The sequence below is a fragment of the Drosophila suzukii genome (genome assembly GCF_043229965.1).
Source record: "Drosophila suzukii chromosome 2 unlocalized genomic scaffold, CBGP_Dsuzu_IsoJpt1.0 scf_2c, whole genome shotgun sequence".
NCBI classification, from domain to species: Eukaryota; Metazoa; Arthropoda; class Insecta; order Diptera; family Drosophilidae; genus Drosophila; species Drosophila suzukii.
Window position 1 is genome coordinate 25464785 of NW_027255896.1, and position 260762 is coordinate 25725546.

Genomic DNA, 260762 nt, shown 5'->3' on the forward strand with positions numbered 1-260762 from the left:
CAGCAGAAGCAGAGCTAGCTCAATTCCACACATTAAACGAGGAATACGAAAAGCCTAAACTTGGCACTTCCCCCAATTAGAATTCCGGAGTTCAACGGCGAGTATCTAGACTGGCCACGGTTCCATGATCTCCTTGTGGAATAGGTACATAGTAAACCATATTCGGCCAGTCAAAGAGTGCATATTCTACAGATTTCGCTTCGTGGTGAAGCGAGGAACGTTTTGACAGACACAGCCTTCTCACAGGGTGGCTATGACGACACCTGGTTGCGTTTGAAGGCCAGGTACCAGAACTGAAAAATACTAGTATTCACCGTCATAGCAAAAATTATTGACCATAAGTCTATAGACGGCTCCTCCTGGTTGCGTTTGAAGGCCAGGTACCAGAACGGAAAAATACTAGTATTCGCCGCCATAGCAAAAATTATTGACCATAAGCCTATAGACGGTTCCTCGCGCCAACTAAGGGCCTTACATGACACTATAAAAAACTCAATGAGTACTCTTAAAAACCTCGATGTCAGCACAAAATCCTGGGATCCAATCCTGTGTTTTCTTATCAGAAGAAAACTAGACCAGCTCTGGAAAATTCAGCGGATGTCCAAACGGAAATTCCAACGTTATGGAGTGTACTGACGTTTATTGAGCGGCGCGCTTGCATGCTGGAGACGATAAGCGCTCAACCTACAGCAACACTCCGCCATCAGTCAGTTCACAATGAAGAGAGCTGTAAGATTTGTCACCTAGGACAACATAATCTTAGAGCATGTAGCCGTTTCCAGCAAAAGGACCCCAAAGCACGGCGCCAAGCCGTTAATCAAGTAGGAGCATGCATGTTTGTCTACAGTTTATAGGGTTGAAAACTGTGGATCACCGACCACTTGCCGAGTCTGCCAGCAACGGCATCATTCACTATTACACCAAGGACCGACTAGCAATCCAGTGGCCGGCGCAGTAACCATTGGAGGCTACGACAACCCTAGAGGATATACTCTGCTCGCGACCGGCAAGGTATCATTACAAGGGCCAACGGGTCACCTAAAAACATGTCGCGCTGTAATAGATGGTGGATCACAGGTTAATCTTATCTCAAGAAGGATGGCAGCTCTGCTATCTCTTAAGGAATCGGAGAGAAAATGTCAACAGCAATCAGATCAAAACTAAAGCTCTCATCATGTACATCAGGGTTTGAAACACTATTAAAGGTATTTATTATGCCCACAGTCATTACAGACCAACCGTCAGTACCGATTGCAACCGATCTTAATATTCCCGAGGGACTGCCGTTAGCAGATCCTGACTTCCGGCAACCAGGACCCATTGACCTAACCTTAGGGGTTGAAGTATTTTCTCGTGTAATAACCGGTGAACTTCTTGAACTAGGACCCAATAGACCGTTGGCCCAAGGCACAAGGCTTGGTTATTTAATCACAGGATTTCTCGATAAAGAAACCTCATCTGATACGGAAATCAACCCTATTCTGGTAGAAGACAGAGGTGATCTTGCAGAGCCGACTTCCCGTCAACTTAAAACCAATAAGAAGTCTGACTTTTGTTCAACATTTCTAAATTTAACCAAGAAATACCTAAGTTTTGTTGCACAAATTCCACATACCATAGACGTGCCAAATAATCAAGTTCCACGAGGGCACAATTTTAGTCCCCACAGTAATGTCAATTTTATCGCAAAGGGGAGTGTTCGGCAGCATCAAGAAGATATGAATGACCTGAATCACAAATATGAACCGCCGCAGTTGAAGGAATAATCCTCCTCGGTCAATGATTTGTTATGTGCTTTTAATACATTTCGGCCAAGGGCTGACCGACACCACGTCTTAATTGAGAGTACCCCTAATGGGGGGAGAATGTTCGTACCCAAAGGTGCTCCACATGACCACACCCCACAAATCATGCAGTAGCCAAGCTGGGAACAGTACCAGGCGCTCAGTAGCACCCACAGCATATGAGGATTGCTGATCAGTATATTACATGTCGCACTAACTCACCGTCTCACCGACTGAACGGCACACTGACCCGCCAATGCAGTCAGCATATGTTGGAGTATCAGTACCAGGAGCTCAGTAGCACCCACTGCATATGAGAATTGCTGATCAGCTTATTATATGTCTCACTAACTCACCTTCTTACCGACTCAACGGCACACTGACGCCACAATGCAGCCAGCACATTATGCAGTGTCAGCCGTGCCAACTGCACAAACTGCTACCATAATAATAATTCTCTGACCTACTTTAGAATATAGCTTATTTCACTTATCATTACACTAAACTTCCGTGTTCTAAGTATGTATCAAATGAAGAATAAATCAGTTATCAACGCACCTCATAACTCCGCGGTTCTACTTCCTACTTCTAGGAATGGGGCTCGTAATACACTATCTCAACTAGCAGCTAATCACGTAAGCTCAACCTCAGCGCAGTTCCGCATCGCCTCAGCGCAGTTCCGCATCGCCTGTGGTTCGGCATCGCAGTAACCATTGCCGCGACGCGATCGACCTGCCAGCAAAGCGTCACCGTGCCAGCGACAAGTGCTCATTACCCCCTTGTCCCGCGGTGTGACCCAGAAGTGTCTACTTCGGTTATGCGCAAACAGTCAGAAAACCCTTGAACTACTGTTAGACACCCACTTTCCTAAAAACACCCATGTAGTGGAGGACCTCTACATAGAGGAGACATTAGACGACCAGAGCATAGACAACATCTCGAACCCTGACCGCATTAAGTGAGCTATTAACCCTTTTAAGCCCTTCAAATCCCCCGGCCCGTACGGTTTCTATCCTTCCAAACTACAACGGACACTAGATATATCCCTACCCTGGCTGACAACCATCTTCCACGGCTGCCTTGTTCTAAACCATGTTCCAACAAGGTGGCTGGAAGTTAAAGCAATTTTTATACCGAAAGCCGGCAAGTCCTCTCACACCAACCCAAAGGACTTCCGCCCGATAAGACTCTCTTCCTTCTTGTTGAAGACCCTGTAAAGGCTAATTGGCATCAATATCACGACACGCTTACCGTAAAGGCAGATCAACAGATACCACCCTCCACTTTCTAGTATTTAGTATAGAGAGAGGTTTCCTCAATAAAGAACTCTCTGGCAGCGTGTCTAGACACAGATGGCGCTCTCAACAACGTGACCCTAACGGCTATCACTGGCGCTCTGACTGAACTAAGCATTGAGCGGCCCATAGTGGGACTCATACACACCATGCTTACCAGCAGAGTGGTGTACTCCACTATGGGATCAGCTACCTTGACCAGGAATGTCAGCAGAGGAACCCCACAAGGGGGTGTACTCTCCCCTCTTCTTTGGGTTAAAGTGGTCAACAAACTACTAAAAAGGTAGCCTACGCGGACGACGTGGTTATCCTACTGCAGAGCAAATTCCCGCAAACTCTTTGCAGTCTAATGGAGACAGCCCTATCCACCCTCTCAAGGTGAACGGCGGATTGTGGACTGGGAGTTGACCCAGAAAAGACCAAACAAGTTCTCTTTACAAAGAAGTATAAGATACCAAATCTAACTCTCCCAAAACTACACCAAACGCGCCCAACCCTTAACAACCAAGCAAAGTGCTTAGGTTTCATTCTTGACAAAAAGCTCCACTGTACAGACAACATCCTATATCGCGCACGCAAAGCGGCCATAGCTCTCTTCGCTTGTAAAAAAGCCATAGGGAGGAAGTGAGGTTTCTCCCCAGTAATAGTTCACTGGCTATACACTGCAATAGTCAGGCCCATTCCCCTCTACGAAACTATCTTATGGTGGCCTTCCCTAGAAAAGAATATTAACCTCAGGGTCCTTCACAAGTGGGACGCTTCGCACCACCGCCACTGAAGCACTAAACACAATTCTCGACCTCCAACCCCTGGACCTACTTGCCAAAAGCTGGGCATCTTCCAAGCAAAAGTCATGGCAATTCAGGAAGCCATGTCCCACCTGGATACATCAGAACATCACGACATAGATATTTTCATCTTTTCGGATAGTCAAAAAGCCCTCAGGGCCCTCGATTCCTACACAACAAACTCAAAAACTGTCTCTGAATGCCGCAAATCTCTTAACGAGATGGCCACTCATCTGAGAATCAAACTCATCTGGGTGCCTGGACACCAAAATATTGAAAGCAACTGCATAGCAGACGAGCTGGCAGAACAAGGGACAACCGCCGACAATCTTCGCGATAAGGACACGGTGGGTATGCCCATGACTACCTGCAAGCTCCACTTCAGGCAGAGACTGTACACCCCCTCCAACAACCGTTGGAACCCAATCTCAACATGCAACAATTCTAGACTCAAGTGGCCAAATTACAACTCGAAAAGAACTAAAACTCTCCTACAATGTAATAGGGAAGACATCTCCACTCTCCTAAATGCCCTCACGGGCCACTGTCTTCTAGGAACTTATGTGCACAAGCTGGGACTCAGTAACCACGACTTCTGCCGCAGCTGCAAACAGATAGACGAAGAGAAGAGCATTGAACACCTCCTATGCTTCTGCCCAGCGCATAACCTAAAGCGCTTTTAAACTTTAGAAAGCTACACACTTCCGAACCTTGCGGCCATCCGAGGCGTAAGCATTCAAAAACTCTTATGTTTCCTAAAGAGAACAAACTATTTCGTGAAAACAAACAACCCATGAGCTAGGGAAAAGGATTTGCACAGAGATCACGTGGTATCACAAGGGGCCCAGTGTGGCTTACGTGTGGGGATTAGTTATCTAATCTCCAACCACACCTACCTAACCCAACCTAACCTAATCTTTTAAATTTTTGAGATACCTTTCAATGTAGCCCTCTTTACGATCGGACGGCAGTCCTTTTTAAATGTCTTTAAAATGTTTGTTCTGCCTTAGTTATGTTTACGCCTAAATAGTGATATTCAAAATTCTTTGGAATATTTATATTTTAGGCTTTTATCGGGTTTAGTTCAATACTTTGTCCCACTGTCACATAAATCGACAATATTATGATTTTCAATAAGTTGTTTGGCGTTTCTTATTTAACGTATTGACTTTATTTATTTTCCTATCTTGCGTTTTATATTCGGTACATCCTGCATACATAAATATTTCAGCCGGTATTCTGTATGTCGCGTTATGTTCGAATTTGAGATTGTAAATGAAAATTATTAATTCAAACTTTGTATATCTGTTCTTTTTTTTTCATATGCCTCACAAGAACGGCTCTTGTTTTCGTGTAGTTAAAACAAAAAAAAATCCCAACATCAGCGGGTATGTGAACAGTGGTGTGGCAAGACGTCTGGCGAGGCGGTTAGAATGCAGTAAGCGATCCCTGTAGCGATTTGAGAAATGTGTTATCATTTCAGTAACGGTTGGTACTCTCGTGATACGAAATAAAACGCTATTTTCGACATAATGGTGCCACTTCACCCCAAGCATCCTCCGTAGGTCCTTTGTGATGCAAGTTTGTACTCTTCTTAACGAGGTGTCGCTAGCGATGCTCCAGCATTTTATTCCCCAGTTAAGGGTCGGGAGAACAATGGCTATGATGAGCCTTTCTTTAGCCGAAAGTGATAATCCACTGTCTGGCCGAAGTAGCCAATCCATTTTGTCCCACCTCGTCCTTGCTGACCCACAGACTCGGTCGATCTGACTCTTCCTCTTAAGTCTATCACTATCTAAGTAAAGGCTGCGGGCGCGGCCTGGTCAAAGAGCAAAGGTGGCGTGTTGCGTTTTATCAACGTTCAGCATTCAAAATCATTCAAGAAGAGGATGGGGTGCTGCCAGTGGCTAGGAATGCAGTATCATCTGCGAAGGTGGCAAAAAGTGTAGCACGAGCTACTGGGCTTGGGAAATCCGAAGTGTAAATTGTGCACTGCCAAGCCGTGCGGGCCAAGGACGCTTCCCTGTGGGACACTAGCTCGAATTTGACGTAGTCCAGAAAGATGTCCACGAGTGTCAACGGCAAACATCATATTGTCCAGAAATGCCACATCGAGCTTCCAGAGTCCCTCAGGCAATAAAGGCATAAGCTTGTAGAAAAGACCTTCATGCCAAACCCTATCAAAGGCCTGTCTGACATCAAGAAAAATCATCTAGAATGTGGTTCACGACTCTGTGAACCTGTTCAATAGCTGAGTGGCGACTACAGAAACCGAATTGATGGTTTGGTAAAGCGTCATTAAACGTGTCAATATCCAGGAGCCTATTAAGTACGAGCCGCTCAAAACCTTGGAAAACGGGGACAGAAGACTTATTAGTCTGTAGAACTCAGGCGAGCACGGATCTTTAAGCTTTTTGGGGACCAATGTAACTAGAGCACACTACCAAGGGGATGGAAAACGGAAAAGGTTCAGTGAAGCGTTGAAGAGAAGGCAGAGCTGCGCAATGACAGAGTTAGGGAGTGACTTTGCAATTTTACCATCAATCTTATCCATACCAGGAGCTTTTGTGGGAGCCAAGCGCTTTATATGATCACGGACCTCCTCTTTAAGATAAAACCTGTGAGGGTATTGTCTTTTCAGATATCGTGTGCATTTCCATAATGCAAATCCATGATCAATGGCACTAAGATGATTCACAAAAAACCTCGGGAAACCTCTACACACTGCAAAAACAATGGCATTCGAAAGATGATCATTGACCCAGAGAAAATGCGTGGGCCCCCCAGTGGTCAGAATCTGCACGGTTGAGCTGTAGACAACAGACATCAGAGTGTTTCCCCGAGGGGAGGTCTGCAACCCCAGAAGATATGGTGTGCAGTCCAACCACCTCCAATAATAAAGTGGCTACACACAGAGCCGAAAGGGAGCAGAAAATTTTCAGCTGGACACGAATGGAGATGACCAGCGCTAAAATTCTTCCAAACGACGTGTCCAAAATAATAGCGATGGCTTGCAGATGAGGCCCAGTTATTGTGGTGCTCAGGTGTTAGGCCAGGGACGATTTGATTATGACAGCAGCACCACCACGATTTCTATCATCGGTGTGATTGCGCAGTGCACAGCATATCCACGGATTGAAAAGAAAGAATGGCTGGTAAAATGTGTCTCTGAGATTAACAAAATGTCAATATTACGTTCCTGGAGGAGATGCTCAACCTCAAAGGATTTGCTAACTTAATTGCTAGCGCTCCAAATTATGAACTTTAATCCGTAGTTAGTCATTGCGGCGCGATGACTGTATTGCGTGCTTAGACATCACGCTCTGAAACATTTGCAGCGTCGTCGTCATGACTGACATCATTTGATCAAAGCGTTCCAGTAGTTTTTTAATTGCCGCCGATTGGGCATTCACAGCAGCCTTGCTGCTTTAGTATGTTATTAATAAATTCCAAGAGCCTGTCCTGAGCAGGTTGTTTTACCATAGAGGCCTTAGTAGTATATTTAATGTTAAGCTGGCTTAGCGGACGCAACATATTTGTAAACGAATTTGATGGCATTAATGGCTGACTTGAGGAAATAGGAGGACGCAAAGGAAACCAAGCATTCCGGCTCGGGAGCGGAGTAACAACAGTTTTCTTTTTACGCCGTTGACGTTCTGAATTGCTGTTGGACTTAGGTCTCTCACACTGTTATAAATAGGCAGGATAGCTGCGGGAGGACGCACTATGATTTGACCCACAATTGATGCACTTAAACTGATCCTCTTTCCGTGCTATGAATTTATCCTTGTGATTGGTGTCATGGTCGTCATCACACCTAGCACATTTAGGTGAAAACAAGCAAAAGTTTTATGAGTGGCTAAAAGATTGGCATTTGAAACACCTTAAAGGGCCCTTTCTTTGAATCTGTGGTTTTATTGTAACCACTTGATAGTCTATTACTCGAATGCTATAAGCATCTTTGTTGTTTTTAGCTGGTTCTAATTCAACAAAGAATATGTCTGGTTTAGCGCTACAATTTTCACCAGGTGGGTTAAATACATCCGAGGGTTGTGCCTTAATTCTTTAAGTCTGGCAGAGATTTCAACAACCTCAGTAGAAGCGTTTAGGCCCTTAAAGACAATTTGGGAGACCCGCTCGGTTTTGAAGTGAAATAGATTTTGGACCACAGGGTAAATACTTCCATCCTCCACAGTAATTCTACAGGAGAATCTGCCAGTCGTCTTAAGGCGAAAGCCAGTAGTCACAGTTGATAGTAATGCAACTAGTTGCCTAAAACTCCTCTTAATAAAAAGAGAGGAGTACGAGGATCTCGTTATTCCTTGTTTTGATGCATTGGCTGAAGACTACGAACAATGATAAGCTTCAGATAAATCAGGCAAAAGTGTATCACCAATAGAGTTCATTGTCGTAATTCTTCATTATCAGACAAAATAGCAAGACTATTATTTGTTCCTAAGTATGAGGACTTTTCTCTATTAGAAGGGGGTAAAGTGAGTTCACATTTACGACAGAAGCCTAAGCATGTTTGATCCTAATCTAGCCTTAGAAGTGCATTGAATTGGTCAAGACTCCTTCTTTTTCTTAGGTAATTTAGTTGAGTGAACCGCTCTTCATCAGCAACACTCTTGCTAATCAACTTGGGACTTATTTGGTACAGCTAATGATGGTCTACATTTAAGTAGCCAGTTGTCCTGTTTCATACTGAAGTCCTTGGGCAACTTCGCTTCTACATTAACCTTATTTAGATCTTCGTAGCTGATTCATCAGAAACATGAAAAAGGCATCTATTAGCTTCAAAGGCAGATGCCTTGGAATTCCAGTATGTCTTGAAAACAGCTTATTTTATGACCTCATCAGTATTGACTGGCGGTCGGCGGACTTGGTCTTTAGCAGACACTGAATGTTTTGTACCATGTGATTTGTTATCCTTCTAGTAAGCTATCTTATTTTTACAAGCGTCAGTCGTAGAGGCTGCCCGAAAATAATAAACATCCTTGCGCATTGGGATTCTTGCATCCGACATTGCAACAGTCATACGGAAACTTATAAATTTCAAAAAGGAACCAGAAGAAAAACTGACGGCATGCCAATAGCGGGGCACAACTACACAACTCAAAGTTAAGAAAAACCAAACAAATAATGAATAAAACCACTTTTTTATAAAAATATTTGTATTATTTTAGCTTATAATTTCTATCACAACTCTACTTTTGACTTCTACGTTAGTGGCGTACTTCGATTTTATGTCGATACACGAAAAGAACTGTTATTTTCCTACCATGTAGAAGTCCATAACAAAATGTTCTCTTATATTTTGTATTTCTGGTGTAGATTCGAAAGATAGATCTGTATTTCTATGTTCTGTTTTCGCTGTGTGACAAATTTCTAATTCGCTTAATATATTTTGTATTAATTTCTGGTAATCTGGGAAATAGTATACTTCTGTAAACCATTTGGCATTCTTTTTAATTCCTGTGTGTAATAAATATGTATGTCATTTTAATATCTTTTCTTCAAACTCTGCGTATATGGGAATGTCTTCTAGTTATACGCGTTTCTCGTACATTAAAAAGATGTACTAGATTCGTCGGAAAGTATGTAACAGGCAGAAGGAAGCGTTTCCGACCCCATAAAGTATATATTGATCAGGATCACTAGCCGAGTCGATCTAGCCATGTCCGTCCAGATGAACGCTGAGATCGCGGAAACTATAAGAGCTACAATACTGGGATTAGACATTCAGATTCCTCAGATTCCTGCGCAGCGCAAGTTTGTTTCAGCAGCGTGCCACGCCAACTCTAACGCCCACAAGCCGCCAAAAACTGTGGCTCCTACAGTTTTGATGCTATAATAAAAATTTTAACTGAAATGTTTTCTTCTACAATACCTATCAATTTACCAAAAAAAAAAATTTGGCACGCCCACTTAAACGCCCACAAACTTCAAAAAATTGGTCGTTAGGCTTTCCGTCTTAACGTCAGCGTTCAGAAGCCGAATTCATTCAATTTACAAAACGTCCTTTCAACGAAAAAGTCGAAGTACCGGATAATGCTACAATTGTCACAAAGTAGGACATTATTCTTCGAAATTTCCTGAGCCCCAGCGCAATCGCACAATACACGATTCTGCCAGCTGCCCCGATAACCCAAAGACAGGTCCAAAAACTAATAAAATTGACTCTGATTCTGATTCGGAAATCTCCAAATCGATCTCGGTAAACGGCAATGAAACCATCGCACTCATAGATCCAGGCAGTACGCGAACGCTAATTCGTAAGTCATTCGCCGGAAATGTAGGAGTTCTACAACGATGTACTGTCACTCTGAACGGATTTAGTGGTGGGAAATTCCTTTTCACACACAAACTTTTCGTGAAAATTGTGATTGACGATTCTGATTACGAAGTTGACGTTTTGGTCGTAGAAGATAAACTAATGACCGAAAATGTAATTTTGGGTAAAGATATCCTTTGTCGCGATGCAAACAAATTGATCATCCTCGCTAATGAGTGTTACGTAGAGAATATTCGAAAAATTCAGACGAGCTAAGAGCGTTCCTCAGTTGAAAGTGAACTCATAAACGGATTGATATTGGAAAACGCTTCTTGCTTTGCGGAAAAAGCTAGTGAGCTCGGTAGATGTTCCAAAATGGAAATAACCTTAACATCAAACGTTCCCTGCTTCTCTAAGCCCACCGTACGCCTTTTGCACTCAGACCTGTCGCCGGTAATATTATCTCCGAGTTGCTCGAAAGTGATATCATTCGTCTTTCGGACTCTCGTCATGCATCTGGAACTGTCGTCGTTGAAATACAGAATGGTGAACATTGTCTTTGCGTCGACTACCGACGTCTCAACAGTATAACCGTCAAAATACCATTTCCAATGAAAAATCTGGAGGAGCATTTGCCCAATTAGCTGGAAATGCCTATTTTTCTCAGCTGGACTTGCGTATGGGATATCATCAGGTCAAGGTTTGCGAATCATCCAAACAATTCACAGCATTTGTAACTTCAGACGGCCACTACGAATATAAAAGGATGCCGTTCGGCCTCGTCAATGCCCCAACAGTATTTCAAGCGGTAATAAACAAAATCATCAAATGCATGGAGCCAGGTGAGGTACTCGCATATCTAGATGACGTCATAGTTCCCAGCAAAACATTTGATGAGGGTATCCAACGACCTGAAAAATTCTTCCGAATTCTTAAAGAGAGCGGTTTAACATTCGCTACGACAAATTCAAGTTTCTTCAATCAGAAATAACTTTCTTGGGCCTTATTGTCAAGAAAGATGGTATTACTCCGGACGAGAACAAGGTGAGCGCTATCGAATACTTCAAGGTCCCTACTAACGGAAGGGATTTTTGGGTCTATGGGGATTCTTTCGAAAGTTTGTTGAAAGCTACTCCTTAATAACAAGATTCCATACACGATTGTTGCGTAAATCAAAGCAAAACTGCTTTGATTGGGGAAATGACCAGCAACGGGCATTTAACGAGCTAATCTACAAACTATGCTGTGTTCCTGCTCTAGTTCTGTACGACTTTGCAGCACATCATGAGGTACACACAGATGCTTGTGCGATCGGACTAGGAGGAGTCTTATTGCAATCTGTCTTACTTTAGTAGGCACTGTACTGACGCTGAATGTAAATACAATAGCTACGAACTCGAAACGTTGGCCATCGGAGAAACGCTAAAAAGTTTCAGGGTGTATATTCTAGGAAAACCCTGTGAATGCCATGAGCCGCGCTCCCGACTCACCTCCTGGAAAATCCTTACCCTTCTTTCAACTCCACAGGCTACCTTGTAGTCGTTGAAAACGGACCAGGTGCTACAGACGAGTCGCAAAAGCTCGATCCACGTTATCGAGGACCCTATATCGTCGTCAAGGTCCTTGGAAATGATCGTTGTGTAATCGAAGACATCCCAGGTATTCAGATTACAGGACGTAAATACTGTTTTGTCTATTCCTGCGACAAAATCAAGCCGTGGTGCTCCAACATCCCTTAGTTGGATGTTCCCGACGATGACGAGGACCGAATCGAGGACGATCCGAATGCAGGATTGGCCGAGCTATCACGATTCAGTTCTGATGGAGAAGTATTGAACAACAACGGTGTGGCAACTCCGAAGCCAGTTGGCAAATAATTGTGGAACGAAAACGACACGAGCAACGTCACCTCCGCGAGAACGACACATCGCAGCGTACAAATTTCATAACCCAGACATATCTTTTCATTTTTTGTAATCCAGTTGTTTATAATTAAAAATACAATTAATAATACGAGTTAGTGTCATAACTCACCGTTAGCCGCACTATCTATTCGTTTTATTCCTGACAAACCAACAGCGACTAACACATTCCCCTACACAACACCGAGGTATTGAACTATCTCAAGTGTTTGATCCTATGGGTTTCTTAAGCCCTTTTATAATTTATGGAAAAATCGTTGTATATGCGCTGTGATCGCTTAAGCTTGATTGGGACGAAGAGCTGCAACCGAGCTATGCCAGTCAATAGCAAAAATATCGAGAGGATCTAAAGTTAATCGACCTGTGCGCGATGTCTCGTTCTGTAGTCCCACTCCAGGCTGATCTGAGCACTATCTATGCCTCAAGCCGCGCCTATGGCAGAGTCATCTATTCTTGCGTTCAAGACCATGAAGGTTCAGCATAGGTACATTAGGTAACCTCAAGATACAAGGTGGCGCTAGTAAAAGTGACATCTCTGCCCCAACTAGAACTGCAAGAGACATTGCTTATGACATCGTTATTGGCCAAGGTTCGATCAAGTATTCACATAAAGGTTGCGAGGATTAAATATTTCACTGGCTAGCGTCGCATGCAAGCCGCTGGACAACAATTGCCGCAAATAGAGTAGCACTTACACAGAAGCTTTAAGAGATTCAGGGTTGGTGATGATAGAGTCTAAAATAAATCCAGCTTATATTGTTCAATCATCAGCCGCCTGATCAAGCAGCCTGAGTATAGGCAGGGTGCATTCTCGTTAACAGCAGGTTTCGATAAGGACTTAGTTAGTGAATGTTAATTTGTTAAAGACTTTTTGAAGCTTCAGCGAGCTGTTGTATATAAATATCGAATGCGGGGAACAAGTAATCAAGAAAGAACCGGTTTATCTAATTTAACTGTACGCGAAACGGCTGGAGGCCTTCGTTACATAATTTATGTCATACAAAAAGATAAGTTAAAAGAGGAACTTAGTAGGTTTTTAAGTTGTAATAGGTTAAAATCAGTGAAGATACAAGGCTTAAATCCTTTCATCGGTATAGAAGAAGGGTTACAAGTTATTCGTGTAGGCGGGCGATTATTAAATTCTGATTTACCTTGGGAAACAATACATCCAACTTTGATACACTGGTAGAAAAAACATCGTAAATGTCACTATTTCGCCAACGTTTCAACTATTTTTCCCAGCGGTTTAGAACCTAACATGAAAATCGTAAAAACGAAAACGTTAAATAGTTAATTATTTTTTGAATAATCTCGTAGTAAGTTCAACGATTTTTTAATTTCGATCAAATATGTTAAAATAGTACATAATAATTAAATTAATTATGTTCCATAGTAAAAAGTATTATATTTTTATATTTATTTTAAATATTTTCATATTTAGTTCCAGTAAATAGAACATTTCATTTAAATGGTTTTTATAGTTAAAATAATTATAGCCCGCCTTAAAACTCAGCATATTTTTATTTGGATTAAGTAATTCTCTTATTTAAATCAGACTGGGATGAACTTTAATATAAATACAAATTGTATTTAAATTAAATATAATCCCCGTTAAAAGAACTGTACTTTATGTTTGATTTAAATGTATTATTTAAACCATACTATTATGGTGCATATTCAATTTAAACCAATCTGTAGTTTAAAACAAGCGTGATTTATATTTAATAAAGACCCAAATTAGTATGTGTTTTTATTGAAAATAAACGTAAACATATAATCAAACAATTGTTCTGCTTAAACTCTATTTTTTACCATGCTAACACGTTATCATTACTTTTGTTTTAAATACATTTGTACCTAACGTATTTCTTAGAATTTATATGATACATATATACATATACATATTATACATTATTATACATATTTTTTATAATCACACATTTTTTTGTTTTGCCACATTCGTACGCCTGCATGTGCGTACAAAACTTTCCTGCGAGTCATAGTAGTGATAATTTCTTTCGCTTGTTGGTTCCTTTAATGACGGTCCACGAATTATTTAAGATGACAGATGTGAGCAATACAATGTAAATGTAGTCCTTGTAATCTGTGAATAAGAATATGTTATAAGATTTTTGGTAATGGCATAATTTAGAAAAAGTCAAGCTTATCATAAAAAGGTAAAATTTATAAATTTAAAAAAATTATACATTACCAAGTGATACAGTTTTCTGAACTGTCTTTAATAGTTTAAGTTGCTTTTTGTTTTGCATTTGCTCTTCGTAAAAGCAAAAAACCTTTTCCTTAAATGGGTCCCATATATCAAATTGCTTCTTTCTCAGGGTACAATATGTTGAAATAAATTTGTATCTATAAAGAAAAAGTTAATAAGTTTTATAATAAGTTTCGAGTAGGTGTTTTTATATAAAGGGATTTAAATAAGACAAAAATATTGTTTAAATTTATTTCGTTTTTATTTTTTTTTAAATATCAAAATTAGTTAGATTTAAAGAAAAATCACGTGAAAGAACCAAAAAATATTATAAAGAAATAGATGAAACGACTGCGACGCCACAGAACCGAATGCAACGGCAGCGTAGCGTCTTTTTTGCGCCTTTTTAGTGTTTTCCATCTCGTGCATTTTACTCCTTTTAATTTCCTTTCATATTCTTCATTTCTTTCGCGTATTTTTTATCCACTTCATGTTTATTACCCAATCGCATATATTTTATTGTTTTTAAATGTAATTTTCTTTTCAGCTTTGTTTATTTCGTTAAATGTATTATCTAAATTTTCACGAAATAATAACGCGCACAACAAAGAAGAAACTCAAAAAGGAAAAATGCGACAAAAAAAAACGTGGACATGCACATGCCTTAATACTAAGTAATTATTGTATTTTTATTTGACTCACCTTTTTTCTATACTTTTCACTTTTTTATTACACTTAAATGAACACTTGTCTACCGAGCTCTATTAATCACTTTTACATCCGATCAGGAGAGCCGCTTGCTTCGAAATGATCGCGGGATTCGCTACAAAGCGGAGTGTCAAAATATTTCGTATATACATACATACATATGCATGTGTGCAAAAAGGACGCACAAAATCTGTAGCGTGCCGTTACTTTACAATAGAGGTCAAAGTAATGGGGAAGAAAATAAGAAAATATGTACAAATAAGTCCTTAAGTTTAATAACTTCTATATGTCAATTTAGTATTATTTATTTTATTTTATTATATTTATATATTATAAGAACATATCTTATTGTTAAAACATCGGTACACAAGAAATATTTATGGCTTCTGCACATACATATTTTCTTGGCCACCAATGTACAAATGCGAATGGAAGAAGAAGACGCGCTTGCGTTTGCCGTTTTGCTTGTTCATATTTGTCTCTAATTTGTCTGAATGTATGTAAGTATGCACATTGTGCCGTTGGTTTTAGTTTTTCGTTACGGCCCAGCGTTTACAATGCAAGCACATTTTTTCTTTGGCTAAGCATGTTTTTGTACTTTTAATAGTAAATTACAAAGCCAAATCTTATGATAATTGTCATGGAAATAGAAAGAGGCTGCCGGTGGTTGGGCAGCCGTAACTAAAACCCTTTTCTTTAAATATTATTTTATTATTTATTTTTATATTATATTATATATTATTTATAATTTTATTTTTATATATTTTTCTTTTGAAAATTACTAATAATTTAAATTATGTTGTGTATATGGGTCACAAACTTAATACATATACATACCTATGTAATTTGATTTATAATTTACAATTATTTGGTCAAATACAAATTTTGAAAACGTTCTATATTCAAAATAAAAGAGTAAATATTCCGAACAAATTGAAAAAGTATTTACTTGAAATATAAAAAACCATCAAATATACTATGAATTCAACTACTTTTTGTAATAGTTAAAACCAAGATGGCCACATTGGATTTGAATGTGACTAACTTGTTTTTAAATATAAATCACTTTGAATTGAATACTTACATATTTGACATACGGCTTAAATATGTTTTTTATTTAAATGAATGGTTTTAATATTTAATATGACTATGCATGGGAGTAAAAAAAATCAAATAAAAATATATTTGATTTCACTTCGTGTTTTTTCTACCAGTGTACCACATGATCTCATGGCAGTTGAAACCCTAGTTGAATACACACATCTGATTTGCGGCAGAAGTATTGGATTTTCAAGTGCAAGAAGGTAGCTCGCAAGGCTGTTAGAAGATGCGTCGTCTGCTTTCGGCAGCGCCCTGTCCTAGAACAACATCTATGGGTGCGCTTCCAAAAAGCGGAGTGCGAGACAGTATTCATCCGACTGAGCGCGGTCAGCCGTGCGGGCTTAGGGAAGCGTCACCGTTCTCAGACTAGGGTGAACAGGTGCTGCGCTCTCAAGGATCACTCCTTTCGATACACCACTGCCTGTCCCTTGCTCTGACGCGGATGGTCCCAATGGGGTTTCCGCTCAGCCCGCGCGGACAGTCAAGGCTAAACACCAGGAAGCTGCCTCGCGCTTTACTTTACTTCTACCCTAGTGTAAGCGAACGTTCCACCCTAGCCTCACCCTTCTGCTTATTTTCAGGGACGTTTCCGCGTGGCTCGATCTGTCTTGCGTGTCTGTCGTGATGTGGTGGCTGGCTTGCTGCTGAAAATGTCTTGCGCTCTGCTCCTGGCTGCGCCACTGGACGTAGCGTGGCTTCTCGTACTCGGGGTTTCGGGCGTACGCCGATCCGGGACTTCACGAGTCGAGACCCTAGGGCTCTCCTGGACAACTCCACTCGAGACCGTACCGATCGACCGCTCTCCCTTCTGGCTTGTTATACTCGGGATTCACCAGGCGTAACGCCTGGACATAGTTCATAGGAATGAACAGCCCGTCTTGACCTAGCTGTGTGATGCCCTCTGGACCTCAGCTACCTGCGTCTCAATTTGGAGATTCCTGGTATCCCAATCCCGAATGTCTCGACTTAGCGATCTTGCTCCCTGTAGGCTCCCATGGCGCTGCTTTTTCGACGACTCGACTTGTTGTAGCTCCCTTGTAGTATATTTGGTTGACTGACTGTTCACTTTGGTACCTTGACTGATCTTGACGGTTTGACTCCTCGTGATCGACTGATGCTGCTTCCAGCGCTGGGCCCACTTATATAGGGCTCCTGGTACCATTAATTCTTGGCATCTGCGCACGGCACCACTTCAGGGTTCAAAGACAGCGGTTTTACCGTTCGACCTTTCGCCCTCTGCACACGGCCCCACACTAGGGTGCTAAGCGCGGCGATCTACCGGTAACCCTTCGCTCTTTCTCTCCAAGCTCTCTTTCCTCGTACTCTCCAAACTCTCTTGAGGCGAATTCTCCAAGTTCTCTCGAACTAAATTCTCCAAAACTCTCCCGAACTGAATTCTCCAAATTCTCTTGAACTGAATTCTCCAAACTCTCTGGAACTGAATTCTCAAAACTCTCTTAAACTGAATTCTCCAAATTCTCTGGTAAGGGGCCGGCCATCTGTCGCTGCTGAGATGTGTGAGGAGTTGTTCAACTCCTCACAAACTCTAATTTTAAGGTTTTTTTTACATAATAATAGGTTAGGTTAGGTTAGATAGGAGTGGGTGGAGATTAGATAATAATCCCCACACTTAGGCCACATTGGGCCCTTGTGATACCACATGATCTCTGATTAGATCCTTTTCCCTAGCTCATGGGTTATTTGCTTTCGCGAAGTATTTTGTTCTTCTTAGGAAACATAAGATGTTTCGGATGCTTACGCCCTGAATGGCCGCAAGGTTCGGAAGTGTGTAGCTACCTAGGGCTTGAAAGCGCTTTAGGTTATGCGCTGGGCAGAAGCATAGGAGGTGTTCGGTGCTCTCCTCTTCGTCTATCTGTTTGCAGCTCTGGCAGAAGTCGTGGTTACTGAGTCCCAGTCTGAGCGCATGAGTCCCTATATGACAGTGGCCCGTGAGGGCATTTAGGAGAGTGATGATGTCCGCCCTGCTACGTTGTAGGAGAGTTTTTGTTCTTTTCGTTGTTGTTGTAGTTTGGCCATGTGAGTCTAGAATTGTGGCAAGTTGAGATTGAGTTCCAACGGTTGTTGGAAAGTGTGTACAGTCTCTGCCTGAGATGGAGCTTGCAGGTAGCCATGGGCATACCCACCGTGTCCTTATCGCGAAGGATGTCGGCGGTTGTCCCTTGTCTTGCTAGCTCGTCTGCTATGCAGTTGCCTTCAATATTGCGATGTCCAGGCACCCAGATGAAGTTGATTCTCAGATGAGTGGCCATCTCATTAAGAGATTTGCGGCATTCAGAGATTGTTTTTGAGTTCGTTGTATAGGAGTCGAGGGCCCTGAGGGCTGCTTGACTATCCGAGAAGATGAAAATATCTATGTCATGATGTACTGACGTGTCCAGGTGGGTCATGTCTTCCTGAATTGCCATGACTTCCGCTTGGAAAACACTACAGTGGTCTGGTAGGCGGAATGAGACTTTTATGTCTAGTTCCGGAGAGGAGACACCCCCGCCTGTTTGGAAGTTGAGCTTGGAGCCGTCTGTGTATATGTTGACAGCGGTTTCGAATTGGAGTGGGAGGTTGTCCCGGTCTGTACGGGTGGGTATGAAGGTCTTGTATCTTCTTTCGAAGTTGACTATGGGTAGAAAGAAGTCTGTACTGCGTTGTAAGGATGTATGTTTTGATATGATATTTGAGTGACCCGTAGAGCCTGTGGTTCATGCGGCTGCTCCACGGAGTCTCAGCGGATGCTTGCAGATGCCCAGCTTTTGGCAAATAGGTCCAGGGATTGGAGGTCGAGAATTGTGTTTAGTGCTTCAGTGGCGGTGGTGCGAAGCGCCCCACTGATGCAGATCTCAGCGCTTCTTTGGATCTTGTGAAGGATCCGGAGGTTGCAATTCTTTTCTAGGGAAGGCCACCAAACATTGTATTCCGTAGAGGAGAATGGGCCTGACTATTGCAGTGTATAGCCAGTGAACTATCTTGGGGGAGAAGCCCCACTTCATCCCTATGGCTTTTTTACAAGCGAAGGGGGCTATTGCCGCTTTGCGTGTGCGATCTAGGATGTTGTCTGTCCAGAGTAGCTTTTTGTCAAAAATGATACCTAGGTTCTTTGCTTGGTTGCTAAGGGTTAAACGCGTTTGGTGTAGTTTTGGGAGAACTAGATTTAGTACCTTATACTTCCTTGTAAAGAGAACTAGTTCGGTCTTTTCTGGGTTAACTCCCAGTCCACAGACAACCGTCCACATGGAGAGGGTGGATAAGGCTGTCTCCATTAGATTGCAAAGAGTTTGCGGGAATTTGCCTTGCAGCTGGATAACCACGTCGTCCACGTAGGCTACCACTTTAGTGCCCGCCTCTTGTAGAATTGATAGCAGTTTGTTGACCCCTAAAACCTATAGAAGAGGTGGGAGTACGCCCCCTTGTGGGGTTCCTCTGCTGACATTCCTGGTCGAGTGGGCTGATCCCATAGTGGAGTACACTACTCTGCTGGCTAGCATGGTGTGTATGAGTCCCACTATGGGCCGCTCAATGCCCAGTTCAGTCAGAGCACCGGTAATCGACGTTGGGGTGACGTTATTAAGGGCGCCTTCTATGTCGAGAAACGCTGCCAGAGAGTATTCCTTATTGCGGAAATCTCTCTCTATACTGGATACTAGAGAGTGAAGGGCGGTATCTGTTGATCTACCCTTACGGTACGCGTGCTGTGCGTCGGAGAGTAGGCTTTGGTCGATGATTAGCCTGATATGGGTGTCAATAAGCCTTTTCAGGGTCTTCAACAAGAAGGAAAAGAGACTAATCGGACGGAAGTCCTTTGGGTTGGTGTGGGAGCGTTTGTCGGCTTTCGGTATAAAAATTACCTTAACGTCCAGTCATCTTGTAGGAATATGGTTTAGAGCAAGGCAGCCGTGGAAGATGGCTGTCAGCCAGGGTAGGGAAATATCTAGTGTCCGTTGTAGCTGTGCCGGGAAGAACCCATCTGGGCTTACAAGAGTTAACAGCACTGAATGCGGCCAGGGCTCGATAGGTTGTCTGTGCTCTGGTCGTCTAATGTCTCCTCTATGTAGAGGTCCTCCACTACATGGGTGTTTTTAGGGAAGTGGGTGTCTAACAGTAGTTCAAGGGTTTTCTGACTGTTTGTGCCTAACCGAAAAAGACACTTCTGGGTCACACCGTGGGACAAGGGGGTAATGAGCACTTGTCACTGGCACGGGGACGCTTTGCTGGCAGGTCGATCGCGTCGCGGCAATGGTTACTGCGATGCCGAACCACAGGCGATGCGGAACTGCGCTGAGGTTGAGCTTACGTGATTAGCTGCTAGTTGAGATAGTGTATTACGAGCCCCATTCCTAGAAGTAGGAAGTAGAACCGCGGAGTTATGAGGTGCGTTGATAACTGATTTATTCTTCATTTGATACATACTTAGAACACGGAAGTTTAGTGTAATGATTAGTGAAATAAGCTATATTCTAAAGTAGGTCAGAGAATTATTACTATGGTAGCAGTTTGTGCAGTTGGCACGGCTGACACTGCATGATGTGCTGACTGCATTGTGGCGTCAGTGTGCCGTTGAGTCGGTGAGAAGGTGAGTCAGTGAGACATATAATAAGCTGATCAGCAATTCTCATATGCAGTGGGTGCTACTGAGCTCCTGGTACTGATACTCCAACATATGCTGACTGCATTGGCGGGTCAGTGTGCCGTTCAGTCGGTGAGACGGTGAGTTAGTGCGACATGTAATATGCTGATCAGCAATCCTCATATGCTGTGGGTGCTACTGAGCGCCTGGTACTGTTCCCAGCTTGGCTACTGCATGATTTGTGGGGTGTGGTCATGTTGAGCACCTTTGGGTACGAACACTGACTGTTTTCCGTCCAGCTGTCAGCATTGGTTTTTAGATAGCCAATGGTTGCTGGAGATTTTGCTAAAGTTTTTCTGAGTCTGAATGCTTCCGCAGTAGATTCTATGCTACTGCAAAAATTAGCCCAAGCTCTTCGTTTTAATATTCTAATTTCCTTTTTATGTGGGATTACTTTTGTATGGTATAAATTCCAGGAAGATTCGATATTGTTGTATTTAGCTCTATTGAAGTAAGTTCTACACTCTCTTTTAAGGTTCGCCAGGGTAGCGATCCACCATGGGGGTTTGTGCTTTGTTTTGACTGTTCTGCTTGGGCAAGCCCTTTTTAAGGCCTCACCGCAGATATCAGTAAAAGTGTTAACTAGGTTATCTAATTCTTGACCGTTGGGTACGTGCGTCGGTGGAGCGTGTAGGTTCCTGTTGAGGATATTTTTGTAGTATCCCCAGTTGGTTTATTTTAGATTAGTAATGTTCTCGGCGGGAGGACAGTCTAGAGTTATTGTAAATTCTATGTAGAATGAGTAATCGATCCCCACCTTCCACTCTTATAGCTGGTTAAGTAGGGGATCAGATATTAGAGTAATGTCAAAGTCATCCCTCCTATTCTAGTGATGAAAGTTGGGTCATTACCTTTGTTGCAGATGAATAGATTTGATTGAAGGAGATAGTCGTAGAGTAACTCACCCCTTTCGTTTGTGTTTGTACTTCCCCATTGTGTGTGTTGTGTGAGATGATGAGTGTATAGTATGAGTTGTTGTGTAGTGATGTTTGGTAGAGGCCCTTCGTAGTCGTGAGCCAGATAGAATGATGCTATGGTGTGCTGAGTGTTTTCGTTTAGCTCCAGTCTGACCGTGGTGAGGTCGCCTTCGCTAAACTGTGGAATAATAAATGTGTTAAAGTTTGTCTTTGTAAGAATGCAGGTTCTGGTTTTACCCTTATCCTTGGTGTAAAATAGCTCGTATAGGGGGGTTGATAAGCCACATATGTTGTTACCAACAATCCATGGCTCTTGAATGAGGACTACGTCTATGTTGCCTGTTGCCAAGCGGGTGAGGAGGGCACCGGATGCTGCCTTGCTATGGTGCAGGTTAATCTGCAGGAACTGCACCATCTTTAGGACCGTGGTCGCGCTGTGTACCCTCCGCTGCCTCCGCTATGTCCTGGAGAACGGTACGCCCTGGGCGGGTTATGTCCTGATTGCACAGCCGCTTCAGGCTCTCTGTCAGCTCCGAGTCGGAGCTCGGGGGACAGGCAACCAGGTTGTCTATCGCTAGCTTATCTGTGTCGTAGATGCGTAGTTGCACCGGTGTTGTTGGGCTGCGAGGGGTTCCAAGCAGGCCTGGTTCGAGAGAACTAACACGTTCATGGTGACGCGCTCGGTTTTCTCCACCTTGACCACCTTCCAACCGTCTGTTGGAAGCTTCGGGTTGAACATGGTCAGCAGGATGAGTATAGCCTCTGGTTCCGAGGGTTCCGACGGCAGCCACACCCTCGCTCTCGATCAAGACGGGATGTCAGCGGCCTCGCTAACTGCCAACTTGGCCCCGGGTAGACCTCGCTGACCTTGTTAATGACAGCCTTATAAAGTGCTGCCGATCTCTCGTCTTCACAGGCGATCAACTTAACATTGCCCTGGTACCACCCCGCATCTGTGCAATCGGGTGGCGGACCTGTGTTTTCGTCCAGCACTTTCAAGGCCACTGACGCAAGGGCCCGTCTAACCAGACCCCGTTGGTTCCTTGGGATCCTTCCGCCTTCATCGCTCTGGTCGATGACTCCAATGATCTTCCGATCCTTTACTACTTCAGCAAGGGATCTCGACCATGTGCCGCGGTTGGTTACTTTGGTCTTCTCGGTCGCTGGATGAGCTGTCTCCATCGACTTCTCTCGTTTGTTGCTGTTGCTGGTGGTCATAGCGATGTCGAAGTCTGGGATTACCGCCGTTGCCCAGGCTATGTCCTCTTGGATTTTTAGGTAATCCAATTTTGACGTTTGATCCTCACGTATCGGGTTGGTGGCCAGCCGCTTGAGGATCCGGAAAGTTTTCTTACGTTCAAGAGGTCCTGCCTGGTTAGGTGGTATCCGCTGTACCCGGGTAAGGCTGACTAAGAACAGGCGGTCGCCACTAGCCTGAGCTCACCGTTTGAGACTGAGTTTTTTGATTGACTCTCGGCACGGTACGAGTGACACCTTAGTCCAGCCCGGGGTGAGATGAGTTGTGTGGGTAAAGAAGAGGTAGGTTCAAAGAGTGTAGAAAGGGGGTATATGTGAGCTATTTGTCGGAGGCGGCAGCACAAGCGCGACATCGGTACTGCTACGGCGCAGATACCCGCTGACTGTCCGGGCCGTGTCCAACTTCCACGCTTATTCGTAGCTACCCTGGAGAACCAGGGCGCTCGCTATCCGCAACCTGCGACCCGTTCGGTAGTCTTCAGCTCGGCGCCCTCCGACCCATCCCACTAACTCTTTGGTCGAAAATACATAATAATAAGACTGTAGTGATATTTCGGTTTTCACTATTCTTGATTTGGGCCACACCCACATGAACCACTCCCTTACGCGAAGGTAATTTTAACGATATGGATTTCAATTTTTTATTCCCTTGCAGAGGGTATTAGGATTTCAGTCAGAAGTTTTGCAACGCAGTGAAGGAGACGTTTCCGAAATATATATATTCTTGAGCACTAGACGAGTCGATCTAGCCATTTCCGACTGTCCGTCCATTTTTATGCAAACTAGTCTCTCAGTTATAAAGTAATGAGCTCTAAATTTCCCCAAAATCTTCTTTCTTTTGCAGGTAGTATATAAGTCGGAACCAGCCTCGGCACGGTACGAGTGACACCTTAGTCCAGCCCTGGGTGAGATGAGTTGTGTGGGTAGGGAAGAGGTAGGTTCAAAGAGTGTAGGAAGGGGGTATGTATGAGCTATTTGTCGGAGGCGGCAGCACAAGCGTGACGTCGGTACTGCTACGGTGCAGATACCCGCTGACTGTCCGGGGCTACTTATTTTCGCTTCTTGTTGGGGGCTTGGCGGTAGCCGGGCCGTGTCCAACTTCCACGATGAGTCGTAGCTACCCTAGAGAACCAGGGCGCTCACTATCCGCAACCTGCGACCCGTTCGGTAGCCTTCAGCTCGGTGCCTCCGATAATATTATCAAAATCGGACAACTATATCATAAAGCTGCCATAGGAACGATCAGAAAATTTGTGGGAAAATAATATGAAACAAATTAAAGCTTCGTTGTTTTTTAACATATTATCTTATACTTATGGGAATATAAATTTTTGTGTTTTAAGGAATTTCGAATTTAATAATTATAACTGCAATGGTATACAAACTTCGGCTTGCCGAAGTTAACTTCCTTTCTTGTTTTTCAATTCTGTATTTGATTTTGACCACGCCCAGTCGCCGGCTGACTGGGCGTGGTCAAAATCAAATACAGAATTGAAAAACAAGAAAGGAAGTTAACTTCGGCAAGCCGAAGTTTGTATACCATTGCAGTTATAATTATTAAATTCGAAATTCCTTAAAACACAAAAGAAGAATCCCATATATATATAAAAAAAACCCCATAGAGTATTTATATTCTTGATCAGGATCACTTGCCGAGTCGATCTTACCATTTAGTGTCCGTCTGTCAATAGGTCCGTCTGTCCGTGTGAACGCTGTGATCTGGGAAACTTTAAAAGCTGCAATGCTTGCATAAGGCATGGGAATTCTACAGATTCCTGCGCAGCGTCAGTTTGTTTCGTCAGTGTGCCACTCTACGGCTCTTACAGTTTAAGTGCTAGATTAAAATTTAAACTGAAATGTATTAGTCTCGTCAATACCTATCGATTGACCCAAAAAAATGTTTGCCACGCACACTTCCACGCCCGCAAACCGCCCGAAATCTTCGAAAAATCGTTAATATGAACGCGTATATCTCGGAAACTATCAAAGACAGAGACTTGGGTTTTCAGATTTAGGTTCCAACGCCCACAAGCCGCCTAAGCGTGTGGTGCCCACAATTTTCATGCAAGGCTTGCCATGCCCACTCTAACTCCCATAATGCTTAAATCATTCTACCGCCCACATAACCATATTTTGAGATCGCGGGTAGGTGGAGCATTTCAATCTCTCGAAAGAATGTAACAGACAGATGGAAGCGTTTCCGACCCCATAAAGTATATATATTCCTGATCAGGATCACTAGCCGAGTCGATTTTGCCATGTCCCTCTGTCCGTCTGTCTGTCTGTCCTCGGGTCCATAGGTCTGAGAACTCGGAAACCATAAGAGCTAGCCTATTGGGATTTGGCACGCAGATTCCTGAACTTCCTGCGCAGAGTAAGTTTGTTTCAGCAAAGTGCCAGGTCCACTCTAACGCCCAAAAACCGCCCAAGCCTGTGGCGCCCACAATTTTCATGCTAGATAAAAAATTTTAGCTGAAATGTGTTGGTCTCGTCAATATTTATCGATTGATCCAAAAAAATTTTAAATACCATATGTCCGTATGAACGCTGAGATCTCGGAAACTTTAAGAGCTACAATACTGGGATTAGGCAGTTAAAGCCGTTTAAAAAACATCTGAATAAGAAAATAACTTCAAATGAAGTCTGAAGACAATTACAGAGTTATATCGAAATATCTTACCCACACTACTTAAGGGCATAGAGTCCGGCGTAACGCAGAGATAAATGGGAAATGGAGAAATGCAAGCAGCAAAGCGAGATTGAAATGAGCCACCTACCCGGGATCTCCATATATGGTTATGTGGGCGGTAGACAGATTTATGCGTTATGGGCGTTAGAGTGGGCGTGCCAAACTTTTTTTGGATCGATAGGTATTAATAAAAACAATACATATCAGATAAGATTTTTATTTTGGCATCAAAACTGTAGGAGCCACCGTTTTCGGCGGCTTGTGGGCGTAAGAGTGGGCGTGGCCCCCTGCTGAAACAAACTTGAGCTGCGCAAGCTCATCTTCGCACCCTAACCACCTGGCGAGAGCTCTAACAAGGTTGAGCAACCAATCACGTTTCTTCGCAATGACTTACCCACCCAGCGACCGACTTGAGGGATGCTCAACCAGAATGCAGTCTTAGTATACTATTAGTTAAATTTTAAGGTTAAGATTCGTTAACTTATTGTTAGTTCCAAAATTGGGACAAGATTCAATAAATAAAAGCAAAGATAATATAAAAAAAAAAATATTTAACTGAAATAGTCTCGTTAATACCTTTCGATTGACCCAAAAAAAAGTTTGCCACGCCCACTCTAACGCCCATAACGCACAAATCTGTCTACCGACCACATATCCATAAATTGAGATCGCTGGTAGGTGGCGCATTTCAATCTCCATTTTGTCCCTTTAGCTGAGTAACGGGTATCTGATAGTAGAGGTACTCGACTATAGCGGTCTTACTTGTTTAAAATTTGCTTTTTTTCTTGGACTTTACCAATGGTTCGTGTCTATAATTCGTATCTATATTATAATCAAACAAAAACACCTCTTAACGATGTAAGGAGTCGTGACGATCTCACCTTCAACATACAAAAGTTCTGATATACAACTTATAGCGTTTGAGTAAGCACATACAAAATTCTATGTTGTCCAAGTTACGGGTGTACGAAATTTAGCTATTTATAGCTGTTTTTCTGCAAAATTAGGGAGTACAACTAAAGATTCTTATATTAATATTAAATTAAGCTGTTCAACATCATCTAAAATTTTTAGGACATGATTATAAATTTAGATAGATAAAAAAGTTCAAATAACGGCAAAATATCAGCTAAAAACATTTTGGAAAAATTCAAGTTTAAGGAGTTGTACTGCTAACTTGATATCAACTTAGCAGAACAACTAAGGTTTTTTAAAAAATAAATTTTAAAAATGAAGCGACAAAATTATTTCTTTCACGAATAATTTACGGAAAAGTAACGGCAAAATATCAGTTAAAAACATTTTCGAAAAGTTCAAGTTTACGGAGTTGTACTGCTATTTTGATATCAACTTAGCAGAACAACTAAGTTTTTTTTTTTAAATCAATTTTAAAAATGGAGCGACAAAATTTATTCTTTCGCGAATAATTTACGAATAAATAACGGAGAAATACCAGTTAAAAACATTTTGGAAAAGTTCAAGTTTAAGGAGTTGTACTGCTAACTTGATATCAACTTAGCAGAACACCTTATAATTTTTAAAAAAATTAAGCGTCAAATTTATTTCTTTCACGAATAATTTTCGGATAATTAACGGCAAATTGTCAATAGGAAAAAAGTTTGGATATCAAAAGTTGTTTTGCTAACTTGATGCGTATCTTTTTCTGCTTGTTACTTTTGAACGGAGCATCCGATTTTACGAGTGGCATCCGACGCGTATTTTAAGTGAGTAGGTTAATAGCGGGGGTATTTATCACCACAGGCCCCAACAGATTTTTAAATTTTCTAAATTTTTAGTTTTACACTTTCACGGCTCTTTCTCCCAAACCAACTGTCTTTTCTAAAGTCTTGGTATGCAATCCTCTTGTTTTTGCAATACCTTTAAATTCTTTTATCACTCGAGGAAATCGGACAATTAAAGTCAATTTTTCTTATATTCGTGTATATATAGTAGTCGCCTTCGCACACCCTCCTGGTGCGCTTTGTCACAACTTGGACTACCGTTCACAGTGATACACGACAAGAACTACCATGAAGAAGTCCAAAACAAATTGTTCTCTTATGTTTTGTATTTCTGGGGTATTTTCGAAAGATAGATCTGTATATCTGTGTTCTGTTTTCGCTATGTTACAAATTCACATTCGTTTATTATACTTTCTGTTCAGTTTATTGCTTGTCCCGATAGTTTGAGAGCGACCCGATCAGCTGATCGTTCGCTCATCTGGACCTGTGTAGGGCAAGAGCATGAGAAGGTACGAAAAAAGAAGAAACAGTCTGCACGGTCGAACAACGCTGAACGCACGCAGCCGGTCAAACAAAAAATTTTACACTTTTGTCATACAGTTGTATATTTGAGTTCAAAATAATTATAACATTTTGAAGTTATTCTTTTGTGTTTGTCTTTGCCTGAGAACCTCTCTAACAATGAACCCTTGTTGACCTAATACAAGGGGACAGAACTATACGAGTACATGGTGGCCCATGAAAGGAACCTGCAAAGCAAATAAAGTTCTTACATCAGAATTCCGTTAAATAAATTCCGTTAGATCTCGGCTGCGTCAGATCGATATGCCAGCTCAACGAAGCCGTGCAAAAGAAGACATCGATACATAAGCGCAATAACAGCAACCCGGACTTTGCAAAGCGCCCTCTTATCCTCGCTTCCTCTTTGTGGTGTAGTTCTGGTATGCACAACTGAGTGAGTTACCAAGTTGTGTGCGAGACAACTGTTACCGATTTTTCTATTAAATAATTATTCGGGGTGGTGAGTTGCGGAGGCCTTAGTCGTACACTTGGCAACATAAACCTGAGTCGGATGTTTCAGATTTGGACAACTTGGTGAATTTACAATCAGATCGTCACCAAGCGTTTAGGTCTGTGTTACAGAATTTTAATAAAGATTCGCAGGAAAGGACAACTAAAATGTATCTAAAAAAAGGGTGGATCAAGTGGATGAACTACGGAACCCTTTTCTTGAGACGCACTCGGTGATATTTAATTTGGATGGATTTGATGATTCAAGTTTCGCCACGAAGAATTCCTAATCAGAATTTGAGGAGCGTTATATGGACGCCTATTGCGCTCTCGCCGATCACTTCGACAAGCTTGGACCAGAAAATACTACGCCGACAGCAGCAGCCGAGAACGCCGACACGGAGTTGCGAGTAAACATGCCGCCAATGACGGCACCTAAATTTTCCGGTGCGTGTGTGGACTGGCCAGGCTACTACGATGCCTTCACAAGCCTAATACATAACAACAATAATCTGAGCAATGTCCAAGGATTGCACTTTCTTCAGGAGTCGTTGCCAATCAGTCGTGATAATGACATTCGTCAAATGCACCTCACAGATGTAATCTATGCAGTGGCTTGAGGAATAATGATCAAAAGTTACAGCAATCCTCGACTCATTTTCTCACACCATATGAAAGCATTCTATGCGATTCCCAGATTGCAAAAAGATGAAACCGATTATATACGGTCGATGCTAGGCACGGTCAATGTTGGCCTAGCTACCTTCCGCCGTGTTCAAGTCTTGGACGGGGAATTGCAGCACTGGTTGGCGCATTACGTAATATCGAAGCTTCCCAAGGAGACACACAACGCTTTGGAGGACCATCAAGGAATCTCTTCAAAAGCTCCATCATATAGGGATTTGGAATCATTTCGATCGGCTAGTCATAGTGGATGGGGTTGAAAATCGAAGCTCGTCCAAACGCGTGCGAGTGCATAATGCACAGGAGCACTCAAAGCTTTCGAATAACCCTTGCTATCACTGTAGCGGCCACCACATCTTGCGTCGTTTCCCACCTTTCTTGGCGCTGGACTGTTACAAGCGCAAGGATACGGTCAGCAGGGCTAAATTATGTGTCAATTGCTTGAGTAAGTCGCATGCCCTGTTTCGCTGCACCAGCAATCAGAGCTGCCATGTTTGCGGTAAGCGCCATCATACGTTGCTACATTTCCCGGTTCCGGCTTAGAACCAGCCGTTGCACCACGCTCAACCGCGTCCTGCCCGGCCGCTGACACCGCAGTTTGTGTCGCCGGAATTCAGGGAAACAGTGTCTACACTACAACATCGTAGCAGAATCCACACGCATCTTACAGATGTCATTCGGCGACGTCATCCAACCTTTCCTCGAAAAATGTACTTCTCGCTACGGCTCGTATTATTGTACGAAACCCGACCAATGGCCTGCAAGCAGTAATAAACACTCTTGTCGATATATGTGCTCAATTCCATAACATCCAGTCTCAGCTTTTCGCCGCAGCAATGAAAGCACATCGATGGGCTCCCGTTACCGATCGAAACGAGTTGATCTCATCTTGGAAGTGGACCTGTTGGCACAAAACATGCTGCCAGATACGAAGATTGGATTGCACGACGAGCCCATAGCTCAAAATACTCGTTTTAGATGGATACTATGTGGACAAGCAGAAGGAGTTAGAAAATCCTCCGAATTACGCTGTCATCGAGTAACTGTGGACACGGAATCATTGCTCAAGCGATTCTGCGAAGTCGAGGAACTCCATGCAACCACACAAAGCTTCGTTTTCGACGCCTCCTCAAGGACTAGTAACGAGAGATCATTGAACGACATACTTTGTACCGGACCCACTTTGCAGAACGACGGAAGGTGCTATTCATCCCTGATGGCTGCAAAATCAAAGGTTACTCCCGCGATCGATTTGGCGTCGCTTGTGACCGGTTGTGTTTATCTTGTGCTCTGTGATTTTTGTCAATTTGTCATTAATATCTGTGTTACTGGTGCCTTGCTTTGTGTCTTAGTCCAACTTAACCAGCCGTGATTGTGTTTTAAATCGTCTGTTTATGTTTAATTGTCTATTTTATTGTAGCAATTTTAACAAAACCTAACTCTGTTTTTAACCTGTGCATTTTGTTATTGTAACTTCTGTACGCTGCGGTGCATTTGTTTCAATAGCTTTTGTTGTTGTTTCCCATAATCTGTAATCTCTCTCTCTTGTAATCTCTCTCCCGTTTCTTGTCGTCGCAACTGTTGTCGTGTATATTTTGTTTGTGTTTCGCAAGCCACGCTCAGTCGACAGCCACTCTGTCGCGCTCTCTCGCTTTCGCAGTCTCTTCGCGCTCTTATACTTTTGTGTTTTTGTGTGTCTACATTTTTATTGTTTGATCCCAGTGTCAAATTAAGTGAGGTATTTATAATTTGATAAGCTTATGATAAGCTTATGAGCGTAGTTGCTGATTTTAAAGTGTTTAAGGCGGACCTTGATAATAAAAAAATGTCAGTAGGGTCACCTAAACGCGAAAAGACCGCTTCTTCAAAATCTGCTCCCGTAAAGGCATCAGTTCCAAATCCCAACTTAGCTCCAAATATTTGTACCCGATCGGTAACGGCAGCTATGTCGGCATCTACTGGGTCTGGGGTACCTAAAGTTTCACTGACAGCAGTACCCATAGGTACCAAAAACTCTGGAGGAGTCCCTGTTTCTGCTAGTCAGCCTAAGGGGTCAAACCCTATGCAGCTTTCTGTGCCTACTGGTGAAGTTAGCTCTATTGGAGTCCCTAGTCTTGATAATCAGACGAACGATGTTAAGATTGCTAATGGTGGAAGAAAGAGCCTCTCGGTTGTTCCATATAGGAAGCAATTGTTTGTGTCTCGTTTAACACCTGAAACCACATCTCCAGATGTTTTGGAATTTATAAAACAGGAATTCCCATCTCAAAACATCACAGTGGAGGAGTTTAAATTTCCATATGTTCGTATGATATCTTTATTTAAAATATCTGCTCCTCCGGAAGTATTTAATGTACTAAATTCTAAAAGTTTTTGGCTTAATGATGAATTGGTCATTAAAGAATTTGTTCCAAACAGACGGAGAACTAATAATAGGCCTTCCACGACTGTACCTGCGCCAAAAAACTGAGCAGTTTATTTTTGGCCTATCAAAATGTTAGGGGACTCAATATGAAGCTACCTAAGCTTTATGCTGACTCCTCTGCCTTTTCTGAAGACACTCTGGCCCTTACTGAGACTTGGCTGAAACCGGAGATATCAGACTCCGAAGTTCTGTCCAAAAATTTTAATACGTATAGAACTGATCGCTCTCCTCGTAGGGGGGGTGCGGTGCTGGTTGCCGTTACCTCTACTTCATCATCGGAGAGAATATACTTTCTTAATCCCAATGACATAGAATTCGTTGGTGTTAAAGTATCTTTGAAATCTTTTTCTATTTATGTAACTTGTTCTTATATTCCACCTGGATCTGACTTAACAGTTTATGAGCAACATTTGTCTGCAATAAAAACTGTTTTATCTCATCTTTCCAAAAGGGATCTTTTAATTGTTTTGGGTGATTTCAATCTCCCTGACATTTCTTGGTCCCTTTCCACTGACTTACTTGTCTCTACCCCGTTATCTGACCATGACTTCGTTGATGGCCTGTTAGAATTATCATTACAGCAAGTTAGATTATACGTAACTCACTAAACAGACAATTAGATCTTGTATTTGTTCTAGATCCGTCTGAAGTCACTGTATCTAGAATTGAGCCACTAGTTGTGCCTGAAGATCAGTATCATCCCACATTAGAACTTACAATTTGTCTTCCCTGCGTCGATACCCTCTCTCCTTCACTTTCTCCAAATAAATGTAGATGCTTTCGTAAATGTGACTTTAGTAAACTCAACAACTTGATTTCACAATATAACTGGACAAATTTATATAATTGGATGGATATTGAAAGTGCTACGGAACTATTTTATAGTGTCCTAAACTCTTTTTTCTGTGAATGTGTTCCTGACAGTTTTCCTCCTAAGTTAGACAGGCCACCTTGGTTTACCAATCAGTTGCAAAGACTTAGAAACCTAAAAACAAACTTCTATAAAAAGTACAAAAAGTCGGGTAGCCCATCCGATTTTTCAAGATATGTGGTGGCTCGTACTAATTTTAATGTACTTAACAGTCATTGCTATTCCATGTATTTGAACCGATGTAAATTTGAATTTTCAAAGGATCCGAGGCAATTTTATAACTTTGTCAATGCTTAGCGAAAGTCTTCAGCATTGCCATCATCCGTACGATTAAACTCTATTGAGGCATCTACGGATCCCGAAATTGCAGATTTATTTGCTGAATTCTTCCAATCTACTTATAGTTCTGTTTCATGGTCTAATTCTAGCTACCCTAATCACTTAAACAGGGCAAATTGTATTTTTTCTCCTGTAATAACCGAGAGTTCTCTCTTAAGTTATTTAGAAACTATAACGCCAACCTATTCTCCGGGGCCAGATGGACTCCCTGGGTGTGTTCTTAAGTTTTGTGGCCGAACTATTTGTAAACCCATTCTTAAACTTTTTAATTTGACTATCTCATCATCTGTTTTTCCTACTATCTGGAAAGATTCTTTTATTATTCCACTCCACAAAAAGGGTGCGAAGGTTAATGTTCAGAACTATAGAGGAATCTCCAAATTGTCTGCAATTCCTAAAACATTTGAACGCATTATTACCTCTCAGTTGCAACATTTGTGCTCCTCTTTAATATCGCCGTGTCAACATGGTTTTGTTAAGCGCAGATCGACCACCACTAACCTGCTCGAATTGACATCTTTTGTACTAGATGGATTTATCAAAAAATTGCAGACGGACGTTATATATACAGATTTTAGTAAAGCCTTTGACTCTGTTAACCACTCTCTTCTTTTATTCAAATTAGATCAGCTTGGGTTTCCGAATAATCTGTTAACTTGGATTTCAAGTTATTTGAATGGTAGACCTCAGAGGGTTTTATTCAAAAACGCTGTTTCCAAGATGATCAACGTAACATCTGGAGTGCCTCAGGGCAGTCATTTCGGCCCTTTGCTGTTTACTCTGTTTATAAATGATCTTCCTTCTATCGTAAATCACTCTCGTGTACTAATGTATGCTGATGATGTTAAGCTTTGCTTTTCATATAATAATATTGAATCTGGTTTCTGCTTGCAGTCAGACATAAATAGATTCCAGGAATGGTGTCAGTACAACCTTTTGAATTTAAACTATCTTAAATGCAACGTTATGACTTTTTATAGGGGTACGCCAACGTTCATGAGTTACTCTCTTCAGAACATGTCCTTGGACCGAATATACTCAGTAAACGATTTAGGTGTTCTCCTAGATCCTAAACTTAAATTTGACTGCCACATAACGTCTACTGTAAATAAAGCTATGAGTGTTCTTGGGTTTATAAAGCGTTGGTCTAAGGAATTTGATGATCCATACACTACCAAATTATTATTTACCTCACTTGTCCGACCTAATTTAGAATACTGTTCTTCCGTTTGGAGTCCTCAGTATCAAGTGCACATTGACCGTATAGAGTCCGTACAGAAACAATTTCTTATTTTTGCCTTACGTGGTTTGAACTGGGATCAAAACGTCAGGTTGCCTTCTTACTCGAGTAGATTGCTATTAATTAACTTGCCTACTCTAGTAAGCCGTAGAATTATGCTTGGTACTATTTTTATGAATAATCTTATCAGAGGCGATATTGATTCTGTAGATTTGGTAAGCCGCCTAAGTTTCAATGTTCCTGTTAGACTAATGCGAAACTACCATCCTATCAACTTGCCTCGATGTTCATCTAATTTTAGTCAGCATGAGCCCTTTCGCGTTCTTTCTAATAATTATAACAACCTATATCATTTAATTTGTTCCTCAACTTCTATCCCTGTACTAAAAACTAAAGTCTTAGCTCATTTGCTTTAATCTTGTTGATTTATGTTTTGGCCTGTCTTTATTTGTTCTATGTACCTTCCTCGCGAACCGTATTTGCCCGAAATTTGCGCGTAACATGCACGTGCTTGGTGTCGTTTGGGCCACTTGTTTGTACTGCTCTTAGTGCATCAACGTTCAACAATATGTCTTTAACTATACCTCAAACATAGTTAAGTGGAGCGGTGTTAGCCATCAAATTGGTAAGGTGGCTAACTATGGCTAAGTGTCTAAGTTCCTTTCCTGTCCAGGCTTTCTATTGGACAGATGCTTCTATTATGCTGCACTGGTTGCACGGAGACGTCTCAGTCCCATCGATCTAAAGAACTTCGAGTTGTGGTAGCGGCAAGGCTTTTGGCCATCGACAGATTTCGGACAAATTGGCATTAACGACTCCGCATTAGAGGCAAAGGTGTAATGTAGAGAGACGCTTTGGGCCCTTAAATATTGAGGAGCTCGACTACGCGTACAGCGCGAACTGTTCGCAGCCGACTTGTCTGCAGTAAGGTTGCCCTCCCGAAGCAAGTTATTAAATTTGTCGCCGATATTAGAGGAAGGCATCTTGCGATTAAGGGGACGACTTCGCCATTCTAGTTTGTCACACGAACGTCGTCATCCAATATTCCTGCCAAGCTCTCATCATTTCACAGAATTAGTAATACGTAACTCGCACTATCTAACGCTACACGGAGGTGCCCAGTTGACTTTGGAAGACACGCGTCAGTGATTTTGGATCCTGACAGGAAGGAAAAGCAGTTCGAAGGGTTATACGGAAATGCGTTCGCTGCTTCACAACGCGACCGTTCATCGAGACAATCCTCCTAGTAGAGCATTCATAGCAGCTGGGGTCGACTACACAGGCTCGATAGAGATTAAAACAGCGCGTCTACGATGCACTAGCTTTTACGAGGGATAAATCGCCATTTTCATTTGACTAGCAACAAGGGTGGTGCATTTGGAGGCAGGGACAGGTCCCAGCACGGAGCATTTTTTACTGGCTCTGGACAGGTTCACCGGGCGACGATGAATGGTTAAGCACCTTTACAGTGACAACGGTAGTGCAGACAATGTGATGAGGACGGTGTACGGTCAGCTTCAAGCGGATTACGGGAAGCTCATCGCCCCCAAGCTTGCGTCGCAGCGGACAACGTGGCACTTCAATCCTCTTCTGTCTCATAACTTTGGCGAGCCTTGGGAGTCCAATGTAAAGTCAGTTAACCACCATCTAAAGAGAGTCATTGCAGATCGACGGCTTAACTACGAAAAGTTGTCCACGGTGCTCGTAGCATAGAAGCGTGTCTCAATTCAAGGCCGCTTATCCCCCTCACAGCTGACGCCGACGATCTAAAAGTGTTCACCCTCGCGCATAACCGGAGACTCAATGCTGGCGCCGCCGGAATATCAGCCACAATCCAGGAGACGATGATACGACATTTCTAAAAGTTTTGTTTCGTGACTGGTTAGCGCAACTTCAGCAGAGGTCGAAGTGGTGTCAGGTGACTGAAAGTTTTCAGCTTAACGACCTTGTTATCATCAAGGACGATCGGTTGCCCCCGACAAAATGGTTACTTGGGCGTGTTATGGAGTTACACCCAAGGACGGACGCATTGGTCCGGGTGGTAACACTTAAAACCAAGCGGGGACAGCTGAAACGCTCCGCAACAATGCTTTGTTCTCCGCCAATTCGGGCTTAGGCGCACTCACTTGTACACCCCGATGTATAGACTGTAGCTTGCGCGCACATCTGTCTCTCATCTCTCCATATGCGATACCGAGGACACACAGCCGAGCTAGCTTATCACCACCACAGCCTGGTCTAGCATTGGCGGGCGGCATGTTCAGCTTACTGCTTGTCCCGATAGTTTGAGAGCGACCCGATCCGCTGATCGTTCGCTCATCTGGACCTGTGAAAAAAATAAGAAACAGTCTGCACGGTCGAACATCACTCAACGCTCGCCGCCGATCTAACGAATTTTGCACTTTTTTCATACACATGTACATTTGAGATCAGAATTATTATAGCGTTTTGAAGTTTTTCTTTTGTGTTTGTCTTTGCCTGGGAACCTCTCTTACAATAACCCCTTGTTGACCTAATACAAGAGGACACAACTATACTTTGTAATAATTTCTGGTAGTTTGGCTAATAGTATTTTTCTGTAAACCAACAGGCGTCTATTCAATTCCTGGGAGTAATAGATAGTTATACGTTTTTAATATATTTTCTTCGAATGAGAATGTCTTCTAATTATAGGGTGATTTTTGCTTATTTTGGTAAGATGATTTGGGCTTATTGTTTCTAGGTAAAATTGTTGGAATACCAGAGGTAGAAGCGATACAAAACTGAAGAATTTCGTATTCAATACAAAGAGGCTAGGTTAAAGGTAAAAAAAAAGATAAAGTCAGCAAAGAGAGAGTATTACAATATACAATTTAAGATTTGTGTTTCCTTTAAAAAAACCGCTGGACTAAGCTAAAAGAGTTAGGCATTGGAAAATGTAAGCAGAGTCTGAGGCGAACGTTGAAATACTAATCAAAAATTTTTAGAAATATTACCCTAAAGTAACATGCAATTCGTACCTGAATACTCAACTACAAGTTTTAGCTTTATGTGTATAAACCAAAGTGATGTCCTAGCTAGTATTCTGCATGTTAAATCCGATGCTTTAGGTCTTGATAATATGAGACCAAATTTGGTTAAGCTTTTGCTTCCCTTTTTGTTGCCCTATATTTCTCATATTTCATTGTCTTCGTTTCCGATAATATGGAAAAACGACAAAATTCGTCTGATTTCTAGGCCGAACAATGACTATTGGCCTATATCAACTTTACATTTCTTCTTAAAAGTCTTTAAAAACCGTATGTCCTCACCGATTAAACTTCAATTTAGTAATAATTCTCTACTGTCATCACAAATGTTGCTGAGGATATAAGACCAAAACTATCAAAATCCACACAGTAAGTTCTTTGATTCGGTGAATCATAATATTCTTTGTACCAAGCATAAGAACAAGTTTAACTTTTCAACTAATGCGGTCTTATCTTGGACTCAAGTTTCCTGTCTTAAGATTTTATCCAGGGGAGTGCCACAGGGATCTGTTCTAAGCTTTTTATTGTGAAAGTGGGTTGGTGTTTTTAAATATTTGTTGCCTTTGGGTGTTTGGCCAAGACATGTTAAATACTGGAAAAGCAAAGGAGCTAAGATACGAGTAGTAAAAAAATACTATAAATCCCGAATGCAGGAAAAGGGCGGAAAAGGGAAGGCAGTCATACAGCGATCGTGGCGTGGGCTCTTCTCTCGGGATCGCGGAACGGAATCGGATAAGACGTGTCATTTAGACACGGCTTAGCGGGGCTTCGAAAACCACGTGTGCTCCTCGAGCTTTTCCGCCTGTGGAGAATTGCAGCACAGGTCAGCCTTGACGCCTGACGCGACCGCTCTCGGCCTTCTGATCGCGGGTGTTCCGACAGTTGAATGTGACCAAGTTCTACGCGGTGGTTTCGCGGGTGATTTTAAGGAATATATATATATAAACAAGTCAGCTGAGGTTTGTACGACGAGATTCTCATGTGCTCAAAACGGTGTAGCGGACCCGAGTGAGGATAAATTGAATAAATGGTAAAGAATATATAATCGAACCTCTCGATCGTGTGTTTCCTTCTCGTAGTCAAGTAATAAGTCTAACCTAACCTTACCTCATTTACAATGCTGCTTTGGGTCTGAATATGGACACCCTTCCCGTTTGACACAGTGGTCGTATTCCCGCTCCTAGTAAGATATTACCGTAACACCACCGCACCAGAATGTGGACCCCCTTCGGTCCAGTAGTTTTTCCTGCCTCTTCCAGAGTTTTGGGACTTGCGCTTGGACACCCATCCCGCCTTATCCGCAATCCTAGTTTTCCTGCCTCTTCCGTAGTTTTTGTGATTTGCGCGTCTACACCCTTCCGGCCTTATCCGCAATCCTAGTTTTCCGGCCTCTTCCGTAGCTTTGGGATTTGCGCGTGGACACCCTTTCCGCCTTATTCTAAATCCTAGTTTTCACGCCACCTCCGTAGTTTTTGGGATTTGCGCGCGGACACCCTTCCCGCCTTATCCGAAATCCTAGCTCCTTCGCCTCCTCCGTTGTTCTGGGGCTCGTGCGCGGCCCCGCCCTCGTACTACCTGACGACCGCAAAGTATCCTCCCGGCTTGGCCTCGCCCGAAGGACCAGCCCGGTGGATTTTTCGCCTCTGACGCGAAGTACAAGACTCTAACCCAGGAATTGGACTCTGCATAACCAACGTCATCTGCTTTCTCCTCGATGCAATAAAGGACCTCTGGTGAAGGCTCCCCTAGAAGATACTCATTCCCCTGTGAAGTAGAACCCTCTAGTCTCGGTGATTTACAAATTTTCTTGTAAAGGACTCTTGGATCCGACTGAGATCTGTACCCCAGCCGAGAAAGCATCCTTACAATTGGCGCGCGAACAGGGACGCCAAGACTAGCTAGGGATTTATCCAAGTGGCCTAAAGACCCACTGTGAAAAGGGAAGAGTCGCCCGTAGAGTCGAGACGCAACGACTGCCCCACCCAGCGTCAGGAAGAAATATGAGGATTTAAGAAGGAAGTCCGCCTAGGAAAATAAGACGATGGGTATTCCTAAGGAATCAGACGGTAAGTACGAAGAAGCCGATTTGATCAAACACCCTGGTGTAAGAGTTTGCTGGATGTATGCTCGCCGAAAAGACGAACTCAACTCACTCGCCGTTGAGTTTGGCATTAAAGCAGATGGTACCGACGAGGAGGCCAGGAAGGCGTTCGCTAACCTAGTCAGCGCAGGATCCTTCCCACAACGGGTGTGGAACCGACTAGCTCAGTTGCAGGAACAGTATAGCAGTCCCTGCAGGGACGGACGACGAGATGGGACAATTTGCGGAGTCCCTCCAAATCCCCGTCGGCTCTGACGCTGCGCCGGTCGAGGTTCCAACACGTCATCGAGGGATACATCCAGGAACGACACACGGCGTCTGGGTGCCGCCAGTAGATGTTCGCTCAGAACAAGAATGTTCGGAGTAATACGACTCCCACTCAGCATTTGCTCCCCAGAAGATGCATAAGTGGAACCTGCGGTTCGACGGTAGCTCAGATCCGTTGACTCTCATCGCCCCACGAGAGGAGAAGATGACGATATATAGGATAAATCCGGAAGAGATCCCCCGGGCTATGTCCGAAGTCTTCGAGGGTGGTTCCGTACTAGCCATCTACAGTCCGCCTCTTGGGAAACTTTCCAGAGGGAATTTCTTGATTTCTTCCTACCCCCTCGATATTTCGAAAGATTAGATGATGAGATTCGGACTCACGTGCAGAGGAAAAAAGAGCCTTTCAAAACATACCTGATCGAGCTTAGAACGAAGATGCAACACGCTGGGTACCGAGAGGAGGAAGAGTTATACCGAGCATACGAAAACATGGCTCCAAAGTATCGGCTGTATATCAAGCGCAGCGAGTTTGCGACTTTGAAGCAGCTGACCCACAGTACGAGAGTGTCAAGCAACTCGAGTCGATTCGATGTGGAATCCCAGGGGTGAAAACCACGAGGCAAGCAGGACACGTGACTCACTGGATGATCGGGCAAGGAACCTCCCGAGTAGACGCGCAGCGGGCCTGCGACCACTGCGGTAAGAACGGACACTTCCGTCGAGACTGTCCAAACCTACGCCGCGACTTCTGTTGGGATTGTGGCCGAGTAGGAGTGTTAACCATAGAGTGCTGCCGGCGGACGTCTCCGCCGAAACCCGAGCGCGACGGAGACAAGCGAAGCATAGGCCCGACCCCAGCAAACCCCCCGTTAAGGGTACACGGTGGGCTCATCACGGCAGCGATAGAAGTCGAAGGGGGATGGGTGGACGCCACCGTTGATACCGGGGCATCGAGGAGTTTCGTCAGTGAAAGTTTTTCAAACCTAGTCGCCCGCGCCGGTGAGGTTCGGGCTGTGGTCACTAGAATAGCCTTGGCCGATCGGTCATGTCTGGACGAGACGAAATTGTGGCGAACTCCGGTCACGTTGGCGGGAACCACAGCACTCTTACCCATGCTGGTGATGCCCACCATGTTGGATCGAGTGATACTTGGGATGGACTTCCTCAGAACGGCAAAAACGCGCGTGCGATGTGGGCAAGCCACCCTTAACTTACAGCCTGAGCCCCAAGCAGTAGGAGATCCTTTGTTACTCCCAGTACTCATACTACCGAGGAATGATCGAGGAGAAGGGGTACGCCCCGTTGAGTTTAAGGTCCAATTGGGGACTGCCAGTCAAGGAGGAGCAGAGGTTCTCAGCCCGACGGCTACGCGGGCCACGGCCACTACAAACGACACTCATACCCGTAAGGACGGATGCGAAAGAGGACGACGAAGATCGACAAATTGTACCTTTGAGCCTGGGGCAACAAGGCTTCATCGACCGAGAGTAAGCTTTGTTCGAGAGTCTCCAGGGGGTATCGCATGTTGCCGAACACCGTATCGTCATGCGCGACGACAAACCATTGAAGCAAAGGTATTATCCCAGGAACCCCGCGATGCAACATGTCATCGATACCCAAGTAGATGAACTGCTCCGCGCAGGAGCCATCGAGCCTTCCAGGAGCCCACACAGCGCACCAATCGTTTTGGTGAAGAAAAAGGCTGGCGATTTGCGCATGTGCGTCGACTACTGACAGTCGAACGCACACTCGGTGCCCGACGCCTACCCGGTCTCGAGGATCAATCACATCCTGGAGAAGTCACCGGGCGGAGATGGTGCCGGTCGCCTTCGCTTATTTAGATAACATTATTATCATTAGCGCTGCGGAGGAACAACACTTCGTTAACCTCGCCGAAGAGTTCCGCAGATTGCGGGCGGCACATTTGAGGATAAGTCCAACGAAGTGTACTTTCTTCAAGCAAAAACTGGTTTACCTCGGTCATGTGATCAGTGGCGAAGGGATTCAGACTGACCCCGACTGACCTGAAGGAACTCCGCCAATGGATCGGGATGGCATCATGGTATCGGAGGCCATCTTACAACCAGTGACCGCCCTACTGAAGAAAGGTCGGAAGTGGACCTGGGGACCGGAACAGCAAACCGCCTTGGAAGAGATTAGAAGATGCCTGACCACCGCCCCCGTGTTGGGTTGAAGAAGTTTGTTTTGCAGACTGACGCGAGTGACGTCGGTTTGGGTCGTCGCATAGTGGAGTGGATCGGTAAGATGAAGAAGAAGGTACTCGACGAGCCTGAGAAGTTCACCGACTATACACTAGAGAACGACCAGCTATACATGAACATGGGTTACCGAGCTGACGACGAGGACTACTCTGTGTCATGATTCCCCGACCGCAGGACACTTGGGGGTCCGAAAGACGATTAACCGCCTGTCACAAAGATATTTCTGGCCCGGCATGTACCGCGACGCAAAACACCATGTTCGGCACTGCGAGTCTTGTCAGAAATTTAAGACCGTTCAGACCAAATCAGCAGGGAAAATGCTAACCCGCGTCGTAAGGGAACCCTTTGACATTCTTTGTGCCGACGTCGTGGGCCCACTGCCCCGTTCGAAACAGGGAAACTCTATGCTTCTTGTTTTCCACGACGTGTTCTCCAAATGGGTGGAGTTGATCCCACTCCGGAAAGCCACCACCGCTGTAGTACAGAAAGCGTTTCGGGAACGCATACTCGGCGCAAATACGACGGACCCTATACCGTCGCAAAGTTTACGTCTCCAAACTTGGTACGCCTGCGGCGTCCGGGAGACCGACGGCGACGGATCGCCAATATATCGCAGCTTAAACCCTACTATGCGGTGGACACCTCCGACACGATCGACGACAGCATCGCCGGGGCGAGTAACCCAGCACGGTAAGCGCACGGAACCGCGGCATAATTTTAAGATCAATGTTTGTAATAAGTTAAGATTAACGGGTCCTTTGTTAGCTACACCGTTAGGTATGGAGTTCAAAAGGTAGGGTCATACCAATAAGTCTAGACTAATATTCTAGATGGACGAGGTAATCATGGTACCCGACGACTCCAACGACACCGAGGCCTTCTACCCGGGGGCAAACTACGGGGACGGCCGTGAAGAAGAAGAGGAGGTGGAGTTCCCCACCTCCGAAGGTGAAGCCGAGGGTAGCTCAACGGGAATGGACGGCGATGATTCCCAGGATCCCGGCGACCCACACTTTGCTGGACTTCGCGGAAGTCTGTGGAGTCCCCGACCCGGGGAGTCGCGGCGATGCTACCAGCTGACGTCACCCCCACCAGCCTTGTACCGCCTCGACTCCGACCGATTCAGTCGACCCCCACGCTATGGATACAGCTCACCGCACGGTCATCCCCAAGGACGACGGCCAGGGGAGCCATGCTACGCCGAGTCGCGACAATCCGAATCGGAGGAGGAATGTCCGTGGACCAGGCGCGATCCTCGGGCTGGCCATCCGAGGTATTCACGACCCGGACAACCACGATTTCCGGACGTAGAACATTTCTATCACCATACGACGGAGGACAAGGTGTGCAGACACGTCGCCGGACACGTGTCGCTTATGCGCATCGACGTCCGCTCGGTGCTCATAAAGGTACCTGGGCTACCCGCACAAGGGCCATATGCGGACAAACCTCCATCCCCACCCCCATACCCGGCACTGGATGCCGCCAAAGGATGTAATCTCGAGGCCGATCGTTCGCCGTACGACGTAGCAGCCCAATCAGAGGGGGAAGCTACTAAGGGATCCGAAGGTCTATCAACTCCTCCCCGACGAGTTTCGTCGGCCCCAGCTACGCTTTCTCAAGGGGTCCAGACGTCCCCAACAAGAGAGGACCATCCGCAAGAGGTGTCCGATCAGGGAACCCAAACCTCGCCGCCCAACCGGCAGGGCTTACGCTGCTTGACCCAGACGCCCGAGATGCGGGTGCCTTACGACGAGGGGCCTCCCAGTCCGAGACGTGACGTCGGAGTCTCAACACCGATCGTTCAGTGTTCCTAGTATCTGGCCGGCTTCAAGTTCGTCACGGACATCGAGGACGATGAAGAAGAAAGGCCTCTGTTTCGTCGTTCCTTCGTGGCGTCGCCTCAGCAGGACCTGACGGCCGAGACGAAGCCCTCCAGAGTCTACGTTGAACGCCCGGGGAGCGGGAGGAACCTTTGGTCCACGACGCGAGAAGATGGAATCCCCAACGAGCCCCCAGTTGCGCCCACCCTGACGAATCACTCACTGAACGGGAGAGTCAGGTGCTAGAGCAAGCCCTCACGGATCTGTCGGGAGTTAGGTTCCCCGAGCCTACCGTTGACACGGTCCTCAGGCACGCGCAGCCGGCGACCGAAGCGAGCCCATCACCCATTTCTGCGATGGAGGTAGACCAGTCGGCAGACACGGAGGACGACTTATGCCCACTACCAGAAGGTTGGATCGGGGGCAACAACTTACGTTGCCTACCCCGACGCGTCATAAGGCAGATAGAATTGAAGGCGACTACCCGTATCGGTCGTGGACGTCGAATAGCCGTAGGAACAGGCGCTTACAAGTTCATCGTCACCATCAAGGACGACGGGCGCCTCTACATTGCGCCGCGGGAAGAAAGGTGGGGGGGGGGGGGGGTGTGTGTGTGTGTGTGTGTGTGTGTGTGTGTGTGTGTGACGAAAACGCCAAGAAGGCGCGTGCGCCGCAATCATTATTACTTTCCTTATAATAGCTTTAAGAGAAATTCCGTGAATTACAATAAATATTAAGTCAAATTAAGAATAAATAAGTTATATCTAAGTTCAGAACCCGGGGTGGCAGCTAAAATATCAGTAGTAGGAAAATATTATAAGTCCCGAATGCAGGAAAAGGGCGGAAAGAGGAAGGCGGTCACAGAGCGATCGTGGCGTGGGATCTTCTCTCGGGATTGCGGAACGGGTAAGACGTGGGATTGGACACGGCTTAGCGAGGCTTCGAAAACCACGTGTGCTCCTCGAGCTTTTCCGCCGGTGGAAATTCGCAGCACAGGTCAGCCCTGACGCCTGACGCGACCGCTCTCGGCCTTCTGGTCGCTCGTGTTCCGACAGTTGAAGGTGACCAAGTTCCACGCGGTGGGTGATTTTAAGGTATATATATATATATATAGTGACGTGTCTGCACTGCGATTTCTTAACGGCCACCAGTTCAAAGAGCGAAACCGTTCACAGACAAACAGAATCGCCAATTTCGGCCTTGATTAAAAACGATTCAGATGCTTGACATCCCGCAATGCAAACAAACAAAGAAAATTGATAAAGTCCGAACGTCAACAATGACGTAATTCTATAAACGTAAAAATCCAATAAGATCTCAAGATCTAATAAGACCGAATTATGTAAGCATAAACAAAGAAGTGGCGATCGCATCATCCACTTGCGAATGCGTCACCTAATGCACTAACAGAAAATTCTAAAACGCAAACCGAGGTTTCATTCTAACCAATTCTGTTACATACAATTAGTCTTTTTCCGACGTTCTAATAAAGAATAACCAACAAATATAAAAACTTTTCTGAATTTTTATTCGGGCGAAGAACAACTCATGTAAATGGCGCAGTCGGTAGGATCTCTTTAAAAAAAATATCCTTGCGAAAAAACAAAGTCGGGAGCTTACTGATCAATTAAACGGATATTTCTAAACTACTAGGATGCCCACAAGTAAGCAATTTAATCGACTAGCTTGGAAGTGCAACTAAGAGATCCTTAAAAAAACCTAAGTGTAAATTAAAGGCACTGAACAAATATTGTAATAAATTAAACTTCAATCGACTACTGAGAAAATCCAATTCGGTCAGTAATAAAGTTGAGTGGAATTTAACTAAACACAATAAAATTGACCAACAACCACCAGCTCAAGGGCAACCACAAATTGGTGTGGCACCCAACCCATTGACGGACCAAAACTTAAATCAGCTTTTGTCCCAGATCCGGAATATTCCAACGTTTGAAGCAGATCCATCTACCCTAGGAACCTTTGTCAGAGGAGTTAACTACCTTTTGCGTCTGTATCCTACAACCAATGATCAACAGACAAGCGTTATATTTGGAGCAATTGAACTTCAAATCACCGGTGATGCTCAGAGGATTATGCAAGTTCTACAAGTCAACAACTGGCCAGCTCTTAGAGAAGCCCTAATCGAGGAGTACAAAACCCTGTGGGGGAACTATTAAGGCGATTATACAAAACTAATTTTCAAGGTAACCTAAGAACATTTTGTAATGAGATCGAGCTTAAACAGTTAGTTATAAGCAACAAATTAGAACTTGATGGAAACCCAAATGAATTAATATTGTACACAGAAGCAATGTTTAGGACTACAAAAAACCTAATACAACGAAAATTACCTGACAGAATTTTTATGACATTAGCAAGAAGCGATATTTCAACAGTACTTAAACTGAAACAAGCGGCTCAGCAAGAAGGACTATACGAAGAAAATGAAAATCTAAAACATTATAACATCAATGTAAATAAAATTCAAAAGCAACAACAAACAATTTATACACGTAACCCCTACCCTTACACTAATTTACACAACACCCAACCAGCTCTTTCAATTCAACCACACCCCAATCAACCCCAAAGAATGGTTCCACAAAATTATAGGTTCCAATCGAATAACAGAAATAATACTTTTGACCAAAATAGGGGAAGTTACCAAGAGTTTCGAAGAAATTTAATTTAGGGACAGCAAAATAATACAATGAATCAAAGCCAACAGCCAAGTGGACTATCGGGCTCAGTACCCAACCAATCACAAGTGAGAGTCAGGGAAAGTAACAGTGGACAATCAAGAACGCAAGTAGACGAAAATTATCAACAAAATAAAGAGTACAAAGAAGTAGATGTTTATGATGAAAATGAAAATTTTCCAATGCAAGCCTCGGACCAATTACATACATAGAAATAACTATAAATAATCATAATTATAGTTGCCTCGTCGATACCGGTTCATCAATTAACTTAATGAAAAAGAATTTTCTTAAGGGGAGCATACATAAAGATCCGACCATTATACGCACTATGACAGGTCATTATGAACTAAATGAATTTGTAGAAGTTGCACCTAATAATATATTATATTCACGACTTTTCTTCCAATAATGATATACTACTAGAATGAAAGTTACTAGAGGCAAACCAGGCAACCATTGATTATTTAAAAAATCGCACTACTATTAGTGCGCGCATTTTTTTACACAAAAACATAAGTTTGAAAAACCCAACACAAATAAATGATTTTAAGGCACTGCTAAAATCTAAAAACTATTCTGATGAAATAAATTATGCTGTTCAAAATGAACTAGCAGAGGAAAAAAATTATCGTTTAGAACACTAAAATTAAGAAGAAAAAGTTAAATTATTAAAATTAATTAACCAATATAAATGCATTCAATATCGTGATGGTGAAAACTTGACCTTTACGAATGTTGTTAAGCATGAAATAAAAACTCATCATGAAAATGCAATTTATAAAAAACCGTATGGGTATCCTTTTTCATTTGAAAAAGAAGTTGAGTCTCAAATACAGGATATGTTAAAGCAAGGAATAATTAGGCACATCCAATCACCTTATTGCAGTCCATTGGGGATAGTACCAAAATAGAAAGATTCTTCAGATAAACAAAAATTTAGACTTGTAGTAGACTATAGGGGCTTAAATGAGATCACTATTAATGATAAATGTCCCATTCCCAATATGAACGAAATACTAGGCAAGCTAGGACGGTGTCAATACTTTACCACCATTGATTTGGCTAAAGGTTTCCACCAGATCGAAATGGAAAACAGCGTTTTCCACAAAGTACGGACTCTACGATTTCACACGAATGCCATTTGGATTAAAATATGCACCTGCAACTTTTCACCGATGCATGAGCAATGTCCTTCGTGAATTAATAAACAAGCATTGCCTTGTATACTTGGACGATATAATTGTTTTCTCTACGTCTCTCGACGAACACCTTACTTCACTAAAAATCGTTTTTGAAGAACTTAAAAACGATAATCTAAAATTACAACTAGACAAATGTGAATTTTTGAAAAAAGAAACAGCATTTTTGGGACACATAGTTGGACCAAACGCTGTAATGCCAAATTCCCAAAACTCAAAAAGAAATAAAATCATTTCTTGGTCTTTGCGGTTATTACAGAAAATTCATTCCAAACTTCGCAGACATTTCAAAGCCTTTAACTAAATGTTTAAAAGCTGGTTCGAAAGTGACATTCAAAGATTATTCATTTATTGCAGCATGCAATAAATTAAAACAGCTTATCATTAACGATCCCATACTGATTTGTCCAGATTTTGAAAAAAAAATTTCAATTAACTACTGATGCCAGCAATTTTGCATTATGAGGAGTTCTTTCTCAGGATTACAAACCAATCAGTTACATTAGTAGGACTCTAAATGCACATGAAGAAAACTATAGTACAATTGAAAAAGAATTATTAGCTATAGTATGGGCGACAAAAACCTTAAGACCCTATTTATTCGGAAGAAGATTTGAGATATTAAGTGATCATACGCCGTTAGTTTGGCTAAACAATATCAAAGAACCTAATATGAAACTGCAAAGATGGAAGATAAGGTTAGGAGAATATGACTTCGATATAAAATATTTAGAAGGAATGCAAAATCACGTAGCCGATGCATTGTCAAGAATCAAAATTAACGAAGTATACTATGGCAGTAACAAAGCAACAGCACATAGCGCTGAAGAAGATAATATAAACTTAATAACAATTACTGAAAAACCAATCAATCATTTCGCAAGACAGGTAGAAATGATTCGAAGCAATACAGAAGGTGAAGAAAGTGAAAATTATTTTAAGAAAGTCAAGATTAAAATAATTTTTAATGAATTAAACATCGAAAAAGCTAAGCAAATATTAATAAAACACTTTTGTACCAAGTCAAGTGCACTTTTCATCGAACACGACTCTGATTTTGAAATCATTCAAGAAGGTTGTAAACAGGTTATGAACACTACTACAAAAATTGTAAGAGCAGTAATTAAATTACAGGACAAAAACTTACGCTGAATTTAAAGAAATTATTGTTAGCAACCACGAAAAACTATTGCACCCAGGAGTTGAAAAGTTGGTAAGGCTTTTCAAAGAAACCTATTATTATCCCGACTACCAGAATTTAATTCAGAATTTAATTAATGAGTGTAATGTTTGTAACCAAGCAAAAACTGAACATAGGAAAACATCGATTTTATTAAAAACAACTCCAGAAACAGAATTTTGTAGGGAAAGTTACGTCGTAGATATTTACACGATCAAAATATCAAAATTACCTAACTTGTATTGATTTATACTCAAAATTTGGAAGCGCGATTGAATTAAACGGAAAGGACTGGATGGAAGTATAAAGAGGACTTTTTCGAATATTCAATTCAATGGGAAAACCGAGAACCTTGAAAACAGATAGGGATAGTGCTTTTATGAGTATAGCGCTTAAAATTTGGCTGGACACAGAAAACGTAAATATTCAGATAACAACAAGTAAAAATGGAGTATCAGATGTAGAAAGATTACATAAAACAATTAACGAAAAAATACGTGGGATCGAGACCGGCGACAATCCGGAAAAAAAACTTATGAAAATGGAAGTAATACTGTATACTTACAATCATAAAATAAAACACAATGCAACAGGTAGAACCCCAGCTAATATTTTTATTTATGCAGGTACCCCTGCATATAATAGCCAAATTATAAAAGAAGCTAAAATAGAACAACTTAATAAATAAAAAACGACAACATTTTGAGGTAAATACCAAATTTAGAAAGGCTCCCATAATTCACGGGAAATTACACAATCCTTATAAAAAGACAGGAAATATAGAACAAATAGATAATGATCATTTTGAGGAAACTAACAGAGGTCGAAAAATTAAACATTACAAAACAAACTTCCAGAGACAAAAGAAAGTTAATAAAAGTAAATATTGGCATGAGGACCCAGATCAAGACCCAGCGCTTTGACTTTCATCTTTCTGACATCAACGTTAATAATAATGATGCCAATGGGTAACAACCATTTTATAGAAATTCACCCCATTAAAATCATACAATGGCTATTTGTTATTTATGACCGACACAATCAACATCCCAGATAGTTTAGAATACCATTGCCTCACAATTAATATTACAAAAACGGAAGAAACTTACAAAAACTTGCTATCACAAGCGTTTGGCTTTAAGGAAATAATGCAGATTAAATATTTAACGGAAAAAATACAAAGAGAAATGAATGGGTTAAAAATTGTTAGGAGAAACAAAAGAGGATTAGCTAATTTTGTAGGAACAGCTTACAAATATCTTTTTGGAACATTAGATAATAATGATAAAGAAGAATTGGAAGAAAAAATCAATGTAATAGCTCAAAACAGTGTACAGATAAACGAACTAAATTATATAATCGATACAGTTAACAAAGGCATCGATACAACGAAAACGAAAAAATTCTTGAATTATTGGTTTTTAATTTAGAACACTTCGCAGAGTACATTGAAGACCAGCAAGATTAGGTATATTCAATCCAAAGTTATTAAAACACGACTATTTGACAAACATTAATTCTGAGATACTTCTGAACATAAAAACCTCAACTTAACTTAGGTCAGAATCAAACGAACTTTTAATTATATCCCACATACCCAGAGAAATAAAGAAACTTCCCGTATACGAAACAAGATAACACCCAAAAAATATTACGTATACAGAAATAGTTTGTATAACAAAGAAACAAAAAAAAACTGTTACCAACACTTGTTTTTTTAGTCTTGTTAATCAAACAGATACTAGTTGCAAATTAATTATGTCGAACCAAATATGATAGTTACATGGAATTTGTCAAAAACTATACTGAATCAAAATTGTATTGAAAATGAAATTGTAATTGAAGTAAACGATATGATCAAAATACACAATTTCTCAATTGCAATTAACGATATATCCATAAGCAATTATAGTTCTGACTACACACAAAGCATATACACAAGAAATAATGTCACCAAATTAGACCCAATATCATACATACAAGCCAAAGAAATATTTTTTAAACAAAATATAGGAAGCCAGATTTAAAAAACAATTGTAATTGTAACACTGGGTCTTTTAATATTAAGTACCTACTTTATAAGTTTAAAGAAATGCCTAAAATATATATATATATTTATTAAATACAATAACACAAAAGGTGACGACGCAACAATAGAAACACAGGAGTTACAGAACTCACAAGAGTTACAAGAAATCCCAAAACTATACCCCAAAATCACATAAATCACAATATGATTTTGTCTAAGTGATGGGGGAGTGACGTGTCTGCACTGCGATTTCTTAACGGCCACCAGTTCAAAGAACGAAACCGTTCAAAAACAAACAGAATCGCAAATTTCGGCCATGATTAAAAACGATACAGAAGCTTGAGATCCCGCAATGCAAACAAACAAAGAAAATTGATTAAGTCCGAACGTCAACAATGACAGTAGTAGGGAAACGCAGATTCTGGGACAATTAGCATATTAATGGCCACGTGCTGTGCACGTGTGAAAGGTCGCACACCCAAAGTATTCAAAGATGGTTATCTTAGAGGAACATGTCCGATCATGTTGGGGAATAATGTTTCCTATGATTGTAAAACTAATTTAGAAATGAAAACAACACCAATAAAATAAATCTCACAAGTTAATGATTCTCAGATGTGGAATATTTTCAAATACACATTTTTGTTTCCGCCCCAGGACGTTTAACTGGTAAATTGTCTAAGATTCTCTCCTTTCCACAAATGGGTCATAAAAGTTTCATAAAAAGAATTCAAGCAAGAGCTAGTTGAACATGCGCACCTGTCAATTACCTGACCGCAATAAAAGGGACACATGCACAGCCCAGAAGGCGCACGCTCATTGACAAGATCATGGGCCTCACGCCAACGTTCCCATAATAGGGGTTGAAATCACGACCGCGCAACCACTCGCAAGTAGCCGACATATCTCAGTCAAGGAAATATTTTCCATTCTCCGTACCTGTCATTTTAACTCGAAATGTATTTTGTAGCATAATAATACATTTATTCATTTATTTTGGTATTGCGAACAATTTTATTATATATAGAAATAAATTTTCTGCTTTGATTCCGGCGATTTGCATAGAAGAAGCAGGCGCACGTTTCCGACGTCATTTCTGGATTACAAAATATAAAGTGTTCACCATACTTCGTAGTTTTGAGATCATGTCCACCTCGATTCATGAACATAGTTTTTGTGTTTAGAAGGTATTGAAAATGCTGACCAATTATCTCTCCTTTAAATTGTTCAATAAATTGGTAAATTTCCTCATAAAATTTCATTTTGTTAATTTTATTTTCTTGTAGGTCTTTACACATCTAGTCTCAACTTTAAAATGATGTATAACATTTTATTGTTTTGGAGCTACTTTTAAAAAATGTCAAAATAATGTATGCATTGTTTAGAGCACAAACCCCGTCCTTAAGGTGTGTTTCACAATAGGGAAACCGGTTTCCTTTAAACCTGTTTAATGACGGACAGTTAATTTCCTCGATATTAGTGGGCTGACGACTCCCAAAAAACTTCTGTAGAAATCGTTTCTTTTCCACACCTTTACAAATAATTTGTTTTCCGCTTGTAATTGTCCTTTGATACTTTCGAGTTTGTGGAAAACTGTTCTCTCCATCGATCCAAAAAATGTTGTGATGTGTATTGGTTAAACAAATGGCAGTCTTTCGAGATTTTGTATTTAGCAAAGTATTTATGGTAGTTCTATTAAAAAACTATTATTCAAGTTTGGATCTTTTTCGAATACAATTCCAATTTCCTTTAGAATAAAATTATTACTATTATCAAAGAAACCTTGAACATCAATCGAAACGGTATCTTTTAACAATTTTCTAATGTTAAACAACTCGTTGTACTAGTCCGTTTAATGGATTATATTCAACTGAGCGGTCATGTATGAGGAGACAGTAAGCTTGGGTATTTTCATGACTTGGTGTCTTTAGTTTTATTGAAATTCTCACACCAATAGGACCAGTTTTCACTGATTCGTCAAAAATGGTTGTGATTCACGATTATAGTAACTAGATTGAAATCTTGTACACATTTCATATAGGGGACCATTCAGAATTCGAATGAACTTTCAAGTTTGATAAATTATTCGTGATAAGTTCTCCATTTAGTGTAAATCCAATTATTACAAATATTGGGTTTTTTCGCGGTTAGCCGACAATTTCACATTCCAGCTGTGTTAACTCCCATACTTCAATTTAGGGTTAACATATGAATCCCAACTCCGGAATGCGATTGGTAGGTTTACACCACTTTTAATAATATCGTACATCTTAATTTTTCCAAAATCGCTCGGTGTTACATGGGGAATTTTCCAGGTTACATTCGTCATTTCCAGCTGAAAAGTTTGTTCATTTCTGTTTTGTTCAAACACATCGCCAAGATTCTTAGTTAGCATCAACACTAGTTCGTGTTTACAATTTAACAAAACTTTTTTATAATCCTCAGCAAATCCCAATAAATTTTTTAATGGTACAGAAGAGTTCAGGTGGGGTCCCGTAGAAATTTCGTCCCCACTGCTCCATCCGGAATTTAATAGATTTTGACTTTGAAGATTATCCAAAGATATATCATTTTTTTGGCTTGTAGTCATACCGACAAATCGTGTTTTATCAATCTCAGATCTATTTCTTTCGTACTTAATTTCATCCAAAAAGTAAGCCATACAAATATTTTAAAAAAAAGTGGTAACATTATCAGTTGTAGGTCCATTCGGTGAATCTTTTCTAATAATTCCTTGAAAATTAAGGTAACATTCGTGAGGAAGCACGTACAAGTCTTGATTTTGAATAGTAATTCCAATTTTATCGTTTGGTTTAAATGTTTGATTATACGATAAATAAGTATGAAACTCTTTTTTCGAAATACTCTCATCTGAGTAAACCTTTTCTCGAATATTTAAAATTTCGTTCATTGTTTTCCTTTCCACCTTTTATATTATACTCGAAGCTTCAAGCCTAACGATTTTAAAAAAAGTTTATTTTTCAAAGTAAGTGAGCTTCTTTTTACTGTTGATCCTCTTTCTATAGCTTTACAATTAGTAATGCTTGGCTGAGGACCTAAGCTACGTTTTTTATTTTAAGTAATCATTCTATTAACCGAATGTGCATGCGAATCGAAACGTTTTCACCACGCAAATTCACCAAATAACCGTTTTGATCAACTATCCGTATAGATAGTGTGCTTATTTCGTCACAGTTGATTGGTAAATAAATTAGGTTATGTGGTGTCACTGTCATTTTATACCCAGGCGGAACATTAATGCCAAACTCATGTAATGTATGATTCGGTGTATTATCTACATATGAACCGCTGATTGTATTATATTCCAAACAAATTGTATTAATTCTTAATATGTTCACGGTCTGATCTGATCGATAGGTTTTTGTAGAATGTGGTTCTAGTACTTTTTGATGGAAACCAAACAGTTGTCCAACCGATCTTTCCTTATTAAAGTAAACTGACTCTCGCATGGTAGTTATTTCAACTTGAAGTTTTTGTAAATGAAATCGGTGATATCATTCAATTCATATGACCCAGTTGGAATTGTAATAACCTCGTCACCGATGTGGAAGAGGTTATTTTTTCATCAATATTTGGAATCGAATAATACATATTAAAATCGATAAGTGCGCACTCATATCGACCATTCAATTCGATAGGTGGAAAAAAGTTTGTATTTATAATGGAACTATTTTTTAATTCAAGGATAATGAAAGTGATCTAGACATATTGAAATCTCTTGATAAACTGTGGGATTGTAAGTATCTAACCAAGCTTTATATTGAAATTACTCCTTAAATCATAATAAATTGCTCAAATCCTTTTCTGTATCTTCCGTTATCCCTTTCGTTATCCTATACATATAGGAATCATAATTCATATCAGTGTTAACATGGTCCCGATATATATGCCGTGTTCGTACCCAAAGGTACTCAACATGACCACACCCAACAAATCAAGCAGTAGCCAAGTTGGGAACAGTACCAGGCGCTCAGTAGCACCCACTGCATATGAGAATTGCTGATCAGCATATTATATGTCTCACTAACTCACCGTCTCACCGACTCAACGGCACACTGACCGGCCAATGCAGTCAGCACATTTTGCAGTGTCTGCCGAGCCAACTACACAAACTGCTACCATAATCAAAACTCCCTGACCTACCTACCTACTTTAGAATATAGCTCATTCACTAATCATTACACTAAACTTCCGTGTTCCAAGTAGTATATAAACATGTACCAAATGAAGAATAAATCAGTTATCAACGCATCTCATAACTCCGCGGTTCTACTTCCTACATCTGGGAATAGGGCTCGTAATACACAATCTCAACTAGCAGCTAACCACGTTAGCTCACCCTCAGCGCAGCTCCAGCATCGCCTGTGGTCCGGCATCGCAGTAACCATCGTTACCATTGCCGCGACGCGATCGTCCTGCCATCATAGCGTCCCCGGGCCAGCGACAAGTGCTCATTACCCCCTTGTCCCGCGGTGTGACCCGGAAGTGTCTACTTCGGTTAGGCACAAACATTGGTGACCCCGACGTGATCCTTTTACAACAAAGGATCACACTCAAGCAAACCCCTTCCCACTAAAGGACTCACAGCTTTATCCAGCTTCACAGGATACGCTTCTTCTTCCAGCGTCACAGGAACTTCAGCTTCATCCAGTTTCACAGGAAACGCTTCTTCTTCCAGCGTCACAGGAACTTCAGCTTAATCCAGCTTCACAGGATACGCTTCTTCTTCCAGCGTCAGAGGAACTTCAGCTTCATCCAGCTTCACAGGATACGCTTCTTCTTCCAGCGTCACAGGAACTTCAGCTTAATCCAGCTTCACAGGATTCGCTTCCTCTTCCAGCGTCACAGGAACTTCAGCATAATCCAGCTTCACAGGATTCGTTTCTTCTTTTAGCGTCACAGGAACTTCAGCTTCATCCAGCTTCACAGGATACGCTTCTTCTTCCAGCGTCACGGGAACTTCAGCTTCATCCAGCTTCACAGGATACTCAGCTTCATCCAGCTTCACAAGATTCTTTGTTTCCAAGACATACAATATGTCTACTTCATTCATTGAGGAAACAAGTCACACAAGAATCGATTTACACAATCGATTACTAGACACCCAAAACGAGCTGCAAGGGAAAATCCAACAGCTCATTAAGAACTATGGCAAGGATTCTGCCGACCGACGCCACCGAGACGGCTATTATTCCGGTAAGCTAAATCAGTTAAACGATCTCTGGCAGCAGTTTTGCGACCTAGATGAAGAAGTCCAGCAAGCGGCATTACCCACTGGAAGTGAGTACTCTTCACGATTAATAGCACTTAAGGAGCTGGTCGAAAATATCAGAATATCTTTCTGGACAGCATGCCGACTGGAAGCGGGCTTCCGAAGGCCCCGAGACGAGCGTCGGCTAACATCAAGATCACAACAAGAGATCAAAACAAAGGAGATTCCGCAATTGACACGGTGATCCGACAGTTGCAGAGAAGATGCAACGAATTGGAGTCATCATTAACATTAGCCTCGAACGCCCCAACCGTCACCCCAGCCCTACAAAGGCACCTGGATCTCCATTGGGCGTTACTGAGGCAAGCCCACGACGAATTGGACAGCACACCTGGGGCCGCAGCCCTGGCAGAAGCAGAGCTAGCTCAATTCCACACATTATACGAGGAATACGAAATGAACTTGCTTCGAGAATACGACTCGCCAATGAGCCTAAACTTGGCACTTCCGCCAATTAGCATTCCGGAGTTCAACGGCGAGTATCTAGACTGGCCACGGTTCCATGATCTCTTTGTGGAATTGGTACATAATAAACCATATTCGGCCAGTCAAAAACTACATATTCTACAGAGTTCGCTTCGTGGTGAAGCGAAAAACGTCTTGACAGACACAGCCTTCTCACAGGGTGGCTATGACGACACCTGGTTGCGTTTAAAGGCCAGGTATCAGAACGGAAAAATACTAGTATTCGCCGCCATTGCAAAAATTATTGACCATATGCCTACAGACGGCTCCTCGCGCCAACTAAGGGCCTTACATGACACTATAAAAAACTCAATGAGTACTCTTAAAAACCTCGATATCAGCACAAAATCCTGGGATCCAATCCTGTGTTTTCTTATCAGAAGAAAACTAGACCAGCAGTCTCTAGCTGCTCTAGAAAATTCAGCGGATGCACCAACGGAAATTCCAACGTTATGGAGTGTACTGACGTTTATTGAGCGGCGCGCTTGCATGCTGGAGACGATAAGCGCTCAACCTACAGCAACACTCCGCCATCAGTCAGTTCACAACGAAGAGAGCTGTAAGATTTGTCACCTAGGACAACATAATCTTAAAGCATGTAGCCGTATCCAGCAAATGGACCCCAAAGCACGGCGTCAAGCCATTATTCAAGTAGGAGCATGCACAAATTGTTTGTCTACAGCTCATAAGGCTGAAAACTGTGGATCACCGACCACTTGTCGAGTCTGCCAGCAACGGCATCATTCACTGTTACACCAAGGACCGACTAGCAATCCAGTGGCCGGCGCAGTAACCATTGCAGGCTACGACAACGTAGGAGGATATACTCTGCACGCGACCGCCAAGGTCTCATTACAAGGGCCAAACGGTCAATTACAAACATGTCGCGCTGTAATAGATGGTGGATCACAGGTGAATCTTATCTCAAGGAGAATGGCAGATCTGCTATCTCTTAAGGAAAGGTCACCGATTGAAATATCTGGAATCGGAGGAAAGATATCAACAGCAATTAGATCAACACTAAAGCTCTCATCATGTACATCAGGGTTTGAAAACTATTAGAGGTATTTATTATGCCCACAGTCATTACAGACCAACCGTCAGTACCGATTACAACCGATCTTAATATTCCCGAGGGACTGCCGTTAGCAGATCCTGACTTTCGGCAACCTGGACCCATTGACCTAACCTTAGGGGTTGAGGTGTATTCTCGTGTAATAACCGGTGAACTTCTTGAACTAGGACCTAATAAACCTTTGGCACAAGGCACTAGGCTTGGTTATGTAATCACAGGTTATCTCAATAAAGAAGCCTCATCTGATACGGAAATCAACCCTATTCTAGTAGAAGGCAAGTGTGATTTTGCAGGACCGAACGCTGGTTATGAGCCAACGAAAGATAAAATTCCGATAAATATAGAACCGACTTCTAATCAATTTAAAACCTACAAGAAGGCTGACTTTGGTTCAACATGTCTAAACTTAACCAAGGAATATCTTAGTTTTGTTGAAGAAAGTCCACATACCATAGACGTGCCAAATGGTCAAGTCCTACGAGGGCACAATATCAGTCCCCACGGTAACGTCAATTTTATCGCAAAGGGGAGTGTTAAGCAGCATCAAGAAGATGTGAAGGACTTGAATCACAAACATGAACCTCAATTGAAGGAAAGATCCACCTTGGTCAATGATTTGTTAGGTGCTTCCTATACAATTCGGTCAAGGGCTGACCGACATCACGACTTAATTGAGGGTACCCCTCAATGGGGGGGAGTATGTTCGTACCCAAAGGTACTCAACATGACCACACCCAACAAATCAAGCAGTAGCCAAGTTGGGAACAGTACCAGGCGCTCAGTGGCACCCACTACATATGAGAATTCCTGATCAGCATATTATATGTCTCACTAACTCACTGTCTCACCGACTCAACGGCACACTGACCGGCCAATGCAGTCAGCACATTTTGCAGTGTCTGCCGAGCCAACTACACAAACTGCTACCATAATCAAAACTCCCTGACCTACCTACCTACTTTAGAATAAAGCTCATTCACTAATCATTACACTAAACTTCCGTGTTCCAAGTAGTATATAAACATGTACCAAACGAAGAATAAATCAGTTATCAACGCATCTCATAACTCCGCGGTTCTACATCTGGGAATAGGGCTCGTAATACACAATCTCAACTAGCAGCTCACCCTCAGCGCAGCTCCAGCATCGCCTGTGGTCCGGCATCGCAGTAACCATCGTTACCATTGCCGCGACGCGATCGTCCTGCCATCATAGCGTCCCCGGGCCAGCGACAAGAGCTCATTACCCCCTTGTCCCGCGGTGTGACCCGGAAGTATCTACTTCGGTTAGGCACAAACATGCCACATATTTAAATCACCTTGCTTAAACATTATAATAAAGTTGGCATTGTCACGAATCAAAAATAAGATCTTATGCTATTTGGTTTTTCACAAACTACGTCGTCGAATATCATAATGGAATTGTTTTAAGCTCACTTGGGTCTAGTACACCCTCATTATGGGAGAATGATCCCATTCCTTTAATCGGTTTGATTAATTTCTCCAAGTACTGATATTTAGGTTGATATAAACTTTTTGAAAATATATAAACATTTTCGAATTTTAATCCATTAGGACTCTCTATTAGACTTAACATAATATTCGTTTTACCTCAATTCGAAGGCCCAACAATTAGAGCCCTTATTGTGTTCGGTAAGAGAGCACTATGTCGTGGCGGTAGATTTTTCTCGTTTTCATCGTTAATATTTCTTTTTTAATATTTCATTTTTTGTTTATCTTTTAAACTAATGTACCTCATTCAATGAGAAATCTTTGTTGATTAAACATCAATAAAATGGGGAAACGTTTTTATAACTGCATCAGTCGTATTTTTAATTGTAAACACGGTGGTGGTCTTGTCGATAAGCTAATCAATACATTACCGTTGAAGGCCCATATTCCGGTATATAATTTTTGTGGACCGGGTGCAAAGTTACAGAAACGGTTGGAACGTGGTGATCAAGGAACAAACCCATTGGATGAAGCTTGCAAAGAGCACGATATTGCATATTCTCAAAACAAGGCAATGAGTGAACGACATAGGGCAGACTCCATATTAATTGACAAAGCCTGGTCGCGTGTCAAGGCACCAGATAGCAGTCTTGGTGAAAGAGCAGCAGCATACTTTGTTACAAATATAATGAAAGCCAAGAAAAAATTTGGTATGGGATTGAATAAAACGGAAAAGAAAGGAAGGAAAAAGATATTGAAGAATAAAATGAAGAAGACAAACCTTTCGACTGTTATTAATGTTGCTACTAAGGCATTAAAAAAACAAAAACAATTAGTGCAATTAAAGTTGCACGTAAATCAATTCATCAATCAATTGGTTCTAAGAAAAATGTTAAAGTACCTCGTGTAATTAATGTACCCAATCGTACCGATCTTGACAGCCCTCAGCGCTCTTGGTAGTTTAGCAAGTGGTAGTGCAGCAATTGCAAAAACAATTAACAATGCGATAATGGCTAAAGAAGATATGGACGAGAAAAAACGTCACAAAAGGAAAATTGAAAGTGTTGCTGTAGGAGAAGGATTATATCTCAAGCCCTATAGAAAGGGTTATGGTTTCTTTCTTAAGCCCTATAAAAAGGGGAAAGGAATTAAGAAGCGAAAAAACTAATTTTTCCGCTACCCAATAGACCACTATCAAATATCGACATTATACATTTTTCTAAGACATATATCCCACATTTTAGAGGGGTGTTTATGAGAGATCTACTCCCAGAAGCACCAAAAAGTAGGGAGTGTGGTATAGTAAACCTAGATAATTTACGACCAAGTGGTACACATTGGGTTGCATATAATAAAAATAAAAATAGTATACATTATTTCGATAGTTTTGGAAATCTTCAGCCACCTAGAGAAGTTGTGAAATACTTGGGACATACAATCGATTTAGCGTCGCTTGTGACCGGTTGTGTTTATCTTGTGCTCTGTGATTTTTGTCAATTTGTCATTAATATCTGTGTTACTGGTGCCTTGATTTGTGTCTTAGTCCAACATAACCAGCCGTGCTTGTGTTTTAAATCGTCTAATCGTTTAATTGTCTATTTTATTGTAGCAATTTTAACAAAACCTAACTCTGTTTTTAACCTGTGCATTTTGTTATTGTAACTTCTGTAAGCTGCGGTGCATTTGTTTCAATAGCTTTTGTTGTTGTTTCCCATAATCTGTAATCTCTCTCTCTTGTAATCTCTCTCCCGTTTCTTGTCGTCGCAACTGTTGTCGTGTATATTTTGTTTGTGTTTCGCAAGCCACGCTCAGTCGACAGCCACTCTGTCGCGCTCTCTCGCTTTCGCAGTCTCTTCGCGCTCTTATACTTTTGTGTTTTTGTGTGTCTACATTTTTATTGTTTGATCCCAGTGTCAAATTAAGTGAGGTATTTATAATTCTTTTGATACTTTGGTTTTATAAACAACTTTTTTTCTTAAATTTAAATACGTAAAAATGGCTCTTTTTTGTTCCAAGAAAGATTGTGAGTTTGGATCGTCACCTAATGATGTTTTTATTTATTGTCGTCTCTGCAATACAGTCATTCATCCAAAATGTACTGGACTTGTTGGCAGAGTAAAAGATTTTATTGATCTGCGTGTTGGTTTTTCGTGGACTTGTGCCTCTTGCGTTGAAATAGACCGTGATTTGGATGGCTATGTTGCGCTGACCAATGATCGTTTTATGAAACTTTTTGATAAGCTTATGAGCGTAGTTGCTGATTTTAAAGAGTTTAAGGCGGACCTTGATAATAAAAAATGTCAGTAGGGTCACCTAAACGCAGACCGCTCTTTCAAAATCTGCTCCCGTAAAGGCATCAGTTCCAAATCCCAACTTAGCTCCAAATATTTGTACCCGATCGGTAACGGCAGCTATGTCGGCATCTACTGGGTCTGGGGGACCTAAAGTTTCTCTGACAGCAGTACCCATAGGTACCAAAAGCTCTGGAGGAGTCCCTGTTTCTGCTAGTCAGACTAAGGGGTCAAACCCTATGCAGCTTTCTGTGCCTACTGGTGAAGTTAGCTCTATAGGAGTCCCTAGTCTTGGTAATCAGACGAACGATGTTCAGATTGCAAATGGTGGAAGAAAGAGCCTCTCGGTTGTTCCATATAGGAAGCAATTAGTTGTGTCTCGCTTAACACCTGAAACCACATCTGCAGATGTTTTGGAATTTATACAACAGGAATTCCCATCTCAAAACATCACAGTGGAGGAGTTTAAATTTCCATATGTTCGTATGATATCTTCATTTAAAATATCTGCTCCTCCGGAAGTATTTAATGTACTAAATTCTAAAAGTTTTTGGCTTAATGATGAATTGGTCATTAAAGAATTTGTTCCAAACAGACGGAGAACTAATAATAGGCCTTCCACGACTGTACCTGCGCCAAAAAACTGAGCAGCTTATTTTTGGCCTATCAAAATGTTAGGGGACTCAATATGAAACTACCTAAGCTTTATGCTGACTCCTCTGCCTTTTCTGAAGACATTCTGGCCTTTACTGAGACTTGGCTGAAACCGGAGATATCAGACTCCGAAGTTCTGTCTAAAAATTTTAATACGTATAGAACTGATCGCTCTCCTCGTAGGGGGGGTGGGGTGCTGGTTGCCGTTACCTCTACTTTATCATCGGAGAGAATATACTTTCTTAATCCCAATGACATAGAATTCGTTGGTGTTAAAGTTTCTTTGAAATCTTTTTCTATTTATGTAACTTGTTCTTATATTCCACCTGGATCCGACTTAACAATTTATGAGCAACATTCGTCTGCAATAAAAACTGTTTTATCTCATATTTCCGAAAGGGATCTTTTAATTGTTTTGGGTGATTTCAATCTCCCTGACATTTCTTGGTCCCTTTCCACTGACTCACTTGTCTCTACCCCTTTATCTGACCATGACTTCGTTGCCGGTCTGTTAGAATTATCATTACAGCAAGTTAGCTTTATACGTAATTCACTAAACAGACAATTAGATCTAGTATTTGTTTTAGATCCGTCTGAAGTCACTGTATCTAGAATTGACCCACTAGTTGTGCCTGAAGACCAGTATCATCCCACATTAGAACTTACAATTTGTCTTCCCAGCGTTGATACCCTCTCTCCTTCACTTTCTCCAAATAAATGTAGATGCTTTCGTAAATGTGACTTTAGTAAACTCAACAACTTGATTTCACAATATAACTGGACAAATTTATATAATTGCTTGGATATTGAAAGTGCTACGGAACTATTTTATAGTGTCCTAAACTGTTTTTTCAGTGAATGTGTTCCTGACAGTTTTCCTCCTAAGTTAGACAGGCCACCTTGGTTTACCAATCAGTTGCAAAGACTTAGAAACCTAAGAACAAACTTCTATAAAAAGTACAAAAAGTCGGGTAGGCCATCCGATTTTTCAAGATATGTGGTAGCTCGTACTAATTTTAATGTACTTAACACTCATTGCAATTCCATGTATTTGAACCAATGTAAATTTGAATTTTCAAAGGATCCGAGGAAATTTTATAACTTTGTCAATGCTAAGCGAAAGTCTTCAGCATTGCCATCATCCGTACGATTAAACTCTATTGAGGCATCTACGGATCCCGAAATTGCAGATTTATTTGCTGAATTCTTCCAATCTACTTATAGTTCTGTTTCATGGTCTAATTCTAGCTACCCTAATCACTTAAACAGGGCAAATTGTATTTTTTCTCCTGTAATCACCGAGAGTTCTCTCTTAAGGGATTTAGAAACTATAACGCCAACCTATTCTCCGGGGCCAGATGGACTCCCTGGGTGTGTTCTTAAGTTTTGTGCCCGAACTATTTGTAAACCCATTCTTAAACTTTTTAATTTGTCTATCTCATCATCTGTTTTTCCTACTATCTGGAAAGATTCTTTTATTATTCCACTCCACAAAAAGGGTGCGAAGGTTAATGCTCAGAACTATAGAGGAATCTCCAAATTGTCTGCAATTCCTAAAACATTTGAACGCATTATAACCTCTCAGTTGCAACATTTGTGCTCCTCTTTAATATCGCCGTGTCAACATGGTTTTGTTAAGCGTAGATCGACCACCACTAACCTGCTCGAATTGACATCTTTTGTACTAGATGGATTTAACAAAAAATTACAGACGGACGTTATATATACAGATTTTAGTAAAGCCTTTGACTCTGTTAACCACTCTCTTCTTTTATTCAAATTAGATCTGCTTGGGTTTCCGAATAATCTGTTAACTTGGATTTCAAGTTATTTGAATGGTAGATCTCAGAGGGTTTTATTCAAAAACGCTGTTTCCAAGATGATCAACGTGACATCTGGAGTGCCTCAGGGCAGTCATTTAGGCCCTTTGCTGTTTACTCTGTTTATAAATGATCTTCCTTCTATCGTAAATCACTCTCGTGTACTTATGTATGCTGATGATGTTAAGCTTTGTTTTTCATATAATAACATTGAATCTGGTTTCTGCTTGCAGTCAGACTTAAATAGATTCCAGGAATGGTGTCAGTACAACCTTTTGAATTTAAACTATCTTAAATGCAACGTTATGACTTTTTATAGGGGTACGCCAACGTTCATGAGTTACTCTCTTCAGAACATGTCCTTGGACCGAATATACTCAGTAAACGATTTAGGTGTTCTCCTAGATCCTAAACTTAAATTTGACTCCCACATAACCTCTACTGTAAATAAAGCTATGAGTGTTCTTGGGTTTATAAAGCGTTGGTCTAAAGAATTTGATGATCCATACACTACCAAATTATTATTTACCTCACTTGTCCGACCTAATTTAGAATACTGTTCTTCCGTTTGGAGTCCTCAGTATCAAGTGCACATTGACCGTATAGAGTCCGTACAGAAACAATTTCTTCTCTTTGCCTTACGTGGTTTGAACTGGGATCAAAACGTCAGGTTGCCTTCTTACTCGAGTAGATTGCTATTAATTAATTTGCCTACTCTAGTAAGCCGTAGAATTATGCTTGGTACTATTTTTATGAATAATCTTATCAGAGGCGATATTGATTCTGTAGATTTGGTAAGCCGCCTAAGTTTCAATGTTCCTGTTAGACTAATGCGAAACTACCATCCTATTAACTTGCCACGATGTTCATCTAATTTTAGTCAGCATGAGCCCTTTCGCGTTCTTTCTAATAATTATAACAACCTGTATCATTTAATTTGTTCCTCAACTTCTATCCCTGTACTAAAAACTAAAATCTTAGCTCATTTGCTTTAATCTTGTTGATCTATGTTTTGACCTGTCTTTATTTGTTCTATGTACCTTCCTCGCGAACCGTATTTGCCCGAAATAAAAATGGGCCCGCGCGTAACAAGCACGTGCTTGGTGTCGTTTGGGCCACTTGTTTGTACTGCTCTTAGTGCATCAACGTTCAACAATATAAAAAAAAAAAAAAAAAAAAACTACGATAGAGTTTAAGACTTTGATACATACAACTATGGACACCTGTGCCTCGCTTTTCTACTTTCTTTCGTAGAGGACGTGGAGTCAAAACCGGTATATTTAAATGGTTAATTTACATTTGGGGGATTGAAAATCAATGAATGGGTACGTGTATGTGTGAACTCTGTATAGTATAAAAAGTGGACATGCATGCGTTCAAATTCACAGTCTAAGTTTTTACTTCACATCGAACGTCATCTAGAGGAAAAAATTTCTTGATCATTCTTAACAAAAAAAAAAAAAAAAATATAACTGCTCATACCAGCTCAAAACAGCTGGTGGCCAGCTTATAACATCTAGTTAACAGCTACTAAACAGATAATAACCATCTAATAAGAGCTACTAACCAGCTTAAACAAGTAGTAAGCAACTACGAAACAAGTACTGAACAACTGCTAAACAGGTAGTAAACATCAAAATACATCTAAATACAACGTGGAACAACTGTACCAAGTCCAAAAACCTCAACAAGCATCATGAATCAGGAAAACCAGAAACCAAAACAACAAAGGTTGGAGAATCACATTGGAGGAGAACATTCTGTACATGCCGGAAAGGTACACCTCTCTTCAAGATGATATCATCAATGAAATGGTTGATGAAAAATTTAATATTTATAAAAGTAATGACAACTTGTATTTAGAAATAAGTCAGTAATCATTAAATAGATTGAGATTTTAAGAATATAACAATAAATACACTTTTTTAAATATAATGAAGAAAATGTATCGAATCTTTTTTTTATTCGGAAATGGTATATATATATTACAGATTTTGGCGTTCCCTAAACAGTATTTGTTTAGTAACTGAGAAGTGACTACATGAATTTCGGAAATTTTAAATCTTTCACCTATAAAGTTTGTAAAATATACTACAATGAATATTTTGTCACAGTTAACCAAAGCTAGATTTGCTTTGAAGCGAAAATTCGATGATCTCAAACAAGTCAAAAATCGTACGAATTTACAATTGAAGGAAACTTTTAAGCCTATTACTGAACCCTTACATGAACTTGTTAAGGAAAATAAAAAACAAAAGATTTCTAATGTACAAGATAGCATAAAAGTAAAGCGTGAAATGAAGCAAATTAAAAATACGATGATGGTGAGAGAGAGCTTGACGATTTCTACTTTACAACTAATGAGAAAGGTCTGCAGTCTAATCGAAACATAACTCCACCAAGGTCTTTTGTTGATAGTGATTCCTTTAATCAACTCTTTTCACAAACGAATATAGAGGAAGATATAGAAGATGTGAAAAAGGAGACGGAAAAGAGTGAAGAAGAAGGGACAACACCTTTACCAATGTATACAGGAGAGGCCGATATGGGTGTGGATGCAGAGCTAGAAGATAATAACGCTGGTTATAACTATGATTTAAATATCAGTAATTTGACCACAGGAAATGTATTGGAAAAGGTTATGGACCTAAAAGTAGTGCAAACAATTCATTAACATTGGGAGATAAAGAATTAAAATTTAAAGATAATAAGATAACATTTTCTAGTGGAATGAGTTGCGATCTGACTGCTGGTCTGTACTCTCTAATTTTTCTTAGTAAACCTGAAAACTATGATGATCAAGACTTGAAAATGTATAAAAAAATTATTTTAGAAACGAATATACATAGAGTAGGCTTTAAACCTAATAACAGAATAAAGGGCATACAAATATAGCCATATTATTAAGAAGTTGATAGACAAAGATTTCAGTCCTACAACGTCTACTCCACTTCGCTCAAAAACAGGTTTTGGCTTCAGAAATCAAATCCAAACTATATATATTGAAATGATGTAAATGAGTTAGTCGAACGATTGGAAATTTTAGTAGCATCAAAAGGAGCGGGCAACACCAGCCACAATAACGAAATTTTTTCAATATTAGAGAAATTGCGTGAAGAAAGGATTATATTTTAATGGGTATAAATAGGAAGGACAAATGTGTTTTACATTTATAAGCAACATGTCTGTCGAGAAACTTGGACATTTTTCTGTTGATAAGGAACGATCAGAAAATTTGAAAAGACGCGTTTATTCATTATCATCATTATTCATCGATGAGGACGGTAATCTAAATGCTCAAAATAAACGTATCAAAAACTGATCTAAGCCTTTAGACAACAACGATCTAGCAACGAAACAATATACTGATGAGATCCTCGGAAAGTTGACAGAAGATTTAAGAAAAATTATAACTCAAAATGTTAACCGTGGACTCACAAAAATTTCAAGTTTAGAATATAAAATTGAAATGAATAATAAGAGGGCAGACAGCGCTGACCAAATTTTTGCCAAAATTCTGGAAAAGATTAAAACCATTGAGGACTACATATTTAAATATGTAACAAAACCGATATCATTACCGAAAAAAAACACAATTGAGTTAGAAGGTGTCGCTTCTCAGCCTATTAGAAGAATATGATTAAGCAAGAAATCGTAAATGAGTTGCACGGACCATCTCGAAAAAACTTTCAACGAAGACGAGTGATTACAATCTGTGGCAAGCAGATTTGGTTGAAATGGGAGCCTTATCAAAATCTAATGATGGGTACTGATACTTGTTTACTGTTATAGAAACATTTTCGAAATATGCTTGGGGTGAGGCATTAAAATAAAAATGCAAATGATGTTTCCCAAGCCATGGAGAGAATATTTAAATCGGGTCATGGAACACCAAGAAACCTGCAAACTGATGAGGGCACTGAATTCTTCAATTCTAAATTTAAGGTATTAATGAAAAGTTATAGGATAAATCATTATTCAATCTTCAGTACTCTAAAAGCATCAATAGTTGAACGTTCCAATAGAACTCCTAAAGAATTAATGTGGCGTGTGTTTAGTTTCAATGGAAAATATAAGTGGATAGATATGTATAAAAAATTAATTAATAAATATAATAATAAAGTGCATAGAACAATAAAAATGAGTCCAAGTAAAGTCAATTCTTCCAATGAAAAACAAATATTACAAACATCGTATAATCACCTGAAAATATTTGTTGCAAGTAAATTCCGTAAGGGGGACCACGTTCGTATCAGTAAATATAAACATGTCTATGAGAAAGGGTATACACCAAACTATACAACAGAAATCTTTAAAATTAGAAAGGTGAAGAACACATACCCTAAAACATACTTACTTGAAAATTTAGATGGTAGCCCGATTCAGGGCGGATTCTATAAAGAAGAACTGAAAAAAAAAACGATTTCCCCACACATACCTAGTTGAAAAAGTTGTAAGGCGAAAAGGAAATAAAGTTTTGGTTAATAAAGTTAAGTAACAAGGAAGACATTTTGTAGCATTAAGTTTACTATTAACATTTTTGTACAATGTTTAAACTAAAATTAAATATATTAAAAATACCTTTTAAAAACTAAAAATAATTTTTATTTATATTTTCCAAAGTCTCGATCATAATAAAACATCTCCAATTCAACTGATTTATAAAATAGTTCTTTTTCAATAAGTTCCTTTTGAAATTTAAGGCTATCTAATGATTCTCCATCATTCACATAATTATTTTGTATCATCTCACCCAAGCAAAATGAATTTGATTCTAGCCATTCAACATTTTCTAAAATATCTTTTTCAATTAATCTCTGATGTTTTATTGATGTCGTACCATGGTCTTCATTTCTTAACTCTAAAAATTGTGTTTCATTAACATAACGTTTTGTTTGGTTATCTTTGCCACAAAGAATTTTTTTATTTACTTTAACTGTAGTTATTATACCCGTTACTCGTAGAGTAAAAGGGTATACTAGATTCGTCGGAAAGTATGTAACAGGCAGAAGGAAGCGTTTCCGACCCCACAAAGTATACATATTCTTGATCAGGATCACTAGCCGAGTCGATCTAGCCATGTCCGTCTGTCCGTCTGTCCGTCTGTCTGTCCGTCCGGATGAACGCTGAGATCTCGGAAACTATGGGAGCTAGGCTATTGAGATTTGGCGTGCAGATTCCTGAGCTTCTTACGCAGCGCAAGTTTGTTTCAGCACAGTGCCACGCCCACTCTAACGCCCACAAACCGCCCAAAAACTGTGGCTCCTACAGTTTTGATGCTAGAATAAAAATTTTATCTGAAATGTATTGTTCTCATCAATACCTATCGATTGACCCAAAAAAAAGTTTGCCACGCCCACTTTAACGCCCACAAACCGCGAAAACCTGTGACGCCCACAATTTTCATGCTAGATAAAAAATTTTAACTGAAATGTATTGGTCTCGTCGATACCTATCGATTGATCAAAAAAAAAATTTGCCACGCCCACTTTAACGCCCACAAACAGCGAAGACCTGTGACGCCCACAATTTTCATGCTAGTTAAAAAATTTAAACTGAAATGTATTGGTCTCGTCGATACCTATCGATTGATCCAAAAAAAAATTTTTTTAATCTCGCTTTGCTGCTTGCATATCTCCATATAGCTGAGTAACGGGTATCTGATAGCCGAGGTACTCGACTATAGCGTTCTTCCTTGTTTTATGTGCTTTTGTTCTAAATATTGTTCTATTACCATATAGTGAGGCCCCAGTTAATAAAACATTTTTATAGTCTTCAATTGTAAGATTTCGTGAACTCACTCCCTTTGCTTTATTATGTGAAGATTCAACTTGATCTATTTTATAACAATAAACCTTTGAGCACAGGCCTACAAATTCTGTCATGAGTTTACCGTTAAGCTTATCTTTAAAAAACCCTAAACTTTTTTTGTTAACTCTTTTGAAGTTGTATAGATTAATTCTTTCATCTGAATAGTCCGATTTATCAAATTTTGCTTCAAGATCATTACGAATATCTTTATAAAAATCTTCAGTTTTTATTGTATAGATAAATTAATCAGTATCCATATAATTTAAGAGTAACTTTTCCTGAAACTTTGGCTTCATATATTGATAGTGAAAATCATACATTTTCCATTTCGATAAGTCGAATACTGCAAATCCTAAATACATTGGCTTATTAAATAGAACGGACAATCTTTTCATTTGAATTGCATAGAAATTATCATTAATTTTAGTTACACTATGAAAATTGGATTTTGAAATTAAAGTTTTGGCACAATGTGCTTTTCGTCCAGTCTTCGAGCTATCCGGAGCTTTCCATGTACTAATAAGCTTAATATCGACCCTGCGCTCGGGATCTTCCATTGTTTTTTCGTAAACAGAATTATTCATTAATTTAAAAAAATCTTTTTCAAATGTATTTTTTGCATTTTGCCAATGTAAAGTATTTAGATCAATGTAATTCTTTAACCAAGGCTTTTGTAAAAAGTGAACACCTCTATGGATCTTTTTCAATACTAACCCATTCTGTATACATTGTTGCAAAGTCCGATAATGTATTACATAATTTTTCTTATTTCCCAGGTCAGCAATTAATTTTTTTACCTTATCCTCTTTTGAGGCCAGACAATTTGACGGACAAAATGGAAGATCATTATGAAGATCACGTAAACGGTATGGATATATTAAGTCCACTTCCAAAAAATAACCGTATTTGATATCGATTGGAATATTATTAATATCAAAATTGTCTATGTCTGTGGTAGACATCTTTATATGGTAAAGGTTGTGACATTGCCCAACCATACAAGTTATTCGCATCCACATACATTAAAAATGAAGACTCCTTCGAGGAATCATAATCTGACAAATATTTGTTATTTGCTTTTGTATATCTATGACAACATTGAACTAAACCACCTCGAATGCTACTTTGAATAAATCTATACATATCTATATCTGTCAGCAATTCAAGTTGAATATTTGTAGTTTTCAACATTGCCTCCCAAGATAGACCTGGTGTCGTAAAATACTGAGCTGGGTCAAGTGAATAAATTTGCATACAAATTTTTCGGAAGTTTTCAAAAATGTCAGCTAAAAGAAATACATCAGTTTTTATACCCTTGCAGAGGGTATATTGATTTCAGTCAGAAGTTTGCAACGCAGTGAAGGAGACGTTTCCGACCCCATAAAGTATATATATTCTTGATCAGCATGACTAGACGAGTCGATCTAGCCATGTCCGTCTGTCCGTCCGTTTCTACGCAAAGTAGTCTCTCAGTTTCAAAGCTATCGGGCTGAAACTTTTCCAAAAGTCTTACATCTTTTGCATAAGTCGGAACCAGCCGGATCGGACAACTATATCTTATAGCTCCCATAGGAATAATCGGACAAAAAAATTAAAAAAAATTATATCTCTGGTGTTTTTTAGCATATAACCTCCTTAGCTTGGAAATAACATTTTTTTATTATTTTTGAATTTTGAATTAAATTTTATCGAAATCAAACGACTATATCATATAGCTGCCATAGGAACGATCGGAAAATTGGTGGAAAAATAATATGAAACAAATTATAGCTTCGGTGTTTTTCAACATAAACCCTCCAACGCTTGGAAATAACATTTTTTAATTAGTTCTGAATTTCGAATTTAATTTTTTCAAAATCGGACGACTATATCATATAGCTGCCATAGGAACGATCGGAAAATAACATGAAACAAATTATAGCTTCGGTGTTTTTTAGCATATAACCTCCTACGCTTGGAAATAACATTTTTTAATTAGTTCTGAATTTCGAATTAAATTTTATCAAAATCGGACGACTATATCATATAGCTGCCATAGGAACGATCGGAAAATTGGTAGGAAAATAATATAAAACAAATTATAGCTTCGGTTTTTTTTGACATATTATCTTATACTATTCGGAATATCATTTTTTGTGTTTTTAAATTTAATAATTATAGCTGCAAGGGTATATAAGCTTCGGCTTGCCGAAGCTAACTTTTTTTCTTGTTAAATATAATTCTAAATACTCTTTAAGAGTGAACAAGAGAAATGCGACCAAACTTTAAAAGCTTGATCATAATCTTCCTGAGAGCATTCCCTTTCCGTTAAATTACTATAGAATGCTTCCCTTGGTGGGAGGGAAGTTTCCTCGAGTCTACTAGCGGAGTCTAAGTATTCATAGGGAAATATACCCTTCTTACGCATTAGTCCAAATTCTATATCATTACTGAAAAACGATTTAACAGTGCTCAATTGATCATCAACTTAATTAGAAGATAGGGTATCTAAACTTGATGGCATAAATCTATATGTATCGAGGAAACGAATTTTAAAACTATTTCCACTTAAACTTTTTATTTTCTTTGAGACAGAAATATAGTTTTCCTTATTTATTGGTATTACGGAAATTTTACCGGGAATCTTTCCCAACTCTTGAACAAATAAATGACAGTCGTATTTCGAAAAATTATGAAAAAATATTGGTATGAATTTGTTAACTTTATAATCGAAGTTACATTTAGAGTGGGCTGCACCTCTGAAGCGACCTGTGAAATGACAATGATCTCTAACCCTATCAGTCCCTAAAACTTTCTGACAAATAGAACAATTCAATGAATTATCAAATATTTGCTGGTCATCCAAAGTCATTCTCATAGGAACTATTTTATGTAAGTAGTCATCACTCAATTTAGTTAAATTTGTTATCAATGAATTTACAAAACTTACTTCCGAATTTGTTCCTGTTTCTAAAACAAATTTATCTAGTCTAGAATCAAAAGCACACTTTATATAATACGCATATGATATTGGAATATGTTCATTAATATTAAATAATTTGGGGCTCACTTCAAAATTTTTTGGTTCCAGAATGCATTCAAAATCCGCGTAGACAACAAATGGAACTTGAAGCTGATGTTGAACTTGGGTAAATTCCAGTGTGTTATTCTGGGGTGCGGTATCTTTGAAACCTTCCTACTGCAGAGCGTTTTGTGTTTCAATGCAGCTTCCTGGGTTCCGGAAAAATTCAAACACACATTGCACAAAAATTGCGCCCTCCTCTGATTTCCTCTTTGAGCAGTCATTAGTCTTTGAAAGAGAAATATATACAAATTATTTAATTGCTTAAAGGAGATAAAAATGAATAAAAGAACTTACCTTGAAATATTTTTAATGTACATGTAATGTCCATTTCCACCTTCTTCCAAAAACATCATATTGATATGAAGAGGCTTTTCCACTTCCGATTGAAAAAGTGGTCCAATTATTTCTCTCGTCTCTTCATTATATCCGAATACGTTAAAACTCATATGAGTATTCTTCTTTAAAAAATTTTTTATACATTTTATTTCAAGGAGGAAAGTCAACCCTGTGCAATCTAATATTATTTCATCACTTATACGAATTATCTCCAGCGATATATCAATATTATATGGCGAACATCTTTGCGGCCTGTTAACAATTTTCAAGGCAGAAATCAAAGCCCATTTAAAACAGTATTGATCATTTTCGTTACAAACGCTAACTATTGCTTTTTTCGTTAAAAGGAAACGAGGAAGTGATATGAAAGATGAGCTAGCCATCGGTGTATAACGATTCACATTCATTTCCAAGCGAGTCAATTTTATAAAAGACCATCCCCTGTCTCTCTCTTGAAATTCTTGTGTTTTTTAAAGTATTTCCATGGTATGTTCATGGAAGATATTTTCTAAGTCAGAATTTTTATTCATGATCGTCATTTTACTTTGAAAACTTTTCATTTCAATTTCTTCAGATTCATCTTTAAAAAGTATATACTCTTCAAACAGTTCAAAGTTTACTTTTGCTGAAGTATAACTTTCTAATAGAATTCTGAGATGAGGTAGCAGGGACAATCCAGCTTCACTCAAGAAACTCTTAGGTAAGATCAAGTCCGATCCATAGTTTACATGTAATGTAGTTTTCTTCCCTTGAATCCCTCAGAAATTTTTTTGACTCTTTCGTCAAAGTATTGAATTGCATTTCGCTTATGCAACTCCGAACGGACATGATTTGCCCACTTATTCTTTAGCAAGAAACACTTGCAGGATTGACAAAACTGATTTTGGTTATTCATTTTATTTTATTCGTTTTGCTTAAATTCTTTTTTCACGATCACTTTTTCACTTTTACTTAAGTTGTGTTTGACGTAGCAGAGTATCCCACTTCAAGACTATTTTTGGAAGACTACTGTGAGGAGTTGAATAACTCCCCACAAATAGAAGCAGCAGCAGATGGCCGGCCGCTTACCAGATACGCGGCGAATTCGCGTAGTAACGGCGCGGCGAGGAGAACGAGAGAGTTTGGAGACCAAGGGTGGAGATCGAGAGAGTTTGGAGACCAACGAAGGAGAGCGAGAGAGTTTGGAGACCAATGAAGGAGAGCGAGAGAGATTGGAGACCAAGGATGGAGATCGAGAGAGAATGGAGACTTCGCGGGCAGAGCAAGAGTGCCGTATGCAAAAGGGGATAACGGAACTCCACCGGACTTTGGACTCTCCCGTGAACTTTGGACCGGGAGAGGAAGTGCCACATCTCGGCAGTGGAGCGGCACACAGGCGTGCCACAAGAGGCCCGGGAATCAGCGGGACTGCAGCAGTGGGCGGAGCATCGATTGAAAGCGGTACGTGAAGGAGAAGTGGGTCATCCAGGAGGCACGGACTTTGGAGAGATCCAGCGGGCCGTGCGCAAAAGGGAAATAACGGTGCTTGGAGGCCCTATATAAGGCCGCAGAGCGCTGGCAGCTGGATCAGTCGATCACGGGGAGTCAAACCTTCAAGATCAATTAAAGTACCAAATAAACAGTCAGTCAAGCAAATAATCTACGAGGGAGCTACAACCAAGCGAGTCGTCGGAAGCAGCGCCGTGGGAAGCATACAAGGAGCAAGATCGCCACGTCGAGACGTTCGTCCGAATTGAGACACAGGTGGCTGAGTTCTGAAAGGCATCACGCGGCTAAGTCAAGGCGTTTGTTTTCTAACTTTGTCACGACCACACCCTGGCGAGTCGCCCGGCGGGTCTGTCAGAGACAAGCAAAAGAGTCCTACGACGAAGAGCCGTCAGCTTGGGGAGGAAAGTTGTCTGCGACCCAGCGTACCTTGCCCGACCAAGCAGGACCTGGCGTGACGGACGAGCGGTAGATCGATTTGCGGTTTCAAGAGGCGGCAGCCTGGAGAGCCCTGAGATTACCGGCGAAGTTCCCGAGCAGCGACCGCCCAGCTCCCCGAGCGCCAGAACAACGAGGTACTGGTCAGAAGACAGCGCAGAGGACATCGACATCGACGCCAGCAGACATTTCCGGCAGCCACGTTACCATCGCCGGGTGGAACGTTCGTCTGCGCTAGGCGTAAAGCGAAGTGAACCGCTAGACAGCCTCCGGGCGGCAGCCTTGACTGTCAGCGCGAACTGAGCAAGAACCTAGCGGGACCGTCCGGGACAGAGCAAGGGACAGGTATTGCCTCGAAAGGCGTCAGCCTGGAGAGCAAGGCTTGTTCACCCTAGTCTGAGAACGGTGACGCTTCCCTAAGCCCACAAGGCCGAACTCTCTGCGGGTCTAAGGCGCTACAAGCGACCCCGAGGCAACGCGTCGGCAAGCAAGCAGAGGCGGCCACTACGAGCGTCCCGAGACCCAGGATCCAGAGGAGGACGAGTCAACGCGTCGAGGAGCCAGAAAGAGGAGCGCCAGCAGCCGGCGGAACTAGAGCCAAGAGATACCGAAGCCAGCCCAGCCACACACCCGCTGTACTAATACCACGAGAATAAATCCCACTGTTACCATTTGAACACTTTGTTTTCTCACTGATCTACGGGCAATCACGTCATATAAATTTGGTGGGACGAACGCACAATCTTCTGAGCTAGCCGCACGAATCTCGTAGCGAGCAGACACACAAAATCAGTTCGTTACACTACCTATTGTCCTCGATCATTTATAGTGTTTGAAGTGGGCGTGAACGATAATATTGAAGATGAGAGATGCATACTTAAATTTTTTTTAAAATTCAAAAACTTAGGCAGTTCTAGTAGGTTACATCGTTTATTCATTAGTTAGAAGAGATGATAAGTATTGATATTGAAAAATATTTGATACAAGTGTAACCAATAGGACACCATCAAATCGATAAAGGAGACACAAAATCATAGAATAAAGGAGAGTGTTGTTTAGAAGAGGTCGCACACACTTTGCTGCAGGTGGGAAAGGAAAGGTCATTTTTTATACACACCATCATAGGGGACAGTTTGGAAAAAATCATTTCGAGTTTGAGAAAAAACAAAGATTTTCATTTGTTGAATTTCGAGAATGCACATTTTCGGGTAATAGAAGAGGAAAAATCAAAGATTTTCATTTGTTGAATTTCGAGAATGCATATTTTTGGGTAAAAGAAGAAGATGAAAACCTGTATAAAATTTCCTTATAAATTGTGTAAGCATATTTAAAAGGGTAAGACGAGATTGTTGACTTAGATAGACAACATGCATTCAGTTAAAATAAATAACTTTTTGAATGTATTTGACGGAATTCTGTTCAATGCACACTATGTACGGCTCCAGTTCATACAATCAAAACTCTTTGAATGTGAACGAGGTAATATAAAAACATCTTTTCATGGAAATCATATGGACACCTGCGTGTGTAGCAATGATGCAGCCAGGGAGTTGATATTTGTGTATGCCATCGAATTTTGGTTTACAAAACGGAAGCACTCAACATTTTGAATATATACTATAATCTAGAAAAAAGAATGAAAATGATTAAATAACATAATAAAACATGTTCGAAATACCAAAATAAATGAATAAATGTATTATTATGCTACAAAACAAACTTCTGACTTTTTATTTCGAGTTAAAATTACAGGTACGGAGAATGGAAAATATTTCCTTGACTGAGATATGTCGGCTACTTGCGAGTGGTTGCGCGGTCGTGATTTCAACCCCTATTATGGGCACGTTGGCGTGAGGCCCATGATCTTATCAATGAGCGTGCGCGTTCTGGGTTGTGCATGTGTCTCTTTTATTGCGGTCAGGTAATTGACAGGTGCGCATGTTCGGGTAGCTCTTGCTTGAATCCTTTTAATGACATGTTTATGACCCATTTGTGGAAAGGAGAGAATCTTAGACAATTTACCAGTTAAACGTTCTGGGGCGGAAACAAAAATGTGTATTTGAAAATATTCCACATCTGAGAATCATTAACTTGTGAGATTTATTTTATTGGTGTTGTTTTGATTTCTAAATTAGTTTTACAATCATAGGAAACATTATTCCCCAACATGATCGGACATGTTTCTCTAAGATAACCATCTTTGAATACTTTGGGTGTGCGACCTTTCACACGTGCACAGCAACACCTGTGATAATGAGGCAAAAGGGTACGTGATCACACCTTTCCCCAACATGATCGGATATGTTCCTCTAAGATAACAACCTTTGGATACTATGGTTGTGCGACCTTTCTCACGTGCACCTTTCTCACCTGACTATTAATTGCACATAATGAGGGGAAGGATACATGATTAATATTGTCACATGGGGATGTGGGGGCGATGGGGGCAATTAATTGTACTTTTTATAGACATTATCGTGATATTTTTATGACTTCAAAGCCCATTAAAATCAGTTAATTTAATGGATTATGCTAATTGTCCCAGAACCCGCATACGTTAATAAGGGGGGGAGGGGGGGCGGTGGCCATTAATATGCTAATTGTCCCAGAATCCGCGTTTCCCTACTACTAATGACGTAATTCCATAAACGTAAAAGTCCAGTAAGATCTCAAAATCTAATAAGACCGAATTATGTAAGCACAAACAAAGAAGTGGCGATCGCATCATCCACTTGCGATTGCGTCACCTAATGCACTAACAGTAAATTTTAAAACGCAAACCGAGGTTTCATTCTATCCAATTCTGTAACATACAATTAGTCTTTTTCCAACGTTCTAACAAAGAATAACCAACGAATATAAAAAACCTTCTGATTTTTTATTCGGGCGACTCATATAAATATATAAACAAGTCGGCTGAGGTTTGTACGACCAGATTCTCATGTGCTCAAAACGATGTAGCGGGCCCGAGTGAGGATAAATTGAATAAATGGTAAAGAATATATAATCGAACCTCTCGATCGTGTGTTTCCTTCTCGTATTCAGGTACTAAGTCTAACCTAACCTTACCTCATTCACACTGCTGCTTTGGGTCTGAATGTGGACACCCTTCCCGCAATCCTAGTTTTCCGGCCTCTTCCGTAGTTTTGGGGTTTGCGCGTGGACACCCTTCCCGCCTTATCCGAAATTCTAGCTCCTTCTCGGCTTGACCTCGCCCATAGGTCCAGTCCGGTGGATTTTTCGCATCCGACGCGAAACACAAAACTCTTACGCCCGCAAAGTATCCTCCCGGCTTGGCCGAAGGTCCAGCCCGGTGGATTTTTCGCCTCTGACGCAAGGTACAAGACTCTAGCCAGCAGCATAGTAATTGGACTCTGCGTAACCAACGTCATCTGCGGTTTCCTCGACGCAATAAAGGACCTCTGGTGAAGACTCCCCCCGAAGTTATCCATTCTCCTGTGAAGTGGAACCCTCTAGTTTCGGTGATTTACAAATTTTCTTGTAAAGGACTCTTGGATCCGACTGAGATCTGTACCCCGGCCGAGAAAGCATCTTTACGCGTTTGCGGTTTTGCTTCAAATTTGTGCGTTTACAAAATAAAGCTTTGTTTTTTCTAAATGTTTTTAATTGTATACCATATTTAAATGTCCTCCTCAGCAAAGGCTACAAAGTTACGTGCTTATCGTGAGCTGTACGATTATTTAAAGCTATTTACGGACAAGCTAGCTGTGGACAATACTTGGCGTGTATCTGCGGAGAAACCCACCATAAGTGTAAGTGTCTTATTGATACAATCCCTGCAATCATTTTTTATCGGGGAAGGCGCTATTAAGTGACTTCTAGAAGATGATAGTGATCGTCCGCGATATCGCGTTCGGATCACGGAAATGACTCCCGTCGGGAAGAAATGTGCCACTTCGGCAACACTTCTCGAAGTCACTTCAGCGTTACTTCTGGAAATGTCGCCGAAGTCACTCCTGGAAGTGTCACTGAAGGGACTTCAAGAAGTGTCGCCGAAGTTACCTTTGGAAGTATCGCCGAAGTGGCACATTTTTTCCCGACGGGAGTCACTTCCTCGACCAGAATGCGTTATCGCCGAAGTAACTTCTGGAAAGGTCGCCGAAGTGACTCCGAGAAGTACCGCCAAAGCATGCTTGTAGAAGAGTCATCCCCAATTAGAAAATCTTGAATAAAAACATATTGTTATACCCGTTACTCGTAGAGTAAAAGGGTATACTAGATTCGTCGGAAAGTATGTAACATGCAGAAGGAAGCGTTTCCGACCCCATGAAGTATATATATTCTTGATCAGGATCACTAGCCGAGTCAATCTAGCCCTGTCAGTCTGTCCGTATGAACGCAAAGATCTCGGAAACTATAAGAGCAAGGCTAGGATTTTGCATGCAGATTCCTGAGCTTCTTGCGCAGCGCAAAATAAGATATAACGCCCACAAGCCGCCCAAGTCGGTGGCGCCCACAATTTTCATGCTAGAAAAAAATACCTATCGATTGATTAAAAAAAAAGTTTGCCACGCCCAAAAACCGCCTAAGCCTAAGTATTAGTCTCGTCAATACCTATCGAATACCAAAAAAAGTTTGCCACGCCCACTCTAACGCCCATAACGCTCAAGTCTGTCTACCGCCCATATAACCACATATTGAGATCGCGGGTGGGTGGCGCATTTTAATCTCGCTTTACTGCTTGCATGCCTCCATTTCCCTTTGGTACCTTTAGCTGAGTAACGGGTATCTAATAGTCGAGGTACTCGACTATAGCTCTCTTCCTTGGTTTTAATTACACCCGTTACTCTTAGAGTAAACGGTATATTGTATTCAGGAAAAAGTATTAGTGAATTCTATCTAGCCATGTCCGTTTGTCTGAAACTACAAATGGACGTTAAGCAAAGCAATTCAACAACAGTGCTGTGCCATCAAAACACTGCCGTAAACACACTTTTGGCATCAATAGAATGCGGGCCAACATTTGTCATCATCTATTAGTTTAAAACTGTTTCGCAATGATATAGATTATTTTCAATAATAACGGCGCATAAATAGTGTACTCGCTGAAACTTGGAATATAGTCATCCCACGGAATACTTCAAGGCTGTAACGAATATATATTTTAGAACCTTGAAGGGTTATAACCATATTTTGATGAAATCGTTGCAATGGGAAAATCTGACGAGGAACTGTCGGTCAGACCTATCAATAAAGCCGGACCTCCCCTACGCAAGGACAAGCCCCAGCTTGGTGTGCCCGCCGTTGAGTTAGTTGTCTTTAAACTCTAATAGTTGAAAAGCACATTGCTTTCTATTTGCGAACATTATCCAGAGCAAAGCGGCATTATGCACAAGTCAATGTGTTAATTTCATAACTTCCTTTATGGCCGGCCATTTCCCTTGATAACAGATCATCGCATTTTGGGATATCTACCGCATGAAGGTAGTGCCAAATATGGTCTAAAATCAGATGCTGAGCTAAGCAATCATTTTGAGTGCATATGATTTCATAATTAATTTGTTTTTAAAACTCACTTTGTAAAAAAAGGCATTTATTCTTACAGAAAGGAGTTTGGAAAACAAAACTACTTATATCAAATTTTGTGACGAAATAAATTAAAGCATTTGACTAAATAAATTCACCTTTCTTAAATTTCCTGAAATTGCAGCGTAAAAGCGCAAAATCAAGAAAGAACCCGTTTAATTCCCGTGAGCGACAAGTCGTAAGTAAGCTTTGTGATATTAATTTCATTTAGATATACCTCGTTTGTTTCATACTATACTCGAACTGGGCTCAAGTATCGGTTATCAAGGCATTTAAATTAAACATCCGCGGGAAACGTTGTGCGATAGACCAACGGGTAAGGTGTCTGTCTCTGGTGCGAAAAGTCCCCGGTTCAAGTGCGCGCCGATGCTGTACGATTTTAAAGAATAATATCTATAATTTCTCTATCAATTGTAATAAAAAAGTTATACTTAAACGTTTCCAAATTTCAAATAAAAAAGGACTTATTGTCATGAGCGGGACTCGAACCACTAACCCTTAGGCCCGTGCATCAAAAACAATGCGCTAGCACTCTGAGCCACGCCTACATTTATTTATCCAGCGGCAAAATGCTTTTTTGTGACCTAAAAGCTTTTTTGTAGAAAATTTAGCCATGTCCGTCTGTCTGTCTGTCCGTATGAACGCTGAGATCCCGGAAACTATAAAAGCTAGAAAGTTGGGAGTAAGCATGCAAATTCTATAGATTCTTACGGAGCACAAGCTTATTTCTGTGCGTGCCACGACCACAAACACCCATAACCTAAAAACTTGTAAAAGTGTTAATTGAAACTGATTATATTTATCAACACCTATGAAAATGCTGAGGATGTTGTCAATCATATTGGTTTTTTTACAGTAATAACTAACAGGCTCTGACTTGGCCAATAGTAACGCTACCGTCCGCTAGGTGCCGTGTCGCTGGCACGTGTGGTGTGTGCCGCACTAATAGAAATGACCTGGAATTTTATTTTATTTGAAATTTGAGCAGAGTAACGGGCATCTGATAGTCAAAGCACTCGACTGTAGCGTTTTCTCTTGTGTTAAATTGGTTAACAGACGGTTATATGATATTCTAAGGTTTTGACTGCCGTCTTTTCCATGGCCTAATTATTTATAATAGTCATCCACACACTATTTTGGCGATTCATCTCAATGTAACGCTGTATCAATGTAACAAAGAACCCTTGCATATGCACTTATGTGATTATTATCACGTATAATCTAAAAATAAGAAAATGTAAGTATTATACAAAAAATGTTTTTATAATAGTTTTTGCAAGTACTATTAATATATTTATATATGTATTTACCCGTTACTCGTAGAGTAAAAGGGTATATTATATTCGGGGAAAAGTACGTAACATGTAGAAAGAAGCTTTTCGACCCTATAAAGAATATATATTGTTGATCAGGATCTTTAGCCGAGTCCGTGTATTTGTAAACGATTCTGAATGATTGCAAGTTTGTTATCCGAATGTGTCACCCCCAATTTTACGTCCACAACCCTAAAGACCATTCATTAAAAAGTTATGAGCAATTATAGTTGGGGCCACTAGGTGGAAAAATGGTTTAAATCGGACCATTAGTTAATAATTTAAATTGGGTAGCGGAGTAAATGAGTATATGATAGTCGAGGCACTTGACTATAACGTTTGATCAAATTTGGAAATACAGAAATATCTGTCTTTTTTTAACAAAAATGATGATTATAAAAAAACTTTATGACAAAGATGTCAATTTGGCTTCTTCAGTTCCATGCCTTTATTCCATGCCGAATTTAAATATCGAACTGCAAACTTCTTCTAATAGTTATAGTTACCTTATTCAAGGGAACAGACATAGACTCTTAATGCGTTTCCTATACACTACACGTATTTATATATAATGTTTAGATACATGCAGTATAAATAATGTTGCCAAAGAGTATGACTTTTGGCAAAAGATACAGAAAATTTAGTTAGTCTGAAGTAATCTATTCAGAAGGTAAGGAGCTAATAATTACTAGTTAACAACTTTAAATTTAAAAAATTATTAATAGAAACAAGAGATACGAAAATGTTTAAGAAAATATATGCTTGGGTGCCACAGAAATCACTTCAGCGCTAAGTCGTTTATAATGTATATTGATGCACATAAAAATCTGAATAGGCGCTCTGCGATTCCTGTGGTACTACGGTAAATAAAAAAATTCGGTGCATATGTATGTATACAACAATTATAAATATATATATATATATATATGATATTTCTAGTTGCAACATTTTTATGAGGATTAGCTCCGAGCAAATAACGTCATAATGGCCTACTCCTGGGATAATCGTGTCGATTTTGTTGTTCGATATATGTATGGTATGTAGAAAAGAATACTGTTTTAGTTTTTATAAATATATAATAAATGTAATGTCCAGCAAAGCCAACTAGATATTATTTTGTAAGGAAAACAAAGAACATAAATGCTCACTCGAAGCACCATTTACTCAGATTTAGAACAACTTTTTTTAAACAGAACTACCGAAAATGAGTACCCTTTATTATACCCGTTACTCGTAAAGTAAAATGGTATACTATATTCGTCGGAAAGTATTATCAGGCAGAAGGAAGCGTTTCCGACCCCATAAAGTACATATATTCTTGATCAGGATCAGTAGCCGAGTCGATCTAGCCATGTCCGTCTGATCGTCTGTCAGATTCCTGAGCTTCTTACGCAGCGCAAGTTTGTTTCAGCAATGTGCCACGCCCACTCTAACGCCCACAAGCCGCCCAAAACTGTGCCTCCTACAGTTTTGATGCTAAAATAAAAATTTTAACTGAAATGTACTGTTCTCATCAATACCCATCGATTAACCCAAAAAAAAGTTTGCTTAAATCTGTCTACCGCCGGTAGGTGGCGCATTTCAATCTGGCTTTGATGCTTGCATATTTCCATTTCCCTTTGGTCCCTTTAGCTGAGTAACGGGTATCTGATAGTCGAGGTACTCGACTATAGCGCTCTTCCTTTTTTTGTCATACGGTTGTCGGCGAGGCGAAATGGAAAAAGAGCTTGATCTATTTTTAGATTTCGTTTATTGAGTACACAATGCATAAATATAAGTGGGCCTTGTCAGCAAACATTTTTTGACAAAATTAAGTTTTTGTGATTTTGATAGATCGGAGAGCAAGAACTTTAAAACTCGAAAAGGCTTTTCTGCAAAATGCTTTCAACTCGGTCAATGGTCGTACTGGTTGTAACGTACTGGTGTAAATGCGGTATCGATCCCCGTAAAGGCAGAACTTTTCTGTAATATTGTATTTTTTCCTTTTATTATAAATAGAATAATATTTTTATACCCGTTACTCGTAGCGTAACAACTAGATAGGAAAGTATGTAACAGGCAAAAGGAAGCGTTTCCTTATATTCATGATCAGGATCACTAGCTCAGTCGATCTAGCCATGTCCGTCTGTCCGTCTGCCCGTCTGTCCGCATGAACGCTGAGATCTCGGCAACTATAAGAGCTACAATAATGGATTAGGTATTTCAGCTGCGTGCCACGCCCACTCTAACGCCCACAACGGTGGCTCCTACAGTTTTGATGCTTGAAATTTTAACTGAAATGTATTGCTCCTTAAAAAGTTTGCCACGCCCACTTTAACGCCCACAAGCCGCCCACAAACTGCAAAAAATCGTAAAACTATCAAAGATGGAGAAATAGGATCGCAGACTTAGATTCCGTAGCCTTGTACGCAGAGCAATTTTTTTAAGCGAATATGCTACGCCCACTCTAACGCCCACAAACCGCCCAAGCCTGTGGCGCCCACAATTTTCATGCTAGATACAAATTTTTAACTGAAATGTATTGGTCTCGTCAATAACTATCGATTGATCCAAAAAAAGTTTGCCACACCCACTCTAACGCGCATAACGCTTAAATCTGTCTACCGCCCACATATATTGAGATCGCGGGTAGGTGGCGCATTTCAATCTCGGTTTGCTGCTTGCATATCTCTATTTCCCGTTGGTCCCGTTAGCTGAGTAACGGGTATCTGATAGTCGAGGTACTCGACTATAGCGTTCTTCCTTGTTGTATTTACTATTTAAGTTAAACGCCCAAAAAATATTCATGAAAAAAAAAGGTTTCTCTATTATAAGAATAAAGATTGAGAAATGGAAAATCCAATGACTTAACAAAACGGGATATGGGCTAAGTCATCAAAGCACCTTTAAGTCGCACTAATAACCTTTTTAAAATATGTATATTTTATATTTTTTCATTATATTTTAAATTTTTTGATGGCAACGACTTTCATCAAAACATTAAAATTAAAACTTTAGTCAATTGAAAACATAGAAAGAAAATCAAAAATCTAAAATCTTTATTAAAAATCAAAAAAAAACTACTTAAAAACGAGAAAATAAACACAATAAACTAACGGCTTTAGTAGTAGATATTTGCTAGTAGTACTAGTATTCTTTATTTGTATTTAAAAAACATTGAAAAAACGGCATTTCAAGTGTACAATTAGAAGGACTCACTAAATTTGTATATAAACAAGAATTGATTTAAAAAGGAAATAAAATACAAAAATAGTTGTAGTTGTAGAGAGTTGACCAACATTGCCCATCCAGCGAATTGAATACGTCCCGTGGTTGCTGCTGTGCCAAAATGCAGCAAGCGGATCTCTCGTAGAATGGGGCAGCGTCCTATAAAGTTCACGACGTTTCCCTGCTCCCTGCACACAGTGTCGCAGTGTCTCGTCTAGCGTCAGTAAAATAGTTTTCAACTCCCAGATCATATTTAAGGGACATATGAGTCATCCGAGTGTGTGCTTCTCCTTGATTCCGTTTTGAACTGAGGTCTATAGGTTTCGTCCATACGTACTAAAATACTTTTAGGCCTTTGCGACCATTGTGGAGGATCGCCTCACTGTAGCCTTTCTCCGTAGGTCGCGGCAAGCGTCTCCCATTCTAAGACCCATTGCTTACGTTCCTGCACCGAATTCGTGACAGCCTATATTCGGGCATGGTTACCACTTTCTGGAAATACCTGAAATACATTTCAGCTGTACAGATATGTAGCGGCGACAGTCCTGCTTCAAGAAATAGCATCCTGTTCGGAGTAAATCTGGGTAGATGAAATAAACAGCTTGTACTTTGTACTCATTGGAACATTCTTTTTTCCCAGCAGCGATTTCCATGTGCAGTTTATGGCTAGTTTTGCATCTCGAAAGTTTCTTCTGTAAATGGTTGTTGAAACGACCGTTGTGGTAAATCCAGACTCCCAGATATTTATACGACTTGACAATTTCTAGCTGAATAGACCGTAAACTCCACTTTTCGTTTTGTGCAAGCCTTTTCCAATGCCTCTTGATAATCAGAACTTTTGACTTCTCGGTGTTTACTAATAATCCCCATAACAAACAGTATGTGTGCAAAGCATTAATTATTGTTTGCAGTTCAACGGGGGATTCGGCGAGGATCACAATGTCATCTGCATACAGCAGAGCCTTGATCGCGCATCCGCATATTTGAATACCGCAAGGCAAGCTATCCGTTATGTCGTTTAAAAAAAGGGAAAACAGGAGGGGGCTGAGTTGACATCCTTGCTTTACTCCAGCTTCCGTGGTAAGCCACTCGGATAGTTGTTTTCCATCCATACTGCCGCCAGGTTAACCATGTACAAGCTTTATAGGACGTTTAAAAATGTTGTTGATATCCCGATATTGCTGAGCTTGTAGGTTAGGGTTCTTCTGCCTATAGACTCAAAGGCAGCTCTGAAATCTACAAAGAACGCGTATAACTATTTCCCGCTGTCGATATATTACCTTGCTATACTTGTAAGACTGAAAAATATGTCAACTGTCGAAAATCTTTTTCTAAAACCGGCTTGGAATTCAGTAAGAATATTGTAGTTTTTTACCCAGTTTTTAAGCCGCTCGAGTAGCAACGCAGAGAAGACTTTAGCTAACGCATTTTGAAAAGAGATTCCTCTTTAGTTAGATGTCACATTCGGGTCGTTTTACTTAAAGATGGGAAAAATTATATCTTTTTGAAAGCTCTTTGGGACTGTTTCCGATCCCAAGAACTTGTTTAATGCAAGGCTGGCTTTGAATTGTGGAGTAGCGTACTTTATAAAATCCGATGGTATTCTGTCAGGCCTGGGTGCTTTTCTTTCTTTTAACATTGCAAGTACATTTTCCACTTCTAGTCCTGTCACACATCAATCTAAAGAATGATTTTTTACCCACGGCATTGCAAAGTGCAGCGATAGCGTCCAATCTGGAGGTGCTAGAAGATCACGGAAATGTTTTCCTAGATCATCTGCATTAACTTCCATTGATTTTACAAATGAGTTTCCATTGAGTTTCCTAATAGTACTCCAATATGCCCTGATATCGGTTATGGAATCCAATGATCTCGAAAGGTAATGTAAAATGCGTCCGAGCGTTCAAGCAAGCTAACTTGAATGAGGCGTTTGCTTCTAATACGTTACCACTGCACTTGCTGAGTTTGTTGATTTGGCCTGCCTTAGCAAGTTGAAAGAAAGAATTCTAGCTGCCTTACACTGCTCCGCGTACCACTCTTGCTTCAATTTCGTCAGGGGCTGTCAAATCTGCCACACAATTTGTTGACAGGTTTCGGTCCAACTTTGTCCTATAGTTTTAACTATCTCGATTTCACCAAATCAAACTTGGTAGAAGTCCAAGCGGCGCTGTGATTGCGTTCAATGGTGTGAGGAGAATGACTGTAACTTCCAGCGGGAGATGGTCAGAGAATATTTGACTGCTCATTTGGCAATCTTTGATAGTTTCTATCCATGTACCGCATGTCATACATAGGTCGATGGTGGACCGAGCTTCACCTCTCATAAAAGTGTAGTCACACAAAGGATCGCTTGACGACCTTCCATTGACCACCGTGAAGCCAAACAGCTCGAGCAAGTCCATTAGGTGCCGGTCATTGGCGTCTGTCACTTTGTCTTTGGCATTACGGGCTTCATTGAGATTGGTCGAATCCATGAAGTTGAGCTTCTCCCATCCTTGCGTTACAGTCTCCTTTGATCAGTGTCCTCTCATTTAGTCGAGCATGGTTTAAAACCTCGTATAACTTCCCAGAATCTCTTTCCCAACGATTGCAATTAATATACACTGGCAGCAGGTTCAGGCTTTCATTTTCTAATCCTCAGTGGGATTATACTGGTCTCATCTACATTTATGAAACTGATTATATTCCGGTCGTGAAGTTCTTTTTTTATTCCAAATATCATTCCACCACTTGCTCGTCCTCTGGCGCCCATCTTAGCACAAAGTCTTTAAATTTGACTTCGACAGCATCCAATTTGGCTTCAAGGAATGTTTCAGATAGAATGAAAATTAGGAAAGACGCAATGTACTGAAAGAAATCATTATATTTAAGCTTGTTTTTGATTCCTGCCACGTTATAGGACAATACTTTGATCTCCAGTATCCAGTATCCAGATATCGGCCTCTTCATTCGCATTTGTACCTGCAACATTACTACACTCTAACATAGGACTACATCTACTACATATATTCTTGTTTCTTTTTAGAAGGAAGCGTTTTCGACCCCATAAAGTATATATATTCTTGATCAGGATCACTAGCCGAGTCGATCTAGCCATATCCGTCTGTCCGTCTGTCTGTCCGGATGAACGCTGAGATCTCGGAAACTATGGGAGCTAGGCTATTGAGATTTGGCGTGCTGAGCTTCTTACGCAGCGCAAGTTTGTTTCAGTAGAGTGCCACGCCCACTCTAACGCCCACAAACCGGCCAAAACTGTGGCTCCTACAGTTTTGATGCTAGAATAAAAATTTTAACTGAAATGTAATGTTCTCATCAATACCTATCGATTGACCCAAAAAAAAGTTTGCCACGCCCACCCTAACGCCCATAAACCGCCCACAAACTTCAAAAAATCGTAAATATGAACGTGGATATCTCGGAAACTATCAAAGATAGAGAATTGGGATATCAGATTTAGATTCCGTACCCTTATACGCAGCGCAAGTTTGTTACGAGAATATGCCACGCCCACTCTAACGCCCACAAGCCTCGAAAACCGCCCACAATTTTTATGCTAGATAAAAAATTTTAACTGAAATGTATTGGTCTCGTCAATACCTATCGATTGGTCAAAAAAAAAAATTGACACGCCCACTCTAACGCCCATAACGCTTAAATCTGTATACCGCCGGTAGGTGGCGCATTTAAATCTCGCTTTGCTACTTGCATATCTCTATTTAGCTGAGTAACGGGTATCTGATAGTCGAGGTACTCGACTATAGCGTTCTTCCTTGTTTGACTTAGACTTTTGTCTTAGGACCGCATAATTAATGTGAGACATTTATTCTTGTTTCTTCTTAGTTTTTTGACTTAGACTTTTGTCTTAGGAACGAATAATTAATGTGAGACATTTTCGTACATTTCCATTAATTTTGTTTCAGCTGGTTTTCCTTGCCACTTAAGCACCTTATTGTTATTTAAGGACATCCAATTTCTACGTTGATACTGTCGTTTTAAACTTTTACTTTTGTTTGCCTGCGAATGACCAGAAGAAACTTTTTTAGCTCTAGAAGAGTACTTTATTCGCTTGTTTTTTCACTGTCAAATCCTTGTCAAGGAACACCTGACTTCCACGCAATTTATGGACATTCTTCAAAATATTCTCCGCTTCTCCTTGGGATTCACATTCTACTAGAACCATCATTTTGCCATCCCGCTCATTAGGCTTTCGCAAATCGGAAACCCTTGAACCCTTTAGTTGCAGATTCTCTTCAATAGCGTTTTGACAGCCAATTTGCAGTTATTATCCACCTTCAGACCTTTTACAACTACATTTTTTTTCTTTTGTTGTTCTAGCAACATATTTATGATTCGCTTATCAGCTTATCTGTCTAAGCGAAGGCTTATAACCGCTACTTTAAACCGCGCGTTATCGTCGGTTAGCTGGTTGACCTGCAGAGAAGTAGCCCCAATATCGCTTTTCCGATCTTATTTAAGCCCTTCGACGACCGATTTAGTTGGCAGATTTTTAACTTTATATCGAGCAGCCTCGACATAGCTGATGTCAGATCCTTTAAGGATGCTCCTCCTGCAATGTTTTGGGACATAGTCTCCCACTTCAACTTTTGTGATGCCTGCACTGGTTATAAGTAGTTATCCTTTTCATCCGAACTCGATATTTACCCGCCTAGTAGTATGCTCTATTTTAATAAAAAGGAACCTAGCGCCCTCCAGCGGTTGCCGCTACCTGATAGGTTCAACGTTCTCGTTGAGTGTTAGGCAACTCACTGCGGCTGCGACCAGCTGATGGTTACCACCTCTAGTCTTGTTTACTTCTTTTCGCTTTTTCACAACTTTCGCCGAAAAAATGAGTGAAAACCGAGTTCAGCTTTCTGCAAAACAAAATACTGATTCTCGTAAGGTACGCTGGTCCACTGCGGATCCTCTGTGTTTTCTGCGGTCAGTGAGCACAGCGTCGTCGTTTTTATACCCGTTACTCGTAGAGTAAAAGGGTATACTAGATTCGTCGGAAAGTATGTAACAGGCAGAAGGAAGCGTTTCCGACCCCATAAAGTATATATATTCTTGATCAGGATCACTAGCCGAGTCGATCTAGCCATGTCCGTCTGTCCGTCTGTCTGTCCGGATGAACGCTGAGATCTCGGAAACTATGAGCGCTACGCTATTGAGATTTGGCGTACAGATTCCTGAGCTTCTTACGCAGCGCAAGTTTGTTTCAGTAGACTGCCACGCCCACTCTAACGCCCACAAACCGCCCAAAACTGTAACTCCTACAGTTTTGATGCTAGATAGAAAATTTTAACTGAAATGTATTGTTCTCATCAATACCTATCGATTGACCTAAAAAAAAATTTTGCCACGCCCACTTAAACGCCCACAAACCGCGAAAACCTGTGACGCCCACAATTTGCATGCTAGATAACAAATTTTAACTGAAATGTGTTGGTGTCGTCAATACCTATCGATTGATACAAAAACAAATTTGCCACGCCCACTCTAACGCCCATAACGCTTAAATCTGTCTACCGCCGGTAGGTGGCGCATTTTAATCTCGCTTTGCTGCTTGCAGATCGCCATTTCCCTTTGAGTAACGGGTATCTGATAGTCGAGGTACTCGACTATAGCGTTCTTCCTTGTTTTTTATAGTGCGGGTGTCTTAAGAAGCAAAACTTTTCTCCAAGCCTGATAAAAAACCTCGACTACACACTTCACTTTCTTCTTCTTATTTCTTTACTCGTAGAGTAAAAGGGTATACCACATTTGTCAGAAGTTATGTAACAGGTAGAATAAAGCGTTTTCGACCCCATAATATATATCTATCTGTCCATTCGTATAACCGCTATAATCTCGGAAACTACAAAAGCTAGAAAGTTGGGACTAGGCATTTAGATTCTAGAGTTTATTAGGCAGCTCAAGTTTATTTCAGCAACAAGCCACGCCCAATCTAACGCCCACAAGCCGTCCAAAACGGTTGATATTTAAGTTTAAGTGATAGAAAAAAACTTTAGCTGAAATGTATTATTTTCGTCAATACCCATCGATCGACCAAAAAAATTTTGCGACGCCCAATTTAACGCTTACAAACTTCAAAAAATCATTCTTAGAGATGAGATCTTGAAAACTATTAAAGATAGAGGGTTGGTAGTTATACCCGTTACTCGTAACAGGTAGAAGGAAGCGTTTCCGACCCCATAAAGTATATATATTCTTGATCAGGATCACTAGCCGAGTCGATCTATCCATATCCGTCTGTCAGTCTGTGTGTCCGTCCTTATGAACGAAAGTTGGGATTTGGCAATCAGCAGGGTGTCATGCCCACTCTAACGCCCATACGCCCACGCTAAATCCTGTCTAGCGCCCACATTTTTATACCCTTGCAGAGGGTATATTGATTTCAGTCAGAAGTTTGCAACGCAGTGAAGGAGACGTTTCCGACCCCATAAAGTATATATATTCTTGATCAGCATGACTAGACGAGTTACTCTATCCATGTCCGTCTGTCCGTCCGTTTCTACGCAAACTAGTCTTTCAGTTTTAAAGCTATCGGGCTGAAACTCTCCCAAAAGTCTTATATCTTTTGCAGGTAGTATATAAGTCGAAACCAGCCGGATCGGACAACTATATCTTATAGCTCCCATAGAAATAATCGGAAAAAAAAAATTTTAAAAAATTATGTCTTTGGTGTTTTTTAGCATATAACCTCCTAAGCTTGGAAATAATATTTTTTAATTAGTTCTGAATTTCGAATTTAATTTTATCAAAATCGGACGACTATAGCATATAGCTGCCATAGGAACGATCGCAAAATTGGTGGGAAAATAATATGAAACAAATTATAGCTTCGGTGTTTTTTCACATATAACCTCCTACGCTTGGAAATAACATTTTTTGATTAGTTCTGGATTTCGAATTTAATTTTATCAAAATCGGATGACTATATCATATAGCTGCCATAGGAACGATCGGAAAATTGGTAGGAAAATAATATGAAACAAATTCGGTGTTTTTGTCAAAAAATATTTTTTTTTTGCCAATATTATTTTATACTATTGGGAATATCATTTTTTGTGTTTTTAAATTTAATAATTATAGCTGCAAGGGTATACAAGCTTCGGCTTGCCGAAGTTAACTTCCTTTCTTGTTTTGTAAAAGCTTAATGAAATTTGGTTTTGATTATGTCGATGTTTGATGTTTTAGGCAAATAATTAAATCGTTAGGTGGAGCCGTTTGGGGGGTGAGTAATATTGGAACAGTCGCTCCATCTCCTCGCATTCCTCTTAGCTGAGTAACGAGTATCTGGTGATCGAGGGTGTCGACATTAGCGTTCTTTCTTCTAATGCACTTCATATGCTTGTTTATCCCCCATTTGCATTAGAAGGCTAGCTGGCCTAGCGGTTAGTGTATTTGCCTTATGATCTAGATTTTCAAAACAAAAGAAAAAGCTAAAGTCGATGCCTTCGACTAGCAAATACCGGTTACTCAGCTTAGGGGAGAGCGAGGAATATGTAGATTATACCTTTTTAATGAATGGTTTAGTTTGAATAATTTTTAAGTATTGTAATAGATGGGTATTGACAACAAAAACAAAGTCTTATTCAAATTGTTACGAAATAAAACAAAAAATTGTGGGCGCTAGACAGGTCTGAGCGTTATGGGCGTTAGAGTGGGCGAAGCACAAGAATCTAAATGCCGTAGGGTCGGAAACGCTTCGTTCTACCTGTTCAATAATTTCCGACCAATGTAGTGTACCCTTTCACTCTATGAGTTACGGGTTAAATTATCCATTTCTGAAAGTACGAAAGTCCATGTCTAAGGATGAGCAAATAATTTGAAAATTAAGAACAAATATACAAAATTACAAAATCATTTTTACTTACAATTTTTTTTAAGACTTAAGAACTCTTAAATAAAAAAACAATGCCAACGGATCTTGATTTAAGAAATTTTGTTTTAATTAAAAAACATTTGGTATTCACTTTCTATCCATGTACCGCATGTCATACATAGGTCGATGGTGGACCGAGCTTCACCTCTCATAAAAGTGTAGTCACACAAAGGATCGCTTGACGACCTTCCATTGACCACCGTGAAGCCAAACAGCTCGAGCAAGTCCATTAGGTGCCGGTCATTGGCGTCTGTCACTTTGTCTTTGGCATTACGGGCTTCATTGAGATTGGTCGAATCCATGAAGTTGAGCTTCTCCCATCCTTGCGTTACAGTCTCCTTTGATCAGTGTCCTCTCATTTAGTCGAGCATGGTTTAAAACCTTGCAATAACTTCCCAGAATCTCTTTCCCAACGATTGCAATTAATATACACTGGAAGCAGGTTCAGGCTTTCATTTTCTACAGTCCTCAGTGGGATTATACTGGTCTCATCTACATTTATGAAACTGATTATATTCCGGTCGTGAAGTTCTTTTTTTATTCCAAATATCATTCCACCACTTGCTCGTTCTCTGGCGCCCATCTAAGCACAAAGTCTTTAAATTTGACTTCGACAGCATCCAATTTGGCTTCAAGGAATGTTTCAGATAGAATGAAAATAAGGAAATACGCAATGTACTGAAAGAAATCATTATATTGAAGCTTGTTTTTGATTCCTGCCACGTTATAGGACAATACTTTGATCTCCAGTATCCAGTATCCAGATATCGGCCTCATCATTCGCATTTGTACCTGCAACATTACTACACTCTAACATAGGACTACATCTACTACATTTATTCTTGTTTCTTTTTAGTTTTTATACCTGTTACTCGTAGAGTAAAAGGGTATACTAGATTCGTCGGAAAGTATGTAACAGGCAGAAGGAAGCGTTTCCGACCCCATAAAGTATATATATTCTTGATCAGGATCACTAGCCGAGTCGATCTAGCCATATCCGTCTGTCCGTCTGTCTGTCCGGATGAACGCTGAGATCTCGGAAACTATGGGAGCTAGGCTATTGAGATTTGGCGTGCTGAGCTTCTTACGCAGCGCAAGTTTGTTTCAGTAGAGTGCCACGCCCACTCTAACGCCCACAAACCGGCCAAAACTGTGGCTCCTACAGTTTTGATGCTAGAATAAAAATTGTAACTGAAATGTAATGTTCTCATCAATACCTATCGATTGACCAAAAAAAAGTTTGCCACGCCCACCCTAACGCCCATAAACCGCCCACAAACTTCAAAAAATCGTAAATATGAACGTGGATATCTCGGAAACTATCAAAGATAGAGAATTGGGATATCAGATTTAGATTCCGTACCCTTATACGCAGCGCAAGTTTGTTACGAGAATATGCCACGCCCACTCTAACGCCCACAAGCCTCGAAAACCGCCCACAATTTTTATGCTAGATAAAAAATTTTAACTGAAATGTATTGGTCTCGTCAATACCTATCGATTGGTCCAAAAAAAAAAAATTGACACGCCCACTCTAACGCCCATAACGCTTAAATCTGTATACCGCCGGTAGGTGGCGCATTTTAATCTCGCTTTGCTACTTGCATATCTCTATTTAGCTGAGTAACGGGTATCTGATAGTCGAGATACTCGACTATAGCGTTCTTCCTTGTTTGACTTAGACTTTTGTCTTAGGACCGCATAATTAATGTGAGACATTTATTCTTGTTTCTTCTTAGTTTTTTGACTTAGACTTTTGTCTTAGGAACGAATAATTAATGTGAGACATTTTCGTACATTTCCATTAATTTTGTTTCAGCTGGTTTTCCTTGCCACTTAAGCACCTTATTGTTATTTAAGGACATCCAATTTCTACGTTGATACTGTCGTTTTAAACTTTTACTTTTGTTTGCCTGCGAATGACCAGAAGAAACTTTTTTAGCTCTAGAAGAGTACTTTATTCGCTTGTTTTTTCACTGTCAAATCCTTGTCAAGGAACACCTGACTTCCACGCAATTTATGGACATTCTTCAAAATATTCTCCGCTTCTCCTTGGGATTCACATTCTACTAGAACCATCATTTTGCCATCCCGCTCATTAGGCTTTCGCAAATCGGAAACCCTTGAACCCTTTAGTTGCAGATTCTCTTCAATAGCGTTTTGACAGCCAATTTGCAGTTATTATCCACCTTCAGACCTTTTACAACTACATTTTTTTTCTTTTGTTGTTCTAGCAACATATTTATGATTCGCTTATCAGCTTATCTGTCTAAGCGAAGGCTTATAACCGCTACTTTAAACCGCGCGTTATCGTCGGTTAGCTGGTTGACCTGCAGAGAAGTAGCCCCAATATCGCTTTTCCGATCTTATTTAAGCCCTTCGACGACCGATTTAGTTGGCAGATTTTTAACCTTATATCGAGCAGCCTCGACATAGCTGATGTCAGATCCTTTAAGGATGCTCCTCCTGCAATGTTTTGGGACATATTCTCCCACTTCAACTTTTGTGATGCCTGCACTGGTTATAAGTAGTTATCCTTTTCATCCGAACTCGATATGGCTACTAAAACCTTTTATTTACCCGCCTAGTAGTATGCTCTATTTTAATAAAAAGGAACCTAGCGCCCTCCAGCGGTTGCCGCTACCTGATAGGTTCAACGTTCTCGTTGAGTGTTAGGCAACTCACTGCGGCTGCGACCAGCTGATGGTTACCACCTCTAGTCTTGTTTACTTCTTTTCGGTTTTTCACATCTTTCGCCGAAAAAATGAGTGAAAACCGAGTTCAGCTTTCTGCAAAACAAAATACTGATTCTCGTAAGGTACGCTGGTCCACTGCGGATCCTCTGTGTTTTCTGCGGTCAGTAAGCACAGCGTCGTCGTTTTTTTTATATATATATATATATTTATACCCGTTACTCGTAGAGTAAAAGGGTATACTAGATTCGTCGGAAAGTATGTAACAGGCAGAAGGAAGCGTTTCCGACCCCATAAAGTATATATATTCTTGATCAGGATCACTAGCCGAGTCGATCTAGCCATGTCCGTCTGTCCGTCTGTCCGTCTGTCCGTCTGTCCGTCTGTCCGTCTGTCCGTCTGTCCGTCTGTCCGGATGAACGCTGAGATCTCGGAAACTATGGGAGCTAGGCTATTGAGATTTGGCGTGCAGATTCCTGAGCTTCCTACGCAGCGCAAGTTTGTTTCAGTAGACTGCCACGCCCACTCTAACGCCCACAAACCGCCCAAAACTGTGGCTCCTACAGTTTTGATGCTAGATAGAAAATTTTAACTGAAATGTAATGTTCTCATCAATACCTATCGATTGACCCAAAAAAAAATTTGCCACGCCCACTTTAACGCCCACAAACCGCAAAACCCTGTGACGCCCACAATTTTCATGCTAGATAAAAAATTTTAACTGAAATGTATTGGTCTCGTCAATACCTATCGATTGATCCAAAAAAAAATTTGCCACGCCCACTTTAACGCCCACAAACCGCAAAACCCTGTGACGCCCACAATTTTCATGCTAGATAAAAAATTTTAACTGAAATGTATTGGTCTCGTCAATACCTATCGATTGATCCAAAAAAAAATTTGCCACGCCCACTCTAACGCCCATAACGCTTAAATCTGTATACCGCCGGTAGGTGGCGCATTTTAATCTCGCTTTGCTGCTTGCATATCTCCATTTAGCTGAGTAACGGGTATCTGATAGTCGAGGTACTCGACTATAGCGTTCTCCCTTGTTTTATATATATCTATCTGTCCATTCGTATAACCGCTATAATATCGGAAACTACAAAAGCTAGAAAGTTGGGACTAGGCATTTAGATTCTAGAGTTTATTAGGCAGCTCAAGTTTATTTCAGCAACAAGCCACGCCCAATCTAACGCCCACAAGCCGTCCAAAACGGTTGATATTTAAGTTTAAGTGATAGAAAAAAACTTTAGCTGAAATGTATTATTTTCGTCAATACCCATCGATCGACCAAAAAAATTTTGCGACGCCCAATTTAACGCTTACAAACTTCAAAAAATCATTCTTAGAGATGAGATCTTGAAAACTATTAAAGATAGAGGGTTGGTAGTTATACCCGTTACTCGTAACAGGTAGAAGGAAGCGTTTCCGACCCCATAAAGTATATATATTCTTGATCAGGATCACTAGCCGAGTCGATCTATCCATATCCGTCTGTCAGTCTGTGTGTCCGTCCTTATGAACGAAAGTTGGGATTTGGCAATCAGCAGGGTGTCATGCCCACTCTAACGCCCATACGCCCACGCTAAATCCTGTCTAGCGCCCACATTTTTATACCCTTGCAGAGGGTATATTGATTTCAGTCAGAAGTTTGCAACGCAGTGAAGGAGACGTTTCCGACCCCATAAAGTATATATATTCTTGATCAGCATGACTAGACGAGTTACTCTATCCATGTCCGTCTGTCCGTCCGTCTCTACGCAAACTAGTCTTTCAGTTTTAAAGCTATCGGGCTGAAACTCTCCCAAAAGTCTTATATCTTTTGCAGGTAGTATATCAGTCGAAACCAGCCGGATCGGACAACTATATCTTATAGCTCCCATAGAAATAATCGGAAAAAAAAAATTTTTAAAAATTATGTCTTTGGTGTTTTTTAGCATATAACCTCCTAAGCTTGGAAATAATATTTTTTAATTAGTTCTGAATTTCGAATTTAATTTTATCAAAATCGGACGACTATAGCATATAGCTGCCATAGGAACGATCGCAAAATTGGTGGGAAAATAATATGAAACAAATTATAGCTTCGGTGTTTTTTCACATATAACCTCCTACGCTTGGAAATAACATTTTTTGATTAGTTCTGGATTTCGAATTTAATTTTATCAAAATCGGATGACTATATCATATAGCTGCCATAGGAACGATCGGAAAATTGGTAGGAAAATAATATGAAACAAATTCGGTGTTTTTGTCAAAAAATATTTTTTTTTTGCCAATATTATTTTATACTATTGGGAATATCATTTTTTGTGTTTTTAAATTTAATAATTATAGCTGCAAGGGTATACAAGCTTCGGCTTGCCGAAGTTAACTTCCTTTCTTGTTTTGTAAAAGCTTAATGAAATTTGGTTTTGATTATGTCGATGTTTGATGTTTTAGGCAAATAATTAAATCGTTAGGTGGAGCCGTTTGGGGGGTGAGTAATATTGGAACAGTCGCTCCATCTCCTCGCATTCCTCTTAGCTGAGTAACGAGTATCTGGTGATCGAGGGTGTCGACATTAGCGTTCTTTCTTCTAATGCACTTCATATGCTTGTTTATCCCCCATTTGCATTAGAAGGCTAGCTGGCCTAGCGGTTAGTGTATTTGCCTTATGATCTAGATTTTCAAAACAAAAGAAAAAGCTAAAGTCGATGCCTTCGACTAGCAAATACCGGTTACTCAGCTTAGGGGAGAGCGAGGAATATGTAGATTATACCTTTTTAATGAATGGTTTAGTTTGAATAATTTTTAAGTATTGTAATAGATGGGTATTGACAACAAAAACAAAGTCTTATTCAAATTGTTACGAAATAAAACAAAAAATTGTGGGCGCTAGACAGGTCTGAGCGTTATGGGCGTTAGAGTGGGCGAAGCACAAGAATCTAAATGCCGTAGGGTCGGAAACGCTTCGTTCTACCTGTTCAATAATTTCCGACCAATGTAGTGTACCCTTTCACTCTATGAGTTACGGGTTAAATTATCCATTTCTGAAAGTACGAAAGTTTATGTCTAAGGATGAGCAAATAATTTGAAAATTAAGAACAAATATACAAAATTACAAAATCATTTTTACTTACAATTTTTTTTAAGACTTAAGAACTCTTAAATAAAAAAACAATGCCAACGGATCTTGATTTAAGAAATTTTGTTTTAATTAAAAAACATTTGGTATTCACTTTCTATCCATGTACCGCATGTCATACATAGGTCGATGGTGGACCGAGCTTCACCTCTCATAAAAGTGTAGTCACACAAAGGATCGCTTGACGACCTTCCATTGACCACCGTGAAGCCAAACAGCTCGAGCAAGTCCATTAGGTGCCGGTCATTGGCGTCTGTCACTTTGTCTTTGGCATTACGGGCTTCATTGAGATTGGTCGAATCCATGAAGTTGAGCTTCTCCCATCCTTGCGTTACAGTCTCCTTTGATCAGTGTCCTCTCATTTAGTCGAGCATGGTTTAAAACCTTGCAATAACTTCCCAGAATCTCTTTCCCAACGATTGCAATTAATATACACTGGAAGCAGGTTCAGGCTTTCATTTTCTACAGTCCTCAGTGGGATTATACTGGTCTCATCTACATTTATGAAACTGATTATATTCCGGTCGTGAAGTTCTTTTTTTATTCCAAATATCATTCCACCACTTGCTCGTCCTCTGGCGCCCATCTAAGCACAAAGTCTTTAAATTTGACTTCGACAGCATCCAATTTGGCTTCAAGGAATGTTTCAGATAGAATGAAAATAAGGAAAGACGCAATGTACTGAAAGAAATCATTATATTGAAGCTTGTTTTTGATTCCTGCCACGTTATAGGACAATACTTTGATCTCCAGTATCCAGTATCCAGATATCGGCCTCATCATTCGCATTTGTACCTGCAACATTACTACACTCTAACATAGGACTACATCTACTACATTTACTCTTGTTTCTTTTTAGTTTTTATACCTGTTACTCGTAGAGTAAAAGGGTATACTAGATTCGTCGGAAAGTATGTAACAGGCAGAAGGAAGCGTTTCCGACCCCATAAAGTATATATATTCTTGATCAGGATCACTAGCCGAGTCGATCTAGCCATATCCGTCTGTCCGTCTGTCTGTCCGGATGAACGCTGAGATCTCGGAAACTATGGGAGCTAGGCTATTGAGATTTGGCGTGCTGAGCTTCTTACGCAGCGCAAGTTTGTTTCAGTAGAGTGCCACGCCCACTCTAACGCCCACAAACCGGCCAAAACTGTGGCTCCTACAGTTTTGATGCTAGAATAAAAATTGTAACTGAAATGTAATGTTCTCATCAATACCTATCGATTGACCAAAAAAAAGTTTGCCACGCCCACCCTAACGCCCATAAACCGCCCGCAAACTTCAAAAAATCGTAAATATGAACGTGGATATCTCGGAAACTATCAAAGATAGAGAATTGGGATATCAGATTTAGATTCCGTACCCTTATACGCAGCGCAAGTTTGTTACGAGAATATGCCACGCCCACTCTAACGCCCACAAGCCTCGAAAACCGCCCACAATTTTTATGCTAGATAAAAAATTTTAACTGATATGTATTGGTCTCGTCAATACCTATCGATTGGTCCAAAAAAAAAAAATTGACACGCCCACTCTAACGCCCATAACGCTTAAATCTGTATACCGCCGGTAGGTGGCGCATTTTAATCTCGCTTTGCTACTTGCATATCTCTATTTAGCTGAGTAACGGGTATCTGATAGTCGAGATACTCGACTATAGCGTTCTTCCTTGTTTGACTTAGACTTTTGTCTTAGGACCGCATAATTAATGTGAGACATTTATTCTTGTTTCTTCTTAGTTTTTTGACTTAGACTTTTGTCTTAGGAACGAATAATTAATGTGAGACATTTTCGTACATTTCCATTAATTTTGTTTCAGCTGGTTTTCCTTGCCACTTAAGCACCTTATTGTTATTTAAGTACATCCAATTTCTACGTTGATACTGTCGTTTTAAACTTTTACTTTTGTTTGCCTGCGAATGACCAGAAGAAACTTTTTTAGCTCTAGAAGAGTACTTTATTCGCTTGTTTTTTCACTGTCAAATCCTTGTCAAGGAACACCTGACTTCCACGCAATTTATGGACATTCTTCAAAATATTCTCCGCTTCTCCTTGGGATTCACATTCTACTAGAACCATCATTTTGCCATCCCGCTCATTAGGCTTTCGCAAATCGGAAACCCTTGAACCCTTTAGTTGCAGATTCTCTTCAATAGCGTTTTGACAGCCAATTTGCAGTTATTATCCACCTTCAGACCTTTTACAACTACATTTTTTTTCTTTTGTTGTTCTAGCAACATATTTATGATTCGCTTATCAGCTTATCTGTCTAAGCGAAGGCTTATAACCGCTACTTTAAACCGCGCGTTATCGTCGGTTAGCTGGTTGACCTGCAGAGAAGTAGCCCCAATATCGCTTTTCCGATCTTATTTAAGCCCTTCGACGACCGATTTAGTTGGCAGATTTTTAACCTTATATCGAGCAGCCTCGACATAGCTGATGTCAGATCCTTTAAGGATGCTCCTCCTGCAATGTTTTGGGACATATTCTCCCACTTCAACTTTTGTGATGCCTGCACTGGTTATAAGTAGTTATCCTTTTCATCCGAACTCGATATGGCTACTAAAACCTTTTATTTACCCGCCTAGTAGTATGCTCTATTTTAATAAAAAGGAACCTAGCGCCCTCCAGCGGTTGCCGCTACCTGATAGGTTCAACGTTCTCGTTGAGTGTTAGGCAACTCACTGCGGCTGCGACCAGCTGATGGTTACCACCTCTAGTCTTGTTTACTTCTTTTCGGTTTTTCACATCTTTCGCCGAAAAAATGAGTGAAAACCGAGTTCAGCTTTCTGCAAAACAAAATACTGATTCTCGTAAGGTACGCTGGTCCACTGCGGATCCTCTGTGTTTTCTGCGGTCAGTAAGCACAGCGTCGTCGTTTTTTTTATATATATATATATATTTTTATATATATCTATCTGTCCATTCGTATAACCGCTATAATCTCGGAAACTACAAAAGCTAGAAAGTTGGGACTAGGCATTTAGATTCTAGAGTTTATTAGGCAGCTCAAGTTTATTTCAGCAACAAGCCACGCCCAATCTAACGCCCACAAGCCGTCCAAAACGGTTGATATTTAAGTTTAAGTGATAGAAAAAAACTTTAGCTGAAATGTATTATTTTCGTCAATACCCATCGATCGACCAAAAAAATTTTGCGACGCCCAATTTAACGCTTACAAACTTCAAAAAATCATTCTTAGAGATGAGATCTTGAAAACTATTAAAGATAGAGGGTTGGTAGTTATACCCGTTACTCGTAACAGGTAGAAGGAAGCGTTTCCGACCCCATAAAGTATATATATTCTTGATCAGGATCACTAGCCGAGTCGATCTATCCATATCCGTCTGTCAGTCTGTGTGTCCGTCCTTATGAACGAAAGTTGGGATTTGGCAATCAGCAGGGTGTCATGCCCACTCTAACGCCCATACGCCCACGCTAAATCCTGTCTAGCGCCCAAATTTGTATACCCTTGCAGAGGGTACAGCTGTGTTCATTGAAATAGCAGTGCATACGACCTGCACGTATAAAATCGAAAAACACTATTATAAACACATCATTGAAACAAAACTTAAATACAACAGTTTTAATTATTTATTTTTAAATAATCTAGCTGTTTTTTCCTGTTGGGTACTTCAATATTTTAGCAAATATGGATAATAACAAAAAAGAAAGACTGAATTATGGTGTTCATTGAAATAGCAGTCTTAAAAGAAAAATATGATAAAATTCAATATGGCTCATTAATAACTTAATCCTACTAAATATCGATTTGATTACGACCAAATATTTTGTTGTATGGCTTTTATTGGCTATTACAGGCTAACACCTGCGTGGCATGGAGTCCACCAAGTCCTTGCAACGTTTGCGGGAACTCTGACCCCGTCCCTCCTGCACAACTTGCCAAAGCTGCGGCTAAGAAGTCGGGGATTTCTTGACAACAAAACGCTTATGTCCCTCGATAAGTTTTCAGTCGGACTTAAATCCGGGGACTGTGCTGGACACGGCATTACGTCAATTTGTTTTTGGCTAAATGTTGGTGTGGCCAATTTGTTGGTGTGTTTAGGATTATTGTCCTGCTGAAATGTCCATATTAAGGACATTTGATCATCAGTATACGACAGAATGACGTTTCTCAGTATATTTACGTAAACATGTTGGTCCACGATCTCATCGATCAAACGTAAGGGGCCCACACCGCTATATGAGAAATTTGCCCATACAATGATTTTAAGTCCATCTGCTTAACGGTCTTGAGATTTTGTTTTGGGTGGTACCCGGTGTCTGATGGTCGACGGACATACTATTTTGAACCTGTTCCACCAAAAAACACCAGCTAAGACTCATCTGTCCAAAGGATATATCGACCTTTTGAAAGTGGCTAGTTCAAGTGGCTTTTGGCAAACTTCAACTTGTCTTTGAGGTGTCTTTTACCAAGTAATTGCTCCTTTGGTGGACTTCTAGCATTCAAATTTTCATCGAACAGACTTCGGAGAATAGTGCCATCCCTGATTCCCAAGCTCACATCCGCTTTTATAGTCCTACAGGATGCAAAAGGATAAGTTTTGCTGAAGCGCACTTTGCGAAAGTCCTCTAAAATTGTGGTTTTCCGTATCGCATAACGTTTTTCGGGCTTCGGTTCATAGTTTATGGCATTGTAACTCATATTGGCTGTACATTTTAAGGGACTTTGAATATATTGATACGTTTGGCCCTCCTTTCTAAGCTCAATCAATTTTTCCTTTCTCCCTTGAAGCAATGAGGTCCTCTACCCATTAAAGTTAAGTTTTTTCTATAGTTATAGTGTATTATGGTTCAATTTATAATAATGGTCTTCATTAAAAACCTATTTTTACCAAATTACAAAGATTTTCGGGACTTTTCCTGGAAGAAAATCAAAAACTGCTATTTTAGTGAACAGCCGAAATGTTGTGTCCGTGTGCAAAAATATGAAAGAAACCCAAAAACAGACCAAATCTAATGGGGTTTTTGCTTGTTTTGTATCTCTATGATCCATTCTACAAAAGTGATGTACTAGCGATTAACTAATGAAAAGGACTATGCTAATAAACCGTTATAAAGTTTCGCTTCTGTCGCACTGCTATTTTAATGAACACAGCTGTATATTGATTTCAGTCAGATGTTTGCAACGCAGTGAAGGAGACGTTTCCGACCCCATAAAGTATATATATTCTTGATCAGCATGACTAGACGAGTTACTCTATCCATGTCCGTCTGTCCGTCCGTTTCTACGCAAACTAGTCTTTCAGTTTTAAAGCTATCGGGCTGAAACTTTCCCAAAAGTCTTATATCTTTTGCAGGTAGTATATAAGTCGGAACCAGCCGGATCGGACAACTATATCTTATAGCTCCCATAGGAATAATCGGAAAAAAAAAATTTAAAAAAATTATGTCTTTGGTGTTTTTTGGCATATAACCTCCTAAGCTTGGAAATAATATTTTTTAATTAGTTCTGAATTTCGAATGTAATTTGATCAAAATCGGACGACTATAGCATATAGCTGCCATAGGAACGATCGCAAAATTGGTGGGAAAATAATGTGAAACAAATTATAGCTTCGGTGTTTTTTCACATATAACCTCCTACGCTTGGAAATAACATTTTTTGATTAGTTCTGGATTTCGAATTTAATTTTATCAAAATCGGACGACTATATCATATAGCTGCCATAGGAACGATCGGAAAATTGGTAGGAAAATAATATGAAACAAATTCGGTGTTATTGTCAAAAAATATTTTTTTTGTCAATATTAATTTGTTCTATTGGGAATATCATTTTTTGTGTTTTTAAATTTAATAATTATAGCTGCAATGGTATACAAGCTTCGGCTTGCCGAAGTTAACTTCCTTTCTTGTTTTGTAAAAGATTAATGAAATTTTGTTTTGATTATGTTGATGTTTGATGTTTTAGGCAAATAATTAAATCGTTAGGTGGCGCTGTTGCGGGGTGAGTAATATTGGAACAGTCGCTCCATCTCCTCGCATTCCTCTTAGCTGAGTAACGGGTATCTGGTGATCGAGGGTGTCGACAATAGCGTTCTTTCTTGGTTTATTTTCACAACTTCTCTAATGCACTTCATATGCTTGTTTTTCCCCCATTTGTATTAGAAGGCTAGCTGGCCCAGCGGTTAGTGTATTTGCCTTATGATCTAGATTTTCAAAACAAAAGAAAAAGCTAAAGTCGATGCCTTCGACTAGCAAATACCGGTTACTCAGCTTAGGGGAGAGCGAGGAATATGTAGATTATACCTTTTTAATGAATGGTTTAGTTTGAATAATTTTTAAGTATTGTAATAGATGGGTATTGACAACAAAAACAAAGTCTTATTCAAATTGTTACGAAATAAAACAAAAAATTGTGGGCGCTAGACAGGTCTGAGCGTTATGGGCGTTAGAGTGGGCGAAGCACAAGAATCTAAATGCCGTAGGGTCGGAAACGCTTCGTTCTACCTATTCAATAATTTCCGACCAATGTAGTGTACTTTTTCACTCTATGAGTTACTGGTTAAATTATCCATTTCTGAAAGTACGAAAGTAAGGATTAGCAAATAATTTGAAAATTAAGAACAAATATACAAAATTACAAAATCATTTTTACTTACATTTTTTTTTAAGACTTAAGAACTCTCTAATAAAAAAAACATTGCCAACGGATCTTGATTTAAGAAATTTTGTTTTAATTAAAAAACCTTTGGTATTCACTCAATTTTATGATCAAACGTTCATCATTTAGAAACATTTTAGCATAGGTCCCCTGCTTTATGAAGTCTCTACCTAAAACATATGTACTTTTCCCTATTTAAGCATAATTTTAGTTTTCTTAAATAATTTTAACGTGCACTTTATGTCTGGAATTCTTTTCAAGAAGCATTTCAGAACAAGTAATTGAACTAGACATTTTGGACGGGACCTTACATTAACGATATGTCATGTTTGCTACCTTACCTTACCCACCGGGATACACTACCTTAGAATAAAATGTTTCGAATTTTAAATTACTTTTAGATATTGACAACAATGGATTCTTGGACCAGAATGACTTTCTTTGCATGGCAGTTAGAGCTTGTGTCGTTGAAGGAAAGGGAGATTGCAGCACTTCTCGATTAGATGACTATAAAAAACTTATGAAAAACTTATGGGAGGAAATTTCTGCGATCGCTGATGATGATAAGGTACATTTATATACATGGATTTAATAGCTATAGCACAAACACATACTAACAATCATAATCCAATGGTTGCTTTCATATGGATTTTTTTAACTGGATAAACCATATCCGCATACAAATTTAAAAAATTCAAAGTTAAATTCTTGGCACAGTTGAGTTTATTCTTACAGTAAAACAATTTGTTTTCATTTTTGGAATATGCTACCCTTTTTCTCATATATTTTCAATTGTGTTATGTGGGCATATTATTGCCGAGGGAGAGGCTACCGAAGATCAGGCACTATTTTTGCCGGCATAAGACACGTCGTATTTGGGAAGTGGGAACTTGGTAAGCCTCCTCTTCAACAAATATTTGGAGTGCCTGAAAAATAATATTAGTGCGTGAAGTTCGTCGGTCGACACTCCACATTGCCCCACAAGCTTAGCCGTCGCTTGATAGCAATTCGTTCGGGCTATGTTTCGGCCATATTCTCTCCCCTTCACACATTCGTGTGCCAAATGGATCGTCGCGGCCGTGCAATACGATTCCCTATTATCATGGTTGTCCGTCGAAAGTTATGTCATTGTTCTTGACCTACTCCACTTTTCCGCGTCAGCAGCCCACAGCTCGTCCACTTGGGATATTGAGAGTAAGAGTGCCACTCAGTGAGCGGCAGTTAGTGACTGCAAGAATTGTTTATGTTATTGAAGAGCGGCATCGCTGCTATATATATAATGCGACGTCTTCAACGGCTGGTGGAGAGACTTTTCTTTTTTAATTGTTCATCATGACTCGAACTTTGTCTATGTATTCAATGTATTCAATACATTTTAAATGTTTTCAATGTTTTGATTTTCACTTGTCCTCCAAGTGATTTGTATGGAACTATCGGCCTGTGGATATGTATAAGTTTAATTTTGATTGACTCTATTAACATATTTCTATGGCATCACTACTTTTCCCAAAGTATGCTATTGGCCAATACGCCTCTGAACGAATGGCTCGTACATCTTAACAATTTGCAGGAGCATAGGGATCACGAGTACTGCGGCCACAGACATCACAGTATGTCGGATGTCGTCCTTATGGTTGATTCTCTCCACGTTCTTTTATTACTCTTGCAGCGGTGGTCCGACGCTTAAGAATCTTTCGAATTGCTATTCGGGTCCACGGCTGGCTGTTGTATTTTACCAGCTGCCGGGGTACGGTTACCAGTAGGTCGATTTCTAGAAAGATCCTCCTCGGTCAATGATTTGTTAGGTAGCACCCACTGCACAAGAGAATTGCTGATCAGCATGTTATATGTCTCACTAACTCACCGTCTCACAGACTCAACAGCCCACTGACCCGCCAATGCAGTCAGCACATGTTGTGTCAGCCGCGCCAACTACACAAAACTGCTACCATAATCATAATTCCCTGACCTACTTTAGAATATAGCTTATTTCACTAATCATTAAACTATGCTTCCGTGTTCCAAAATACTTTGCCCCGACGCGATTGGCTTGCGAGTGTCTACTTCGGTTAGGCACAAACATTGGCCGTTGCTCTGGTCACACGACACCCGTGATTTGCCAAATTGCACTTTCTTCTGCCATTACCAGTCTGAGTCTGGTTAGTCAAATGAACACGTCCCCTCGACTCAAAACACGTCGTTGCTTCTCTTGTATGAATGTGAATCTTTGCATGGGGGGGCGTACGTAACAATTTCTTCTGGAGGACGAAGAAATAGTACTACAGTGGTCGCATGACTTATACACGAATATCGGATAAAGACTGTTTGATCTCAATCTCAAGAGACGATTCCCAAGAATTTTTTTGTGGAAGTTATAGCCCGCAATTACGAAGACCACACGGTTATTATATATTTATTTGTATGTTTCTGTAATTCCTGCTTGCGTTTAGATTATCGACAACCTCCGCGTTACAATTTTAAGTTTGTCAAATGCTTTTGCGTCGTTAGCTAAAACGACGATTGCCATTGCCGATTGCCTGATGTGCGTTAGAATTTAAAATAGTATAAGAGAAAGCTAACATGACTTTAATATAATCGAACTTCAGTTACTCTTCTCCTCAAAAAAAAAGTCGATATGAGTTTTTTAAAATTATCCCTTTGTGTAAGTATTTATAGTCTATACATGAGATAAAAAAGATTAACCAAATAATTTAAAAAACAAAACTGAATATTAATATGGGCGTTAAGGGCCTTTGAGTGGGATTGATATCAAAAGTTGTGATACCTTAAGTTCGGCACTTTTGATTGTTGAACGTGCGAACGTCGCTAGTTTTTATACCCGTTACTCGTAGAGTAAAAGGGTATACTAGATTCGTCGGAAAGTATGTAACAGGCAGAAGGAAGCGTTTTCGACCACATAAAGTATATATATTCTTGATCAGGATCACTAGCCGAGTCGATCTAGCCATGTCCGTCTGTCTGTCTGTTTGGATGAACGCTGAGATCTCGGAAGCTATAAGGGCTTGGCTATTGAGATTTGGCATGCAGATTCCTGAGCTTCATAAGCAGCAAGTTTGTTTCAGCCACGCCCACTCTAACGCCCACAAACGGCCCAAAACTGTGTGCTAGAATAAAAATTTTAGCTGAAATGTATTGTCCACATCAATACCTATCGACTAACCCAAAAAAAGGTTTGCCACGCCCACTTTAACGCCCACAAACTTCAAAAAATCGAAAATATGAACGCGGATATCTCGGAAACTATCGAAGATAGAGAATTGGGATTTCAGATTTAGATTTCGTAGCCTTGTGCGCAGAAGATGCCACGCTCACTTTAACGCCCACAACCCGCCCTAATCTGTGGTGCCCACAATTTTTATGCTAGATAAACAATGTATTAGTCTCGTCAATACCTATCGATTGAACCCAAACAAAGTTTGCCACGCCCACTCTAACGCCCATAACGCCTAAATCTGTGTACCGCCCACATAACCATATATTGAGATCGCGGGTAGGTGGCGCATTTTAATTTCGCTTTACTGCTTGCATATCTCCATTTCCCTTTGGTCCCATTTGCCGAGTAACGGGTATCTGATAGTCGAGATACTCGCTAAGAGGGTAAAAAATAGGTTTTGAAGAGTCAATACATTCCACAATGTGTTTTCTAACTAGTATTATCCAACACCATGATCAGCTAACCGACTTACAAATAAATATACCTTCGAGTAGGGGGGAAGACACATCGATGTTTACATTGTTTATGGGGAAGACAACAAATATGCCACCCTTATAGTTATAATTAATAACGCACGAATAGGTTATATTAATATGTATAGCGTTTATTCGGAGCGGCAGACGGACTGTGTAAAAGCTCGGCTCCAAGAACTTCATATAGACATTTGCAGGCTTACAAATAAGTTGCTGAATAGATAAGCGACAGCTTTAGTGCTATAAGAAAGAAGGCGAGAAAGATAAGCAGAGAGCGTGGCAGGTGCCGTCGTACACCTATGCGCGCATGACTAGGCGATGGCGATCTGCTCCGAACATACTCCCCCCGTTGGAAGAGGTAAGGTTCCAACAATCTCGGAATCGATGGGCAGAACGGCTAGTTTGGCGACGGCTCTCTTGATCAGACCCGTAGCTGTACGGACCATAGCTACTCGGATGACTCCGTCCCCGCGGGGTATGACTTCCTGGATGCACCCAAGCTGCCATCTCAAGGGTGGAACGTTCTCCTCCTTCAGCAAAACTATGCTTCCAACCTTGATGTTAGACCCGCCGACCCGCCACTTGCTCCTCTCTTGAAGTAGGGACAAATACTCGCTGCTCCACCTTTTCCAGAAATGTTGTTGCATCTGGGTCACCCGCTGCCATCTGCTGAGACGGCCTTCGCGAAGATGAGTAATGTCAGGTTCAGGAAACTTAGTGTAGCTGGAACCCTTCAGGAAATGCGCCGGTGTTAGCACCTCAAGGCTTTCAGCATTTTCTGAAATTGGACAGAGTGGATAGCAGAAATCTCATATGCAAGAGTTCTTAATTCATCGATGGCTAAGATGGATGCACCGACGACTCTGTAGAAGTGAAATTTAGCTGACTTCACAGCAGCCTCCCATAAACCACCGAAGTGCGGGGGATGAACTTCCAATCGATCCCATCAGCTAAACAGACGGAAGATATCGATGCTGTGTGCTGCTCGCTCAAAAAAAGCTCTTTCAGCTCGGCAAGCTCGCTCTTTGCACCGACAAAGTTTGTAGCATTGTCGCTCCAAATGGTACGCGGACTGCCTCTAAGGCTGATGAATCTCCTCAGCGCTGCGATGAAAGAATCCGTGAGATCCTGCACCACTTCCAAATGAGCAGCCTTCGTGGAAAAGCAGACAAAGACGGCGATATAGCACTTGTGGGGTGCCTTATTTCTGGCCTCTGCCTTATGATAGAATGGCCCACAATAGTCCACAGGAGTCCACCACAGGAGTGGTATGAAAAGCTGGATTGGGCTGCACTCTATTTGCTGGCAGGCTACCCATGACGTGCTCCCAAGTAACAGGCTTCATTCGGAAACATCGAACGCATTTGTTGATAACGCTGGCGACGAACTTGCCGTAATGCGGCGAGCAGCGCCTGCGATCCTCCATGCAGATATTTCTCATGATAATAAACGATGATCGCCTTGGTGACTGGATGATCCTTGGGCAACAGTATCGGATGCCTCTTATCGTAGTCCAAGTTTGCGTTCTGAAGCCTTCCACCCAAGCGAAAAAACCCATCGGATCCGAGTATAGGCCTAAGCGAAACCAGCTTGCTTTTCTGTGGAAACGGCTTGCCCTGGCTAAGAGATCCATATTCCTTCGCCAAGTTAACCTGTTGGATGCTCCTCAAAAGAAGTACAGTTCCAGAGTTGATCTCCTCCACCGATAGACGACCTTTTACCGGCGCAGATTTGGCTCTGCAATTTAAAATGAACCGATAATGTATGCAAATACGCGCTGCACCTTATCGAAAGAGTTGAGGAATTTGCAGTTTGATGAACTGTCTATGCAAACGGACCCAATTAGAGCCACAGAACGGCGCTCTGGAAGATCCTTTGCTGAGTCTAGCAGGGACGGCCAATTCGACGAGCTTTGCAGTGGAGCTACCCTTGACTTGGCACAGAGCAGATGGACTTTCGATTCTCCATTGGTCTCCGATCGCAAGAATAGACAAGCTCCATAAGCTGACATGCTAGCATCGCAGAATCCATTCAACTCAACGGAAGCCCTTGGTTGCAGTACGAATCGTGGAAATTTAAAGTTTTGTACGACTGATAACTGTGAGGTCAACTCCCCCCATGACGAAAGAATGGGCTCTGGCAGTGCGTCATCCCAATCCACGTTCGCACTCCATGGAGATTGCAGAAAAATCTTCGATTTTGTGATAATTGGAGTTATTAAACCGAGTGGATCATAAAATTTGGCAATCGTTGACAATGCAACCCGCTTAGTGGCTCGTTGATTGGTTGGCAGTTGAGAAAAATTAAATAGGAGTTGATCAGAAGATGGATCCCAGACTAGTCCCAATGCCTTGGCGACATCCGATCCATCGTGAAATTTGATTAGCTGCTCCTTGTCGCATTCAGACTCCCCTTCCAGGGCTGCTGACTCATTAGAACACCATTTGCGGATTGGAAAATGGCCTCGCGACAGTAGTTCCTTCACCTGACGACGAATTTCTCTCACCTCCTCAACTGAGTCCCCACCAGATATTAAATCATCCACATAGAAATCTCTACGAACAATTTTGGCTCCAATAGGAAATGATTCCTCCTCATCGTAAGAGAGTTGATGCATGGCCCTTATAGCCAAGAAGGCAGCTGGCTTGGTTCCATAAGTCACCGTGTTCAATTTAAAAACACTCAACTCTTACGTGGTGCTCTCTCTCCAAACGATACACTGCAAAAAATCATCCGGGTACGAAACACGCACGCAACGGTACATCTTGCAGATATCTCCACAAAGGGCAACTTTAAAAAATCGAAAGCGAAGCAGTATATTGAAGATTTTTTGTTGAATTGTTGGTCCTGCCATAAGTAAGTCGTTTAGATAGCTACCAGAAGTTGTTTTAGCATATCCATCAAAGACGACACGAAGCTTCGTACTCGTGCTCTCCTGCTTATGTACGCAATGGTGGGGCAAAAAGAATTGTGTTTCTGACGGTCCCTTTGTTGCAAGAGACATGTGACCTAGATCAATATACTCCCTCCCTTTCAGGGCTGGGTTTCTATCTAGTTAAGCTTCCAAACTCTTGAAACGACGACGAGCCAGGCAATAAGAATCACATAGAGATTCGAGTCCGGAAGTGGACAAGAGACGAACAGAGTATTGACCGTTTTCAAGTCTAGTGCAAGTCCTCAATTTCCCAAAATCGCTTTACTATGGCGGCAAGTGTATCATCGGAATGATCAGCTGGGTCCTTGTTGCTGGCTTGTAAAACCGATTTCGTTGTGATTGATTGAAATTAGGGTCAGCGAGCGAAATGTTTTGCCGTATCCTCCATGATGCTGCATTTATGTTGAAATGGGGCTAATAATCAGTAATACTGTGAGTCACAACCGCTGTGAGTGCCGCACGATAGCTTGCATCTTGTGATTGCACAAGAATATCGACAGTTTTATCAGAGATCATGGAAGAAATCGAGGTTTGCGATCTTCTATGATTCAAGTTTAGTTGGCTAGCTAAGCGAGAGGTTATAAAGTTTAGCTGGGGGCCGAATCTAAAATTGCTCGGCAAGGCATAAATGCTCCAATTATATTTCTAACGTAGATAGTAGCAGTTGGAAGCAACACGTAGTCGATCGGCAAAATATTTAAGGTTTTGGGTGGAGGGCTTAGTAAATGATGATCAGGATGCGATGATGTATGCGAACATGATACTTATGCTGATGAAGTAGATGGTAATGGCTGAGAGCTGGAGGATGGATCGCATGATGGAGATGAAAATGAAGTGGATGTTGCGGATAGGTTCATGGTTCATGTGTAATAATGAATGGTGCTTCATGCGACAATATTTGCAGTGAGTCGTCTTGCATTGCTGCAAACTATGCCCCTTGCGCAAACAGTTGAGGCAAAGGTGCAACTTCTTTGCTTCTCTATATCGAAGATTTGGACTCAAATCTAAAAATCGAGAACACTTTGACAAATAATGATCCCGTGCATCGCAAAATAAACAAATGATTTGAGTTAGTAGCTGAAGCAATAAGTGTGTTTTGGTTATATTTGTGCAAGTTTTTTCCCACCTGCTGGCCTGGTGTTTGAGTTACCAAGGCTTGATCCAAGTTTTCCATCATCCTGCACCTCTTTTCCAAAAACGACTCCAAAGCATCCCAGGTAGACAGCTCAGTGATTTACAAATCCTCTTCCCATTTTTCCCGCGTCCTCTGATCCAGTTTCCAAATGACGATGTGAATTAAAATGATGCGAATTCATGCAATCACTCAGCTCCCGAAGACCCTTCGAAGATCCCTTCTCGACACCCTTTAAACCGAATATTGCCTGAACGTGTGCCTGAAAGTGTAAAACTTTATTATCAAATCGATTAACCATCAATTCATAGCCATTTTATAATTAGCATTCGAGGGTTCAAGCGAGCGTATGGTTTCCAGAGCCACGCAACCAAAACTCGATCGCAAATATTGTAATTTTTCAATGTCGCTTAGCTCATCATCATTTCCGATGACGGTAGTGAAAGTCGCAAGGAAATCCGGCCACTCAGAATAGGATCCATGAAAACGAGCAATTTCCAAATTTGGCAACCGAGGCTTCCTAGATCGAAAAGAAAGATCCGCATTATTAGTGATGTCAATACATGTTGAATTTGCAGCGGTTGAAGCCGGCAATTGTGACTTGCAATGAGCAGCCAAGCCTCGGCTTAGTTTGGCCTTCACATCCATGAAAACCTCGGCAAATTCAATCCGATGGTCGCTCGAGATCTCTGCAAAATCCAGTCTTTCCAACGATGTCTGAGCAGAATCAAATGCCTGGTTTAAGGAATTGACCCATTCCATTCGCGCCAGCAAATCAGCTTCGTCAAACTGATTACCCGCATCAGCGTTCAAATAACATTTCATCGAGCTCATTTGCCGCAAAATAGATTGGGCTTTGACTCGGTAGTAGTCGACGTCACTTGTGGTTTCATTTTGAGCCCGAACCGAGTTTTCCGTATCAGACACTTTTCAATCTCGAGAAAAAAAAAATGAAATATAATAAAATGTCCGACCGCGTTAGAGGCACGAAACACCGTATACCTTTTACCGCGAAAATGTAAAGGTTAACAAGCATCGCCGAGATGCAACGGAACCTTTAACTTGGTTGTTGTTGTTCTTGCCGATAAATTGCCTGCCTAGCAACAGCGGATATATGTATGTGGCAAACAAATGTATGTATGGCTATATGTACATATATATATATGTAATATGCGCTATTAACAAAGATTAAATGCGATTCACTTAGTTAAGAATTATTTGCACAACACAGTTTTGGTGTTTTTTCACAGCGCAAAATGTACAAAAAATCAAACGGCCGGCTGTGCACTTTTATATGCACATATGTATGTATGTTCGTGTGTTTGTGACCGAAGCACAAACAAAGCGTTTGTTTAAACTGTATTAAACAATCGCGAGACCGAGATGCAGACTCCGATAAAAACTATATCACGTCGGGGTCACCAAATGTTTATGGGGAAGACAACAAATATGCCACCCTTATAGTTATAATTAATAACGCACGAATAGGTTATATTAAAATGTATAGCGTTTATTCGGAGCGGCAGACGGACTGTGTAAAAGCTCGGCTCCAAGAACTTCATATAGGCATTTGCAGGGTTACAAAGTAGTTGCTGAATAGATAAGCTACATCTTTAGTGGTATAAGAAAGAAGGCGACAAAGATAAGCAGAGAGCGCTGCAGGTGCCGTCGTACACCTATGCGCGCATGATTAGGAGCCGGCGATCTGCTCCGTATTATCTATTTTACATTTTTACAGTTTCACTGTTATCAAATGACTTTAACGTCATTGAAGATGTTCTTGCTATTTACGGCCGTAAGCTCATTACCTATTAACTAATGGTCATATTTTAAACTTTTTTGCGTGCCGGTAGGTATTGACTAGCGAAATAAAATAAAATGTATTTTAAATTTTAATCTTCGAAAATGTGGCCGTCGCAATTTTATACCGTTTCTGAGCGTTAGAGTGGTGGTGGCGCGCTGCTGAAATAAACTTGCGCTGCGCAAGAAAGCCTAGAATCTGCATACCCTTCAGTTCCAAAAAAATGTTTCACTTGTAAATCACCTTGTTAATCCCGTAGGACATGTCCTCTTGCATAACTGAAGAACAAGTGGGATGTCCGCATTTTCACAAGTGAAAATTCAAATGAAAATTTTTCCCTATACTCATTTTTCGTATGGCCTGTCACCTGCCGGTGAGTTGAGTTTTCACTTATGAAATCACTTGCAAGTAACACGTCCCAAGTGAAATCACTTGTGAAATTCAGAATATTTCCAATGAGTTTTCACTTATGAAAATATAGAATTTAAAATACATACACTTTTATTTACTTTTAAATTCATTTTAATAAAAAAGTGTTATTTATGTTTTCTGGTAAAGGATAATTATTGTTAACAAGCCTAGTTTTATGTTACTAGTTATACCCGTTACTCGTAGAGTAAAAGGGTATACTAGATTCGTCGGAAAGTATGTAACAGGCAGAAGGAAGCGTTTCCGACCCCATAAAGTATATATATTCTTGATCAGGATCACTAGCCGAGTCGATCTAGCCATGTCCGTCTGTCCGTCTGTCCGTCTGTCTGTCCGGATGAACGCTGAGATCTTGGAAACTACGTTATTGAGATTTGGCGTGCAGATTCCTGAGCTTCTTACGCAGCGCAAGTTTGTTTCAGTAGAGTGCCACGCCCACTCTAACGCCCACAAACCGCCCAAAACTGTGGCTCCTACAGTTTTGATGCTAGAATAAAAATTTTAACTGAAATGTAATGTTCTCATCAATACCTATCGATTGGCCCAAAAAAAGTTTGCCACGCCCACCCTAACGCCCAAAAACCGCCCACAAACTTCAAAAAATCGTAAATATGAACGTGGATATCTCGGAAACTATCAAAGATAGAGAATTGGGATTTCAGATTTAGATTCCGTAGCTTTATACGCAGCGCAAGTTTGTTACGAGAATATGCCACGCCCACTCTAACGCCCACAAGCCGCGACGCCCACAATTTTTTTGCTAGATAAAAAATTTTAACTGAAATGTATTGGTCTCGTCAATACCTATCGATTGGTCAAAAAAAATTTGCCACGCCCACTCTAACGCCCATAACGCTTAAATCTGTATACCGCCGGTGGGTGGCGCATTTTAATCTCGCTTTGCTACTTGCATATCTCTATTTAGCTGAGTAACGGGTATCTGATAGTCGAGGTACTCGACTATAGCGTTCTTCCTTGTTTTTTTTACGGAACCCATTGAATACCTTAATACTTTAAACTAAGATCAATGCACAACATCTTCAACTTAATGTAACACTTACCTGACTTTATTATTTTCACTTTAAACAAGAAAGGAAGTAAGCTTCGGCAAGCCGAAGTTTGTATACCCTTTCAGTATATAATTTGTTTCATATTATTTTACACCAATTTCCCGATCGTTCCTATGGAAGCTATATGATATAGTCGCCCGATTTTGATTTAATTAAATTCGAAACTCAAAACTAATTAGAAAATGTTATTTGCATGCGTAGGAGGTTATACGTTAAATAAACACCAAAGATAGAATTATTTTTCATTATTTTTCCGATTATTACTATGGAAGCTATAAAATATAGTTGTCCGATACGGCTGGTTCCGACTTATATACTACCTGCAAAAGATATAAGACTTTTGGGAAAGTTTCAGCCCGATAGCTTTAAAACTGAGAGACTAGTTTGCGTAGGAACGGACGAACAGACGGATATGGCTAGCGCGACTCGTCAAGTCATGCTGATCAAGAAAATGTATACTTTATGCGGTCGGAAACGTCTGCTTCACTGCGTTGCAAACTTCTGACTAAAATAAATATATCCTCTGCAAGGGTATAAAAACGAAGAAAGTAAATCTGCTGCGCACAATTTAAATGGCTTGCTTCCCTTTCAATAGCTCAAACAGAATGAACCAAGTCTTCCTCTCACCCCTTAACTTGATTTCTTTTGTTTTCTCTTCGCTGTTGGCGCGTGTCACTGCACCTATACCCTTTCTAAAGCGAAAAATATTCTACTACATAATTCCTACTTTTTGTATTTTTCTTTGTAAAAAATACAAAATGAATTTTTTAAAAATGGTAATATTAAATAATACATTTAAATATTTAAATAAATTTTAATGTACTAAATTTCTATAACTTAACTAAAAAATTATATTGTTATATTAATGTATATACGTAAGCATAACATTATAAATATATTCAGTTTACTTAATTTTACTGTAGTCAAATAATTTCTTTTTATACCCTTGCAGAGGGTATATTGATTTCAGTCAGAAGTTTGCAACGCAGTGAAGTAGACGATTCCGACCCCATAAAGTGTATATATTCTTGATCAGCATGACTAGACGAGTCGATCAAGCCATGTCCTTCTGTCCGTCCGTTTCTACGCAAACTAGTCTCTCAGTTTTAAAGCTATCCCAAAAGTCTTATATCTTTTGCAGGTAGTATATAAGTCGGAACCAGCCGATATCGGATAACTATATCTTATAGCTCCCATAAGAATAATCGGGAAAAAAAATTTTAAAAAATTATATTTTTGGTGTTTTTTGACATATTATTTTATATTATTGGGAATATCATTTTATGTGTTTTTAAATTTAATAATTATAGCTGCAAGGGTATACAAGCTTCCGCTTGCTCTCTTGCGCGCTTCGACACTACGTGTACTGCCGTCCACAGTGTTCTGCCGTCCACGAAGCCTGTAGTTGATGGAATACAAATTTGCTTTTATTCAGGGGAATCCTATTATCATTGAAAACTGGAACTCATTAATTTTCAGCTGTGTACCTGTGTAATCAAAACCAAATCACATTTATATTTTTACAAAACATTAAAAAATGTGGGCGCTAGACGGGTTTAAGTGTTAGAAGCGTTTGTGGGCGTTAGAGAGGGCGTGGCGCCCTGATGAAACTAGTGCTACGCATGATCATCAGGAATCTGCATGCCATATCACAACTTTTTACCTTTCATAGTTACCAGGATATCAGCGTTCATACGGACGAAAAGACAGGCGAACGTAGCTAGTTCGATTCGGCTAGGGATCCTGATGATATACTTTATAGGATCTTAAACGCTGCCTTCTATTTGTTATATACTTTTCGACGAATCTAGTATACCCTTTTACTCAATGAGTACTAAGATGTTTTATGACTTCATGAGCGTCAGTCGATTTAGTGGGATATAAGCAGGTGTATTTCGAAAATCCGTCAATCACTGCGATTATATACTTGTACTTCTTTGCCGTTATAACTAAGGATCCTAGATGATCAACGTGGAGGGTTGATAACGGCTTGTGTCCCTTATCTATTGTGACTTATATACTCGATGCAGTTTGAAACAAGTTAGGTATAAATTACTCCTGCTGGACTGCATGCTTTGAGTTTTCTAATCCCATGTGACCAAAATTATGAGCTGTTCTTAAAATCCCTTTTTCTATAAATTTTGGAATAGCGAGCTACTCGGCTCCAGCAAACTACCTGTAAATTTAGTTGTTTTTTACCTTGTATTGAGCATAAGGTTTCTCCTTTAGGATCTATGCTACGGATGATAGGGGTTCATCTCTACTCTGCGCTCTTTGTGACTGGATTTCTGCCGTGACGATCATGACTGCTTCATTCTGGTCCCAGCACGATTTTCTATTTTGAACAAGAAATCTTGAAGGTTCACTGAACTACTTCACGAGGGACGTCTTTCTGTGTTGTTGTCATCTTAAAGGCTGCACAGTCAGTGACGAGATCGAATTCGATGCCTATAAGGAAATGTCTTATCTTTTTGGTTGCTAAATAGGCTGATTTAATTTCTAAGAAATAACTGTGTAATTTTTCTTTCTGTGGCGTTGTCTTCTTGCTCCAGTACTTTACAGGGTGCAAGTAATGCTGCTGTCATGCTGCTGGAAAGGTGTTGCCCCAAAGCCATCCCTCGACGCATCCACGTGCAGCTGAAGGTTTGCATTCTGTTTAATGCAAAGGCCCTTTTCAGACCAAAGGCCGGCTTCTACAGCTCGGATCTACAAAGGATCGATAATAAGCCATGGTTCTTTACTTAGAATCTCGGTCAGTGGTCTGGCAATCAATATATACTCTCTGATAAATTTTCTGAAATATCCTGACAGCCTAAGAAAAGCCTTATATTTTTGGGCGTCAAAAAATTTAGCACATCTTTCACTTTTTCATGCCCTGGCCAAACATGCAAGTTTTCTATTTCATATCCCAAAAAGCTTATGTTCTCTTCAAGAATTAGCATTTTGACCACATAAAGGGTCATTAAACACAACTATGTCAGAATTCAAAGGAGCTTTGTTAAATTTGAATAGCCCTTCTTTTGTTACACATGCAGTGTATTTTCGGCTTTGCCGCTCAACTGCAACATGATAAAAAACTGTTTTTTTAGGTCCATTACTATAAAAATTTAGCTGCTTGCATCGTTTCTAATACCTCATCAGCTATGGGAACAGGGAATCTGTTTTTCAAAACGACCGTGTTTAATTTAGTTTAGTACGCACAATCTGTATGTTCGTTCATTCTTTTTGGCCAGAACTACTTTGCTTCCCACTTCAGAACATGATTCTCGAATAATGCCACTGCTAAGCCATTCTTCTACTTTTTTTTACAAATTCTCGCTCAGGGATCGACAGGCGACTTGGACTTTCATGGAAAGCAATTCTGTCCTTTGGTGATACTTAGCTTTATTGGGAATTCTTCAAGGTTACTTTTCGACATGTAGCTGCGTGTTTTGAATTTACATTTATATCAAATTCTTCGGTTGAGCTTACAACGCTAAGTACATTTAACTTGGGGTGTTCTTCCTTATTTTCAACCTGTGCCAGCGTAAAGGTTTAACCGCTGCTAGTGAGAGTTACAGTAAATTTCTGCAGAAAATCGTATTCAACTAAAACATCAACTTTTAAGTTTGTGTCCGGAACAACTAGAAACAACTAGAACCGCCTCCGAAAATGCACCCAAAACTAAGGTTGCGACTTTACCCAAACCGAACAGCTTGAGGAACCGTTTTAGTAGCTCACGATCACGTAATGAAACATTTTAGGTTGCCCCTACACTCAGCTATTTTATGGTCAGCGGACCCACAGTTTTAGCAATGCTGCTGTTTATGGTTCAATTGATTTCCCAATTTTTCAGAGCGATTGAAATTTGGTCTACATACGTATGAACGAACTGTTTCTTGCAACCGACCCTGTCAACTAAAACCGACTTCTAAGCTCTTTAAGTGACGTCGAACTATACAACGGAAACTTTGAGTCATCACGCACCTCTAAGCCATCTACAATATAACTTATTACCGACTGATCTTCAAAATGACCCTGTGCTGCAATTTTTCGCATTTGGAGAACATTTTCATAGAAAATTTCAGACGCGCGTTTTTCGCGGTTTCTTAGCGTTTTATGAATTTTGGCACTACTCAACTATATACCGAATTGGTCCATTAACTTTTCACACAAATCTATGTTTCATAGTTCATGTTCATGTTCAAAACTATGTTATATACTGCCACAGTTTCTAGGAACCATTTAGCTGTTCCACTCACTTTGTTCCTAGGGTCGACGCATTTTTGCATTTCGTTAAGATCATAAGCGTCTGGGGTTTCGTCGAAATTTACCAACCATTGCCTAATGGGGATTAGGACAACGTCAATACTTGAAACCACGTTTTTTATTAATTCCACACTTTTTTATTTTTTATAAATCGCGCGGGATCCCACGGCAATACCTCCCGCCCAACCGACCGAGGGGCGCCGATGTGTGTCGTACGGCAAGAAATCGCGAGATGATTTACGCGTAGAAAAATAAAGTTGTAGTTCGAGGAAAAAAAGTAGGATCTAATACTGTGCTAGAAAATGTAATATTAATCGTTTTAAGAGAGGCAGTCTAACGATCTATTATAGTCAGAACATAATACTCTGAAAGGTTCATGCAAGTAATAGTTAGATCTACAATGATTTAAAATTAAGGGAAAGTACTTTATTGTTGGTCTGCATTTTCACAATCATTCTTATAAATTTTGCTAAACCTCATCGAGTAAAGACGTGCTATCAGCAGAACTCCGCGAGTACCAGCAGTTACAAATACAAAGTTCTAACAATTTGTGTAAACACAAATAAGTGCTCAAAGAAAATTTCGAAAAAAACCCAATAACAAAAATAATATCGCAACCGTTACAAACGCGCACAAGTGCCTTGTGCAGCGGGCGGCAACCCAGGTACAACAACAATGCGTCGACCACCGGACTTAGACTTGCCCCGTCTGTCTACAAGAACAGCACTATTCGAACCGAAATTTCTCACGATCACCAGAACGGACAATGAGACATTTGAAAAAGTATCACCATTCGTGATTAAAAAGGTCATTGACTTCACCTGCGATGGCGAAGTGGAGTCTTGTAACAAGAATAGAAACGGAACCTTGTTAGTTAAAACCAAAGGCGCAAACCAGGCATATAGATTATTAAAGCTAACGCAATTCCACAACTTCACTGTTTCCGTAACTGAGCATGAAAGTCTAAATTTCTCAAAAGTAGTCATCTACTCTTATGAACTTCGCAACATAGATGAATTGGATATACTAAACGAGCTTAAGTCGCAAAAGGTAACCAACATTGAAAAAATATGTATCATGAAGAACAAAATTCTACAAGAATCAGGACTCATAACCGTCACTTTTGGATCAACAACTCTACCCGAAACCTTGATGATAGGATACGAGAGAGTTAGAGTTCGACCACATATTCCACGCCCACTGAAATGCCGTAACTGCCTGAAGTTTGGACACCCGACCAAATTCTGCAGAAGCCACAAAACCTGCTCCAACTGTTCCGCAGAAGCACACACCACAGAGGACATCGAATGCGACAAACCTAAGTTTTGCATAAACTGCATGTATGACATAAACAACCAGTTCAATCACAGCCCACTAGATAAAATATGCCCCGCCTTTATTAAACAAAAAGAAATAACAACAAGAATATATAATATGCGCCACATCCATCAATCAACTCCGTACTCCAAGATAACGTCCACCAATCAACCAACGACCACTGTAAGCGAAGCCCAAAAGACTGCCAGCACCCAAGCACCTACCAGCACAAGCACCAACCGTCAGTTAAGGTCATACACCGACATCATGGATCACCAACCCACCACTTCGTCCAAACGCACCGTCATTGAAGAAATGGAGACTGAGATTTCATCAGATTCCACTACGACCCTCCCAAAGAAGAAGATGACTGAATCCGACCGTAAGCTTAGAAGCCCTAACATCAAAACCCCCTCTCAAAGCCAAAGATAAATCAGACAAAACAAAGCCTATAAATACTACCAAATTAGCTAACGAATTAAGAAGACTAGCCAATCACAACAGCTCTGAGGAAGAACTTTAAGTAGATATATAAAAAATAACTATTTAAATTATCACAATGGTATGAATCCTGCAATGGAACTGTAACGGCTAACATTCCCATCCCTATCAACTTCACATTCATACATAAAAACACATCAAACAACTCCCACGGTGGAGTAGGAATTCTAATCCACAACTCAATACAGAACGAACAAGTTAATCTTAACAACGATTTCGAATCTGTAGGAGTTATTATTCACTCCAAACAAAAGCTTCGTCTCATATCCACTTACATTGCCCCAAAAAAGAATTTTGAACTACGAAATTTGGAAAATATGTATGGTAATCCCAATGAAAATACCATCATAGCAGGTGACTTCAACAGCTGGCACCAAAGCTGGGGATCGCCTAACAATAATAGAATTGGATGTACGATTTTTAAATACATTTCACAATCTAACCTAATTACTCTAAACGATGGCTCCCCAACCCATTTCTCAACTCACCATACAATGACACACGTGGACCTAACAATAATTACCCCAAACCTCGTCACCCAGACCAAATGGAAAACCGATCATGAACTCTTCGGTAGTGATCATTTTCCCATCCATATTATGCTTTTTGATAATGAAAATTCCAGTAAAAGCTACAAGATCCAAGATACAAGCTAGGAACCGCAAACTGGCCCCTCTTCACATCACTCACAGAAATTGTTCACCCCAGAAATAACCCATCAAAGCGCAAGCACAGCAATCCCGCAATCAAACCCAGCATTTAATAAAAAGAAAACCGTCCCTTGGTGGAACACATCCCTCGAACAACTTAGAACCAATAAAAACCAATCGTGGTACTTGCTAAGAAGAAACATATCTCTCGAGAACATCATAAAGTTCAAGAAAAGTAAGGCTTTGTTTAGAAGAGAACTGAAACAAGCAAAACGCAGCTCTCTGCAAAAGTTTACTGCAGAAATCAACCCCAATTCAAGTCCCTCAAAAATATGGGCAAACATCAATACATTCTGCGGAAGAAAAACCAGAAATGATATACACTGCTTAACATTTCCCTCAGATCCACCCATAAACATTATAAATTCAGAATTCATAGCCCAAGTCCTCGTCACTCACTGGTCAGAATCGTCTTCGGACTCTAAATTTACCGAATCATTCCAAACTAATAAGAACAGAGTCTACTCAATGAATGTATCCCACAACCCATCACCGGAAGCAATTTCAATAGAATCTAAAATCACATTGATTGAGTTCAAAGCAGCTCTAAACAGCCTCAATGGAAAGACACCCGGTCTTGACCGCATATCATACCCTATGATTAAAAACTTCAGTCAGCCATTAACAAGCCGGTTAATAAATTTATACAACAAAATCCTAGAGAGCCACATCCCTCAGCAATTTAAAAACAGTATTATAATACCGATCCATAAACCCAATACTCCCAAAACATCTGTAACCTCGTATCGTCCCATATCGCTCAACCCTTGTCTTTCGAAGGTGACAAAATCATAGCAAACCGACTCTGGTGGCTTGCAATAAACTGCAAACTCCTCCATAGTCGACAGCTCGGTTTTCGAAAGGGCATGTCCGTATCTGAATGCCTAACTCTGTTAGACTACCAGACTACCGCAGCCCTATCAACCAGAAGCCACATATCAATTATTAGTCTCGACTTCGAAAAAGCTTACGACAAAATAGGAATTCACGCAATAATAGACGAGTTACAGAGATGGAAAATCGGACCAAAATTGTTGAATTACGTAAAGAACTTCCTAACCAATCGCAAGATAAAAGTGAAAGTGAGCAACACTTTTTCTGAAGACAGACCACTGTACAATGGGAGCCCTCAAGGTTCACCACTGAAGAAAATTCATAAAAATGTAAACACAATGTCTGTAAACAGAATATTCACAGACATATTAAGCTGGTGTGACTACTCAGGAGCGAAACTCTCCGTGCAAAAATGCAAACATCTGCATATCTGCCGGAAACATAGGTCTAATTTTACAATCACATCACAAGCATACTCTCTTAACCAAGCTAATTCCCTTAAAATCCTTGGCCTCACCATATCGAGTAGGTACAGGTGGAAAGATCACATAGACACTCTGGCAGTAGAACTATCAAAAAGACTCAACATAATTAAATGGTTAGGCAATCGTAGATACAACTGCGACACCAGATCTTTAATAAATACAATAAACGCTCTTGTAATGTCCAAGATTGACTACTGTCTCCCATTTTATGGGAATTTCCCTCTCTCTTGTCTAAGAAAACTCAAAACTATCTACCATGCTGCTTTAAGACTTGCTTTTGGAGCACCACGTACAACTCCAATCAATAACCTTCTAATCGAATCCGATATTACACCTATCGAGATTAGACTTGAGCTGACCACTGCGCGGATTTGTAAGGTTTTCACATTCGACAAAAATACGCCACTTCAAACCGTCCTTCAAAAGATAAAGAACGCTAAAAGAAAACCCAGAATCCCATCGTTCCTACATAAGGCGTGAGAATTCGTTCTCGAAAATGGAATTAACAGCACTTCAGTTAAATTAAGGAAACAGAAACTCCCACCATGGTCCTTCTCAGAAGATAAAATAGACTTTTCACTACATTACACAACTAAATCGAACACTCCTGCAACTGTATTTCAAACAAAATTCCTCTCCCTTATTCATATACACAGATGGATCCAAGTCTGGGCACGGAGTATCTTATAGCATCACTACGGACACACGCATCATTAAAACAGCACTCCCACATAGCTCTGTCTTCACGGCAGAAGTGGCAGCTATTTATGCAGCGTGCGATTACGCTGTATCACAAAAGAAGAGATTCGTCAGTTGCTCGGACTCACTATCGTCACTGCAATCAATAGCCAACATAAGCAACCAATCCTTCTACACCGCTCGAATCAGAGATATTCTCAACAGTCACCAGTCGTACATAAAATTAGTGTGGATCCCAGGACACACAAACATAACTGGAAATGACACAGCTGACGCAGCTGCCAAGGAAGCTCACTTGTTTCCACACCTCTACGAAAACAATTACAACTACAAGGTCACACAATTATTTATCAAACAGAATTTCAAAAAACAATTCGCATCTCTATGGGAAAATACTTCAGACCACTATAAACTTATAAACCCCAACAAACTATCTCTAAAAAATTACAACATTAAAGCAAACGATATTAACCGCCAAGACTTGGTTAAGTTTTCAAGACTAAGGCTAGGACACTCCAAGCTCACGTACGAACACATAATAAACAAACAAGCAGCACCGCAATGTGAGCGCTGCAACACATCGATCACCATCAAACACATTCTCCTAGAATGTCCTCTCTTTCTATCGGTAAGAAACCAATTCCTACCCTCAAACCCGTCTGAACTCCTTACCCCCAACACCCCCAATATCATAGCTTCCATGAATTTCTTAAAGGCAATAAAATTATACCATGTAATTTAAAACCTAGACATAGTCTAAATGTAAAAATGTAAATTGTAACATAACAAACGTAGCTTAAGGCCACAGTAGCTATAGCTACAATGAAAAGCATAGGCTATAGGTAATTTCTCAATTGCCTTTTAGCCTGAGAATAAATAAATAAATAATTTTGCTAAGACACCGTTTTTTACATATGTATGTGACTCTTCCAAGTCTATCTTGCTCATTTCGATTGCTAATTTTTGTTCAACTTTTTCAGATGGCAAACTTTCGTTCAGTTCTTTTAGTGTACATATGTATTGGCTTGAGCTCTGATATGGCTGTCTCTTTCTCACTACTTTGATCGAGTATATTGAATTTCATTTCGCAAATGTTCCTTCGATTCAATTGAAAGGTGCTTATTTGCACATCTTCGTTAAGTTTTTCGAGATTTTGTTTTGCTGTCATGAAATAATTTGTATGTATTTGAATTTTTTTTTTTATTTGTTTAAGAGTTAAGTTAAGAGTTTAGTGTTTCACATAATTCATTTAGTAGGCTGCTCTGATCGGTTGAGGCGCCATGCAAGGTTTATTTTAACATATACACCCAGAAAAATTGAGAATCGAAAAAACCGAGATCGGTCTTCTCGGTTTTAGTATTGTGGCCTCTCACCTTTTTCTTCTCTTGACGAAAGCGATGTCGACTTTAGTATTTCGTCCTAAAATCACTTTCGGTTTTGCGGTTGTTGACAAGGGAGGTAAGGGGAAAGACGTAGTTTTATAATAAGAGTTAGAGGAGAGAGAGACCGAACTCCTCTCTTGAAATTTCCTCGAAGTAAGCGGCGTCTTTATCGGTGCAAATTCACTTCTTCGTATATGGTAAAACGGTGCGGTGTGATAAATGAGTTACAACGAATATGACCAAAAATTTGAGAACCAGCTCCAGGATTTTAACCTTATAAAAGCCCTTCCATATTTACAACTTAGGAAAAATGATTTTTTTACAATTTGTGTTACTTTTTTCTGTGATTTTTATACGAACACGTTTTTTATAAGAAAACGAAATCGGTAATATGGTGTAATTACTGTTTATACACTAACATGTTATATACACTAACATATTTAGTAACGTAAACTAATAAGCTAATGTGTGAAATAATTTAATATCTTGGATGCTATAAAAACCGCAGATTTCAATTAACATATTTAGTAACGTAAACTAATAAGCTAATGTGTGAAATAATTTAATAACTTGGATGCTATTAACAACCACAGATTTCTATGTACATATGTATGTTAGCATATGCAAGTTAAATAACACATTATTTAGGGGCACTTACCCAATTTATAAACAACTTTGAGCCAAGAGCCAATCTCCAAATAACTCAGATTGACTCCGAAATAAGTCCGTTGACAGCTATTTCTCTCAACTACGCCTCCAAATTATTCCCAACAAGATTAGTTTCATACACTCCGAATCAATAGTATGCATGGTGTAAACATCCAATCCGATATTGTAAACATCAGAGCCCCAAAGCGAGACGTGAAGTCTGCTAACGTAAACACAAGATTCCCAAAGCGATCCCTAAGGTCCACTAATCGCATTTCAACTTTAAATTTAACTGGCAAATTGCATCATCCTATTTTCCGACTTTCTTGAGTCACTCTCTTAATCAATTTTGAGATAAACAATTTTGAGATAAATCTCTAAAGCGGAGGTTGGATTATAAATCAGGCATTATGTTTTTGAGAACCGAATCCAGCAGTTTAAACGAGTGAAAACTAAAGAGCAGTGAATAAAATATAAGTTCGACCTATAATATTGTAATAGTGAATAAGTGAAGTTTAACAAGAAAGGAAGTTAACTTCGGCAACTTTGTATACCCTTGCAGTTATAATTATTAAATTGAAAAATACAAAAAATTATAATTTTCCGATCGTTTCAATGGCAGCTATATGATATAGTCGTTCGATTTTGATAAAATTAAATTCGAAATTCAGAACTAATTAAAATATGTTATTTCAAAGCGTAGGAAGTTATATGTTAAAAAACACCGAAGCTATAATTTGTTTCATATTATTTTTCCACCAATTTTCCGATCGTTTCAATGGCAGCTATATGATATAGTCGTCCGATTTTGCTAAAATTTAATTCGAATTTCAAAACTAGCTAAAAAATGTTAATTCTAAGCTTAGGAGGTTATATGTTAAAAAACACCAAAGATATAATTTAAAAAAAAAATTTTCCGCTTATTCCTATGGAAGCTATAAAATATAGCTGTCCGATCCGGCTGGTTCCGACTTATATACTACCTGCAAAAAATATACGACTTTTGGGAAAGTTTTAGCACGATAGCTTTAAAATGGCGAGATTAGTTTGCGTAGAAACGTACGAACAGACGGACAGACGGACATGGCTAGATCGACTCGTCTAGTCATGCTGATCAAGAATATATATACTTTATGGGGTCGAAAACGCTTCCTTCTGTCTGTTACATACATTTCAACGAAACTAGGATAACCCTTTCTACGAGTAATAGGTATAATTAAGTTTGGCCGTGCCGGTAGGTATTGACCAGCGGAACAAAATAAAATGTGTTTAAAATTTAAATCTTCGAAAATGTGGGCATCACAATTAATAAACTGAAATAAACATGCTCTGCGCAAGAATACCTATAATCTGCATGGACAATACCAGCTTGCTATCTTTTATAGTTTAGGGCGTCACCGTGCTGAAATAAACTTGCGCTGCTCAAAATTATCCACGACCTACATACATAGTACCACCTTGCTAGCTTTTATAGTTCCCGCGACCTTGGCGATTATACGAACAAATAAACAAATGCGCCCCCTACCCGTGACCTCAATACATGGTTATGTGGGCGGTAGACAGATTTAAGTGTTATGGGCGTTAGAGTGGGCGAATCTCAGGAATCTGCATGCCTAATCCCAGTATTGTAGCTCTTATAGTTGCTGAGATCTCAGCGTTCATACGGACAGACGGACATGGCCAGATCGACTCGGCTAGTGATCCTGATCAAGAATATACAGTGGGGAGCAAAAGTGATTCCATGTTCAGCATATGCATGTTTGACCGCTCATGAAACGTAAACCAATGAACCAAATGAAACAAACTTTTTTTCCCCGGTAAACTTATTTTATTTGTAACAAATAGACTTAAATACTACAATAATACAAGAAGAAATGTAAGAGATAGAAATAAAGAACAGAAACAGAAGGCATGTACTCAGTTTTGCACATTTTATGAAAAATTCTAAAGAAATACCCAATTAATATTTGGTCCAAAGACACTTATTGTCTATTACATTTTGTATGCGCTTTGGCATAGTCTCAACTAAGTTCTGTATAATTTCTTTCGGAACTTGGTTTCATTCAATCTCCACGCGTCTCCAGATATCGTCAAGGTTGCATGAGGCCGCTTGATACTGCCCGAGCCGTCGCTTCACAATTGACCATCAATTTTCAATTGGATTGAGGTCGGGACTTTGAGCTGGCCACTCCATAACCTTAAAATTTTGTTTTGCCAACCATTCTTTAACAATTTTTGCTGTGTGCTTTGGATCCCCATCCTGTTGGAAAGTGATTTCTCCTTCAGGGGATAGGCACTCTTATCGAGAAAATTGTGAAGATGGGTTTTTAAAATGTTTAAATAGTCCTCTTTTCGCATTATCCCATCAATTTTGTGCAACGGCCCAACGTGCCACCATGTGAAGCCCCCCCAAGCCATTATATTTCCTCCTCCATGCTTTACGGTTTGCTTTACATGATGTCTCTGAAGCTTGTTACCGGGCCTATGCCAATAACACTGCTTGCAAAAAATCCGTTCTCCATTTTTAGTTCTCACATTTCGAACGTTTGTTCACGAAAATCGAACGGTGTTGGTAACAATTTCTACCGACGAACAACTTGTTTCCAAATTGCGAAAAATGTTCTCAGATATCGAACGCCGTTCATGAAAAAGCTGCGACAGACGCGTTAAAGTCTATCGAAATCGATAAATTATAAACAGCGTTCATAAAAACATGTATGTAGGTCTAGTGTCCCGATTGTCCGCACTCGAAAAATTCGCTCGGTGGTCCAGCTGCTAGAGCGTCCGCCTCCGACACATGGTAGCACAGGTTCGAGTCCGCGAGAAGACGGTGGTGAATTGTAAGTTTTATTAAAATATTATTTCTAATGTTTACATGTACTTCTATTAATAAATAAATTCTTTGTCTTCAGCAAAATATCCAAAATACATTGAATTCTAGCAATAACAAAACATAAGGTGGGAAATTAAATAAATCTCTACCAGGCGTCCAAAAAGTCTAGCGTGTACACAAACCTCGTTTTTTTTAGATTTTTATGTTCTCAGCTTAAGCCCGAAATGTTCTTAAACTGACACCATTCGTTCGGAACCCGACCCTAAAGTTTCGGTCACATTTTACGAACGACCGTTCATGAACTGTCAACAAACGGGCTCACGCACTTTTTGACAACGTTTGGTCTTGATTTTTGAACGTTTCGAACGGATTTTTTTCTGGGTGTACATGCCTTTTGTTTTTGATTTTTTTTCTATCTCTTGTATTTTTTCTTGTATTATTGTAGTATTTAAGTTTATTTCTTACAAATTGAATAAGTAACCGAGAAAAAAAGTTTGTTTCATTTGGATCATTGGTTTACGTTTTATGAGCTGTTGAACATGCATATGCTGAACATGGAATAACTTTGCTCCCCACTGTATTTACTTTATATGGTCGGAAACGCTTTCTTCTGCCTGTTACATACTTTCCGACGAATCTAGTATACCCTTTTACTCTACGAGTACCGGGTATAATTAGGTGTCAGAAAACAACATAAGCATCCTTTATTGGATAGCGCATCACACAATGCTACATTTATTTGTTAAGAAGCGAGAAAAAGTCAACACTTGCGTGTTAGGCCTAAGCTAAACGATCTGTGGGCTTACAGTTGATACCTATCCCATAGCTGGTCACTCGATGAGTTCAGCGAGGATATTGACAACCTTGTAATCGATGTACGTCTATGCTCGCCTGCAGCGGGTACTGGCGACTTTAACGCATGGGCCACCGAATGGGGTTACCATACACAAACGCTAGGGTCTTATTCTGATAGAGGCATTTGCCTTACTGTATTTGTTCCTTCTTAATGCTGGAGTTAGTAAATAAGCACACGCATGGCACCGTCGGCAACTTTGGAGATTAGCAAGACGAACACTGCGAGCGACTATAGCGCAATTGTTACCACCCTCCACACGCAGAGAATCGCGTCAAGAATAACCACAAGGAGTCACTACAAGGAAAAAACTAAGTATCTTATTGTTCAAAACATCCCTTGAAGGAATGGATGATCTCGAACATGAAGATGCAGTGATGACCAAAGTCAAGAAGGCCTGTGACGCCAGTATGCAATTCAGCAAAAGCTCCAAAGGACGCAGACCAGTCTACTGGGGGAACCAGTAGAGACGGCACATATCACAATCGGAGAAGCAACAATAACATCAAAAAGTGCCATAAAATATCTTTGCGGCATGCTAGATACACGGCTTACCTAACAAGAGTAAAAAAGAGTACGAAAATTTGGAGTTAAATATAAGAAATTTATTAGATGACCAACACAGCTTCAATGAACTGGAAAAAAGAGAAAAACCAATACTCTATAGAAATCGACGTCTAATATTCTTAAAAAGACAAACGAATAAACGGATAGAGAATATGTTGGCGATACTTCAAGAAAGGTACTAAGTTTGTAAGGAGCCCATAAACTTATTTATGTTCACACAGCAGTTGGCTAGGTAAATTGAAGGTTGTAAAAAGATATGGTTATAAATCATGCCATACTGCCCAATTTTTGTGATGGGATTTTTCATATTTCACTACATGTGTATTTTACTATGGGCGAAAGTGAATTGAGTTTCGGAAAAACACAAATAAAACTTATTGTTTGCTAATCAAAAAAATAAAATCATGGTCGGCCTAACACTAATATTCTTAAGACGAGCAAAATATCAAGATCAAGGAAAATCTATCTGATACGTTAAGGATTTGTTTGCAGACAACAAGAGATAATAAATGTTAAAATTACATAATTTAGACGACTCCAATCAAAATTATTTAAAGTAATCCTAGTGCCAGTTTCGGCAGAGGCGAGCTTGCTAGACGGAAACCATTCTGAACAAGTGTCAAAAGTGGCAGACTCAAAGAAAGGAAAATGGCTGTGGAGTAATGCCAACGATTTGGCATGTGATGTAAGACCACTCAAACCATGTAGACCAGTTAATTGGGTATACAAGCGCTTGTTAGATTCTAACTCGTATTGGGTTGATTTAGATGCATACAGCACTTGGCTATCTAAGATGCGTTTTAATACGAAAGTAAGAAATCCAATGCCCAAATTTAAAAATGGAATGAATTAGTGAGCTCGATGGATTTAAGACCTAGGACTGATCAAGCAAAAACACCTCCTAACGAAGTAAGGGGTCGTGCCGATCGGACCTTCAACATATAAAAGATATTATATCAAATTTTGTGACGAAGAATGCTTGTGCACTCGTCTAAGTAAATACACTTTCTAAAATGTTCTTATCCTGTCCGCTGCAGAAAAATATTTAAGCTTCTCACATACATAGGCATACTCTATTTTAGTTTCATACTGAACTGAAACGGGTTGCATTTTGTATCGCTAATTAACTTCCAAGCTATAATATCAACGTTTTGGAATCGCCAAAACTATATAGCCTGAAATTTAAAAATGTATCTATCGAACTAATTTAGAGAAAACATGAAAAAAGTGGTTATAAAAAAACTTTTAGCTATAATCCTGTTGGGAATGGTGGCTTTATCGTAAAATAGATGAAGTCCCAAGAAAGAATGTACGAAAAATCACGGGGTTACTTTGGAGTTTTTACGCGACGTGCGTGGGTTGTTACTTGGACACTTTAAAAATAGAACTCCCTAAGCCTAGCTTAATTTAAGCGCTCCATGGCGGAGCGGACATTTAGGGGAGAGAACCTGAAGATAGTAGGCTCGGCATTGGTAGGATTTAATACCTCGAGTACATCCGCCATCCAAGGCGGGATATGAAACCCAATATTCGGATGGAGTATTCTTAGGTGGGATTTTTTGTACGGAAACTTGCGCTGAATAGGACGAAACTGTGTGCGGAACTGAGGCGGATACCGGCCTTGGAGGGTCGGATGGAATCGGCGGAGTAGTAGGACCGTTGTTTCGATGCAGCATTCTGTTATGCCGATCTTGGCAAGTGAGACAGTTATGAGCGCTTGTGCAATCCCGGAAATTATTGCTGCTTACAAAGCAATTGGAGCACAACTGCTTCCTTTGGATATAGGCTAGGAGATCGTCTACCGTAATTTTTAGGAAGCGTGGACATATACGCACGGGGTAGTTCTTCTTTGAACACAGATCGCAGCCTTTGGGTATCGGAACTACCCTTGTCTGGTCTGGGCGTGGAGAAATTTTTCAGATCGGAAGCTATCGTCGGCCTCAAGAGTTCGATGGCGCTCAGTCAAAAAAAGAATCAAGCTCGAGCCACTTAGGAGTTTCGGCTTTATTTTATTTTTAATAAGAGCGTGAGCTTTGGTAGATTTGTCGAGCACATATAAACCACGATAGGGTCCCAATTCTCAATATTAACGTCGGAAAATTGTAAGGAAGTTAAGCAACCTTGAATAGTGCGTTGAAGTTCCTTTAGGGATGCTCAGACTCCTGTGATATACGTTGCACATTGAAGAGACTTTTAAGGTGACTGTTCATCTGCAATCGTTTATTTTCGAAACGCTCAGTTATGTTTTTCCAGGCTGAGAAAAGGCCATCGTTGGTGAGTGGATATCTCGAAACTATGGAATGAGCTTCGCCACTTGTTTTTGAATTTAAGCGGAATAATTTTTCAACGGGCGTTAGACTCGGATTGTCTGCGTATATCGCCGTGAAAAGGTCCCGGAAAGTCGGCCAGCGATAATCGCCAGAGAAAACCTCTGTGTCGATAGCAGGGAGCCAACAGCCATGAGACTTGGAATTTTGGGACGGAGTTACTTTGGGCGGAGCCATGTTGGATTTGTTCCACGAGCTGCGCGGCAAACATTTCATAAGTGGAGAACGTTTGGAAATACTTGAATTTCAGTAAGGATTTGGTGTCTGCGGCGCTCTCGCCTGCATCCACAATGCAATCGGAGCATATGTCGTATGCTGCCGGAGCCGTTTGCCACAAGGAATAACATTGAGGTAGAAGCACCTGGTGCGTTCACAGTGGCCTCAAAGTGGATCAGACAGTCAGCTGTGGCCATAAATCGGGCTAAGGCGAATTTTTCTGATGTTGCCATGACGGAAAAAAATTAAGAAGTTTAATTCAGAAATTAGGAAACGGAAATGGGACATTCTAGAAACTAATTGGAGTTTATCAACCAATCGAAGTTCGTTAAAACATCGGTCACTCTCGGATAAGCAAATTCACTAAATATTTATTATATTGGATTGTCGAACTTATGTAAAGAATTACGGACTTTAATTTTGTTTCTTTGGAAGGAACATTTATTGTTAGCCCTTGACCCACTGCGCGCTGGAGAAAATGTCGATATACATGTGTATGTACAGTGTACATATGTGGGGTGCGATTACCGGAATAGCGTTGCGGGAATTGTAAAGATCTCTCTTATGTTTGTTTGTCGGTGCGTTTGTTTGTTACCTGCACAATTTAATTGCAGGCGATTAGCTGGGGTAAATTTGTGGATATTGTAACATCGTTTTTAAGTTTAGAAATAATTTTGTCGAAATTGTAGGTTGAGAAAAGTAGATGGAGTGGACTGTATTAGAATATTTATGTAAATATAAACACGCAGCTGGAACACAGTAAAAAACAAGGAAGAACGCTAAAGTCGAGTACCTCGACTATCAGTAACCCAGCTAAAGTTACTATCAGTTACTCAGCTAAAGGGACCAAAGGGAAATGGAGATATGCAAGCGAGATTAAAATGCGTCACCTACCCATGATCTCAATATATGGTTTTGTGGGCGGTAGACACATTTAAGCGTTATGGGCGTTAGAGTGCGCACGGCAAACTTTTTTTTTGATCAATCGATAGGTATTGACGAGACCAATACATTTCGGTAAAAAATTTTTATTTAGCATGAAAGTTGTGGGCGCCACAGGTTTTGTCGGTTTGTTGGCGTTAGAGCGGGCGTGGCATATTCGTGTAACAAACGTGCGCTGCGTACAAAGCTACGGAATCTAAATCTGAGATCCCAGTTCTCTATCTTTCATAGTTTCCGAGATATTCGCGTCCATATTAAAGTGGGCGTGGCAAAGATTTTTTTGGCTCAATGGATAGGTATTGATGAGAACAATTCATTTTAGTTAAAATTCTTTTACTCTACGAGCAACGGGTATACAAATTTATTCTAGCATTAAAACTGTAGGAGCCACCGATTTTGGCAGTTTGTAGGCGTTAGAGTGGGCGTGGCACCCTGCAAACAAATTTGCACTGCGCAAGAACCTCAATTCCCAATAGCCTAGCTCTTATAGTTTCCGAGATCTCAGTGTTCATACGGACAGACGGACTTGGCTGATTCGACTCGGCTAGTGATCCTGATCCAGAATATATACACTTTATATTTTCACACAGTGGACAACGGAAACTTGAATATTGTCCGGCACAAATAACGGAATTGAAATTTGGAACTTCGTTAGATAGTGAAAATAGGGTTGCAAAAACTGGCTGTATGACCGGCAAATAATATTAAGTGGATCTTATCTAAAGCGGTTCAAGCCTGGTGGGAAAATTTTTTTTGTAATAACTTGTGAATAATTTAACTGATGATTTCTCCATTTGCGTTTTGTCACTATGTGTACTACCACTGACGATAACATTTTAGTTGCACAATATATTGACTCGTAAGATCAAAGAGGAACGACGATTTATCATAAGCTTATTTTGGTGATATCACGGACGTACCAAAAGTCGATTTGAGCCCATTTGAGAGCCACTCTAAAAACCATATTACAGAGAATGATTGAATATCAAAGGAACCCGCACATATAAAAAGAGAATATAATCATCAGATATCGGGACAAACCTCTTTAAATTTATGTTTATCATTGTAATCTTAATAATATATGCAATGCGAAAACGTAGCAGAAGCAGGCAAATGCCAACCATAACTTTTGGATGCCGTTCACAAGATGTTTAAATATTTATAAGTAATGGTTTAATTTATAATTACGAGTCTTATGATTCAAGATGCGTTAATATATTAATCGGAAGAGTACAAATAGATATTTAAAATGAAAAAATGTTATATAGGCTACTGCAGTTGCACGAATAGTGGATCGCGAAAAGGGTCATGTTGGGCTTAATTAGACCTGCACAAAGGTCGGAATGAGCGTGAAAATCTTGATGGAACGCTTAAGTCTATGTAGGAATTAAATGATTCTGAGTCGATGAGACAAATAAGAAGTTTATAAGCGAACATTATTTCATTGTAAGTTTATGGCATTAATTTAAGACTGCATCGATAATATAAGATGGTAGTAGTCTACCGGAATCCCAAAGGATCAAAAATTGTATTTGTACAGATTCGATAATGGTTTGATGCTCTTATACTGTGGACTCCACACATAGGAAGAATATAGAACTTGACGTACTAAAGCTACATACAGTGTTTTGGTATTGTACGGGTCGACAAATTCTTTGCATCTTCGCTTTATAAAAGCTAAGACACCCTTGGATTTGTTTACCATTGCAGTAATGACTATTAAATCATTGCTTATGACCGAAAAGGACTCCAAGGACATTTGATGTGTTTATGCGGTCTAGGCTGTGATTACCAAATCTATAGGAGTCAAGATGCATGGAGGAACGGTAGAAAGTCATAAGTTTGCATTTTGCTCGGTTTACGAAAAGGAGATTACTCTCGCACCACTTCTGAAATTCGTTGAGGTCAAATTGAAGGTCTGAATGAAGGTACCAATCGGAACAGGCGTACATAAAAATAAGAGTTAAATATAACTTGAGTTAGATCGTTTAAAAAAAGGATGAAGAGTAAAGGTCCAAGGTGGCTGCCTTGAGGTAAGTAAGTAACATCAACAATATGAGAAACCTCATTCATAAAAAGAACTTGTTAAGTGCGGTTTGATAAATACGACTCTATCCACTTTAAAGGTTATTAGGAAATCCCAAAAAGGAATATTTAAGTAGAAGCAGTGAATGGTTTACCGAATCGAAAGCCTTGCTAAAATCTTTGAATATAACATCGCTTTTTTGACGGTACTGAAACCCTCGATTAATCACGTATGAGAATTCAAGAAAACCTTAGGGAACTGCAACATCTCTTTTGCAGTTGAAGAGTGATAAGATGTGCCAGAAAATTAGGAATAGCTGATAGTTTGGTAATGTCACGGTAATTTTCAGTGTCCACTTCAGAACCTTTTTTATGAAGAGGTCTATGTAGGATTAATTTCAGAACCTAGGCAGGCAAAAAAAGAGATTGCTAAGTTCAAAAGAGCTTGGCACCTTATCAGGACCAGTTGAGTATGAAACGTCAATACATTCCTTCCAAAACGACGCGCTCTGTGGAAGGGGATAAGAAAATGGCGTGCGGTATAATATAGGGATACGGTGTAGTAGTGTTGTAGGGCTTAAAAGAATATGTTGACTGGAAAAAATGCAAGTAAGTTGGAATTCTCGGGAGCAGAATTTTCGGTTTTATTGAAAAAGCGAAGGTACGGAAAAATGCGTTAGATTTTCGTTTGGAGTTAACAAAAGAAAAAAAATTGTTTTGGATCGCTGCGAAAGTTTTCTTTTCACTGTGAAAGGTATTTATTAAAGGATTGACTATTTCCAGTAGGCATTGGAGAGGATAGCGGAGTAACGGGCAATGTCAAGTAGAGATCCGGATTTTTGATAATTTTTAAAAGGCCTTGGTTTTTTGTTTTTTTTGGTACGACAAATGTTTGGAAAACCACGGGGGCTTGAAAGAAGGAGAAACAGCTAATGATGAGACAAGGATAAGTGGAGTTGTAAAAATGTAGGAAAAAGATGATCAGTCAATCCTCGAAAGGAACAAATTTAGACAAGTATAATCTGTTTTCCGAAAACATTTTATCGGTTATGTTTTTAATATGGGCAATTGGTAAGATTGGTTTAAGAGCTCAAAAGATAAGTATTAAGTTGGGTGATAAGGATCTTCAGAAAGGGAAATTGCGTTGACTCTTAAGCCTGTTGCGGCATCACTTACGCACATGAGGTCCAAAAGCCTATTTCGATTTTTTTTAACAGAGTTGATTTGAGCGAGGGACATGTCTGTAATCTCATCAATAAAATCATGACAAATGGCAATAGAAAAAGATTAGAGTCATCACAGGGAATCCAATAAATATGTGGGCGGTTGAAGTCATCGATTACTATTATTTAGTCTGCATGACCTAAGGAAGACAGGACATACGTACTGGCAGATAGGTTGCTTAAATATTCTATGGAATCAGACGTTGGAGGTATATATGAGCGGGTCAAAAAGATGAAAGCTGAACCTATGCTACATTTTACTGCAACGAATTCAATACCAGCATCGTTAGCAATACGAAACAACTCGCAGGAGAAATGGTTATATACCGCTATAAGGACCCTACCAGCAAAATAAGGAGGATCCGTTCTATAAATAGAGAACTTATGAAAAAAGATTTCGTTGTCAGAAACTAATGAATTAAACCAGGTACCGGTCAAAGCGATGGCATCAAAGTCAAATGACGTGCTTAAGTGTGAATTTCTTTGAGTTTACCCAAAAGACTGCGTACGTTTTGATAATTAATGGTAAAAAAGCAACCTAGTTTTTATACCCGTTACTCGAAGAGTAAAAGGGTATACTAGATTCGTCGGAAAGTATGTAGCAGGAAGAAGGAAGCGTGTCCGACCCCATAAACTATATACATTCTTGATCAGGATCACTAGCCGAGTCGATCTAGCTATGTCCGTCTGTCTGTCCGTCTGGACGAACGATGAGATCTCGGAAACTATAAAGGCTAGGCTATTGGAATTTGGCATGCAGATTCCTGAGCTTCTTACACAGCGCAACTTTGTTTCAGCAAACGCCCACAAGCCGCCCAAAACTGTTGCTCCTACATTTTTGATTATAGAATAAAAATTTTAACTGAAATTTATTGCTCTTATCAATACCTACCGATTGACCCAAAAAAAGTTTGCCACGCCCGCTTTAACGCCCACAAACCGTTCAAAAACTTCAAAAAATCGTGCATATGAACGCGGATATCTCGGAAACAAAAAAAGATAGAGATAACGCCCATATTGCTTAAATCTGTCTACCGCCACGTAGCCATATATTGAGGTCGGGCAGGTGGCGTATTTCATTCTAGCTTTGTTGCTTGCTTATCTCCATTTCCCTTGGGTCCCTTTAGCGGAGTAACGGGTATCTGATAGTCGAGGTACTCGACCATAGCGTCCTTTTTTGTTTGACCTAATTTGTGTAGGCCAAATTCGAATAACACATAATTTACCAATCCTCCAGAAGATTACACTTGGTTGGGTGGCTTGGGATGGACACTCTGTCGTTCGCAATGGACATTAATCTCTCGCAACCCTTCGTAAAGTCCCTTATGTTGAGGAAGACTCCTTAGCAGAGACGGTTAAAAGATTCTGGGAAATCGACAATCCCTGCGGAGAATCTTACACAATATCCGCTGATAACGAATTGTGCGAGCAGCATTTCCTACAGGGCTACTCTAGACTTAAGTCAGGTCAGTACTCAGTTAGGCTGCCGTTTAAATTCAGCATTGATACGTTAGAAGACTCCATATGTCAAGGGTTTCCAAGCATCACACAATTCTATTTGCCGCGTCATTGCGTGGAGAAATTGGACAGTTAAATTGGGCTAGCTGCTAGTTGAGATAGTGGAGTTATGAGTTGCATTGATAACTGATTTGTTCTTCATTTAATACATGCTTCTATACTACTTGGAACACGGAAGTTTAATTTAATTGTTTGAGAAATAAGCTATATTCTAAGGTAGGTAGGTAGGTCAGGGAGTTTTGATTATGGTAGCAGTTTGCGTAGTTGGCTCGGCTAGCATTGCAAATGTGCTGACTGCATTGGCGGGTCAGTGTACCGTTGAGACGGTAAGACGGTGAGTTAGTGAGACAATTCTCATCTGCAGTGGGTGCTACTGAGCGCCTGGTACTGTTTTCAACTTGGCTCCAGCTTGATTTGTTGAGTGCTGGTCATGTTGAGCACCCTTGGGTATGACATTCTCCCCCCATTGTGGGGTACCCTCAATTATGCCGTGATATCGGTCAGCCCTTGGCCGAATTATATAGAAAGCACCTAACAAATCACTGACCGTGGAGGATCCTTCCTTCAGCTGCGGAGGTTCATGTTTGTGATCAAGGTCCTTCATACCTTCTTTATGCTGCTTAACACTCCCTTTTGCGATAAAATTGGCATTACCGTGGGGACTAAAATTGTGCCCTCGTAGAACTTGATCTTTTGGCACGTCTATGGTATGTGGACTTTCTTAACATAACTTAGATATTTCTTGGTTAAATTTAGAAATGTTGAACAAAAGTCAGGCTTCTTGTAGGTTTTAAGTTGATGAAAAGTTGGTTCTGAATTAATTGGTTTTTCTATTGTAGTCAGCTGCAATGAACTATTATGTATAGCGGTTGATTCTCGATCGATCAGTGTCGCTAGTTCTTGATTGGCTACATATATCTTCAGGCTCCTTTATTTTATGATCCATCAATGCTAAGTTCGTTAAATTAATCCCTTCTTCATAGAGTGAAATCTTATTCTGCCGTTTGCAAGTCAAATTGATTATCATTCATCGGATTTTTATTTTTCGTTAGCTCATAATTGCTAATAATTTTTGCTATGGCGGCGAATACTAGTATTTTTCCGTTCTGGTACCTGGCCTTCAATCGCAACCAGGTGTCGTCATAGCCACCCTGTGATAAGGTTGAGATGAGAGGTCATGGAACCGTGGCCAGTCTAGATACTCGCCGTTGAACTCCGGAATGTTAATTGGCTCATTTTGGTTCATTTTGTATTCTTTGTATAATGTGTGGAATCGGGCTAGCTCTGCTTCTGCCAGAGAAGCGGCCCCAGGTGTGCTATCCAATTCGTCGTGGGCTTGCCTCAGTAACGCCCAATGGATATCCAGGTGCCCTCGTAGGGCTGGGGTGACGGTTGGGGCGTTGGAGGCTAAAGTTAATGATGATTCCAATTCGTTGCATCTGCAACTGTGGGATCACCGTGTCAATTGTGGAGTCTCCTTTGACTTGATCCCCTGTTGTGATTTTGATGTTGACCGAAGTTCGTCTGGGGCATTCGGAAGTCCTCTTCCAGTCGGCATGTTGTCCAGAAAGATTTTCTGATGCTTTTCGACCAGCTCCTTAAGTGCTACTACTCGTGAAGAGTACTCATTTCAAGTGGAAAATGCCGCTTGTTGGACTTCTTCATCTAGGTCGCAAAACTGCTGCCAGAGATCGTTTAGCTGATTTAGCTTACCGGAATAATAGCCGTCTCGGTGGTGTCGTTTGACCGAATCCTTGCCATAATTCTTTATGAGCTGTGGGATCTGTACTTATAGCTCATTTTGGTTGCCTAGTAATCGATTGTGTAAATCGATTCTCGTGTGACTTGTTTCCTATATGAATGAAGTAGGCTTGTCTAGGAAACAAAGAATCCTGTGAAGCCGGATAAAGCTGTGTGTCCTGTGAAGCTGAATGAAGCTGAGTATCCTGTCAAGCTGGATGAACCAAATATCCTATGAAGATGGATGCAGCTGAGTATCCTGTGAAGCTGGATGAAGCTGAGTATCCTGTGAAGCTAGATGAAGCTGACGATTCTGTGACGCTGTATCAAGAAGCTTATCCTGTGAAGCTGGATGAAGCTGAGTATCCTGTCAAGCTGGATCAAGAAGGGTATCCTGTGAAGCTGGATTAAGCTGGATTAAGCTGAGAAGCTGGATGAGTTATGGTTTACAGAGCGGGTGGATGTAGTCAGAGGTTCCGCTTTTGGTGGGAAGGGGGTTGCTGGAGTGTGATCCTTTGTTGGTAAAGGATCACGTCGGGGTCACCAATGTTTGTGCCTAACCGATGTAGATACTTGCAGGACGATCGCGTCGCGGCAAGGGTAACGATGGTTACCACAGGCGATGCTGAGCTGCGCTGAGGATAAGCTCACGTGGTTAGCTGCTAGTTGAGATAGTGTTTTACGAGCCCTATTCCCAGAGGTAGGAAGTAGGACCGCGAAGTTATGCGTTTCGTTGATAACTGATTTATTCTTCATTTGATACAAGCTTATTTACAGAAACAGAAGTTAAGTGTAATGATTACTAAAATAAGCTATATTCTAAAGTAGGTAGGTAGGTCAGGGAGTTATGATTGTGGTAGCAGTTTTGTGTAGTTGGCGTGGCTGACACTGCTAAATGTGCTGACTGCATTGACGGATCAGTGTACCGTTGTGACGGTGAGTTATAATATGCTGATCAGCAATTCTTATCTGCAGTGGGTGCTACTGAGCGCCTGGTACTGTTTTCAACTTGGTTACTGCTTGGTTTGTTGGGTGCTGGTCATGTTGAGCACCCTTGGGTAAGGACAGTTTATATGAACGCGGATATTACGGAAACTATCAAAGATAGAGAGCTGGGACTTAAGTTTTTATTCCGTAGCCTTGCACGCAGCGCAAGTTTGTTACGCGAATGTGCCACGCCTGCTCTAACGCCACAAACCTGTGGCACCCACAATATTCATGCTACATAAAAAATTGTAACTGAAATGTATTAGTCTCGTCAATATCTACCTAGATTCCGTAGCCTTGTATGCAGCCTAAGTTTGTTACGTGAATATGCCACGCCCGCCCTAACGTCACAAACCTTGGCAACCACAATTTTCATGCTACATAAAAAATTTTAACTGAAATGTATTAGTCTCGTTAATACCTATCGACTGGTCCAAAAGCGAAGCTCACTCCAACTGCCACAAACCGCCCACACCAGTGGCGACTACAATTTTCCTGCTAGAAAAATATTTATCTGACATGTGTAGTCAATACCTATCGACTGACCCAAAAACAAATTTTGCCACGCCCACTCTCACGCCCATAACGCTTAAATCTGTCTACCGCCCACATAACAAGGTGGGGCATTTCAATCTCGGTTTGCTGCTTGCATATCTCCATTTCCCTTTGGTCAATTTCTTAAGTGTATCATATGGCGTGATAATCCAGAAGAAGAAATAAGGACATACACACTGGATACCGTAACGTACGGAACCAAGTCTGCTGCGTTTTTAGCTATTCGAGCAGAGCAGCAGTTGGCACTCGATGAGGAAACAAACATCATATTGACTGCGAAAATCGTTCGACAGGATTTGTATGTAGACGACTAAATTTAAGGAGGAGGCTTCGTGGAGGACGAGGTCCAAATCCTTCAACATGTAAAACAACTATTGGCAAAGGGTAATTTTCCAATTCGAAAGTGGTGCTCTAACGAGCCTGCCGCATTAGAAGGAGAAAGCGATTCTGATTGTGAAAAGTTTATATAATGTATGGTTGGCACCAACATCGCCAAGGCTCTCGGTTTAGCCTGGGAGCCTAGCTCCATACACAAATTATCCGATAGATTCATCACAAAACGAAGTACGTTGTTCATGATAGCCAGGTTCTACGACCCACTCGGATTAACCTCACCTTTCGTTACTAAACTGAAAATATTTCTTCAGGCTTTAAGGAAGGAAAATCGAAATCCTGCGTGTATCGCGGACAACCCCAAAGCTCGAGCTCTCAGCAGCGTTTATATTATCCGATCGTATGTCAAACATCGCTAAAGAAATTAAGTTTGCTGCATCTCTTGCTAAAAATCATACACATTGTGCATTTCGGCGAGGAGTACAAGGCGCTTAGTATAAGAAAGGCGATGTCTCCTAGTAGTAAGCTGCGGTCTTTATGCCCATTTATGGACGCCGAACGACTTCTGCGCGTCGGAGTTCGTATCCAGATTTGAAACCTAGATTTTGCTGCCAGTCATCTAGTCACCGATCCAATATTCACGCATTACCATACGACATTTCTCCATGCTGGTCCTCTATTCCTCTTTCCAACGGTTTGTCAAAGATATTGGCTCATCGGAGGGCTTAAAGCTGTCTCGAGTATCATCAATAAATGCATCCGCTGCGTTTGAATGCGGCCCAAACTTCTCGCCGAGAGCGTCCAAACAAGCCCAACATTTTGTGACTTGTCTTTTGTGGTGCATTCTACACAAAATCGGATGTAAGGAACCGCGCGCCAGGAAAGTGCTACGTTTCAATTTACATATGTTTTCATCATCATTTTTCACAGCACAGTGGGTGCTCAGAACGAGCTAAAGGAACTTCGCGAGATATTTTTGATTGATCCACAGAGAAGGAGGTTGCTGTGAAGTCACCCAAATACCATTTCTATTGCGTCGTTGGGAACTCTACTCTTTCATTTAACGAGCTTCGAACCCTCATCTTTCAAGTCTCAGCAATGCTCAATTCAAGATTATTTTATCTGGGGAAAGGCAAAAGCAACGATCGACGAACCCCATTTAACCCACCTATACGCAGGTCACCCCAATCGCTGACAAAAGTTGTGCCAAGTCCAGAAAGCGTTCTGAAGGAAGTGGAGTTCATATTACTTGTCCCTGCTTTAAGAGCGTGGGAAGTGACGGACGACCCAAACAAATCTGTAACCAGGAACTATGGTCGTGATAGAAGAGAACAATGCACCGCTGCTCAAATGGCCCCTTGGCAGAGTAAAGAGCTGTAGCAAGCAGACACACACACACACATACATATCCCTAAGCATCTGTTCTACATTAAGTTAGGTCACACTATTATTAAACACATACATACATCCCTGTTACTCTTAAGAAACACTATGCTTGTCTCACTCCCTCATACTGTGTACCCCCAACTCTTGTAACATAGGCTAAGCCTGTACAAATCTGTGCAATAAAGATCACTTTTGCTGCGACCGCCTAAGAAGAAACACGTAGAAAGTGCCGTCTACAATTTCAGAAGTGGGATTTCCGCGAAAATTTTTTTCTTGCGTCCCTAACTCTACGAGTAAAATAAAGCAAAAGTTTTTAGTGAGTTATTTAAAATAGTTTGTAGTAATGGACACCATCGCTGCGGACGACTACAAAGCATCAGAACTTCGATGTTGGCTGGAAAAACTTGTTTTGCCGAAAAGCGGCACCAAGGCAACACTAGCAGCGCGGTTGAATGGTGTGCCCCCCGAAGCCCGAGGAGATTGTCCAGAACTGGACCCCAAGGACATGACCGACATGGAAGCTGGGCCTGATCAGGACGATGTTGGGGCTACATTGCTGGATGCCCAAAATAACGACGAAGCCGCCAACAACAACATGTGCGTTCCGGAAATTTCCATGCAATTGGAATCTCTGAAGCGTCACTTAGAAGTGGTCCAATTGGAAAATGAGTTTCTCAAGTTGGAAGTTTCCCTACGTACTTCAACGACAAGACCCTGTTGGCTGCACACATCCGGATAGACGACGAGGAGTTAATCGACAGTATTATCGAAGGAATACCGGATACACTTCTACGGCAACAGGCACACATGCACTGTTTTAATTCGTCTGCCCAGCTGTTGCAGGCATTCTCCAAAGTAACATTGCGGAAACCATCTCTCGCATTTGGACGCCACAAAGTCGTTTCCGGAAATCAGGACGGACCCGCTGTAAGATGCTTCAACTGTAACTGCGTGGGTCACTTCGCGGCCGACTGCCGCAAGCCTAAGCGCGCATACGGCGCTTGCTACAGTTGTGGAAGTTTGGAGCACCTGGTATCTCATTGCAACGAGAAGAACATAACCAAAAATGAATATGTGAGACCGTTTAAAATTTACTTTAATTCACAGCCTAATCAGTGCCTACTTACAGAATGCCTAATCGATTCTGGAAGTCCAATTACAATAGTTTTACGAAGTTATCCTGCGTTGAAAACATTCTAAGTAGTAACATCATTAACGTTAATGAAAACAACATTTCGCATTACTTTGGCTTGAACCACAGCCCTTTAGATATACATGGAAAGATATCATGTTTTGTTATTATGAATAAAGTAAAGTTTAATTTCGAATTACTAATTGTGGCAAACAAATCGATGGCATATAGCACTGTCTTAGGAAGAGATTTTATGAACATCTGTAACTTTAAGATTGTTAGGGAAAATGATTGTTCAAATGATAGTTTTGCAAATGATTTTGCAAATGATTGTTCAAATGATAGTTGTGCTGATGATTGTTCAAATGATAGTTGTGCTGATGATCGTTCAAATGATAGTTGTGCTGATGATCGTTCAAATGATAGTTGTGTTGATGATCGTTTACAGGATATTTGTTCAAAAGATAGTTGTATTGCAAATGATCGCTCAGATGATAGTAATAGTGAGAAGAATAGCAGTTTTAGAATTTATTGCTCAAATGTTGGTCAGATTGGAAACGATTGTGCTACTGATAGCTGTGAGAAAGATGATCGTCTAAATGATAGTACTAAGGTTTATTGTGGTTACAAAGAAACGCAAAGTGATTCGTGTAAAATGATTGAGTCAAGTCAAAATTTAAGTGTCCAGCCAAGCGATCATTTCGAGTCAGAAATTATGTCAATTGAATACCCTGATCCAGCCGAATGCAACCTGTTAAATATTAGCGATAAGTGTGAGTTTGCGTTAAGAAAAAAACTGATAGATATTTTTGATAAGTTTTATACGAAACCGGAACGGCCGGAGATCCCCTTAGTAAAATGGGAAATGAAACTGAATCTTGATACAACTAAACCGTTCAATTACCCTCCAAGGCGTCTATCATACGCAGAGAAAAGTCAAGTTCAAAATGTATTAGACGATTACATAAAAAACGGTATTATTCGAGTAAGCGAGTCTGAGTATGCATCACCTATAGTTCTAGTAAAGAAAAAGTCTGGAGAGTTAAGAATGTGCGTAGATTACCGAACCCTTAACAAAAACATGCTTAAAGATAACTACCCTACCCCTTTAATAGATGACCTTATTGATAAACTGTCTGAAAAAACTATTTTTACCAAGTTACCCTTAAAAATGGGTTCTTTCACGTGCACATGCATGAGGATTCAATTAAGTATACCGCTTTTACAACACCTATGGGTCAGTATGAATGGCTTAGAATGCCGTTGGGGTTACGAAACGCACCAGCAGTTTTTCAAAGATTTGTGAACAAAATCTTTGCCGATTTGGTTAAAGAAGATAAGGTTCTAATTTATATGGATGACATTTTAATAGCAACGAAAGATAGTAAGAGCCACATGGAGATATTAACGGAGGTCTTTAAACGATTGGTAAATAACAAGCTTGAGCTTAGGTTAGACAAGTGTGAGTTTCTTCAAAGAGAAATAAAGTATTTAGGATACATAATATCGGGAGAGGGTATTAAACCTGATTCGAAAGGTATGCAAGCAGTAAAAGACTTTCCTATACCGACAAAAACGCATGAGGTTCAAAGTTTTCTTGGACTGTGCTCCTATTTCAGACGCTTTGTCAAAGATTTTTCAACAAAAGCACAGCCGTTGTATGATCTTGTAAGAAAAGACAGAAAGTTCGAATTTGGTGCGAAAGAGTTAGAGTGTTTTGAAATATTAAAAGTAAACCTTTTGGAAGCCCCTATTCTGGCCCTGTACAATCCAAAAGACCCAAAAGAGTTACATTGTGATGCTAGCGCCCTAGGTTTTGGTTCAATTTTAATGCAGAAAAAGAAAGGTAGTAAGTTTCACCCAGTGTTCTATTTTTCTAAACGCACGACGGATGTGGAGGCGAAGTACCATAGTTTCGAATTAGAAACGCTCGCTGTAGTTTACTCGTTACAACGCTTTAGAATCTATCTTCAAGGAATACAGTTCAAACAAGGAAGAACGCTATAGTCGAGTACCTCGACTATCAGATACCCGTTACTCAGCTATATGGAGATATGCAAGCAGCAAAGCGAGATTAAAATGCGCCACCTACCGGCGGTATACAGATTTAAGCGTTATGGGCGTTAGAGTGGGCGTGGCAAATTTTTTTTTGGATCAATCGATAGGTATCGACGAGACCAATACATTTCAGTTAAAATTTTTTATCTAGCATGAAAATTGTGGGCGTCACAGGTTTTCGCGGTTTGTTGGCGTTAAAGTGGGCGTGGCAAACTTTATTTTGGGTCAATCGATAGGTATTGATGAGAACAATACATTTCAGTTAAAATTTTTATTCTAGCATCAAAACTGTAGGAGCCACAGTTTTGGGCGGTTTGTGGGCGTTAGAGTGGGCGTGGCACTGTGCCGAAACAAATTTGCGCTGCGTAAGAAGCTCAGGAATCTGCACGCCAAATCTCAATAGCCTAGCTCCCATAGTTTCCGAGATCTCAGCGTTCATCCGTTCATTCAGTGATCCTGATCAAGAATATATATACTTTGTGGGGTCGGAAACGCTTCCTTCTGCCTGTTACATACTTTCCGACGAATCTAGTATACCCTTTTACTCTACGAGTAACGGGTATAAATAGTTACAGATTGTAGTGCTTTTACCCTGGCGTTAAACAAAAAGGAATTATGCCCAGGAATTGCCAGGTGGGCACTTTTTCTTCAAGATTATGACTACACTCTGGAACATAGAGCCGGCAAGCGTATGCAACATGTCGATGCACTTAGCAGGAACACACACATACTGTCAATGGATTCTAATTCATTTGAAGAAAACTTAGTTATATGTCAAAGTAGAGATGAGAAAATCAAAAGTATAGCTGAGAAACTTCAGGAAACAGAATTAAAGGATTATGAGCTGCGGAATGGAATAATTTACAGAAAAAAGGATAAGAATGGTCTTTTATTTTATGTGCCAAGCGAAATGGAAAGCCACGTTCTTTTTAGTTACCACGATCAATTAGGACATGTTGGAGTTATCTCAAAAAGTTACTGGTTCCCCAAAGTTCGTGAAAAATGCAAGCGGCACATTAATAATTGTTTGAAATGCATCGCCTATTCTGATAAGTCTGGTAAAGACGAAGGTTTCCTTCACAGCATCCCCAAAGTATGCATTCCCTTTGATGTCATACACATAGACTATTATGGCCCGGTGGACAAGAGTAGAGCTAACAAACACGTACTGGTGATTATAGACGCATTTACAAAGTTCGTAAGACCTTACCCGGCAAAAACTACAAAGTCTAGGGAAGCAATAGTAGCATTAAAGGACTATTTCAGGTCGTATAGTAGGCCGCGATGCGTGATCTCAGACCGTGGGACATGCTTCACATCTAAAGAATTTCATGACTTCTTAGAGGAAAACGAAGTGAAACACATTAAGATAGCCACTAGATCGCCGCAGGCTAATGGGCAAGTCGAAAGAGTTAATAGAAGCATAGGACCCATGATCGCTAAATTGACTGATCCAGACAAGGGATTGTTCTGGGATACAGTTTTAGAAACAGTTGAATACGCACTTAATAATACGATTCAAAGATCAGTTAGTCAGCACCCAAGTCAAGTCTTATTCGGAGTGTCTCAAAAAGGAAAAGTTATAGATAGCTTAAAAGAGAAATTAGAAGAGTTTAATAAAGATAGAGAAAGTAGGAATTTAGAAGTAGTTAGAGAAAAAGGTACTCAGAGCATCGAGAAGCTGCAAGAATACAATAAGTTACGCACAGACCTTAAGAGAAAGAATCCTAAAGAGTACCAGACGGACGATTTAGTAATGATCAAAAACTTCGATTCTCATGTAGGCGTATCCAAAAAGCTAATTCCAAAATTTAAAGGCCCTTACAGAGTGACAAAGGTACTTCGTAATGATAGGTTTGTCTTGGAGGATGTTGAAGGTTTTCAACAGTCTAGGCTTCCTTATAAGGGAGTTTGGGCAGTAGCAAATATACGACCATGGATTAATAATGCAAATAGTTAAGAGATCAGGAGCTCTCTGGTCAGGATGGCCGAATTGTAGCAAGCAGACACACACACACATACATATCCCTAAGCATCTGTTCTACATTAAGTTAGGTCACACTATTATTAAACACATACATACATCCCTGTTACTCTTAAGAAACACTATGCTTGTCTCACTCCCTCATACTGTGTACCCCCAACTCTTGTAACATAGGCTAAGCCTGTACAAATCTGTGCAATAAAGATCACTTTTTGCGACCGCCTAAGAAGAAACACCTAGAAAGTGCCGTCTACAGAGCTTCATAACAGGAGAGAGTTAAGCGTAACAGCACAAAATGTTAAACCAAAACGAATACTGCACAACATCTATTTTGTCATTCCTTCTTACGCTAAAACTTCGAAAAGTACACGAACTCTAAAAACTAATGCTAGGCCTTTTTATTTTAAGCTAATGGGAACGGCCGAAATGGGGTCCAAAACAGCATCTGGTCGAAAGAGCAACAATAAGCTAAATATTTATTACCATAAATAAATAAATATCTAAAGGCATTTGATTGTGTGAACCGCAAAACTTGAATCTATTTATTGAACATGTTAATTTTAAGTTAAAAGCACTTATCATATTTATCAAACCACGGTGAATAATCGCTTTCTCACGTTACGCATTGATTCACTAAAATTTGTTTTATGCGTTCTTGTTTTAATTGTTATTAAGGAAATTTTCAAAAAACTTGAAATTTATCGGCATCCCACGTAGTGACGAAGCGCGCCAGGATAGTGTGCAGGGGACTACTATACATACACGAAGAAATGAAAATCTACAGTGATCGTCTGATCGTTACGAGTGATACTTCAATCGAAAGGTATTGCAAAAAATTAAAGGATTGCATACAAAGCTTAAGAAAACCAATTGGCTTGGGAGAAAGAGCGGTGAAAGTGTAAAAGTGAAAATAAAGAAAATTTGAGCTGTTGGGGTCGTTGTGGATAAATGCACAAGTTCATAAGTTTAGTTGTACTCTCACTTAAAATACGCGTCGAATGACACCTCATTTGTTTAGATTCGATGCTCCGTTCAAAAACAAGACGGAAAACAAGATTTTGGAAGACTTCTCAAAATGATAATTTTAGACGACCTTCAGTTCTACCACTTATGGAAAAACTCGCTAGTTTAGCGGGAAAATAGCTTTAAATAGCAATCATTTACAACCGTTACTTGTTAACTATTAAAGCTACTGACTTGTGCCTTATGTTTTTAGAAAGGTATTTTAAATACTTTGTACGCCTTTCTAACATGATTTGTCTAAATACGACCGTTAAAATAACATAAAAACTATTTTTAAAAGTAATCAAATAAAATACAGCTAAAAAATTTTAGTAAAATTAAACACAGATAAAAAAAAAAGAAAAAATATGTACTCAAAAAATTTTAAAAATAAAACACAACTTCAGAGTGGAATTGAGCCCCGAACGCTTTATCAGCGGGCGCTACAGTCCATTTATAATTGTTCAGCGAAATGGCTTTTATGTTGATTCCTTTTCGTCTACATAATTCAAAAATCGACGAGCCAAATAATGAATTTCGACTTTTTGGCATCGCGGAGTGTCGGGAGCGAGAGAGCAAGTGACAGAGAGAGAAAGAAAGGTACAGCACTCCAAAAATAGATTCATATTCGTGTGAGCCTTGTTTGCAATAATGACCCCGCCTGTGTATGTACATTCTTATACTCTTGCAGAGGGTATTATGATATTAGTCAGAAGTTTGCAACGTAGTGAAGGAGACGTTTCATAAAGTGTATACATTCTTGATCAGCATCACTAGACGCGTCGTTCTAGCCATGTCCGTATGTCCACCTTTCCGTCCGTTTCTAAACAAACTATTCTCTGAGTTTTAAAGCTATCGGGCTGAAACCATCCAAAAGTCTTCGTTTTTTTTGCAGGTAGTATATAAGTCGGAACCAGCCGGATCGGACAACTATATCTTATAGCTCCCATAGGAAAGATCGGAAAACAAAATTTAAAACAAGAAAAAACGGTATAGTCGAGTACATCGACCATCATATACCCGTTACTCAGCTAAAGGGACAAAAGGGAAATGGAGACATCCAGGCAGAAAAGCGAGATTTAAATGCGCCACCTAAAATCGGAAAGCTTCCACGGAAACGACCTGCAAGAAACTTCGGCTTGCCGAAGTTGTCTTCCTTTCTTGTTAAATTTCAAGTCATTTATCCCCAATATTCCTAAACGAAGGAAGATACAGTATCCAAATAGATGTGGCCTCGTCGCCGGAAATATATAAAACAACAAGAAAGGAAGTTAACTTCGACAAGCCGAGGCTTGTATACCCTTGCAGTTATATTTATTAAATTTAAAAATACAAAAAATGATATTCCCAACAGTATATATGTCAGAAAAAAACGAAGCTATAATTATACATATATATATTATTTTCCCCTCAATTTTCCGATCGTTCCAATGGCAGCTATAAGATATAGTCGTCCTATTTTAATAAAATTAAATTCGAAATTCAGAACTAATTAAAAAATGTTTGTTGATGAACGCACTACAGCCGTTATTTAATTTTGAATATTAATCTATCTTTGGTATATGAAATACTAACTTTGCCCTTTTTAATATATTTTGGTGCTGCGTCACACTTTAGACATATCATATCTTTGGTCCTTCTAGCCAAATTTAGTTACTGATCAAGTTGGATCAGTTTAAACTTTTGAAGGCAGCTAGAAGTCGTGCAAAGGCAAGCATTACGCGTTTGCTAACGGCGTCTCAAGATCCACGTGCGGGATCAAAATGGGAGCTTGATGAACAACAAGTTTCATTGGAAAGGCTCAACATCGTATGGAAAGAACTTGAGTCCATTAGAGACGTAAACCTAGCTATTCACTGGCGACTACAAGGAGTGGCCAGCCTTTAAAAACATCTTCGAGACTACGATCCATAGCAAGCAGCATTTGACAGCAATACAAAAGTTGCACCACTTGAAAACGTACATCACTGGAGAAGCAGCTGACTTGATTCGACATATGCCAATAACGGATGCAGCTTACGAGGCTGCTTGGACTTGCCTAACTGATCGGTACAATAGAGCCCGTTACATTGTTAACACCGCCACAGCAGATGTAACAGTTCTGCGCAAGGTGACGGATGCATCAGGGCAATATAATAGGGACTGCTGGATTATACACTGGATCGAAGGATGCCGGGAACTGGAATCTCCGTCTGTGGATGATCTACTAAAGTTTTTAGACCGATGTTGCGAGGAATTCGAGCTCAGCAAAAGTGAGTCAGGCATAGACTCCAAGGTTAGCCCACAACATGGCAAGGCAAAGCGATCGTCACACGCTTTAGTATCGATGGAAACAAACACTTGTGGGAAGTGTAACTCCAAGGAACACAAGGTCTACGCCTGCTCAAAGTTTGGTGAATTGTCAATCGAGCAGAGACGCACATTTGTTAAGGCAAAATCACTGTGCTTTAACTGCCTTAAGCCTGGGCATGTGTCGCGAAAGTGTGAATCCAAATTCACATGCAAGTTTTGCCATAATCGTCACCACTCTCTGCTACATGCAGATATTCTTCATTCGCAGGCAGCTGTCACTTCGAAACACTCACGAGATGATTAAAGGCACATCCCAAGCGCTCCCGAAGATGCTGCGGTCACCATCAGCCATATCGCACAGGCACAAGGGGCTCCCACAGCTGAATCCTTGTGCAACGGATCAACAACCGCAACACAGCCACAAGGGCTACGAAAAAGTGCATTGCCAACAGCTCTAGTGTTTGTTAGAAACGCAACAGGATCGCACACTACCTGCCGGGTGCTTTTGGACAGTGGTTCGGAACTGTCGTACATCTCCGAGCGGTGCGTACAGGCGCTCGGACTGGCACGCTCACCGTCACGAATTTTGGTGACCGGAATCTCGTCAATCAAGGCTGAGACAACTAGAGGCTGCGCCACACTGGACTTGCAGTCAAGGATCTAAGATCACACAATGAAGGTACGTGCCCACATACTCAGCAAAATTACCTCCACGTTGGGAAGACACGATATCGCCGCCTCAGCACTCAAGGAACAGTTCAGGGAGCGCTAACAAGATTTAGGGGTGTAGAGCGCCGCCTAAAGAAAGACCCCAATTTGCATTCACAGTACATGCAATTTATGCGAGATTATCTTCAGTTGGGCCACATGCGAGAACTGTCGCCAGAAGACATTGACAAAAGGCCGAGCTTTTACTTGCCACATCATCCTGTAAATACCCAAAAATTACGGGTCGTATTTGACGGTTCATTCAAGGACACGAATGGAAGGTCCTTAAACGAAGCATTGGACCCAGTATTGTACGAAACCTTTTCTCGATTTGCATGCGTTTCAGAATGTTCAAGTTCGTCTTCTCAGCAGATATTGTCAAAATGTATCGACAAATCTGGGTGGCTGCCAACCATTGTGGCTATCAGCGAATTGTTTGCAGAGAAGATGAAACGATTCCTAAATTAATGCCGTAACGACCTACACATCCTTCGCGATTTACGCCTGCCACGGTTTGTCCAAAACAATGAAGATCACATCGAACTGCATGAATTTTCAATCAAGGCATATTCTGCAGTCATCTATAGCAGAGTGGTGCGAGCAGATGGCACCGTATCTGTTTCACTCATAGCAAAAAAAAACCAGAGTTGCTCCGCTGAAGCAGCAGTCTCTACCGCGTCTTGAGCTGTGTGGCGCTTTCCTACTGAGCCGACTGTTCTTATCAGTCAAGGCTGCGCTACAACACAAGGACATTGAAGTACATGCATGGTGTGGCTTTCACATCCACCATCTAAGTTTAAAACATTTGCATGTAAACACAAAGGAGAGTCCGGCGGACTGCGCCACACGAGGAATGCTTGCCTCGGACCCTCTCCATTTTGACTTATGGTGGATGGGACCTTCATGGCTGCAAGATCCAGAAATGCTTGCGGTTAAGTTGACCTCTAAAAAGTTCTGTTTTTCCTTTTTAGAAAACCATGGCGGAGAAGAAGTGAAGACCACCGCATTAACCGCACAGGAAAGCTGCTCATTGTCACCAATCAAAGCTTTGACTCAAAGCGTCTCGTCCTGGACAAAGCTGGTACGCGTTGTAGCTTACGTCTTACGCTTCATCCAAAAGACCAAGGCCATTAAATCTGTAACGCTGGCAAATGGAAAGATGCTCACCTTTGAGGAGATTCAGGCTGCTCGCATTCTTTGTCTGCAAGAGGCTCAGAAATGTTTCATGGAAGACCGCTAGCTACTGACGGAAAACAAGCCACTTCACAGCAGTTCCCAGTTGTTAAAGCTCTCGCCGATTATCTGCAAAGATGGCCTTCTTCGGGTTGGTAGACGACTGGACAGATCACAATTACCAGCTGATGTAAAACACCCTATACTGCTTCCGAAGTCGCACCGCATCACAAGAATGATCTTGGAACAATCTTCATCCAGGAGTTTCTGCACTTTTTGTAATTGCTCGTCAACGGTACTGGATCTTTGGTGCGCACCACCTGATAAGAAATCTGGTTCACAACTGCATGAAATGTTTTCGCCAACGTAAACTCACGGAGCACCAATTCATGGCCGATCTACCAGGAATCCGTATAACAAAAACAATACCCTTCCACCACTCAGCCTGTGACTACGCTGGTCCATTTATACTAAAGGAAAGGAGAGGGCGCAATCCCCGAAAAACTAAGGGCTACATATGCCTCTTTGTTTGCCTTGTAACATCAGCCATACATTTGAAACTGGCCACCGATCTTAGCACAGAAACATTCCTGGCATGTCTTCGGCGTTTCATGTCCCTTCGAGGAAAATGCGCACAGATCTTCAGCGACAATGGGACGAATTTTGTTGGTGCTAAGGGAAGTGGGAGTCATCAGTACGTTCTGTTAAATTGCATCTGCGTCGAGTTGTGGGAAAAACTGTTCTTGCCTTTGAACAAATGCAAATTCTGATTGCTTTGATCAGTGCAGTGGTGATCTCGCGACCGTTATGCTATACACCTTACACTGACCTTACCAACTTCTCTCCGGCCCATTTTTTAATTGGACGCTCATTCACAACTGTTCCAGAGGGAGATCTGACTCATTTGCAGATCAATCGTCTGGACTATTGGCAGCACTTGCAATCGATGTATCAAGTGTTTTGAAGACGCTGGCACCAAGAGTATTTAACATCCCTGCAGCAACGCCAAAAGTGGAGCAACAAGGAACGCAACATCGCTGTAGACAATGTAGTCCTCGTCAAGGACTCAAATCACTCTCCAGCAGCTTGGATACTAGCCCGTGTAGTGGAATCTCATCCTGGACCAGACGGACTTGTACGCGCGGTAAAACTTAAGACGTTACTGGAGAGATGACCCGGCCCATCACCAAGTTAGCTGTACTGCCTAATTCTGAAACATTGTTTCAGGGCGACCCGGGATGTTGATGAACGCATTACAGCCGTTATTTAATTTTGAATCTTATTCTATCTTTGGTATATGAAATACTAACTTTGCCCTTTTTAATATATTTTGGTGCCGCGTCAAACTTTAGGGATTTTTTAGGACTCAGTGTTAAGACTACAACTGAAAGCAACGGACACACAAGAAAATGTGACAATTTTAATAAATGAAATACAGTCCACTCAAATCGGGAATAAAACGTTTTTATTCTACACCAATGTTATTTCCAAGCTTAGGAGGCTATATGTTAAAAAACACCAAGGATATCATTTTTTCAAAATTTTTTTTCCGATTATTCCTATGGGAGCTAAAAGATATAGTTGTCCGATCCGGCTGGTTCCGACTTATATACTACGTGCAACAGATATAAGACTTTTGGGAAAGTTTCAGCCCGATAGCTTTTAAACTGAGAGACTAGTTTGCGCAGAAACGGACAGACGGACATGGCTAGATCGATTTGTCTAGTTATGCTGCAAAGTAAATATACTTTATCGGGTCGGAAAAGTCTCCTTTACTGCATTGCAAACATCTGACTGAAATCAATATACCCTCTGCAAGGGTATAAATATAAAAATGAATTAATTTAATTAAGCAAAATATATATAAGCTTTACCTTGAAATAGTCGTAGTGTATAGTACATAAAATGCCCATTTTCACAGTCTTTTGAAAACAGCATATGAAGTGTTTTTTCCTCTTCCAATTGGTTCAGTTATATATATATCATACGAACTCTAGGGGTACTGAGGCAGCGCAAGTTTGTTTCAGAGCAGTGCCAATGCCACTCTGACGTCTACGAACGCCCATTGTGCTATAGCCCGTCCAGCGCCCACATTTTGGAATATTTTGTAACAGTGTTTGTTAAATCGGACCAATCGTGCAATCTCGGAATCGCCGATTTGCTGCATGCATTTCTCGATCTCCCTCGCACTCCCTTTAGTAACGGATATCTAATAGTCGAGTCCTTCGATTTTCAAAAAGATATATACAATTTTTTAAGTTTAATAAGAAAGCGATATACAACCTAAAACTACATCTTACTCTGTTTGTTTGTTCTTTTAAGGATGGAAAAATATCTAATCAAGAGTTTAAGGATGCAGTAAAAAAAACGTGTGTGGGTAAAAAATACGAGGAATTTCCGCAGGTAAGAAAGTTTTTTTACACAAAATAAATTATATGTTTTAATGAATAAAAAATAAAAGTTAATTAAATTTTAAAATGTTTTTTAAACTTCTCGCATAGAAAGACAATATATTGCAGCATGTAGAATGAGAACATTCTAGAAAGTCTATTTATTCAGTCGATTGCAAAAGTTTTGGTTGTAAAGAATTGGTTTTGTGTGTATACTTTCCTAAAAGGTGTATAATTGTTTTTGACGCTCAATAACTGCTAAGCCCGAATTTTCTTGACAATGTGTAAGACCTCAAAAGTTGAAAAATCTTAAATGCTTACAAGTTCTAAAGGTGTTTTAAATTATTATTTAGCTGACATTTTGCATGGATTTCAGGAAGAACAATTATATTAATGTAAAGAGTTAAGGCGTTTTTTGTCCCGCTTAACTAATGCGTTTTTTTCAAAAATTTGTAGGAAAAATTTGTAGGACAATGTAGCCCACAATCATTATTATACCCGTTACTCGTTTGCCACGCCCACTTTAACGCCCACAAACCGCGAAAACCTGTGACGCCCACAACTTTCATGCTAGATGAAAAAATTTAACTGAAATGTATTGGTCTCGTCAACACCTATCGATTGGTCCAAAAAAAAATTTGCCACGCCCACTCTAACGCCCATAACGCTTAAATCTGTTTACCGTCGGTAGGTGGCGCATTTTAATCTCGCTTTGCTGCTTACATATCGTCATTTCCCTTTGGTCCCTTTAGCTGAGTATGGGGTATCTGATAGTCGAGGTACTCGACTATAGAGTTCCTCTTTGTTTTTTGTACAATCGTGCTTTTTATACCCGTTACTCGTAGAGTAAAAGGGTATACTAGATTCGTCGGAAAGTATGTAACAGGCAGAAGGAAGCGTTTCCGACCCCATAAAGTATATATATTCTTGATCAGGATCACTAGCCGAGTCGATCTAGCCATGTCCGTCTGTCCGTCTGTCCGTCTGTCTGTCCGGATGAACGCTGAGATCTCGGAAACTATGAGAGCTAGGCTATTGAGATTTGGCGTACAGATTCCTGAGCTTCTTACGCAGCGCAAGTTTGTTTCAGTAGACTGCCACGCCCACTCTAACGCCCACAAACCGCCCAAAACTGTAACTCCTACAGTTTTAATGCTAGATAGAAAATTTTAACTGAAATGTATTGTTCTCAACAATAACTATCGATTGACCTAAAAAAAAGTTTGCCACGCCCACTTAAACGCCCACAAACCGCGAAAACCTGTGACGCCCACAACTTTCATGCTAGATAAAAAAATTTAACTGAAATGTATTGGTCTCGTCAACACCTATCGATTGGTCCAAAAAAAAATTTGCCACGCCCACTCTAACGCCCATAACGCTTAAATCTATCTACCGCCCACATAACCATATATTGAGATCGCGGGTAGGTGGCGCATTTCAATCTCGCTTTACTGCTTGCATATCTCCATTTCTATCTCATCGGGTTCGGAAAATCAGACCAAAACAAGATCAAACCGTCGGGCTCGTTTGAACATAAAATAACAATTGATGGTGAACATTTCGTAACAAAGTTTCTGGTGGTGGAGTCGTAATTCCTGGACAAGGAGATGGTTCTTGGTGAAGAATTTTGCAAACAAGCTCAATTGACAATATCCAGTGAGGGCGTGAAAGTAACCAAACCTACCAGTGCCGAGGCAGATATCACTTCGATTTATAATATTGATACTGAAGACTGCAACCAAATAGTAGCGGACATCGAACCAGCAGCAAGCGCGAAAGCTAAAGAGGTAGTACACAATGTTGTCCAAAACTATCAAGCGGTAAGCACAAAATCCACAAACTTTCAAATGCGTTTGACTCTTAATGACGATAAGCCGATACATTCACGACCTTGCAGATTTTCGTATTCTGAGCGATGCATCATAGATAAACAAACCGACCAGTGGCTGAAAGACGGTGTAATTGAAACCTCAGAGTCAGAATGCAGCAGCCCAGTCGTACTTGTTAACAAACGTGACGGATCTCATCGCTTATGCATCGACTACAGGCGAACCAATAAAGTCATTATCAGAGACCATTTTCCACTTCCTTTGATCGAAGATCAACTTGACAGATTGAAGGACCCGCGCATTTTTAACTCGATAGATTTAAAAAACGGATTCTTTCACGTCCGTATAGAAGAAAGAAGCCGAAAGTATACGTCTTTCGTCACACACAATGAACAATTCCAGTTTCTTCGGGTTCCTTTCGGGCTTTTAAATTCGCCGAGCGTATTTCAGCGACATGTAAATGCTATCTTCAGAGACCTGACTTGTAAAGGTGTAGCCATACCATACGTCGACGACATTATAATACTAGTGAAAACCGGAAAAGAGTCTGTAGAAAACATCATCGAAGCTCTGAAAAGATGCTCAGAATATGGACTGTCTAACTTCAAAAAGTGTAATTTTCTAAAAACCAAAATCGAGTACTTGGGCCACATAATTGAAAATCTGAAAATAAGTCCGTCTCCATCCAAAGCACATGCTGTGTTTCCAGTTCCGACTAACCTAAAGCAGCTACAGAGATTCCTTAGCTTGGTGGGTTATTTTCGCAAGTTCTTCGCCAATTTCTCGTAGATAGTGAAACCCCTATCTGATATGACCAAACAAGATGCGAAAATTCAATTCGGTGACTAACAGCTAGATGCGTTTAACAGGCTGAAGATTCTCATCACGCAAAAGCCAGTCCTAAAAATTTTCCATCAGCAACACGAGACTGAGCTACATACGGACGCTTTAATCGACGGTTTCGGCGCAATTTTGTTACAAAAGAGTCCAGACGATAAGCAGTGGCATCCGGTATATTACATGAGCAAGTAAACGACCGAAGCTGAATGGAAGTTCACAAGCTACGAGCTCGAAATCTTAGCTGTAGTTGAAGCCTTTAAAAAGTTCAGGGACTACTTACTGGGTTTGCGACTTCGACTCGTAACAGATTGTAATGCTCTAACCAAAACCGTAGAAAAGAAAGGAGAAATTCTGAAGTGTATAAGCTGCTGCATACCTTGTATTGTCAGCAACCGTAAGCAAGGAAAGCAAGAGGGCGAACTTCATCCACTCAGCAAAGACGAATAGCCGCTGCAAACGTATCACATCGATTTTCTTGGCCCTTTGGAATCACTCACATACAGTATAAGCACATACTAGCAGTAATCGATAGTTTCACCAAATTTTGTTGGCTCTATCCGACTAAGACGACGTCTACCAAAGATGCTGTATCGAGACTTAACGAGCAAAGCAAAATCTTCGGCAATCCTAGTCACATCATTTCTGATAGATGATCTGCGTTCACGTCAGAAGACTTTCAACTGTACTGCAACAGCGAAGGTATTAAGCATCATCTTATCACAACGGGCCTTCCACGGGCCAGCGGTCAGATCGAGAGGCTTAATACAACGATAATTGCTGTTCTTTCAAAACTCTCAATAGATGATCCACGACAATGGTTTAAGTTTGTCAGCAGCGTACAACAGGTCATCAACTCAACATTTTGCAGAAGCAAGAAAACAACGCCTTTTGAGTTACTGACGGGAACATAGATGCGTCTTAAAGCCGATACACAGATCCAGCAAATGTTAAATGCAGAAATGATTCAGGTCTTCAACGACGATCGGGATGAACTTCGAAAACAAGCCAAGCAACAAATTCTAAAAGTACAGGAGGAAAATAAAAGAAAATATAACCTACGACGAGGACCAGCCTCAAAGTACAGAGTCGGCGACTTAGTTGCTATTAAAAGGACTCAGCTTGGTCCAGGCCTAAAGTTAAAGCCGAAGTATCTCGGCCCATACCGTATTGTAAGGGTGAAATTGAATGATACATATGACGTAACCAAAGACTCAGTATTTAGCGAAGGCCCAAGGCAGACGAGCACTTGCGCTGAGTATCTAAAGCCGTGGATTCCTTATGACGACAATGAAGACGACGCATTCGAGGCGAATGCGGTGTAGGATGGCCGATTTGTGGGATTGGTCTGCCAACCTAGAGTAGCTGGTGGTAAAGAAAAAATGGAGAACAAGACGAGAAAAAACAGAAAGAATTCGCGAGACGAACGGAGAAGACGTAAAATACGAAATATAATACATATAATAAAATAAGTGGGATCGCGTTCAACTTATTTGGAAAGTATAATCACAACCCAGTCCCACAGATATGATAGATAGGTGTTTCTCCCATTACATTTTTTTCTGGTTGCCAGTTAGATTTTCCTTTTGAACATACTTTGCAGTTGGCCACCACTTCATATAGGATTTTCGTTATCTTCGTCGATAACGAGGTATTTGGAGTACCAAAAACCGTTGATAGAAACTCCTCGACTAAGGGAGGCCCAATAAAGGCCAATATAGGAAGCTTGCAATGTATTGAATTTACTACATCTGCTGTTGTCCCTGTTTGAGAGCTGCATAACGTGACTCATCTTACTTTGAAATAGCGCAACGGTTCACTTGATGGATGAATTTTTCGTAAAAATAGTACGATTGATAACGACCATAGAACTATAGCTAAAAATTATATCACGATTGCGGCCAAGTGCTCTTCAGCCTTGCGGATTGTTCTAGAAATCATGCACTCAGGGAAAACACCGTGCTATGGTCAAGTACAAACAGTCTTGATTTAAGCCCGTTCGTGCTGAAAAATGTGTCACATAAAGCACAATTTGGATTTAAATATCTGTCAAATCTAAAAAATCCGAGCTGCTTATTGTGAAAGTGCTCGGTATGAAAGGCGCAAAAAATACGCATAATTTAGATATATCTCGGTAATTTAATTTTCAGTTTCTAATCCTTCTTTCTCTTACTAGAATTTTTTTATAAACCTATTCAAATTTACAAAGTGTGTGTATTAATTTAAGTATTATTCGTCCTTAATTCATGCCAGCAACTTTCTTACTTTATTAATAAATCGTATTTATTTTCAGTAAAAAAATTACTAGATCTTAGAATTCGTCATACTTGATTGTAGACCGAAAGGGTCTAAAATCGTACTGACATCGAGTATTTTCTGTCTTGAAAATTCCTACTTGAAAGCTGTACTTTCTTCTCGAGATTGGGATTTTCCATGCTTGGTGAAGTTTTGACACTGATAATACTTGAAGAAAGCTTGAAATACTTGATTTTTCTCTGAGTGTGGTATTGGTTGCTTGATTTGAGACAGCGCAGCCCCAAGACCATGTTCTGAAGCATATGTTGTTAGTTCAACCGGCCTACTAAAATCATGATACGTTAACACTACATCTTCTTATGCTAAGACTTTTTTAGCCCATTAAAGGCCTCCAATTCGTTTTTGGTTAGATCTAACGGAGTTTTCTTTGACTGATTCGCACCAATCTTTCCATTTTCGCCTTTTAAGATTTCTGTAAGGAGGCGTGCTATAGCTTCGAAACCCTTTATAGAGCATAATTAGCTAAACCGAGAAAGGATCTTAGAATACACAGAGTTTTGGTGTTTAAAAGCTTAAAATTCGATTACCTTTTCAGGTGAATCCTAGATATTTTACGCTGTCCCTTAAAAATTTTCCTGTGATACGCGCATGCCAGCATCGCATACGTTTTTTAAGACCCAATGCACATGCGCGACATTGTCCTCCTTAGATTCCGAGAAAATTATAACGTCGTTAATGTACGCATAGCACAATTTTCAGATTTTCTCTCGAAGGACTTCATCAATTGCCCTTTAACATATGCTAGGCGCATTTTAAAGACCAAATGGGAGTCTGCAAAATTCAAACTTTACGTTGCTAACGGAAAAGGCCGTCTTTTTCCATTTTTTCTTAGTCAGGATTTCATGGCCAAGGTCGTAAAGTACTGGGCTTTACCCACAGTATTACAATATTACTTTAATGGTTGCTATGGGGAAGACAACAAATATCCCACCCTTATATTTAAATTAATAACGCACGAATGTATAGCCTTTCTTCGGAGCGGCAGACGGACTGTGTAAAAGCTCGGCTCCAAGAACTTCATATAGACATTTGCAGGCTTACAAATAAGTTGCTGAATAGATAAGCGACAGCTTTAGTGGTATAAGAAAGAAGGCGACAAAGATAAGCAGAGAGCGCTGCAGGTGCCGTCGTACACCTATGCGCGCATGACTAGGCGCTGGCGATCTGCTCCGAACATACTCCCCCCGTTGGAAGAGGTAAGGTTCCAACAATCTCGGAATCGATGGGCAGAACGGCTAGTTTGGCGACGGCTCTCTTGATCAGACCCGTAGCTGTACGGACCATAGCTACTCGGATGACTCCGTCCCCGCCGGGTATGACTTCCTGGATGCACCCAAGCTGCCATCTCAAGGGTGGAACGTTCTCCTCCTTCAGCAAAACTATGCTTCCAACCTTGATGTTAGACCCGCCGACCCGCCACTTGCTCCTCTCTTGAAGTAGGGACAAATACTCGCTGCTCCACCTTTTCCAGAAATGTTGCTGCATCTGGGTCACCCGCTGCCATCTGCTGAGACGGCCTTGGCGAAGATGAGTAATGTCAGGCTCAGGAAACTTAGTGTAGCTGGAACCCTTCAGGAAATGCGCCGGTGTTAGCACCTCGAGGCTTTCAGCATATTCTGAAATTGGACAGAGTGGACGGGAGTTAAGGATGGCAGAAATCTCATATGCAAGAGTTCTTAATTCATCGGCAGTGCACCGACAAAGTTTGTAGCATTGTCGCTCCAATGGTACGCGGACTGCCTCTAAGGCTGATAAATCTCCTCAGCGCTGCGATGAAAGAATCCGTAGTAAGATCCTGGACCACTTCCAAATGAGCAGCCATCGTGGAAATGCAGACAAAGACGGCGATATAGCATCTGTGGGGTGCCTTATTTCTGGCCTCTGCCTTATGATAGAATGGCCCACAATAGTCCACTCCTGTGGTATGAAAAGCTGGATTGAGCTGTACTCTATTTGCTGGCAGGCTACCCATGACGTGCTCCCAAGTAACAGGCTTCATTCGGAAACATCGAACGCATTTGTTGATAACGCTGGCGACGAACTTGCCGTAATGCGGCGAGCAGCGCCTGCGATCCTCCATGCAGATATTTCTCATGATAATAAACGATGATCGCCTTGGTGACTGGATGATCCTTGGGCAACAGTATCGGATGCCTCTTATCGTAGTCCAAGTTTGCGTTCTGAAGCCTTCCACCCAAGCGAAAAAACCCATCGGAGCCGAGTATAGGCCTAAGCGAAACCAGCTTGCTTTTCTGTGGAAACGGCTTGCCCTGGCTAAGAGATCCATATTCCTTCGCCAAGTTATCCTGTTGGATGCTCCTCAAAAGAAGTACAGTTCCAGAAATGATCTCCTCCACCGAAAGACGACCTTTTACCGGCGCAGATTTGGCTCTGCAATTTAAAATAAACCGATAAATGTATGCTAATACGCGCTGCACCTTATCGAAAGAGTTGAGGAATTTGCAGTTTGATGAACTGTCTATGCAAACGGACCCAATTAGAGCCACAGAACGGCGCTCTGGAAGATCCTTTGCTGAGTCTAGCAGGGACGGCCAATTCGACGAGCTTTGCAGTGGAGCTACCCTTGACTTGGCACAGAGCATTGGTCTCCGATCGCAAGAATAGACAAGCTCCATAAGCTGACATGCTAGCATCGCAGAATCCATTCAACTCAACGGAAGCTTTTGGTTGCAGTACGAATCGTGGAAATTTAAAGTTTTGTACGACTGATAACTGTGAGGTCAACTCCCCCCATGACGAAAGAATGGGCTCTGGCAGTGCGTCATCCCAATCCACGTTCGCACTCCATGGAGATTGCAGAAAAATCTTCGATTTTGTGATAATTGGAGTTATTAAACCGAGTGGATCATAAAATTTGGCAATCGTTGACAATGCAACCCGCTTAGTGGCTCGTTGATTGGTTGGCAGTTGAGAAAAATTAAATAGGAGTTGATCAGAAGATGGATCCCAGACTAGTCCCAATGCCTTGGCGACATCCGATCCATCGTGAAATTTGATTAGCTGCTCCTTGTCGCATTCAGACTCCCCTTCCAGGGCTGCTGACTCATTAGAACACCATTTGCGGATTGGAAAATGGCCTCGCGACAGTAGTTCCTTCACCTGACGACGAATTTCTCTCACCTCCTCAACTGAGTCCCCACCAGATATTAAATCATCCACATAGAAATCTCTACGAACAATTTTGGCTCCAATAGGAAATGATTCCTCCTCATCGTAAGAGAGTTGATGCATGGCCCTTATAGCCAAGAAGGCAGCTGGCTTGGTTCCATAAGTCACAGTGTTCAATTTAAAAACACTCAACTCTTACGTGGAGCTCTCTCTCCAAACGATACACTGCAAAAAATCATCCGGGTACGAAACACGCACGCAACGGTACATCTTGCAGATAGCTCCACAAAGGGCAACTTTAAAAAATCGAAAGCGAAGCAGTATATTGAAGATTTTTTGTTGAATTGTTGGTCCTGCCAGAAGTAAGTCGTTTAGAGAGCTACCAGAAGTTGTTTTAGCATATCCATCAAACCAGCCAATTCGTTGTGATTGATTGAAATTAGGGTCAGCGAGCGAAATGTTTTGCCGTATCCTCCATGATGCTGCATTTATGTTGAAATGGAGCTGATAATCAGTAATACTGTGAGTCACAACCGCTGTGAGTGCCGCACGATAGCTTGCATCCCGTGATTGCACAAGAATATCGACAGTTTTATCAGAGATCATGGAAGAAATCGAGGTTTGCGATCTTCTATGATTCAAGTTTAGTTGGCTAGCTAAGCGAGAGGTTATAAAGTTTAGCTGGGGGCCGAATCTAAAATTGCTCGGCAAGGCATAAATGCTCCAATTATATTTCTAACGTAGATAGTAGCAGTTGGAAGCAACACGTAGTCGATCGCCAAAATATTTAAGGTTTTGGGTGGAGGGCTTAGTAAATGATGATCAGGATGCGATGTTGTATGCGAACATGATACTTATGCTGATGAAGTAGATGGTAATGGCTGAGAGCTGGAGGATGGATCGCATGATGGAGATGAAAATGAGGTGGATGTTGCGGATAGGTTCATGGTTCATGTGTAATAATGGATGGTGCTTCATGCGACAATATTTGCAGTGAGTCGACTTGCATTGCTGCAAACTATGCCCCTTGCGCAAACATTTGAGGCAAAGGTGCAACTTCTTTGCTTCTCTATATCGAAGATTCGGACTCAAATTTAAAAATCGAGAACACTTTGACAAATAATGATCCCGTGCATCGCAAAATAAACAAATGATTTGAGTTAGTAGCTGAAGCAATAAGTGTGTTTTGGTTATATTTGTGCAAGTTTTTTCCCACCTGCTGGCCTGGTGTTTGAGTTACCAAGGCTTGATCCAAGTTTTCCGTCATCCTGCACCTCTTTTCCAAAAACGACTCCAAAGCATCCCAGGTAGACAGCTCAGTGATTTACAAATCCTCTTCCCATTTTTCCCGCGTCCTCTGATCCAGTTTCCGAGTGACGATGTGAATTAAAAGTCCATCCCAAATTTTTTGCCTATTGGCCAGGGTTCGAATTGCTCGCACATGCAAATTCATGCAATCACTCAGCTCCCGAAGACCCTTCGAAGATCCCATCTCGACACCCTTTAAACCGAATATTGCCTGAACGTGTGCCTGAGAGTGTAAAACTTTATTATCAAATCGATTAACCAGCAAATTCATAGCCTTTTTATAATTAGCATTCGAGGGTTCGATCGAACGTATGGTTTCCGGAGCCACTCCGCCCAAACTCGAACGGAAATATTGTAGTTTTTCAATGTCGCTTAGCCCATCATCATTTCTGATAATCGCAGTGAAAGTCGCAAGAAAATCCGGCCACTCAGAGTAGGATCCATGAAAACGAGCAATTTCCATATTTGGCAAGCGAGGCTTCCTAGATCGAAAAGAAAGATCCGCGTTATTAGTGATGTCAATAGATGTTGAATTCGGAGCGGTTGAAGCCGGCAATTGTGACTTGCGATGAGCCGCGGCTGAGTTTCACATCCATGAAAACCTCGGCAATTCAATCCGATGGTCGCTCGAGATCTCTGCAAAATCCAGTCTTTCCAACGATGTCGGCCCAGAATCAAATGCCTGTTTAAGGAATTGATCCATTCCATTCTCGCCAGCAAATCAGCTTCGTCAAACTGATTAACCGCATCAGAGTTTAAATAACATTTCATCGAGCCCATTTGCCGCAAAATAGATTGGGCTTTGACTCGGTATTAGTCAACGTACACTTGTGGATTCATTTTGAGCTCGAACCAAGTTTTCCGGTTCACTATGTTAAGAATTATTTGCACAGCACAGTTTTGGTGTTTTTTCACAGCGCAAAATGTACAAAAAATCAAATGGCCGGCTGCGCACTTTTATATGCACATATGTTCGTGTGTTTGTAACCGAATGCACGATAACGACAGCGAAACAAAGCGTTTGTTTAAACTATATTAAACAATCGCGAAGCCGAGTTGCAGACTCCGATTAAAACTGCTATCACGTCGGGGTAACCAAATGTTTATGGGGAAGACAACAAATATGCCACCCTTATATTTATAATTAATAACGCACGAATAGGTTATTCGGAGCGGCAGACGGACTGTGAAAAAGCTCGGCTCCAAGATCTTTATATAGACATATGCAGGTTTACAAAGTAGTTGCTAAATATATATGCGACAGCGTAAGTGGTATAAAAAAGAAGGCGACAGAGATAAGCAAAGAGCGCTGCAGGTCCGTTGTACACCTATGCGCGCATGACTAGGCACTGGCGCTCTGCTCCGAACACGGATACTTGTCATCTTTGGTTTTTGGTTCAAGTTTTGGGAGTCTTAAGCCATTCCCTTCTTTTTCTGTCCATCCTCATCGTCTACCCATATTGGATTATTGTATGGGTGACGGCCGTATTGTCATTGGCTAGAAATTGTTTAACTTCTAAATTGAGTAACGTACGGGAGCAGGGACTTACCCATAACAAATTTATATACTCGCTTTCTGCCTTAGAAAAGTTCTCGTATCCTTGACTACCACCTTCATTACCGCCTTGGGCAGTGTGATTTATTCTCTGCTGAGTTTTCATTGATACGTCCTCATTCTTTTTTAAAAAACAAGAACTTCGTCTTCGCCCGATTATTTCCATCCTAGAAATGCTGCCCTTGGCTAAGTAAGGATTTTTTCTCGTCGCTATTGGAAGGTACTTGGTGGGGGGCGTTGCGCCAACCTTGCTGGCGTTCCCCTCTTTTCACACCTGCATTTTCCTCCATATGCTTAGCATAATTTGCGGCGAATGCGCCTCGTTCATTGCTGAAGTCAGCCTCTTGTGCTAAAGTCACTGCTGTGGACAAATCGCGCGGTTGTGCAGAAAAAACTGTAATTCCCAAGATTTTTTTTAACCTGCCACAAATGCGTGTAAGGTGTCATTTCTGTACTTCTCATTTAATACTGCTGCTACGGCTGTATCAGTCGTTAACGTGAGTCGTTATGATTTTGTTGGTGAGAAGGTCTTTTTTCGACATTATCATAATATTTTAAACGGGGGTGATACCCTTGCCTCAATACACTTAGCTCATGTTGTGTTACATGTGACGGAGTCTTGTCCGCATACCGAGTTGCATTACGATAGAACTGCGCTAGCGGGTCCTTAACCTTATTTCTAAAAATGGCCACCTCTTGGTAATGCCTGCCGCTTTCCGAACGGTTGAAATACCTTGTATGCCGCACAGGTCGCTTGTCTCCAGGATACGTAACTTTCTTGTTTTCCCTCGAAGTCCAAAATAGACTTAGTAATATTCAGTGGTTTCTCGCATTTTACATTGCTTACAATAGTGACCTCGGAATATGTTTCTATCTAGGGGGTATTTTTATTAATCTGGTCAAGAACGGACTTTAATTTTCTTCGAACTCTTGAGCCTGCTTCACAAGAGCGTCCTCGGTTGCGCGCTTCATGCTTGGGAGTTCCTCTGCATCCATTTTTACCAAACTTTGCACCGCAGTAGGAAAATCAAAATTTGCGCCACCTATTGATTGGCTGCCCCCGACACTAGTCTCAAAGTTAGAGTGCGCGACATCTATCGGTTTCATTCTACATGATCGGTGTTCCAATTTTCAATGGAGTGTTGCTTTTGTACCCAGCTTAAATTAGTATACACTTTTTACTTTTTACGGTCGCTCAGGCCAGGTTGCGAGACTCCGCCAGTGTCTTCTTCCTTGCCAATTGCCGAATTATTTCCCTCGATCTGATCGGGGTCTAGAGCTAACAATTAGATAACGGTGGGACTTAGAGCAATTGGATCTAAGGCCTTTGGCTTGGGGTATCAGTTGGCTTGTGGGGTTACTATAATATAATAAATATTATAATAACATTTATATATTTATAAAACTGAATACATGTACGAATATAAAAGTTGTTAATTATGGTTGTATTTGCATTGATGATATCATATTTTGTATGTGATTTTTAGGATATAACTTTAGGATATTTTGGGAGTTTGTATTTTTGGGGTTGGCTATTATGGTGATGGGGTTAGGGTTCTGGAGGAATAGGGATCGTTGCATGGCAAGAGCCGGACAGGCACAGGTTTTGTTTTTGTTCTGTCAAGGTAGTGAGCGTTGGGTAGTAATGTGTGGCCAAGTCTGAGTCGGGTGTTGATGATTTGTTCTCTTCTGTTTAAAAAAGAGTTTTTGATGTGGCTGTTGTACGTTGATTTAATTGAAGCTGCAAGCAACTGAAGCTGTTTAATTGGGATTCATTTTCTATCTTTATAATTTTTAAAAAATGGGAAACGTTTGGGTTTAATACATGGACACATCCTTTATTTTACTTTCAAAAATATACTTTTGGGATTATAAACTGTAAGTAACATAAGGTAAAGTGAATTTGCAAATCAATAATTATATAAAAAAGTGAACAAATTTTGAACAATGCTAATAAAGAGCTCAATAACTTATTTTTCTATGATTTTTGCTGTTGCGCAGGGTCTTGTCCTCAGTCTTCCCACGTAGTCCTTCCGTTGCCCTTTGGCAAGGTGGTTGCCCTCAGCCCTGCAGTCTATTTTAATACAGCAACTCTAAACACCTTTATTGGTTGGGGCATTTCAGCAGAAATGTTCTTTGTTAAAGCGGAAACTATTGATTTTAGTGTAGCCACCTGTAAAATACTATTTTCTGCGGTTTTTCCAAGAAGAATTTTTATATCAGACTTCGAAGCGGTTTATTTCAAAAAAGGTCTTATATCAGCAAAAATGATATTTTACTTTTCTGGTTCCGGGCTATCCTCGCTTTGGCGCCAAATAATTTATTTCGTATTTATTAATTTGTTATTATACCCGTTACTCGTAGAGTAAAAAGGTATACTGGTGTCGTCGGAAAGTATGTAACAGGTAGAAGGAAGTGTTTCCGACCCCATAAAGTATATATATTCTTGATAAGGATCACTAGGCGTTCGGATCTAGCCATGTTCGTCTGTCAGACTGTATACTAGCTGTGATCTCGGAAACTACAAAGCTAGAAAATTGGGACTAAGCATGCAGGTTCTAGCGCCAGTTTATTTCAGCAACATGCCACACCCACTATAACGCCCACAAGCCGCATAAAACTGTACCCTACAGTTTAAATGCTAGAAAAAAACTTTAACTGAAATGTATTGTTCTCTGGCGCTAACAGTTTTGATGCTAGAAAATCAAATTTAACTGAAATGTGTTGGTCTCGTCTTTACCTATCTGTTGAAAAAGTTTTTCACGCCCACTCTAACACCCACAATCCTCCCAAGAAAAAAGCAATGATGTCAGGGCCGGACAATAACAAATGTATGTATGCAAGTTAAGTTTCTCACTAGTGAATTAATAACAAAAATGTATTTTTATTTTTAATAATCACTTATTCACTATTACAATTGTTCAATAGGTCGAACTTATTTTATTCACTGCTCTTTTACTTTCACTCGATTTTATCAACTGCTCGATTCGGATCTCAAAAACGGACATACTCTCTCTAGTCCAAACTTGGCCGGAAATTGGTGTTTACATAAGCGGACTTCAGGGATCGCTTTGGGGATCTTTTTGTTTACGTTAGCGGACTCGGGCTTAGATGTATATCCGTTTGATGCGGACTGCGTGAAACTGATTTGGGTGGGAATGACTTGGAGGCCTGGTTGACAGAAATAACTGACCACGAATTTATCTCGGGTCTGTCAGAGTTATTCGGAAATTAGCTCTCAGCTCAAAGTGGTTTATAAATTGGGTAAGAACCCCTAAATTACTTGTTATATAACTTGCATGTGTGTGTGTGAATACCCTTCAGTTCCAAAAAAAAGTTTGACTCGTGAATAAGCTTGTGAATACCGCGGTACATGTCAGCTTGCACGAGTGAAGAACAAGTGACACTCCATGAAGACAATTGTACGAGATGTCCGCTTTTTCACAAGTGAAAAATCAAATGAACATTTTTCGAAGTCACTCGGGACTTCACCAGTTACTTATACTCATTTCTCGTATGACCTGCCGGTGACACGTTACACGTAAAATCACTTGAGAACTCAGAATATTTCGTATGTGTTTTCACTTATGAAATCACCTGCAAGTGACACATCCCACGTGAAATCACTTGTGAACTGCAGAATATTTCCAATGAGTTTTTACTTATGAAAATGTAGAACTTTAAGTACATACATTTTTATTTACTTTCAATTTCATTTTAATTAAATTGTGTTATTTAGGTTTTCTGTTAAAGGACAATTATTGTTAGTAAGCCTACTTTTATGTTTCGTCAATTTGTTTTTACGTTGGTCATCGCCTTCCTTAAACATTGGCCGGGTCCTCCAAATCCTTGGCCAATGCTACTGAAAAAATGTATGGGCTTATGTTTAAAAAATGCGTTTTACTTGTATATTTGTGTTTATCTTTTAGAGCTGTGTATAACCAAAGATAATATAAACTACAAGATGAGTAACCGCCATAAAACGGAATGTACGGTAAAATGTTAGGTGTGGATTTTTGATCTTCCTAGTGTGCGTTGTCCGTGTAAGATTCTTTGGTTGTGTTAGTGCATAAATAAATTCGTGTACTCTGCTGCAAAAAGGCTCAATCTCGCATTTGACTGAAGCGCTGTAAAAAAGCGCTGTGGGCAAGGGGTCTATTCGCTAAACCGCACTCTCCATATGCATCAACATATAATGAAAAATCATTCTCTCGAGTACACATTACGCTTCGATTCAAAGTGAATTGCACATTGTGTTTGTTTTTATTGTTATTAGATATTTTTTTAACACACAAAAAATATATCTAGAGGAGCGATTAGTTCCTAAAGTCCCAATTGGTACATCTAAAACAAATTTTCGGCATAAAAAACATAATTTAAAATAACCAAAAAAAAAAAAAAAAAAAAAACTACAAAAACTTTAAAACACTAACAGAAATGTTATTAAAACAAGGAAGAAGCAAAGCGTGATCTTAATATATGGTTATGTGAGCGGTAGACAGATCTAAGCGTTATGGGCGTTAGAGTGGGCGTGGGTCAATCAGTGGGTATTGATGAGTACAATACATTTCAGTTAAAATTTTTATTCTATCATCAAAACTGTAGGAGCCACAGTTTTGGGCGGTTTGTGGGCGTTAGAGTAGGCGTGGCACATTTCTGAAACAAACTTGCGCTGCGCAGTAATCTCAGGAATCTGCATATGCCTAATCCCAGTACTGTAGCTCTAATAGTTTCCGAGATCACAGCGGTCATACGGATAGACGGACAGAGAGACATGGCTAGATCGACTCGGTAAGTTATCCTGATCAAGAATATATATACTTTATGCGGTCGAAAACACTTCCTTCTGCCTGTTACATACTTTTCGACGAATATAGTATACCCTTTCACTCTACGAGTAACGGGAATAAAAATAGACAAAAAAGTAAAGCTAAAAAAATATTCAAATAAAATACAGCTAGAAAAAAATATTAAGTTGAAACCAGCCTCAGCACCAACTTACGCAGAACGCCACAGCCCGCTTATAAACTTCATGAGCAATGCGTCTTTTAGCTCGATTCTTTTACGTCATCATAAGTCAAGAATCGAAAAATGGGACTTAAATTGAATTTTGACTTTTTCACAGCGCGAAGTGTCGTAAGCGAGGTAGCAAGAGAGAGGGAGAGGGAAGGAAGCAAAGAAACGACATTCTAAAAATAGATTCCCATACGTGTGAGTCTTGCTTTGCAAAAATTACGCCGCCTGTGTAAATTTTCTTACTCCTGGTTACGCATCTTGGTATTCTGTGGTCTTTGGCATAACCCTTTGCGGCATTTTTATTGGCACAAAACATTTCATCACCCACTTTCGGCTAACGGTACCCATAAATCACCTTCAAAATGTACGAACTTTAAACTAAGATCAATGCACAACATCTTAAACGTAATGTAACACTTACCTGACTTCAATATTTTCGCTTTAAGAAACGAAAAAAGTAAATCAGCTGCGCACAATTTAAATGGCTTGCTTCCCTTAAAACAACTCAACAGAATGCACCAAGTCTTCCTCTCACCTCTTTACTTGATTTCTATTGTTTTCTTTTTGCTGTTGACGCGTGCCACTGCACCTTTACCCTTTCTAAAGCGAAAAATATCCTACTATATAATTTTTACATCTTGAGTAAAAACAAGGAAGAACGCTATAGTCGGGTACCTCGACTATCAGATACCCGTTACTCAAAGGGAAATGGAGATATGCAAGCAGCAAAGCGAAATTAAAATGCGCCACCTACCGGCGGTAGACAGATTTAAGCGTTATGGGCGTTAGAGTGGGCGTGGCAAATTTTTTTTTGGATCAATCGATAGGTATTGACGACATTAATACATTTCAGTTAAAATTTGTTATCTAGCATGCAAATTGTGGGCGTCACAGGTTTTCGCGGTTTGTGGGCGTTTAAGTGGGCGTGGCAAACTTTTCTTTTGTCAATCGATAGGTATTGATGAGAACAATACTTTTCAGTTAAAATTTTCTATCTAGCATCAAAACTGTAGGAGTTACAGTTTTGGTCGGTTTGTGGGCGTTAGAGTGGGCGTGGCAGTCTACTGAAACAAACTTGCGCTGCGTAAGAAGCTCAGGAATCTGTACACCAAATCTCAACAGCCTAGCTCTCATAGTTTCCGAGAGAGAAATTGGGACTAAGCATGCAGGTTCTAGCGCCAGTTTATTTCAGCAACATGCCACACCCACTATAACGCCCACAAGCCGCATAAAACTGTACCCTACAGTTTAAATGCTAGAAAAAAACTTTAACTGAAATGTATTGTTCTCTGGCGCTAACAGTTTTGATGCTAGAAAATCAAATTTAACTGAAATGTGTTGGTCTCGTCTTTACCTATCTGTTGAAAAAGTGTTTCACGCCCACTCTAACACCCACAATCCTCCCAAGAAAAAAGCAATGATGTCAGGGCCGGACAATAACAAATGTATGTATGCAAGTTAAGTTTCTCACTAGTGAATTAATAACAAAAATGTATTTTTATTTTTAATAATCACTTATTCACTATTACAATTGTTCAATAGGTCGAACTTATTTTATTCACTGCTCTTTTACTTTCACTCGATTTTATCAACTGCTCGATTCGGATCTCAAAAACGGACATACTCTCTCTAGTCCAAACTTGGCCGGAAATTGGTGTTTACATAAGCGGACTTCAGGGATCGCTTTGGGGATCTTTTTGTTTACGTTAGCGGACTCGGGCTTAGATGTATATCCGTTTGATGCGGACTGCGTGAAACTGATTTGGGTGGGAATGACTTGGAGGCCTGGTTGACAGAAATAACTGACCACGAATTTATCTCGGGTCTGTCAGAGTTATTCGGAAATTAGCTTTCAGCTCAAAGTGGTTTATAAATTGGGTAAGAACCCCTAAATTACTTGTTATATAACTTGCATGTGTGTGTGTGAATACCCTTCAGTTCCAAAAAAAAGTTTGACTCGTGAATAAGCTTGTGAATACCGCGGTACATGTCAGCTTGCACGAGTGAAGAACAAGTGACACTCCATGAAGACAATTGTACGAGATGTCCGCTTTTTCACAAGTGAAAAATCAAATGAACATTTTTCGAAGTCACTCGGGACTTCACCAGTTACTTATACTCATTTCTCGTATGACCTGCCGGTGACACGTTACACGTAAAATCACTTGAGAACTCAGAATATTTCGTATGTGTTTTCACTTATGAAATCACCTGCAAGTGACACATCCCACGTGAAATCACTTGTGAACTGCAGAATATTTCCAATGAGTTTTTACTTATGAAAATGTAGAACTTTAAGTACATACATTTTTATTTACTTTCAATTTCATTTTAATTAAATTGTGTTATTTAGGTTTTCTGTTAAAGGACAATTATTGTTAGTAAGCCTACTTTTATGTTTCGTCAATTTGTTTTTACGTTGGTCATCGCCTTCCTTAAACATTGGCCGGGTCCTCCAAATCCTTGGCCAATGCTACTGAAAAAATGTATGGGCTTATGTTTAAAAAATGCGTTTTACTTGTATATTTGTGTTTATCTTTTAGAGCTGTGTATAACCAAAGATAATATAAACTACAAGATGAGTAACCGCCATACAACGGAATGTACGGTAAAATGTTAGGTGTGGATTTTTGATCTTCCTAGTGTGCGTTGTCCGTGTAAGATTCTTTGGTTGTGTTAGTGCATAAATAAATTCGTGTACTCTGCTGCAAAAAGGCTCAATCTCGCATTTGACTGAAGCGCTGTAAAAAAGCGCTGTGGGCAAGGGGTCTATTCGCTAAACCGCACTCTCCATATGCATCAACATATAATGAAAAATCATTCTCTCGAGTACACATTACGCTTCGATTCAAAGTGAATTGCACATTGTGTTTGTTTTTATTGTTATTAGATATTTTTTTAACACACAAAAAATATATCTAGAGGAGCGATTAGTTCCTAAAGTCCCAATTGGTACATCTAAAACAAATGGGCGTTAGAGTGGGCGTGGGTCAATCAGTGGGTATTGATGAGTACAATACATTTCAGTTAAAATTTTTATTCTATCATCAAAACTGTAGGAGCCACAGTTTTGGGCGGTTTGTGGGCGTTAGAGTAGGCGTGGCACATTTCTGAAACAAACTTGCGCTGCGCAGTAATCTCAGGAATCTGCATATGCCTAATCCCAGTACTGTAGCTCTAATAGTTTCCGAGATCACAGCGGTCATACGGATAGACGGACAGAGAGACATGGCTAGATCGACTCGGTAAGTTATTCTGATCAAGAATATATATACTTTATGCGGTCGAAAACACTTCCTTCTGCCTGTTACATACTTTTCGACGAATATAGTATACCCTTTCACTCTACGAGTAACGGGAATAAAAATAGACAAAAAAGTAAAGCTAAAAAAATATTCAAATAAAATACAGCTAGAAAAAAATATTAAGTTGAAACCAGCCTCAGCACCAACTTACGCAGAACGCCACAGCCCGCTTATAAACTTCATGAGCAATGCGTCTTTTAGCTCGATTCTTTTACGTCATCATAAGTCAAGAATCGAAAAATGGGACTTAAATTGAATTTTGACTTTTTCACAGCGCGAAGTGTCGTAAGCGAGGTAGCAAGAGAGAGGGAGAGGGAAGGAAGCAAAGAAACGACATTCTAAAAATAGATTCCCATACGTGTGAGTCTTGCTTTGCAAAAATTACGCCGCCTGTGTAAATTTTCTTACTCCTGGTTACGCATCTTGGTATTCTGTGGTCTTTGGCATAACCCTTTGCGGCATTTTTATTGGCACAAAACATTTCATCACCCACTTTCGGCTAACGGTACCCATAAATCACCTTCAAAATGTACGAACTTTAAACTAAGATCAATGCACAACATCTTAAACGTAATGTAACACTTACCTGACTTCATTATTTTCGCTTTAAGAAACGAAAAAAGTAAATCAGCTGCGCACAATTTAAATGGCTTGCTTCCCTTAAAACAACTCAACAGAATGCACCAAGTCTTCCTCTCACCTCTTTACTTGATTTCTATTGTTTTCTTTTTGCTGTTGACGCGTGCCACTGCACCTTTACCCTTTCTAAAGCGAAAAATATCCTACTATATAATTTTTACATCTTGAGTAAAAACAAGGAAGAACGCTATAGTCGGGTACCTCGACTATCAGATACCCGTTACTCAAAGGGAAATGGCGATCTGCAAGCAGCAAAGCGAGATTAAAATGCGCCACCTACCGGCGGTAGACAGATTTAAGCGTTATGGGCGTTAGAGTGGGCGTGGCAAATTTGTTTTTGTATCAATCGATAGGTATTGACGACACCAACACATTTCAGTTAAAATTTGTTATCTAGCATGCAAATTGTGGGCGTCACAGGTTTTCGCGGTTTGTGGGCGTTTAAGTGGGCGTGGCAAACTTTTCTTTTGTCAATCGATAGGTATTGATGAGAACAATACTTTTCAGTTAAAATTTTCTATCTAGCATCAAAACTGTAGGAGTTACAGTTTTGGTCGGTTTGTGGGCGTTAGAGTGGGCGTGGCAGTCTACTGAAACAAACTTGCGCTGCGTAAGAAGCTCAGGAATCTGTACACCAAATCTCAACAGCCTAGCTCTCATAGTTTCCGAGATCTCAGCGTTCATCCGGACAGACAGACGGACAGACGGTCAGACGGACAGACGGACAGACGGAGAGACGGACATGGCTAGATCGACTCGGCTAGTGATCCTGATCAAGAATATATATACTTTATGGGGTCGGAAACGCTTCCTTCTGCCTGTTACATACTTTTCGACGAATCTAGTATACCCTCTTACTCTACGAGTAACGGGTATAAATACATCACGAGATTTTTTGAAAATGTTAATATTAATATGTTTTAAATATTTAAATAAATTTGAACGGACTAAATCTCTATAACTAAACTAAAAAATTATATTGTAATAATAATGTATAACACGTAAACATAACATAACAAGGAAGAACGCTACAGTCGAGTACCTCGACTATCAGATACCCGTTACTCAGCAAAAGGGACCAAAGGGAAATGGAGATATGCAAGCAGCAAAGCGAGATTAAAATGTATACAGATATATGCGTTATGGGCCACTTGCGCTGCGTAAGAAGCTCAGGAATCTGCACGCCTAATCTCAATAGCCTAGCTCTTATAGTTTCCGAGATCTCGCCGTTCATCCGGACAGACGGACATGGCTAGAATTACTCGGCTAGTGATCCTGATCAAGAATATATCTACTTACTCTACGAGTAACGGGTAAAAAGCTTTTTCCCTTGAGCCACGTCACCGAGTCCCTATTGCAGAACTGAAGGGGAGTGTCTGGTTCCCTATTAATACTTAATACATATTTTTAGAACTTTTTATTGACTACAACTTTTTGTAATAAATAAATTGATAAAAGCTTGCAAATAATTTTGGTAGGTTGAATTTCCGTTGCCTAACTACACATCCTTTATTTAAATTCCTAGAAAAAATGTTTCTATAACTAAGTACAGCATATTGATTTTAATATTATTTAAATGGCCCATATGAGTATTACAGCAAGCCAAACAAAAAAAACGTTTTAGAAAGTTTATTTGTTTATTTTGATATCAGAGATTTGCTTTACAGGGGAAATATGGTTGGAAAAGATTTCTGTGACCCCTGACTGTGACAAATTTTCGTAAGAGCAACGCGTTCCTTGTTTAGAAAGCATATATATTTAGGGGTGTCATAAAAGTTAATAAAACAAAAAAAACGCAAAACTCTTTTTCAGGGGTGTTGCAGAAGTTGGTTAATTCCCTTTAGGAAAAATCGTTTCTACATATTGAATGAAAAACAAGGAAGAACGCTATAGTCGAGTAACCCGACTATCAGATACCCGTTACTCATCTAAAGGGACCAAAGGGAAATGGAGACATGCAAGCAGCAAAGCGAGATTAAAATGCGCCACCTACCGGCGGTAGACAGATTTAAGCGTTATGGGCGTTAGAGTGGGCGTTGCAAATTTTTATTTGGACCATTACACTTCAGGTAAAGTTTTTTATCTATAATGAAAACTGTGGGCGTCACAGGTTTGGGCGGTTTGTGGGCGTTAAAGTAGGCGTGGCAATCGATAGGTATTGATGAGAACAATACATTTCTGTTAAAATTTTTATTCTAGCTTCAAAACTGTAGGAGCCACAGTTTTGGGCGGGTTGTGGGCGTAAGAGTTGGCGTGGCACATGCTGAAACAAACTTGCGCTGTGTAAGAAGCTCAGGAATCTGCACGCCAAATTTCAATAGCCTAGCTCTTTTAGTTTCCGAGATCTCAGCGTTCATCCGGACAGACGGACAGACGGACATGGATAGATCGACTCGGCTAGTGATTCTTCTGGCTGTTACATACTTTCCGACGAATCTAGTATACCCTTTTACTCTACGAGTAACGGGTATAATTATATTGTAATAATAATGTATAATACGTAAACATAACATAATAAGTAAATTCAATTCACCTTATTTTACTATAATCAAATAATTTACTTATATAAAATATAATTAGTTGTTTTTTTTTGATATACAATAATGCTCCTGAAATATTAGGGCATTCACATCTCGCTGCTCCACGAAAATTTTTCCGCCGAAATGTTAGTCGCTAGCCAAATATAACAGAGAGACGCACAAAATAGGAAATAAAAATAGGAATGGAAAGAGAGGGAACCTCCGAATATCTGCCTCTCCTTGTTGCACGACCGTTTTCGTAGGCAGTCTTCTACGCTGTGGCGACTTCTCTGCTGACGTCAACAGCGGTACAGCGTCTTAGGCACAAAAAAAAACAAAAAAGCTTTTTGCCTTCTCACATGTCACCCCGTTCCTACTGCAGAACTGAAGAATAGTTGCAGACTAAACTGCGCGGCAAAGCTAAATGCGCTGCCGGCGTTAAGAGAGAGCAGAGTGCGCGGCTAACTTATTCTATTGAATAATTAACAATTTAAGCAATTTGTCGTTTTTGTCTCCCCCTCTATCTCTACAATAAAATCAATAGCAATTTAATTTATCTAATTCCGATAATGTTGATGTAAACTTAAAATTGCTGAAAAGCAATTGTAGGGGCGCGGGAGGAAGACTTCTCGCTGTTTGCATTACCCCTCTCTCCATTCTGACTGCAGTGAATTGAAATAAGCGAAAGATAAAGAGACAGAAGATCGATTACCCAGTAATGAAAAGCACTAGAAGGCAGTAAAAGGACCGAAATCTGTGCAAACTTTCTGTTTTCCTATTAGTCTACGACTAACTCTCGTATGGCAAACCCCGTGTGCCTAACTCGATTTTTTGCGAGTCCTCGAAGCGTATTATAATTTTAAAGCGGTCATCTTAACATTTTAACTTAACATTTTTTTATCAATTTTCAATTAAAACGCTGAGTAACGGTTATCTGATAGTCAAGACACTCGACTTTATCGATCTATCTGATCTATCTATCTATCTACTAGATTCGTCGGCAAGTATGTAACAGGCAGAAGGAAGCGTTTTCGATCCCATACAGTATATATTTTCTTGATCAGGATCACTAGCCGAGTCGATCTAGCCATGTCCGTCTGTCCGTCCGTCCGGGTGAACGCTGAGATCTCGGAAACTATAAGAGCTAGGCTATTGAGACTTTGCACGCAGATTCCTGAGCTTCTTACGCAGCGCAAGTTTGTTTCAGCAGCGTGCCACGCCCACTCTAGCGCCCACAAACCGCCCAAAACAGTGGCTCCTAAAGTTTTGATGCTAGAATACAAATTTTAGCTGAAATTATGGTTCTAATCAATACCTATCGATTGACCCAAAAAAAAGTTTGCCACGCCCCCTTTAACGCACACAAACCGCCCAAGCCTGTCACGCCCACAATTTGCATGCTAGATAAAAAATTATAACTGAAATGTATTGGTCTCGTCAACACCTATCGATTGATCCAAAAAAAATTGGCCACGCCCACTCTAACGCCCATAACGCTTAAATCTGTTTACCGTCGGTAGGTGGCGCATTTTAATCTCGCTTTGCTGCTTACATATCGTCATTTCCCTTTGGTCCCTTTAGCTGAGTATGGGGTATCTGATAGTCGAGGTACTCGACTATAGAGTTCCTCTTTGTTTTTTGTACAATCGTGCTTTTTATACCCGTTACTCGTAGAGTAAAAGGGTATACTAGATTCGTCGGAAAGTATGTAACAGGCAGAAGGAAGCGTTTCCGACCCCATAAAGTATATATATTCTTGATCAGGATCACTAGCCGAGTCGATCTAGCCATGTCCGTCTGTCCGTCTGTCCGTCTGTCTGTCCGGATGAACGCTGAGATCTCGGAAACTATGAGAGCTAGGCTATTGAGATTTGGCGTACAGATTCCTGAGCTTCTTACGCAGCGCAAGTTTGTTTCAGTAGACTGCCACGCCCACTCTAATGCCCACAAACCGCCCAAAACTGTAACTCGTACAGTTTTAATGCTAGATAGAAAATTTTAACTGAAATGTATTGTTCTCAACAATAACTATCGATTGACCTAAAAAAAAAGTTTGCCACGCCCACTTAAACGCCCACAAACCGCGAAAACCTGTGACGCCCACAATTTGCATGCTGGATAAGAAATTTTAACTGAAATGTATTGGTGTCGTCAATACCTATCGATTGATCCAAAAATAAATTTTCCACGCCCACTCTAACGCCCATAACGCTTAAATCTGTCTACCGCCGGTAGGTGGCGCATTTTAATCTCGCTTTGCTGCTTGCATATCTCCATTTCCCTTTGAGTAACGGGTATCTGATAGTCGAGGTACTCGACTATAGCGTTCTTCCTTGTTTTAAGAATCAATTGATTGGTTGACCAAACCATCGATTTTTGTTTAATGCTCAATCGATTGTTTGTGTTGAATATCGATAACATCTGCTTACAATAAATATAAGTGATATTATCAACCCAAGTACAAAAGTCACATTCTTAATTTGGTTGTCGACGAGTGCACATCTAACAGCTCCCCAACTAACGCTTAAATCTGTCTGCCGCCCACATAACCATATATTGAAACCGGGGTAGGTGGCGCTACATAATCTCACTTTACTGCTTGCATATCTCCATTTTCCTTGTGCTCGGGTATCTGATAGTCTCGGCACACTTTTGTTTCGTCAAAATACTTGTGCAGTTTTGTCATCGCTAGCTCTTGGCGAGAGAGACGGGAGATGAGGGGACAACGGTTCGAGTTGGTCACACGGGAGAAGAGCTTTTCTGCACCAAAAAAAAATGAAGAAACTTTGAATTGTATCCTAAGTGCACAATGTATGTGAACTATATTTTTGAATAAACCACAATCTTTTTCATTGTTTGCCTCTTCAGACAAACATAAACATATGGTGGCCCATGAAGGGAACTGAAAGACTGAACGTCACGCTTAGAACAAACACACGCCGGCATATAATATCTAATATTTGCGTTTAATAAATTCAAGTCTATACTGATATTCTTCCAACATATCCATTGCGAAAACCCGGACACAATTAAAACCAAAGTAAAATTCTTACCGGTGCTCAAATTGTACGAAACAATTGAGAAGCAATTCGCAAAATCGACAACCACAAGATCGAAACGACCGTTCCTGAAGTCTAACGTCTGAAGTTTGGCAACGGTGCGCAACTGGTCGGTGACTCTAAAACTTCAACCCAAACTGTAACAAAGGGTTTCCAATCGCCGAAAGTAGTAACCTGGATGGTTTATCTAAACTACAAGCGGATCGTCACGAAGCTCTTAAGTCAATGTTTCCGGAAGGATGCTACGTCATGGAAAAAACCGATTTATTTCCAGAAGCGACTTTGTAAAGTAGGTGATTTAAAGACCAAGTTTTTAGAGACACACACAGAGATAGTCTGCGCCGCGGGATTCGAGTAGACGTCTTATTATCTAAAAGGCTTGGCGTCTGAGCTATTTGGAATTATATTGCACCATCGACGAAAGCTACAAATAGATCCATGCAGCGGAACCACCTCACGTAACACCCCAGCCAGTGCAGTAACCAGAAGCTGACATACGCATTAACTTGCCCCAAGTACCAGTACCAAAATTCTCGGGTATGATCATCGACGCCCGGGGTTTTCGACGCATTCTCACGTCTGATTCATGACATGATCGATGCTCATAAAGCGGTATAATAACCCCCGCATCGTATTTGCACACCACATGAATGCGTTGTACAACTTGTCGACCCTACATAAGGAGAAGGCTGAAGGTCTACAATATCTGCTGAGCACCGTAAATGTCTGCAAGGAAGCAGCACATAGTTGGTCGGCCAAAGAACCCACTCATTGGCTCGCTCACTACGTGTCTACAAAATAGCCGAAGTAGACGCACGCGGCTTGGGAACATGATCTAGGCAGTAAGACCGGGGTGCCATCTTTCCTCGAGCTGGAGCAGTTCCTAAACGAACACCTAGTCACTATCGATGCTATTGAGAACCGAAACGCCTCGTTTGGGCAGCAGGTACGTCCCCCCACAGACTCCACGTGCCCAATGTAACAATGCGCAAGCGCGGGTTCCCAGCAATATTCGCTGCGTAAATTGCGGGCCCAGCCACATCCTCCGGACGATGCCGGCATTCCTGTCTATGGACTCTTATCAGCGAAAGGAATTAGCCATCCGGCTTAAACTGTCTCTTGATTGTTTGGGAGCCTCACACACGCACTAACGGTGCACAAGTACGCGGAACTGTCAGCTATGTCGTCAGCGTCACCGTACGCTCTTGCACCACCCACAGCGTCAGCCACACATACAAGAAACTCAGTCCCCACCGGTAACAAACACTTCCGGCATCGATCTTGCATTCAACGCAGCACAAATCCCACAGATTAGCAACTCCAGCCTGAACTGCCTCACTGTAGTTTCTTCTAGTGCACCAATACGGAGCATTTTACTAGCGACCGCCCGAGTCCATATCACCAATCCAAAAACCGGACAAAAAGCCACGATCAACGCCTTACTGGTCATGGATCCAAAGCAACCCTAATTTTGGAACGTGCAGTCCAATCGCTACGTCTTAAGAAGGTTTCCACGCGCACCACTATTGCATGAGTTGGAACGGGTAGGACTCAAGGGCAAGGGCACCGTTACTTTCAGTATTCTTCTACCTTGTAGCAGATCACCGAGTTTTGAAGTAGGAGTTTCTTATGTCCTAAATTCCTTAACATCATTTTTACCCGGCAATAGCATCTTTTCTCGGAACTGGGAACATCTTTCACTAGCAAACCCGCAATTCTACCACTCCAAACGGATCAACCTAACAATCGGAGCAAAACACAATCTTTGGATGGTTCCTGCCAGGGCAAGCTGGATCAGCCGAACCCAACCAGCAACTGCATTGTTATAACAACGCAATAGATACAAAACATCTACTAAAAAAATATTGCGAAATAGAATCAGATTGCCGTTTTTGACCCAGAAATTACGATCAGACGATCACATCAGATGGCCCTGAGTTGATTCCCACACCTGGAACGCTGTCTTAAGCGATTACCAGTTGAATGGATCCATTATTGCAACGGAATTAACGAATATTTCGAGCTAAGCCAGATAACACAAGCTAAGAGTACCGAGCTACAGGACACCCAAGTAAGCGCTAGCAATATATCGGTATCCTCTTATGTTCTTCCACATCACACAGTTATCACTGTGGACGGCAGTACACGTAGTGGCGATGCGCGCAAGAGAGCGTGCGAAGACAACTACTATATATAGCCTCAGAATTAAAAATCTGCCATTATGGTCCGATCGTAACGAGTGATACACCAATCGAAAGGTATCGGACTAACTAAGAATATTGCATACCAAGACTTTCGAAATATAGATTTGCTTGGGAGAAAAAGCGGTGAAAGTGTAAAAGTAAAAATTTAGAAAAATGAAGCTGCTGGATACGGTGGGGATAGAAGCCGCTAACTGTTTAGCTAGTTTTATTCTTACAGCGAATACGCGTCGAATGACACCTCATTTGTTGAGATCCGATGTCCCGTTCAAAAGTAATTCAAAAAACAAGATTTTCTTCTTCTTGTTTGTGGGTTTGTATGCATCCCATCTTAGTTTTAGGGTTTTGGAAACCCTATGGGTGTATAAAGTAGCTTGAATTAGAGAATGTTTGTTCCACAACTTTTGGAAAAACACGCTAGTTTAGCGGAAAATCCAAAAAAGAAGCCAGATTTTAAATGCTTATAGTATCTAAACAACTAGTGCTGCAGAAAAGATAATTTAATTTGCTAAATACTCTTCATATAGTACATTTTCTGAATATAATAGATTTAGAGTTATGATAAAAAGTAATTTTTTAAAACCACTTTCTGACTATTTTCTCAAAATTGAGTCAAACAATTTCTTTTTAAATTTCAAATCATATAGCCCTTAAAATTCCTCAACTTTTAATATATAACACTTTTTGCCCTAAAAATTACCGTTTGGAAGATATTAAGCGATAAAAAGCGCAGCTCCTTTCAGCTCCGTATACGTAATATTTCATACTTATTGGAATAAACAAGAAAAAAAACAATTTGATGAAAAATATTCTTATTCGATTTTTTCAAACAAAAAATATGTTATCGTTTTAGGTTTTAGGGTCTTTTACTTGCATTAAGCTATTCGAAATAGGAAATTTGATCTATTTGTTCTACCACTTTGAAAAAAACCCGCTAGTTTGGCTGGAAATGTAAGAACCGAAAGATTTCTCTTGGAACCTGAAACTATACAGCCCTTGAGATTCCAAACTTGTGCTATTAAAATAGGTAATTGAAGCGATAAAACTTGTTATTAAAAAGTTTAATATTCATATTATATGTTTTATTCTTATTAGAATGTGAGTGTAAACAACCCATACCTTATTAGAATAAAATTAAGCCGAAGTGGAACATGAATGTGTGTGCTTGGTTTTTCAATAGCCAAGCCATATGGGGACGACTCCTAGGCATGGTATTGGGGTATTTAAACTCTTGTGCAAAAAAAAACTTCTGATATTAAACAAAAACACCTCTTAACGAGGTAAAAAGTAGTGGCAAAAGCGCTCTTAACAAAAATTTCTGATATCAACAATTGTGGCGAAAAATGATATTACATTCGATAAAATAAATAAACTATATTAAATTTATGTATTCGATAATTTACGTTTAGGTAAATAAATATTTACTGTTGCGGGCCGAATACATAAATTTAATATAGTTTATTTATTTTATAGAATGTAATATCATTTTTCGTCACAATTGTTGATATCAGAAATTTTTGTTAAGAGCGCTTTCGCCACTACTTTTTACCTCGTTAAGAGGTGTTTTTGCTTGATACAATAAGAAAGTATATCCACTAAACATAGAATCGTGTTTTTACGCATCCGCCAAGATTTCCAATGGATGGTCGCTAAACGACAATCTGTGTGTGGTACCAATATTGCCAAATAACCTGACTTCGGTTACTCTGAATTGGATGAAATATTCATATGCGTTCACAGCCGACATCCAGAAGATGTACCGATGCATAAATGTACATCACGACGACCACCAGTACCAACGGATCCTTTAGAGGGCAGCCGACGGCGAAATCAACGAATATTATCTTCCCCCGGTAACCTTCGACGCATCATCCGCTCCGTTTACAGCGATTCGAGTGCTACATCAAATTGGCAACGACGAAAATAGAAGATATCTGAGAGCGAAACATGTCCTGAAGAAAGATATGTACGTTGATGATAAGCTTACCGGCGACTGAGCAGTGTAGGTAGCAAAGGACAAAATGAAGCAAGTATCTGGAGCACTCCAAAATGCATGCATGAAGTTAAGGAATTGGGCGAGCAACAGTCAATCATTGCTGGCAATAATTCCCGTCGAGCACAGATGCAGTAGTACCCTGTTACAATGGGTCAATGAGGACCCGGTCCAGACATTGAGAATGTACTGGATACCAAGCTTAGATGTATTCAAATACAAAATCAATCACAAGCCTCCAATCATCAATATGAAAAGAATAATCCTATCGAATATCTCACGATTATTCGACCAGCTCGGCCTGGTTACACCGACTGTCATATCGGCTAAAATTATACTAAGATAAGTAATGTTGTCAACGATCATTTAGTGCGATGGATCCATCACCGGATTGAAATGGGATGACCCAGTTCCTTAGCATCTCGCAGTACGCTGGACGCAATATTTCACTTCTCTAGATGATATTAACACCATCATAATATTATGCTGGATCGGACTTTCCTCCAACTTCATAGCTTACGCAGCAGCGGTCTTTTTACGTGTACATCAACCAAACTCATATTATGTTTCCCTACTCACAGTCAAAAGCAAAGTTTATCCTGGAAAGTAACCCATGGACCATGGACGGATGCAACGATCGTTTTACATTGAATAAACGGGGACCCAAACCGTTGGAAAACATTCGTGGCGAACACTGTGGCGTATATCCGTGCACACTCAAAACCACAACAATGGATACAAGTGAATACCACCGAAAATCCTGCCGATCTTGCCACACCCGGGAGAAGTCCCAAGGAACTTTCTAAATCGTCCCTGTGGTGGAACGGCCCAGCTTGGTGGAGTCTCCTCCGCACTGATTGGCCTACCAATTCCAAATGCTCGTAAAGGAAGACGGCATTTTCAACCGGTATTTAACCTTTAGCCATCTTATCCGTTTAACCGCCTACATTCTCAGGTTAAGTATGAAATGTCGACAAAAATCTGGTCTACTGGTCACTTAAAACTATGAGAACTGAATGACGCCCTACTGTTCGATTCGTTCGATTGGTACAAGCTGAATCGTTTACAGCGGACACAAAGGCAATACACACATCCAAACCACTTCCGAAGCTAAACAACTTGCCATTTGTCGAAGATAACATTCTTCGTGTCCGAGGTCGCTTAGGAATCGCACATTTATCGTAAAATCGTAAACACTCGATAATCTTACCCGCACTGCACTCATTCACAGATCTTGTCATTCGGGATGCCCATCATGCATGGAGGAGTTCAGCAGACATTAGCGCAGATACGTTTACGACTTTGGATTGTAAATGGACGCGTAGCTACCACACGGATGATTCGAGGACGCATACAATGTTTTCGTGCTTCCCTAACAACTGGCAAGCAACTCATGGGGAATTTACTACCGCATCGAATCAACCCGCCATGTCGTTCTTTTTAGGCTACCGCCATCGACTACATCGGAGCCATTGAACTCAAAGCTGCCCGACTGAGAGGAACAGCAACCTATAAATGTAATATCGCCATATTTATCCGCTTGGTGTTCAAAACTGTCCACGTGGAGGTGGTCACTGGACTCACATCGGAGCATTCTCTGCGGGAATGGATCGGATCATAGGACGACGCGGACTGTGTCGCAACATATGTAGGATTTGAATCTGGTGGGCTTATTACACGGCACACTCGCAGCGGGTTAAGTTATATAGTAACTCTTAATCAGTTCGCCATCTAAAATCCTCGATAAAGTATTCGATTCGTACTCGAGTCATTGTTTAGCGTTCGTGAAGAACACAATACAATTTATGTGAAATAAAACAATTCTGCACTTCTATATTTTAGCTTTATCCCAATAAAACATTGCGAACATAACAATTCCTACAAATTGGCAAAAAAAATAATGTTGTGTCAGGCGAAAACCATAAGGGATTTGAAGGAGCAGATCGAAGGTTATAGGAAGGTTCGCGGTTTATACAAGATGCCTTACAAGAATAAAGCGCGTGTAGCTCAGGCATATGGATAAGTGCGTGGATCTGTCCAATTCAAAGAAAGATTGCAAAAAGAAGGATAACAATAATTATTATCGGTGCGGAAAGCCAGGTCATCGTCCTGCACAGTGCAAAATCGAGATTGAGGTGAAACAGGAGAGCAATGCTAATGCCGTTCACGTGGAGATCGCAGCTACTAAGCCAAAAAGCGAGTTTACGGCTTTCGGCCTTGGACTAAAAATTATCAAATCTTCCTACGCTCAATTCAAAGGACTCTTCGACACAGGTGCGGATCTATGCCTAATGCGCAGGAACATTTTCCTCCAACTTGGCAACGAAACTCTCACCAGAAAAGAAAAGTGTTTTACGGGAATAGGCGAGAGTCAAATTCTACCTTTTGGGAGCATTGTCATACCTGTTGAGATAGACAACATGCACATAAAGATGGAGTTTCACGTGGTTCCAGATGAGGACATGGGCTTCGACGCAATTTTGGGCAGAACTATTCTGGATATTGTGGACATGAAAGTTACAAAAGAGTGCACTGAGTTTATGCGTCGGTATGAATCAAAAAGTAACGAAGACAAACATATAAATTTCGGGTCCAAGTTTCTGCGTGATTTTAAGAATATGTGTGCAGAACAGGCAGCAGTTTCCGAACACATTATCTTATCCCATTTAAACCAATCACAGCAGTCTGCTGTCAAAAGTCATAAAGCTCACAATCGTAACTGACTGTAACTCGTTCAAAATGACAACGAACAAAAAAGAAGTTTCTCGTTGGGCTTTATACATGCAGGACTTCAACTACAAGATCAAACATCGTTCGGGGACTCAAATGAAACATGCTGATGCCTTGAGTCGAGTCTTATGTTTCTTTTTGTCAGACTTTATTACTCATCGCTTAAAAGAAGCCCAGATTAACGATGATTGGACAAAAGCAGTTCGGAACCTTGTAGAAAAGGATGGTAGGTAGGTAGGTAGGAGTGGGTGGAGACTAGATATTAGTCCCCTCACTTAGGCCACAATGGGCCCCTTGTGATACCACATGATCTCTGAAAGATCAGTTTCCCTAGCTATCTGCTATTATCTGCTTTCGTGAAGTATTCTGTTCTTCTCAAGAAACATAATAGTTTTTGAATCCTGAATGGCCGCAAGGTTCGGAAGTGTGTAGCTACCTAGGGTTTGAAAGCGCTTTAGGTTATGCGCTTCGTCTATCTGTTTGCAGCTGCGGCAGAAGTCGTGGTTACTTAGACCCAGCCTTATCGTATGAGTCCCTATAAGACAGTGGCCCGTGAGGCCATTTAGGACAGTGCAGATGTCCTCCCTGCTACATTGTAGGTTCTTTTGTTTTGTTCTTTTCGTGTTGTAGTTTGGCCATGTGAGTCTAGAATTGTGGCATGTTGAGATTGAGTTCCAACGGTTGTTGGAAAGTGTATACAATCTCTGCCTGAGATGGAGCTTTCAGGTAGCCATGGGCATACCTACGGTGTCCTTGTCACGAAGGATATCGGCGGTTGTCCCCTGTCTTGCTAGCTCGTCTGCTATGCAGTTGCCCTCAATGTTGCGGTGTCCAGGCACCCAGATGAGGTTGATTCTCAGATGAGTGCCCATCTCGTTAAGAGATTTGCGGCATTCAGAGATTGTTTTTGAGTTCGTTGTGTGGGAGTCGAGGGCCCTGAGGGCTGCTTGACTATCCGAGAAGATGAAGATATCTGTGTCTTGATGTACAGACGTGTTCAGGATGGTAGTGGCTTCCTGAATTGCTATTACTTCCGCTTGGAAAACACTACAGTGGTCTGGTAGGCGGAATGAGACTTTTATGTCTAGTTCGGGGGAGAAGACTCCCCCACCTGTTTGGGAGTTAAGCTTGGAGCCGTCCGTGTATATGTTGACGGCGTTTACGAATTGATGTGGGAGGTTGTCCCAGTCTGTACGGGTGGGTATATAGATCTTGTATCTTCTTTCGAAGTTGACTATGGGTGGGACGTAGTCTGTATTACGTGGTAGGGGTGAATGTTTTGATAGGATATTGGAGTGACCCGTGGAGCCTGTTGTCCATGCCGCTGCTTCACGGAGCCTCAGCGCTGTTGCAGATGCAAGTAGGTCCAGGGGTTGGAGGTCGAGAATGGTGTTTAGTGCCTCAGTGGCGGTAGTGCGAAGCGCCCCACTGATGCAGAGCTCTGCGCTTCTTTGGATCTTGTGAAGGATCCGGAGGTTGCAGTTCTTATCTAGAGAAGGCCACCAAACGATGTTTCCGTAGAGGAGAATGGGCCTGACTATTGCAGTATATAGCCAGTGAACTATCATGGGGGAGAAACCCAACTTCCTCCCTATGGCTTTTTTACAAGCGAAGAGGGCTATGGCCGCTTTGCGTGTGCGATCTAGGATGTTATCTGTCCAGAGGAGCTTTTTGTCAAGGATGACACCTAGGTACTTTGCTTAGTTGCTAAAGGTTAGGCGCGTTTGGTGTAGTTTTGGGGGAACTAGAGTTGGTACCTTATACTTCCTTGTAAAGAGAACTAGTTCGGTCTTTTCTGGGTTAACTACCAGTCCACAGCCAGCCGTCCACCGGGAGAGGGTGGATAGGGCTGTCTCCATTAGATTGCAAAGGGTTTGCGGGAATTTGCCCTGCAGTAGGATAACCACGTCATCCGCGTAGGCTACCACTTTAGTGCCCGCCTCTTCTAGAAGTCATAGCAGTTTGTTGACCACTAAAACCCATAGAAGAGGTGAGAGTACACCTCTTGTGGGGTTCCTCTACTGACGTTCCTGGTCGAGTGGGCCGATCCCATAGTGGAGTACACTACTCTGCTGGTTAGCATGGTGTGTATGAGTCCCACTATGGGCCGCTCAATGCCCAGTTCAGTCAGAGCACCAGTTATTGCCGTTGGGGTGACGTTGTTAAAGGCGCCTTCTATGTCTAGAAACGCTGCAAGAGAGTATTCCTTATTGCGGAAATCTCTCTCTATACTGTACACTAGAGAGTGGAGGGCGGTATCGGTTGATCTGCCCTTACGGTACGCATGCTGTGCGACAGAGAGTAGGCTATGGTCGATGGTTAGTCTGATATGGGTGTCAATTAGCCTTTCCAGGGTCTTCAACAATAAGGAAGAGAGACTAATCGGGCGGAAGTACTTTGGGTTGGTGTGGGAGGGCTTGCCGGCTTTCGGTATAAAAATTACCTTAACGTCCAGCCACCTTGTTGGAATATGGTTTAGAGCAAGGCAGCCGTGGAAGATGGCTGTCAGCCAGGGAAGGGACATATCTAGTGTCCGTTGTAGCTGGGCCGGGAAGAACCCATCTGGGCCAGGTGATTTGAAGGGCTTAAAAGAGTTAACAGCCCACTGAATGCGGCCAGGGTTTGAAATGTTGTCAACGACCAGAATGGTCGTCTAAATTCTCCTCTATGCGGAGGTCCTCCCCTACATGGGTGTTCTTAGGGAAGTGGGTGTCTAACAGTAGTTCAAGGGTTTCCTGACTGTTTTCCGTCCAGCTGTCAGCATTGGTTTTAAGATAGCCAATGGTTGCTGGAGCTTTAGCTAGAATTCTTCTGGGTCTGGATGCCTCCGCAGTAGATTCTATGCTACTGCAGATGTTAGCCCAAGCTCTTCGTTTTTATATTCTAATTTCCTTTTTGTATACGCTTAGTTTTGTATGATATAAATTCCGGGAGGATACGCTATTGTTGTATTTAGCTCTATTGAAGTAAGTTGTAGAAGTGTAGTTGTAGAAAAGGATGCATACCAGGACATTTATATGCAGAATGACGTTCTCTTTAAAGATCCGAATCGTGAGCTAGTGGTAGTACCTTTAACTACGGCAAAGGGCACTTTTCTGCCAATAAGATACAGGATATCATCGAAAGGTCGTATTTCATTCCCAAGCTCAAAGATAAAGCAGATCGAATCGTCAAGAGTTGCATCAGATGTATTATCGTCAATGCCAAAGCGGGCAAGAAAGAGGGATTTCTATCTTCAATTGACAAAAGGCGATTTACCTTTCATTACATACCACATCGATCACGTCGGGCCCATGGAAATGATAACCAAGCAATATAATCACATCCTTGTCATAGTAGACGGATTCTCAAGATATGTTTGGCTCTACCCAACTCGTAGCACTGGTGTAAACGAAGTTCTAAACTGTCTGGATAAACAAGCCGTACATTTTGGAAATCCTTGCTGCGTATTGTCCGATAGAGGCATTGCTCCCACATTTCTCACATTTAAGGAATAATGGGAGTCACACAACATACAGCATCTGCTGATAGCGACAGGTGTACCACGCGGAAATAGTCGAAAGACTTCACAAGATCGTCGTACCAATGCTAGCAAAGTTAAGTTATCAATAGCACTTAACTGGAGTTGATATGCGGTTAGCCGGCTGCCATGAACTGAAGGAGACAGAAGTTTCGCCAGAGAACCAGAGAACATCAAAAGGGTACAAGACGAAAATAAGAAAGCGTTTGACTTGGAGCGGAAACAAAAAAATGTCTATCAACTCAATAATTAACTCAATATATGGTTATGTGGGCGGCATACAGGTTTAAACGTTATGGTTAATATTTGTTTTCTAGCATGAAAATTGTGACCGCAGCGCAAGTTTGTTACGCGAATATGCCACGCCCACTCTAACGCCCACAAGACGCCCAAGCCTGTGGCGCCCACAATTTTCATGCTAGCAAAAAATTGTAACTGAAATGTATAAGTCTCGTCAATACCTATCGATTGACACAACAAAAAGTGTGCCACGCACACTCTAACGCGCATAAAGCTTAAATCTCTATACCGCCCACATAATGTACTGAGATCGCGGGTAGGTGGCGTAAAATCAATGAAAATCACGTGCATCTGCATACATATGCCATTGCCACGCCCACTCTAACGGCCTTCTGACCGACCTCACAATAAAACTCAAGTGGCGAAAAATCTTTTAAGTATCACAGTGCAAGCAAGACAACATGTTCGAAGTAGGCCAATTCGAATTTCGAATACATGTTTTTTGCTTCCACTCACGTGATTGATGTCGCTCTATATATTTATATTGCTGTATCCTCTCTTATTTAATGTCAAGGAACTTCCGAAAAGAGAGAAATTGATAACATGACATCTTTTGGAATCCACTTGACATTATTTCATGGTAGAAATGATATGTGTCTAAAAAACACAAATTTACCATGCGCATGTCAAATTGATCCAGACTCTTTTTTTTTGTGTAGGTATTGACGACTTTAATCCAGCTGATTGGAGACTTTTTATTGATTCTACAAAAAAACGTTTACAGACAGTTTTGTTTCATAATTATAAGCATGATTTCGTGCCTGTTGGGCACTCAGTAGACTTGAAGGAAACGTACGACAATATTCAAATTTTGCTTACGGCTCTAAAATACAAAGAACGTAGCTGGCTGATTTTCGGCTACACATTACATATACATACATATGTATACATTTTGTGCGAATGGGACACCCAAAAAAGAAAGGAAAAACTAATACCTGGCTCTCTAAATGTAATACATGCCCCTCTTGTATTTATATTAAACTATGTTTACTGAATAAATTTTACGATGTTTAAATCGAGATGGAGGTTCTTTTAAATATTTATCTAACTAAGGACATTTTTAATAATCCTTATGCCAGAAAATTAATAAAAGATCTTAATTGAGCTATATTGAGACAAATGCTTGGAATGGCTTGAAAATCGTTGTTCAAGTATTTAACAATGATTTAATGTGACCATAAACATTCTTTTTCTGAACAGTTGTTTTAACTATTTTCCTGAAAATTTAAGCGGCATGAGCGACGAGCAAGACGAAAGGTTTTACCAAAACTTGAAAGAAATATAAATAAAAATATCAGTGCAATGTGGACATCAAAATATGAGCCGATTACGGTTGGTGCCTAAATAGGGATTATTACTCAGCGACTGACTGTCTTGGACATAAGAAGATCACTGAGAGAGAAGTTTCGCATAAGCAAGTCAAAGGAGCATGTCGAAAAAGCCGTGTTAGGTTGCAAGTTGTGGGATGAAGTCAGGAAATTCTGTCGGTCCTTACAAATCTAAGCACTATCAATTACCGGTTCGGTTGCATAAGTATAAGTATACCGTTTGCAAACCGAGAAAGCTTCGATGATGATTTTAGGATTTTTAGTATAACTCGATATTGGTTCACTTTTGAGATCGAAAATACTGAAATCAAGAACTCTGAGAACTGTTTTTCACTGAGTGTAGCTTAAATTAATCTTTTATGAACACGATTAAGTGATCATTATTTTCCATCTCAACAAGTCGATTTAGCGTCGCTTGTGACCGGTTGTGTTTATCTTGTGCTCTGTGATTTTTGTCAATTTGTCATTAATATATGTGATACTGGTGCCATGCTTTGTGACTTAGTCCAACATAACAAGCAGTGCTTGTGTTTTAAATCGTCTGTTTATGTTTAATTGTCTATTTTATTGTAGAAATTTTAACAAAACCTAACTCTGTTTTTAGCCTGTGCATTTTGTTATTGTAACTTCTGTACGCTGTGGTGCATTTGTTTCAATAGCTTTTGTTGTTGTTTCCCATAACTTTCTTGTAATTTCTCTCCCGTTTCTAGTCGTCTAAACTGTTGTTGTGTATATTTTGTTTGTGTTCCGCAAGCCACGCTCTCTCCCTCTCGCAGTCTCTACGCGCTCTTATACTTTTGTGTTCTTGTGTGTCTACATTTTTATTGTTTGATCCCAGTGTCAAATTAAGTAAGGTATTTAAAAATCTTTTTATTCTTTATTTTTATAAATAGCTTTTTTTCTTAAATTTAAATGCTTGAAAATGACTCTTTTTTGTTCCAAAAAAGATTGTCAGTTTGGAGCGTCACCTAATGACGTTTTTATTTTCTTTCGTCTCTGCAACATAGTCATATATCCAAAATGTACTGGATTTGTTGGCAGAGTAAAAGATTATATTGATCTGCGTTTTGGTTTTTCGTGGACTTGTGCCTCATGCGTTGAAATAGACCGTGATTTCGATGGCTATGTTGCGCTGACCAATGATCGTTTTATGAAACTGTTTGATAAACTTATGAGCGTAGTTGCTGATTTTAAAGAGTTTAAGGCGGACCTTAATAATAAAAAAAGTCAGTAGGGTCACCTAAACGCTAAAAGACCGCTCCTTCAAAATCTTTTCATGTAAAGGCATCAGTTCCAAATCCCAACGTAGCTTCAAATATTTCTACCCGATCGGTAACGGCAGCTATGTCGGCATCCACTGGGGCTGGGGGACCTAAAGATTCACTGACAGCAGTACCCATAGGTACCAAAAGCTCTGGAGGAGTCCCTGTTTCTGCTAGTCAGCCTAAGGAGTCAAACCCTACGCAGCTTTCTGTGCCTACAGGTGAAGTTAGCTCTATAGAAGTCCCTAGTCTCGTTAATCAGACGAACGATGTTCAGGTTGCTGGTGGTGGAAGAAAGAGGCTCTCGGTTGTTCCATATAGGAAGCAATTATTTGTGTCTCGTTTAACACCTGAAACCACATCTGCAGATGTTTTGAAATTTATACAACAGGAATTCCCATCTCAAAACATCACAGTGGAGGAGTTTAAATTTCCATATGTTCGTATGATATCTTCATTTAAAATATCTGCTCTTCCGGAAGTATTTAATGTACTACATTCTAAGAGTTTTTGGCTTAATGATGAATTGGTCATTAAAGAATTGGTTCCAAACAGACGGAGAACTTATAATAGGTCTTCCATGACAGTACCTGCGCCAAAAAACTGAGCAGTTTATTTTTGGCTTATCAAAATGTTAGGGGACCTAATATGAAGCTACCTAAGCTTTATGCTGACTCCTCTGCCTTTTCTGAAGACATTCTTGCCTTTTCTGAGACTTGGCTGAAACCGGAGATATCAGACTCTGAAGTTCTGTCCAAAAATTATAATACATATAGAAGTGATCGCTCTCCTCGTAGGGGGGTTGGGGTGCTGATTGTGGTTATATATAATAATAATAATAAGAATATACTTTCTTAATCCCAATTACATAGAATTCGTTGGTGTTAAAGTTTCTTTGAAATCTTTTTCTATTTATGTAACTTGTTCTTAAATTCCACCTGGATCCGACCTAACAATTTGTGAGCAATATTTGGCTGCAATAAAAAATGTTCTATCTCATCTTTCCGAAAGGGATCTTTTGATTGTTATGGGTGATTTCAATCTCCCTGACATTTCCTGGTCCCCTTTCACTGACTCACTTATCTCTACCCCTTTATCTGACCATGACTTCGTATGCTGATGTTGATAAGCTTTGTTTATCATATAATAATATTGAGTCTGGTTTCTGCTTGCAGTCAGACATTAATAGATTCCAGGAATGGTGTCAGTACAACCTTTTGAATTTAAACTATCTTAAATGCCTTTTTATAGGGTTACGCCAACGTTCACGAGCTACTCTCTTCAGAAGATGTCCCTGAACCGAATATACTCATTAAACGATTTAGGTGTTCTCCGAGATCCTAAACTTAAATTTGACCTCTACTGTAAATAAAGCTACACCCAAAAAAAAAATGATCATAGAAACTAAACTATTCGTACATTAAAACTAAACTATTGAGTGTCAAAAATATCTTGATAAGATGCGTATTAACCTTATGACACCGAAAGTATTAAACTGAAACTTTCGAAGTTATCAAAGTTAAACTAACGAGTATACAATTTATACTCACTCAGTGTACTGACATTTATGCTGATAGTTTACTTTTTATACTATTTAGTATAAAAGCTATCCTATGTAGTCTCCGTTTTATACTATTTCGTATACATATTATACTAATCTAGAGAGCCGTAGTATACTTTTTAAGCTATTTATCGAAATCATTATACTATTCGTATACGTATTATACTATTTCGTATAAAACTTATACGATTTCCCCGTTGCCTGTAGTATAAAATTTATACTATTTTGTTTTTCGTGGTATCCCAAACCTAATAAAATCAAGTTGTATGTTGTTTTTCTTTTATTACTATTTGACATATTATTTTGTTATTATTTCATAAATATTCATATTTTGCGCAACACAAAACTCATGTTTTTAGCTCCTTCGTGTTTTTTTTTATATTCCTTTACCTAACACGTATATACAGACTAAAATAAGTACAAGCAACAAGAGTAGGGGCCGTGATTGCGCGGTATCACCGCAAGGTATTGCTTAGCGCAATGGTAGCCACCTAGGCTGTAGCTTCTCTCCTCTCATTCTCGATGCGACGCAGCGTTCGCAGTACACTCGCTGCGTAGGCTGCCGTCGCTGGCCGAACTCTTGCCCCGGTGGTCTTCATCAGCATTTGGCGATCAGACCCGATGCGGTGACATTAAAATAGGACATGCTGATCGTCCTCAACAATCCCACTGCCGGACTCTGGACAACCGTTCTCCGTGTCGTGTCCGAAGCGCTTAAGGAAGCTTCGGAAGCAACCATGTCCACTCAGCGCCTGCGTGAGGTAGAAATCTACCTGGCCGTGCTTCCTATTTACCCTTGCGTCCAGCGTCCCTTGCTGGAGTTGTCCCAGGCTGCCTGCCAGTTGTCGACGCTCTGCATCCTGGCACTCCTCTTCACCTCGGTCTTGGTTCTGTGGCTTCCGCACCAGTTCACATAGGGGAACTTGGCCTGCAATGACGAGCGCTGCGTCGTCCGGAAGGCACTCGCTGTTCTGACAGCACAAAGGCGGTACGTCGAGTTCGTTAGCTCCTTCGCGTTATGCATCTGTACGCGTGCGCAAAGCACTTGCATCTGAAAATACACAATACACACAAAATTTACCAACAGGGACAATATAATATTGATTTTTTTTAATTTTAGAACAAATATTTTACTTACATGTTGACTCGGCACAAAATTCACAAAAATGCGGGACCAAACTTACCGAGATAAATCATCACAATAATCATTAACGCGTCAAACAACGCCAACTCCGGTAGCGTTTTCTGTGTTCGAATATTCGCTATTGTCCTAGTTTCACACCATGAAAAACTATTTAATGTTCAGTATACTATTTATACTACTGAGTCTCACTCATATAATAATTGGTATATGCTTAATACTATAAAGTGTTGGCATGAAACTATTTTGTAATAACTTGAAACTACATTTTCTTTATACTACATTAAGTTTTTGTTGAAACCAAAAGTATAAATTATAAACTAAATAGTCAAATATGACTAGTTTAAAAATAACACTACAGGTTTACGCTTTATACTCTTGAAGTTGAAACTAATTAGTGTTGAGTTAATACTTACATTTTTATACTAACTTTAGTATACTTTTAACACAACGCTTATTAAGTGTATACTTTTGGTTTTTTTTTTGGGTGTATGAGTGTTCTTGGGTTTATAAAGCATTGGTCTAAAGAATTTGATGATCCATACACTACAAAATTATTATTTACCTCCCTTGTCCTAATTTAGAATACTGTTCTTCCATTTGGAGTCTTCAGTATCAAGTAAACATTGACCGTATAGAGTCCGTACAGAAACAATTTCTTATTTTTGCCTTACGTTGTTTGAACTGGGATCAAAACGTCAGGTTGCCTTCTTACTCGAGTAGATAGCTATTAATTAATTTACCTAGTCTAGTAAACCGTAAAACTATGCTTGGTACTATTTTTATGAATAATCTTATCAGAGGCGATATTGATTCTGTAGATTTGGTATACCACCTAACTTTCAATGTTCCTGTTAGACTAATGCGAAACTAATATCCTATCAACATGCCACGATGTCCATTTAATTTTAGTCAGCACGAGCCATTTCGCGTTGTTTCTAATAATTATAACAACCTACATCATTTCATTTAATCCTCAACTTCTATCCCTGCATTAAAAACTAACATCTTAGCTCATTTGCTTTAGTCTTATTGATCTATGTTTTGTCCTGTCTTTATTTGTTCTATGTACCTTCCTCGCGAGCCGTATTTGCCCCAAATAAAAATGGGCCCGCGCGTAACAAGCACGTGCTTGGTGTCGTTTGGGCCACTTGTTTGTACTGCTCTTAGTGCATCAACGTTCAACAATATAAAGTGAACCAAAATCGAGTCATACTAAAAATCCTAAAATCATCATCAAAGTTTTCTCGGCTTGCAAACGGGCTTTTAAGAATGGTAGATCTCGATTTCGGAAAGAGCCGATATGAATAGATCTCGGTTTTAACATCGCATGGATTTCGATTTCGAGAAGAACCGTTCTTAATTTCAACATCGCACCGATCTTGCTCCCAGAATCCATTCTCAATAAAAATCCTAAATTATTTAAAATAATATATATTTTAGTCGGACAAATTATAATTGTAGTTTCTTGATGAAGTTTTTACAAATTGTGTTCTTCTTCTATTTTTCACAATAAACTAAACTTCACTTAAATTGATTTTGGGAATTAAAAATTGCATCATTTTATATAACATAAAATTATTTATATATAAACTTAATTATAATAATTCATTTTATAGGTAGTACCCTTGTATTCTAATTGGTTTAAAAATTTAAACTCAGGAAATTTGTAAAAATTTGTGTGCAGCCATCCTGCTGACAAGGCAGGCTTAAATGGGATATTAAATGGTTGGGTGTTGCAAATCATTTCCGACAGCGATAGCAGATATACGTGTTTAAAAACTAATTTTTGTTGATGAAATCGATTAAATTCTGTAAATTCGATGATCTAATGTCGTAAGCGGTGTCTATTTCGGAAATAATCTTTAGAGCTTACTCTAAGGCTTTCGGGTAACTCAGCGAGTAAGGCATGAAACATTTAAAACACAAATCTAAGGAAGGAGTCACACTTTACCAGCGACTTGTCAAAGTAAACAAATAAATCTAAGAACTCCAGCTCAGACGATCCCTCTAAATCCTTTTCCTGACTATATAGTTGGTACGACGTTCATAGTCATTTAAGCTTGAAAGGCGCAGTACCATCGAAAGTTAAGCATCCATCTAAAGCTTTTCCACCTCGGTAAAGGAAATCAAAATCAATCTCGATCTATGGAACAATATAGATAGAAAAACAGTAAAGCAACACTAAAAACCAATACAATAAATCACACTAAGAAACCTTATTACCCAGACTATCAAATAAACGTATGTATGCCAGATTTCCAGAGAAGAAACGTTAGAATGACCTAATTTTGATCAGTCATGCATTAATTCTATATTTCTTAGCGATTTTACAACTTCTTGCCGAATTTTACAAGTTTTTCTCAGTTTCTGCAGACTTTTCTCCAATCCGATGAGTCCTCTTTAAATGCAATTATAATGACAGCGCTAGTCCATTGTCGAAGTTTTGAATATCGTGTGGAATATTTCATCATCTTCTTCGCTAGATATAAATTTGCGACGTCTGTTTTTATACTTAGAATATAATTTTCCATTGGGGTTACTGTGTTTTTTTCCCCGAGGAATAAAATAATAGTCCTTAAGATAAAAGTAGAATGTTTAAAAACAAAGTTAATAAGGTTTTTGATTATGGTTTAAGTATTACCCGGCTTTGCCCTTTGCAAGGGAAAATTTTGACAAGCTTGCCCAACAACAACAAATTCTGCGGCTTGAACAGTAATATTGTTTTGGCAAAATTATTTTACAATGATGTTAATTACAGAATTTGTTTGATTTTGAATTTGAAATTTTTTGTTAGCTAATATTACATAATTTGTCCACGGAAAAGGAAATTTGAATAAGATGAGATTACCTTTTACAGCACATTATTGGTTGTTTCATTTGATAATTCATTTGATTGTTTTTCCTTAACTGGAACTGCGCTCGACACTTGAGACTGTGAGATTATTTTAAAGAGAAAAATTTAACTTAACATTTTTATATTTCTTACCTGGGCTTTCTACCACAATCGGGATGGCCTTTTTAATTACATCATTATTTATGTACTGAAGGCACTCGTAAGAAACAACGGTACCAAAAACAAGAAATGATTTTTGTTATGGCTATACAAACATACACCTCCTTCATTTATATCGTTCTTAAGATGGCTGCTAGTAACAATCACAATCTATTACATATGTACACATATATATCTTGCATACTTATACTTGTATGTATGTGTACATTTGTGGTTATGTTGTGTGTCATTGTGCGTGCATGCAAACTGCGCAGTTACAAGTCGATTAAAAAACTGCGCTGAGTGCAAATAAACTTTTTAACTATTAAATTTACTATTTTTTTTTTACTTCACTTATTCACTATTACAATATTATTGTCCGAACTAATTTTATATTCACTGCTCTTTACTTTTCACTCGTTTCAACGACTCGATTTGATTTTCTAAAACGGACTTCCTATGCTTTTCGTTCAATTCTGCTGTTATTGGTTTATTCCTACCATAAGTCATAGTAGTTGTTTGTGCCTAACCGAAGTAGACACTAGCAGGACGATCGCTTCGCGGCAATGATAACGATGGTTACTGCGATGCCGGACCACAGGCGATGCGGGAACTGCGCTAAGGTTGAGCTAACTTGGTTAGCTGCTCGTTGAGATAGTGACTTAAGAGCCCTATTCCCAGAGGTAGGAAGTAGAACGGCGGAGTTATGAGTTGGTTGATAGCTGATTTATTCTTCATTTGATACATGCTTATATACTACTTGGAACACGGAAGTTTAGTGTCAGTTTAGTGAAATAAGCTATATTCTAAAGTAGGTAGGTAGGTCAGGGAATTTTGATTATGGTAGCAGTTGCGTAGTTGGCTCGACTGACACTGCAAAATGAGCTGACTGCATTGGTGGGTCAGTGTACCGTTGAGACGGTGAGTTCGTGAGACGGTGACTGCATTATTTGTTACCGCCTGATCGTTTGTAGGTTCTAGAGGCGGATTCATTATGTGTGGTCCTTTATTATTTGTTCCATCCTGGCTGGTTGAAGATTCTGAAAGATTAATTTTAAGAATTTTTTCAAAATCAGATATTATTTCTTCCTCTTTCACATATATAATAATAAAAAAATATTATCGCTCACGAATCGTCTTCTTGTTGCTTGATGATCCTGTTTTGATGTCGTCTTGATTGATGATCCTGTTGCGGTCGTCCTTCTCTTTTTGTTTTTAGGTTTTTAGCTATTGTGTCTTCCTTCTTTTTAACTGTTTATACTTGGCGCTGGATTGCCCTTCAGCCTGTTTTTTCAATTGTTTTTTGGATGGTAGTTTTTTGTTTTGATGATGTTATTAGTTTTTATTTTTTTTAATTGTCTAGACCAGTTAATTTTTTGATACCATCACTATTTTGTAATTTGAAGATACAAGGGGATTCTTCGATTTATTACTTTCCACCTTAATTTTTTTGATCAACACAAATTTTTTTGTTTTTTTCGGTTGTTTCAGTTAATGTGTTAATCAGTGTTAATCCCCTTAAGATTATTACATTATTATTTTCCACCTTATTTTTGATCAACACAAACTTTTCGCTTTTGTCGGTTGTATCAGGTTCTTGGCCGCATTAATTATTCTTCACTTTAAAACTTTTTTAGTTTTCATTATAAAGCCTCGTTTTGGAATTTTAGTCATGCGGCCCCACGTTGGGGACCAATTTACTTTCTAACTAGTGAATTTATTAAAAAAATGCATTCTTGTTTTTTAACTTCACTTATTCATTATTACAATATTATCGAACTTATTTTATTTTCACTGCTCTTTACTTTTCACTCGTTTCAACTGCTCAATTCGATTCTCAAAAACGGACTGCCTGCCTCGAGTTCAATGATCAATAATCAAACCTCGGCTTAAGAGATTTATCTAGAAATTGTTTATCTCAAAATTGATTAAGAAAGTGACTCAAGAGAGTCGGAAAATAGGATGATGCAATTTGCCTTATAAAATTTGAAATTGAAATTCGGACGGAAATTGGTGTTTACTTTAGCGGACTTTAGGGATCGCTTTGCGGATCTTGTGTTTACGTTAGCTGACTTCAGGGCTCGCTTTGGGGCTCTGATACTTACAATGTTGGTTTGGATGTTTACAGTATCCGCTTGATGCGGAGTGTGTGAAACTGATCTAGGTGGTATTAATTTGGAAGCGTAATTGAGAGAAATAGCTGACCACGGTTTTATCTCGGAGTTAGTCACAGTTATTTGGAGATTGGCTCTTGGCTCAAAGTTGCTTATAACATTATATAGAATGTGTCATATAACTCCCCCCATTCTTAATTTAATCGAGCCGATTCATCATCTTAAATTTCCAGGACCTTCAAATAGAGTTTGGATACGGCCAAAAAAAGGTCATTGCTCAGGCAGTGTAAGATTTTCTGAACTGGTAAATGTGGCCATTTTTATTGATTAATACGTTTGAAACGAGACTTTTTACAGCAATGTGTCGTATGTTAAAAGTAAAACTAATTTTTCTTATTTTGAGCTGTCTAGAATTCTTAGGACTCTAAAATAACGTTTTGGGACAAACTAAAAACAAAATTAAATTTTCATTTTGAGAAGTCCCTAAAAATTATGTTTTGCGTATTACTTTTGATGGGAGCATCCGATTTTGACAGTTTAGGTGTCATTCGAAACGTATTTTAAGTGAGAAAACAAGTAGGTTAATAGCGGGAGTATTTATCTTTTTCCCAAACCAATTGATTTTTTTAAGGTCTTGGAATACAAGCCTTTTAGTTTTTGCAATACCTTTCGATGGATGTATCACTCGAAACAATTACAGTAGATTTTCATTTCTTAGTATATATATAGTATTCGCCTTCGCACACCCTCCTAATGCGCGTCGTCACTACGTGGACTGCCGTCCACAGTGATAAGAATTAATACAAGTACTGATAATATAATGTATGTATATGTCAAGATGCAAACATTTACCTTCTCGTTCCGGAATAGGTGCATGACCGATAGGAATTTGTACAGGGTGTCTGTTGTATTTGTTTTGATTGCAGATAGTGCAATTTCTTATAAACTCCTTAAGTTTCTTGTATAAATTAGACCAATAATATAGTCTTGCTATTTGCTTATAGTTTTCATTAAGCCCTCTATGAGCTCTACAATGCGTTTCTGTGATTATAAGCGATCTGTCTCCTGCGTTTTCGACATCCTGGACAAATGTAATTGTGTATAAACATATATTTATAAAATTATCATTGAGTGGTTTTTAAATTCTATAAAAGTTATCTAAAGTACAGTGAACTCCTGTTGATATATTAGGTGGAATATAATCCCTCAAGATTGATATTAAGTTTTCTGGAGTGTCATACTCTAACATCTGAGACGATGAAGGAATACCATCTCTTCATTTCCATATGTGGATTTTTTTTGAGAAATTGAGAATGAGAGAGGTTGATGATCTGTGTAGATCTCGATGTTGTTTATCCCGTATAAGTAATTTCGCAGATTTTTAAGAGTCCAAACTATGGCTAAAAGTTCCTTCTTATTTGATGCGTATAATTGTTTGGTTTCGGTTAAACTTTTTGAAATAAATGTAATTGGTTTTCCTATCTGAGAAAGAACAGCACCAATAGCTAAATCAGACGCATCAGTTGTGAGAGTACATTTTTTATTGTAATCCGGTTGTTATTATTATTATTATTATCTAATGCTAACTTATAGTTAAAACTTTAAGCTAACAGTGGGTTTATTCTAGAGCTATAGCAACAAAAGGCCTTAAGCTCGCTTATGGTAATTTAGTAGTGATGATTATATTTTACAATTTATTATATCTTATATAATATGTTCGAATTATTAAGAAAGAGTAAGATTTTCTGGGTATTGATTAAATTAGGATTTGATATAATGTGGAAAGGGTTTTGGGAGTTGAACGATGCAGTTCTTTGGAGAGTAAGGGCGGGGCATGAGGTAATAATATGGGTTAGGCTTATTGGGCTGATGTTGCACAGGGGGCAGATAGAGGAAAGGTTTTTATCAATGTAATGCGCATTGGTGAACTTGGTGTGTCCAAGTCGTATTCTGTTAATAATAATTTGTTGTCTTCTATTCATTTCGTGTTTGTGTGGGAATGTTAGGGGTTTTACAAGTTACCAACCAAGGAGATGCTGTTTCCAAGGTTTTTATCAGTTCATTATCTAAGCATTGTTTTAGGTGGCGAGCGATGTCAGTAAAATTGTAGTTAGGGGTGTATATAAGGGGGGATTGAAGGCTAAGTTTGGCAAATGAGTCAGCAGTTTCGTTGCCTTTTATTCCTATGTGGCTAGGAATCCAAATAAGGCTTATTTTTGGGAAGTTTTTGGTTATGATGTTTCTTATTAATGTAATGTAGTAGGAGTGTTTATTAAGGTTTTTAATCGAGTTAAGGGAGGAGAGGGAGTCGGTGCAGATTGCATGTTTTCCAGACTTTCCTTGACAAAGTTTTGTGGCTTCTAGGATCGCAATGATCTCGCTCGTATAGGAGGAAGAGTACATTGGTAGTAGACCGGATTTTAAAAGGTTATTTTTATCAGTAATACTGAATCCAGATATACCATCAGCCTTAGAACCGTCAGTATATACAAATTTGTGTTGTGGGTATGAGGATTGTAAGGACCTGAAAAGTTGTTGGTAAGTTGTTGCAGGGGTATTTTGTTTATTATGAGATGACAGACTGGTGTCGATAGCTTTATGTATGGTAGTCATATTACATTTTTTACAGTTACTGATTCGGATAGGAGAAACGGGGAGGGATAGGTGGTTGCATGCTTGGATTATTCTGTCTATGGTACTAGGGTATCTGTATTTTCTTTTATGTGGCTTTATTAGTTTAGTTATATGGGTGCCGTGGGCGAAAAGGATATTTTTACTTAATTTGGCTGTAAGGATGTTTCGTTTTTGTTCTAATGTGTTTGTTTTAGTTTTTAGTAGTAAGTTGTTTACTGTTGTGTTTCGGTAGGCTCCTAAGGCTGCTCTTAGAGCTGCGTTTATTGTTGTTTTTAAGCAGTTTAATTTAGATTTGGGACAATATCCGTAGAAAGGCAGGCAATAATCGATTTTAGAAATGAGGATAGATTTAATAGTATTGATAAGAGTGGTTGTGTTACTGTTATATTTAAGGGAAGAGAGCTGTTTAATAATATTTAGAGTTTTTGATAGTTCTGTTTTTAATTTTGTAATATGGGTGTTCCAGGTGTATTTGTTGTTAATAGTAAGTCCTAGTATTCTGAGGGAGTTTGTACTGGGAAGATTTGTGTCGCCTGTAAGGATCTTGGCAGAGCAGTTATGTTTTATGCATATGTGAAGGACTTGACATTTTTCTTTTGATAGAATTGATCCAGAGTACGTACACCAGTCGTCTATTTGAGTAAACAGGGTTTGGAGGTTGGTAGTGGGGTTTTTTTGTTTATTGTGTTCGATTGTAAGATGGAAATCATCGGCGTATGCTGTTAGTTTTATTTCTTTGTGTAAGGAGATAATATGGGAGAGAGTGTTGTAAGCTATGAGAAAAAGAATTACTGAGATTGGAGACCCCTGGGGTATGCCATTGTTAAGTGGGAAAAGGCTTGAAAGGTTGTTGCCGGATTTTATGATTATTTTTCTGTTTGTCATAAAGTTAAGGACATAATTTAATATGCGTTTGCCTATTTTCCATTCTTTCAGCTGGTTAATTACGGAGTGGATGCCTATTTTGTCAAATGCCTTGTTGAAATCAAGAGAGATCAATGTGACGTGCTTCTTGAGGGAAAGGGATCTTGTTGCTATGTGGTCTACTAAGAGTAGACTGTCTATAACAGATCTTCCCCTTCTAAATCCAATCTGATTGCTGTTGATTAGGTTGTTATTTAAAACAAACCACCACAGTCTCTTTGCGATAATCTTATCAAGTGTTTTGGCTAGGCATGAATTTAGGGATATCGGGCGGTACGATTTGATGTCTGTTTTGGGTTTTTGGGGTTTTAGGATGGGAAGTACAAGGCTATGTTTGTAGGCTTGAGGGATTGAGGAATCTAGGATTGAGTTGAAATGGTTAAGGACTCTGTGTTTGAATGATATGGGGGAGTTGTTGATCATAATGTATGAGATGCGATCTAAGCCTGGAGTTTTGCCTTTCAAGGAGTTGAGTGCGCTGCTAAATTCGATGAACGAAATGTCCTTTTCTATTTCTAGTGCAGTTTTGGAGGGTTGGTAATCTGATGTGTGGTTTAAGAGGAATTTATTAGTGCGAAAAGTTGGAGAAAAGTTACCGTCGTCGGCTTCTTTGGACCAGGCAAGTCCAAAAGAGTTAGCGATTTCACTTTGGGATGTTCTGGGGGTGGGGAAAGAAGGGTCGTTAATGCAGTGTATGTGCTTTGTGGGGTAAAGGCCGCAAAGGCGTCTGATGTTGGACCATGTTCTTGCTGGAGATGAGAAGGGACTAATATCGGATGTGAAATTAAAAATAGAGATTCGTTTGGCTTCTCTAATGGCTTTCTTTAGTTTAGCGTTGGCTCTTTTGTATTCTATTATATTATACGTAGTAATGTTACGTTTTAGTATTGACCATTTAGACGATTTGGCATTCTTCAAAACTGATAAGTTTTGATTCCACCACGGGACTGTTCTAGGGATTTGAAAAGTAGAGTTCTGGGGGATTGATTGGTGCGCGCTGTGGATAATAATTTTTCTTAACAAAGCTGCTTCTTTATTGACATTTTCGCTCGGTGGCTTGTCTGTAGAATTGATACGAAAAGAGTTTTTGTATGCTTCCCAGTTTGCTTTCTTTAAGTTAAAGGAGGGTTTGGAGGTGTAGGATGAGGGGGAGGCATTAAGGTTCATTGTGATTAAGATAGGGAGGTGATCACTTCCGTAGAGGTCGTCTATTGTTTCCCAGAGAAATTCTGGGGCTATAGTGGATGAAGAAAAGGATAGGTCTATATGTGTGAAAGAGTTGTGAGTGGAGAAGTGGGTGGGGCTTTTGTCGTTTAATAAAATGTAATCTGAACGGTCTACGAATTTGGCAATAATATTGCCTCTGGTATTAGGGCTAGGAGAGCCCCAGTAGGGGTGCCAACTATTAAAGTCTCTAAGGACTAAAGTGGGTGTGTTGTCGAAGCAGAGGACGTTTTCTAGGTTACTTCTGTTAAAGGACTTAGTTGGTGAAATGTAGACTGATATTATGTTTAGTTTAAGTTTTGTATCTATTGAGACTCCAGTTGCTTCGAAGTCTTGGGTGATTGAGATTTGTCTTTGAGATATTGAGTTATGTATCAGTAGAGCTGCGCCCCCGTAAGAGTTGGTGCAGCATTGTTGGTAGAGTGTGTAGTTAATGGGAATGGGTAGAGAGTTAAAGTTGGTTATGTGTGTTTCTTGTAGGGCAAGAATTAGGGGGTTAAAGGTCTTGATCAGGGTTTGGAGTTCAATGTAGTTATTTCTATATCCATGGATGTTCCATTGAATGATTTTAAGCATTAAATGTAAAGAGAAGGTGTATTACTTAGTACTAATTTGAGTGATTAATTAATAAAGTTCCTTGGCAGTGTTGTTTGGGTTACTTCGAGTGTTTTAGTTGGTTTGTATTTACTGTTTTCGATTTGTCTGCTTTGCTTTTAGCCTTTAGGGGTATAGCCAGAGGGTTGGTGTTTTCTTTGTTGTAGCTTCTGAGAGTGCGGTCTGAGGTTGTAGTGTTTGTACTGGTTCTGATAGATTCTGTTGTATCCATTTCGATGTCGTCCTCGCTTGGAGTTTGTGGGGTAGGTTCCATGATGTCGTCGTATGTCGTGATCTCACGAGTATTCGATTTATCCAGAACTGGGGCGATAGAATTTGATGGGGGTTGTGCTGCAACTTGGGAGTAAGGAGTGGCCTTGTGGAAGTGACGTTGGATGTATATTTTTGATGCGCTTTTGAAGTCAACATTTTCTATGGTTTTTATAGCCATTATTTCTTTTTGTTTAATAAATGTTGGGCACTTATTGTCCAATGGGCTATGATGAGGGTTGTCGAGGTGTTTGCAGTTGATGCAGAATTTAGGCTTGGTGCAGTCTTCGTCGTCGGGGGAGTGAACTTCAGAGCAGTTTGAGCAAGTTTTCTCGTTATTGCAGGCTTTGGTGGGGTGATTAAATTTTTGGCAGTTTCGGCATTTAAGAGGTCGAGGAATGTGTGGTCGAATTTTGACACGTTCATATCCAATATTTATGGTTTCGGGTAAGGTGGTGGTGGCGAAGGTGAGAATGATGAGTCCGGTTTCTTCAAGATTGTTGTCTTTCTTTCTGAGTATTTTATTTACTTCAGTGACGTTTTGCGTCTTGAGTTCATTGAGAATATCTTCATTGTTTATGTATCGGAGGTCATTGGAATAGATGACTCCTTTTGAAAAGTTAAGTGTTTTGTGTTCAGATGCTTCAACTTCAAAGTCGTGGAATTTGGTGAGTTTCATTAGCCATTGAGCTTGGAGTAGGTCTTTGGTTTTGACAAGAAGAGTACCTGCTTTGGTTTTTGAAACTGACGTTACTTCCCCGCAGCATGTATAGTCAATAACTTTTTTGATAATGAATGGACTAACTTTTTCAAAGGATGCGATGTTGTCTTTTCTTTTAATGACGATGAATTTGGGTGTTTGGAAAGGTGCTTTTTCTCGCGGTGTGGTTTGGTTTATGTCTGGTGGTCGTGTCATGGTTGTTGTTGTTGGGCTGCTGCCCGATGCACTTGCACTTTAGTAACTGTTCAGATGCAGTAATTGTTTTTGCTTTAGTTGGCGAGTTTGCTTTGAGGTCTTATTTGTTTTGACAAAATTGGTAGGTAATAGTTGCAGATTACACTTGCGTGGATTTGCCTATAGCACGTCTTTACTCTTCGGAGTCTAGATTGGTACTGTAATCCGGTTGTACTAGTTCTATTTGTATGATTAAGTTATCTTTTAGCACATTCAAAGCTTTTAGAGCGGAATCGCACAAATGTATTCAAGTTTTACGTGATGCTTTTTAAGATACTTTGCCATTTTGGCCTTCTAAATATTTTGCTAGAGGTTTCGCAATTCTTGCATAATTTTGCTCAAATTTCCTGTAATGTCATGTGAGGCCAATAAACCCTCTAAGCTCTCAAATGTTTTTGGGAATCGAATGTTTTATAATTGTAGAAATTTTTTTCCACGTAACCGAGAAAGTAGTTTCTAATTTAAAGAGCTTTGATTTTTCAATCGAAATTTTCATTATTGCGTTTAGCCAAATTTTAATTATAACAATTAAATCATTAAATTATTGAATATATGAATAATATGTGCATACACAACATTCTCCTCTTATATGTTCATAAACACATATATATAGTATATAATGCAGCCGCTCTGCTGCTGTCCTCACCACAGCGCTGCCGTTAGATTTTAGGCTTCAGTTAAGTTAAAATTTTAACATATTCATTCGATTAAGATTCAGAAAAGCGACCTGTAGAGTCTCTCTCTAAATATATAGTTATAAAACACAACCTGGACTATTACTATGGAAGCTCCGAACTCATTACATGGCGACCGTGACCTATTAGTTTGATAGTTTATCCACGTTCATAACACGTTACTCAGCTAATGGGACCAAAGGGAAATGAAGATATGAAAGCAGCAAAGCGAGATTGAAATGCGCCACCTACCCGTGATCTCAATATATGGTTATGTGGGCAGTAGACAGATTTAAGCGTTATTGGCGTTAGAGTGGGCGTAGCAAAGTTTTTTTGGGTCAATCGATAGGTATTGACGAGAGTAATACACTTCAGTTAATTTTGTTCTAGCATGAAAATTGTGGCCGCCACAGGCTTAGGCGGTATGTGGGCGTTAGAGTGGGCGTTGCATATACGCGTAACAAACTTGCGCTGAGTAAATCTGAAATCCCAATCCCCTATCTTTCATAGTTTCAGAGATCTCTGCGTTCATACGGACAGACGGACATGGCTAGTTCGACTCGGCTAGTGATTCTGATCAAGAATATTTGTACTTTATGGGGTCGGAAACGCTTCCTTCTGCCTTTTTGTTACATACTTTCCGACGAATCTAGTAAACCCTTTTACTCTACGAGTAACGGGTATAAATATACAAGACGCACAATAAGTGTCTTAAAAAAACAAGAAAGGAAGTTAACTTCGGCAAGCCGAAGTTTGTATACCCTTGCAGTTAAAATTATTAAATTTAATTCGAAATTCTTAAAAATACAAATAATGATATTCCCAATAGTATAATATAATAGTCAAGAAACACCGAAGCAATACTTTGTTTCATATTATTTTCCCACCAGTTTTCCGATCGTTTCTATGGCAGCTATATGATATAGGCGTCCAATTTTGATAAAATTTAATTCAAAATTCAAAACTAATTAAAAAACGTTATTTCCAAGCTAAGGAGGTTATATGTTAAAAAACACCAAAGACATTATATTTATAAATTGTTTTTTCCGGTTATTCATACGGGAGCTATAAGATATTGTTGTGTGATCCGTCTAGTTCCGACTTATATACTACCTGCAAAAGAAAGTAGACTTTTGGGAAAGTTTCATCCCGACAGCTTTAAAACTGAGAGACTAGCTTGCGTAAAAACGGATGGACAGACGGACATGGCTAGATCGACTCTTCTAGTGATGCTGATCAAGAAAATATGTATAAACTTTATGGGGTCGGAAACGTCTCCTTCACTGCGTTGCAAACTTCTGACTGAAAGCATAATACCCTCTGCAAGGGTATAAATATTTAAGCAGAGCTAAGAGAAAATTTTTTATGTTGAAAAAGCTAAATAAGTAAACATGCCAACAAAAAAATTTTTTAAATACGCGACAGAAATAAACTTTTATAAACGAAAATTTCATAAAAGTATGGAATGGATTGAGTAGCCAAGGAAATTAAAAAGGTTAAGGATAAATTTGAAAAGGCATACAAATAAATAAATAAAGATACGGTAATAAAAACAGAATTGTTGATATTTATTATAAAGACGGTAATAGAGTAAGAAACATTGGCGTTAGAAGAAATATTGATATTAATTTTTCAAACGATTAAGAACATCATGCTGAGTTCATAGTAAGTCAGCTTACAGATTTAGATGAGCCAAAACCAATAATTGACACAGCATTTGACAGAGATAGTGAATTAGAGTCTTTATAAGAACAAGAAGAAATGGCTGTCACACCAATTCAGTTCTTAAAATTAGCCTCATCACTCATTCCAGAGTTTGATAGTAAGACCAAAAATTTAAAAAGTTTCTTAGAATCCTTAAATTTGGTAAACTCCCTGAAGGAACCGCTTAAGACTAAGCTAAAAGGCCATGCTCCAACAGAGACAGAAAACAGCCAATCAATACGTTCAAGAAGTAGAGAAATTGGCAAAGGCCTTAAAAGGAGCCCATGTACAGCAAAACACTTGCTGTCAAAGAAATGACTAAGAGCTGTACAAATGATAAGACTAAACTTATCATGGAGGCTGGCACATTCAGCACATTGGATGATGCCATGTCGAAATTCGAAAAAAGTTACAGAGTTGCAACAGGCCAATCAAACACTGTCCTGTTCAACAATAGAAGCAACCGTGGAAATTACCGCGTATGAGTTAATTTCCGCCCCTATAATAACAATCAAACAAAAACACCTCTTAACGAGGTAATAAGTAGTGGCGAACGCGTCTTTAACAAAAAATTTTGATATCAACAATTGTGACGAAAAATGATATTACATTCGATAAAATAAATAAACTATATTAAATTTATGATTTCGGCCCGCAACAGTAAATATTTATTTACCTACACGTCAATTTTCTGTTTTAGCGTGCCGAATACATAAATTGAATATAGTTTATTTATTTTATCGAATGTAATATCATTTTTCCTCACAATTGTTGATATCAGAAATTTTTGTTAAAGGCACGTTCGCCACTACTTTTTACCTCGCTAAGAGGTGGTTTTGTTTGATATCAGAATTTTTTTTTTGCACAAGATTTTAAGTACCCCAATGCCATGACTAGGAGTCGTCCCCATGAATATTAAAATTTTTAATAACAAGTTTTATCGCTTCAATTACCTATTTTAATAGCACAAGTTTGGAATCTCAAGGGCTGTATAGTTTCAGATTCCAAGAAAAACCTGTCGTTTCGTATATTTCGAGCCGAAGTAGTGGGTTTTTCCAAAGTGGTAGAACAAATAGATCAAGTTTCCTATTTCGATTAGCTTCATGCAAGTAAGGGACCCTAAAACCATAACAGATTTTCCGTTTGAAAAAAATCTAATAAGAATATTTTTCATCAAATTGGTTTTTTTCTTGTTTATTCCAATAAGTATGAAATATTTCGTATACGGAGCTGAAACGAGTTGCACTTTATATCGCTTAATACCACGTGTACTACCGTCCACAGTGATAATAGTAACCGTGGTTACTATAACAATAATAGAGGTCAATATAAAGGAAGCTATAGAGGTTACAGCAACTCGAACAGAGGGCAAAATCATAAGTCGAACAGAGTCAAAATCATAATGTCAGAGTTGCTCAAAGTAACTCGGAAAACTCCCAAGCCCCTTTAGAGACTCAGAACTAGAACGTAAGGTTAGGCTAGGTGAACCCGGACGTTCCTCACGGGCCCACGCACAAGCCAATATGGCCCTTAGTTGTCCAGTTGATTTGTATGAACGTTGAGATGAGTTAAGAGGTTTTTATGTCCACAAGGACCGAGGTGTTTTGGCAAAGGCAAGAAGTTCGCCTGGTTTCCTGCTGAAGGCGTCTCCTAGTGATGCCAGTTCTGGGGCACCGAGGTATCTTCTTCTTGCTCGTGAGACAGCCAGGCAATTGCAGATAAGATGTTCCAGGGTTTCGATAGCCCCCGATTCATCTCATTTTCTGCAGGTGCGGCTGATGAGTATTCCGAGTGTAATTGCGTGTGATGCGGCCAGACAGTGGCCTGTGAGGATTCCCTCTAACAGTCTGCAGTCTTTCCGTGGTAGATGCAGTACATAGTGGCTGAGTTTGTCATTGCGCTCTTTGCACATAATTCTTGAGCTTCAGCAAGTCTTGGTAATCCTCCACCTGCTTTTTGCTCGCGTGTCCGCCTGTTTCTCCAGGGCGCTATGTAGCGTTCGACGGGAGATATGGTCGTTCGTCAGCTCTACGCCCTCCTTTGCAAGAACGTCGCTGTCTCGTTGCCATCGATGCCCTGGTGGCTGGGAACCCACTGGATCCGCACTGACTTTGTCGTGCTGAGGCAGTCTAGTGCCTCCCTGCTCGCCATTACATTTTTGGAACTGACCGTTGACGACTGCATGGAACTTATCGCCGCTTGGCTGTTCACAAACAACTTGACCACATCATGTGGTCGGTTTATATTTTGAGCCACTTCTGCCGCTATTCTTATGGCGAAAACTGCTGCCTGAAATATGCTGCAGTTGCTGGGTAACTTATAAGACAGCCTTATTTTAGGCTCCGTACAGTATAAGCCCGCTCTTCCTCCCCCTTCCATGTTGGAGCCGTCTGTGTACATGTTGAGGTGTTGAGTCTGGTTCCGACCCGTTTTCCAGTCGTCTGGCCCATGAGCAAGGTTTTTTTAACCTCCGGGCACGTTCGACAGGCCCCATGTGCCGCTAAGCACCTTCTTGGATGCATAAAGCGCAACTGTGGCCTTTTTCACCCTTTCCACTTTATTGGGTCTCCATGCCAGCTTGCTGTCCAGTACTATGCCGAGGTATTTGACCTGCGTTTTAGGGGTTAGCCTGGTTTCGCCAATTTTCGGGGGAGGGGGGGTCCATTTCGGTACCTTGTATCTCTTAGTAAAGAGATTGAGGTCCGTCTTGTCCGCATTGATACTGAGTGATCCCTGAGTGTTGATTCCATTATGGAGCTTAGGGTCGATGGACAGACTCCAGTAATAATTATGTCTATGTCGTCCGCATAGGCTGTTATTTTTAAAGCTCTCCTCTTGAATCTCTTAATTAGGTCGTCGACCACCAAATTCCATAGGAGAGGCGAGAGAACCCCACCTTGTGATGTGCCTCTGTGTGCTCCCTTTATCATGGAAGCAGTGCCCCACTCTGAATGTACCCGTCTGCAGCTAAGCAGTTTTCTTATCCAGAGGCTTATTGTGGTGTGCGTGTTGGTCGCTTCTAGGCGATCCATTATAGCATCCGTTTTGACATTGCCGTTTCCACAGATTTCCCTTTGTGTAGGCGTGCTGGTTGGGTGACATGAGTCATCCTACATCGTTTATGATGTGTAGATCCAGCAGCTTTTTCAGTGTTTTGAGTATGAAATAGGTAAGCCTTAGGTCCTGTAATCCTAGGGGCTTGCGTGACTGCACTTTCCAGCTTTTGGGAGGAAGACAATCCGAGAAGTCCTCCATTGGACTGGGAAATAGCCCGTGCTTAGATATGCCGAGTATATGTGGAGTATATGTGGTGATCATTTCCTTGGTCACCTGTAACATGGCTGGAAATATTCCATCTAGACCTGGTGCCTTATAGCCCGCAAAGGAGTCTAAGGCCCAGTTAGTTTTCCTAGGTGTTATTAGATCATTCGGGGGCGCTCTTCGTCAGTTGCTGGGTCACATCCTGGGAAGTGCGATAGCATAAGTGCTGTTAGGGCCTCTTCACTGCCCTCCACGAGCTTCTAGCAAGTAAAGTATACACAAGTAATCCCAACCTTAATATGTTTGTAAAATTGAAAACTTCATGTAGTAACACAAATCCTATATTTTTGATCGACACAGGAGCAGAGTGGGCGTGGCAAATTTTTTTTTTAGGTCAATCGATATCTTTTGACGAGACTAATACATTTTAGTTAACATTTTTTATGTGGGCGTTACAGGTTTACGCGGTTTACGCGGTTTGTGGGCATTAGAGTGGGCATTGCATATTCGCAAAACAAACTTGCGCTGCGTACAAGGCTACGGAATCTAAATCTGAAATGTCAATTCTCTATCTTTGATAATTTAAGAGATGTCCGCGTTCATACTTGCGATTTTTTTAGTTTGTGGGCGCTTTGTGGGCGTTAGAGGGGGCGTTGCACAATGCTGAAACAAATTTGCGCTGCGTAAGAAGCTCAGGATTCTGCATGCCAAATCTCAAAAGCCTAGCTCTGATAGTTTCCGAGATCTCAGCGTTCATCCGGACGGACAGACAGACGGATAGACGGACATGGCTAGGTTGACTCGACTAGTGATCATGATCAAGAATATATATACTTTATGGGGTCGGAAACGCTTTCTTCTAACTGTTACATACTTTCCGACGAATCTTGTATACCATTATACTCTACGAGTAACTGGTAAAAAAATGTTGAACCCTATAGTCGAGTACCTCGACTATCAGATACCCGTAACTCAGCTAAAGCGAGACAAGCAGTAAAGCGAGATTGAAATGCGCCTCCTACCCACGATCTCAATATATGGTTATATGGGCGGTAGACAGATTTATGCGTTACGGGCGTTCGAGTGGGCGTGGCAAACTTTTTTGGGTCAATCGATAGGTATTGACGAGACTAATACATTTCAGTTAAAATTTTTTATCCAGCATGAAAATTGTGGGCGCCACAGGCTTAGGCGGCTTGTGGGCGTTAGAGTGGGCGTAGCATATTCGCATAACAAACTTGCGCTGCGTACAAGGCTTCGGAATCTAAATCTGAAATCCGAATTCTCTATCTTTGATAGTTACCGAGATATTCGCGTTCATATGTGCGATTTTTTGAAGTTTGTGGGCGGCTTGTGGGCATTAAAGTGGGCGTGGCCAATACGATAGTTATTTATGAGAACAATACATTTCAGTTAAAATTTTTATTCTACCATCAAAACCGTAGAAGCAACAGTTTTGGGCTGTTTATAAGAGTAAAAGTGGGCGTGGGTCGGAATCGCTTCCTTCTGCCCATTACATACTTTTTGACGAATATAGAATACCATTTTACTCTACGAGTGAGGGGTATAATTACTGTCCGACAAATTTTCACTCCCTAGAATTGATGACATTTTGGATCAACTAGGATAAGCAAAGTGTTTTTCATGCCTTGACTTTCTCAGGTTTTCATCAATTTGAACTTAAAGAGAGTTCAAGCGATATAACGTCATTTTCAGCGAGCAATGGCTCATATCGCTTCACGCAACTACCATTTGGCTTAAAAGTAGCACAGTTATAGTTATTTATGAGAACAATGCATTTCAGTTAAAATTTTTATTCTACCATCAAACCGTAGAAGCCACAGTTTTGGGCTGTTTATAAGAGTAAAAGTGGGCGTGGGTCGGAATCGCTTCCTTCTGCCCATTACATACTTTTTGACGAATATAGAATACCATTTTACTCTACGAGTGAGGGGTATAACTACTGTCCGACAAATTTTCACTCCCTAGAATTGATGACATTTTGGATCAACTAGGATAAGCAAAGTATTTTTCATGCCTTGACTTTCTCAGGTTTTCATCAATTTGAACTTAAAGAGAGTTCAAGAGATATAACGTCATTTTCAGCGAGCAATGGCTCATATCGCTTCACGCAACTACCATTTGGCTTAAAAGTAGCACAAAATTCATTTCAGAAATTAATGACAATAGCATTTTCAGGCTAAGAACCTTCTCAAGCATGTCTTAACATAGACTATTTAATCGTCAATGGATGTTCAGAACAGCACATGATTAAAAACATAACCGATATATTTGAGCTCTGTAGAAAGAATAATTTGAAACAATATCCACAAAAATGATCGTCTGGAGCTGTTTTAAATCAAAACTATAATGGACTCCAACTTCCCATTGCATATGCATCGAGAGCATTCACAAAAGGTGGAAGTAATGAAAGCACTACAGAGTAAGAATTATCTGCAAGATCTGGGCAATATTAAATTTTTGACCATATATTTATGGAAAACATTTTACAATCGAAGCAGACCACAGACTCTCAACGTATTTGTTTTCAATGGTCAATCCAAGTTTTAAGTTGACCCGTATGCGATTCGAACTTGAAGAATACGACTTTAAAGTCAAGTATCCAAAGGGAAAAGACAATTTTGTGGCAGATGCCCTATTTAGGATAACAATAACTGCACTTAAGAATTTACCTTTCAAAGTCCTGAAAGTCACTATCAGGCAACAGAGTAAACAAAAAAATTCCTACGCAGGAGAGCAACAAGAAGATTTGTCTATACAAAGTCTTGCCGCTTCAAAGCCCAACGTATATTAAGTCATTTGTAAGGACGAAGTACGGAAAGAAGTGGCCTTGCTAATAACGAAAAATCAATATTTCTTTAAACATGGAAAAAAAGTGATAGCAAGAATTGATGTTAGCGATCTGTACACCAATGGAACACTCGATTTAGGTCACTTCTTCCAAAGGCTTCAAAAAGAAGTCGGTATACACAAGATAAGCCAACTCAAATTGGCACTTGAAGTAATTTCAATTGAATCTTTCAAAAATATAGGCAATATTATATTGAAAACGTTAGGAGTGGCGCTACTCAAGCCGGTGACCATCATTGAAAAATAAAAAGATCAAGAAGCGCTACAGTTTACATATCATGACGACCCAATGCAAGGAGGTCATGCAGGCATAGCAAAGACCATAAAAAAATAACAAGACTTTACTATTAGAGAAATATGACTCTTTCAGTAAAAGCATCCGTACGTCATTCGGACGAGGGCAGTCCGATAGGTACTTAGCGTCACCGCCCGATGGCGTCACTATCGCAAGAGAAATTTACTATGGTGTAGTACATTCTCGAAGACGGCTACTGTTGAAATTTCAGCCGAATCGGATTCGTAGTTTTGTTTTGACTGCGTGTGGAATCGGACGTGTCCGCGGATTATAGAAAAATGGAGAAAGAGCAATATCGGTCTGTGATTCGATTCTTGTTTTTGGAAGGGAAATCGCGCAGCGAAATCAAAGAGCGCTTGGATGCTGTGAGCGGTGACTCTTCTTTTTCGATGGCGACCGTCAAAAATTGGTTTAACGAGTGGTCGCACGACGGTTTTTGATGAGCCAAGCCCAGGTGCCCCAAAAACGGTTACCACGGAGGATAACGTGACAAAAATCCACGATCTCGTATTGGCAGACCGCCGATTAAAGATACGCGAGATAGCTGAGACAGTAGGCATGTCAAAAGACCGCGTGGGTCATATCCTGCATGAAATTTGGGCATGAGAAAGCTGTCGGCGCGATGGGTGCCGCGTTTGCTCACTCCGGACAACAAACGCAATCGTGAGACCACTTCAGAGCAGTGTTTGACGCTGTTTAAGCGCGATCCGAAGGAGTTTCTGCGTCATTTCGTCGACGAAACATGGATCCACTGGTACACACCAGAGACCAAAGAACAGTCGAAACAGTGGACTTCACCCGGCGACTGTCCCATCGGCCGGAAAGGCGATGGCCACCGTTTTTTGGGATTCACAAGGTGTGATCTACATTGACTACCTAGAGAAGGGCAAAACGGTCACAGGGCTGTACTATGCCGAATTATTGGGCCGATTCGCCAACGAATTGCTGAAAATACGGCCCCATTTGGCGGAGAAAAAAGTGTTTTTCCATCATGACAACGCACCGGCTCACACTTCCGCCCTCGCCAAGGCCAAATTGGTCGAATTGGGCTACGAACTGCTACCCCATACACCATATTCTCCAGATTTAGCCTCGTGTGACATTTTTTTGTTTCCAAACTTGAAAAAGTCACTCGCTGGACAGAAATATGCGCCGAACGAGGAGGTCTTCGCCGCCAAAGAGGCCTATTTTGCAGAACTCAAGAAAACGTTTTTTTCAGACGGGTTAAAGAAGTTGGAGCATCGCTAGGTCAAGTGTATCGAGCTAAAAGGAGATTATGTTGAGAAATTAATCGCCACTTTTCCAAAATTTTCGGTTTTCTTTTGGAGGCTAAGTACTTATCGGAGTAGGCTCGTACATGGACAATCCGAGTCTAACGCCCGTTGAAAAACTTATTCATTCCTTAGTTTCGGGATCCTTACTCACCAATGATGGCTTTTCCTCAGCCTGGAAAATCCTAACCGATCATTTCGAAAATAAGCGATTGCAGGTGAACAGACACCTGAAAACTCTTTAAAATGTGCAATCCATAGAACAGGAGTCTGAAGCAGCCTTAAAGGACTTTCAACGCACTTTTCAAAACTGCTTAACTTCCATACAATTTTCCGGTGTTAATATTGAGAATTTGGACACTGTCCTGATTTTTATGTGCTCGACAAGACTACCAAAGCTTACGCTCTCATTATGGGAGCAATCCATCCAAAGTAAGACCGAAATTCCTACGTGGCTGAGGCTTGATTCCTTTTTGACGGAGCGCCATCGAACTCTTTAGGCCGTCGATAGCTTTCTGCCAATTTTCGATCTTTCCAAAATTCCTTCAACACATGGGTAGTTCCAATACCCAAAGGCTGCGATCTGTGTTCAAAAAACAAACGACGTTAGACGATCGCCTAGCCTATATCCAAAAGAAACAATTGTGCTCCAATTGCTTTGCCAGTAGCCATCAATTCCGGGATTGCACAAGCGCTCACGACTGCCTCACTTGCCAAGATAATGATAATGATCTATTATAGTTTCTGAAATATCCGCGTTCATATTTACGATTTCTTAATGTTTGTGGGCGGTTTGTGGGCGTTAAAGTGGGCGTGTCACACCCTTTTTTGGTCATTCGATAGGTATTGATGAGAACAATACATTTCAGTTAAAATTTTTATTTGATTACTTTTCAGAACTAATTAAAAAATGTTATTTCCAAGCGTAGGAGGTTATATGTTAAAAAACACCAAAGATATAATTTTTTAAATTGTTGTTTCCGATTTTACTATGGGAGCTATAAGATACAGTTGTCCGATCCGGCTGGTTCCGTCTTATATACTACCTGCAAAAGAAATAGAAAAGAAAAGAAAAGAAATAAAACTGAGAGACTAGTTTGCGTAGACACGGACGGACAGATGGGCATGGCTAGATCGACTCGTCTAGTGATACTGATCAAGAATATATATACTTTATGGGGTCGGAAACGTCTCCTTCACTGCGTTGCAAACTTCTGACTGAAATCATAATACCCTCTGCAAGGGTATAACAAGGAGAACGATATAGTCGGGTACCTCGACTATCAGATACCCGTTATTCAGCTAAAGGGACCAAAGGGATATGGAGATATGCTAGAAGCAAAGCAAAATTGGAGTGAACCACCTACCCGCGATCTCAATTCTAAAAAATTAAGAGGATAATATCGCCAAGAGTATAAGTTAATACTCGTATGTCAAGAAGCACTGAAGATATAATTAAAAAAAAATATATTTCATTGATTTTTCCTATAGGAGTTATGAATATAGTTGTCCGATCCGGCTCGTTCTGACTTATATACTACCTGAAACAGAAATAAGACTTTTGAGAAGGTTTCATCCCGATTGCTTTAAAACTGAGAGACTAGTTTGCGCAGAAACGGACAGACGGACATGGCTAGATCGATTTGTCTAGTTATGCTGAAAAGTAAATATACTTTATCGGGTCGGAAAAGTCTCCTTTACTGCATTGCAAACATCTGACTGAAATCAATATACCCTCTGCAAGGGTATAAATATAAAAATGAATTAATTTAATTAAGCAAAATATATATAAGCTTTACCTTGAAATAGTCGTAGTGTATAGTACATAAAATGCCCATTTTCACAGTCTTTTGAAAACAGCATATTAAGTGTTTTTTCCTCTTCCAATTGGATCAGTTATTTCCTTCGTTTTTTGATTGTACCCGAACATGTTTGTTGGGGCGGTGCGGCTTGATCGTTGAAATAGTTGCAGCCCCAAGATTGAGTGGTACCCAAAAATCACCGGAGTACTTTTGGGGTTTTTTACGCGACGTGCGTAGGTGTTTATTAGTACACCTTGAAACATGAACTGCTTAAGCCTAACTTAACTTAAGCGCTCCAGAGCAGAGCGGAGACTTAGGGGAGAGATGGAGAGGGAGAGCGGACGGCCGTGCGAGCGCGCGAGATGTAGACATCTGGATAAAACTGCCGCTCCACACTGCCTCCTGAAATTAAACGCCCTTTTGACGTGAACAATGTTAAAGCTTATATGCATATACTTTTCTAACAACATTTTTATAAATTTTATTTCTAGAGGGAGAGTTACCTACAATCCTATCCAATCCAGTCAATTAACCGAATGGTCTCCACTGATGTATCAATATTATATGCTGAGTACCTTTCTGGTTTATTAACAATTTTTAAGGCCGGAATCAATGCCCATTTAAAACCAAATACATAAATATACCCGTTACTCGTAGAGTTGATATTCGTCGGAAAGTATGTAACAGGAGGAAGGAAGCTTTCATAAAGTATATATATTCTTAATCGGGATCACTAGCCGAGTCGATCTAGCCATGCCCGTCTGTCTGTCCGTCCGTATGAGCGCAGACATCTCGCAATTTACAAAAGCTAGAAAGTTGGGACTTGGCATGTACGGGTAGATTCTTGAGCTTATTGCGCAGCGCAAGTTTGTTTCAGCAAGGTGCCATAGCCAATCATACGCCCACAAGCAATCATATCGCTAAAAAATATTTTAATGAGATTTTGTTTTGATTATCAATTAAAAACTTATAAGCAAATAAAGTGTACAATCGAGGAAACATACGCTTTGCTACTTGTTTATCTCTTTCTCCCTTGCACTCCCTGAGTGCTCCCAATACACATAGCTGAGTATCGGGTATCTGATAGTCGATGGCATCGACAACATATTCGTATTATACGAATTAGTTGAAAAACATTTGATCTACAACTTTTGAAAAACCCGGAAAAAAACCATCAATATAATGTTTTATAAATGTTTTATACGTCATTGGAAAGATACATTTGAGATCTAAACATGAACACGATTATTCTTACTTAAATCCTTTCAAAATTTCAGATAAATTAATTTCAGGTTTTTTATACAACCTACTTAATAAATACTTTTTCTGAATATTTCTCAACGCTCACGCTTCATTCAAATTGTAAAGCTAATTGCTTACACAGGCATATTGTATTGCGGCGTGCCGAACGGGAAAAATTTAGAAAGTGTATTTATTAAGTATATCGTATAGTACATTTTCGTCATCAATGTTGATATCAGAGAGTTTGTTTGTTGATGGTGCGGTCGTCACTAGTTATACCAGTTACTCGTAGAGTAAAAGGGTATACTAGATTCGTCGGAAAGTATGTAACAGACAGAAGGAAGCGGTTCCGACCCCATAAAGTATATATATTCTTGATGAGGATCACTAGCCGAGTCGATCTAGCCATGTCCGTTTGTTCGTCTGTCCGTCTGTCTGTCCGGATGAACGCTGAGATCTCGGAAACTATAAGAGCTAGGCTACTGAGATTTGGAGTGCAGATTCCTGAGCTTCTTACGCAGCGCATGTTTGCTTCAGCAAAGTGCCACGCCCACTCTAACACCCACAAACCGCCCAAAACTGTGGCTCCTACAGTTTTGATGCTAGAAAAAAATTTTAGCTGAAAAAGTTTGCCACGCCCACTTTAACGCCCATAAGCCGCCCAAACCTGTGACGCCCACAATTTTCATGCTAGATAAAAAATTTTAACTGAAATGTATTGGTCTCGTCAATACCTATCGATTGATTCAACAAAAAAATTTGCCACGCCCACTGTAACGCCCATAACGCTTAAATCTGTCTACCGCCGGTAGGTGGCACATTTTAATCTCGCTATGCTGCTTGCATATCTCCATTTAGCTGAGTAACGGGTATCTGATAGTCGAGGTAATCGACTATAGCGTACTTCCTTGTTTTCTACCTCGTTGAGTGGTGTTTTGTTTGATACTTTTTATGGTCGGATTCACTTCCTCCTACCTGTTACATACTTTCCGACGAATTTACCCTTTCATAGCATAGAGTAATAAACTATATAGAGACACCATTTGCTCTGCTCGAACCTCTGCCCAACCTCTGCTGAGAGCCAATTCAAGGCCAAGTTTAAAGCAAACTTCGGTTTTTCGCCACACCCAACAAGTGCGAAGCAACAGCAATAGTGTTGAGGATTAATTACAAAAACAAAACAGTGAGTAAGAGCGGTGCAGATATATAATTTGCCATAAAACTCACCACGGGAAGGAATTACAAGGTCCCATCAAACTTTTAAAAAGCTAGGGAAATTATCTGTTTTGCCTAAGTGGCATCATTGGCATAGTTTCAAAAGAGAGCGGCAGAGTCACTATATAGTTTATTACTCTATGTTCATAGAGTAATGGGTATAAAAATAATGCCGTTCTTAAACTCAAGCCATTAGCTCACTCTGCCACACAGCTTCTGTTATCCATACACTTAAAAAACCACTCATTAGAAATTCACCATTGATTTCAGTAGGTGGCGATTGACCATATATATCAGAAAGGGATTTTCTTAAAAACAAAATTGGTTTCTAAAAAGGAGAAATACTTTTCTAAAATCATGATAAATTGCCATTAACGAAAATTGTTTTCTGTCCAGAAAGTCCTTTTTTCAAACATAAAATGTTTTTTTCTGAATACACGAAATTACTTTTAAAAAGCAGAAAGATTTTCCTTATATAAGAAGGATCAGAAAAGATTTTTTCTCAAAACCAGTAAGAATTTTTGTTAATTCCAGAAACTATATTTTATAAACAAGAAAGAATACCGGAATACTTGCATAGAGTATAAGATGTCAGTCCGAAGTTGGCAACGTAGTGAAGGAGACGATTCCGACCCCAATAAGAAAATACATTCTTGATCAGCATCGTTAGGCGAGTCGATTTGGCCATATCCGTCTGTCATTGTGTTGCTGCTACTCTGGCTATACCCGATACCCGCGAGTACATTTTTGAAGATTTTTAAAATGTGTAAATGCAATTTTCACCACAGCAAAGCGCTATTTAGCTTTTGTTCCTAAATAGGTGGCGTGTTAATGAACTCTAATAAACACCTGATTTGCTTCATGTATATATCTCCATCCCTCTCGATTTCTATTGAATTTGCTTATTATTTATTTTTATTTGGTTATAACTTCTTAATGAATGGTCCGATTTTAATAATTTTTGGCATGTAGATGGGCATGATATTTTTGTAATATATCCCAGTGCTAGAAGCATAAGCTTATTAGTATCGCACTGGTCCCAATAGAGTTGAGTTTACAATATATATAGGGTTTTTGCTTATACCTATTACATAATTTCTGACATTTAATTTTAGATTATACTCGTATTTCTTAATACTAACAATTTTATATATTTGAATTCATTGAATCTTAAAATTATAGGTTTAAGTTGCCTTTTGTAGCTTTTAGCTTGTTTCCACTTGTTTGTCCTATGTTTTTTAATAAATTCTTAACTTTTAAATTAAATTAAGCTGCGCTCCGCATTGTTTTAAAGTTGTGAGGTAGGCAATCCCATAGGCGAATAGCTTAACAAAGAACTGTCTCTCTAAGCAAAGGGACTGTGTACGAGGACATATAAAGTTCTTGGTTTTTTTAGACATTTCAGGAACATATAGATAAGAAAGTTCTTGGCTAGTCACAATTTTATGAAAATATGTTAGCGTTCTTTATTTTATCCAAGAGTTTAAATTAAGGTCAAGAATTTTATGCGTTATAGGTGATACGTGGTCTAAACGTCTTAAACGTAAGTAACAATGACAAAATACTTATACTGCATAGAAGAGAGTTGGAATTAGAATTGATTTGGCCATTCAAATTTTCGGTTCAACTGGCAAAAAAGTTTTTTAGGCAGAAAGCTGCCGCAAGAGACCATAGGTACGCCCGGTTGCTTTCCCTATGTGCTTGTCCCAAAGACAGCGTGATATAGCTTTTTATCTTGTCTAAAAGTTTCGCTATTTTCCATATTGTCGGAAATAAAGTGGGTTTTATACAAGACAGTAAAATTTTTAAAAATTTTTGACTTATATTGTCAAGGCTTTCAGCATTAGACTTAACTTTAAGGACACTTGCAAGGACATCACTTTGAGCTACGCACACAAAGCTAAAACTATTATCACAGGGGGTATTAAGTTATGAAACTCATCAGTTCTATAGTGCTTCAATTTGGTGTATGCCAAATCTCAAAGATCAATTAAATTTTTAGCATTATAGTCAAACCAAAGATTTTTTGGCTGAAATACTTTAGTTTTCAGTGGAACAAACTTGGTAAACACACATTAACATTTGAAACACTTAATTGACAGTCAATACTAGGGCATTGACACATACATATAAGACCAGTTACACATATTTTAATTTACTATTTACATATATTACACCACCATCATGTCTTACTCGATTTGAACGGTAAACATTATAATTATCTCACTTAACTTAACATAAATTAAACATAAACCAAGTCTCAGACACACAGATCACATCCATATTTGACTCAATATAAAGTGAATTAAACTCATTGCAGGGAAAACTTAGTGTTTTTATGTGATAAACCTTTAAACTATTTTTATAATTGCAAAAAACTTTTATCAAGCTACTCGCCACCATTGTTATTTATAACTATTCTTACCAAATGCGTTTTTACAAAAATATTTTGTTGGCGGCTTACGGCAATATGGGCGTTTGTGGGAGCGGCACCCTGCTGAAACAAATTTGCGCTGCGCAGGAAGCCCAAGAATCTGCATGCCTAACAGTTTCCGAGATCTCAGCGTTCATGCGGACAGACGGACATGGATAGATCGACTCGGCTAGTGATCCTGATCAAGAATATATATAGTTTATGGGGTCGGAAACGCTTCCTTCTACCTGTTACATGCTTTCCGACGAATCTAGTATACCCTTTTACTCATCAAGTTATTACAGCTACGGAAAAAGGGAGCATACTTTTACACCCGTTACTTGTACAGTAAAAGGGTATACTAGATTCACCACAAACCGTCCACAAACGTCAAAAAATCGTAAGTATGAACGGATATCTCGGATACTATCAAGGATAGAGAACTGGGTCTTCAGATTTGGATTCCGTAGCCTTGTACGCAGCGCAAGTTTGTTACGCAAATATGCCACGCCCACTCTAACGCCCACAATCTATCTATGCCGGTAGCGCACGAAGTTTTCATGCTAGAAAAAAATGTTAACTAAAATGTATTAGTCTCGTCTATACCTATAGATTGACCCAAAAAAAAGTTTGCCATGCCCACTCTAACGCCCATAACGCCTAAATCTGACTACCGCCCACATAACCATATATTGAGATGACGGATATGTGACGCATTTCAATCTCGTTTTACTGCTTGCATATCTCCATTTCCCGTTGGTCCCTTTAGCTGAGTAACGGGTATCTGATAGTGGAGGTACTCGACTATATCATACTTCCTTGTTCAAATCGTCTTGAAAGTTTTTTTGCTGCCGTGATTTCGTCCCTAATCATGGCACTTGATAAACTTAGCAGTCAGCTTGTGCATTGGCGTGAGGTCTATGATATTATCAATGATAGTACGCCTTGGGTCTTGGTCATGTGACCTTTATGACGGTCAGGTAATGCCACGTCACAGCAAGTCGGTTTATGATCGGGGTAGGTCTTGCGTGCGTCTTGACTATTATGGTAACATGTTTATGACTCATTCGTGGAAAAGAGAGAATCTTTGACAATTTTGCAGTTAATGATTCTGGGACGGAAACACAAGTGTCAACACATCTGAGAAACATTAACTTGTGAGATATATTGTGTTTCTTAATTCCTAATCAGTAACGCACTCATAGGACATCGTGGGGTCAAACCTAGACATGCACCATTGAAGTTGATATGAAGAGGAGGTGAAGGGCAAAAGAGAGGCTGCACCGGGCAGGTGCTCTCGCGAAAGTCCTTAAAATCTCGCGATTGTGGAGGGAAAATCTGGCGGAGAGGGTTTCCTTCCCTTTCCCATTATGACTTACCGTTCCATTGGAGGGCCGCGTCCCCGAGCGTTAGATCAGGTCATGGGAAACCCCAAACTTTCTCTTTGTATATGTACATTACCGGGCTGCTCTACAGATCTTTGGCAAGAGGTGCCGGAATCTCGGCTAAACCCTAGAAAACGGATAGCTAAGAGAAACAAAAGGCGTTAAAAGAAGACAAGGAACACACCATTGCCAACCCCACCGCTAAGGCGGCTCACCGCAAAATGGGGCTCTGGCGACCGAGCAGGGGCTGTATATCTCCCAATAATAAATTCGTGGGTTAACCCAGGGCCACCGATGGATCCCGATGGCCGATCTGTTTACTCGAATAATATCGCCATATATCCAGGATCTAATCCTAGCAACATCGAAAATCCTCCTTGCGTCTGTACCAGATTGGCCGGTACCTAGACAAACATATCGTCTGACCCATATTAGGCGGCAGAGCGGCTGCTATTTAAATTTCTGGCTTAGGTACTTTCTAGCCATATTAAACAAAAACTCCATAAAACTTGTTCACGTGCCACCACATTTGATATCTTTAAACGATTCATCAAAAACTCGGCTAGAAAATGGGATTAACTCGTGAAAATTTTCCTTAATTTTTCAAAACTTTCGACTTGTATTATCATGATGAAATGAAATCTTTGTATGGTGATGTAGCAACATCCATAGCACTGTGTAAAAATGAATTTAATTATGGCCGATGCTCGCTCGAAGACGAAGGAAAAATTTGAAAGACGAACAAGAGAAGACTGATAATTGTGCACCATCTCAGTGCGATGTGTGAGAGACACATCAGCTGAAACCAGCGCCATTTCCACCATCCAAAGCTCGAATTGATGAGTCATCCGCCGTACCACCCTGACTTGGCACCCAATGACTTCTTATTATTCTTACACATCAAGTGAAAAGTGCTTGCTCAACGATTTTCGTTGACAGAAGATGCTGTTAGAGCGTTCAAAAGTCATGTTTTCGAGCTGTCTTACTCGAAATGGAAAATATGCATTGACAGTTGGTTTGAGCGCATGCAAAAGTGTATAAATCTCGCCGCAGAATACGTTGAAAAACAATAGAATAATTTTTGATAAATATTCCCATTTTTATTATTAGGCCAGAAATATTTATAGGTTGTAGCAAGGAGTGAAAACGAAATGCAAACAATTTTATAAATATCTCAGTCACACTGGGTTCAAAAACAAAAATGTAAACACACAAAAGCTCAAATGTAAAAGAGGCCGTAAAAAATGCTAAAGCAAGAGAGTGCGAGAGAATAACTTTGCTATCGACTGCGGCATGCAAACACACAAAAACAATATGCACGACAACATTTATATATAAAAAGTACCACCAGTACCACAAAATCATACAAAATTGACAAAAATCACCGAACACGATGTAAAAGCAACCGGTCACAAGCGACGCTAAGTCGAAGAAAAATTCCTTCTTACAGTCCTCACCGCCGAGTTTCGAAAAAAATTGTTCCCCGAATTCTGACCGCGAATTATTAGGAAATCTGCTAACTATGGACGACCAACATAAGGAGGGCTAATTAGCTGCAGCCTTGAATGAAGTTGACTCAATGAGTGGAGTTTTTCATAAAATGAAAGGTTGATCGACAATAGATCTCAAAGCACATAACACAAAAATATTTCGCAAATACAAAGAAGTGGCGTTGAGAACTTCCCTTATTATAATCCCTTTACTCAGCTTTCCAACTTAAAACAAGGTAGAACGCTATAGTTGAGTACCTCGACTATCAGATACCCGTAAAATTTTTTGTCTTGCATAAAAATTGTGGGCGCCACAGGTTTGGGCGGTTTATGGGCGTTAGAGTGGGCGTGGCACTCTGCTGAAACAAACTTGCGCTGCGCAGGAATCTCAGGAATCTGCATGCCTAATCCCAGTATTGTAGCTTGAATAGTTTCCGAGATCTCAGCGTTCATACGGACATACGGACATGGCTAGATCGACTCGGCTAGTGATCCTGATCAAGAATATATATACTTTATGGGGTCGGAAACGCTTTCTTCTGCCTGTTACACACTTTCCGACGAATCTGGTATACCCTTTTACTCTACGAGTAACGGGTATAATAAATTTGCCTTCGAGTAGAGGCGAAAAACCCATCGATGTTCACATTTTAATCTACTTAACATTCTTACATTTAACATTTATCACTTTTGCTCACTGGCTGTGACGTCATTCAGCGTTCATACGGACAGACATACAGACGGACATGGTCATATCGACTTTTTGCAGTCGAAAACTCTTTCCTTTTCCTGATACATACTTTCCGACGAAGCTTATATACCAATTTACTCTACGAGTATACGATTTTCAAGCTGGTCCTAGAGAACGAAAATTTTTTTTATTGACAACCGAATATCAACAACAGGATCCTCCATAATATTAATAATAATACTTTACTTAAGCTGTAAACGTTTTTGTTTAAATACAAATGAAATTTAACAATAAAGTTAATAAAGTTACGATAACAAAAGATGTTGATATAAGGGGATCGGATTGCAAGGGGTACGCTTATTAAATGGCACACGATGTGTGAAAAGGAGAGGGTAGCAGGCCTTTGCTTCCCATGGAGTTTGGATCAATGTAATCGGAAGGCTTGCTGGCTCTCAATTGCTAACTCATAACTGAATTTTCACGTTGAGTGGTGTGGATATAAAACTTAAATAAGCTTTTCTAACACTTGCCATAAAAACAAAAATCTAGACAAACACCTAAAATAAGTTCTGATTATTTTTGAGAGCTGATAAGTTTAGTAAGCATTGCACAGCACAAACCCACAATACACCCGTCGACTTTATACCGGGCACTTCACTAACAAACCAACGAAACGGTCTTTTGCTCTGTATAATTTTTGTATTTTATATTTTATAGGCAATGAGAGCATTTATTGAATCCAATTTCAAGTTGCTTGACATAGACAGCGATGGAATAGTTGGAGTGAAAGAATACCGGTATAACTGCATAACTAGAGTAGCCATTGACGATATAACTCCAATTGATAAAGCCTTCGAAACATTGCTGAACGTAAGTTATCTTAAATATTTAAATGTAGTACAAGTCAAATGAGAACATTTCGGTTATTTAGGACGAGGATCGGAAACGCGGAGGACTTTCATTAGATCGCTACAAAGAACTATATGGGCAGTTCTTGGGTAACACGGCCGACAACCACCCAGCAGTTAATCTTTTTGGACCCTTATAAATAATTAATTTACATTTAAATGTCTTCGCTGTTGTTCAACTACTATTTATTAAGTTTTATTTGTAATTACTATGACTTTAAACATATTACCATATAGAAATAATACATTCATATCATTTTGTGTAGAATCGTCAGATGACCAGTTCGTAATTTTTAAAGTTTTTAAACTAGTTAAGTGCAACTGCTCTCAGAAGTTAAAAATAGGCTAGGATGTTGACTTGCTCTCCCAAAATGGCTCTTTAGTTATAATCCTCTCTCTCAAAGCTTACAAGATTTCGAATATTTGTTGCGTTGAATAAAAGTTACAATTTATTGAAATACCAATTTAAAAAAAAACCATTTTTAAAACGTGGAGGAAATATACGTTTTGCGGTTAATAAACCATTAATAACAAATGCGGATGTATAGACCATTTAGGTCATTTTCTTTACATATATACATATACTATACTTTTCGAAAAATGGGTAAGCCCGTGAATCAGGCTTAAAAAAAAAATATTTTTTTGTTAAAATTTTTTATTAAAAAATCTTTTTTTTTAAAAAAGACTTTCTGTTTGAAAATGTTTATCTTCAGCTGTAGTAATCCGATTGACTTGGTTTCTTTTGTATTTATATCTCTGGAACCTCTTTTTTTACAAATAAAAATGTTTTTAAGAGACTAATTTTTTAATATCTTAAAATTAAAAACAAGTTAAGATTTCACAAAACTTGTAATGCTTGCACCCACAAAAAAGTGTTCTTTCTTAATTTTAATAAATGCACCTTGCAGAGGGTATAATGATTTCAGTCAGAAGCTTGCAACGCAATGAAGGAGACGTTTCCGACCGCATAAAATATATATATAAAATAAAATATATATATATGACTAGACGACTCCATCTAGCTATGTCCGTCTGTCCGTTCGTTTCTACGCAAACTAGTCTCTCAGTTTTAAAGCTATCGGACTGAAACTTTCCCAAAAGTCTTATACCTTTTGCAGGTAGTATATAAGTCGGAACCAGCCGGATCGGACAACTTCATCATATAGCTCCCATAGGAATAATCGGAAAAAAAATTTAAATGATATCTTTGGTGTTTTTTAACATATAACCTTCTAAGCTTGGAAATAACATTTTTTGATTAGTTTTGAATTTCGAATTCATTTTTAACAAGATTGGACGACTATATCATATAGCAGCCATAGGAACGATCGGAAAATTAGTGGGAAAAAAATGAAACAAATTATAGCTTCGGTGTTTTCTGACATATTATCTTATACTATTGAGAATATAATTTGTTGTATTTTTAAATTTCATAATTATAATTGCAAGGGTATACAAGCTTCGGCTTGCCGAAGTTAACTTCCTTTCTTGTTTAACTTCAAAGCGTTCATCGTAAGGTGGTTGAAGGGATGCGCGGACGGTGTCGTTGCGTAGTAAGACGTAAGTTGCCTGTTTCAACTCTATAAAATCAAATAGTTTAGAGAAATCGTGATGTGCCGTCTGGATGGACCGTATTTCTCTCATAATTTTTCCTCCTACAAGGCGAAGGGTTGCGCCGTACACAAGTTGTGCTGATGTTGTTTGGATGTCTGGCTTGAATGCTGAATGCAACCCGAGCAGGATTAGTGGAAGTATGTACATAATGGCTGCCTTTACTGTTCTGTTGTGAGAAGGTAGTCTATTTCTAGCATTCCTGACAATTAATGGACTAATTTGGACTGGAACTGTCTGCCCTGGTCTCTTGTGATGCCGGCTGGAACTCAAAATCTTGAGATCCACGAGCCGATGAGTGCTGAGTCTACCGGGTTGGCACACTCAAAAAAATAATCACCATAAATATTAGAAAATCGACCGTGACTTTAAAACGCCATTGAATTAAGAAATATTTTCTTGAATTAAGAAATAGTTCCTTGATTATAGAAAAAATTTCAAAAAATTTCGGAATTTCGCCATAATTTTTTTTTAAGAAGAAAAGGAAGAATTGCAATTTTTTCTTTAACTTATGGCGGATTTTTCTTGCTTTTTTTTCTTGAAATAATGGTAAATTCTTACTTAAATTTAGTAAAGAAATACCCATATTTAAGGGAAAAGTGACTTTTTTTTTTATAGATTTTGATGGTGGTCTAGCTGGTAAAGACGTCCGGTCAATAAACAATCGTACAAAAGTATCTGGTTCGAGCCCACTCCACGCCAACTGTACCCTTTGTTTATTTATTTTTCTCTTTTTTAATTTTATTTAATTTTTAGACGTTAGACGTTAAGACGTCTGGATATGGTGTGAGCAGTTGCGTGTTCGAGTTTATGTCGGGGTTGTCTGAGGTAAGGATTTTTCCATTTGTTATTTATATAATTATAAAAAGTATTTATATAAAATAAATCTTTAATAAGTTTAGGTAAATATAAAAATGTATATATATATATAGTCTCCCATGTAATAATTGCCATTAAAATTCGAAACGGTTTTGTCCATTTAAAATCCAAAATTGGTATACAAAAAACCAAATTCCTCAAATGTAAAAAAAGATAATCTTATATTAAAAATAATATTTTTTTTATTTTAAGAAAATTTTCTTTAATTTTAAGGTTTTTTACCATACATTTAAGAAAAATTTGTCATTATTTCCAGAAATGGCAAACCATAAATTCAAGAAAATTATTTATTTAAAATAAAGGCGAGTCGCCGTTGGATGAAAATTATAAGAGACTCGAATTGATGAGTCATCCGCCGTACAGCCCTGACTTGGCACTCAATGACTTCTTATTTTTCTTACACATCAAGTGAAAAGTGCTTGTTCAACGATTTTCGTGACAGAAGATGCTGTTAGAGCGTTCAAAAGTCATGTTTTCGAGCTGTCTTAATTGAAATGGAAAATGTGCATTGACAGTTGGTTTGAGCGCATGCAAAAGTGTATAAATCTCGCCGCAGAATACGTTGAAAAACAATAGAATAATTTTTGATAAATATTCCCATTTTTATTATTAGGCCAGAAATATTTATAGGTTGTAGCAAGGAGTGAAAACGAAATGCAAACAATTTTATAAATATCTCAGTCACACTGGGTTCAAAAACAAAAATGTAAACACACAAAAGCTCAAATGTAAAAGAGGCCGTAAAAAATGCTAAAGCAAGAGAGTGCGAGAGAATAACTTTGCTATCGACTGCGGCATGCAAACACACAAAAACAATATGCACGACAACAGTTATATAAAAAAGGTACAACCAGTACCACAAAATCATACAAAATTGACAAAAATCACCGATCACGATGTAAAAACAACCGGTCACAAGCGACGCTAAGTCGAAGAAAAATTCGTTCTTACAGTCCTCACCGCCGAGTTTCGAAAAAATTGTACCCCAAATTCTGACCGCGAATTATTAGGAAATCTGCTAACTATGGACGACCAACATAAGGAGGGCTAATTAGCTGCAGCGTTAAATGAAGTTGACTCAATGAGTGGCGTTTTCTTTAAAAATCAGGAGAGAACGATATACTCCTAGTTGAGAACTTCCCTTATTATAATCCCATTACTCAGCTTTCCAACTTAAAAACAAGGAATAACGCTATAGTCGAGTACCTCGACTATCAGATACCCGTAAAATTTTTTGTCTAGCATAAAAATTGTGGGTGCCACAGGTTTGTGCGGCTTATGGGCGTTTGAGTGGGCGTGGCACTCTGCTGAAACAAACTTGCGCTGCGCAGGAATCTCAGGAATCTGCATGCCTAATCCCAGTATTGTAGCTTGAATAGTTTCCGAGATCTCAGCGTTCATACGGACATACGGACATGGCTAGATCGACTCGGCTAGTGATCCTGATCAAGAATATATATACTTTATGGGGTCGGAAACGCTTCCTTCTGCCTGTTACATATTTTCCGACGAATCTGGTATACCCTTTTACTCTACGAGTAACGGGTATAATAAATTTGCCTTCGAGTAGAGGCGAAAAACCCATCGATGTTCACATTTTAATCTACTTAACATTCTTACATTTAACATTTATCACTTTTGCTCACTGGCTGTGACGTCATTCAGCGTTCATACGGACAGACATACAGACGGACATGGTCATATCGACTTTTTGCAGTCGGAAACTCTTTCTTTTTCCTGATACATACTTTCCGACGAAGCTTATATACCAATATACTCTACGAGTATAAGGTTTTCAAGCTGGTCCTAGAGAACGTAAATTTTTTTTATTGACAACCGAATATCAACAACAGGATCCTCCATAATATTAATAATAATACTTTACTTAAGCTGTAAACATTTTTGTTTAAATACAAATGAAATTTAACAATAAAGTCCCTACATAATTACGATAACAAAAGATGTTGATATAAGGGGATCGGATTGCAAGGGGTACGCTTATTAAATGGCACACGATGTGTGAAAAGGAGAGGGTAGCAGGCCTTTGCTTCCCATGGAGTTTGGATCAATGTAATCGGAAGGCTTGCTGGCTCTCAATTGCTAACTCATAACTGAATTTTCACGTTGAGTGGTGTGGATATAAAACTTAAATAAGCTTTTCTAACACTTGCCATAAAAACAAAAATCTAGACAAACACCTAAAATAAGTTCTGATTATTTTTGAGAGCTGATAAGTTTAGTAAGCATTGCACAGCACAAACCCACAATACACCCGTCGACTTTATACCGGGCACTACACTAACAAACCAACGAAACGGTCTTTTGCTCTGTATTAATTTGGTATTTTATATTTTATTGGCAATGAGAGTATTTATTGAATCCAATTTTAAGTTGCTTGACATAGACAGCGATGGAATAGTTGTAGTGAAAGAATACAACATTTCGGCTATTTAGGACGAGGATATGAAACGCGGAGGACTTTCATTAGATCGCTACAAAGAACTATATGGGCAGTTCTTGGGTAACACGGCCGACAGCCACCCAGCAGTTAATCTTTTTGGACCCTTATAAATAATTAATTTACACTTAAATGTCTTCGCTGTTGTTTAACTACTATTTATTAAGTTTTATTTGAAATTACTATCACTTTAAACTTATTACCATATAGAAATAATACATTCATATCATTTTGTGTAGAATCGTCAGATGACCAGTTCGTAATTTTTAAAGTTTTTAAATTAGTTAAGTGCAACTGCTCTCAGTAGTTAAAAATAGGCTAGCATGTTGACTTGCTCTCCCAAAATGGCTCTTTAGTTATAATCCTCTCTCTCAAAGCTCACATGATTTCGAATATTTGTTGCGTTGAATAAAAGTTTGCATTTATTGAAATACCAATAAAAAAACAAACCCTTTTTTAAACGTGGAGGAAATATACGTTCTGCGGTTAAAAAACCATTAATAACAAATGCGTATGTATAGACCATTTGGGCCGTTTTCTTTACATATATACATATTAGTATACTAATTTCGAAAAATGGGTAAGCCCGTGTATCAGGCTGTTCACGTCAAAAGGGCGTTTAATTTCAGGAGGCAGTGTCGAGCGCAAAAACCCCAAAGTACTCCCGTGTGTTTTGGGTACTATTCGAGCTTGGAGCTTCATCTATTTTCAACAAACAAGCCACCACGCCCCAACACAGGCTTTAAAAAAAATATATTTTTTGTTGTTAAAATTTTGTATTAAAAAACCTTTTTTTTTTTAAAAGACCCTCTGTTTGAAAATGTTTATCTTCAGCTGTAGTAACTTGGTTTGACTTGGTTTCTTTTGTATTTATATCTCTGGAACATGTTTTTTCAAATAAAAATGTTTTTAAGAGACTAATTTTTTAATATCTTATAATAAAAAACAAGTTAAGATTTCACAAAACTTCTAATGCTTGCAAGAAAGAAATGCACCCTTGCAGAGGGTATTATGATTTCAGTCAGAAGTTTGCAACGCAGTGAAGGAGACGTTTCCGACTTCATAAAGTATATATATTCTTGATCAGCATGACTAGACGAGTCGATCTAGCCATGTCCGTCTGTTCGTCCGTTTCTAGGCAAACTAGTCTCTCAGGTTTAAAGCTATCGGACTGAAACTTTCCCAAAAGTCCTATACCTTTTGTTGGTAGTATATAAGTCGGAACCAGCCGGATCGGACAACTACATCATATAGCCCCCATAGGAATAATCGGGAAAAAAATTTAAAAAGTGATATCTTTGGTGTTTTTTAACATATAACCTCCCAAGCTTGGAAATAACATTTTTTAATTAGTTTTGAGTTTCGAATTAAATTTTAACAAGATTGGACGACTATATCATATAGCTGCCATAGGAACGATCGGAAAATTAGTGGGAAAAAAATGAAACAAATTATGGCTTCGGTGGTTTCTGACATATTATCTTATACTATTGAGAATATAATTTTTTGTATTTTTAAATTTCATAATTATAATTGCAAGGGTAAACAAGCTTCAGCTTGCCGTAGTGAACTTCCTTTCTTGTTTAACTTCAAAGCGTTCATCGTAAGGTGGTTGAAGGGATGCACGGACGGTGTCGTTGCGTAGTAAGACGTAAGTTGCCTGTGATGTGCCGTCTGGATGGACCGTATTTCTCTCATCATTTTTCCTCCTACAAGGCGAAGGGTTGCGCCGTACACAAGTTGTGCTGATGTTGTTTGGATGTCTGGCTTGAATGCTGAATGCAACCAGAGCAGGATTAGTGGAAGTATGTACATAATGGCTGCCTTTACTGTTCTGTGCCAGCGTTCGATGATTCCGTTCGCTTGCGGGTGATATACTGTTGTGCGAAGGTAGTCTATTTCTAGCATTCGTGACAATTCATGGACTAATTTGGACTCGAACTGTTCACAAATTTACGGAATTTTGACATAATTTTTTTTTTTAAGAAGAAGAGGAAGAATTGCATTTTTTTCTTTAACTTATGGCGGATTTTTCTTGATTTTTATACCCGTTACTCGTAGAGTAAAAGGGTAAACTAGATTCGTCGGAAAGTATGTAACAGGCAGAAGGAAGCGTTTCCGACCCCACAAAGTATATATATTCTTGATCAGGATCACTAGCCGAGTCGATCTAGCCATGTCCGTCTGTCTGTCTGTCTGTCCGTCCGGATGAACGCTGAGATCTCGGAAACTATGGGAGGTATGCTATTGAGATTTGGCGTGCAGATTCCTGAGCTTCTTACGCAGCGCAAGTTTCAGCAGAGTGCCACGCCCACTCTAACGCCCACAAACCGCCCAAAACTGTGGCTCCTACAGTTTTGATGCTAGAATAAAAAGTTTCAACTGAAATGTATTGGTCTCGTCAATACCTATCGATTGATCCAACAAAAAAATTTGCCACGCCCACTCTAACGCCCATAACGCTTAAATCTGTATACCGCCGGTAGGTGGCGCATTTTAATCTCGCTTTGCTACTTGCATATCTCTATTTAGCTGAGTAACGGGTATCTGATAGTCGAGGTACTCGACTTGGCATACACCAAATTGAAGCACTATAGAACTGATGAGTTTCATAACTTAACACCCCCCTGTGATAATAGTTTTAGCTTTGTGTGCGTAGCTCAAAGTGATGTCCTTGCAAGTGTCCTTAAAGTTAAGTCTAATGCTGGAAGCCTTGACAATATAAGTCAAAAATTTTTAAAAATTTTATTTCTTTATTTCCGGCAATATGGAAAATAGCGAAACTTTTAGACAAGATAAAAAGCTGTATCACGCTGTCTTGGGACAAGCACATAGGGAAAGCAACCGGGCGTACCTATGGTCTCTTGCGGCAGCTTTCTGCCTTAAAAACTTTTTTGCCAGTTGAACCGAAAATTTGAATAGCCAAATCAATTCTAATTCCAACTCTCTTCTATGCAGTATAAGTATTTTGTCATTGTTACTTACGTTTAAGACGTTTAGACCACGTATCACCTATAACGCATAAAATGCTTGACCTTAATTTTTAATTGTGACTAACCAAGAACACTCTTATCTATATATTCCTGAAATGTCTAAAAAACCAAGAACTTTATATGTCCTCGTACACAGTCCCTTTGTTTACAGAGACAGTTCTTTGTTAAGCTATTCGCCTATGGGATTGCCTACCTCACAACTTTAAAACAATGCGGAGCGCAGCTTAATTTAATTTAAAAGTTAAGAATTTATTAAAAAACATAGGACAAACAAGTGGAAACAAGCTAAAACTAAAGAGGCAATTTAAACCTATAATTTTAAGATTCAATGAATTCAAATATATAAAATTGTTAGTTATAAGAAATACGAGTATAATCTAAAATTAAATGTCAGAAATTATGTAATAGTTATAAGCAAAAACCCTATATATATTGTAAACTCAACTCCATTGGGACCAGTGCGATAATAATAAGCTTATGCTTCTAGCACTGGGATATATTACAAAAATATCATGCCCATCTACATGCCAAAAATGATTAAAATCGGACCATTCATTAAGAAGTTATAACCAAATAAAAATAATTAATAAGCAAATTCAATAGAAATCGAGAGGGATGGAGATATATACATGAAGCAAATCAGGTGTTTATTAGAGTTCATTAACACGCCACCTATTTAGCAACAAAAGCTAAATAGCGCTTTGCTGTGGTGAAAATTGCATTTACACATTTTAAAAATCTTCAAAAATGTACTCGCGGGTATCGGGTATAGCCAGAGTAGCAGCAACACAATGTTTTTAAAACTCTTTAATAATTTAATTTTTTGATTTAAATAAAACCGCAAAATAACAGACTGACAGACTGACAGACGGACATGGCTACATTAAAATAAATACTTTATGGGGTTGGAAACAATTCCTTCTATCTTTTACATACTTTCCGACGAATCTAGTACACCCTTTTACTCTACGAGTAACGGGTATAACAAATTATTTTTTTATGATTCCTACGGGAGCTATATGATATAGTTGTCCGGTCCGGCTCGTACCGACTTATATACTACCTGCAATAGAAACACGACTTTTGGAAAGGTTTCATCTCGATAGATTTAAAGCTATCAGACTAGAGACGGAGAAAAGGACAGTCGGACGGACAGACGGATATGGCCATTGGGGTCGGAATCGTCTCCTTCACTACGTTGCCAACTTCGGACTGACATCTTATACTCTATGCAAGTATTCCGGTATTCTTTCTTGTTTATAAAATATAGTTTCTGGAATTAACAAAAATTCTTACTGGTTTTGAGAAAAAATCTTTTCTGATCCTTCTTATATAAGGAAAATCTTTCTGCTTTTTAAAAGTAATTTCGTGTATTCAGAAAAAAACATTTTATGTTTGAAAAAAGGACTTTCTGGACAGAAAAAAATTTTCGTTAATGGCAATTTATCATGATTTTAGAAAAGTATTTCTCCTTTTTAGAAACCAATTTTGTTTTTAAGAAAATCCCTTTCTGATATATATGGTCAATCGCCACCTACTGAAATCAATGGTGAATTTCTAATGAGTGGTTTTTTAAGTGTATGGATAACAGAAGCTGTGTGGCAGAGTGAGCTAATGGCTTGAGTTTAAGAACAGCATTATTTTTATACCCATTACTCTATGAACATAGAGTGATAAACTATATAGTGACTCTGCCGCTCTCCTTTGAAACTATGCCAATGATGCCACCTAGGCAAAACAGATAATTTCCCTAGCTTTTTAAAAGTTTGATGGGACCTTGTAATTCCTTCCCGTGGTGAGTTTTATGGCAAATTATATATCTGCACCGCTCTTACTCACTGTTTTGTTTTTGTAATTAATCCTCAACACTATTGCTGTTGCTTCGCACTTGTTGGGTGTGGTGAAAAACCGAAGTTTGCTTTAAACTTGGCCTTGAATTGGCTCTCAGCAGAGGTTGGGCAGAGGTTCGAGCAGAGCAAATGGTGTCTCTATATAGTTTATTACTCTATGCTATGAAAGGGTAAATTCGTCGGAAAGTATGTAACAGGTAGGAGGAAGTGAATCCGACCATAAAAAGTATCAAACAAAACACCACTTAACGAGGTAGAAAACAAGGAAGTACGCTATAGTCGATTACCTCGACTATCAGATACCCGTTACTCAGCTAAATGGAGATATGCAAGCAGCATAGCGAGATTAAAATGTGCCACCTACCGGCGGTAGACAGATTTAAGCGTTATGGGCGTTACAGTGGGCGTGGCAAATTTTTTTGTTGAATCAATCGATAGGTATTGACGAGACCAATACATTTCAGTTAAAATTTTTTATCTAGCATGAAAATTGTGGGCGTCACAGGTTTGGGCGGTTTGTGGGCGTTAAAGTGGGCGTGGCAAACTTTTTCAGTTAAAATTTTTATTCTAGCATCAAAACTGTAGGAGCCACAGTTTTGGGCGGTTTGTGGGTGTTAGAGTGGGCGTGGCACTTTGCTGAAACAAACATGCGCTGCGTAAGAAGCTCAGGAATCTGCACTCCAAATCTCAATAACCTAGCTCTTATAGTTTCCGAGATCTCAGCGTTCATCCGGACAGACAGACGGACAGACGAACAAACGGACATGGCTAGATCGACTCGGCTAGTGATCCTCATCAAGAATATATATACTTTCTGGGGTCGGAATCGCTTCCTTCTGCTTGTTACATACTTTCCGACGAATCTAGAATACCCTTTAACTCTACTAGTAACGGGTATAAAAAACGAGCTGGCCTTCCGAATTGTCATTAAGGGCTTTATCGCTTCAACTGAGGTTGGTGAAATCATTACCAGACTTAAAGAATCGGGGTACAACCCTCGGAAGGTATATAACCCACCTGGTGAAAATTGTAAGGCCAAACGAGACATATTCTTTGTTGATTTAGAACTAGCTAAAAACAACAAAGATGTTTATAACATTGGAGTAATAGACTATCAAGTGGTTAAAAAAAACCACAGATTCAAAAGAAGGGCTTTTAAAGTTGTTTCAAATGTCAATCATTTAACCATTCAAAAAACTATTGCTTGTTTTCACCTAAATGTGTTAGTTGTGTTGGCGACCATGACACCAAGGACAAGGATAAATGCTTAGCACTGAAAGAGGATCAGTTTAAGTGCATAAACTGTAGGTCAAATCATAGTGCTTCCTTCTGCAGTTGTCCTGCCTATCTAGAACAATGTGAGAAACGTAAGTCCAATAGCACTTCAGAACGTCAACGCCGTCAAAAGCAAGCTGTTGTTACTCCGCTCCCGAGCCTCAAGTTTCCTCAAGTCAGCCATTAATGGCATCAAATTCGTTTAAAAATGTGCTGCGTCCCTAAGCCCCCATAAATGCTCCTGGCATGGATAAGTTTTATGGTAAAGTTGCAAAATCACTCCCTAACTCTGTCATTGCGCAGCTCGGCCTTCTCTTCAATGCGTCACTGAACCTTGGCCATTTCCTATCCCCTTGGAAACCTGCTCTAGTGACAATGGATCCCAAAAAAAAGGGTAAAGATCAGTGCTCCCCTGAGTCCTACAGGTCTTCTGTCTACGTTTTCCAAGATTTTGAGCGGATCGTACTTAATAGGTTTCTGGATATTGACACGATTAATGACGCTGTACGAAACCACCAACTTAGTTTCCGTAGTCGCCACTCAGCTATTGAACTGGTTTTTTCTTCCTGTCGACAGGCTTTTGATAGGGTTCGGCATGAAGGTCTTTTCTACGGGAATATCAACCCTTACTGAGATGATAACACGATTCTCGAACCGCTACAGGGATCGCTTACTGGTGCATTTTAACCGCCTGACTAGACGTCTTGCCACGCCACTGGGTCGACGTTGTTTCACGAATACCTCCTAAGCGATGTTTGGAAGGAGTTCAACCAGTTCAGCCATTGCAATGCTCTTCACAAGGAGGTGAAGGTTATGTCGATCCGGAGATCGACAATGCGGTCTACTAAGCAAAATACCTAAGGGCAAGCGCTATACTCAAGGAAAGAAGTAATAATCTACAACCGGTAATATCAAGAAGCAGTGCGAATGGCAGCAACGGGCTTCATTCAAACAACGATGTCATCCTAAACTTGCTATAGCAAGACCAACAACTAGTTGAGCGACTTTCTGTAAGTCAGAGCACACCGAACACGCGTGATCATGTAGTTGGAAAAACTCGTTGGATTATGAAGAGATATACCCGAATGCTTTAGAAAACTAACTGGAGGTTTTTTGTCGATGATGTTCTTACTGGGTCAAGCCATGAGGATAAACTACGTCGAAACCGAAACGAGTTAATTCAGCAGATGTCGTGTGCAAATCTTGATCTCGGGAAATGTGTACATCATTTATACAAACAAATGATTTTTGGACTATTCTGGCATTCTGGAAAAGACATTCTAATGTATAACGTAGGCATAGCGTCAGGTCCTGCTTGCACAAAGAGACAAGATCCTCTCGGATTGCACCCATTGTAATCCCGTTTACGATTATTTTCCAAAAACTTTGGCTCCTAAACTTGTATTGGGGTGACCCGCTCCGAACTAAACTGGATCTAGACACTCTAAAAAAGTAACAATTACCACGCATCGTTGCCAACCACGCAGACAACATCAAGCTCCACGGAATTTCGGATGCTTCATGCACAGCAGAGTTCCAAATGATGATGTATCCATCTCGGTGTCTATTGTGGCTGCGAAAAATAAGGGTGGCTCCACCAAACCAGCTATCTTTGCCACGCTAAGCCAATTTATTTGCTCGATCTCCTTTGAACTACTCCACAAGAACATAAATGTTTTTGCCTGGTCCGACTCATCAATAGTGCTCTCCTGGATATCGTATGCACCAGCCAAACTAAAGACCTTTGTTGGAAACAGAACTTCGGAAATCCTTGACACTATTACTAGCCCAGCCGACTGTGCTCCCAGGGGTCTGATGGCTGCTGACCTCATCGAATTCCAATTGTGGTGGAATGGACCTTTATGGTTACGGGACAAGGATCAATACTTGATAAAGTTAACCTCTTTCAGCGGATGCATTCAAGGAGAAGTCAAGTCCAATTGTTTGGCTACAGTGCACAGTGGTTGGGCTTGTATGGAGCCGCGGCCATAAATTCTCAGTGGTTGTGTTTATATGAGAGAAAAGTCATAAATTTATTTCTCGTAATTATAATAGGCTGAACTTCTTACTGTAAGCAATTTACAAACTTATAACTGTATTATAAAAGTGTGGGAAAAAGTTATAACAAACAGATCGAACATTAATACTAAATTATTTAATATTTAAATGGTTTCATCAAGTAACAAATGACTTGACTCTAGTAGAGTTGACTTTTCCTTGTATATAAGTTTTCTTTGTCCACTAAAAAATGGATCAGAACTTAAAAGAAGTAATAGACTTCTTCTTCTGAAAGCTCTCCCATCGAAAGTATGGAATGTCTTATAATATCAGGAACATGAAGTAAAACTTTATGAACCGATGGGGGGAGATAAAACCAAGGGTACTTGTCAATCAGCTGCTTTTGTAACCCGAAGATAACGCTTGCAAAAAAGTTGAGACTCTGATTATTTCGTATTTTTTTACCCGTTACTCGTAGAGCAAAAGGGTATACAAGATTCGTCGGAAAGTATGTAATAGGCAGAAGGAAGCGTTTTCGACCCCATAAAGTATATATATTTTTGATCAGGATCACTAGCCGAGTCGATCTAGCCATGTTCGTCTGCCCGTATGAACACTGAGATCTCGGAAACTATAACAGCTAGGCATGCATATTCCTGAGCTTCTTGCGCAGCGCAAGTTTGTTTTAGCAGGGTGCCACGCCAACTGTAACGCCCACAAACCGCCCAAAGCTGTGGCTCCTACAGTTTTTATGCTAGAATAACAATTTTAACTGAAATGTATTGTTGTTATCAATACATTTTGATTGACCCAAGATAAAGCTTGCCACGCCCATTTTAACGCCCACAAACCCACAAACTTCAAAAAATCGTTAGTATGAACGAGGATATCTCGGAAACTATAAAAGATAGATAATTGGGTTTTTAAATTTAGATTCCGTAGCCTTGACCGCAGCGCAAGTTTATTACGCGAATATGCCACGCCCACTGTAACGCCCACAAGCCGCCAAAACCTGAAATGTAGTAGCCCACTCTAACGCCCATAACGCTTAAACCTCTCTACCGCCCACATAACCATACATTGAGATCAGGGGTAGGTAGATAATTTCATTCTCGCTTTGCTGCTTGCATATCTCCGTTTCCCTTGTATCCCTTTAGCTGATAGTCGAGGTACTCGACTATAGCGTTTTTCCTTGTTTAGTTCCCATAATGTCGGCAGACGTATCAGGAATATTGAAGAAATATCTGGCTGTGTTGTTCGAAGTTATACTTCCTCCAGCTCTTGGTTTATCTACTATTAGACCGATTTTGGCCCTGATCTCATTTTGGATACATTTTTGTCTTTCTTATTTAAGCTGTAACGAACTGATTTTGTTGGTCTGCTCGCTACGAGATTCGTGCGGCTAGCTCAAATGATTATGTGCTCTTCTCACAAAATTTTTATGACGAGACTGCCCCATAGAACAGTGGAAAAGCACAGAATTCAAAGTATAACAGTGGGCTTATTTTCATTTTACTTATTGCAACGGGTGTGCTGATTTCAATGGCTGCTGATACTGTTCGTCTTGGCTCGTCGACACGTTGACTCGGTGATCGCTGACTCCTTTGTGTGTCCCGGGATGCTCGTAGTGTCCCTCGCCTCTGCTTACTCGCCGACGCAATGACTCGAGGCCGTTTGTCGCGTCTTGGACTCGCAGAAAGATCGGCCTTGCGGGCTTAGGGAAGCGTCACCGTTCTCAGACAGTGTGAACAGGTGGATCGCTCTCCAGGGACTGATGTCGTTGGTGATGTCCTCTGCCCTTGGCTCTCGAGTAGGCAGAGGACATTGTGGCTCTCTGGCACTTAAGGTTTCGCTCAGTTGCTGTTCGCCGGTAATGGCTGGGCTCTCCAGGAAAACGCCTCTTAGAACCACAAATTGATCGACCGCCCGTCCTTGGGCCAGGCCCTGCTGAAAATTGTATTTTTTTATAAGGTGTGTTTTTGAAAGGAGCATTACGTCGATGTGATTGTAGAGTAGGAATTTAGCTTACTCAAGTATATGCTGTGTAACGCCGTTAGCGTTCCACGTAGATATCCGTAGGGAAGTCATTACTTGGATTGTTGTAAAACCAGCATTTGAATCAGTAGATTTTGGTTTCGCATTAAATCTTGCATAGGTGTGCGCTTAAACGACTTAAATTACGTAAGGCTTTGTTGCAGGCTGCATACTTTTTTGCAACTTTTCAGCTCCTTATAAACTGGGCAATCGCTGTAGCTAGCAGTGTGATTGCCACCGCAGTTGCAGCACTTTTTATACCCGTTACTCGTAGAGTAAAAGGTTATACAAGAATCGTCGGAAAGTATGTAATAGGCAGAAGGAAGCGTTTCCAACCGCATTAAGTATATATATTCTTGATCAGGATCACTAGCCGAGTATATCAAGCCATGTCCGTCTGTCTGTCCTTCCGGATGAATGCTTGCAGCGCAAGATTGTTTCAGCAGCGTGCCACGCCCAAAACTGTGGCCTCAACAGTTTTTATGCTAGCATACAAATTTTAACTGAAATGTATTGTTCTTATTAATACCTATGGATTGACACAAAAAAAATTTGCCACACCCACTTTAAAGCCCACAAGCCGCCCACAAACTTCAAAAAATCGTAAATATGAACGCGGATATCTCAAAAACTATCAAAGATAGAAAATTGAGATTTCAGATTTAGATTCCGTAGCCTTGTACGCAGCGAATTGAGATCGCGGCTAGGTGGCGCATTTCAATCTCGCTTTGCTGCTTGCATAACTCCATTTCCCTTTTGTCCCTTTAGCTAAGTAACGGGTGTCTGATACTTGTACTTGACTATAGCGTTCTTTCTTGTTCGAGTTGCAGTCATCTTTGCTCGCTGGGCGGTGTGCGTTGTCATGAAGCTCTCCACAAACTACACACACCGGGCGCATTTTACAGTATGACCTTGTATGGCCGTATTCTTGGCAGTTCGCACATTGTACCGGGCCATTGCGTTTGTGCGGTTCCTCAACTGCAATTCTGCGGCGCAACAGGAACTGTAGATTGTATATAGGGTGCACTTTGTATTTCTTTGGGGCTTATATTCTGGTTTTAGCTCTACCTTAAAGAGTGGCTGCGGCTTTCTATCCCTGTTGAGGATATTGAAAACTGTCTTAGTGGTAAATCCCTTCGTAGGGCGTGATCTCTGTAGGCGTTACTTCGGACTCTATGCCTTTAAGTACGACTTGCAGGCCCTTGCTGCTTGCTGATACGAATATAAATTGGCTGCGGCTTTGCCTTTCTTTTTTCAACTTCAGTAGATTCGGCCTCCTCAACGTCAGAGACGTCTGCGAAGATTTTAAATCGGCTTGCATTTATGTTTCTATAGCAGCTAGGCTAGCATTACCACGGGTTATTTTGCGTTGACAATTTATGGGGCTCAGCTTCCTTTTGATTTGAATGAAGTGATCAATACCAGTCCACTATGGGGACTTTGCCCTGTTTTTTTGGCATAAATCTGTTTTTCAAAAGTAATCAAAATAGCGAAAAGTTGATGCTATCATCAAGACATGACGTGAATCCTTGAAATTTGAAATGGGTATTCATTCTGCTTATGTGTACTATATGTTAAAATGAATATATGCCTTTTATTTGTGTATTTTTCAAACAATTTATAAATTTGGCAAGTGATGTCTTGGTAAAACTTTTTAAATGAAATGCTCACTTTGAATTGAGTTTACAAAAAGTGTTGAAATTTGTTGAGTGAATGCGTTAGAGTGTTTTTCGTATATTTTTCGATTTTTCATTTTTGCAAAAATTCCAAGAGAAAAATGGACATCTTCACTGTGGATGGACAAGTTCGCTTGGATTTAATTGGAAATGAAAGAAAAGTAGAGCCGAAAAGGTAATAAGATGGTCGTCGAAAATTACATTTTCTTTAAAAGGCACAGTATGCCAGAAAAAGGATGCAGCAGCCATCTCTCTCGGTTTAGAAACATAGTTCTAAGTTACTGGTACAAGCGGCAAGCAGAGCTGCGCGTAAGACTTCACCATGTAAGGAAGCACAGCAGAATTTGTGGTTTTACAGAGTTGTTTCAAAGAGCAATGGAATTCCGATCCCATAATTTCATCGATAAATTTAAACAGGCGCATTCAGACACTCAGTCGATACAGTTGTGGTTGCTGTTGTTGTTTGACGTTTTTAAAGAAATTGCGGGCGTGGCACATTCGCGTAACAAACTTGCGCTGCGTACAAGGCTACAGAACCTGTTATTTATATGTTTCTTTAGTATAAAAAAATTATGGGCTTGCAGTCTCCACAGGTAGGTAAGAATTTCGTTTGAACTTGTCCAAAATTCACATTCTCTGATCAGCGCTCGTGTGGACCAGACGTAGAGGCAAGTTATAGGTTTGACTCCTCCTTATGTTCTATTCGAAGCTCTACCAAGCAAACGTTTTCTGCACATCGGCAAATTTCCAGTAAACACACAACCAGAGGCGCTGTTTAAATATTTTGCGGAAAAAGTTGAGAGTGAAGGAAAACTTATTTATTTGCAATACTCTAACTAAAAATGACGTGGATACAACAACAACATCAGCGGTCTGCTTTTTCCCGGCTAGCCATCTATTTTCTGGACCAGATTTCATAAATCTCAGTATCGACTTAAGAGGAACAGTTCATCGCGAGCTGCTTCAGATTTTGCTGTTTCTTTTGCGTTGCTTATGCTCGCAATTTACAATAGTTACTCTCCCATACTGCGCTCTCTCTGGATTGGCGCTCTCTGTTTATCATTTTGCGCTCCTGCACTCGCCGTTTGCCTTTCGCGACATTGCTCGCCGCACTCTGCCAACACTTGCATCTTCTTCGCTTTCTGCCGTTTCGTCACATGCCCTTACATTAGGATGGAATGCGCTTATCGAAAATATGTTCTCTACATATTCGCCGCTGGAGTTAAATCACGATAGGATGCTGCTATCTTCGGACTCTGATACTAATGAGCTCAGCGCGTCTCTGGCGATAGCGCTCTCTTATATGAGTAGTTGGATACACTCTTCAGTTTGCTCTTTACCGCCTCTCTCTATTGATGGCATTTCAAACAATTTTCTTCTGGGCTCTTTGGATGGCTGTCACAGAACAGGCATGCGCCCGTAAGAAAATCATTTCATATTCCCAATCCGACTGCACTATTATTCCTTGGAAGGACGATCTTATCCTGGCTATAAAAATACGTACGGATAAGTTGCGCAAGGTACTTAATCGTACATATGGTCATGCAAGGGCAACATCTAAATTGGATGTTTAGAATTCCTCTTCAACAATATGCGCTGACTGGCAACCTACAAGGGGCTTGGCTGCACTAAATTCAAAAAGCCATAATTTAGGAAATAATGGCCTGAAAATATACTTTCAAAATATGTCCGGCATGACAACTAAAACGCAATCTGTCTTTATGAATACTTCCAACAGTGACTATGACATTATCATACTGGTTGAGACTTGGCTAAACTCTATCTGTAGTTTAAATAAATTCTTCGATCCTAATGTATTTCAAGTTTTTCGTAAAAATAGAGACTTCGGCAGAATGCAGTGCGAGAGAGGAGGTGGTGTCATCGTGGCTGTTAGCCGTAAGTTCTGTTGCACTGTAATTCGACTCCTTAATAATGACTCGCTTCTGGACCAGTTGGCGGTGACAGTATCTGGCTCATCCGAGAAGATATCGATTGTGGCTTCCTATTGTAAATGTTGACCAAATAATTTGTGTAGGCCAACCTTTTCGTTAAAGTTCTCTTTATTGAATAATTCTTAACTCTATTAAAATTCTTCGTACAGCTAGTGAGAGTGTAGCTGCGCCGCCAGAGACGCAGGCAGAGCAGCGTTCAATGCTTATGTATAGACGTATGTATTAGTAGCTGCTGGCGAAGAGGCGTCGCGGCAGAGGAGAGGTCTTATGTTCACATGCTGACAGAGCGGTCGGGCATGCCAAATATGCAGACTCAGCACTGCCCAGTCCCAGTGCATTTAACGGCGATCATATTACCGGGCACTTGAAGAACTGTTTGGGACTTGGATTTGTGTATACATATTGTGGCCAAGTGATACAATGTATTTCTAATATTATTAATGCGTAACACCAAGTACAGTGTGCATTCGATATGTGAACATACTATATATGTTCCACATGGCAGTGATTCTGGGCTTTACCAGGATCACCTAGACAACATCTCTAACATCCATGCCAGCTTGGAGGACTCTGATGGCATATGTGTGGCAGGAGACTTCAACCTCAGGTCTGTTTTCTGGACGTGGGATCCACAAGCATCTGGTAGGGTGCCCGGAAATATAAATCATTCACATGAAATAATTGTCATTGATGACTGTTTTAGTTCGGCCGGCAACTATTTACATACACACATGCGTAAAAACATTTCGCATTGTCTGGCTCTGACGTCATAGCTTTTCTTCTTGGGAGGTTTGTGGGCGTTAAATTGGTCGTTTTTTTGGGTTAATCGATAGGTATTGACGAAACCTATATATTCAATTTAAATTTGTATTACTAGCATCAAAACTGTGGGCGCCACGGTTTGTGGGCGTTAGAGTGGGCGTGGCAAACTTTTTTTTGGGTCAATCGATAGGTATTGAAAAGACTAATACATTTCAGTTAAAATTTTTATTCTACCATAAAAACTGTAGGAGCCACAGTTTTGGGCGGTTTGTGGGCGTTAGAGTGGGCGTGGCACTCTGCTGAAACAAACTTGCGCTGCGCAGGTATCTCAGGAATCTGCATGCCTAATCCGACAGGCGGACAGACGGACAGACGGACATGGCTAGATCGACTCGGCTAGTGATCCTGATCAAGAATATATATTCTTTATGGGGTCGGAAACGCTTCCTTCTGCCTGTTACATACTTTCCGACGAATCTAGTATACCCTTTTACTCTACGAGTAACGGGTATAAATACTGCTGATCCCGCTACCTGGAGATCGATCGGGGAATCTCCAGGTCTTGAGCGGGACCGAAACGCTGGAGCACGCGCAATCGCAAGGTCGATTTCCGAGGAGTGGCTACGGCAGCAAGTGCAAAATACTGCTGATCATGCTACCTGGAGATCGATCGAGGACCTGAGCGGGTGCGGGACGCTGGAGCGAACGCAATCGCAAGATCGAGTTCCGAGGAGCACCGACGACAGAAAGTGCAAAATACTGCTGATCATGGTACCTGGAGATCGAACGGGAAAAGTCTAGGACTGGAGCGATCACTGGACGCTGAAGCACACTCAATCGCAAGATCGATTTCCGAGGGATGACGACGAGAGATTAAAAAAGACGTGTCGCGGCAGCACATCGCAATATCGAATTCCGAGAAGCGACGACGGCAGCAAGTGCAAAATACTGCTGATCACGCTACCTGGAGATCGGTCGAGGAAAATTGAGGACCTGAGTGGGCACTGAACGCTGGAGCGCACATAATCGCAAGATCAAGTTCCGAGGACCGACGACAACAGCAAATGCAAGAAACTTCTGATCATACTACCTGTAACTCGATCGAGGAATATTGAGGACCTGAGAGGACCCCACTACTTTACAAACGACTTAAAATTAACTTTCCGGCAACTCTCCGTCAAAAGTTCAACCACTCGCTCAATGATGTCGCTTTTGTTCGTCGTCGAATTTCCTTCCCACGCTTCCCGCTTTTGTAGCGTCACACATACAATGAAGACTTCCAAACTCAACTGGAACTTTCTGGATGCCTTCGTGTGCTGCCCAGATCAGTGCACCAGCCTTCCGCTTCCACAATCCTGCACGCATGCTCCGATGACCACACCAGATCCAATGTCTTGCTCGCTGTATCTCCACTGCTTCCAGCCCGTGTCTGCTGCTTCTCCTAGATCTCCAGCCACGATCCGCTGCCTCTTAATCCTTTCCGCACTTTGTCCGCTAGTTCTCCAAGATCTTGCCTTTGCAAAAGCCACCAACTGTGTTTGCTTTCATCGCCAGCCTTCTTTGTCACACTCCAGCCAAATTGCTTATGACGATTTGTAGATATCTAGCCGATTTGCTCAATTTCACCAGCTCTCTGCTTACACCGCACTCCACATGTTTTTGCCAAATTGAAAGTTCTGTCGAATGGTAGGCTATATCTCGGTTGAGACCCCAAAAATTGTAGGGTCCTCTTTTTAGAAAAGATAACGCTGACTTAAATAGTATGATGATATGCTTTATTCACATTCGACTGGTTAACTTAGGTTTTACAAAATATACGTGTGCTAATGAACTGTACTTTGCGAGATTCTGGCAGCGAGTGAGTATATCGGTGCGTTGCCACTTTTTACTCACGTTGCAATTGGGTATCGAGTATAACTTAGGAATATCGAGTATTACTTAGGAATATCGAGTACAGAAAGGGAAAGATATTAGATCAGTAGGTGAGACCGCTTCTAGTGGTCCTTGTCTCTCCAGTACCGCATCCCACATAAGAACTTCCAATTCAGTAGGTCCTCTATTGGGCCTATGCTCCTGAGATATACTATGCCGTATCTCTTGACTTCGGATTAAGTTCCGAAGCCTTTCTGCTTCCCTGTTTTCACTAAGACTTCTATACTGACTAACTCTTTGACTTGTATTTTAAATTACATCGATGGTTGCTTGTCGAGCAGCTTTACGTGCACTTCGTCGAGCCAGTGTATTTCTCGCCTGCTCGACGACCCTGCGATCTCTAGCTGTTAGTCTCCTAGCCCTATCCTGCGCTCTTTCCAACAGGCAATCCTGTTTTGATCTAACCTGTGCTCGTTGCAGGGTATTTGCTTCTTGCTCACCCGCATGATACGTTGAATCCAAGCGCGTAATTGAACGACGCCTAGTATCGGATGCTTGCTCATCCCCACGGAGCGCCTTTCCGAGTGGTCAGCAGTATTTTGCACCTGCTCTGTAGCTCAGTCTTGGCTATTTCGCCGGCCAAAGAACGACGACGAGTATCGGCTGCTTGCTCATCTGCACGGAAAGCAGGATTCGAGCTCCTTTCCGAGTGATCAGCAGTATTTTGCACCTGCTCTGTAGCTCGGACTTGGCTATTGCGCCGCCTAATATAACGACGAAAAGTATCGGCTGCTTGCTCATCCGCACGGAAAGCAGGATTCGAGCGCCTTTTCGAGTGTTCAGCAGTATTTTAAACCTGGTCTGTAGCTCGGACTTGGCTATTTCGCCGCCTAATAAAACGACGCCTAGTATCGGCTGCTTGTTCACCCGCACGAAGGACAGGATCCAAGCACCTCTCCAAGTGGTCAGCAGTATTTTGCACTTGCTCTGTAGCTCGCACTTGGCTATTTCGCCGTCTAATTGAACGACGCCGAGTATCGGCTGCTTGCTCATCCGCACGGAAAGCAGGATTTGAGCGCCTTTTACAAGTGGTCAGCAGTATTTTGCACTTGCTCTGTAGCTCGGACTTGGCTATTTCGCCGCCTAATAGAACGGCGACGAGTATCGGCTGCTTGCTCATCCGCACGGAAAGCAAAATCCAAGCGCCTCTCCAAGTTGTCAGCAGTGTTTTGAGCCTGTTCTACATCTCTAAGCTAATCTTTCGCCTTTCTGAACGACGCTGAGTATCGGCAGCTTGTTCGACTGCACGAGCGGTAAGATTAAGGCGTCTTGACCTACGAGACCCTGTATTAACGTCCCGCTCTGTATCCCTGACTAAAAGATTTTCCTTTTGCTTACGATGAGCTTCTACATTTTTTACCCTCTCCATCTCTGCATACTCAATGTTTTTCTAATTGCCCTATTTCTAAATAATTGATTCCTAGCCCGTTGAGATGCAGTAGGTCTATTTAGTCGAGGCATTTTTATAAAAATATTTAAATTTCCCTTTTGGAAAATATATCTTTAAAATATAAATAATAAATATAATTTTATAAAAAAAGAAAATTAGTTGAGCTAAATTAATGGAATTGTAAGTGTAAGTCCTTGAAAGACGAAACTTATAACCCTATTACGATTTTATAAGTTAAACACGTATATTGAAAATATGAAATAATAATAATCAAAGAAAAAGTCTTTAAGAAGACCTAGTTTTAAAATATTATTATACCATTACAATAATATTTTAAGACTAGGTCTTTTTAAGGTTGATTCGTAAGGTTGATCCCTCAACAATACAACACAAAACACAGAGACGGGAACTCTAAAAAAACCCTCGGATAAGCTGAACACTGGTTCCACCATCCGCACCAGCACGGTCCCGAAAGGCCCGCATCCCAAACTGGGGATGACGGGTGGCAGAAAGACAGCCGCAAACGCCTCCGCCACGAGCGCATCTGCGCCTTAAGCAGCGGTAGGCACTGCCAAGGCGCTCGGGCCACCTGCTGGAGCAATCAAATATACATTCGCAGAAAGGCGGACTGCCTCCCAGACTCTGCGCTCTCATACTAGGAGCACCGTTGCCCACCTTCGCCTGAATGGCTAAAAAAGGTAGAGTGCGCAAGGAAGCTGCTTCCTAACTACGGGCAGGATAAGCCCAATCAAGAAGGGACTCAAGCGAAAAGGCAGCGATCCCTCGAACTACCCGGACCATCGGCGAAGAGATCTAAGATCCAGCCATAGGTCTCGTTCGCCGAAATCACGACGGACCGTGTCCTACTCGGCCTCATTGACAAGGGAAATCCGGAGGGCAGGATTCCCAGGAGCAAGTGGAAGGCAGTGGAGTCTCACCTTTTCCTCATTTGCCTGCGCATGGTACGGGAGAAGCCAGGCACCTCGCCCTTCTGCATGGACGCGGGCTGGTACCGGGGCAGCGTCAAGGTGGTGGCCTGCGACAGACAGCGGTCGGCCGACTTGTATAAACAGGCGATGAGCAAGCTCGGTGAGGTATACGAATGGGCGAACATCGTCGCGCTAGACTGGTGCGATGTCCCCAGTAGGCCCCGAGCCAGGATTTGGCTTCCAGCAGCGATCTAGGCGCCGGAGGACATCCTCATCATGTTGCAAGAACGCAACCAGCACCTCCCCACGAAGGACTGGAAAGTCGTCAAGGTGGAGGAGCATGAAGGGGACGTCAACCAGGTGGTGTTGGTCCTGAACAAGGAGGAGTTGGAGGCACCTGGTGGGCCGGAGGACGGCTATTCCACCGATTCGTCGCTTAGCAGAGTGATGCGAGCGCTCGGACCGGCTATCGAGGACGTAGACCTCTGCGATACAGAGAAGGCCGATGTCACTGTGGTGGAGGTTGAAGCTGTAGATATCACTAAGACTTCTACAAATAAACCTTCACCACAGTAAAGCAGCGTCTGCTGCACTTCTGCTTCGCCTGACCGAGGGCGGGGCCGACCTAGTCCTCGTACAGGAACCTTGGGTAGTGGGAGGCAAGGTTGCTGGACTAGGAACAAATGAATACAAGCTTATGCTTGACCCCAAAGAAGGTCAAACTCGAAGCTGCATATTAGCCAAAAGGCATCTTAGTATATTTCTTCTTCGCAATTACAGCAACGGTGACAACACCGCTGTAAGCCTGGAGCTGCAAAGTGGCTCTATAAGGGTCCTATCGGCCTACTTGGCCTTTGAAAAGGAAAACCCCCCAGATGCGCTGGTCAGAGGACTGGCAGAGGAATGCGAAAAGCTCAGGAAAGGTTTGGTAATAGGCTGTGACGCCAACGCCCATCACACCCAGTGGGGTTGCCCAAACAACAACGACAGAGGTGAGTCTCTATTTGATTTTATTCTAAATTCGAACCTATTCTTATGCAATGGGGGCAATGTCCCTACATTCATAACTAAAGCTTGCCAAACGATCATAGATCTAACTTTGGTATCAGACTCACTCGTAGGCGCAGTCAAAAATTGGGCAGTCTCTGACGAGCACTCCTTCTCGGACCATAGATTCATAGAAACCATATTGTCCCTTGATTCGCCCTTGCCGGTCAGCCTCGCTAACTCAAGACGAGCCGACTGGCACGGGTACAAAGAAGTTCTGACGAATATCCTCCCCATGGAACCGTCAGAAAGCATCACAAACCCACAGGAGCTGGAAGGAACAGTATATAAATTCACAGAGGCATGCAACACTGCCTTCAAAGTGGCATGCCCCATAGGGAAACCAAGGGGAAGGAAAAAACCCCCCTGGTGGACCGAACAACTATCAATCCTCAGAACCAACTGCATATGGCTGTTTAACAGATCAAAGGCGGAAAATTAGGATACTAACTGACTGAACTACAAGTATGAACTAGCCTCTTACAAAAAGGCCATTAGAAGAGCAAAATGAACGGCATGGCAGACCTTCTGCTCTGGCATAGAAAAAACAACTGATGCCGCAAGGCTCAGGAAAATACTCTCTAAGACAGTCGCGCCTTTGGGCTATCTTTAAAAAGCAAATGGATCATGGTCAGACTCCAGTAAAGAGTCCTTGGACCTGCTCCTAGGCGCTCACTTCCCGGGGAGCCAAAAAACAGGTCATCCTCCAGAAAGAGGAGCAGAAGAGGGAAGCGAATTAGATCCACTCATATCAGACCGCAACATAAAATGGTCCATTCATAGTTTCAAACCATACAAATCGCCGGGACCTGACGGGATAACACCGGCTCACATCCAACAAGCAGGACAAATAGCCATAAACTGGTTGAAAAAAATCTTCCAATCCATCCCGGCGGTAGCAGAACTACCAACAACGTGGCAAGAAACAAAGGTGGATTCCAAAGGCAGGGAATACGCCAATAAGCCTAACATCATTCCTGCTTAAGAGCTTTGAAAGAATGATTAGCCTACACATAGACCCGACACAAATATCAGAAGAACAGCACTCTTACACCAAAGGTAAGTCAACCGAATCGGAGCTACACTTGGTGGTAAGCAGCATCGAGAAATCACTCAGTATCAATGAATACACACTGATCGCCTTCCTGGATATAGAAGGAGCCTTCAATAACGTGCTGCCCACTGCTATAACGGAATCTCTCACAAAACTAGAGGTTGAGCCGCCAATGGTGAGGCTAATCCATAAATTGCTGATAAGCAGAATGGTCACAGCCACACTAGGGACCTCAACCCAGACTAGACTAGTGAACAGAGGCACCCCGCAAGGAGGTGTACTATCACCCCTCTTGTGGAATATCGCAGTAAATAAACTACTGCGGATTCTGGAGGGAGGAGGTTGTAAGGTCGTGGCATACGCATCTTTAACGGAAAATATCCACAAACACTTTGCGATCTTATGACCGCTAAACTTAAAATGCTATCGGAATGGACGATAGCGAACGGACTCGGGGTAAATCCCTCGAAAACAGAACTTGTTCTATTTACGAATAGGTACAAAATTCCTCAACTTAACCCACCCATTTTAAACAATTGGGGCTTAAACAACCAAGAGAGAACCAAAAAAGCGACCATTGCACTTTACTTCTGTAAAAAAGCAATCGGGCTAAGATGGGGCATGTCCCCTAGAATAGTCCACTGGATATACACAGCGGTAGGCAAGCCAATCCTACTGTACGGAGTGGCTCTGTGGTGGTCCGCCCTGCACAAACAATGCATACTGACTCCTTTAAACAAAGTACAGCGAATGGCGGCTTTGTGTATTAGTGGAGCCCTTTGAACCACCCCGAATGAAGCGCTAAATGCGATCTTGAACCTCCCTAGCCTGGACTTAGCAGGCATGGAAAGGGCCAAATCGGCAGCTATTCGACTGAGGGACACAGGGCAGTGGAAAGCCCAAATATATGGCCATGCTAAAATTCTCCGCATGATAAATCGATTCCGAAGATTATGGATCTATGCAAATCTATTGAATACAGTCACACACCCTTTGGGGCCCTGATTCCAGGTAGAGAGGAATGGGAGCAGGGCCGACCGGGCACGACGGACGCAATCTGTTTCTATACAGATGGCTCCAAATTAGAAGGAGATGTATACTCCGAAAAATTAGATATCAGGAAGTCATTGAGGCTCCCGGACCACTGTAGCGTCTTTCAGGCGGAGGTCCACGCTATAAAAGAAGCACTAACCTGCCAAGGAAACTTTAGCCTCCAAAGAGGACACCTAAACATATATAGTGACAGCCAAGCGGCTATTAAATCGATCACCAACTCCCGTACAATAGCAGACTGTCGCAGATCTCTTTACGAGATGGCAACTCAGTTTACTATTAGCCAAATCTGGGTTCCGGGTCACCGGGACATCGCAGGCAACTGCATAGCGGACGAATTAGCCAGGCAGGGCACCACCAAGCCTCTCCTCCCAGGAGAGGAGAATGTCGGTATGCCCATGGCATACGAAACATAAGTGCCTTTATTAAATCTTCCGGGTGGAAGACATGCTGAACACAGGTAGAGAAGGAAAAACGAGATCATGCGGTATCACAGTGGACCCACAGAGGTCTAAGTGTGTCGGACTATAGTCCGACAGTCGCCCTAGCCTAACCTAAGGTTGATTCCTAACAAATATTATTAAAATATTAAAACACTAAGTTAAGTGTAGAAGTAAATACCTTAATTTATAAACAGAATTATAGGTGCTAGTCTTTAAAAAGACTAAAACTTATAGGACTATTAGATATTAAATACGTAAATTTATAAAAATATTAAAAAGAGCACAAATTTACGTTAACTTCTTGGCAAAGGAAAACACAAATTTACGTTAACTTAAGAAGTTAACGTAAATTTGTGTTTTCCTTTGCAAAGGAAAATGTATTTATTTATTTACTTATTTATTCTCAGGTTAAAAGGCAATTGAGAGATTACCTATAACCTATTATTGCAGCTATAGCTACTGTGGCCTTAAGCTACGTTTGTTATATTACAATTTACATTTTTACATTTAGACTATGTCTAGGTTTAAACTACATGGTATAATTTAATTGCCTTTAGAAAATTCATGGAAGCTTTGATATTTAGGGTGTTGGGAGTAAGGAGTTCAGACGGGTTTGAGGGTAGGAACTTGTTTCTTTCCGATAGAAAGAGGGGACATTCTAGAAGAATGTGTTTGATTGTGATAGTTGTGTTGCAGCGCTCACATTGCGGGGCTGCTTGTTTGTTTATTATGTGTTCGTGCGTGAGCTTGTAGTGTCCCAGCCTTAGTCTTGAAAACTTAACCAAGTCTTGGCGATTAAAGTTGTTTTTTTTTATGTTGTAATTTTTTAAGGATAGTTTGTTGGGGTTGATAAGTTTATAGTGGTTTGAAGTGTTTTCCCATAGGGATGCGAATTGTTTTTTGAATTTTTGTTTGATAAATAGTTGTGTGTCCTTGTAGTTGTAATTGTTTTCGTAGAAGTGTGGAAATAAGTGAGCTTCCTTCGCAGCTGCGTCAGCTGTGTCGTTTCCAGTTATGTTTATGTGTCCTGGGATCCACAATAATTTTATAAAAAAGTAAAATTAACTTAATGAGTTTACTTTAAATTGCTTGTGAAGGTTAATTTACGTTAAGAATATCGATTTTAAATTGGAAGACACTTGAAAAATTTGCAAAAATCGCATTCGGCACACGGGCAATAGATTCGCTTACGATGGTTAGTCGTAGACTAAAGACATAACAGAAGATTTACAGCGCTGTAAAGTTTTTGCCCGCCAATTTAAAAAATTTATTTTTATTTTTAACAATCACTTATTCACTATTACAATTTTACAATAGGTCGAACTTATTTAATTCACTGCTCTTGTACTTTTTCTCAAATTGTTGTACTGCTCGATTCGGATCTCAAAAACGGACGGCGTGCTCTCTAGTTCAATGATCAATAATCAAACCTCGGCTAAAGAGATCTTATCCCCAAAAATTGATAAAGAGAATGACTCAAGAGAGACGGATAATAGGATGATGCAATTTGCCAATTAAATTCGAAGTCCAACCTTGGCCGGAAATTGGTGTTTACATTAGCGGAGTTTAGGGACCGCTTTGGGGATCTTTTTGTTTACGTTAGCGGTCTCGGGACTCGCTTTGGGGATCTTTTGTTTACGTAAGCGGACTCAGGGCTCGCTAGGGGCTCCGATTGTTTACAATATCGGTTTCGATGTTTACAGCATCCGTATGATTCGGACTGCGTGAAATTGATCTGGGTGGGAATGATTTGGAGGCCTGGTTGACAGAAATAGCTGACCACGGAT

The 260762-nt window shown here is 40.2% G+C and overlaps 4 protein-coding genes and 3 long non-coding RNA genes across 8 annotated transcripts; 5 read left to right on the top strand and 2 right to left on the bottom strand.

Moving 5' to 3' along the window:
- Positions 1-13839: 13839 nt before the first annotated feature.
- On the bottom strand, positions 13840-15125 carry LOC139354472 (uncharacterized). Its single transcript, XR_011605429.1, has 3 exons — positions 14975-15125; positions 14276-14430; positions 13840-14167 (listed from the first exon to the last, which is right to left on the bottom strand). It is a non-coding gene; the product is annotated as an uncharacterized lncRNA (long non-coding RNA).
- A 62316-nt stretch (positions 15126-77441) lies between these two features.
- LOC139354494 (uncharacterized) lies at positions 77442-78382 on the top strand. Its single transcript, XR_011605454.1, has 3 exons — positions 77442-77579; positions 77655-78192; positions 78267-78382. It is a non-coding gene; the product is annotated as an uncharacterized lncRNA (long non-coding RNA).
- Positions 78383-82088: 3706 nt separating this feature from the next.
- Positions 82089-232103, top strand: Scp1 (Sarcoplasmic calcium-binding protein 1). Of its 2 annotated transcripts, XM_070998730.1 has the most exons (6): positions 82090-82139; positions 82409-82505; positions 105415-105581; positions 157089-157169; positions 231449-231601; positions 231663-232103. In XM_070998730.1, exons 2-6 carry the CDS (start codon positions 82454-82456, stop codon positions 231777-231779), a joined length of 570 nt encoding a protein of 189 aa, XP_070854831.1. In that variant the 5' UTR covers positions 82090-82139; positions 82409-82453; the 3' UTR covers positions 231780-232103. The 2 variants fall into 2 exon arrangements, with proteins under 2 accessions (XP_070854832.1, XP_070854831.1); XM_070998731.1 differs by lacking the exon at positions 157089-157169 and having other exon boundaries at positions 82089-82139.
- LOC139354160 (uncharacterized) lies at positions 107955-114990 on the bottom strand. The gene is made up of 2 exons (XM_070998418.1): positions 112783-114990; positions 107955-109499 (listed from the first exon to the last, which is right to left on the bottom strand). The coding sequence occupies exon 2, from the start codon at positions 109366-109368 to the stop codon at positions 109033-109035; it is 336 nt and encodes a 111-aa protein (XP_070854519.1). The 5' UTR covers positions 109369-109499; positions 112783-114990; the 3' UTR covers positions 107955-109032.
- LOC139354140 (uncharacterized) lies at positions 119924-125752 on the top strand. Its single transcript, XM_070998406.1, has 2 exons — positions 119924-122035; positions 124840-125752. Exons 1-2 carry the CDS (start codon positions 121012-121014, stop codon positions 125622-125624), a joined length of 1809 nt encoding a protein of 602 aa, XP_070854507.1. The 5' UTR covers positions 119924-121011; the 3' UTR covers positions 125625-125752.
- On the top strand, positions 132808-157018 carry LOC139354124 (uncharacterized). The gene is made up of 2 exons (XM_070998391.1): positions 132808-145491; positions 145547-157018. The coding sequence occupies exon 1, from the start codon at positions 144761-144763 to the stop codon at positions 145154-145156; it is 396 nt and encodes a 131-aa protein (XP_070854492.1). The 5' UTR covers positions 132808-144760; the 3' UTR covers positions 145157-145491; positions 145547-157018.
- On the top strand, positions 177784-185397 carry LOC139354493 (uncharacterized). The gene is made up of 3 exons (XR_011605453.1): positions 177784-181128; positions 181194-182423; positions 182481-185397. It is a non-coding gene; the product is annotated as an uncharacterized lncRNA (long non-coding RNA).
- Positions 232104-260762: the final 28659 nt, after the last annotated feature.

What these genes read in the sequence shown, in the direction of transcription:
- LOC139354140 (XM_070998406.1), top strand. Translation starts at nt 121,012, where the DNA reads ATGCGTCGACCACCGGACTTAGACTTGCCCCGTCTGTCTACAAGAACA. An exon ending in GAAGATGACTGAATCCGACC is followed by an intron (nt 122,036 to 124,839) that starts GTAAGCTTAGAA and finishes TCATATACACAG; the next exon opens with ATGGATCCAAGTCTGGGCAC.
- LOC139354160 (XM_070998418.1), bottom strand. Translation starts at nt 109,368, where the DNA reads ATGCAACAACATTTCTGGAAAAGGTGGAGCAGCGAGTATTTGTCCCTA.
- LOC139354124 (XM_070998391.1), top strand. Translation starts at nt 144,761, where the DNA reads ATGGACACCATCGCTGCGGACGACTACAAAGCATCAGAACTTCGATGT.
- Scp1 (XM_070998730.1), top strand. Translation starts at nt 82,454, where the DNA reads ATGGCCTACTCCTGGGATAATCGTGTCGATTTTGTTGTTCGATATATG. An exon ending in TGTTGTTCGATATATGTATG is followed by an intron (nt 82,506 to 105,414) that starts GTATGTAGAAAA and finishes AATTACTTTTAG; the next exon opens with ATATTGACAACAATGGATTC. An exon ending in AATACGAGGAATTTCCGCAG is followed by an intron (nt 157,170 to 231,448) that starts GTAAGAAAGTTT and finishes TATATTTTATAG; the next exon opens with GCAATGAGAGCATTTATTGA.